Source organism: Haliotis rufescens, unplaced genomic scaffold (genome assembly GCF_023055435.1).
Source record: "Haliotis rufescens isolate VD_foot unplaced genomic scaffold, xgHalRufe1.0.p SCAF_5, whole genome shotgun sequence".
Lineage (NCBI taxonomy): Eukaryota > Metazoa > Mollusca > Gastropoda > Lepetellida > Haliotidae > Haliotis > Haliotis rufescens.
This window is the reverse complement of record NW_025964223.1, coordinates 35898198-36186555: the sequence shown is the minus strand read 5'-3', so window position 1 is coordinate 36186555 and position 288358 is coordinate 35898198. Positions and strand designations below refer to the sequence as shown.

The 288358-nt window shown below is 42.3% G+C and overlaps 5 protein-coding genes across 8 annotated transcripts in view; 3 read left to right on the top strand and 2 right to left on the bottom strand.

Annotated features, from left to right (window-relative positions):
• The window catches only part of LOC124122726 (synaptotagmin-1-like), a 128249-nt gene extending 35952 nt beyond the window's left edge, over positions 1 to 92297 (top strand). The window contains exons 1-9 of one of the 4 annotated variants that reach the window (XM_046485844.2): positions 5521 to 5629; positions 47597 to 47847; positions 59136 to 59317; positions 64025 to 64150; positions 64398 to 64565; positions 74628 to 74801; positions 80884 to 81001; positions 84875 to 85008; positions 89359 to 92297. In XM_046485844.2, the coding sequence (XP_046341800.1) occupies positions 47622 to 47847; positions 59136 to 59317; positions 64025 to 64150; positions 64398 to 64565; positions 74628 to 74801; positions 80884 to 81001; positions 84875 to 85008; positions 89359 to 89544 (1314 nt within the window). In that variant the 5' untranslated portion in view covers positions 5521 to 5629; positions 47597 to 47621 and the 3' untranslated portion in view covers positions 89545 to 92297. Of the gene's footprint in view, positions 1 to 5520; positions 5630 to 31904; positions 32086 to 47596; positions 47848 to 59135; positions 59318 to 64024; positions 64151 to 64397; positions 64566 to 74627; positions 74802 to 80883; positions 81002 to 84874; positions 85009 to 85400; positions 85535 to 89358 lie in introns of those variants that run through there. The other 3 variants (XM_046485843.1, XM_046485842.2, XM_046485845.2) reach the window with 3 other exon arrangements.
• Positions 19414 to 25408, top strand: LOC124122728 (sporozoite surface protein 2-like). The gene is made up of 3 exons (XM_048384276.1): positions 19414 to 19470; positions 20341 to 20374; positions 24855 to 25408. Exons 1-3 carry the CDS (start codon positions 19414 to 19416, stop codon positions 25406 to 25408), a joined length of 645 nt encoding a protein of 214 aa, XP_048240233.1.
• On the top strand, positions 25537 to 27123 carry LOC125373276 (cell wall adhesin EAP1-like). Its single transcript, XM_048384275.1, has one exon. The coding sequence runs from the start codon at positions 25537 to 25539 to the stop codon at positions 27121 to 27123; it is 1587 nt and encodes a 528-aa protein (XP_048240232.1).
• Positions 92298 to 95478: 3181 nt separating the features above from the next.
• On the bottom strand, positions 95479 to 223924 carry LOC124128867. The gene is made up of 4 exons (XM_048383882.1): positions 223451 to 223924; positions 218986 to 219721; positions 103487 to 103885; positions 95479 to 95770 (listed from the first exon to the last, which is right to left on the bottom strand). The coding sequence occupies exons 1-4, from the start codon at positions 223888 to 223890 to the stop codon at positions 95549 to 95551; spliced, it is 1797 nt and encodes a 598-aa protein (XP_048239839.1). The 5' UTR covers positions 223891 to 223924; the 3' UTR covers positions 95479 to 95548.
• A 1605-nt stretch (positions 223925 to 225529) lies between these two features.
• LOC124127633 (retinol dehydrogenase 14-like) lies at positions 225530 to 282425 on the bottom strand. The gene is made up of 8 exons (XM_048383883.1): positions 282249 to 282425; positions 281259 to 281344; positions 280216 to 280429; positions 279416 to 279450; positions 279083 to 279283; positions 278817 to 278967; positions 271901 to 272027; positions 225530 to 229202 (listed from the first exon to the last, which is right to left on the bottom strand). Exons 1-8 carry the CDS (start codon positions 282322 to 282324, stop codon positions 229103 to 229105), a joined length of 990 nt encoding a protein of 329 aa, XP_048239840.1. The 5' UTR covers positions 282325 to 282425; the 3' UTR covers positions 225530 to 229102.
• Positions 282426 to 288358: the final 5933 nt, after the last annotated feature.

Genomic DNA, 288358 nt, shown 5'->3' with positions numbered 1-288358 from the left:
GTTATACAGTTTGAAAAAAAGACCATTAAGCCAGACTCTGTCAAAAGCTTTCTCGTTGTCGAGAAAAGCGCAATAAACTGGAGACTGTCTTTCGTTATAATAAGCTATGCTTTCCATTAATGTAAACAGGGCAGTTTCTGCCCCAGCCCCTCTCCTAAATCCAAATTGAAAGCGGTGGGGGAAGCCTTTAGATTTGTTTGCCCACTCTTCAATTCTATTCAGCAGAAGTCTTTCGAACAGTTTACTTAATACTGGAGTGAGGGTAATACCTCTGTAGTTAGTGGGGTCATCTTTACATTTACCATGGCCTTTATGGATAGGTAAAATCTTTCCAACGTTAAACATTTTAGGTACATATTCATGAGAAACAATTTTATTATAGAATATAACAAGGTGATTGATAATAGATCTACCAGAGTATTTGATATGTTCATTAACTATGCCATCGGGACCAGGCGATTTTCCACTTTTTAGACGTTTTATAGTCAATAACTCATCAGATGTGAAAGGACAAATCAACGTGGAACTAACGTCACTGTTCCCTTGGTCATTATGCGAATCATTTTCAATCTGTTCCATGCGAATATTCACATAATCAGTAAAATCTGAGTCAAAATTGATATCATGATTTGGCATTGATAAATCCTTGAAATATTTGGAAAACAGATTACAAATTCCTTCCTGTGTATTACAGGACTCTTCATTATACACAAGCGTCTGGGTTTGTTCCTTCTTTCTTTTATATTTCTTGGTTACTCTAAAGTACTCTGTTATATCAACCTCAGCTGCTTCATATATTTCCTGAAACTTTTCGTCTTTCAGCTGTTGTTTGGAACGGCGATGCTGCTTCCTAAAGATACGTTTTGCTCTTTTATACTCAATGTAATTTGCATCCTCTTTATCATGAGATTTACCATTATAGATCCATTCACTACGGCGTTGTCGCATTGTACGATGCAACGTATTTAAATTATCTTTTTTCCAGTATGGTTTTAGATGAGATTGGAATTTTGAAGATGGTATACTTAGTTTAGCTGCAGCATGTAACGATTGTAGGATATAGTTGTGATAACTTTTGATGTATTCATGAGGAGATGCGTACTGAGTTTCGTCAAACTGAGCACATCTAAAATAGTTTTCAGTTTCATATCGGTATAACATAAAGTCTACGTCATTAGCTTTACGCCAGTTAAGATGTTCACCGCCATAGTGGCATGGCTGGGAATCTGTACTCAGACATAGGCATATCGGACAATGGTCTGATACTGAGTATTGAACACCAGTATCTAAAGTATAACCAACAACGTTACTAACATGTTGGAGATTAATAAACACATAATCTATCATACTTCTTATAGTTTTACATTTACTTGTGAAGGTAAAAAAGGCATTATCGTCAAGGGGTACGACAGAAATTAGATTCCGTTCAGTGAGCACTCTTTGCAGATATTTCGCACTGCGTTTCAATATAATTCCATGACGCAGGTCTGCATTAAAATCACCTAGAAGAATTGTCTCCCCTTGATGAGAACATCTATCATAAATCTCCAGTACATTATTAAGTTCTTCTATGTATACACTATCTAATACGTTAGATGAGGGAAGGCGAGCACCAATTATATACAAAGGGCATTTATTAATGAAGAGTTTAGCCCCAATGATATGCTCGCTTGAAGGTATACTGATTGCTGACGACCTCCGACATGTACTTTTACGAATAAATATGGCTATACCCCCTGCGCCTCTTTGAGATAAGTGGTCATGCTGACATTTAACAAAGACGTTAAAGTCATCATCTAAGTCATAGAGTAGAGATTCACGTGTGTCGTCCAGCCAGTGTTCGGTAATAACCATAATGTCACAGCTCATTAGTTTTGAGCGAATTTCATCTAAGCAATTCAATGCCCCACGCACATTCCACGTAATCATGCGAATGATTGCCATTAGAACAAGTATATATGTCGCAAGTCTAAAATTGTTCATCAACATTATTAATGTTCAGCCTTATCATCATTGTACCACACATTATTCGGTAGCCACTCACGACAATTAACGTTTTCGGGCCAGAAGCAGTCATCATCCAAGATGATATCTGCACATTGCTGTGGGACAGTTATTCGAATGGTGAAGGTAGGATTGCGTCGCCCTTCCCAGTGTTTCATGAGTCTCACATTTGTGATAGTTACATCACGATTCTTAGCATAGTTACATATAGCATCTTTAACAACGTCAAATGGTTCGTCAGCTCTGACATAGCTTAGGACCAGTCTTTTGTTTCTATTTCTATAGACACCGGCAAAAGACTTTTCCCACTGATTATTGAATGTAACATTTCTTGACTCCTTTACATTGTTTACAGGTTCAGTTTGCTTTTGTCTGTCGACGCCATCATGCTTGACAATGAGCGGCTCGGGGGAAGTGTCTTTAGAGCTTGGGTCTTTACTGCCTGCATTGTCATGAGTCTGAGGTCTGAATGGGAGGCTTGGGAATTGACGAGAGTCTATACTCGTGTAATCGGTCCTTTGAATGGGTGGGGAAATAGGTCTGTTGGAATTTGGGCTTCCCTTCGTAACAGTCTCCGAATATAAAAGTTTGTTTCTCGTGTTCATGCAATCTATTTTTCCATCAACAATGCGCACATTCTTGTCAATTGATATAATTGTTTCTTTCACATTTCCTCTCAATTCAAGTAACTCAGTCTCTTTCTGTTTGAGTTGATTACGTAATTGAATTAAGTCCGTCTTCATTGACTGTTCATTTGAACGAAGTGTCTGAATCACAACCGTACACCTTTTCACTTCATCGCTCTTTTCATCATATGCACTGATTAACTGTAACATGTATCATCATTATCATAGGCGTCAACCAATTTCTGCTCACAAGTCTTTCTATCATTTTCGCCAATTATCTCTTCAAGCTGCTTCAATATATTGTAGTCCAGTTCATCTGGCAGTTGTGTTGAGTACGCTTGAGCACTTTGACTCATTGTCAATATAAAGGTATAAAGAAGGATTGTTTTAACCTTACATTGAGATGTCCAGTGGTCAATCACAAAATAGTCCAAATATCTCAGGGTAATGCATCACGAATCTCCAGTAATTCACAATTATTATCGTCCACTTTCTCACAAGGCTGTAGTATGCATCATACTGTTTCGCCCTTGTGGGCTTATGTCATTACATAACCCTTGTCTGGAGGAGCTACAAAAAACACGTCCATTCAGCTCGGCGTCCAAGCATACCCATATGTAGGTCAGTCCTTGTGATGACATGTATGAAGGTCTGTCCTTGTGATGACATGTATGTAGGTCAGTCCTTGTGATGACATGTATGTAGGTCAGTCCTTGTGATGACATGTATGAAGGTCTGTCCTTGTGATGACATGTATGAAGGTCTGTCCTTGTGATGACATGTATGTAGGACAGTACTTCTGATGACATGTATGAAGGTCAGTCCTTGTGATGACATGTATGAAGGTTCGTCCTTGTGATGACATGTATGAAGGTCAGTCCTTGTGATGACATGTATGTAGGACAGTCCTTGTGATAACATGTATGTAGGTCAGTCCTTGTGATGACATGTATGTAGGACAGTCCTTGTGATGACATGTATGTAGGACAGTACTTCTGATGACATGTATGAAGGTCAGTCCTTGTGATGACATGTATGAAGGTTCGTCCTTGTGATGACATGTATGAAGGTCAGTCCTTGTGATGACATGTATGTAGGACAGTCCTTGTGATAACATGTATGTAGGTCAGTCCTTGTGATGACATGTATGTAGGTCAGTCCTTGTGATGACATGTATGAAGGTCAGTCCGTGTGATGACATGTATGTAGGACAGTACTTGTGATGACATGTATGTAGGTCAGTCCTTGTGATGACATGTATGTAGGACAGTACTTGTGATGACATGTATGTAGGTCAGTCCTTGTGATGACATGTATGTAGGTCAGTCCTTGTGATGACATGTATGTAGGTCAGTCCTTGTGATGACATGTATGTAGGACAGTACTTGTGATGACATGTATGTAGGACAGTACTTGTGATGACATGTATGTAGGTCAGTCCTTGTGATGACATGTATGTAGGTCTGTCCTTGTGATGACATGTACATAGGACAGTCCTTGTGATGACATGTATGTAGGTCAGTCCTTGTGATGACATGTATGTAGGACAGTACTTGTGATGACATGTATGTAGGTCAGTCCTTGTGATGACATGTATGAAGGTCAGTCCGTGTGATGACATGTATGTAGGACAGTACTTGTGATGACATGTATGTAGGTCAGTCCTTGTGATGATATGTATGTAGGACAGTCCTTGTGATGACATATATGTAGGACAGTCCTTGTGATGACATGTGTGTAGGTCAGTCCTTGTGATGACATGTATGAAGGTCCGTCCTTGTGATGACATGTATGTAGGACAGTACTTGTGATGACATGTATGTAGGACAGTACTTGTGATGACATGTATGAAGGTCAGTCCGTGTGATGACATGTATGTAGGACAGTACTTGTGATGACATGTATGTAGGTCAGTCCTTGTGATGATATGTATGTAGGACAGTCCTTGTGATGACATATATGTAGGACAGTCCTTGTGATGACATGTGTGTAGGTCAGTCCTTGTGATGACATGTATGAAGGTCCGTCCTTGTGATGACATGTATGTAGGACAGTCCTTGTGATAACATGTATGTAGGTCAGTCCTTGTGATGACATGTATGTAGGACAGTCCTTGTGATGACATGTATGTAGGTCAGTCCTTGTGATGACATGTATGTAGGACAGTCCTTGTGATGACATGTATGTAGGTCAGTCCTTGTGATGACATGTTTGTAGGTCAGTCCTTGTGATGACATGTATGTAGGTCAGTCCTTGTGATGACATGTATGTAGGACAGTACTTCTGATGACATGTATGAAGGTCAGTCCGTGTGATGACATGTATGTAGGTCAGTCCTTGTGATGACATGTATGTAGGTCAGTCCTTGTGATGACATGTATGAAGGTCAGTCCTTGTGATGACATGTATGTAGGTCAGTCCTCAATACTTAATCCTTTCTTAATCCTTTTCAGCTCCCCTTTAGATAAAAATGCACCTATCACAACCGCTCTTAGACCACAATTGCTGAATGGCATAAATAATCATCAGCTATGATGTCTTTTCTAGTGTGACGTCATTTTGACCTTAAGTCACAATAAGATTTATATGACATCAACAGTGATGTTGGGATGAAGCAAACACTACACTGGTGTGTGAAGTGATATTTGCACAAGCGCATATATGATTTTCATGAACTTGGTTATTTCTAACCTGATTGGTAATAAAGCCCATCATGTCTCAAACTTTAAATAAATAGTAATTGAGAAAAAGGTCTTTGAGTGAAAAAGACTGCATTAGTTTATAACTTGTAATCCATAGCTAAAGCTGAATAGTCATTGAAGACACATCACATTTTGACTGTGGCTGGCTCCTGTAGAGCTTATTAAATATGTGAATAGTTATAGCCCATCAAGTAAAGGGAGAGCACTGTTGGCTGACTGGCTGGCATCATTATTAATGCATGAATGAAGGGTGAGATTCCTGTGTGTAGACACTCTGCTGTAAAGTCAGTGTTACAGGTAAGTCATGTGACTGTCTTCCCATTCTGTGGTTTGAAGTGTTGGGCCACCTTGGGAAGTGGTAGTAATTGTTCCTCCTCTGTGGAAGTCAGTGGATGGAAGAATATGGTGACATTCTAGCTCAGTAATCATATGGGCAATGGCAGCTGGCCTCCTCACAATGATGAAGACCTCTTGGAGATACGAGGGAATTTTGTTATTCTTTGGCAGGAATTACTCTGAAGAAACTAGTCAAACTTGATTGTGTGTAAGTTTCTAACAAATACCTAACTCAGTATGGTACAGTAGAAAGTACTGATTTTGTCAACATATGTAATTAATTCAGCACTAGCAGAAAGCTGTCTGTATAAAACACTCATCAAAATGTGTCTGTTCCTGGCTGTTATTCACGTCAGTATATTGAGTAATCACTGACAGGTAGAAAAAAATATATATATAGATAAAATATAAAAGTCTAAAGATGAGCATCACATGGTGTATGTTGACATATTGTTTCATGCTTCACATGGTGTAAGTGGACATATTGCTTCATATATATATAGTTCCTGACTGGTGCTGACTACAGCAGACTAGATAGAGACGATGTTGACAGCCCTTCAGTCATCAGATGAATGTATCCCAGGGAGTATGTGGACATACCGGTATTGCTTCATGTATCCCAGGGTGTATGTGGACATACGGATATTGCTTCATGTATCCCAGGGTGTATGTGGACATACCGGTATTGCTTCATGTTACCCAGAGTGTATTTAGGCATACCGGTATTGCTTCATGTATCCAAGGGTGTATTTAGACATACCGGTATTGCCTCATGTATCCCAGGGTGTATGTGGACATGCCAGTATTGCTTCATGTATCCCAAAATGTATGTGGACATGCCGGTATTTCATGTATCCCAGGGTGTATGTAGACATGCTGGTATTGCTTCATGTATCCCAGAGTGTATGTAGACATGCCGGTATTGCTTCATGTATCCCAGGGTGTATGTAGACATGCCATTATTGCTTCATGTATCCCAGGGTGTATGTGGACATGCCGGTATTTCATGTATCCCAGAGTGTATGTCAACATACCTGTATTGCTTCATGTATCCCAGGGTGTATGTAGGAATGCTGGTATTGCTTCATGTATCCCAGGGTGTATGTGGAAATGCCAGTATTGCTTCATGTATCCCATAGTGTATGTAGACATGCCGGTATTGCATGTATCCCAGGGTGTATGTAGACATGCCGGTATTTCATGTATCCCAGAGTGTATGTCGACATACCTGTATTGCTTCATGTATCCCAGGGTGTATGTAGGAATGCTGGTATTGCTTCATGTATCCCAGGGTGTATTTAGACATACCGGTATTGCTTCATGTATCCCAGGGTGTATGTGGACATGCCAGTATTGCTTCATGTATCCCAAAGTGTATGTGGACATGCCGGTATTTCATTTATCCCAGAGTGTATGTAGACATGCCAGTATTGCTTCATGTATCCCAGAGTATATGTAGACATGCCGGTATTGCTTCATGTATCCCAGGGTGTATGTAGACATGCCATTATTGCTTCATGTATCCCAGGGTGTATGTGGACATGCCGGTATTTCATGTATCCCAGAGTGTATGTCGACATACCTGTATTGCTTCATGTATCCCAGGGTGTATGTAGGAATGCTGGTATTGCTTCATGTATCCCAGGGTGTATGTAGACATGCCGGTATTGCTTCATGTATCCCAGGGTGTAAATAGACATGCCAGTATTGCTTCATGTATCCCAGGGTGTATGTAGACATGCCTGTATTGCTTCATGTATCCCAGGGTGTATGTAGACATGCCGGTATTGCTTCATGTATCCCAGGGTGTATGTAGACATGCCGGTATTGCCTCATGTATCCCAGGGTGTATGTAGACATGCCGGTATTGCTTCATGTATCCCAGGATGTATGTGAACATATTGCTTCATGTATCCCAGGGTGTATGTAGACATGCCGGTATTGCTTCATGTATCACAGGGTGTATGTGGACATGCCGGTATTGCCTCATGTATCACAGGGTGTATGTGGACATGCCGGTATTGCTTCATGTATCACAGGGTGTATGTGGACATGCCGGTATTGCCTCATGTATTCCAGGGTGTATGTAGACTTGCCGGTATTGCTTCATTTATCACAGGATGTATGTGGACATACCGGTATTGCCTCATGTATCCCAGGGTGTATGTTGACATATTGCTTCATGTATCCCAGGGTGTATCTAGACATGCCGGTATTGCTTCATGTATCCCAGGGTGTATGTCGACATACCGGTATTGCTTCATGTATCCCAGGGTGTATGTAGACATGCCGGTATTGCTTCATGTATCCCAGGGTGTATGTCGACATGCGGGTATTGCTTCATGTATCCCAGGCTGTATGTGTACATACCGGTATTGCTTCATGTATCACAGGATGTATGTGAACATATTGCTTCATGTATCCAACGTGTATGTGGACATATTCCTTCATGTATCCCAGGGTGTATGTGGACATACCGGTATTGCTTCATGTATCCCAGGGTGTATGTGGACATGCCAGTATTGCTTCATGTATCCCAAAGGGTATGTGGACATGACGGTATTTCATGTATCCCAGGGTGTATGTAGACATGCTGGTATTGCTTCATGTATCCCAGGGTGTATGTAGACATGCCGGTATTGCCTCATGTATCCTAGGGTGTATGTAGACATGCCGGTATTGCTACATGTATCCCAGGGTGTATGTAGACATGCCAGTATTGCTTCATGTATCCCAGGGTGTATGTAGACATGCCTGTATTGCTTCATGTATCCCAGGGTGTATGTAGACATGCCGGTATTGCTTCATGTATCCCAGGGTGTATGTAGACATGCCGGTATTGTCTCATGTATCCCAGGGTGTATGTAGACATGCCGGTATTGTCTCATGTATCCCAGGGTGTATGTAGACATGCCGGTATTGCTTCATGTATCCCAGGATGTATGTGAACATATTGCTTCATGTATCCCAGGTTGTATGTAGACATCCTGGTATTGCTTCATGTATCACAGGGTGTATGTGGACATGCCGTTATGTTTCATGTATCCCAGGATGTATGTGGACATACCGTTATTGCTTCATGTATCCCAGAGTGTATTTATACATACCGGTATTGCTTCATGTATCCCAGAGTGTATGTAGACATACCAGTATTGCTTCATGTATCCCAGGATGTATGTGGACATATTGCTTCATGTATCCAAGGATGTATGTGGACATGCCGGTATTGCTTCATGTATCCCAGAGTGTATGTGGACATTCCGGTATTGCCTCATGTATCCCATGGTGTATGTGGACATATTGCTTCATGTATCCCAGGGTGTATGTGGACATACCGGTATTGCTTCATGTATCCCAGAGTGTATTTAGACATACTGGTATTGCTTCATGTATCCCAGAGTGTATGTAGACATACCGGTATTGCTTCATGTATCCCAGTATGTATGTGGACATATTGCTTCATGTATCCAAGGGTGTATGTAGACATGCCGGTATTGCTTCATGTATCCCAGGGTGTATGTAGACATGACGGTATTGCTTCATGTATCACAGGATGTATGTGAACATATTGCTTCATGTATCCAACGTGTATGTGGACATATTCCTTCATATATCCCAGGGTGTATGTGGACATACCGGTATTGTTTCATGTATCCCAGAGTGTATGTACACATTCTGGTAATGCTTCATGTATCCCAGTGTGTATGTGGACATGCCGGTATTGCTTCATGTATCCCAGAGTGTATGTGGACATGCCGGTATTGCTTCATGCATCACAGGATGTATGTGAACATATTGATTCATGGATCCCAAAGTGTATGTGGACATACAGGTATTGCTTCATGTATCCCAGGATGTATGTGAACATATTGACATGTTTTTACACAGGATGTATATTGACATGTTTTTACACAGGGTGTATGTTGACATGTTGTAACACATGGTGTATGTTGACATGTTGTATCACAGGGTGTATGTTGATATGTTTTATCACAGTGTGTATATTGACATGTTGTAACACAGGGTGTATATTGACATGTTGTATCACAGGGTGTATGTTGACATGTTTTTACACAGGGTGTATGTTGACATGTTGTATCACAGGGTGTATGTTGACATGTTTTTACACAGGGTGTATGTTGACATGTTGTAACACATGGTGTATGTTGACATGTTGTATCACAGGGTGTATGTTGACATGTTTTTACACAGGGTGTATGTTGATATGTTGTATCACAAGATGTATGTTGACATGTTTTTACACAGGGTGTATGTTGACATGTTGTAACACATGGTGTATGTTGACATGTTGTAACACAGGATGTATATTGACATGTTTTTACACAGGGTGTATATTGACATGTTTTTACACAGGGTGTATGTTGATATGTTTTTACACAGGGTGTATGTTGACATGTTTTTACACAGGGTGTATGCTGACATGTTGTATCACAGGGTGTATGTTGACATGTTTTTACACAGGGTGTATGTTGACATGTTATAACACATGGTGTATGTTGACATGTTGTATCACAGGGTGTATGTTGACATGTTGTATCACAAGGTGTATGTTGACATGTTTTTACACAGGGTGTATGTTGACATGTTGTATCACAAGGTGTATGTTGACATGTTTTTACACGGGGGGTATGCTGACATGTTTTTACACAGGGTGTATGTTGACATGTTGTATCACAGGGTGTATGTTGACTTGTAACACAGTATGTATATTGAAATAGTGTAATAATGGCACCATGGGGCATGCCATTTAAACCGTTGTTGACATGCTATTTAAGGTGGTACATGCTAGCAGTAGTTGAGAAAAACAATTGAAACCCATTGTCAGTATGTACACATTCCCTTCTACACAAAAATATTTTTGAAAATGTTGAAAAGTTTTGAAATGTGTCTTGTGTAAGGCGCCACTTTTTTTATTTCTTGGTTTACGGATTTCAAACTCATTTCAAAAGTGAGGCAGGCCAATCTAAAAAAAAGAAAAAAAAAGCCTCTAACATTTTTTTTTACCTGAATTTTGTCCTAAAAAGTTAGGTAGGTATGAAAAAAAATATCCTGGCGTAATAAAAGTAAAATCACTCAATTTTTTAAGATACTTTTATTTGGCGCTCAGCTTGTGCAAGGATGGCAACATAACAATATTCATGTCATGGGTGGAAATGCATGAAAGACGCTGCTATTTTGGCAGCAAATGCATGGGCAACGTTGAACTCTTTCAACACCAGCCAACCAGAAGATTACTGCTGTGACACCAAGTTCCCAGAGACTGTTGTGTGATAGATGAAACCAACATTTATCAAGGAATTATCTTCTGAAATTAACGTCTTTGCTACTACATGTTTGGCCATACACTATTTGAAAGGTCTAATTAATCCTATTGTTTATAAATATGAAAGTTATGTGTATTACATTATTTAAATAATTCATGAACAACTATATAAAGTTCGTTTTAAATAAAAAATAATGTAAGCTAAAACATTCATAACGTCCAAATTTAGCGCAAATTTAACGATTTTTTCGGCAAATTTAAGAAGTCATAAAATCCACTTACCTATTTCTTTTATTATTTTCATTTGTTTACGTTGTTGGAACATTATTTTAAAAAGAATTACAAATAATATCTGTCATCACCCATTTCCCGATGATAGTGGCTGTCCGCTCACTAACATGAGGAAACACCTCCGTTTTCAAAGCTTCGTATGAATAACACATACGTCCTGCCATGTCAGTATACATTAAAAAAACTTATAATGTTTCGCCGACAAAATCTGCTACAAGGTTCGTGATTGGTCAAATTTAAGCACGTGACCTAAGGCAGCCAATCAAATTACAGCAACGGTAATTTTCAGACTTTGGCGAAAGGTTTGGGTTAAATCATGTTTTCTGAACGTTTTAGCATGAAATCGCGATCTATATTAAAAATATGGAACTTTATGGATGCATAGAGCTAGGTTACGAGCTGTGACAAAGATTTCTTATGCATATATTTTGGCATTAACCCCCTGGATGCCAGAGGGACATATATGTCCTTCCTCTACAACCCTCACTTTGAAGTCGAATAAAATTCAACATACATAATGCACACTAATATACATCACAATTTTGAATAAGGTGGGAGATTCCCTGTTCTGTGATATCATTCAATGGCTTTTTAGGCCAAGCAAAAGTACAAAAAATGACCTCTGAAAATTAGATACTTCGTAAATGTCGCCATTTTTTACACATGACTAAATCACCACTCGCCGCGTTATTTACAGCATGTTTTGGAATCTAAATTTCGGATATTTACTCCGAGAAATGAATTTCAAAAATTGCATATTAGTGATCACGGGTATCTGTCCTTTATGAAATCACCAATGATCATTCCAAAACGTCTCCGATAACCCTAGAATCGTTTAGAATGTTTCGGAAAATACGCAAACACGTGTGCCGAAGTGAACTTTCCGCCATATTGGATAGTGTTTACAAAATCACGTTTCAGGTACACCGGTTATGAGGCGCCTGTAACATCCCGTATATTTCAAACTTTGCTGCGATACACACATCCTTGAATTCCTCATACATTTTAGAATCGAATGAACAATGGTCTTTGTCACCAATACGAAGTGGCTGGATGAAGTCAAGCAATATAAGTCAGGTGTGAAAACGAACGCTGTGCTCGAAACACTGCACTTGTTTGAAGTGTAAACAAAGCAAAATACAGATTTTACACACTATAGCATTTTCTCCTATTTTGAGCTAACCATTCGTCTATTCGTTCAAAATATTGGCTCAACACTTGCAGAATATTCATGGGAAGAGAATCGTAGGAAGAAATAGGGAATTTAAAATAGACACATTGACAACTTCTGTTGAAAATATCAAATCATTGCAAAGTTACCGTCCTGTGTGACGCCATGACTGACGCAAAATCATGCACAACGACAACGGTATTTATCGGAATTTCTGACTATTTCGGTTTGTTTCAAAGAAAATTATAACAACAAATAACAGTAAATAGATTGTCAGAATGTTTCTGATTACTTACATGTCACATTTATGTAAATACGATCCCTGAATCAACGAAAGTCCCCTCGTAAAATCCCGCGTACTGTTGACAGTGAACACGCCATTTTGTAAAAGTCGATCCCAGGTAGTGATGTCATACGTCAACATTGTTGTACATATTTGGTAAGTTCTTTGAGGTGAAGGTCCTTGAATGAGAGTGCACACGATCATTGTACCATGCTGGTTACAGTTTCAGTTATGATGCAGATTTTGCATATCTTTTGTACATTTATTCACACAATTAGATTCTAATTTCACTTTGGACATTTGTCAATGTTCAAAATGATATCATACGTAAATATCGGCCACAACATGTATGAAGGAACCTTTGATACTCTCCTGTTTGTTAGAACATTGTTTACATAACAATTGATAATTTTTTTAGTGTCGCATACGATATTTCTTTCCTTGGGACAAGTGTTACAAGAAGTGTAAATGTAACTGCAGCATGTACGTATTTCTTGGGATGTGTAAGAGTCAATATTATAAGTTCATTTTAGCAATGTCCATGAATAGCCGTTTCATTTTATTTTATAACTAAAACTGAATATATTACTTTTACACAAAAAAATCGGTAAAATATATGCACACATTTCTGAAAGAACTGTCTTGGTTTTGGAACTGTTTTTGATGTCGTTTGATACACAGAACAGTGATATCTAACGATTCGCCAGGTGCGCGTTAGTCACACACATTTTACGAATTATTCCTCTCGTTTTGCATTATATAATCAATGGGTTCATTCTTTTTTCAATATTGTGATCACGGGATATTAAACTGTTTACTTAATGGGTTAATTTCTCCAGGAATTTTAAAATGTATAAAATAAAATCCATGCCAGGTACCCCGTTGGTTCAACTATACGATTATCCTGATAATTCTATACCAATATGATAGTGCTTTCTTCGCATCTTTTATTGTGTAACTCTGGGACGAGATGAAGAGAAATACTAACATAATAATGAACAAATATATGTCAAATACTGAATATAATTTTGGTTGTTTTGAAATATTCTTTTGTGTATTTCATAAGGTAAATTGATGCCAAACAGGTGCGTGCCCTGTCCAATTAAGAAACACGATAAACTATCTAATTGTTTACAGATTCAAGACATTATTTACTTGGTGAAAGCAGTAATTTTATGTTGTTTCGAAAAAGCGTCAAATTCCGTTTTACACATCGAGATTTTCCAAATCATGAACGAAAATTATGGGAGATGTATATTAAACCAAATACCAGTGTCGTCTTTCTCCGACGTTATCAAAGACATATAACCAGCCATGACGTCAAAAGGAATGGTGTTATTTTGGGGGTATTTCATTACATTTGATGATAAAGCTAGTGCTCCATTAATAATGGTGCAACATAAGTCAAATTACACTTACACTATCAGGAGAATGTTGGAATATAAGGACTAAGTTATAGGTTAGATAGGGCCATCCATTTCTCTATTACCTCTTTTTTATGAAGTACGATTTCATCATTTCTTGTGGGGTTTATTTATAAGAAAACGTATACAGTTTCAATATCGATATTTGTGTTGGAATAGTTTGGTTCCTCGTGAACGACACACAACGAAAATACATTGTCCTTACCCACAGCTAATTCTCACCAATTGACCTGAGTTACAATAACCTAGTGCTAAGCATAGCGGAGTTATGCCCCCTTTTCTTTGTACGCGTGTAACCTCTCGGTCGCCTGTTGACGTCATAGAGAAAAATCCGTTTTCGTCATTTACAGCATGCTATTTTTGGCATTGAATGTATGTCGTTATACATACGCATATAACTCCATTTGATATATAGTTATGTCGTTCAGATATGAGGCAGTATTTTGTTCGCTGACAGTTTCCGTAAAGCTTCGAAATAAAAAAAATCGTTGCACAGTACTTTTATCGATGTGCGATAAAAAGCGGAGAAATTTACTGTTTTTCAACGCAGAATAAATTCTCGGACAACACTTAGAAGCGTATTTCTTTAAAACCGGTTTAATATTTGCAGTTAACTTAACACCATCAAATAGGAAATTTAATATTCTCCACCTCTGCGTAAGTTTATAGCCAGAGGTAGATCCAGTGCCGTGTGAGGGCAATTCTCGCACAACCTTCACTTTTCCGATCGTAGGAAAATGTGCGTCAGAAAAAAAACTCGGCATCCAGAGGGTTAAGACATCGTGTCCGAGCCGAGATGTCATTTGACTTAGGATATGCGATCGCACGAAAAGTTGGAAATAATAAATAAGATGTCAGTTTGGCAACTTTATAGATATATTTTTGATGACTTTATTATTTTGTAAATAAAGACGTTTCAGAACGTGAAACGTCTTTATTTTGCTGTTTGACATGTTCGATGAGGACCCGTTGTCGAAGTGTGTCCGAGAAATATATTTTCAATAACATTGCGGGAAATAGTGTCAAGATATGAAGTGAATATATTTTTAATCTATTGATAAAAAAATGATAAAATCAAATGGAATACGTATTTCAGACATTGTGAAATGTGATAGATTTAATAAATGAATGATATGACAAGTAGGTTAATATAATTATAAACTATTTTGACGTGGCTTGGACGGTCTACCGTGCGGTGTGACTTGTGGTTTTGAACGGCCAACAGTGTTGAATTAGTTAAACTGGTCACCACTGCGCTTTGCGTTGACAAGCTTTGATGGTATTAGAGAAGGATCCCAGCAAGAAATATCAGAGTGACTTCCCTTTGCTTTACGCTCGACGAGGAAAATAAATCTTTTTTTGTTTGAACTTTTTGTCGAAAAGATCGGCTGTAATAAAAAAAAGGGTAATTTTCATTTATTTTTATTTTTTAACATTTGGACTTTGAAAGAGCGGCGCATCCGTAAACCAAGAAATTAAAAAAGTGTCGCCTAACAGGTTATAGGTTGACATGTTGGGTCTATCCCCATGGATCACAGGGACAATTTTGTTGTATCACTAAATACATTGTAAGGCATATACATCATTTAACTTTGTATCAACAGACTGCCGTAAGTGCCTTGTGTCACCACATAAATTACATTCTTGCCTGACTTCAACACCATAGGACTACCGCCGTGGTCTAGCGATCGAGTGTCCGCTCGGAGAGCGGAAGGTCCGAGGTTTGATCCCTGACACATCATACCAAAAGATATTAAAAGATGGTACTTATTGTTACCCTGTCTGGGCATCAAGGGACTAAAAGAAGTTTGGTTTGCTCAGAATCAGTATACTGTGTCTGAGTGGGGTATTCATGTTAAACTGGAGCATGGTATCTTACACACACACACACACAAACACACACAGGCGCACATGCGCATGGGCATGCACATGCACATCCCTATTTAAGTGCACTATTCGTGGACGCAAAGTTAAATCCCATTTCACCTACCCTCAACGCCATACTCCTCATGTACTTGACATAACTTGGGGGCATAATTGTATGTTGTGTACAGTTCAGGGTATAATATTTAGTTCCTCATTATTCTGTGTCAGCCTGCACCAAAACCTCTAGTTGGACCGAAGAATCAATATTGTGATTGAAACCCTTTGAAACACAACAGGCTTTGGCGAAAGTCAACCTTTCTATTCCATTAGGAACCTCTTAGAATAAACAATCTATGGTATTACCCAAACTAGACCCATGCAATTTTAATTAGTTTGAGCTGATTGTGATCTGTTTATAAGCTGTAGTATCATTACTGTTCAAGTCTATGAATACATCCAAGTCTTGTTCAATCATGCATGCTTAATGTTTGTGTATTTGAGTTGCTTTGCAATATACCTATCAATCATACTATTGCCCATACTTTTTCTTGAACTCTGAACAACAGGGGCTTTTCTACGTGTTTTCTACAGAACCCGTTATGTCTACTTGCGTCAGAGTAGCCATAGCAACCATTGATCGCAGCCATATTCCATGGGCAGGCAGAGGTAGGTGTAAAGCCAGCGCTTCCCAGACAAGGCAGAGCCTCTCACGATCTATCTCACTCGCCACTTGCAATCATGACATGCTGGCTTCATAACGAGAGATTAGGACAAAATCAGAAAGCAAGAATATGGATGAAACTGCTTGGTTTAACGGTGTGGTAATTATTGCCATCATCCATTCAAATGAAAACCTCACATGAAATCATATTTTCAATTTGAATGTGCATACCATTGTCAAGTATAATCAATGAAAATGGCATCCCCTGTTGAGATGGAGTAGAGTTTGGACATTGAAGGAATTCTAACCATGTTCATGGTTTTGTATTTAATGCTGCTTGAAGCTTCCTGTCATGTTTCCTTGCCACAATATCATTTTGATTATAGTGTGGTGACATGGGTACAGAAGATGTGTGTGTGTGGTGACATGGGTACAGAGGATGTGTGTGTGTGTGGTGACATGGGTACAGAGGATGTGTGTGTGTGTGGTGACATGGGTACAGAGGATGTGTGTGTGTGTGGTGACATGGGTACAGAGGATGTGTGTGTGTGTGGTGACATGGGTACAGAGGATGTGTGTGTGTGTGGTGACATGGGTACAGAAGATGTGTGTGTGTATGGTGACATGGGTACAGAGGATGTGTGTGTGTGTGGTGACATGGGTACAGAAGATGTGTGTGTGTGTGTGGTGACATGGGTACAGAAGATGTGTGTGTGTGTGTGGTGACATGGTACAGAAGATGTGTGTGTGTGTGGTGACATGGGTACAGAGGATGTGTGTGCGTGTGGTGACATGGGTATAGAGGATGTGTGTGTGTGTGGTGACATGGGTATAGGGGATATGTGTATGGTGACATGGGTATAGGGGATAATATGTGTGTGTATGGTGACATGGGTATAGGGGTAGGTGTGTATGGTGACATGGGTATAGGGGATATGTGTGTATGGTAACATGGATATAGGGGATATGTGTATGGTGAGATGGGTATAGGGGATGTGTGTGTGTGGTGACATGGGTATAGGGGATATGTGTATGGTGACATGGGTATAGGGGATGTGTGTGTGTGGTGACATGGGTATAGGGGATGTGCGTGTGTGGTGACATGGGTATAGGGGATATGTGTGTGGTAACATGGGTATAGGGGATATGTGTATGGTGACATGGGTATTGGGGATATATGTGTGTGTGGTGACATGGGTATATGGGATGTGCGTGTATGGTGACATGGGTATAGGGGATGTGCATGTGTGGTGACATGGGTATAGGGGATATGTGTATGGTGACATGGGTATAGGGGATGTGTGTGTATGGTGACATGGGTATAGGGGATGTGCTTGTTTGGTGACATGGGTATAGGGGATATGTGTGTGGTAACATGGGTATATGGGATGTGTGTGTATGGTGACATGGGTATAGGGGATGTGCGTGTGTGGTGACATGGGTATAGGGGATATGTGTATGTTGACATGGGTATAGGGGATGTGTGTGTATGGTGACATGGGTATAGGGGATGTGCTTGTTTGGTGACATGGGTATAGGGGATATGTGTGTGGTAACATGGGTATATGGGATGTGTGTGTATGGTGACATGGGTATAGGGGATGTGCGTGTGTGGTGACATGGGTATAGGGGATATGTGTATGGTAACATGGGTATAGGGGATGTGTGTGTATGGTGACATGGGTATAGGGGATGTGTGTGTGTGGACATTGGTATAGAGGATGTGTGTGTATGGTGACATGGGTATAGAGGATGTGTGTGTATGATGACATGGGTAAAGGGGATATGTGTGTATGGTAACATGGGTATAGAGGATGTGTGTATATGATGACATGGGTATAGGGGATATGTGTATGGTGACATGGGTATAGAGGATGTGTGTGTATGGTGACATGGGTAAAGGGGATGTGCATGTATGGTGACATGGGTATAGAGGATGTGCATGTGTGGTGACATGGGTATAGAGGATGTGCATGTGTGGTGACATGGGTATAGAGGATGTGCATGTGTGGTGACATGGGTATAGAGGATGTGTGTGTATGGTGACATGGGTAAAGAGGATGTGTGTGTATGATGACATGGGTATTAAGGATGTGTGTGTAAGGTGACACGGGTATAGATAATGTGTGTGTATGGTGACATGGGTAAAGGGGATGTGTGTGTATGATGAAATGGGTATTGAGGATGTGTGTGTGATGACATGGATATAGAGGATGTGTGTGTATGATGACATGGGTATTGAGGATGTGTGTGTGATGACATGGATATAGAGGATGTGTGTGTATGATGACATGGGTATTGAGGATGTGTGTGTGTGATGACATGGATATAGAGGAGGTGTGTGTATGATGACATGGGTATTGAGGATGTGTGTGTGATGACATGGATATAGAGCATGTGTTTGTGTGAACATGGGTATTGAGAATGTATGTGAGATGACATGGGTATAGAGGATGTTTTGACCCTAACTATGATGTACTGCTTTGATGAAGTTGGTTGATAATTATTTATCAACATAATCCACTCCGAGGTCTACATACTTCTTCCAATGATGCCGGAGTGCCTGGATCCCACTGGTGTAGAAGGATTCTTCCTGGTGGTGTAAAAGATCCTCCACAGCAGAAATGACGACATCATCACTTGCGTAATGCTTGCCAGACAGGTCTTTCTTCAGGTTTGGAAAGAGGTGGAAATCTGAAGGTTCCAAATCTGGTGAATACGGAGGATATTCAATGAGTTCAAAGCTGCAGTCATGCAGGGCAGCCATGGTTACAACAGACTTGTGCACAGGTGCATCGTCCTGGTGGAACAACACACCTTTAGTGAGTTTTCCTCAATGTTTAGTCTCAATATTCTCATACAGATTATCCAATAAAAGTATTTTCCTTTGGAATCTAAAACGAAGCCATCACCTTGCCAGATGATGGAACAGACTTTGACTTCTTTATCGGAGGAGATGTTAGATGTTTCCACTGCATGAACCCATACTGGTGAACCCAACAGTCGTCCATGGTTACAAATCGCTCAACACATTCGCTCACTCTGCTTCCAAATTACTTAAATTCTTACGAGTGATGATGAACCTCAGCTGTTTCTGATCAGTAATCAAAAGCCATGGAATCCAGCATGCTGAAACCTTTGTCATGCCCAGTTCATTCCTCAGAATGTTATCAGCTCTGTCATGAGAGATGCCTACTGTATTGGATATGTGACGAGTGATGCCGTTAATCATCTGTAATCATCTCATGCATTTTATCAACATGTTCCTGAGTGGTGTTTCTTATCTTCGAGGCTCTCCACATCCCATCTCTTGACAGTGGCAAAGGAAGGAACATCATCCCCTAAAGTTGACACTGTCTGCATTGATGGCTGTTGGAGTGAGCCCTTTCAGATACTTGATGACAGTGTGGTAACCAACCTTGTCTGTTTTCATCAACGTAGTCACCTATAGTCACTTAGATGCATGCAGTAATATTCTGCCTGCTTGTATATTTGGTTCAAATGCAGCCTGTAAGCACGGATAGTATTGTACTTAATACATGCAAACTGTTAAGGATGTACTATTCATCCTTCATAGTTTGGCTCACCACCCCTCGTCAAGTGTGTTGAAGACTTGGTACAAATCATCAGTACAGTTTACTAGTAGGTATCTTTGTGACATATGCCACTGCTCAGCAGAACTTCTGCTCCAGGAACTATCTCAGCCTATAGCTTTCCAGGCTCAAGGTATGTTTCCCTTTTCAACCCTTTCTCCAAAGTGAAAAGTTTAAATACTGTTAATAGATAGCTGAAATTAAATGGAATTATTTGTCATAAAAGGAAAATAGGAATACTTTGTTTTTAAGTTTGAACTATGAAAATAGAACAGGTAGAACTGGCAGAACAAAAGTTGTATACTGTTTCATAAAAATGTATTTTGCCCTAGCTATATAGACTTAGATTGTGACAGGTCATGCATTCATCTTGCTCTTAGATAAGTTTTATTATTGAGCCAAATTGTTTTAAGTGTTATTATTGACATACATTTGAACCCCGTTATCTCGAACCTAGAGAGACTGTATTGTCACTTCAAGATATTTGCACAATAAAGATGGCGAGCCACGGACAGCCAGACAGATCTTGTGACAGTATTATCTCTCCCTCTCAGTGTTACAGATCCATAGCAATATGATTGTGTACACAAGAAATTAAGAACACAACATGTGTATGTGATAACAAATTAAAATGTTTTTGGTATTTACGAAAGCTTGAATGTTATTTTATTTAGTGTTTAATTCAAGAAAGCTATTCATAACCCTGTCACTACTTTTTGGCCATGTAGTCATTGTATCTAGAGGGATGCTTTTGTCTTCCTTCTGGTTTAGCTGCCAAGTTGTGTCGTGTCATATTTCTTCTGCACCGTGTTCACTGAACTTTCCTTTGCGTCTCAGGCTTGATACATTGGATACAGTTATCTGCCCTAGAACTAGGCCTGGGTCCTTTACTGAATTGCTCACAATCACCTTTCTCTGACATATTGCAGTTGTGTGATAATGTTACGTTTGAAGTTCATGTCGATTTGGTTTGTCCTCTTGTCAAAATAACAAAGTGCCAGTCTCGCTTCAGGCTTCCTCGCTTCTTGGATATTGTGAGTAGCTTCATGCGGCTTTTATTCCTTTAATCCAACTTAGCTCTTTTTGATGTAACCAGGAAGTGCTGCCATGTTTTTACTTATGTCTACTCATGATGTTTTATTTATCAATAAAGATTACCATTATTATGGATTAAAAGTTAAGTACATAAGTGTTTGACATTGGTTCAGATTGCACTGTAGATTTACAGCGATGTTAGATGTGTTGGAAAACTAAATTTATCATCCAAAACTGGCTCCCACAGGAGATATGCTTGGATGAGATCAAGCGATTTATTACTTGCTCGTGAAGAGATCAGCCGTTTAATAAACATACAGCGGTATTACACATTGTGTAATACCAAAACGCGTGCTTAGGTACTCTCGGAACACGTTTTACGAACAAATATTGAAAGCTCTCGACATCCCTTGGCTTATTCAACGACATTGCTGGTGGAGATGATAGATCACTGAGAGGAGTTTATGCACACTCGATGACCCCAGCAACCTTGTTGCTAGGCTGACGTCACATGGCATTGTTTCGCCGATGGATCTTGCAACAAAATTCCACAAATTACGTCATCGGGTACTGTGACGTGATTGTAAACTTTGAGGTGCAAGGCCCCGTTCCACAAGGCGATCGTACTGTATCGCAACGACAGTCGTTGGTCTAAGTTAAAGTATGTGAGTTGCGATAACCTTAACGCTACGATAATTTTGTGGAACGGACGTCTGAATTCTAAAGGTGGGCCGTATTATGGTTTTAAATTCATACGTTTCAACTTTTGACGTGTTTGAAGTATTACTGTGTTAAACTCAGTTGGATTATGCCGTGGATCGTGTAGGTGTCAGCCTATTCACACTCAACAGTATAATTCTTAAAAAAACGTTATAAATGGCCAGTAATAAATAAAATACTTAACTCGCTCCCGTGTAAAACCAATTTTATGAAACTCGTGAATAGTTGTGGTATCTGACTCGCTTTCGCTCGTCAGATACTAGAACTATTCACTCGTTTCATAAAATTGGTATTACACGGGAGCTCGTTTAGTATTCTATATATCTACACTGTAGATATCGCTGCAATGAAATTACATCACAATGCTTTGCAGACCATTGTGACGTCACTGGTTACCATGACGTCACAATCAAATGACATCACTAATGGCTCTGCTACTGAAGCTGTTTGCAGTACTTTTTACACTGAAGACACTGCTAATTACTGTCTACAAATTGAAAAAGTTGAAAGAATGATGTTGGATGATAAATAAAATCTCACCCTTGTGTCTTTTGATATCAAATATATATCGGCAAGCTTCGGAATTTTTCCACTTTTATCAACTCGTGTTGATATATTTGATATCAAAAGACACTTGGGTGAGATTCTCTATATACATGTATCTAGGAGAATTGTTCATGACTATCGTATTTTCTTGAGTATAGTGCGCACCCATGTATAATGCGCACCCCCCTCTAGCGGATTCAATATTTTGGAGAATTTTTTTTTCGAATACCAAGCGCAGAAAAAAAAATTACACCGTAACCCTTGAGCGAAGTTCGGCAAATGAATGGGTGATGAGAAACTTGGTCAGTACAAATTCGAAATTTGAGATAAAAGAATCACCAGACATGTTGATTTACCGTTTAAATTGTATTTTTTGTTCTGCTAGGCATTGTTTTATATCCAGGGATTTAGATTACCTTGTATATTTTCTCGTAAACTAAGCAGGACACAGAAATCAGCTGTACACACGTTTTCTTGGAATCTACCGGTGATTCGGTCAAGACACACCCAATGATATAACTTTACAGGATTTTAATGCAAGGATCGGCAAAAATTGTATCTGAAACTATTTTTTTATCAGGAATAATATATTCCAATTTCTTCAATATCTTATTTAAAATAATAATAACCCTAAGCAAAGCAGCTGATCGCTATTGCCGAGTATTATTTTTTACATGGAACCAGTCTGACCAGTCGGCGTCAAGGCTCCCGTGCACGTGATCGCGAGATTTACTTGTTGACATAGAATCGTCCAACAAAAACAAATATGACTTTTAACGAGTCACAGTATGGCATTTATGATATATGTATCCATTCTCTGTCAACTAAAGTTCGTTTCAAGGCGTCAATAGCGGTAATCTGATCGTGGTTGCTGTTAATAACGGTGAGTTGTGCAATCTTTCGATCGCTTCACACACGATTTCGCCGAAATTAATTGAAACAATATTAAAAGGAATTTTGAATAAGATTAATAAAATAAGTTACAAACATAAGTCCAGATATACAAAGAACACTTTTTATAGCCAGACAGTGTAATTACATGACTAATTTGCGTACGTCAGTCAACAACATGGTATTTCCGGTGTTACGTGCTCACGGTAATGTCTTTCCATGGGGGAAAAAACATCAAAACTCATTAATTCGTGTATAATGCGCACCCCCTTCTACACAGCTGTGTTTTTTGGAAAAAAAGTTCGCACTATACTCAAGAAAATACGTTATGTAAGATACTGTTAATCTGGCAAATGCCATCTTCGTGATTATGGTACAAAATAAAAATAAATTGGGACTAAGTCCAATGGTTCGAGATAGTGCTATGTATTTTTATCTTAAAGTTTAGATGAGCAGTCAGATTTATATGTATTTAAATTGTGAGTCTCTCAGGTCCGGAGAATAAGTTCGAAATATTAATACATTTGAGATAATATGGTTTTGACTTTATGTGATCACATGGCATTGAAATATGCTATCGTCAATCTAACATGACATCCTATCACTCACAACATGCAAGAACAGCATGATGCATGTGTATGCGCACAGGATCACATGTGTGTCCATGTCAGGGACCGCACATTCATACATGCCATCTAGCTTAGAAACCTGTGTAAAAGCCTCCCAAAACAGTATATCGATGAAAAGACGCAATCGCCAATTATTGGGGCAATAGAGGGCGGGATGTCAATATCACAAGTTGCCCTAATGTATTGCAAGTCCAGAAGTGTCATTTCTTGCCCATGAAACCAGTATTGTCCACACGGGTGTTACAATGAGACCTGGGCATGGCAGGCCTAAAATCATGACACCGCAACAGGTTGGTTCTTTGGATTCATCGCCCCAGAACTCAAGAGGGAGTTTCATACCATGACGAGAAGACAAATTTCAAAATCAGCTGTTAAAAATAGTCTGACATCCTTTGCAGGCTGTGACTTAAATTGTTCACCCAAGGCACCCACGATTAATGTGGGCCAGGAAACACAAGGGTTGGGCTGGGACATTGACATCACACCATGTTTACAGATGAGTAGCAGTTACAAATATCACACAAGAATTGGTTGGATCCCATTTGTTATACAGTGGAGAAGGGATTAGCTGTGACAACACTTACTTGCTTCCGGTCTACTCAAAACTGAAATAAATCTATGCAACATGAGAGTCAAGGTTGTACACATATCAAACACTGACATTCTTTTTCCAGTAAGCTGATTTCTGTTTAACAAAACAACTGACATGACCATTTCCATCTTAACAACATCATTGTGAGAATAAAAGAATATAGTTTTTTATAAGAAATGCTTACCGGTACATCCATCCAGGTTCCCCAAATACTGACATCAATCCAGGTTCCCCCAATGCTGACATCCATACAGGTTCCCCAAACACTGACATCCATCCAGGTTCCCCCAATGCTGACATCAATCCAGGTTCCCCAAATACTGACATCCATCCAAGTTCCCCCAATTCTGACATCCATCCAGGATCCCCAAATACTGACATCCATCCAAGTTCCCCCAATGCTGACATCCATTCAGGGTCCCCCAATGCTGACATCCATACAGGTTCCAAAACTAGTGACATCCATCCAAGTTCTCCTAATGCTGACATCCATCCAGGTTCCCCAAACACTGACATCCATCCAGGTTCCCCAAATACTGACATCCATCCATGTTCCCCCAATGCTGACATCAATCCAGGTTCCCCCAATGCTGACATCTATACAGGTTCCAAAACTACTGACATCCATCCAGGTTCCAAAACTACTGACATCCATCTAGGTTCCCCAAACAATGACATCCATCCAAGTTCCCCCAATGCTGACATCCATCCAGGTTCCCAAAACAGACATCCATCCAGGTTCCCCCAATGCTGACATCCGTCCATGTTCCCCTGATGCTGACATCCATACAGGTTCCAAAACTACTTACATCCATCCAAGTTCCCCAAACACTGACATCCATCCAAGTTCCCCAAACACTGACATCCATCCAAGTTCCCCCAATGCTGACATCCATCCAGGTTCCCAAAACAGACATCCATCCAGGTTCCCCCAATGCTGACATCCGTCCATGTTCCCCCGATGCTGACATCCATACAGGTTCCAAAACTACTGACATCCATCCAAGTTCCCCTAATGCTGACATCGATCCAGGTTCCCCCAATGCTGACATCCATACAGGTTCCAAAACTACTGACATCCATCCAAGTTCCCCTAATGCTGACATCCATACAGGTTTCAAACATACTGACATCCATCCAGGTTCCAAAACTACTGACATCCATCCAGGTTCCCCCAATGCTGACATCCATCCAGATTCCCCAAACACTGACATCCAACCTGGTTCCAAAACTACTGACATCCATCCAGATTCCCCAAATACTGACATCCATCCAGGTTCCAAAACTACTGACATCCATACAGGTTCCAAAACTACTGACATCCATCCAAGTTCCCCTAATGCTGACATCAATCCAGGTTCCCCCAATGCTGACATCCATACAGGTTCCAAAACTACTGACATCCATCCAAGTTCCCCTAATGCTGACATCCATACAGGTTTCAAACATACTGACATCCATCCAGGTTCCAAAACTACTGACATCCATCCAGGTTCCCCCAATGCTGACATCCATCCAGATTCCCCAAACACTGACATCCAACCTGGTTCCAAAACTACTGACATCCATCCAGATTCCCCAAATACTGACATCCATCCAGGTTCCAAAACTACTGAGATCCATACAGGTTCCAAAACTACTGACATCCATCCAAGTTCCCCTAATGCTGACATCAATCCAGGTTCCCCCAATGCTGACATCCATACAGGTTCCAAAACTACTGACATCCATCCAAGTTCCCCTAATGCTGACATCCATACAGGTTTCAAACATACTGACATCCATCCAGGTTCCAAAACTACTGACATCCATCCAGGTTCCAAAACTACTGACATCCATCCATGTTCCCCCAATGCTGACATCAATCCATTTTCCCCCAATGGTGACATCCACACAGGTTCCAAAACTACTGACATCCATCCAAGTTCCCCTAATGCTGACATCCATACAGGTTTCAAACATACTGACATCCATCCAGGTTCCAAAACTACTGTCATCCATCCAGGTTCCCCCAATGCTGACATCAATACAGGTTCCCCAAACACTGACATCCATCCAGGTTCCCCAAATACTGACATCAATCCAGGTTCCAAAACTACTGACATCCATCCAGGTTCCAAAACTACTGACATCCATCAAAGTTCCCCTAATGCTGACATCAATACAGGTTCCCCAAACACTGACATCCATCCAGGTTCCCCAAATACTGACATCAATCCAGGTTCCAAAACTACTGACATCCATCCAGGTTCCAAAACTACTGACATCCATCCAGGTTCCCCAAATACTGACATCCATCCATGTTCCCAAAATACTGACATCAATCCAGGTTCCAAAACTACTGACATCCATCCAGGTTCCAAAACTACTGACATCCACCCTGGTTCCCCAAATACTGACATCCATCCAGGTTCCCCGAATAATGACATTCATCCAAGTTCCCCAAATACTGACATCCATCCAGGTTAACCAAACACTGACATCCATCCAGACATGGAATTTATATGTAATAATTTTTTTATTGAGGGTCTATGTTACTAGCGGGAGACATAACAAAAATAATAATTTGAGGCTAAAAAAGAAAATAATCTTGGTTCTCAGGTACTGCCCGCATCATCACAAAGTCCGCCACACTTTTTATTTTAATTTCCTTTTTTTTTAAAAAGAGTAAAAATCCTCAAATATTCCAAATGCAACAGTAGTTAAATTCTGCATTCCACTATTTTACTCATCTAGGAATACATTTATTTCGGGTGGCCCTTTCCCAGGTTGATTGTACACGACTTTTTATTTGGTTACATGCTAGTTTGAACAACCCTCTCCCCCCCCAAAAAAAAATAATTAAAAAAATTATTATTTCTTCTTTAAATCAATTAAATGTGTGTGACAGTGAATGATGTGTCAGATTGTAGTAATATAAAAGGGACAGACAGATATGGAAGGTCATCCTGACCATGAAATGAGCTGGGGTAGAAGGTGTCGTAAAAAAGAAATTGACGGTCATTGCAAAATAGGAAACTCACAAGTCAACATTAGTATGATCCCAAATTTTTGTAGCGGGAGGCACTTGATACATTTGACATGTTTTACGTATTATGTTATATGGACAAGGATAAATGTTCGTTGTATCAATTGCAGATGTTTATTTGTATATATATTAGATGTATATATACATGTTTTATTACATTGCCAACATGAGCGTACATCACAGTTTATTTTAATTATTTTTGTTATGATATCCTATATACGAGTACAGTCAAACTGTTCAGATGTGTACAAGTAGACATTAAGATTTTAAGCAGGTTGAGAAGCACCGATGGCATTGTGCATTATATCAATTTCAAGTTTCAGTTGAATAGCTTGATATTTCTTCTTCCTTAGCAGTCTAATGCACCTGCTTCAGGTTAATTTGTGCTTTGCCAATTCGAGGAATTGGATGAACTCCTGACATGTTTTAGCGGAACAGTATCCTTTGTAATACGTCACACATACAGCGAGGCCAGGCTAGTAGCAGCCCGGAACAGTTTCCTTTATAATACGTCACACATACAGTGAGGCCAGGCTAGTAGCAGCCTGGAACAGTTTCCTTATTATATGTCACACATACATTGAGACCAGGCTAGTAGCAGCCCGGAACAGTTTCCTTTATAATATGTCACACATACAGCTAGGCCAGGCTAGTAGCAGCCCGGAACAGTTTCCTTTATAATATGTCACACATACATCTAGGCCTGGCTAGTAGCAGTCCAGAACAGTTTCCTTTATAATATGTCACACATACAGCTACGCCAGGCTAGTAGCAGCCCGGAACAGTTTCCTTTATAATACGTCACACATACAGTGAGGCCAGGCTAGTAGCAGCCTGGAACAGTTTCCTTTGTAATACGTCACACATACAGCGAGGCCAGGCTAGTAGCAGCCTGGAACAGTTTCCTTATTATATGTCACACATACATTGAGGCCAGGCTAGTAGCAGCCCGGAACAGTTTCCTTTATAATATGTCACACATACAGCTAGGCCAGGCTAGTAGCAGCCCGGAACAGTTTCCTTTATAATATGTCACACATACAGCTAGGCCAGGCTAGTAGAAGCCTGGAACAGTTTCCTTATTATATGTCACACATACAGCTAGGCCAGGCTAGTAGCAGCCCGGAACAGTTTCCTTTATAATATGTCACACATACAGCTAGGCCAGGCTAGTAGCAGCCCAGAACAGTTTCCTTTATAATACGTCACACATACAGCGAGGCCAGGCTAGTAGCAGCCCGGAACAGTTTCCTTTATAAAATGTCACACATACAGCTAGGCCAGGCTAGTAGCAGCCCGGAACAGTTTCCTTATTATATGTCACACATACAGCGAGGCCAGGCTAGTAGCAGCCTGGAACAGTTTCCTTTATAAAATGTCACACATACAGCTAGGCCAGGCTAGTAGCAGTCCAGAACAGTTTCCTTTATAATATGTCACACATACAGCTAGCCCTGGCTAGTAGCAGCCTGGAACAGTTTCCTGTATAATATGTCACACATACATCTAGGCCAGGCTAGTAGCAGCCCGGAACACTTTCCTTTATAAAATGTCACACATGCAGCTAGGCCAGGCTAGTAGCAGCCCGGAACAGTTTCCTTATTATATGTCACACATACAGCGAGGCCAGGCTAGTAGCAGCCCGGAACAGTTTCCTTTATAAAATGTCACACATACATTGAGGCCAGGCTAGTAGCAGCCCGGAACAGTTTCCTTTTTTAATATGTCACACATACAGCTAGGCCAGGCTAGTAGCAGCCCGGAACAGTTTCCTTTATAATAAATCACACATACAGCGAGGCCAGGCTAGTAGCAGCCCGGAACAGTTTCCTTAATAAAATGTCACACATACAGCTAGGCCAGGCTATTAGCAGCCCGGAACAGTTTCCTTATTATATGTCACACATACAGCTAGGCCAGGCTAGTAGCAGCCCGGAACAGTTTCCTTTATAAAATGTCACACATACAGCTAGGCCAGGCTAGTAGCAGTCCAGAACAGTTTCCTTTATAATATGTCACACATACAGCTAGCCCTGGCTAGTAGCAGCCTGGAACAGTTTCCTGTATAATATGTCACACATACATCTAGGCCAGGCTAGTAGCAGCCCGGAACAGTTTCCTTTATAAAATGTCACACATACAGCTAGGCCAGGCTAGTAGCAGCCCGGAACAGTTTCCTTATTATATGTCACACATACAGCGAGGCCAGGCTAGTAGCAGCCCGGAACAGTTTCCTTTATAAAATGTCACACATACAGCTAGGCCAGGCTAGTAGCAGCCCGGAACAGTTTCCTTTATAATACGTCACACATACAGCGAGGCCAGGCTAGTAGCAGCCCGGAATAGTTTCCTTTATAAAATGTCACACATACAGCTAGGCCAGGCTATTAGCAGCCCGGAACAGTTTCCTTATTATATGTCACACATACAGCTAGGCCAGGCTAGTAGCAGCCTGGAACAGTTTCCTTTATAAAATGTCACACATACAGCTAGGCCAGGCTAGTAGCAGTCCAGAACAGTTTCCTTTATAATATGTCACACATACAGCTAGCCCTGGCTAGTAGCAGCCTGGAACAGTTTCCTGTATAATATGTCACACATACATCTAGGCCAGGCTAGTAGCAGCCCGGAACAGTTTCCTTTATAAAATGTCACACATACAGCTAGGCCAGGCTAGTAACAGCCCGGAACAGTTTCCTTATTATATGTCACACATACAGCGAGGCCAGGCTAGTAGCAGCCCGGAACAGTTTCCTTTATAATATGTCACACATACAGCTAGGCCAGGCTAGTAGCGGCCCGGAACAGTTTCCTTATTATATGTCACACATACAGCGAGGCCTGGCTAGTAGCAGCCCGGAACAGTTTCCTTTATAAAATGTCACACATACAGCTAGGCCAGGCTAGTAGCAGCCCGGAACAGTTTCCTTTATAATATGTCACACATACAGCTAGCCCTGGCTAGTAGCAGCCTGGAACAGTTTCCTGTATAATATGTCACACATACATCTAGGCCAGGCTAGTAGCAGCCCGGAACACTTTCCTTTATAAAATGTCACACATACAGCTAGGCCAGGCTAGTAGCAGCCCGGAACAGTTTCCTTATTATATGTCACACATACAGCGAGGCCAGGCTAGTAGCAGCCCGGAACACTTTCCTTTATAATATGTCACACATACAGCTAGGCCAGGCTAGTAGCGGCCCGGAACAGTTTCCTTATTATATGTCACACATACAGCGAGGCCTGGCTAGTAGCAGCCCGGAACAGTTTCCTTTATAAAATGTCACACATACAGCTAGGCCAGGCTAGTAGCAGCCCGGAACACTTTCCTTTATAATATGTCACACATACAGCTAGCCCTGGCTAGTAGCAGCCTGGAACAGTTTCCTGTATAATATGTCACACATACATCTAGGCCAGGCTAGTAGCAGCCCGGAACACTTTCCTTTATAAAATGTCACACATACAGCTAGGCCAGGCTAGTAGCAGCCCAGAACAGTTTCCTTATTATATGTCACACATACAGCGAGGCCAGGCTAGTAGCAGCCCGGAACAGTTTCCTTTATAAAATGTCACACATACAGCTAGGCCAGGCTAGTAGCAGTCCGGAACAGTTTCCTTTATAATATGTCACACATACAGCTAGGCCAGGCTAGTAGCAGCCCGGAACAGTTTCCTTATTATATGTCACACATACAGCTAGGCCAGGCTAGTAGCAGCCCGGAACAGTTTCCTTTATAAAATGTCACACATACAGCTAGGCCAGGCTAGTAGCAGTCCAGAACAGTTTCCTTTATAATATGTCACACATACAGCTAGGCCTGGCTAGTAGCAGCCCGGAACAGTGTCCTTTATAATACGTCACACATACAGCTAGGCCAGGCTAGTAGCAGTCCAGAACAGTTTCCTTTATAATATGTCACACATACAGCTAGGCCAGGCTAGTAGCTGCTAATTTACATCGTTTTTGATCATTGATTGAAACTAACCACCATGTTTGAATGTTAACTGAGTGTAAAACTCATATCTTGAGAAAGCCAAACACTTTTGAGCTGGTGTTCCCAGTGACTTATCAATTTGTGTGCCCATCAGTCCTACATTTGAGGTTCTTTCATGTGTTTGAGAGATACCGCTCAATTATTAACATAATAACTTCACTCTCGCTCCGTAGCCTAGCAGCTGCAGTGGTAATGAGACGGGCTCTCCCACAATGCTGTGCGGTATTGATCGCGAAGACTGCTGCATCTGTAATGGATTCATGTTGAGGAAGGAGTGAACTGGAATCAACATGTCTATGTGTGTGTAATTCTCATTCTACCCTCCTATCCAAGTTCTAGTGTCCAGCTAACCCTTCCCCATCTACCAGGGAAAAGGGTCTTTGGTCTTTCACTGTGTGTTCTGGTGAGTTGCTTGTCCATTTCAGGGCAGTATTACTCTCTCTTCTTCTTGAGATCTGTGATGGATGTTCTCCATTTTGGATAGGAAGGTATTGATTTTGGTAGCCAGTTTCAAGCAGAGATATTGGCACTCTCTGCCTCTCAAGGAATTGGATTATCATACCAAAACAACAACGTAGTTTTCTGTGTGATGGAATTCATGTGAAATATGTAAACTAGATGTTCTTTATTCTACCATCTCAAGACTTGCAATCAAGGAGTCTTGACATACGTCACCATCATGTGTTTAGATGTCACTGCTGTTAACAATAAGGTTAGAATGATGTGTACTTAAATAGCTGAAATAGCCTCATACTCAGTGCAACTGACTGAAGCTGACCATTTTAAATGTTATGCCAATTATTGTCTGTAAATGAAAAGCGGGCTATTAATTATGGAGCAGATTTAATGATGTTAAATTGCTATGCCACATATAGTTAGTATAATTAGTCATTCCTGACATCCTGTACCTGCAGTAAGCATGGTGAGGGTCATATATTATTCAGTCTACTTGAGGAAGGGACAGCCAGGGGATAGATTGTAGGCAGTGTGTTGATCGGGCTATTGGTGTCTTGTCATGTTCTTAGGATCATTTCAGGTTATAATAAGACCAAATACAAGTGAGATTTGTCAACTTATTTGTATAGCTGAACCAATACCCTGGTCTTATTACAACAAATTTCTAATTATAGTAAAATATTTCAATGAAAACCAGAGTAACGGTTCAGCAGTGTTTTACCCAGATTGGTTTTTAGACAGTGTTCCAATTCATTCTGATATTGCGTTACTGACAAAAGATAGGGAATGATGCATCGATGCATTGATGCATTGTAACTTGCAATTCCTTGTAATGTAAACCATATGGCTTTAAATATACTTAAATCCTCTAACTCCATTAACCAAAAATCTTATGTCAAGAAAGTATCATGTTCCTTGGGGTTGCTTTGTGAACCTTGGGTGAAAGAGAAACTTATCGGTACACCTCTATATGTTTATCAATCTGCTGTAGATCAACCATTTAAATTGAATATGCAAGAGTAAAAATTGCTGGTCAGGAATGTGTAAATCACTACAACCCAAGGACCACTGAACACTCTGAACAGTTAATGATACGAGTAAGAGATGTAGGGGTACTTCTTACAAATAACATTGCAATGAATTTTTTTCTCATTTGGTATATATCTCAAACAGTGGCCCAATGATTGATTAGCCTTTTGCCATGTGAGTGCGACCACTGAGTGTTGTATATCAGTAGACAGTGACACTGTTGTTTTTCATTGTTGTACCAGGATCATGATGCAATATATCTGTTCATACAATCACAGCTTTGCTTTACATTAGGTATATTAGGTAGATGTCACAGATATTGATCCCAGTTGTGATCAATATTGACACATGCTATATACACCTGGTTATATATAGCTCAGTCAGCTGTGTATTGATTCTGTGTGTATGGCTGGTTACATCGCTCAGCTTAATGTGCTATTCAAACTTAAATGCAACATTGACATAACAGTAAAATATGCCTATAAAATAGGGTTCAGGTTGCAGACAGATTTCCATGTTACTTTTATTTAAGATACTTCACACATCTTTTCATGTTTAAATATGACCAATTTTGCTTTTGATAATTTGTATGGATAACTGATTTAATGTTGGAATAGAATTTGGAAAATTTGAAGTGGCTGTTATGTGAATTACAGACAAAATAATTCTGAATTGAAGTGACCTACACTAGTTGTGGACAGTGATCTCTGTGATTCAGGCTGTATGGTACCATGGAGAGAGTATGACATATGGACAACAATACCAGCTAATGAGTGGGCTGCACAAAGGGATGACAGATGGATGTCAAGGTGTTATATGTGTGGGCCAGCTTTAGTTTGGCTCTGTCTGTCGTTATCCCTTTATTTTCTTCAATTGTTCTGACTGGTGTATATCACAATAAAGGTAAATGCTTCACATTGGCATCTGCAGTGATTGTGGGTAATAATGTATATGAGAGTGAGGCTCTACTTTGCGATGACTGAGCTGTACCGTCCACTGCTTGGATCAGGATACACACAATGCCATCTCACTTCTATGAATGGTACACGAAAAACAGCTTATTTTAGGCATAGAACGGACAGAATCTTGTACTAACGTAAGTTTATTTCAACATTTTTCAATTTCAATCTTAGATCGGTAATAGTCTGTTTGTATAACTTATTTGTACATTGCATGTGTAACCACGCTCCAAGAAGATATACTTGGTATTCATGGGAACCCTTGCTCCCTGGCATGCCATGGCCACCTTAGCTAGAGTATAGTGCCACAGAAAGATTTGAATGATCTTATGTTTAACTCATTTTGTCCCTGTGAGAAGAGCAGGCTGGTGAGATAATGAACTTGGTAGCAACTAAGCATTTTGTTCCAGCCACCCCTCACAGTTGTTGTTTAATGCTACACTCAGCAATTGTTCAGCAATATGACATCTTCCAGAGACTTAATATAAATGTCCAGTTTTCACCCATACCAAACTAGGTTGGAATTTCGGAGTTAAAATTTGGCTGGACTAATGAATCTGTGGACAATAAATCCAGTCAAAATGCATAACAATATCGAGATCAGATTCAAAAACTGTCATGCAGATATTGGTTGATTGCAGGATTTGCAAAGCATGTGTTGTCAACTCGGCTTTGACTGATATTTTCCAAATCTTTTCATGTTTTTAATCTCAAGGTGCTCGAGTAATTTGATATTTGCGTGGTAAGACCCGTTTTATTACAATTTAGATCTTCAAGTCTTTGAAAGGCATTTAGAAGTGATACACATAAGGAAGAGAATTTATGGATGTCAACTTCTATATTATGGGGAACACAACATTGTTGTTCCTACAGGTACATATATATATGCTCTGTGCCTCATAGCATTCATTCACCTGATGAAGGAGTAAGCATATACTCCGAAATGTTGTGTTCCTCATAATAAAGAAGTTCACATCCATAAATTATCTTCCCTAATTTAGATCTTGATCATGTTGATTATCAGTCAGATCGTCTTGACTGGGTGCTGCCAAATGCAAGTTAATATGATTGTTCAATAGGAGGGACATGGAAGGGACATAACTCGTAATAGCCACTGGTGGAGCTATGATGGAGCCACCCTAGTTCGACAAGGGTGGAAACTTGGTGGTGTCGTGTGAATAATCATACGGTACAATGACATGCAATTATCAAAATCACCAAGACTGCCCAACAGATCCATTTAATCAACTCATATTATGACAAGCATAGGTTGCTGGAGATCTGTTCTAAGCCAGAACCCCCACGTGGTCAATAGGAATACATATTTTTGCAAATCTTTGCAACTTCTCTAAGTGGCTTTAGAAGTTGGTGTGATGAACAAGGACAAAATCTTATGGACATAAAACTTCTTAATTACAGTTGAGGTGATGTTTCAGTGTTGATTCTTAGCAGCTAGCTTTATCACTTGCTTGATAAGGGTGTTAGAATCTACACAGAAATGTTTCCTCAATTGTAATAAACAAGTTGTTAGTCCAAAAGAAATTGTTGAAATCTTTGCAAATCAAACAACAGAAAAAGTCTTTGCATAGATGTTTATACTCATTAACCGATCAACACACCTTATATTCAATGGACATTCTAAGCCTGACATATCCAAGCCAGACATATTCATTAGTAAGCAGCCTCATTTAAACTGCTGTTAACTTAAAGAAGGTTTTGATGGAATTTGGTTGCTGATGTTGCTCAGTGATTTGTTTTTGAAGCTGCTAGGTATGATGTACCTTACCAAATGGTTATCTTTTATCATGTTTACACAAATGTGACCTGGTGACAATGACCAATGACTACATTACTGTCAAATAAAATATATAAGAGTGTTGTCTTTGAAGAAATCTATGTATGCATATAATAAATTCTTATGCATATTTTTAGGTACAGGGTTTGTAATCACACATGACTGCATAACCATGGTTGCAAAAAAATACAGTGATCGCTTGCAACAACGCTGCCTTTGGGGTCCAAATAATTTATCAGTGTTAAGGACAATCAGCCATTTGACCGAGGTGGAGGTGTAGATGACCCACATAACAGACTACTGCATGACTTTTATATATTCCATTTTGCATCTTGCTTTGATAAATAACAGAGGACTTTAAGTAAAAAAACTCTCTTTTAATTTTTGTGTGTAAATATTCGCTTCTAGTCACCACGAATAACAAATTCAATTCATGAAGGGATACGGTTTGATTCACGGAATACGTGAGTGAATCGTTACAGCCTTACCAAACATGTTACATTCTAATGAACCAACTATCTGCAACCAGTTCTGAGGACTAATCATTTGAGTGCCTGACCTGCTGATGTGAAAGTTGTTAGTTTGATTCCCGTCATCCATAATGAAAAAGTTTCAATTCTTGTCTTCGAATTTAGTACATTGGACATTTGAAATGCTAAGTCCAAATTCCATCTGCTACTCAACTCATCAGGTCTTACGAGGAAAAATTAAAACCTCATACCCAGGATGAGGTCTCACTAGGAAAAAGTACCTCCAAAGAGGTACCTTCCGAAACAATGGACAATATCCTTGATAGGTACCGGTATATAATGAAAAAAGATGGCCCTTCATTCTTGTGTGCCTAGATGTAAACATCAAAAGATTTTTTATCACATCTCATCATGTTTGGTTTGCTATTTCACAACATTGAAGTCATGCATTAGTTTGGACATAGCCGATGAGTGATACTTCCGAAACTGACTTCACTGTGTCACAAAAGATTTGTTACTGTTGAGTTGGACTGTGTGGTGTGACAGTTGAGTTGACTTGGACTTTGTGGTGTCACATTTGAGTTGACTTGGACTGTGTGGAGTCACAGTTGAGTTGACTTGGACTGTGTGGAGTCACAGTTGAGTTGACTTGGACTGTGTGGTGTCACAGTTGAGTTGACTTGGACTTTGTGGTGTCACATTTGAGTTGACTTGGACTGTGTGGAGTCACAGTTGAGTTGACTTGGACTGTGTGGTGTCACAGTTGAGTTGACTTGGACTGTGTGGTGTCACAGTTGAGTTGACTTGGACTTTGTGGTGTCACATTTGAGTTGACTTGGACTGTGTGGAGTCACAGTTGAGTTGACTTGGACTGTGTGGTGTCACAGTTGAGTTGACTTGGACTTTGTGGTGTCACATTTGAGTTGACTTGGATTGTGTGGTGTCACAGTTGAGTTGACTTGGACTTTGTGGTATCACAGTTGAGTTGACTTGGACTGTGTGGTGTCACAGTTCAGTTGACTTGGACTTTGTGGTGTCAGTGTTGAGTTGACTTGGACTGTAGATGTCAGTGTTGAGTTGACTTGGACTGTGTGGTGTCACAGTTGAGTTGACTTGGTCTGTAGATGTCAGTGTTGAGTTGACTTGGATTGTGAGTTGTCACAGTTGAGTTGACTTAGACTGTAGATGTCAGTGTTGAGTTGACTTGGACTGTAGATGTCAGTGGTGAGTTGACTTGGACTGTGTGGTGTCACAGTTGAGTTGACTTGGACTGTGTGGAGTCACAGTTGAGTTGATTTTGACTGTGTGGTGTCACAGTTGAGTTGACTTTGACCGTGTGGTGTCACAGTTGAGTTGACTTGGTCTGTAGATGTCAGTGTTGAGTTGACTTGGATTGTGAGTTGTCACAGTTTAGTTGACTTGGACTGTAGATGTCAGTGTTAAGTTGACTTGGACTGTGTGGTGTCATGGTTGAGTTGACTTGGATTGTATGGAGTCACAGTTGAGTTGACTTGGACTGTGTGGTGTCACAGTTGAGTTTACTTTGACCGTGTGGTGTCACGGTTGAGTTGACTTGGATTGTGAGTTGTCACAGTTGAGTTGACTTGTACTGTGAGTTGTCACCAAGGACATTGAAAAGATGAATCTAGGAGTTGACTCTGTACATGTTAACATAGGCCATCATTTAGACATGACCAGTGGATACTGTATTTCCCCTGTGTGGGTTGTGATGCAGATACATTACATCAGGAACATGTACTCAAGGCTGAATAACCACATAACATTGTCTGTTCTTCATCTCCTCTATGAGCAATAGCAGTGGCAAGGAGGTCACATTGTTTATCATGAGTGGAGATCATGATTTCCAATCTGATTTCATTCTGATTGCTGGAGCTTGGGAATCATTTGCCTTTTGTTGGAATATTGATAAAGGTAAATTGCTGAAACATTTCTGATGAAGTGGCTTGTGTGGCTCTATTGCTTTTCTTTGTGGGCATATTTACACTACATGGACAGCACTGTCAAACTCTCAGTCAGATTCAGTTATTGCCGAGTATTGACGTCAGTCACTAACTTTGTTGCATGGCAACAAGTATTGATTCATGGTTGCTATTGCCATATCTTGATTAATGCTTAGGAGAAACAGTTGAAAAATCTCAAGGGTATTTGCATGTCAAAACACAACCTTTCTGTGGTCTTTGATAGAAAGTCTGTGCCAAGTTCTGTAAATAGAGCTAAGTCACACATGGGATAAATGATTATAGTGATGTCCATTGACATATTCCTGTGTAATCCCAGCTGTTTTCACCTTCTCACCAGAACTTCATCAGATGAGATAAGTGGCATCTAGGTCAAATGGCAGCCACACTTATCTCAGCATGTTATATCTGGTGACAGATGCAGACCTAATGACTGTCCAAAAGTCTCATGATGAACACCTCATGTTTCCTCAGCACCTACTGACAAGCAAATATATAAATGCTTCCTAATCAATAACCTCTTGTTGAATGCATATGCATCTATTCCATGTCAATTCAAAGCAGTTTTCAAGATTTATTGGTATTTAATATGAGTATTGATATGAGGAGTGTTTATGCATTGTTTACTAATTCCTGTGCTGCTACCTCCCTCACATTGCTTGATTACATATCCATTGTGCCAGAATTTATGAGACAAAATGGATCAAAATATCGTTTTAGCCTTAAATAACTTGTATTTTGAGCAATGATGTACTGACTATGTGTATCTGACATGGCCTGAAGTTTACGATGTTGGTTTGTTGGATTAAAGTACTACACTATAGACCACATTAGTTGATGCAATTCAGTTAGCAGCTGATAAGTAGCATAATAAGCAGTAAACAGCAGCTGAAATCACCAGTAGGTGTATTTTGCAATGCACAACATGGTGGTGACATTCAGCACAGGAAGGGCCATACACTGTACTGAGCTGGTTATTATATTCTGATTTGGCAGGTCATGTGGACTGTGATATTCATAACATTTTGCCGTGGAAGAGGTAATTACACTCAAACACCCTTGTGTCAAAGTTGAAGGTACCTACGTAAATACTTTGAATTATCTGAGGATAGACACAACCAAAAATGATAAAAAAATATGGAATATGCAGGAACCAAGCTTTTACTTCGAGACAGCTGTAAGTTTGACACATCAAAGTTCGACACAACGGTGTTTGACTGTAGTTTGCCATTTTGAGAAAACACACAATTGTATAAATGTAGATCGAAAGATATCTCTTAAAACTGAATAATGACAAGCAATATTTGAATACATTTATGAATATACAAATTAAACATGAATAGGCAGAATTGATGAAGTATTATGATATGCACAGACCATGTTGAATGACATCTTCCCGAGGCAAGAGAGTTAACTGACTATAAATGTCCAGTTTCCAACCTTGCCGAACTATGCTGGTATTATGGATTTACATTTTGGCTGGACTAACGAATCTATGCATAGTCCAATCAAAATTGCGCAACGAAATTGAAATCTGGTTCGTAAACTGTCATGCAGATTTCTATTGATTGCAGGATTTGCAAAGCATGTACACCACCAACTCGTTATCAACAGATATTTTCCCAATCTTTCCATGTTTTTAATCAAGGTGCTCATGTGATTTGATGCACTTCGCAATGTAAGTCCAGTTGTATCACAATATAGATGTTGTTTATCGATCATATCATCTTGACTGGGCGCCATCGCTTTGTTTTAAACAAATGCAAGTCATACGAGAGGTGGAATCTGATTGATCCATAGGAGAGGCTAAGAAGGGACATAACTCATAATAACCACTAGGGGCGCTACGATCGAGCCCAGGAATTCCAGCCTTGTTCGGCAAGGGTGGGAACTGGACTTTTAAAGTCAGTTAACTCTCTTGCCTTGGGAAGATGGTTGAATGATGACATGATGTATGTCTGGAACATTCTGATACTCATTTTTTTTCAACTACTTGCTGCAATAGACATGTTATTTAAGAAACATAAGATGAGGTGGAGTTATTTATTGTATAATTAACAATGACCATGAGTTGTTTATTTCTTATAAGAGATATCAACATTATTTACAGCCTCTGTAAGGATGTTTATAAAATTGACAAGCTTTAACAATGTTTACCCATAATAAATAATGAAGACCCCCAGAATACTATCTGATGCCGGCTATGTCAGTCAAGTCCAATTTCTGAAAAAGGGGTTGAGATAGGTACTTCCTGAATATTCTCACAATTCTCACAGCCATTATCTGTATCTTTTCTCCTCTATTGCCATATCTTGCCCGCTTTTGTAAGCAGCCTTTCAGCCATTGCATTTGTTTGTGTTGCCCACCAAAATTTAAGGAGAATAAGTCACGACCCTCTAAAATATAGCAACGTCAAGATTTCATCGACATGAAGTTGCAAGCATATATTCAAACCTCAAGAAATGATTGAATAATGTTTTACCGTGAAATAAACCATGCCTCATTCTTTGATGTGTTATTTGCTATTTATCATGTATAGATATGCCGAGATTGCTTTAATGGTCTGTATAAACCTTTGTATTTGATTGTGAATATTATACCAAATAGCTTGAATAGGTAAAGTAAAGATTTATCATGGTGCACTGATCAACTAAGAAGCAATATACTTTTTGAGCAAGTCAAATGTGTACACATTTCATCAAACTAATCCTGCATCTTTAGGATCTTTAACTAAGCTTCTTTACCATTCCTACTCAAAGTCTAGGCATCTCCCAGGGTGCCAAAACTATCAGATGTCAGCCACACAAACTTCTACCTACCTGGAGCATACATTTAGCACTGGGCAAACTTCTACCTACCTTGAGCATACATTAAGCACTGGGCAAGCTTCTACCTACCTGGAGCATACTTTTAGCACTGGGCAAACTTCTACCTACCTGGAGCATACATTTAGCACTGGGCAAACTTCTACCTACCTGGAGCATACATTTATCACTGGGCAAACTTCTACCTACCTGGAGCATACATTTAGCACTGGGCAAACTTCTACCTACCTGGAGCATACATTTAGCACTGGACAAACTTGTACCTACCTTGAGCATACATTTAGCACTGGGCAAACTTTTACCTACCTGGAGCATACATTTAGCACTGGGCAAACTTCTACCTACCTGGAGCATACATTTAGAGCTGGGTCAACTTCTACCTACCCCAAGGATACATTTAGCACTGGGCAAACTTCTACCTACCTTCAGCATACATTTATCACTGGACAAACTTCTTATTTTTACTATCTTTTATGTACTGTACTAACAAAATCTGCAAAAGAAAGCTTCTGTGCTTATCAACAGATGAGACATATTATACGTTTACACAGGCACACATGTGCACCACTAGACGTTCATCCATTCTGAGGGGACACAGGTGTCCCAGTTGTCTAAGGCGCCACGATTTGCTGTGCAGAAATGCATCCCTTTGACACGCCAGAAACCTATGATTGTAGTCTTGAATCCCGGTTCGCCCCGATTATGTTTCTATGTTTTTCAGTACAATGCCCGTGCTCGTGGGTCTCACCGAAGTGGTAAACGCCTGAGACCTTCATCACCTCGGGCTTTCCTCCCACATTAAGCTGACAAGCCGTGATATAACTGGACTACTGTTAAAAGCAGCGTTAAACCCAACCCACTCAGTCATTCATTCTGAATTTGGAACATGATTTCTAAAAAGTCATTTGTAAGTCAATGAATTCATTTTTTGGACATATTAATCAGGTTGTGATCATTGCCACTGCTGGTTTTCTTTCGTCACAGTTAAGTGAGTGGATTTCAATGTTTGTTCGTGAAACTTGTTCCAGCGGTACATTAGCTCACACTTTGGTATTATACAATTAGACTAAATGTGTAATACAGCAATATGTTTATCAAACAGGTGATCTCTTAATAAAAGCTGGTGTCGAACATTATGTGAAGGATAAAGCACGACTCCAAGGTTGAGGAAGTAAGACCTCCGTAAGAGGGTATATTGCTGATACTTGATTGCCAAGGAGGAGTGCTTTATCTCACTTATAAGCTGTTTAAATTAAAGAAATAACAGGAAAAAAATCAAGATATCTTATGGGGAAACAATACTGTGTGTTGCGTTATAAAAAGAATGCGATCAAAGTGTGCAGGAGAAGAAACAGAAACAGGAGGGGTGGTTGTGAGCAATTAAGGCAATAAATGTCATACTATAAATAACAGTAATTAACGGGAAGTGATAAAGTAGTCCAGGTTGGCTGTCAGTCAATATACAATGAAATGTTGGTGAGGATTAACAACGGGGATTAGCGCCTAAAACGTAATGACAATTAACTTATGGAGACATGGCTACAGGGTAATTTGCCTTTGGAGTCAAATGTGCTTCAGACAATGGTAGTCCTAAATCAGTCGCTATGACAACTTCCCTCCGTTCCGTGAAGCTTGGACCCCAAGCTTAAAGGGGCACTGATCTAACGGAATTCCCCGGACTGGTTGTTGCCTTTGTTATTGTTTTTTCCCCTGAGTACCCGGATGATACGCAACGCAACTGAGCGTGACCAGAGACTGGGCTACCGTCTGCAAGGACAGCTAAATAAACTTGGAGGCTGGAGGCAATATTTGTTTTACGCATTTTTGCATAAACACTGATTGGTTAACCGGGATCTATAAAGATTTCGACAAAGGGCGCATGTTAATTAATTTCTTCAACCTAAACAAACAGACAAAAAGAATGGCGGAGCTCATCGGATGTCGTCATTTGGAAATACCCCAGATGGTTATAGTTTAATACTAAAAAAAAGTATTCATGCAGTGAAAGCATTTTTGGGATTTCAGATTGCGTCGATAATACGATATCTACTCCCTTGTTGTCATCCATGTTTTCTCGTATAACCCCTACACTTGTGTATTTGTCGTCATTCACTTGATGCTCAGTTAATGAATTTATTACAGGTACAATTAGTGGTAGCACCACTTAGATTACCTGACAAAGGTTCCCATTTGGCATTTATTGTGTCTGGGGTAATTATTCAATCTAAATCCAGGTTTGAAGTGAGGTGAAATGTGTGTTATGTAATATGCACGTGGCAGCCCAGCAAGAGGTGAATGATCAGTTGATTTACTTTTTTTGTAAATCAACGGATCGTTCCTAGTCATCAAAGGATTAACAGAAAATACGTTGATTGATTAATTCCTGTTATTTTGCACAGTGGATATGTCAAAAGTGAGTGTTTACATGTCTAGGTTTACTAAAACAAAGGGAATACACTCATATCATGGCGTGAAGTCCCGATGTAAAAACAACATACTTTGTTCAAAGGGTTAACTGAAAATACGTTGATTGATTGATCATTGTTATCTATCACTCAATGGATTTTTTAGGAACTGTTGACGTTATGAAAATAGTTGTCACGTGGGCTTTCTCAGCTGACCCTTGAGACTTGACACCTATGTGAAACACCTGAAACAATCCAAGTGATCAGTTGAGAAATGGATACGGGTTAAAATATCCCCAAGCGATATATATTTTTAAAAATATGTGATTGTTACAGAGACACGTGACATCGAATAAGTTTTTTTTGTACAACTGCAGACGAGTGGGATATTGTTCCTTTGTGTGGATATTCATGGATACATTCCTCGAACAAGGAAGCTGCCTAAAATTTATACGCATAAATTTGGTAGGTTGTAATTATGGTATTTGCATTTTGTTTTCCTTCATTTGCTGTAACATTGAACCGATTCGTCCTTGTTTCTCTACGTCTTGGTTGGGAAATTCTTCAATGCGCGATAGACGTTGTTTTCACAGGCCTTTTCCTTTGTAAGCGTGTATATATTACCGTCAATTTGTAAAACGTGATTCTCTCAGGCAATTTATAAAATGTGTAAATATTTCAGTCATTTTGACTAAAAAATCTGTCCAGATTGATTAAGACGATTAAAAGGGCCTACAAACATAAAAACTGATTATTATGTAGGATAAGAAGCCAAACAACATAGAAATGTACTTTTCAACGTAACATTTTCAGTCTCTTGGTGATGACATTTAACATCAAAATGTTTGGAATTCGTTATCATAATAATACAGACGGAAATGTTTTTCAGTCACTTTGTAAAATAACTGAATATTTAGGCGTTTAATAAATTTGAAAATGTTACACATTTTGACAAAAATATACACACTATCAAAAAGCAATGCTCAGGTGAAACTTTGTGTTGCAAGTCAAAATAGTGTAAACGAAAATCGCAAAATTACCAAGCAAGTGACTTATCAAAACTACGTCACCATTACCGATGCTACCCACAAAGATACCTACATTTCCTTATTATCTCGAAAACTGTATTTCAGTTTGTTGATCAATGTGACCATACGCCCTTATTACTACCCATACAAGTGACTAATGCGCTTACGAATGGCGCAGCAGAGGTCGCGAACTAGTCTAGATTTCTGCTATACATCCGGGTACTCACTGGGAAAAAACAATAACAAAGGCAACAACCAGTCCCCGGGAATTGCGTTAGATCAGTGCCCCTTTAAACAAGTACAAATTGATATGTGTGAACTTTTTCACAGACGGAAACAACAGTGCAAAATGTGAACATAATCAGTTAGATGAGTTCAGGATATCGCTGAAACACTTGTGCACACGTACCTATATCCAATGACGATATGAAAGTGATCATCTTGCCAATTTGATTTAGTGCCAGTTTGAAAACTAACCAAGTATTGAACACACAACGATATCCCAAATATAACATTTGTTACATTGACCAAGTATTCTTTGTAATGTGCAATTTCACTTTGCACAGATTCAATAAATATATCACCGAAGGTTCTTTGAATTCAGGAGTCTGGCTTGGAGTTGCGACTCAGTACCGAATAATGATAATGAGTAATGTCATAAAAAGTACGAATTAAACATCTCAGCAACTATTTCGCATAAAGAAATTTGAAACCAGGAGTCTAACTTATCTCGCGACTCAAACGGTACTTGTGGGTACGTTTGCCCTTAAGTACAATGGGTGCTCTTCCCGTGTCATCAACGGAGCTTGCCCAGATATTGTGGGTGCTATGCCCAAGGAAAATAATAATCCTTAATTCTGACATCAAAACTCTGAAATGCTGAATACTGCTGTGCTGTTAATTACTTAATAATGACATACAATATACATATGTGTGTGGGTGGCTTACCCAAGAATATCCCTAATCCGAATTCAATGTCCTAGACAATACATTCAATTTTGTACCAAACTGTGCACATTAATAACTTGTAACAAATGACAAATTTTGTCATTTAGATCTTTTTAATTAAGAGTCTAGCAGAAGGTGTGACTCGATAACCCTACAGCTTAGGTTTCTCGTGGCCCTAGCTGTATCTATATGTCTGGCGTGTCCTGGAGACATTTAAAAGATTCCCTACACAATAACTTCAATGGTCTAGCTTGACTAAAGATGATATTTGGAGTATATTGCACATATACAAAACTAAATTTTGGAAAAACACATTTTGGCATTAATATACTTGCTTTGATCAAACATACCTGGGTGCACTATTCAACTGTCAGACAATATATATCCTGGATTGAGTCCATGTAAGTACACAAATTAGTAAGTCCCAATGAGATATCTTGTACACAGTGTCCATCTTGTAGGTGCCCGTGAGGCGGTTTCTGTATTGTGCAGGGTCTGCATGAAGATGGCTGTGGTCGGGTCTCTGTGGGATACGCGTGTTCTTAGGTCATGTGCAGGAACGACATCTTGAAGGGGAAGTCTTAGCAGTGTTGCTAAGATATTCTAGCAGGGAAGGTTTGGGATCGGAGAATTTGTTCTTGATTGGAGAGGTTCTTGTTCTTTCTTCAATCTTCGTTCTTGGTGATTGGCCTTCAGGAAGGTAGTATATCCTTTTAATAAGAGACTGTCACTTCCTACAGTTTTGTGAACCATATGCCATGCTGCGAAGAGGTACAGGAAAGGACAGACTAAGAAGTCTGTCATACCTGATAGCTCCACCAAATTAACAACGCGTGGCGGTCTGACGTTGTTTAATGAATAATTTGCATACTCTTATATGCAAGGGGCCGACGTATGGTTCTCAGTAGGAAGTGACAATTTGGAGACAATGGCTTGCAGTATAAACAGTTTTACTTTATACATGTAGATATATACATACAAAAAACACTGTGCCAGGTCAGCACATAGTGGTAGTGGTTGTTTCTTTCTTTTTTTCTTTCTCTGGACCAAGGCTTATATAGCCAAGGTCACCTGACATTTAGTAAGTAATAAATATAAACAGTAATTCATCAGTGACATACTTGCACATCTCATTCAGGATGGCAGACGGTCGATGTACACAAAAATGGGGATTAACAAATAGGATTAGCATCTTATAAATAACAGCAATTAAGTGTTTCAAGCCATATAGATGTCATGGCTCCAGGGTAATGAGCCTCTGCAATTAAATGTTCTTCAGACAATGGGTGTCGTAAATCAGTCGCTATGACAATACACTCAATTGGATTATGCTGTGGATCTCATTGATGTCTGCCTATGTACACACGACATTTGAAATATTGTATTCATACGCTTGACCTAGTTTGGACAGGATCAGTATGATCAAATGAGGCTTTAAGAAGTTCTAAACATCAAGTAATAAATAAAATACTCAAACAAGCTCCCGTGTAATACCAATTTTATGAAACTCGTGAATAGTTTTTGTATTACACATAAGCTTGTTTGGTGTTCCATATATAAGGTCCCTTTTTGCAAACTGAAAGTTGCTATAAAAATGATCGGACCTTACACATGTTCAATATGAGCAGAAAACAAACTTTTGACTTTTAGAAAAACTATAACTCTGATCATATCCATGACCACATCTTCTAAGTAATTCTGCTTGTATATGAACAAATATCAGAAAAATAACAAAAACCCAGATAAGTTTCCAATTTGTTGTTGTTTCTATACATCCAGCTTCTCCAGCCTCTAATTAAACTATATGCTATAATCCTTCCATGTTACATGAGTAGATGTACCCAACTAATACCAGGATTACTCTCAGATGCCATTTAACAATGTGTACATGTAACGTATACATTGCATATTTTATCAAAATCTTAGGTGAAGCGGGCAGACAGACACCAATACTGCTAATGATGGCATTTAGAATGACTGTTGCGTTGCTATAGATTCATATAGAATGTTTCTGTTGCAGGTCCTGTTGTGAGCACTACAGGTAAATGCCTGTGCCCATAATGGAGGCATTACTCCGAGCCCGTCGGGCTTTGGAGAGAGCCGTAACAGGCAATACAGATGGTGGTGGCCCTGCAGCAGGTCCTGCCGCAGCTGCAAGTGAAGCACCCCCAGTTGGAGATGTGACTCAGGCAGGAGAAGTAGGGGGGTCAACAGAAGCGCCAACAGGCATAGGAAAGCTGGAAGCCATGTTTTGGGAAAATGTAAATAAATGTAAGTACAATGGAACTGTCATATAGTTTATCACTTCTCAATAAAGAACTTACCTCCTTCAGCCTGAACATGCATGTTGCACACTGTTTGGTTGGATCACTTGAGCACAGAGATTACTTGTTGTGTGTATCTCAAACAGAAAACATCCCTAAATATGCCACACATGTCATTATGTTCAACACAAGCCAGGTAGCAGGCAGGTAGTGTCCCAGGCCATCCACTCGTGTCACCTGTCACTGGTGTAGATGGAGATCACAGTCGCACATGAATACCAGATTCGTAATGAGAGTCCATCCAGAACTTCCATTGCTGTGAACAGACTTATTGCATGTGAAGTTGGATGTATCTCATGCAGACTGTAGCCACTAGCTGGTGCATCACGGAATGAGAACAAAGGCACTGATGAATATTCCTGATCACATGATAGGATTTGTAGCATCTGGTATTACCACTTTCACATGACACCTTGCTGTCCTATGAGCACAGTTGATTGTGAACCTCAGTGAATAACCAGTTGTCATGTCCACAGGTAGGATTTTGTTTTCGGTGTGAGGAATATCTATTAAGTATTATGTATGATTTGAGTTAGATATTTCAAAAGTGGTCCAGAATACATGGTGTGTTGTCTATGTACTTCATTACATGATAGAGTTAGGCTGCTTCAGGAAGGTAGAGAGGAAGATCATAGCTACATGATGTTGGAGTGTATGGTTGTGACTGTTTATGCAGGTAGTAGTGACCCAGATAGGTGTAGGAGCTGCCAGGGACAAACACGTAAGGATTGACTGTGTACCGAAAAGAAATACACAGCAATCCTTATAATTACAATTTACAACAAAGGTATATGTTCTCAACAATAGTTGAATGACAAACAAACATATAAATCAAAATAGGTATATATGATGGGATCGATAAACATTCCTGGCATAGGAATACATTTATTGCCTTGATGTCGATCAGGTGACTGCTAAATTTATTGACATAAACTGGAATGCCTCAAAGGCATTAGCCGTTAAATGCATTTTAGCAACAAACAAAATTCATAAAGCCTGTCAATTAAGGCATTCCGTATTTGACGTAATAAGCGCCCCGCTCTAATAAGCGCCCACGGCGATATTTGCTAATATATTGGCTCGTGAACAATCCCAATTAGCTCCCTTTCCGATTGATCAATGTACACAATACTATTTTATTCATGTATGATACGCGCTCGTGTGTTATATGCACCCTTATTTATGGGCAATTAAATTCAGGAAAAATATATTTCTCGTTTATAAACATTTCAGGCTGTCAGCATAAACCACAAAATTTATCTTTCAACTCGACAAAATAATGTTCCAATAAGAGCCCCCCTATTTCTAATTTTGAGAGCGCCCTGGGCACTTATTACGTCGAATACAGTATATGCAAACGGAAATAACTCCCAACTACAGTATGAACGAAGATTAGCTCCCTATGCATTATAAAGAAGGTCACGGTCATTACTATAGCTTGCAGGTATTCCATCTAAAAGGTATGTTATTTAACACTTCTTTCAGCATTGTCTTGGATGGAAAATATTTAAAGGTTTTCGACTTGATAATGATGTTGATCGTTACCACGATTAACAATATTTCTTTTGTGAAGTTTGTAATACTCTCTTCGCGTTTTTGAAGTGTTGATCTGAATTGCTCAGTTTAACAAAATGAATGACAATGTTTGAACATAATGCAGATTATTTATTTGAAGCAGACCCTCTCTAGTCAAGTATGTTTAGGGCCTACAATGATTTCAGCTACTAAAAGTGGTCCAGACCAATTGTGAATTTCGACTGTAACTTACAATCATCAATGTTATACTGCAGTCAGTGTGCACGTGGATGGAAACTGCAGCCGAAATCTAAGATTGCGCTCTTAAGCATTTACAATAATTGTAACAACATTAAGATAATTTTGTGCAAGCGTGCCATAGGAGAAAGCGGAATCCCTCAACTTGCATTGGTATTCCCCCAACATTCCATTGTGTTGAATGTAGTCTGCCTCAGTAGGCCGGCCATATTTGTTTAGATTCATTGGTAAGTGTCTGCAGAATACATTGACCTTTCAGCCAATCAGATTGCTGGCAGTACAATGAAACATATATACAAGGTAAAACCATCATGGCATCAGGACGTTTGAAGCCATCGATAATGATCCACAAATTTTCTCCTCATTAGATAGTGATCCATTATTTTAGATGCAAAAGGGAGCCCTTGTTTAGTGTGTTGTTTTTTTCAGAGAAGAAAGTTTGTCATATTAATGCTGCACTCCATGAAATGCTCCCTGTCAAACTTCTTGACCAATCTGCCTGTAATCTTTATAAGCATCCATAAGATAATGTTTACATGCCTGTCCTATTTGTATAAAATACAGCTGTGAAGAAAGTATGCATATAATACACACAGATACTGAGTTTCGACTTTTTTCTAAAAGCAAAAACATTGCTGCTGGCATGTTAACACCAGAAATAGAATATCAACAAATCCAGGTTTTACTAATTTTCTAATTCCATCGAAACAAATGAAAACCCCTTGTGATAACCACTGCTTCCAGTGATCTTTAAATAAGAACACTATCTTAGTGATGGTCTCACTAAGATGGCTAATGGTACCAGGGTCAGCTTGCAGGGTGGGAATCAGTTTTTAGTTAAGTGTCATTGACACTTTAGAAAAACTCCCAGGCAGCTTTTGTTGTCAGGGGCATGCAACAGAACATCATACCTTTGACAAGGGATACGAGTATTTTATGCTTGTGATAGTATTTTATCTATTTATCCCCCGCCCAATGTTTCCATGGCAACAAGATGGACTTAGGTTCTGTGAGGGTAGGGTTCGTTTCCGGAGCATAACTCATAAACCATTCAATATTTTTTCATGAAACTTTGCAGGTTTGTGAGATACATGCTGAACTGGTGCCTTTTGCTACTTAGAAATTTTAGAAATTTTTAATTTTTACTTTTCCATGGCAACAAGATGGACTTAGGTTCCGTGAGGTTAGGGTATTTTCCGGAGCATAACTCATAAACCGTTCAATATTTTTTCATGAACCTCTTCAGGTCTGTCAGGTACATGCTGAACTGGTGCCTTTTGCTACTTAGAAATTTTAGAAATTTTTATTTTTTACTTTTCCATGGCAACAAGATGGACTTAGGTTCTGTGAAGGTAGGGTTCGTTTCCGGAGCAAAACTCATAAACCGTTCAATATTTTTTCATGAAACTGTACAGGTCTGTCAGGTACATACTCAACTGGTGCCTTTTTATATTTTATAAATTTTGGAAATTTTTTGTTTGTTTATTTCCATGGCAACAAGATGAACTTTTAGAAATTTATGAATTCTTCTTTTAAATGCCCAAAACTCAATCAGTATAGGATTGTTATCATTGGGGACTGTCTGTCCGTGACAACAATGCACTATCCAACCTCATGGAGCAGTTAACATTCACCCAGTATATCAGCAAACCAACCCACACCCTTCGGGGTACACTAAAGTACTCACGGAAATGGAAAAAAACTGTTTTTTCGATCTCAGATTTTAAATAAATGCAGTTAATATACAAAATATATAAATATTCAAACAACTCAATTAGTACTACAAGTAATTGGGCCTTGGCACAAATACAGCGTAAAAAAGGTTTTTATGTCTTTTTACACGTTAAAGTGTGTAAAAATATGAACAAAACAGACTATTGTGAAACTGAGCATAACCAGGTGTTAAAAGATCAAGGTGAATGTCCATGACCTATGACACCTTGACGACAGGTGAAAACAGGTGCTTGAAACCCACGTGCATGTGATTTGTCAGTGGTTAGTGATTTGTGAGTGGTTTTGTGGGATAGTGAATCATCGTCAAAATATCAGAACTTAAAAGTAACATATTCCCTTCTCAAACAACAACTTACATGTCATTATTATTATGTACATGAACATAGCTGTTATTTTTATTGTTCTTTTGATAACATTTTCCAGGCTAATTTGCATAATGCCTATAGCCTGTTTCTGCCATGTCAATTAGTTTTATTTTTGAATGTTGAAAGTGCCTACAAATTACCTCCTGTAAAGTACATTTTGTATTGAGCACTGAGATAAAACTAGCAAATCCAGACTAGTACTTTTCCAGTTGCTTTGTTATTTTGTATTTACATCTACGTAATGCTTTGTGTCGATTATTAAATACAGCAAAACAGTTTTTTTTCATTTCCATGAGTACTTTAGACTTGATCTTCTGTAATGAGCCCATCTCAACAGGAGTCGTTCCACTTCCATACACTGACCATCATCTTGTGTGGGGTGTGAGGGAAGAGGTGTAGTATATTGAAGTGACTATCATTATTTCTTTGTATGTTAATCAATGTGGTAATGAACTGAACTTTTTAATCTTAATATTTTGCATTTAATCTACTATGTCCAAAGCAACATCTTGGGTTTGAACTGGTAATGACCATAATCACATATCACAGACTAATACCATTTATGTTTCTTAAGAAATATTCCATGTAGATATTATTACGAGTCAAAATGTGACTTGTAATGTTTTTTCTTTCTCCCACCCTAATGAATTCAGTTGTAAATGTAGTGACTGGTTTTGTCAGGTTGTACTTCCATCATGTTTTTGTGGAGAAGGTTTAATTTGTTTCTTGAACTTCATAGAAATTGTGTTTTGCAGCATTATATTTTGTTTCTTCAGGATATTTTGCATTTACATCAAGTAGATGCTCCCCTTATGCCCTTTACTCCTTACAAAATTTTGAATATTTTCAAATGTATGTATTTGTGTGATCAAATTTCACTGTTGTTGACATAATATACGCTTCATTTGCTGGGCAGGAGACTTGGCCACGTTAGTGGCAAACTCTTTTTCTTTTTTTTAATTTCCATGACAAGTTCCACCTCGGTTAAAAAAGGTTAGGGTTTGTTTAGATTTAATTATGTCATAAATTCTGCAAAAGGGGCGGGGGATATAGCTACGTTAGTGGCAAACTCTTGTTAGTATTATTTAACATTTTATTTATGTATCATGTGGGAACTGATTGGCAGAGCAGCGTTAGAAATTGGCACTAGTCCTATAGTCCTTGCATAACTGCCCAATACTTAAGGTATCATATCGACAAGTAGAAATTTGCAATTTTAAGGGTTTTGCTAAATGTTATCATCATAAGGACTATTGAAGTAAAAATGTTAGTTTCTATCGCAGCAGAGCATACCAACTCATGGTAATTCACAAAGACACTGACCAGACTATCATTATTGTCAGAGTATGAATGCATATGTTATTAATGCCATAATTTGATGTAGATGTAGATCATCATGATTGTTGCTAATTAACTATTGTCAGTTGACCACTTCAGGGTATTTCCCTTTTCACGATCAGTCATTGGTCTGTATGAAACAGTGACTCCTCAAACTGTTCCTGCCTCCAAAGCTGTCCTACTCATATACCAAATGTTGTCCTGTTATACATAAACATGTGAAGGCAACTAGAGTAGTCAGAGGGTTTTTGTGGTGGTAAAATAATGGTTGTCAATTACTTTCTTTTAGTCTTTTCACTAAAAATCATGAAAGTAATATGTAGGGCATTGTTTACTGAATCACCAGTAGTGCACAGAATCAAAGGTAAAACATGTCTGTGTGATATGATCATTTCAGGTGTTCTATTATGAGACAATCATGCACAACAATACTGATTACAGTGGTAAGGAAATGCTTGTACCATAACAGGAAAAGAGAAAGTTTTACAAAATACAATCATGTGTCTTGTAAACTTCTGTCACAAAAGTTTTAGTTTCTTCAACGTTTGAACAAAGTTTTTTCTCTTCTGCTTGATCTTTGACATCCTGTCTAACTTCTTGTGTATGGCTGTAATAAGTGCCTTCCTTAGTCAATTTTCTTTGTGCCTGGAGTGCCTATTGCAGTAAATGAATCACTCTCAACCTTGATGGTGTGCATGCAGTCTCTGGAGGTCTTTCTGAATGTGTGCTAATTTTCTCCCCAATTTAGATTAAGACTAACTGTTACGTTCTTCTCCTATTGCCTCTTCCACATGTGGGAAGAGGCCACAATCCATGCACCACCTTTTCAATTGCTGAATATCATTGTCATGGCGACCCATTTGGGACAGCCATTATCTGAATAAACGTTTAATTACAAAGGCTAATGACTCTGTAGTCATGACATGTATAAGTCTAGAAACACTTAATTGCCATTACTTATAAGATATAGGAATATGCAGATTGTCACATTACCAATGTTACATGTGTCTGTAATGCATGCAGCCAACCACATTGTTAGTTTGATTATTTGCATATTCCTATAATGCAGGGGATCTGTGTACGGTTGTCAGTAGGAATATCCAGTCTGGTAGCTTATGTTATATACAAATGTGACTTTATACAAGCAGATATATATATTCAAGAAGTGCTATGGGCCTGGTTGTTGTGTTGGACCAAGGCTTAATTGTGTAGGTCAAAGTCATCTAACATGGATTAAATCATAAATATAAACAACAGTAATAATGAAAAGTGACATAGTTGAACTGCTCAGATGGCTCACAGTCAATATACAATACAATGGTTACAATTAGGATTAGTATCTTATATGTAATGGCAATTAACTGGTTCTTGACTCATACATCGTTGTAGCCTATGTCCCAAAAGGGCTGAAAATGATTAGGTATGTTAAGTTAAGACTCATACTTGTCATGGCTACAGGGAAATTAGCCTTTGGAATTACATGCTCATTCTAAAACTCATAGTTCAGACACTTTACTCACATGAAGCTGATATGCCATGATACTGACATACTGTTCACACTGGTATTAAACACAACTATCTTTCTGCTTGTATGACCATTCTGATCTAATACGAAATTCCAGAAAAACTAAGGTCAGTTCCAGAGCCTTGTGGCTCTATTTTGAAAAACTGTTTTAAGTGTTGGTTAGCATAAGTAGAGACAGCCTGTCCTTAGTCATGTTAATATTTGAGTAATGGAAGAGAGAGTTAACTTGGTGTCTCGGATCTACAAGATCCAGTGGACCAGCCCTATTGCCTTTGCCTCCATCCTAACAAACAACACCATCAGAAAACTAACTGAAGCATTCAAAATCAAAAGATTTAACACAATCATCAACAGAGACCATGGTTAATTCATCCCATCAGCCTACCTACCACCCATACATCAATTAGAATTCAATACATCCAATCACCTTATTCTTATTGGCTTTCTTCTTAAGGCTTCATCAACTATCATCATTTGTCACAATTGTTGTTGTTTCTGTTAATACCGACCGCCTCTGTGGTTTAGTGGTAAAACGTCCACGGAAGGTCCGGGGTTCGATCCCCGGCCGCTTCGCACCAAAAGACGTTTAAAAGATGGTACTTGTTGTTACCCTGTCTGGCACTCGGCTTTAAGGGGATAAAACAAGGATTGGTCGGCTCGGAGTCAGTATACTGTGTCTGAGTGGGGTATTCATGTTAAACTGCAGCATGGTATCTCAGTGAGCTAGCACTATAAATCGGCATCAGTCCAGACTAGTACAAGCAGCCACACACACACATGCATGCATGTCGCTATATAAGTGCAATTATCTTGGACGCGACATTAAACCCAATTTCACCTCACCTCACCTCACCTTCTGTTTATACCCAAGTATAATTAAGCTCACTGGTTCATTCACAGGATGGTGATCAACTTAATTTTAATGTCTACAGGGACAATGTGTGAATTTTTGTCAAAGTCAGTTGTGCAGGTGCCTTGCTTAATCATGATTAAGAGGGGGGTTATTGCCAAAGCAAAGAGTAAATATTTAGAGGTTACCAAATTAGACGTTATATTACGTACACTAGATGAAAGTATACATTGGTGTACACATTGCTCTACATTCATTATTTTGTTATTATTTCTTCCAAAATGCATATGCAATTACACTAAGTCAAATAAATGTTTGTTTATACATTCACATTTTAAGAAAGTTGGAAGCACTGCCTCAAGGTTGTAGTTTGTCCACTGGTGTTTCTGGCAGTCACCCTCAAACTTGGTGTTAGTGATGTAATCGGCAAGTGGAGCCCACCGGTCATCTTGTGGCATGTCCTCAAAAGTAGTAGTAGTAGTGAATCAAAGAATGCGGCTGTTTTGTCCGTCGTTAATGGTTAACATCGCTCACTTCATTAATATGAAACATTGCTCACTACAAGTTTGCAAACTAACTCACGCTCATGAGATGGTTCCCCAGTTCAAACAACAGTTAAGCAGGATTAAGCATCAAATGATACTGCACTGGGATATCCTGCTAATATTTTAAATTTAATTGGTCGCTGTCTGTGAATATTAATGTTTTCTAAAGTGTATGTTTGAATGGGCACTGCTCAATGTATCCAAATGGAGGTAATTTATGATGGCCAGGCAAAACAACAGACACATGTCTTTGCAGGGAAGCATCGATCGTACAAGCATCATGCCAATAACACTTCAGCTGTTTCATTGAGTTACATGTATTAAACATGTCGACAAGTTGACTCCCAGGAATTGTTTGAATAACACTAGGTCAGCACGGTTATTATTGAATGACCTTCATAGAGGTCAGTATGTTGATTTGCACAGTATAATAGGTCTGTCTCAAAAGTCATTTGCACCATTAATGAGTCAGATGAATGGGAAAAAAAACACATGTTAATTGCATGTAGAATGTATGGGTGACAGATTCACTAAACATGTGGCAAACATTAATTATATCAACTGAGCTCATCATGGCAAAGGTTGATAATCTTGCCAATGATAATTGACACCTAATGTGCTAATCAGCATATGAAATTGGATGATCCAGTAGACAGTTCCATGCCTGTAAATCTCCTGCAGTGTCATAGATAGTTAACACATTGTCAGGGATCACTGCAGACATAAATTGTCTTGAACACTAACACATTGTCAGGGATCGCTGCAGACATCAATTGTCTTGAACACTAACACATTGTCAGGGATCACTGCAGACATCAATTGTCTTGAACACTAACACATTGTCAGGGGTCGCTGCAGACATCAATTGTCTTGAACACTAACACATTGTCAGGGATCACTTCAGACATCAATTGTCTTGAACAGTAACACATTGTCAGGTATCGCTGCAGACATCAATTGTCTTGAACACTAACACATTGTCAGGGATCGCTGCAGACATCATTTGTCTTGAACACTAACACATTGTCAGGGATTGCTGCAGACATCAATTGTCTTGAACAGTAACACATTGTCAGGGATCGCTGCAGACATCAATTGTCTTGAACACTAACACATTGTCAGGGATCGCTGCAGACATCATTTGTCTTGAACACTAACACATTGTCAGGGATTGCTGCAGACATCAATTGTCTTGAACACTAACACATTGTCAGGGATCACTGCAGACATCAATTGTCTTGAACACTAACACATTGTCAGGGATCGCTGCAGACATCAATTGTCTTGAACACTAACACATTGTCAGGTATCGCTGCAGACATCAACTGTCTTGAACACTAACACATTGTCAGGGATCGCTGCAGACATCAATTGTCTTGAACACTAACACATTGTCAGGTATCGCTGCAGACATCAATTGTCTTGAACACTAACACATTGTCAGGGATCGCTGCAGACATCAATTGTCTTGAACACTAACACATTGTCCAGCACAAACACTATCCTGCAGCCACACCAAAACCCATGTTTTGACTGAAGGGATGTTTTTAAAAAGATAGTTTAAAGCTCTCAATGCTAATGTTGAACCCATTCGTCAGAGGTGTCACTTCCCGTGCATCTGATGTCGAACCCATTCAACAGGTGAATAGCATAATGACATCCCAAAATAAAACTCGCCATATCTATTTACCATGAAGGCTTTGTGTAACATTTAAATTACGTATGACATGCATAAATGATCAGCTTGCTCAATATGAAAACTTTCAGTAGTTTTTTTACCTAAAAAAATATTGCGAGTTATAAAAGTTTCAGACAAACTTCTCGGTACACAACTACCAGAAACGGCCATTGTTGACTTTTGGCACTTCACGTTGAGTGGCATGCAGTCCGATATTTTCTTTATAATTTTATCATTTTTCATATTCGATCATAATTTTTTGTTTGCTGATGAAAAGAAAACTCTCCAGTTTGTTAATTTCTAAAAATTAGCAACTTTCTGAATTGAACATCATCGATTGGATGGAACCTGTACGATCATGGTAACGGCGGTAAAGAAATAACTCCACATGAATCGTGATCCCGTAATACTATTACAACTATTCAGTTACATCTAACCTATTTTTCTATTATTAGTAACATGGATGTAAATATCTTTGTAAAATAAATCTCATTTTTATTGAGTTTGCAAATTATTTTGTTTGATAAACTCTCTGACATTGGCCTGCTGTTGACAAACAGCCATTGTTGACTTTTGGCACTTCATGTTGAGCAGCATGCAGTCCGATATTTTCTTTATAATCTTGATTTTTTGCTGTTGCGAAGAAGACCAACGTAAGGAACACATTTGGGCGTGGCCTAACTCGCAATTTGTTTAGTTGAACAAAGTCAACAAACACAGCAAATAATTAAAAATGTTTGATGATACGCAAAATCTAAACTTTTTTTACATTATAGGAAGAAAAGTAGAAAAATAATGCATATTACGAAAAATAATAAAAATACTTGCAATTTTATCTATCGTTGCTGAAACCGGAAGCATGCACCGCATCTCACACATCGAGGCAAAATATGCTAAATTTCATCAAACTACCGCCAAGAAATCCTGAAAAAGATTCATCAGAAATTACATAATTTAATATCTATCATCAACTGTTTACTAAGTTTGACCTGGGTAGCAGTCTCCACTCTGATGTTTTATATTTTACTGTTATTGTCTCCAGTGCGTAGCATCACTTGTTTGAAGTCTAAAACCGAAATAGGGGATAGGCTTCATCACACTTATTCCAACATTGTACTCCATCATTGCAGACAAAAACTTAACTTTAGTTGGTTCAATTATTTGATTTCCTTTGAACTTGGCATGAGCCTGTCTACAGAGTAAACTCATAAATTATCTTTTGTTTTTAGGAAAACACTAAGTATTGTTTTTGTGGAAGTAGTGCTTTTTGCTGTGTGATTGGATTAAGGTTGGATTAAGGTGAGGAGTCACTTTCATATTGATTCGCTTATATGTATTTGGCTATGGGCTAGCAGTCATATTCATTTCAAGATTTACAGTATGCCTCTGTCTTCATATACTTTGAGTTACCTCACATGTATTTTCAGTGCCACTATGGGCAATCATCCTGATATGTGCTGGTGCACTGCTGTTCCTGTTGTGTTGCACCTACTGCGTGTGCAAGCGATGCTGCTGCAAGAAGCGCAAGAAGAAGGAAGGCAAGAAGGGGCTGAAAGGGGCTGTCGACCTGAAGAGTGTACAGTTGCTAGGCAACTCCATCAAGGAGAAGGTACAGGAGGGGTGCTATACAATGTTTACATGTCCATAGGGTGCTGAAAGACACAAGGAATCATGATGTACTAATAGTGTGTGTGGGATAGTGTGGCCCCACACTGTACACAAGTCATTATATTGCTACAAGACACAGTTATTGACTGCAACCGAGAGACATTTTCATAAAAGTTGCATGCGATTTGTGATTTAGTCAGACTGCTTTGAAACCAGGTCAATGTTGAACTGAAATTAGTTGCAACATACAGGGTTTGAAAACCCTTGAATGCAACAGCTGTCTTAAAAATTACCTGACTTTGAGTTTGGCATTAAAAGCCTTAAATGTTACCTTTAGGTCACTTGTTGATTTTTTTTCTCACCATAGTACCTGTTGAAGAAATAAATTTTGTATTGCACCTTTGGACATTGACCTTATCATTATGAGTACAATGTCAAGCCATACCAAAAGTTCTTTGGTTCTAAAATAGTAGTGTTAACATTGTTGCATTTTTGGAAAAGAAAATTTGCTGATGCAAGTTCTAAAAATAGTCCTTGAAGTGCATGTGTTCAAGCTGCATGGCCCCTGATATGGAATACCTGGTATAATGACATCATAATACTGGTTGTCACATTTGATGTTGGAAAACCCTTAAGTGTTTGAAAATGGTTGAAGTTTCACCCAAGAAAAATAATTTTTTGTTATGATAATGTTGCATGTGTTATTGCTGAGTTCAACCAAAATGGTCCCATACACCCTACCACAGACACAAATCCCATACACCCTACCACTGGCTGAAATCCCATACACCCTACCACAGACACAAATCACATACACCCTACCACAGACACAAATCCCACACACCCTGCCACCGACAGAAATCACATACACCCTACCACAGACACAAATCACATACGTCCTGCCACAGACAGAAATCCCATACATCCTGCCACTGGCTGAAATCCCATACACCCTGCCACTGACAAAAATCCCATACACCCTGCCACAGACAGAAATCCCATACACCCTACCACTGACAAAAATCCAATACACCCTGCCACAGACAGAAATCCCATACACCCTACCACTGACAGAAATCCCATACACCCTGCCACTGACAGAAATCCCATACATCCTGCCACTGGCTGAAATCCCATACACCCTACCACTGACAGAAATCCCATACACCCTACCACTGACAGAAATCCCATACATCCTGCCACTGGCTGAAATCCCATACATCCTACCACTGACAGAAATCCAATACATCCTGCCACTGGCTGAAATCCCATACATCCTGCCACGGGCGGAAATCCCATACATCCTGCCACGGGCGGAAATCCCATACACCCTACCACTGGCTGAAATCCCATACATCCTGCCACTGACTGAAATCCCATACATCCTGCCACTGGCTGAAATCCCATAAACCCTGCCACGGGCGGAAATCCCATACACCCTACCACTGGCTGAAATCCCATACACCCTGCCATTGGCTGAAATCCCATACATTCTGCCACTGGCTGAAATCCCATACATGTTTTCACTGGCAGAAACCCCATACACCCTGCCACTGGCGTAAATCCCACACACCCTACTACTGGCTGAAATCCCATACACCCTAACACAGACAGAAATCCCATATATCCTGCCACTGGCTGAAATCCCCTACATCCTGCCACTGGCTGAAATCCCATACACCCTACCACTGACTGAAATCCCATACATCCTGCCACTGGCGGAAATCCCATACATCCTGCCACGGGCGGAAATCCCATACATCCTGCCACGGGCTGAAATCCCACACACCCTACCACCGACAGAAATCACATACACCCTACCACAGACACAAATCCCATACGTCCTGCCACAGACAGAAATCCCATACATCCTGCCACTGGCTGAAATCCCATACACCCTGCCACTGACAAAAATCCCATACACCCTGCCACAGACAGAAATCCCATACACCCTACCACTGACAAACATCCAATACACCCTGCCACAGACAGAAATCCCATACACCCTACCACTGACAGAAATCCAATACACCCTGCCACTGACAGAAATCCCATACATCCTGCCACTGGCTGAAATCCCATACACCCTACCACTGACAGAAATCCCATACACCCTAACACAGACAGAAATCCCATACACCCTACCACTGACAGAAATCCCATACATCCTGCCACTGGCTGAAATCCCATACATCCTACCACTGACAGAAATCCAATACATCCTGCCACTGGCTGAAATCCCATACACCCTACCACTGACAGAAATCCCATACACCCTAACACAGACAGAAATCCCATACACCCTACCACTGACAGAAATCCCATACATCCTGCCACTGGCTGAAATCCCATACATCCTACCACTGACAGAAATCCAATACATCCTGCCACTGGCTGAAATCCCATACATCCTGCCACTGGCTGAAATCCCATACACCCTACCACTGACAAACATCCAATACACCCTGCCACAGACAGAAATCCCATACACCCTACCACTGACAAACATCCAATACACCCTGCCACTGACAGAAATCCCATACATCCTGCCACTGGCTGAAATCCCATACACCCTACCACTGACAGAAATCCCATACACCCTAACACAGACAGAAATCCCATACACCCTACCACTGACAGAAATCCCATACATCCTGCCACTGGCTGAAATCCCATACATCCTACCACTGACAGAAATCCAATACATCCTGCCACTGGCTGAAATCCCATACATCCTGCCACTGGCTGAAATCCCATACACCCTACCACTGGCTGAAATCCCATACATCCTGCCACCGGCTGAAATCCCATACATCCTGCCACTGGCTGAAATCCCATACATCCTACCACTGACAGAAATCCAATACATCCTGCCACTGGCTGAAATCCCATACATCCTGCCACGGGCTGAAATCCCATACATCCTACCACTGACTGAAATCCCATACATCCTGCCACTGGCTGAAATCCCATAAACCCTGCCACGGGCGGAAATCCCATACACCCTACCACTGGCTGAAATCCCATACACCCTGCCACTGGCTGAAATCCCATACATCCTGCCACTGGCTGAAATCCCATACATTCTGCCACTGGCTGAAATCCCATACATGTTTTCACTGGCAGAAACCCCATACACCCTGCCACTGGCGTAAATCCCACACACCCTACCACTGGCTGAAATCCCATACACCCTAACACAGACAGAAATCCCATATATCCTGCCACTGGCTGAAATCCCCTACATCCTGCCACTGGCTGAAATCCCATACACCCTACCACTGACTGAAATCCCATACATCCTGCCACTGGCGGAAATCCCATACATCCTGCCACGGGCGGAAATCCCATACATCCTGCCACGGGCTGAAATCCCACACACCCTACCACTGGCTGAAATCCCATACACCCTGCCACTGGCTGAAATCCCATACACCCTGCCACTGACTGAAATCCCATACACCCTGCCAGAGACAGAAATCCCGTACACCCTACCACAGACAGAAATCCCATACATCCTGCCACTGGCTAAAATCCCATACATCCTGCCACTGGCTGAAATCCCATACACTCTGCCACTGGCTGAAATCCCATACACCCTACCACTGGCTGAAATCCCATACACCCTGCCACTGGCTGAAATCCCATACACCCTGCCACTGGCAAAAATCCCAAACACCCTACCACTGACAGAAATCCCATACACCCTGCCTCTGGCTGAAATCCCATACACTCTGCCACTGGCTGAAATCCCATACACCCTACCACTGGCTGAAATCCCATACACCCTGCCACAGACAGAAATCCCATACACCCTACCACTGGCAGAAATCCCATACACCCTGCCACTGGCAAAAATCCCAAACACCCTACCACTGACAGAAATCCCATACACCCTGCCTCTGGCAGAAATCCCAAACACCCTACCACAGACAGAAATCCCATACACCCTGCCACTGGCAGAAATCCCAAACACCCTACCACTGACAGAAATCCCATACACCCTGCTACTGGCAGAAATCCCAAACGCCCTACCACAGACACAAATCCCACACACCCTGCCACTGACAGAAATCACATACACCCTACCACAGACAGAAATCCCATACGTCCTGCCACAGACAGAAATCCCATACATCCTGCCACTGGCTGAAATCCCATACACCCTGCCACTGACAGAAATCCCAAACACTCTACCACTGACAGAAATCCCATACACCCTGCCACTGGCAGAAATCCCATACACCCTGCCACTGGCAGAAATCCCATACACCATATCAGACTTGGTATTATGCCCGCCATCAATAAGGGTGCTTATCATTGTGTTTAATTCTAAGAATACTACCTCTATTACGTCAGGAATTTATCCCTCCCGCTTCCCCATATATCTGCATCAAGTTGATGAGAGTTATTGGTTGAAAGAAGTGAGGTGATTCCCACCTTCACATGTGCTTAGGCGTCTCAGTGAAGAGGACGTCTGTTGAAAATTTGTTTAAATTTTGGAGTGTGGTTCTCAGCTTAAACAGGAATTTATGGCTATCATGTAATAGAGATACTATTCTTAGAATTATGCACAATGATAACTATTTTTAGATATTTATGTTGGATATATACATTATGTTAGTTCATTAAATGAATCATAAGAAATTCATTAATGAAGGGCTATTTGGAGTTAATATTGGCACTTTTAGTGTGGTTGTGGTTGTAGGTGCAGCCAGACTTGGATGAGTTGAATGTAAACATGGAGGACAATGAGGACAATGAGAGCACAAAGTCGGAGGTCAAGCTGGGCAAACTACAGTTCTCTCTGGACTACGACTTCCAGAAGGGAGAGGTAAGTCTGGCAAGATGGCTACATTACTCAAACTGCAGCCTTCCTTCACTGGTACTGATGACTCTGTTAGCTAGGGCAGTTTACATTGGTAGTAACATAGTCAGGGAGTCTCAACATAGAGTAATAAATTGTACTGGTAGTTTTGTTTATAACTCAGGCAGTATGAGATTTCTGATCTTCTACTGGTCTAGGGGTATTAAGTTGCACAGTTTTACCAGTCTAACTTTGCCTTGTGTGTGTCCTGCAGCTGTCTGTAGGTGTCATCCAGGCTGCTGACCTCCCCGGGATGGATATGAGTGGTACATCTGACCCTTACGTCAAGGTTTACCTCCTCCCAGACAAGAAGAAGAAATATGAAACTAAAGTCCATCGAAAAACATTGAACCCAGTGTTCAATGAAACCTTCACATTTAAGGTAGGAAGTCCAACTCCTGCAGCATGATTCAATGGTTAAAGATGTCACTAGGACAGTGTGGTTCATGGTATGATGTTTATAAGTCAATTATATGATCTCAAAAACACTGTTCTACATTAGTTTTCTTCTCTCTATTTTCTGTCTTTGATTATGAGTAAATATAGGCTCTGTTTCTCAGGTTTTTCATGCACAATCGGTTTATGTAATGTTTGACATTTTTTACAACTTCCAATATCTCCTTCCTTCAGTCTGAAAAGTGGAGAAGTCTGTTACTTGGTTGATAAGATAATCACCAAATGTACAGTAAACTATGTTTATAGCGAACATGCTTATAACAATCTGACTGATATAACCAGCTATTTCTTTGTCCATCTATTTGCTGTGTATATGTTGCACATATGCTTATAACGAACTACGATTATGACGAATCAAAATTAGTGGTGCCTTTGAATTCATTATTACCGTAGTTTACTCTAGTTCCAAGTTTTTCTTCATCTGAAATCAAAAGCCATGTTGATATGTGTGGCCATTACTCAGCTACAATTTATTTATTTCTGTCAAATTCTTAAATACTATCAAATAGCATATTTGGCTCTGTAAACATTTTCTAGGACAGTGCCAGACTGATGAAGCAGAACTATGGCATGTGTTTATCTTTAAAGTAACATCATATTTTGTTCAAATTGTGATCTCAGTGTGTGTGGTATTTTTAAGTCCTCTGTACCTACTCAAAACATATTTGAATATCGGTGCTGACAACAACTTTTGTTAAGTGGGCTGTCTTTGTTGACATTGTAAACAAACTGTACATATCCAGGTGAGTTGTCCTGTTCAAATGTGAGATAATTAAATGTGCATGGTTTGCAGTATTTTAGTTCCCAGACAACTTTACAATCATCATTGATGGTTTGTTTAAACTGCTATTTTCATATGTCCCGCTTGATCAAATGTCCCGGACCATTCTCTATGTCATTCCCTCAGTCGACTTGGTACAAACACATGTTGATGGAGAGATAGGAGATTTAGAAGGATTAACATGTCCAAGCCAACGACAGATCAATTGTCAGTTTTGATGCAATTAGAGGATAGGACTCTTTCTGCTTCCTGAAATGCAGCAAACACCTTTCTAGTTCTTCAGGAACATTTGGAACAAAATTCCCATTTATAACAGTCCCTCTCTTTATTCTGCCGTTTAACCATGAGCAGATGCCATGCTAGGGGTGGGACATGTCTGTACACAAGTTAATGTGTGTGGGGTTTGATAAACAGTATACCTATCCATGTGTATATGTTGTGACAGCTGCATGGCCTGCCTCATGATCCTGTGTGTGTGGTGTTGACCATACTGGTTATTGACGTCACAGTTTGACAAGCTGTTCACATATCTCTTTAACCCTCTTGGTGCCACAGGACCATATATGGTCCCTCACTTTTCAAACCCTCTTACTGCCCTTTTCAACTGGGAATTAAGATGTCAAATAATGAGTGCTCAAAATTATAACCATCATCACCCTAATCATCTCAGCATTAACATCATGTAACTCATATTTTATAGAGTGCTACAGATGGTGAAATATGGTGAGATTAGTTAAGTGGTTACCACGCTTCTAGACCTTTTTCTGCCATGTTGAACTTCATGCGAATGATGGCAAATTTTATATCATGCACCCTTGTCACATTCAAGTAACTATACTCACACGCAAAAGAAAGTCGAGTATGCAGTATACATGTTATTTATAACAGTAAAGACAAGAAATACTAATAGGGCAAGATTGACAAAAACTTGACTGAAGACAGTTTAATGGATTAAAGATGACATAATTGTTTTTTTTCAATGTTAAGGGCTTGCACAGTTTCGGGTCAATACCCCAAATGTCAGTCAATACCTGGTGTGACCACCAATAGCATTGATCACTGCCACACATCTCCTGTACATTGAGTGGATCAGACGATTTGTGAAGGCCCTAGGGATCCTCCTGCACACATCCAGAGAAGCACGGTACACGTTCTTTCCATTCAATCGATGTTTTACGATAATGTTTCCGAAAACCCTGAACGGAGAAACTGAGTATTCATGATGTTTATTTTACAGGGTTTTCGAAAACATTATAGTAAAACATCGATTGAGTGGAAAGAACGTGTACCGGGAGTAAGTTCATATTGTCAATATTCAAATCCATGCTGACACTATTGAAATTCAACTTACTCCCGGTACATGTTCTTTCCACTCAATCGATGTTTTACTATGTTTTAGAAAACCCTGTAAAATAAACATCATGAATACTCAGTTTCTCCGTTCAGGGTTTTCGAAAACATTATAGTAAAACATCGATTGAGTGGAAAGAACGTGTACCGGGAGTAAGTTGAATTTCAATAGTGTCAGCATGGATTTGAATATTGACAATATGAACAATTGTGATGATGATTTAAGTAGCCGTGCGGCTAAACCTACACAAGAATACACTGATTATAAGATTGAACTATGTGTGAAACGTTTCAAATCTGCACTATCTGCATGGCGTCGGCAGGCGAGTAGTGTCATGAAGTATCTGACAGTGTGGACATATCTGAACTGCGTTCAATTTGTGATTGTTTAGAAGACTGTATGGCAATTGTGTGTAGTGAACATGGGAACTTGGACGCATCTCAGAAGTGTACCTTAGTGAAGATGGTCTAGTCAGAACTGTGAAAGTAGACTGTGGTGAATCAAACTTTGTGAGACCAGTTCACAAACTTGTGCTTCTCTTAGAAAAAGAGAACTAACTGTGTTCAAATGTGTGTAAATTCATTTGCAGTATGGTGTTCCGAACTGTGCTAAATTCATTTTCGGGTTCATTGAACTTTGTGAGTGATGATTCCGAATCCGATCCGAACTATAAACTTTGTGAGTGATGATTCCGAATCCGATCCGAACTATAAACTTTGTCACATTGATGTGTAATTTCATGTTTATTATTTTGTTTGATTATGTGTTTTGCCAAAAAGCATTAACCTTTGTTCATTGTCAGGGTATGACACTTGCCTATCTGCACTTGCAATACTGTATTGTTTGCCAAACCATTGTGTTTATATGTATACCACATCAGCATTTCTCATTGTTTAATGTAAATTAGGTTAATTCTAATTTCAAGGGGAGTGTAACGGTAGTCAGTCAGATATGGTAATAAGATATTTTAATAGCGCTTTATTGTTTCTTCTCATTAGTGGTGAGTATTGTTTTTAACTCCCTTGGGGTATGGAGCGAGTACCATGCTTTCTGGTGAGAAAGGCCTATGTTTATCCGCATTCCGTCAAGATGTTTTACGGATTTCAGGGAATTGGACAACTGTGAGTTCTCTATATTAGAAATTCTGTAAAATAAACATCATGAATACTCAGTTTCTCCGTTCAGGGTTTTCGAAAACATTATAATGACGCTAGGTCCACCCCATGGATCCCTTTCCACAACGTTTCTGTCAGCGAAACGATCACCTCAACGCCGCCAAATTCTGACTCTTCCGTCTGCATGGGAGACACAAAAGCGACTTCATCTGAGAAAATGACACGGCTCCACTCACGATGATGCCAATTGCGATGACCCTGTGCCCACTGAAGTCGTGCTTGTCAATGCCGTGGTTGGAGAACAGGATGACGTGCTGGTCGGCGACATCTGAGGTTGTTGGAACAGAGACGCTGGATCACAGTGTCCCGGCTAATGTGTCGATTATGTGTTCCTATGGTCTGTCGAGCACTTTCACATGCAGTTAGGAAAGGTTGTCGCTGGTGTTGACGGGTAATCTGCCAATCTTGTTGAGGTGTGGTGACCCTAGGACGACTGCTCCGAGGAAGGTCATATGTTGTCTGTGTAGCATTGTATCGATGCAGGAGATGGTAAATTGTGGTTATGTTAACGTTGAAATGACGGGCAACAACTCTCCAGCTTCCAAACGTCCGATAGCCTGGTTTCTCTGAATTTGAGTAATGCGTGGCATTGTTGACCAAGGAGTGGTAGGTCCAAGAATCAGCCACAGTTTTATACCCACTACAGTTTGTGACAGTTCGTGCATTTAATTTCGCGTGAAATGGGTGCATGATACCCACATATTCATTGAAATGGTGCGTTTTGGCGATTCGTTTTTTATGGGGCTTCCAAAATACAACCAAAAATATTGATAACACCATCAGGCTTCACTACATGCTAAAACTTGTATCAATTTATGGTTTCGTGTTTGTTACCTATTTGCTTAAAACCACTTGTGTTTCTTTTGCGTGTGAGTATATTATAATATCAGACAGACAATTTGAAAAAGAAATTTATCAGATTGGTCAGAAAGATTTACTTTTCCCAACTGCACAGTTTTTGACATGCGGGGGGATACAGCAATCAGCCAGTCTGTCCGTCCGTCTGCATCCGTCCGTTCGTCTGTCCGCCCATCCGTAATTATTACCTTTTCCGGGGCAGAACTCGAAAACAATTCAGTGTATTTGATCCAAACTTGGCAAATCTATCAGTCACATACTGAAGTTGTGCCTTTTGCTATTGAGGAATTTTATAAATTTTTATTTTTTACGTTTCCATGGCAATAAGTTGGAATTAGGTTCTATAAGGGTGGTGTTCATTTCCAGAGCATAACTAAAAAACTGTTAAATACTTTCTTACAAAACTTTGCATGTCTACCAGGCACAAACTGAACTGGTGCCTTTTGCTGTTTAGGAATTTTATAAATTATTATTTTTTACGTTTCCATGGTAACAATTTGGACTTAGGTTCTATAAGGGTGGTGTTCGTTTCCGGAACATAACTCAAACCCGATTCAAATCTTTCTAACAAAACTTTGAATGTCTATCAGACTCATGCTGAACTGGTGCCTTTTGCTATTTAGGAATTTTAGAAATTTTTATTTTTTACCTTTACATGGCAACAAGTTGGATTTAAGTTTTAATATAGGATGTGTTCACTTATGGAGTATAACAAATAAACTGTTATATTTCCTTGCAAAACATTGCATGTCTATATATAAAGCACATACTGAACTGGTGCCATTTGATATTAAGGAGTTTTAGAAATGTTTATGTAAGAATTTCCATTGCAGCTATTTTGACATGGGCTAAGAGAAATGTTGGGTCAGTTACCTGGTTTGGGACCATAACATGTTAAAATGGGCGGGGGATATAGATGACTTTGTTGACTAAACGCTTGTTTAGTTATTGTTTCTTATAATTTGTTATTTGTTTGCATAAAAAAAACCCACAGAAACACACTCGTTTTACATTCCATTTTATATGGATGCGACCATGGTGGATCTTTTGTGGGTAAACAATGTATGCTTCTTCAAGAACATTCAACTCTTGACTCATTACATACAGAATTGCACATTTACTTGTGGTTACTTTACAGACAGCTGTCGGGAGGATATGTCATCTTTCTGATGTCTCTTGTTTTTCAAGTATTGCATATTATTATCAACTGTGTGTCATGGTGATGTAGCTGGTGATGAAACGATTGCAGTGCAGATTGTCTTTCTGTTATGATGCTGAGATACAGAAAATATTCAAATCTAAGATATGGAAAGATAGCTATGATTGTTAATATTAATGTGGTATAGTGTATATTTATGGGCAGGAAGTCCATGATCAAAATGTAAACATTGTATGGCCAAGCCCGAAGTGATCAACAGGGCACGTTTGCATCATAGATGTGCCGGGATTTCTTGTCTACCAGTTGTCCTACATGCTCGCCTGTTTCAACAAATAACTGCTGCTTTTTTCATATGAAATGACTAAGAGTCATGTGTGATTGCTCAAACTACCTGACCATGTGAATGATTTGCCTTAACCGTTTTTCAAAAGTGTGGCCACGACGTCGGTTTCAGATGTGGTAGCTCGGCCCCTGTTTCGATGTGCATGCAATACAAACATAATACCACTCTTGAAAACATCAACATAATTTCTAAAATGATGACAGCAATACCTTTTTGCATTTGGGTTAACCGCTTATGGATACGCTGTGCTGTAAAGTTTGATTTCGATTTGTTTTTCCTTTCATTGAAACTGTGATAATAGCGCTATGATTGGTTTGCTGAAATAGTATTTACCATGAGTCTAATGTACATGGTACATGCTGTACAAGATAATTGATAACCAATTGTATATATACTCTGATAATGGGATACATAGAAGAAATGTTATATTCCAAAGTAGAACTATTGATGGCTGTTAATACAGCTAAACATATTCATGAAACATGGAGAATATATCTGGACGACTGTTTTATTATTTGGTTCACAACAGTGAAAGATGGAATGTGACCAATGAGATTTCTTTTTTGGACGTGAAAGTTAAGCAAGGAGGCCAATTGAAAACAGATATTTACTACAAGCGGATGGACACGCATCAGTACCTACAATTCAATTCATGTCATCTGCGGCACACTAAAATTAATATTCCATATTTGATGGCAAGAAGAGGGTGTACTATTGTTTCGGATGTGGAGACAAGAAACTGAAGATTAGAAGAATTAAAGACATATCTCCAACTACAAGGATATCCATGTGGAGTGATTATAGACGCTGTAAATAAATCAATGAAAATTCCACGAGAAACATTAATGAAAACAAAAGAAACAGATACAGACACGGACATTCTTCCATTTGTGTGTACCTACAATCCTAGAAACTGTCAAATTATGCCCCTTATAAAAGCCAATCTTCCATTTCTACAGCAAAGTAAAACTATGAAAACATGTTTAATTAAGTGTAAATGCAGCACTAGACAGCCTAAAAATCTTAAACAAATTCTTTGTCCATCCAAATACTCACAAAATACAAAGACCGCCAGTGTAACACAGTGTAACACACCTCGATGTGGAACTTGCCCAATAATAATTGTAGACTGCAAATTTCAATTTTGCCAAGATAAACTATTTACTGTTAAAAACAACATGAACTGTCGCAGTAAAGATGTTATAAATGTTTTATCATGTGCGGGATGTGGTGAGCATTATATTGGAGAAACTGGTATGCAACTAAAAGACCGAATCACTGTACACAGACAACATATTGATCCAAATGTACGTTGTATAAATGTATGCAGTTGTCATTTTACTGTCTTTCCGTTTTATAAATTGTTTAATAATGACAAACTTTTACATATGAAAAAAGAACAGATGTTCATTAGGCTTTTGAAACCTAAACTTAATTCAAAAGTATAATTTTCAAAACTTCCCCATGTAGCCCAATGTGTATTTGTGCACTCACACCATAACGTATTCATGCCTCCTGCTATTATCACTAGCTGTGACGTCATATGCTTTATGACGTCAAAAGCATAACGTTGACTGTGGCCTAGGACTCCGTTTTACTTCTCCCTCTATTGTCACTGTTTCGTCATAGGCATTATGAAGCCACAAATACTTGTGTTGTGCGTCGCCACAATGTAAGTTAAAGTTTTCATTACACCTGAAGAGCCGTTGAACGGCGAAAGATCTTATGTGGATAAAGGAGTTTTGACAAGCACGAATATCTGGACTCTGTTTTTTTATATATTTAATACTTATACACCTGATGAAATAAGTATATATATATATATATTATGAGTCTCTGTAAATTGAATAATATAGCATCATAACACGACAGCTCGTATTTCCATCATTCTGCTACAGATATTAGATTTTCAGATCATTGAAAGCCTTAGTAAGAAATAGAATTTATAAAAAAAAATCTCGTCTAAGAGCAAACTGAATCCATTCTTGTGGTTCTTTTTTTTTAAGAATTTCAAAATGTGTGTTCCCCCAAAGCTGTAGTTTAGCTAGGCCTAAAAAAGGAAAGACATATAATAACTGAAATCCATTTATAATAAAGATTTTGCTAGTTATATTTTCGAAGTTCAATACCAAGAATATCTTTTTCCTTTTATGACAAATAAGTCCATTACTTTCATTGACCTACGATCATTATATCTACTTCAAACTTTTCCTTTTGTAGAATGTGATGAAAAAGGAAACTGTACTGGAAAAAAACTATCACTTTTGTCCTTGAATGTACATGTACATACCTAGGTGTAAATACACTTCTAAAGTGTTTTTTATAAAACAATATAAAAGAAAAAGTTGTGTTTCATGGACTGGCCGTAAAAGCATATTTTGAGCAAAGGTCTTAGTGAGGCGAAATACAAGCTGAGATGAGGATGTATGTTTTCTAGTGGTCATAGTGAAACAAAATTTTGGGCACATGAACTGTATATACATTGAACACTACATTTATTCAAAGTACATTTGTAATTCATATTTTCATAATTTTCTCTTTCACTTAATCTAGATATTACTTATAATTCTTATGAAACTTCTACCTCTATTACATATCTGCCATAAATCCTGTATTTTGGCTTCAATCACACTAACTAAAACTTTTAGATTTTCAACAGACGTCCTCTTCACTGTCAATTACACACAATTAGTTGCCGCCAATTAGTCTCATAACTACTGTGATGTCACAATGGCGGACATGTCACTTTTTTCCCTCATCTCCTACTAGAGGTAGATGAATTGGGGAGGTGGGAGGGAGGCTGAATAACCCATGCGGTTCAACTGTGAACTTCTTTCAAGTTATCATTTTCTTGTATTAAATATTGCCTACACTACACTTATTAAGAAATAATAATGATGTCCGATATTGAGCGATGTCAATTTGACTATTGTTAGGTCTTAGTAGAGCTCTTTCACATTTTGTCCTTTGAAAATGTCTGATGTCAATTACCCCGAAGTTATTTTTATCACTAATGAAAGAGCACGGACACTGAAACCTACAGGGACGTAACTGGGATTTCTTCAAAATATACATTCCTAACTGTCATTCATATTGTAACATAATCTTTGAAACAGTCTGCTTATGAACCAATCACGACCACTTCCGTCAATCTTGTTTTGACGTCGAAAACACTCAAACTTTCATCGTGATTTTTTGTTAGTAAATACAGAGACCATATAATAGATGGTCTCTGGTAAATATAAATTACAGAAAATTCTCCATGAATTTGTACTTCAACATAAATGTCAAATGTCTGTCACCGTTAGGATATCATCTTCCCAAGGAAAGAGAGTTAACTGACTTTAAACGTCCAGTTTCCACTTTTATAGTCTGTTAACTTGCTTGCCTTGGGAAGATGTTGGGATATGTACTTTCCAGTGATCTGAATTATTTGACATTTAGATTTCAAACAAGGGCGCTTACTTGACTTTACTTGGCACATATGGGTGCTTCCATATTACGATTAAGGTAGAAAAGTAGGAAACTTACAATACCAGCACTTTTATCAATGGCTAGGCAGTGCATAGATCTTTTGGATTTGTTGACTTTAGATACTGTTTGAAAGACAATCAACTCAAGTTGCATGTTATACAAGTTGGTTATACTGTGTGAAGAAATATGAATGTTGTAACACTTTTGATACAATGTACATACATTTTTGAAACCGCGACGTCATCACAGTGCAGCACTGAGCGGTATGCAAAGCCAGCTGACGGCCAGGCACCATGAGGGTTAATCTCTAAAACAACACTAATGTCAGGCCCTCAAAGCATACACACAGATTTTATCTCAAACAAATTCAGAACTTGGTAGTTGATGTATATACTATTTCTGTGTTATGTTGATTCTATTTGGATGTGTATCTTGATGCCCTTTTGTTGATGGGAACCTGTCAGATATGAGGCTGTGTCACCAACAGACCTAATGTGATAATAATCTTTAATAAGTGTAGAAAGTGTATTCAAGTTATTATAGCACCAACTAATGCATTTATTCAACCTTTAGGAGCATTATAGGATATTAGTGTCTAGTATTTTACCAGTTGTTTTAGTTGATCAGTCAAGTTATTCTTGTGCTGTCATGTCAACAGTGTAGTGTACCAGGCATGGTATATGTAATGCTTAAATAGCACTCTATTGATAAGTGTCTGTATCAAGTTCTTGTTTCAAACAGGTTTTTAGGATGATCATAATGTTTCAGTATATGGTTATCATTGTCATTTCTTTCTATGATTAGCCTTCAGTGAGCAGTGAAAAATATATCTACTTTGATATTGCAGGTTCCATATGCTGAAGTGGGTTCCAAGACTCTGACCTTTGCTGTCTATGACTTTGATCGCTTCTCTAAACATGACCAGATAGGCCAGGTCCTTGTGCCACTTAATTCCATCGACCTGGGTCGTGTGGTGGAGGAATGGAGGGACCTCACCAGTCCAGACAATGATGCTGAGAAGGTACACAGAGTGTCCACTACCATGTTATGGAAAGAACAAGCATTTAGATGTTCAACTGTTGTCTAGACTGTTAAATGTACTCTAAATCTAATCTTTTAGCAAGAAACAGCTGTAGCAGGTGAGGAGAGGTTGAACACCTCTGTCCTGGTTACATATGGGCTACACCTGTGAAGATCCGGGGTAGAATAGGTCTTCACCAACCCATGCTTGCCGTAATAGGCGACTAACAGGATCAGGTGGTCAGGCTCGCTGACTTGGTTGATGCATGTCATCGTATCCCAATTGCGTGGACCGATGCTCATAATATTAATCACTGGATTGTCTGGTCCAGACTCGATTATTTACAGACCGCCGTCATATAGCAGGAATATTGCTGAGTGCGGCGTTAAACAACAAACCAACCCACCAACTTAATATGGGCTAAGACCGCCTGCATGGTCTAGTGGTAGTGTGTCCGCATGGGGAGTGGAAGGTCAGGGGTTTGATCCCTGGCCATGTCATACCAAAAGATGTTAAAAAGATGGTACCTGCCTGGTAATCGGCGTTAAGGGGCTAAAACAAGGACTGGTCAGTTTGGAGTCAGTATACTGTGTCTGAGTGGGATTTTCATGTTAAACTATGGCATGGTATCTCAGTGGGCTAGCACTATAAAATTGGCATTTGTCCGGACGAGTACAAACAGTCACACACACCAGCACATGTGCATGCATTTCGCTATATAAGTGCAATAATCCTGGACGCCACATTGAATCCCATTTCACCTCACCTACATATGGGCTAAAGGGTTATTAGAGTGTTATCTTGTTTCATTCCAGTCAAAGCTATGTGAGCAAAAAGTCTTGTGCCTGTTGTGTCTTTTGTTCATATGACTGACTCACTGAAAATTATTCTCCCATTAGACAGGCTTATACCAGCAAGCATTCCATCCATTTTCTGTGGCAAGATATTTCAATATACAGTACTAACCAACATTTTGAAAGCAATACATCACCAAGTGACACTGAAAATAATTCATCCAAATATTCTACCTCTATTACATCATTGCCATAAATTCTGTGTTTTGGCTCTAATCCCACCTGAAACTTTTCACTGTCAACTATACAATCAGTTGTCCATGCCATAGCACTTTAGCAGCCTACAGCTCTTCTGTGCATAAAGGCGGGAAAACATCACTTCTTTCCTGTGTGCGCAAGAGTCAACACTTCGACATATTTCTCTAGCACTAACCTTTTCTATTGCAAGAAATATGTCATGCCTAAACAGAACAACTTACCTACCTTTCCATAAGAGATGGACTCTGACGGTGACTAGAGGTGACATTATTTCACAGCCCTTGACTCTGTGATGTAATTTTTAATACTTCATAATACTACAAGTATTCTCATGTTTTTTTCACTCAAACGATAAACTAGTGAAATGTTCAGACAAAAGTGCAGTATATCTACAATTTTGAGTGAAACAATGTCCATTTTATTAAAATACGACTTTGGAGGTTGGTTGGTGTTGCTAGAGAAATTAGCTTTCAATATATCATTTGTTATATTATTGGGGGATTACCACAGAAGTCAGTGAATAGTGTACATCATTGAAAAGACAATGTAATAAAGCTTTCATATGATATATTACATGACCATGTTGAAGAACTAAAGTGCAGTATATCTACAATTTTGAATGAAAATATGTCCATTTCAATTAATATCTAAATTTGGGTATGGGTTGAAGTCATGAGAGAAATTGGATTTCAATATTTCCTTTTTTCATTGTTGGGGGTCAATTTACCACAGGAGTCAGTGAATAATGTACATCATTGAAAAGACAATGTAAAAATCTTTCATATGATATATTACATGACCATGTTGAAGAACTATATAAGATCTTGATTTTGAAAACATTGAAATCATTTGGCTTTATGAGTTTACTATTTTTGTGTTTTTAAGCATAGTTGCAATTATCCCCCTCATCCACTACAACAACATCATCTACCACCATATCTCAATAAGCAATTTTCGTCAAAATTGGTTTTGGGGGGTTGGGGTAACATTGTATACAATATCTCAACCCCTATGAAATATATTTTCATTTTGTTTTTTGTATAGGATAGTACAATGGTTAAGGCAGATTTTAATACCCAGTTATAGTGGTTTTATTGTCACAATTCAATGGAATTAGTGTTTTACCTTCTCACAAGATTTGAAAATGAAGTAAAACAACATAATTTTTACCAATGTTTCCAGTGACAATTAGAATAACAGTTAAATAAAACAAAATGTTTGCCTAATTCAGATAACCGAACATATTACCTGTAATCAAAGACATAATTTGGATAGTTTAATGACTTAATAAAATTGTTACAGCCAATTTCGTCAAATTATGCATTTTTCCTTCAATTTATGCAATTTTGACCCCCTGAAAATTCCTGCACACACTTGCAAGCTTACTACCCAATGAAAGTTGTGTACAGATACCTCCTTTATGCAATAGAAAAGGTTTAAGGTATACAGGAAAATGTGGGAACGAAAATCTAAACTAAGCCTCTTTTCCGCTGGTGGCCAACTGACTATCAGAGGCAGTCTACAACAACAGCCTCTACAGGCCTGGATAAACGGTCATCGGAACCTATCGTTGGACAACCTGGTTTCATTACCAATCACCTTCCAAGACCACCTCCTGTGTTGGATGCATCGACAGCATGTCATGACAGGCATCCCTCTCACCTTTTCCCTGCCGAAACATTGTCTCTTTACAGATGCCTCAGACTTGGGCTGGGGAGCCCATCTGGCAGATCTCCAGATACAGGGCTCATGGAAGGAGACAGGAGGATCTACACATCAACTTCAGGGAGATCAGGTCTATATTCTATACGATCCAGTATGGGAAAGATCTCATCAACTCCTCAGTTCTTATCGCCACAGACAACACCACAGGAGTGGTGTATATTCAGAAACAGGGAGGAACCAAGTCAAGTTCTCTGATGATGGAAACATCGGGTTTTTTTCTACTTGGCTGACTCATATAACTGCCGAATGGAAGAGAGATATTGCAGGGAAGTTGAACATCCTCACGGACAGCATGTCCAGACATGGGAGGATTGTTTCCACAGAATGGACTCTCCACCCAGGCATCTTCTCCTGGATCACATTGATATGGGACACTCCGCACCTGGATCTGATTGTGACTTGTCTAAACCGTCAGCTCCCAGTCTACGCCAGTCTGCTAGCAGATCCGACAGCTCTGCAGATTGATGCTCTGTCCATGGACTGGACCAATCTATTCACGTTTCCTTTATGGTCTTGTCTAAACAAGGTGACCAAAAGAACTTGTTTTTCTAGACTCCTGGCCCTACTAATGGAAGATCCTATTCGAATACTGTTCCACAGAGATCCTCTCGCTTCTGCTACATTACTCCAATAATCAAAGAAAGCAGCCTTCTATTAGCCGTGGCTACAGCTGCCAGGGTCTCTGAGCTACACGCACTGGATTACTTGAGTCTCTCTCATACCCCTAACTGGTCTTCCATCACCTTACATTCCATCACCTTTGTAGCTTAGAACCATCAAATCAGAGCTCTAGCCACAAGTCTTGCCTCATGGACTTTAGTTTCCTAGGAAACAAGTGGTTTCAAACTGGAATCACTTTCACATCCTTTTACTTTGGATATTCAGCCTGATCTTAAGGGGATATACCCCTGAGTGGGGGGAGGGGTGCAAGAAATTTTCATCTACAGCTTCAGAAGGTGAGTTGTACACCTTTCTTCCACTGAGGATAGATCCCTAGAGAAACCATATATTATTACAGTTGAGTGAACTGGATGACCGGAAGTGACATCACAATCAGAAGTGACGTTTTTTAGACCGGTGTAAACCGGAAGATTTTCAAGTACTCTGAAAATGGTTCAAGACATAACATCTCCTGGGGATTTGAAACAGTTATGTGATTGGAGCACAAAAATAAAAGGTCATTACTGTTAACTATAAAGGGAGTGTACAAGAGGCAGAACCTGCCTTCCCTCTGGTATATTTGGCAGTGATGTAATAGAGGTAGAGTATTCGAACTGTAATTATCATTGTTAATAATTCTAAGAATACTCCAACCTCCCCAATTATCTGTCTCTGGTAGACTGATGTTTGGAACAAAGTGAGGTTTTGTCGCCTTTACGCACAGAAGAGCTGTAGGCTGCTAGAATGCTATGGCGGGTACAACTGATTGTATAGTTGACAGTGAAGAGTTGAAAACCTGAAAGTTTATGATGGTGTGATTGCAGCCAAAATACATGATGTATGGCAATGATGTAATAGAGGTAGTATTCTTAGAAATATAAACAATAATAACCATTGTTAGATGTTGGCATCTTCATTGTGGAACGATGTTCCAGTTGCATGTCCTGTGTGCTTAGTTCTTATTCAAGACCTTGTATCATTGACAGTTTAGAAATATACTGAACCAAATTAAAAACTTCACAATCCTAAAATTTTAACATTATTGTGTATTTAAGCAGTAATAGCCATGTATTGTCTTCAGATAACACCCGTTTTTGTGCAGGTGAATCGATCAAAATCATGTGCACAGCACTATAGTGGCAAAAGTGTTTTTTCACGTGCAACTGGTCACGTGGCCATAATACCGCATGTGTTTTCAGCCATACTTGTTAGCAGTTATTAACAAAAAAAGAAAAACACAAGAAAACAAAAGTCTTTACGGCCATTTGTCATGCCACACCTTTCAAATGTGCAACGTGAACGTGCCATTGGCATGTTGCACTCGGGAGCGTCCAAAGCTGAAGTCGCAAGGACGATGGGTTGTAGTTGACGGACTGTTTATGATTTACAGACGCGTCTACAGCAAACGGGTACCACCGTTGATCGCCCTCGGCCAGGTCGACCACATGTGACGTCACATGCAGAAGATCGTCAGATTGTCTTACGTCACCTCTGTAACCGATTTTTGACGGCTATATCAACCAGAAATGAACTGTTTAGAGGTAGACTGAGTGCGCAAACTGGTCGAAACCGTCTGAGAACTGCTCACCTTCAAGCACGACTGCCATACTGCGGGCCGATTCTGACTCAATTACACAGACGTCAACGTCAATTGTGGGCACAGCGACACTTACGATGGACTCAGAGGAATTGGAATCAAGTCGTCTTCAGTGATGAATCCCGATTTACTTCGATTTGCTGATGGTAGGGCGAGGGTGTGGAGGCGCCGTCATGAACGTTACGCCCAGTGTTGTGTGTAGGAAGTTGACAGATTTCAAGGCATAAGTGTCATGGTGTGGGGTGCTTTCTGTGGCAATGCACGTTCCAGGCTTCTTGTCATCCGTGGCAACCTCAACGCTGCTGCTTACCGCGACCAGGTACTGGCACCAGAACTTCTGCCTTTTATGGCAGCACATGGACCTGGTTTGATCTCCAACACAACAATGCCTGACCCCACACAGCAATTTTGACAAGGAATTTCCTTCAGAATGCGGGAGTCAACGTCATGGACTGGCCGTCAAGGTCTCCCGACCTCAATCCCATCGATCACGTCTGGGATGCTCTTGGCAGAAGTCTGCGCACTCTCCAGAACCAACCACAGAATTTGCAAGATCTTGGCACCATTTTGCAGCAACAATGGCGTCGTCTTCCCAATCATGTGTTCACAAGCATCACAAGGTCCATGCGGAGGCTTTGTGTGGCAGTTGTCAACGCACATGGTGGCCATACACGCTACTGAACTTGTGTGCCATCAGATTCTCGTGCTTGGGACTTATGATTTAAACTGTTGATGTTATTACCGAATACCGTAGGTGCTTGGAACAAATTATGGTTACCACCGTTAATTGAAATCCTTCTTTGGACATAAATGATTAAAAATTACCTTCTCTTATACATTTGTCCGTTGTATATCATATATTGGATTACTTTTAAAAATGTGAAGTTTTTAATTTGACTCAGTATATTTCTTTACCCTAAATTCTACCTTACATAACACTTGTAAGATTCAAAAATGCTTGTGCATACAAGCACATGTGTATTGGTTTGACCTGTGATCACCCAAAGTTTAAAACAGTTCAGGAGGCTGATTATATTTCACCTTTCAGGAAAATAAACTAGGGGACATCTGCTTCTCTCTACGTTATGTCCCAACGGCAGGCAAGCTCACCGTGGTCATTTTGGAGGCCAAGAACCTGAAGAAGATGGATGTTGGTGGTCTGTCAGGTGAGCCACACAACCTCTGAGCCAGGCTGGCTTACATGTGATTTTACTACAGGACTTGTATATTGCCATGGTGTTTTTCACCTTGCTGAGGATATTGCCAGGGATACTATGAAATTCCGTCTTCCTCTCAGAAACCTTTCTATGAAAACTGTTCTTTACACTATATTTAAAGATGAGGTACCACCTCCCTCCTGTAACATTATTTTACATTATATATGTGTTCCAAAGAAAATCCATATCCTATATCCTATGCACATCAAAGCCGGGTTCAAACGTAATTTCCAACCATAATACATTAGAGGCTGGTCTCGTGACCCTCATGTTATACCATGGGGTTCAGATATATGGAAAGCACTTGGAAATGTGCATTTGACAGTATCACTGAAATTTATCCAAACCACCAAAATAATGACTTTATAGCCATTTGAGGGGTTATGAAAAAAGGTAAATTTTCTTTGTGATTTTTTAAAGTGTCTCTCAGTAACCCCTTCAACTTATAGACCAATAATGAAAAACCCTTTACAGTATGGCATCTGCAGAAAGAGCAGTCCTTGGGATGAGTGGGTGGGATGGGACAGACAACCCCTTACAGTATGGCATCTGCAGAAAGAGCAGACCATGGGATGAATGGGTGGGATGGGACAGAAAACCCCTTACAGTATGGCATCTGCAGAAAGAGAAGAACCTGGGATGAATGGGTGGGATGGGACAGAAAACCACTTACAGTATGACATCTGCAGAAAGAGAAGAACCTGGGATGAGTGGGTAGGATGGGACAGAAAACCACTTACAGTATGGCATCTGCAGAAAGAGCAGACCATGGGATGAATGGGTGGGATGGGACAGAAAACTCTTTACAGTATGGCATCTGCAGAAAGAGAAGAACCTGGGACGAGTGGGTAGGATGGGACAGAAAACCCCTTACAGTATGGCATCTGCAGAAAGAGCAGACAATGGGATGAGTGGTTGGGATGGGGCAGAAAACCACTTACAGTATGGCATCTGCAGTAAGAGCAGACCATGGGATGAGTGGTTGGGATGGGGCAGAAAACCCCTTACAGTATGGCATCTGCAGAAAGAGCAGACACTGGGATGAGTGGTTGGGATGGGGCAGAAAACCCCTTACAGTATGGCATCTGCAGAAAGAGCAGACACTGGGATGAGTGGTTGGGATGGGGCAGAAAACCACTTACAGTATGGCATCTGCAGAAAGAGCAGACCATGGGATGAGTGGGTGGGATGGGACAGAAAACCCCTTACAGTATGGCATCTGCAGAAAGAGCAGACACTGGGATGAGTGGGTGGGATGGGACAGAAAACCACTTACAGTATGGCATCTGCAGAAAGAGCAGACCATGGGATGAGTGGGTGGGATGGGACAGAAAACCACTTACAGTATGGCATCTGCAGAAAGAGAAGAACCTGGGATGAGTGGGTAGGATGGGACAGAAAATCACTTTCAGTATAGCATCTGCAGAAAGAGCAGACCATGGGATGAGTGGGTGGGATGGGACAGAAAACCCCTTACAGTATGGCATCTGCAGAAAGAGAAGAACCTGGGACGAGTGGGTAGGATGGGACAGAAAACCCCTTACAGTATGGCATCTGCAGAAAGAGCAGACAATGGGATGAGTGGTTGGGATGGGGCAGAAAACCACTTACAGTATGGCATCTGCAGAAAGAGCAGACCATGGGATGAGTGGTTGGGATGGGGCAGAAAACCCCTTACAGTATGGCATCTGCAGAAAGAGCAGACACTGGGATGAGTGGTTGGGATGGGGCAGAAAACCCCTTACAGTATGGCATCTGCAGAAAGAGAAGACACTGGGATGAGTGGTTGGGATGGGGCAGAAAACCACTTACAGTATGGCATCTGCAGAAAGAGCAGACCATGGGATGAGTGGGTGGGATGGGACAGAAAACCCCTTACAGTATGGCATCTGCAGAAAGAGCAGACTATGGGATGAGTGGGTGGGATGGGACAGAAAACCACTTACAGTATGGCATCTGCAGAAAGAGCAGACCATGGGATGAGTGGGTGGGATGGGACAGAAAACCCCTTACAGTATGGCATCTGCAGAAAGAGAAGAACCTGGGATGAGTGGGTGGGATGGGACAGAAAACCACTTACAGTATGACATCTGCAGAAAGAGAAGAACCTGGGACGAGTGGGTAGGATGGGACAGAAAACCCCTTACAGTATGGCATCTGCAGAAAGAGCAGACAATGGGATAAGTGGTTGGGATGGGGCAGAAAACCCCTTACAGTATGGCATCTGCTGAAAGAGCAGACACTGGGATGAGTGGTTGGGATGGGGCAGAAAACCCCTTACAGTATGGCATCTGCAGAAAGAGCAGACACTGGGATGAGTGGTTTGGATGGGGCAGAAAACCCCTTACAGTATGGCATCTGCAGAAAGAGCAGACACTGGGATGAGTGGTTGGGATGGGGCAGAAAACCCCTTACAGTATGGCATCTGCAGAAAGAGCAGACACTGGGATGAGTGGTTGGGATGGGGCAGAAAACCCCTTACAGTATGGTATCCATAGAAAGAGCTGACCCTGGGATGGGTGGTTGGGATGGGACAGAGAGTGAAAAAAATTATTAAAAAGTGAAAAGAAGTCCATGTGCATACATTTAAGCTGGCCAAAGTGTGCGCAAAAATGTTTCCCAAGTTCCATATGTATATATTTTGGAGATCCTTATGGTATTTCAACTGTGACTGCGTACAAGAATCTAGTATTTTGACCTATTTCAAGGGATTCATCTGATACCAACCTAAATCCAAAAATATTTGTGGTAACCCCTTGTGTCCTGAGGATATACATGTATTGCCCCCAAAATGTTTTGATCTTCATTGTCATCTGTCCTGCAGTCTGCACAGGAAGATTTTGTGATGGCCTCTATATATTGTCATTCCATTTCTGAATCAGAGAATTGATTAGGATCTGGGTATGAATCAGTAACTGCTGTTACTTTTTTCTGTACCCTGGCAACATCTTACATATTTTTGATAGAATTAAAATACCAGATTGTTTTTGTATTATTTACGATTATTAAGGATTGTATGTATATTTTCTTCATTGTAAAGTAGGTATTTCAAAAGATCCTTTTCAAATGATCGCCTGACCACTTGTTTGCCCCATACAGTGTTCACCAGTGAGTATACTGTACCATGGACAAATATTGTACCATGGATACATGTGTTACCAGCAATAGAAATTGACACTACTTCTGTAATCCTTGCTAAACTGCCCAAGAGGTTAAGGTTTCATAAGGACTAGTAGAAATTTACAATTTTTAAGGGTTTTGAAAGTAAAGAAAAGTGAACTAAACCTGTTAGTTTCTATCGCTGGTTACAGTTAAGTTTCCCACTGACTTTAGGGTTACATAACATTGACTGAATTGACACTTTGAAAGGCTCTTGTAAAACTCTTACCTGTTGCCAACATTTTACTTAATGAAATATGAAATAATGTCAGATAGCATTCAGTTTTATCCATGTTTCGAAAAGCATTTGGCCCTTCAATTCTTTCCACCATGCAGTCATTTTGAGCATGTGATGTTACTAATGCCTTCTTTGTTCCGTAACAAGTGTTGGTTTCAGCTGCAGCCTGGATACTGTGGTATGACACATGCTTGAAATTGGTCATTAGTGTGATACTGTCAGATTGATAATTTTTTCTATTACAAATGTTGTACATATTCCAATATCATTGATCACTGCTAGAATGGAGCAGTTAGCCTGTGATATAGTGCAGGGTGCGGGTATGAGTGCATGCTGGAGAGATGTGGTATGTTGCCCTGATGTCTGGAGGAGACGGACACAGCCAGCAGCAGGACCATAACCATGTCAACCTTGTCTATTGCCAGATCCCTACGTGAAAATTGCTGTGTATCAGGGTACCAAACGTCTCAAGAAAAAGAAAACCACAATTAAGAAACGCACTTTGAACCCTTACTTCAATGAGTCATTCACTTTTGAAGTACCATTCGAACAAATCCAGGTATTTTCCTATGAAGAACTAGATTTTGCTGACCTTTTTTCCATTTTTGCCTTTGTACACTTGGTGCTAGGATCCATATATCAATGGTGCATACATTCAGCCATATTGCCAGCCGGGCCTCAGGTGAGGGACAAGCTGCAGTGGTAGACTCACTTCATCTGGTTGTCATGGCTATACTCATGTAGAGTTAGCTCCATATGCCTTTTGCCCTGAACTGCTGTTTAGCCAGGCCAGAAACCTCTCCCCGACACCAGCTGAAGGATGAGGACTGCACACTCCAGCATGACCCTCCTCTTTTCTTGCTGTCTTTTTTTAAAAATTTGCTTGTGCTTTGCAGAAATAACACCAACATTTTTTTCTCTCTCTCTTCCTTACCATCTTCAATCGTCTAGATCCTTATGTTAAGATCTCGCTGATGTCAAACGGCAAACGCATTAAGAAGAAAAAGACAACAATCAAGAAGTGTACACTCAACCCTTACTATAATGAATCATTTACATTTGAAGTGCCATTTGAGCAGATCCAGGTACTGTGGGTGGGGTGGGTGTGGTGACCCAGCTGCACCCCAATGTTTGATGTTGCACTAAAGTAGCTCTAGACTCTCCCTACATGTGCCTGTCTCAGAGCATACTCTCCCTGCAAGCCCACCCACAAACTCCCACTCTACTAACTCTGCGCCACCCACCATACTAAACTTACCTACTTAAAGTGCTCAGCATACAGAGAGCACAAATGACATGATACAGAATATACATATTTCACTTTGCCAGAAGTTATCAGAGATTCAGACTGTAAACACATAGATGTCTATACAACAGTGCAACTATTCATTAGTAGATTATGTTTTCAACAAAATTAACTATTTGTGTTAGAAAATGTACTTTTATTTCCTGTATTGCAAGTTTGCGTTTGGTATTATTGTATTGATAAGAGATAAACAAATAGAGATTCCATGTAATTTGCTGAGAGTGTATGCCCTTGGAAGTGTGTTGGTGTATGAGGCAGCCAGACCAGCACAGGGAGATGGGTGTGCTTGCAGGGAGCACAGTGTGTGTCTGGCCTATATGGATGTGTGGCACACCACAGACTACTAGATTTGCTGCCAGGAATGTGTCTACCATATACTGATAGAAATAGTGGATTATACTTCATATTTAGCTCCCAGACGCTACTGGCCCTTGTCTCATGGTACATACCAGAATTGATACTATCAAACTGTGCATATTTCAAGTAATCCTTCTGTCTTTATTTCAATGTAGTAAAAGCACAACAAACATTATCTGATGCTTATAAGAGCTCTATTAACGTTCACTTGGCTTAAAATCCTAACTATGCTAACCACCTCACATCCAGCCAAGTAAGCATAGCTGACACAATATGTTGATATAGAAAGCTATTTCCATCACTAATATATAAAGCACTTATCACATTGTCAGTGTCTGCTTTGGGAGGTAGACGCTTGCTCTGTATGAGTGTACATGTAACTACCTCTGGCAGTACACACTAGAGATGTAGTTTTCACTGAAGAGCTATATTACAGCAGCTAGGGAGCATGTAGCTAGTTGTACAACAGGCAGCAGCCACAGTAACCATGCATGACACCTGTCAATATATACAATGTTTTCACTAGCATGACTGCTCATACAAACAAAATGTGAAAGCCATTTTATATTTAATAAGAAAGTCCTTAGCTTAAGTCATATTCTATTTGTAATATATTAATTTATGTGATAATTCATAATTAATATCACCATAGTAATCTTATGTTAGTTGTAAGTTAAATATAAATCAAACTGAGTAAGATAATATAAGTTACTAACAATAGTGCAGATGTTATCTTTGTTACTAAGATGAGTGACAGGTGTTATTAAAAATGCTGCATATATAGCTACCTGAACAAATACGTTTGTTCTACCTCACTGAGGACGTATTTGCTACGGTATACAAGGGTTAGCTCACCCTGCCTAGCCTGTAGAACTAGCAACCCTCTGTGCTTTATTTGGTGCTTCATTGTCTAATGTGGCGTCAGCTATACTCATCAACAGCAATCTATTCCATCGCGTTACCTCTCATTATGTTGAATTTTCTTATCTAAATATGTTGACATCTCTGCTCTCATGCTTTCACCAGCTCCAGCCTTCCAAGACCTGGATTATAGTCATAAATGATATTATTTTTCATAAGAAGCATGTATTAAGATGTTGATACAGTTGCTCAAAGAAGTGGCATTAAGATCTGTAATGTATCGTTTGTACTATGTTTTACTGGTGTTGGCGCTGAGGGTCGGTACAGGTGATGTGTGAGATGTCTTCATTGTGCCTATCAAAGTGGACGTACAGTGCTGTGTGTCATGTGTCTATTCGGCCTAGCCAAAACTAGCTCATGTACATCTGTTGTCAAGCAGAACTGTCTTACAAACATGTATAGTTTCTTCTATATGTTTATGTGATGTACATCTTACAGCAGACAGTGACATGCAACAATAACTAGGGGAATGAAAGGTTCTAATGAACCGAGAAAAAGAATGTACAAAACTCTATTTTGTAGGTAGAGGAATTTTATGTTTAACCACATATTAAAGTGCTGATGAATAAACAAACCAATCAAGTGATGTAACCATCTCCAATATCATTTGGATTAGATTTGCTGAAACCATATGTATACCCTGATAAAAAAAAATGTGTTCTGTGGCAGATGGTTGAGATTGTGTAATGTATGAACGTTCGTATAGTGACCACACACACACACACACACACAGACAGACAGCCCTGTACGTACACACACACTCACACAGCCCAGTACACACACACACAGCCCTGTATGTACACACACAGACTCACACAGCCGTGTACACACACACACACAGCCCTGTATGCACACTCTCACACTCTCACACAGCCGTGTACACACACACTAACAGCCCTGTATGTACACACAGACTCACACAGCCGTGTACACACACACTCTCACACAGCCCTGTACACACAAACACACACTCTCACACAGCCCTGTACGCACACACACAGACACTAACAGCCCTGTATGTACACACACAGACTCACACAGCCGTGTACACACACACACACAGCCCTGTATGCACACTCTCACACAGCCGTGTACACACACACTAACAGCCCTGTATGTACACACAGACTCACACAGCCGTGTACACACACACTCTCACACAGCCCTGTACACACACACACACACTCTCACACAGCCCTGTACGCACACACACAGACACTAACAGCCCTGTATGTACACACACAGACTCACACAGCCCTGTACACACACTCGCACAGCCCTGTATGCACACACACACACACACACACACACAGAGCCCTGTATGAACACACTCACACAGCCCTGTACACACACACAAAACAAAAACACACACAGCCCTGTACACACACACTCTCACACAGCCCTGTACACACACACAGACACTAACAGCCCTGTATGCACACACACACTCTCACACAGCCCTGTATGCACACACACACACTAACAGCCCTGTATGTACACACACACTCACACAGCCCTGTACACACACACACAGCCCTGTACACACACACAGACACTAACAGCCCTGTATGTACACACACAGACTTACATACACACCACACACACAAAAAACACACACTGCCCTGTATGTACACACAGCCCTGTATGTGCACACACAGCCCTGTACACACACACACACAGCCCTGTACGTCCAGACACGTGTATGCCAGACAGTGTGGAAGCCTGATGTACCTGGCAACCACAAGATGTCTTGCTAGTTCACTGCTGACCACACTGCCACTTATAAGAGCATATTTGCATATTTGATCAGTAAGTCACAAGTAACTACTATGACAATATAATGTATCTACAACATAAGTGAAATTAATGATAATCTGAGACAGTGTGGTCAGCAGTGCTTTCTTAGTAGCTTCTCAGTCACATGTGGAACTCAGTCATCACAGAAACTATTAGTATAGTTGTCTATTTGGAGATGCTGCCTGAGTTTCCATACTGTTTTCGTGAGAACAATGTTTACTGTGCTTCATGTTACTGTAAATAACACAGGTCATGTCCACTACTAACCTATTGTCATCTTTCATTACTTTCATTCAATGAATAAAGTTTGTTCATAAGACATTCTTACTTATTAATAAGGCTCATGGTAAATTTTATTTTATTAAAGAATTCAATAAAAGATTTTTAAGCAAAATATGACAAAAATGATTAACATATTCTTACAAAATATAAAAATCTTTCTCCAAGTGTCAGATTCTAGTTTGTCAGTCATCTCAATGCACATCTCTGAATAGTATGTAAAACCAGTCTGTTTTCTTCTCATTGCAGAAAGTGACCCTGATAATCACAGTGGTTGATTACGACAGGATCGGTACCTCGGAGCCCATTGGTCGCATTATGCTTGGGTGCAACTCCACCGGCACAGAACTCCGTCACTGGAGTGACATGCTGGCCAACCCTCGCCGACCCATTGCGCAGTGGCACACGCTACAAGAAGTGCCCGAGAAGAATTAAAGCACCCCCACAAACGACACCATTGGCCAGCAGCAGCCATCTGTTTCAGCAGATTATGACTCCCTTACATCTGAGAGTCAAAGTGCTAGTCTATATCATGTTTCAGTGGCAACAACTCCCAATTCTATCAATTTTGTCGAGTCTACTGTGACATCAATATCAACATATTCGTCTGGTAAAGTAATGTGGTTCCTATTGTGTATCAGTAGTATACATACTTGGTTACATGCAGGCCAGTGCAACACCTGCAAACTCTTACTTGACAGTTTCCCCTGATTGACTAACCCAGCACTGATGGCCAGCTAGGGGAGTTGGTGGTGCGCAATGTGTCTGGGTGATGGTATTAGTTATATTTCTGACTAGATATCTCTCAGTCTTTAGTGTATATAACCAGATAGTTTCAGCCAAACTAGGACCCATGGTTGATGTAGCTTGATAACACATCATCAGTGTATTCGAGATAAGTTCAATAACTGTTTACAAATAGCAGGTCACAAAACTAAGAAAACCTTGACAAATCATGTGAAATCGAATCAAATTTTCATTGCAAGCTACATAAATGATTGTGTAGGGTATTACAGTTTGGCACAGGTTTTGTATTTGACATGATTTGTCCCAGACCAGGTGTACTTCCTTTCCTCAGTCTCTCAGTCAGCAGGGAAACAACCAACCCCACATGTAGTCCCAAGTCCACTAATTTAAAAATATACAAACACAAATCAAGCTTGTGAAGATCATCACTTTACCTCTGAGGCAAAACACTGCTCTGTGGCAATGTATACAGCGTTCTATGGCCATGTATACAGTGTTCAGTGGCAATGTATACTGTATATAGTGGTGTATGACAATGTATACAGCGTTCTATGGTCTACAGTAGTGTATGACAGTCACCAAGATCCAAACTTTCAAATATACCACTCAGCATGTTAACGTTTCCATCATGGATTATTTTTTGATTAGTGGACTTCTCCTTCGTTGTACATATAAATCCTGGTGTCTAATTAGACTGTTTCAACATGCTATTCTTGGTTCTTTGCTTTCGTTCTTCCCAAGTTGTTATTGCAGAGCTTTAGTTACATTTGTTCAAAAACTTATTGATCTAAAACATCTTGAATTTGTGCATTTATGGATCATATACATGTCCTATTATTCCTTTTCTGACCTTTAATCAGCTAATCTCTATTCTGGCCTGTCTAATAGTCAGCTAATCCCTGTTAAGTCTTGAAATGTTTTTAAAGCTCTGCCATTTAGAAATGTGATGTACTCACCTAGTGTCATCATTACATACAACGTGTGTGCACTCTTAATATGTCACTGTGATAAATGTATAATCTCGTTAAAGATGGTTGATATTTATGTATAGTAGAGAGATTATTATGTTTTGTTTTATTTCATTGGAGGGAAGGCAAAGGGGAATTCAAGAATTTAACTGCATTCAATGATACCTGGTTCAAAATTAAAATCAAATTTATATGTTATGAGATGGGCTTTGAGAACAAGATTGAAAGGATTGTTTTATTTCTCAGGAAATGTCTTAAAGTTTTGTGCTTTTATTGTGGCATTTAATCTACGTTTGTGTTGCCCTGTAGTAAGTGGTTGTTTATCTTTCACCTGTTGGTAGTCTTATCTTTGTCTTGTGCTTTTTCTGTTGTACTGAAAAAAAGATCATACACACTTCCTGTTAACATCACAAAAAATGAAAAAAACCCACATTGATCAGTATTCCAGTTTCATTTGACTTGAATGTTTTCAATCCACTTACAAGAAATTGCTATTACAAATGAGTTTGGTTCTTGTTTTCTTATACATTCCCCAATTTACTGAGAAAGACATTGTAATCTTTGCAAAATATTCTCATTACTTGAAAGGGAAATTCAGACAGCAATAAATTTCATGATATTGAAATGAAATATTTGAAGAATCTGTTTTTATGGTAAAAGTATGAATTACCTTCACGACACATGCTCAACAGACTTGATCTATTATCTATTGTATTACTGTCCTCATAAACATTTACAATTTTACAATCTGCATTTATTGTTGGACATTTTTCCAAAGAGTTTTAACTGTAATGTTGAGATTACTTTCTTTTATTTGTTTTTGAACGCCATATCATGATGTATAGTTGTCTTGTGCAACCTAGCTTCTATGTTGAAAATGTTGACACATTCCGAAACAAGCATTCCTTTCCTGGAAATGCATGTCAGTGGCTGGATATGCTGTACCTGTGGGGTAGAAATCCGCTATCACCAATGTCAACACACCACACACAACATTAGACAGATTACACACGTACAGCCAGTAGAGCTCCTTGCCACATTCGCCCCTACAAACACCTGGACATTCAACCACTGACATTAGCATCCCACAACTTACACCAGCTTGGCATATTTTTCTGTGTAAATAAGCAGTTCCCCTCTGTGCTTCTAATTTGCAATGATTTCATCACGATCCCTGTTAAAGCATTTTCCTTCTGATATCTTCATCCAGAATCTCTATCATCTGTCACAATACTGACGAAACATCAATGCAATGTTGATCACAAGGCTACAACAGTTTTAGGTATTTACCTTCAACGATACAGGCACCCACATGCCTGTCTATGTATTGGGTAAAGTAACTACAAGCCAAGGTCACATAAGCAGTTGCCCCATTCTAGGCCTCTGTACAAGGCAGTTTTAATTTATAGGTCTCTTTGGCAAACTGTGTACAGCAATTGTTGTATTTTTGGTCAAATAAAGCCAGGTACCCCATCAGACTATACTGTTGTCATTGGTTTGTTTCCTCTGGTACGAGGGCTGATTGATAAGAGCTGAACCTCACATAGAAAGACTTACCCCAAAGACAATTAAAAAGTTCAACGTATTCCTGTTCCACATTAATACACTTTTGCCAACGATGTAGGCGGCATTTTATCCCAGTTCCACTTGTTTAGTGGGTTCCAGCTGGAGCTTTCTTTGTGTGTGGGAAGAGGGAAGTCTGACGGAGCCAGAAAAGAACACTAAGGTGGGTGCTGAAGGAGTTAAAACCATGGCAATTGATTTGTGGACTGTCAAATTGCCCGGATGGAAGGGCACACCTTTTCTCAGCATCCCATGTCTCTTACCGGTAAACTTAATTTTGCCCCAATAGTGCACCTTAATATACTCTGTTTATTTTATTATTATTTTTAAATGATAGTTCACCATGTTGACATCCTTGGCATCGCAGAACACAGAGGCCATAACCTTTCCAGGTGATGTCAAAATGCTTCCAGTGTTTTCATTGTCAGTTGGACTAAGGCTGGAAGTGGTGAACCCAAGTTTCATCCCTAGCCTTAATCGTTGCAAGATCAGCTTCAACCAGCTAGACTATAACAAGATATGTCTTCATGATGGCATAGGAACGGACATCCTTCCCTAGTTTTGTACTCATATCTTCATGCAGGGCCTTTGGGATTTTTCTTCAAGTACTGGGTCGCTGCACATTTCTTAAGTTTGTCCATTTTCCAAAGGTCACAGATCCCTGCGAATTTTACTGTCTTGTCACAGTGAAATAATTTGCTAAATTGACTCAAGTTTTTGTGGATATACCTCTGTGACAACATGTAATGTCTACACCAACAAACAATTCACTATTAGACAATTACTTCTATGTTAGGGACACAACTTATCAATCAGCCCTCGTACATATAGGATATTCATAACAATTGTAAGTGTGGTACAGTGTTCAAATAAAGTCACAGGATCCTCTTGAATTTCTTGTCATTATAGGTAATAGATTCAGGTGCCTTTAGATTGGTAGGTACCATCCATAGACAATATTTTATCAGACATTCCTCTGTAACAGTGATTCATGAATTCAAAACAAGTATTTGTCACAAAGTGACGAAATGTCCCCCGCCGCCTTATGCGATATTTGTTTTTTTTCCAAATATTTTATTCCTTTTGAATAACATTATTTTCTGTGTTAGATACCTCCATGGAACTATTTGTCGTACTCCAAAAGCCAATATCATCAAACATGAAGGAATCCAGAAATTAGTTCTTGAGATACCGCAGCAACACTGTTTTCCATCTCGAATAACAGATTTCCCTGCTGTTATCTTGAAAATTAAGTTAAGGTCACCAAAATCAACTGGTGTCTGCGGAGTCTGTATATACACCATAGTACCAAATATGAAGACAATCCAGCTATTAGTTCTTGAGATATTGCGGTAACACTGTTTTCCAACTTCAAAAGCAGATTTGCCTGCTGTGACCTTAAAAATGGGGTTAAGGTCACCATAACCGACTGGTGTTTGCGGTGTCTGTATATACACCATAGTTCCAAATATGAAGACAATCCAGCGATTAGTTTTTGAGATATCGCGGCAACACCGTTTTCCAACTCCAAAAGCAGATTTGCCTGCTGTGACCTTGAAAATGGGGTCAAGATCACCATAACCGACTGGTGTCTGCAGAGTCTGTATATACACCATACTTCCAAATATGAAGACAATCCAGTATTTAGTTCTTGAGATATCGCGGCAACACCGTTTTCCGACTCCAAAAGCAGATTTGCCTGAGGTGACCTTGAAAATTGGGTCAAGGTCACCAAAACCGACTGGTGTCTGCGGAGTCTGTATATACACCATAGATCCAAATATGAAGACAATCCAGTGTTTAGTTCTTGAGATATCGCGGCAAGAAACAGGTGGGACGTACGGACGGTCGTGAATACTATGTCCCCCGCTTCGCGCTTTCGAGCGGCGGGGGACAATAATCTGGACAATTCACAGGTAAACATTATGCAAAATTGATTACCTTGAATGTAACCAGTGAGCAGCGATACCATGGCACCATTTTTATGATAGTTTCCATAATATTTTGAACCAATGAACCTACGATTTTCAAAGAAACTATATAAACCAGTTGATTTTAAAAGTGTCCATAACAATGAAAGAAAATAATAATTGAAAATTATAGCACAATAAGCCTTTTGGTGATGCTGTACCTTATATGTATTTTGTGAATAGTCATATTCAGAACTTACTATTCTTCTCAGAACAGCCACACTAAAATAAGAAACATGTTTAGAGTTGGATGACGTGTGCTAGATAACCCTTGTTTGTTTTTGGTATACTAAAGGCAATACAAGGATTCCAATGAAATAATATAATCAGTACTTACATCAGCCCATTCAAGGAGTCAAAATGAGCTTTATTCAAAATTGGTAAGTGAAAGTGGAGTATAGTTATCATAAGTAGCATGAGGCAACAATGAACCCTTGGTCAATGCTGCATGCCAAATTTGAGGATACTTCAACATACTTTGGGACTGTGTTCCTGAAACCTATCTTGCTTACCAGTGTATTTCATGCTTGTCCTGAAATATGGCAAGAAGAGCCATGTAGGGATTCAAAATAAGAAGCAAATACCTCCTGCTAGTTGTGAGACAACTGCCTGGGGTTTGGATGGTCAGACTGAGTGTATGTGACCATGCCCAACTTTATTTACCACTGGTTTGCCTAGACAAGAAGTTATTTACAGACTGCCATCATACATTTTAAATATAACTGACTGTGGCACAACAAAAAAGGAAAATGCTTTGAAACTCGAGATAATAATTTTATGTTTATGTCAAAGATATGCACTGGGTTTGATTGTACTATATTTTATAAACACATCATTGACACCACCATCAAGGCAAGATTACAAGATATTTAGGAGGAACAGATTGAAAAGTTGAAAGTCGAATGTATAGGTAATGAAATACATTATTCTGCTGATAAAGATAATGCCTTACATTGGTTGTCATGGGTTGAATGAACTGTACAGTAATATAATTTGTATCTTTATGTACATGATTTATATCTGACAGTATTAGGCTGTGTACACCCCTGTTAATGTTTAAGCCTCAAATCTTGAGCTAAGGACCTGTAAGTTGGGGCATGTACCAACAAATGAAACATTAATTTCATGTACATTTTTATTGTGCAGAAACTATGTGAAGTTACATTAAAAATTGACAATGCAGTTGATTTGCTAGGAATAGTCGTATTGGAATACACAGTTATGGTATGCCCCATTTGCCTTCACACTGACAATGCCCTTTGCTGGAAGGTCCTGATTCATATCTGGGATATCCCACAGCATGATGTATATCAGACTCTCCACCTTATTGTGCCTCTGTCCCCAGTCCGTCTCATAGTAGTAGCCATTCAGGGGGTCACTGTGATGCTTGTTCTCCCTGTCAGTCCACTCAACCTGCAAGGCACAATCATCAGTTAGTCATCTCCAACGTAGAAGTATAGTCAGAATCAGTCCACAGAGCAGTGGTCTCAGTGGCAGTCAGTCCACTACACATACAGCCCTGTGGTCTCAGTGTCAGTCCACTACACATACAGCGCAGTGGTCTCAGTGTCAGTCCACTCCACATACAGCGCAGTGGTCTCAGTGTCAGTCCACTACACATACAGCCCTGTGGTCTCAGTGTCAGTCCACTCCACATACAGCGCAGTGGTCTTAGTGTCAGTCCACTCCACATACAGTGCAGTGGTCTTAGTGTCAGTCCACAAAACATACAGCGCAGTGGTCTTAGTGTCAGTCCCCTCCACATACAGCGCAGTGGTCTTAGTGTCAGTCCACTACACATACAGCGCAGTGGTCTTAGTGTCAGTCCACTCCACATACAGCCCTGTGGTCTCAGTGTCAGTCCGCTCCACATACAGCGCAGTGGTCTTAGTGTCAGTCCACTCCACATACAGCGCAGTGGTCTCAGTGTCAGTCCACTCCACATACAGTGCAGTGGTCTTAGTGTCAGTCAACAAAACATACAGGGCAGTGGTCTCAGTGTCAGTCCACTCCACATACAGCGCAGTGGTCTTAGTGTCAGTCCACTCCACATACAGCCCTGTGGTCTCAGTGTCAGTCCACTCCACATACAGCGCAGTGGTCTTAGTGTCAGTCCACTACACATACAGCGCAGTGGTCTTAGTGTCAGTCCACTGCACATACAGTGCATTGGTCTCAGTGTCAGTCCACTCCACATACAGCCCTGTGGTCTCAGTGTCAGTCCACTCCACATACAGCGCAGTGGTCTTAGTGTCAGTCCACTACACATACAGCGCAGTGGTCTTAGTGTCAGTCCACTCCACATACAGCGCAGTGGTCTCAGTGTCAGTCCACTCCACATACAGCGCAGTGGTCTCAGTGTCAGTCCATTCCACATACAGCGCAGTGGTTTTAGTGTCAGTCCACACCACATACAGCGCAGTGGTCTTAGTGTCAGTCCACTCCACAAACAGCGCAGTGGTGTCAGTGTCAGTCCACTCCACATACAGCCATGTGGTCTCAGTGTCAGTCCACTACACATACAGCGCAGTGGTCTCAGTGTCAGTCCACTCCACATACAGTGCAGTGGTCTCAGTGTCAGTCCACTCCACATACAGCCCTGTGGTCTCAGTGTCAGTCCACTCCACATACAGCGCAGTGGTCTTAGTGTCAGTCCACAAAACATACAGTGCAGTGGTCTCAGTGTCAGTCCACTCCACATACAGCCCTGTGGTCTCAGTGTCAGTCCACTACACATACAGCGCAGTGGTTTTAGTGTCAGTCCACTCCACATACAGCGGGGTGGTCTCAGTGTCAGTCCACACCACATACAGCGCAGTGGTCTTAGTGTCAGTCCACTCCACATACAGCGCAGTGGTCTCAGTGTCAGTCCACTCCACATACAGCGCAGTGGTCTCAGTGTCAGTCCACTCCACATACAGTGCAGTGGTCTCAGTGTCAGTCCACTCCACATACAGCACAGTGGTCTTAGTGTCAGTCCACAAAACATACAGCACAGTGGTCTTAGTGTCAGTCCACTCCACATACAGCGCAGTGGTTTTATTGTCAGTCCACTACACATACAGCGCGGTGGTCTCAGTGTCAGTCCACACCACATACAGCGCAGTGGTCTTAGTGTCAGTCCACTCCACATACAGCGCAGTGGTCTCAGTGTCAGTCCACTCCACATACAGCGCAGTGGTCTCAGTGTCAGTCAGTCCACTCCACATACAGCGCAGTGGTCTCAGTGTCAGTCCACACCACATACAGCGCAGTGGTCTTAGTGTCAGTCCACTCCACAAACAGCGCAGTGGTGTCAGTGTCAGTCCACTCCACATACAGCCCTGTGGTCTTAGTGTCAGTCCACTACACATACAGCCCTGTGGTCTTAGTGTCAGTCCACTCCACATACAGCTCTGTGGTCTCAGTGTCAGCCCGCTCCACATACAGCCCTGTGGTCTTAGTGTCAGTCCACTCCACATACAGCCCTGTGGTCTTAGTGTCAGTCCACTCCACATACAGTGCAGTGGTCTTAGTGTCAGTCCACTACACATACAGCCCTGTGGTCTTAGTGTCAGTCCACAAAACATACAGCACAGTGGTCTTAGTGTCAGTCCACTCCACATACAGCGCAGTGGTTTTATCGTCAGTCCACTACACATACAGCGCGGTGGTCTCAGTGTCAGTCCACACCACATACAGCGCAGTGGTCTTAGTGTCAGTCCACTCCACATACAGCGCAGTGGTCTCAGTGTCAGTCCATTCCACATACAGCGCAGTGGTCTCAGTGTCAGTCCACTCCACATACAGCGCAGTGGTCTCAGTGTCAGTCAGTCCACTCCACATACAGCGCAGTGGTCTCAGTGTCAGTCCACACCACATACAGCGCAGTGGTCTTAGTGTCAGTCCACTCCACAAACAGCGCAGTGGTGTCAGTGTCAGTCCACTCCACATACAGCCCTGTGGTCTTAGTGTCAGTCCACTACACATACAGCCCTGTGGTCTTAGTGTCAGTCCACTCCACATACAGCTCTGTGGTCTCAGTGTCAGCCCGCTCCACATACAGCCCTGTGGTCTTAGTGTCAGTCCACTCCACATACAGCCCTGTGGTCTTAGTGTCAGTCCACACCACATACAGCGCAGTGGTCTTAGTGTCAGTCCACTCCACAAACAGCGCAGTGGTGTCAGTGTCAGTCCACTCCACATACAGCCCTGTGGTCTTAGTGTCAGTCCACTACACATACAGCCCTGTGGTCTTAGTGTCAGTCCACTCCACATACAGCTCTGTGGTCTCAGTGTCAGCCCGCTCCACATACAGCCCTGTGGTCTTAGTGTCAGTCCACTCCACATACAGCCCTGTGGTCTTAGTGTCAGTCCACTCCACATACAGTGCAGTGGTCTTAGTGTCAGTCCACTACACATACAGCCCTGTGGTCTTAGTGTCAGTCCACAAAACATACAGCCCTGTGGTCTTAGTGTCAGTCCACTACACATACAGCCCTGTGGTCTTAGTGTCAGTCCACTACACATACAGCACAGTGGTCTTAGTGTCAGTCCACTACACATACAGCCCTGTGGTCTTAGTGTCAGTCCACTACACATACAGCACAATGGTCTCAGTGTGAGTCCACTCCACATACAGCGCAGTGGTCTCAGTGTCAGTCCACTCCACATACAGCGCAGTGGTCTTAGTGTCTTCTAAAATTTGTAAAATGTGAATCGTTATGTACAAATATATGCTTAGAGCTAAAAAATTATTCATTTGTCAGTCTTTTCAAGAAAAACCCCCTGAAAATCAAGTCAACATTGAAATATATATGGTGGCCGACAGGGGACATCGCTTTCTCACTTTCTCGTGGTATAGCAATATTCCCTCTTGGCCACTATAGGGGTCGCATGTGTTATGTGTTTCTGTACTATAAAAAGTATATGCGTAAAATAACATTAATGAATTGTTAAACCTGACTTCAGTCGGAGCCGAGATTTTTCCAGTCACATTTTATTATACATATGGAGGGAATGTTAAAATTTTCTCACTATCCACTTAAACATAATTTAACTGTACAGACATAGGTGATTTTATAACAATCCACGGATTTCAGTGTAAAAAGTAATTGATTTATTTATTTAGGAGTTTTATGGGATACCCCGCCCCCAGGCCCAGTTATCAAAACAAACAGCAAATAACGCCGCTTATTAGCACTGAGTAGTGTACTTACTCAAAGACTATAGTGTTTTCCTAAAAACAACACTTAGGTTATACCAGTGTTTATTCTGTTTGCGGAGTAGATGTAATCAAACTGGAAGTCTTCACCCCAGCAATGGTAACACTACCGGATGTTCATTTTCACTTCTAGTGTTTGAATGACATAATGAGGAAATAGATAGTTGTTTGGTTTTATATTCAAGTTGGTATTTCTGCTATTCAAAGTGTGCAGTGAGGCCATCTTATTAACAGTCATTTCTGAGACATAAATGCAAAGTTTAATTAATTAAGTCCACTCTCATTTATTCGCATTTATAATTAACTCTAACGTATATTTCAAGATTTACGGTACATACTATTCAAAAGAAGTTATAGAACACTTGATCCTTTCATATGACTATGGTTAGTCATGACAGAAAGCGAGAAAGCGATATTTCCCATACTGCAGTACATTAAAACGTTTTTTTGCTGATATTCAGTGATCTATTCCTATGATTTTCATTATTTTGCCTCTTAATTAGAACATACACAGACAATGTGTCAGACACACAAACACATATACACACACATACATAATGTTGACAAAACTATACTTAAGATATACATAAAATATTAGAATAATAGCTAATTTAACAAATGTTATAGATAATCATAGTAATACACTTTATATTGTTAACTATGTGGCCACACTAATTAGGATGTCTCTCTTTATGTGTAGTTTACACAAGTACACATATCAACTGTGATAACGCCACAGCGAGGGGGGCAGTGGGGTAGCCTAGTGGTTAAAGTGTTCGCTCCTCACACCGAAGACCCAGTTCGATTCCCCACATGGGTACAATGTGTGAAGCCCATGTCTGGTGTTCGCCCGCCGTGATATTGCTGGATTATTTTTTAAAGCGACGTAAAACCATACTCACTTACTCACAGTGGTGTTCATCAAAATACTATATGCAAGTACATGTACCTGCAGATTTGCACAAGACAAAAAAAAACAATACAAGTTGATCATAAATCAAATGTCAAAAAGAATATTACTAAATACGGCCCATTTTACGCAGAAATCTGTGGATTGTTTTAAAATCACCTACGTCTGTACATTTAAACAATGTTTTAAGTAAACAGTGAGAAAAATTCACCATTCCCTCCCAATCAAAACAAATAACACAAGCGGCCTCCCTATAGTGGTCAAGGGGATATGGCTTTACCTCGAGAAAGCGATGTCCCCTCCCGGCCACCATAAATATTGGCGCCCCAATACCAGATAAACATGTCATGGCATTCAGCGTACTTCACTGCGGCATCCGGAATGCCACCTAACTGAGCTCAGATAAACATGTCATGGCATTCAGCGTACTTCACTGCGGCATCCGAAATACCATCTAACTGAGCTCTGCATCAGGCGTACCACAAGGGGCACCCCCCCCCCCCTTTTCAAAAAAGCTTTATCCGCCCATGCAATGGCAAATGCAATTCGAACTAGGTCAAAGGCGCTTTAAATCCATCTGCATGTTTTGTTCTTTCCATTTCGTGCTGGTAATGTATGTTACCGCTCGCTGTCAGCTGATTGCCGATCCTAACCAGTAACTACGTGATCAAAAGTCAATGATGAAGTTATGGACATTTCTTGAAAAGCGCATTTTTCATTTTTTGTCATTACTGTAAGTAATATTCCTCATCGCTGGAACAATCGCATTTAAATCGGATATTACTTCTTGCTACTCATCAACAAAGATCTGAGGACATCCCATTACGGGTCACGTCAGAACGACCTTTCGCGAACTTTGTCGGTACCAATGAAATGACAAGTAGTCGGCATTAGTCAATCAGAAAGCAGCTTTGTCGAGCTTTACAGCACTAGCTTCAAACTGGCGACTTCCATTTCAGACTAGGCTTGAAAAATATGTTTACAAAGTTTGAAATTGAAAACTGAAAAAAACCGTTCTGGAATGGCTAATATATGGTCGAGATTGTATGACAGTACTTACCGCGTACTGTGCAACGTCAGTAAAGATCCGGGATAGAATAGCTCTCCAGCAACCCATGCTTGCCGTAAAAGGCGACTATGCTTGTCGGAAGAGGCGACTAACGGGATCGGGTGGTCAGGCTCGCTGACTGGGTTGCATGTCATCGATCCTATTAGCGTGAATCGATGCTCATGATATCAATCACTGGATTGTCTGGTCCAGACACGATTATTTAAAGGCCGCCGTCGTTAAACAACAAACAAACAAATCAAAGGTGTATCCCATAGAAGCGAGAGATAGATGATGATTTTGACGTGAGAGGGTGATCTGCAGCGCTCGAAGGAGGCATCGACGACCCTTGCATAATGAGGTTGTGTGTTATTGTCCATGTGGATAGAGTCCGGGCCGATTGCACCAGCATACGGTCTCACATACACCTCCATAATGTCACTCGTCAGTGCCGTAGCCAGCCGGGGGGGGGGGGGGGGGGGGGGGCAGAAAATACAAGTTGGGGAGAAATATTTGCCCCCCTCTCTAGACACTATATCGATTTACCAGTGGTCCAGGTCTATCCGATTGGCGTGATCTTCAGCTCACGTGCCTGCCTGTGATGTCGGGTCAGTGGGATGTGAATGCAGACCCTCCGTGACCAGAGACCAGCCTCATGGAGATGACGATTACGCACTGTCTGAGTAAAAACGTTAACGCCACTGGCGTTCCCCAGGTGTGTGGCGGCAGTCACAAAGTGACAACACTTCACTGCAGTCAGGAGAAACCTGTCTTCCCGGTGTGGTGGAACGCTGTTGATCATCTGCATGATCCAAACGCCTCATACTGATTCCATGCCCAACTGATCACACTTTGGCGGACACTAAAACGTTTGCAACATGTCGTTGAGTTGACCCAGTTTCAAACATGCCTCGGTATCTGCCTCATTCTTTGGTCGTCAAACGACGTCTTTGACGGTGAGGAGGCATATTACGTGCATTCAGGTGTTGCAATCCTTCATAGCAAATGTTGTTGTACTCTCTGATAATGACGTGCAGTGATTCTGCCACGATACATACAAACACAGGTTTGCAAGCACCTCGTGCACATGTTGCCCATGACTGCATGCCTCTGCCCGTTCATACTGAACTTGAGGTCATATAGGGGTTATCGCAATCTGTGTTTGTTGGATGATTTTGTAACATCATCAAGACTTGATCCTTACCAAACTTTGAGTAGTAAATAATTATAGATGAATGCGCCCGGTCACAACAATTACAAATCACAATTACAAATCCCCATATATACCTCCATAAAGAGTGAGTGAGTATGGTTTTACTCTGTTTTTAGCAATATTCCAGCAATATCACGGCGGGGGACACCAGAAATGGACTTCACACATTGTACCCATGTCGGGAATCGATCCCGGGTCTTCGGCGTGACGAGCGAACGCTTTAACCACAAGGCTACCCGAACTACAAATGGTTTGTTTGTTTCTGTCAAAAAAGTTTGATTTTGAAAACGACACCGAAAATAAAGATATGTGATTGTTTTGCTAAAGAAACGATCCAAGATTATTTTTCATTTTGTTAAAGCAAACCATATTGCAATTAACTGTTTCAATATAATTACAAAGGGATCACTGCGGTTTGAAAAACCATGTAACCATTTCTGCGCACGCGTTAAAAGATAGAGGTACTTTTTTTGTTACCCTTTCTGGCGCTCGGCTCGGCTCGAGTCAGGATATTGTGTCTGAGTGGGGGGGTACTCAGGCTTAACTGCGACGTGGTTAAATCGGCATCAGTCCGGACAAGCCCATTTCACCTCATCTCACCACCCATTATGGAAAAGGGCAGCATCGCGATAATGCTTGGATTCCATATGAATGTTGGTCCGCAACTCAATTTATACGTATGAATTATAAGTCTAAATTGTTACATGCATTATATCAAAGGTTTCAAATTTCAGAGTAAGTTTACAAATACTTACAACGAAGCCTTGTGTCTCTCCCTCCAAGTTATAGCCAATAACGACCACGGATAGATTGTTCTTTGAATGGAAGGAACAGTTGGCAATGATTGGTCGTGATGAATCGTGACGTATTTCCGCTTCAAGACTACTCTTATACTGTTCTGTTGTGCACGTGAAGTCGGAATCCCAAGCAAATGATATAATCTTCTTCGGAGAAGCTCCCGCGGCAGTCAGTGCTCTGTCAATACGCGACTTCGTCGTCCTTTGCAGGAGTTCCCCCATCCCTGAAGCCATAGGATCAACCAGGAGACATGGGTCATCTCGGAGATACTCAAATGCTTCAATGTTGAGCCAGTACTCGAACTGATTCCCCTGTTGGTGGCTGAAATCTTGTATCTGGCCAAACTGCCGGAAAAGCTGCATTTGGGCGAAGTAAAATGAAAGAAAACTTTAGTGAATGAAAGTTTTTACTTAAATTTAAGATAACGTAAATATAACCGATATAAGTTACATACAGCCTTCGTGTATAGGATCTTTAGAGTACAGTATTTCCGTCATATAACGTATTGTAAGATACAAAAGTGTCGGATGCCGTTTTGATGAAAACTACGAATATAGTGCTAACAAGGATCATAGTTAGGGCGAATCTGGGATTTCAACCCATGATCATCGAATCCTGGTACGACTAAAGAACTCTGCGCAGTGAAATAGACGCCTTACACGACGTGCCCAATATCCTTGTATCTGCACCAGCACGTCTCCGTGCGGTAGAACTGGAGCTGAACCCCCCCTAAACATCGTGTATAAGACCTATACTATCTAAACCTGAACCTAGTGTATGAGACCTACACTATCTACACCTGCCCTCACCTGAACCTAGTGTATGAGACCTATACTATCTACACCTGCCCTCTCCTGATCCTCATGTATGAGACCTATACTATCTACACCTGCCCTCACCCGAACCAAGTGTATAAGACTACACTTTCTACACCTGCCCTCACCTGATCCTAGAGTATGAGACCTATACTATCTACACCTGCCCTCACCTAAACCCAGTGTATGAGACCTATACTATCTCACCTGCCCTCACCTGAACCTAGTGTATGAGACCTATACTATCTACACCTGCCCTCACCTGAACCTAGTGTATGAGACCTATACTATCTACACCTGCCCTCACCTGAACCTAGTGTATAAGACCTATACTATCTACACCTTCCCTAACCTAAACCTAGTGTATGAGACCTATACTATCTACACCTGCCCTCACCTGAACCTAGTGTATGAGACCGATACTATCTACACCTGCCCTCACCTGAACCTAGTGTATGAGACCTATACTATCTACACCTGCCCTCACCTGAACCTAGTGTATAAGACCTATACCATCTACACCTGAACCTAGTGTATGAGACCTATACTTTCTACACCTGCCCTCACCTGAACCTAGTGTATGAGACCTATACTATCTACACCTGCCCTCACCTGAACCTAGTGTATTAGACTACACTATCTACACCTGCCCTCACCTGAACCTAGTGTATGAGACCTATACTATCTACACCTGCCCTCACCTGAACCTAGTGTATGAGACCTATACTATCTACACCTGCCCTCACCTGAACCTAGTGTATGAGACCTATACTATCTATACATGCCCACACCTGAACCTAGAGTATGAGACCTAAACTATCTATACCTGCCCTCACCTGAACCTTCTGTATAAGACTACACTATCTACACCTGCCCTCACCTGAACCAAGTGTATGAGACCTATACTATCTACACCTGCCCTCACCTGAACCTAGTGTATGAGACCTATACTATCTACACCTGCCCTCACATGAACCTAGTGTATGAGACCTATACTTTCTACACCTGCCCTCACCTGAACCTAGTTTATGAGACCTATGCTATCTACACCTGCCCTGAACTCATCCTCATGTATAAGACCTATACTATCTACACCTGCCCTCACCTGAACCTAGTGTATAAGACTACACTATCTACACCTGCCCTCACCTGAACCTAGTGTATGAGACCTATACTATCTACACCTGCCCTGACCTGAACCTAGTGTATAAGACTACACTATCTACACCTGCCCTCACCTTAACCTAGTGTATGAGACCTATACTATCTACACCTGCCCTCACCTGAACCTTGTGTATGAGACCTATACTATCTATACCTGCCCCAACCTGACCCTAGTGTATGAGACCTATACTATCTACACCTGCCCTCACATGAACCTAGTGTATAAGACTACACTATTTACACCTGCCCTCACCTGAACCTAGTGTATGAGACCTATACTATCTACACCTGCCCTCAACTGAACCTCATGTATGAGACCTATATCATCTACACCTGCCCTCACCTGAACCTCATGTATGAGACCTATACTATCTACACCTGCCCTCACCTTAACCTAGTGTATAAGACTACACTATCTACACCTGCAATCACCTGAACCTAGTGTATGAGACCTATACTATCTACACCTGCCCTCACCTGAACCTAGTGTATAAGACTACACTATCTACACCTGCCCTCACCTGAACCTAGTTTATGAGACCTATACTATCTACACCTGCCCTCACCTGAACCTAGTGTATAAGACTACACTATCTACACCTGCCCTCACCTATACCTAGTGTATGAGACCTATACTATCTGCACCTGCCCTCACCTGATCCTCTTGTATGAGACCTATACTATCTACACCTGCCCTCACCTGAACCTAGTGTATGAGACCGATACTATCTACACCTGCCCTCACCTGAACCTAGTGTATGAGACCTATACTATCTACACCTGCCCTCACCTGAACCTAGTGTATGAGACCTATACTATCTACACCTGACCTCATCTGAACCTAGTGTATGAGACCTATACTATCTATACCTGCCCTCACCTGAACCTAGTGTATGAGACCTATACTATCTACACCTGCCCTCACCTGAACCTAGTGTATAAGACTACACTATCTACACCTGCCCTCACCTGAACCTAGTGTATGAGACCTATACTATCTATACCTGCCCTCACCTGAACCTAGTGTATAAGACTACACTATCTACACCTGTCCTCACCTGAACCTAGTGTTTGAGACCTATACTATCTACACCTGCCCTCACCTGAACCTAGTGTATGAGACCTATGCTATCTACACCTGCTCTCACCTGAACTTAGTGTATGAGACCTATACTATCTACACCTGCCCTCACCTGAACCTAGTGTATGAGACCTATACTATCTATACCTGCCCTCACCTGAACCTAGTGTATAAGAATACACTATCTACACCTGCCCTCACCTGAACCTTGTGTATGAGACCTATACTATCTACACCTGCCCTCACCTAAACCTAGTGTATAAGACTACACTATCTACACCTGCCCTCACCTGAACCTAGTGTATGAGACCTATACTATCTACACGTGCCCTCACCTGAACCTAGTGTATAAGATTACACTATCTACACCTGCCCTCACCTGAACCTAGTGTATGAGACCTATACTATCTACACCTGCCCTCACCTGAACCTAGTGTATGAGACCTATACTATCTACACCTGCCCTCATCTGAACCTAGTGTATGAGACCTATACTATCTATACCTGCCCTCACCTGAACCTAGTGTATAAGAATACACTATCTACACCTGCCCTCACCTGAACCTAGTGTATGAGACCTATACTATCTACACCTGCCCTCACCTGAACCTAGTGTATAAGACTACACTATCTACACCTGCCCTCACCTGAACCTAGTGTATAAGACTACACTATCTACACCTGCCCTCACCTATACCTAGTGTATGAGACCTATACTAGCTGCACCTGCCCTCACCTGATCCTCTTGTATGAGACCTATACTATCTACACCTGCCCTCACCTGAACCTAGTGTATAAGACCTATACTATCTACACCTGCTCTCACCTGAACCTAGTGTATGAGACCTATACTATCTACACCTGCCCTCATCTGAACCTAGTGTATGAGACCTATACTATCTATACCTGCCCTCACCTGAACCTAGTGTATAAGAATACACTATCTACACCTGCCCTCACCTGAACCTAGTGTATGAGACCTATACTATCTACACCTGCCCTCACCTGAACCTAGTGTATAAGACTACACTATCTACACCTGCCCTCACCTGAACCTAGTTTATGAGACCTATACTATCTACACCTGCCCTGACCTGAACCTAGTGTATGAGACTACACTATCTACACCTGCCCTCACCTGAACCTAGTGTATGAGACCTATACTATATACACCTGCCCTCACCTGAAACTAGTTTATGAGACCTATACTATCTATACCTGCCCCAACCTGAACCTAGTGTATGAGACCTATACTATCTACACCTGCCCTCACATGAACCTAGTGTATAAGACTACACTATCTACACCTGTCCACACCTGAACCTAGTGTATGAGACCTATACTATCTACACCTGCCCTGACCTGAAACTAGTGTATAAGACTACACTATCTACACCTGCCCTCACCTGAACCTAGTGTATGAGACCTATACTATCTACACCTGCCCTGACCTGAACCTAGTGTATAAGACTACACTATCTACACCTGCCCTCACCTGAACCTAGTGTATGAGACCTATACTATATACACCTGCCCTCACCTGAACCTAGTTTATGAGACCTATACTATCTATACCTGCCCCAACCTGAACCTAGTGTATGAGACCTATACTATCTACACCTGCCCTCACATGAACCTAGTGTATACGACTACACTATCTACACCTGCCCTCACCTGAACCTAGTTTATGAGACCTATACTATCTATACCTGCCCCAACCTGAACCTAGTGTATGAGACCTATACTATCTACACCTGCCCTCACATGAACCTAGTGTATAAGACTACACTATCTACACCTGCCCTCACCTGAACCTAGTGTATGAGACCTATACTATCTACTCCTGGCCACACCTGAACCTCATGTATGAGACCTATACCATCTACACCTGCCCTCACCTGAACCTCATGTATGAGACCTATGCTATCTACACCTGCTCTCACCAGAACCTAGTGTATGAGACCTATACTATCTACACCTGCCCTCATCTGAACCTAGTGTATGAGACCTATACTATCTATACCTGCCCTCACCTGAACCTAGTGTATAAGAATACACTATCTACACCTGCCCTCACCTGAACCTAGTGTATGAGTACTATACTATCTACACCAGCCCTCACCTGAACCTAGTGTATGAGACCTATACTATCTATACCTGCCCTCACCTGAACCTAGTTTATGAGACCTATACTATCTACACCTGCCCCAACCTGAACCTAGTGTATGAGACCTATACTATCTACACCTGCCCTCACATGAACCTAGTGTATAAGACTACACTATCTACACCTGCCCTCACCTGAACCTAGTGTATGAGACCTATACTATCTACACCTGCCCTCAACTGAACCTCATGTATGAGACCTATATCATCTACACCTGCCCTCACCTCAACCTCATGTATGAAACCTATACTATCTATACCTGCCCTCAACTGAACCTAGTGTATGAGACCTATACTATCTATACCTGCCCTCACCTGAACCTAGTGTATGAGACCTATACTATCTATACCTGCCCCAACCTGAACCTAGTGTATGAGACCTATACTATCTACACCTGCCCTCACATGAACCCAGTGTATAAGACTACACTATCTACACCTGCCCTCACCTGAACCTAGTGTATGAGACCTATACTATCTACACCTGACCACACCTGAACCTCATGTATGAGACCTATACCATCTACACCTGCCCTCACCTGAACCTCATGTATGAGACCTATGCTATCTACACCTGCTCTCACCTGAACCTAGTGTATGAGACCTATACTATCTACACCTGACCACGAATGAACCTCATGTATGAGACCTATACTATCTACACCTGCCCTCACCTGAACCTAGTGTATAAGACTACACTATCTACACCTGCCCTCACCTGAACCTAGTGTATGAGACCTATACTATCTATACCTGCCCTCACCTGAACCTAGTGTATGAGACCTATACTATCTATACCTGCCCCAACCTGAACCTAGTGTATGAGACCTATACTATCTACACCTGCCCTCACATGAACCCAGTGTATAAGACTACACTATCTACACCTGCCCTCACCTGAACCTAGTGTATGAGACCTATACTATCTACACCTGACCACACCTGAACCTCATGTATGAGACCTATACCATCTACACCTGCCCTCACCTGAACCTCATGTATGAGACCTATGCTATCTACACCTGCTCTCACCTGAACCTAGTGTATCAGACCTATACTATCTACACCTGCCCTCATCTGAACCTAGTGTATGAGACCTATACTATCTATACCTGCCCTCACCTGAACCTAGTGTATAAGACTACACTATCTACACCTGCCCTCACCTGAACCTAGTGTATGAGACCTATACTATCTATACCTGCCCTCACCTGAACCTAGTGTATGAGACCTATACTATCTATACCTGCCCCAACCTGAACCTAGTGTATGAGACCTATACTATCTACACCTGCCCTCACATGAACCCAGTGTATAAGACTACACTATCTACACCTGCCCTCACCTGAACCTAGTGTATGAGACCTATACTATCTACACCTGACCACACCTGAACCTCATGTATGAGACCTATACCATCTACACCTGCCCTCACCTGAACCTCATGTATGAGACCTATGCTATCTACACCTGCTCTCACCTGAACCTAGTGTATCAGACCTATACTATCTACACCTGCCCTCATCTGAACCTAGTGTATGAGACCTATACTATCTATACCTGCCCTCACCTGAACCTAGTGTATAAGACTACACTATCTACACCTGCCCTCACCTGAACCTAGTGTATGAGACCTATACTATCTACACCTGCCCTCACCTGAACCTCATGTATGAGACCTATATCATCTACACCTGCCCTCACCTGAACCTCATGTATGAGACCTATACTATCTACACCTGCCCTCACCTGAACCTAGTGTATGAGACCTATACTATCTATACCTGCCCCAACCTGAACCTAGTGTATGGGACCTGTACTATCCACACCTGCCCTCACATGAACCTAGTGTATAAGACTACACTATCTACACCTGCCCTCACTAGAACCTAGTGTATGAGACCTATACTATCTACACCTGCCCTCAACTGAACCTAATGTATGAGACCTATATCATCTACACCTGCCCTCACCTGAACCTCATGTATGAGACCTATACTATCTATACCTGCCCTCAACTGAACCTAGTGTATGAGACCTATACTATCTATACCTGCCCTCACCTGAACCTAGTGTATGAGACCTATACTATCTACACGTGCCCTCACATGAACCCAGTGTATAAGACTACACTATCTACACCTGCCTTCACCTGAACCTAGTGTATGAGACCTATACTATCTACACCTGACCACACCTGAACCTCATGTATGAGACCTATACCATCTACACCTGCCCTCACCTGAACCTCATGTATGAGACCTATGCTATCTACACCTGCCCTCACCTGAACCTAGTGTATGAGACCTATACTATCTACACCTGCCCTCATCTGAACCTAGTGTATGAGACCTATACTATCTATACCTGCCCTCACCTGAACCTAGTGTATAAGAATACACTATCTACACCTGCCCTCACCTGAACCTAGTGTATGAGACCTATACTATCTACACCTGCACTCACCTGAACCTAGTGTATAAGACTACACTATCTACACCTGCCCTCACCTGAACCTAGTGTATGAGACCTATACTATCTATACCTTCCCTGACCTGAACCTAGTGTATAAGACTACACTATCTACACCCGCCCTCACCTGAACCTAGTGTATGAGACCTATACTATCTACACCTGCCCTCAACTGAACCTCATGTATGAGACCTATATCATCTACACCTGCCCTCACCTGAACCTCATGTATGAGACCTATACTATCTATACCTGCCCTCAACTGAACCTAGTGTATGAGACCTATACTATCTATACCTGCCCTCAACTGAACCTCATGTATGAGACCTATGCTATCTACACCAGCTCTCACCTGAACCTAGTGTATGAGACCTATACTATCTACACCTGCCCTCATCTGAACCTAGTGTATGAGACCATCTATACCTGCCCTCACCTGAACCTAGTGTATAAGAATACACTATCTACACCTGCCCTCACCTGAACCTAGTGTATGAGACCTATACTATCTACACCTGCCCTCACCTGAACCTAGTGTATAACACCTATACTATCTACACCTGACCACACATGAACCTCATGTATGAGACCTATACCATCTACACCTGCCCTCACCTGAACCTCATGTATGAGACCTATGCTATCTACACCTGCTCTCACCTGAACCTAGTGTATGAGACCTATACTATCTACACCTGCCCTCATCTGAACCTAGTGTATGAGACCTATACTATCTATACCTGCCCTCACCTGAACCTAGTGTATAAGAATACACTATCTACACCTGCCCTCACCTGAACCTAGTGCATGAGACCTATACTATCTACACCTGCCCTCACCTGAACCTAGTGTATAAGACTACACTATCTACACCTGCCCTCACCTGAACCTAGTGTATGAGACCTATACCATCTACAACTGCCCTCACCTGAACCTAGTGTATGAGACCTATACTATCTACACCTGCCCTCAACCTGAACCAAGTGTATGAGTACTATACTATCTACAACTCCACTCACCTGAACCTAGAGTATGAGACCTATACTATCTACACCTGCCCTCACCTAAACCTAATGTATGAGACCTATACTATCTATCCCCGTCCTAACCTTAACCTCATGTATGGGACCTATACTATCTATACCTGCCCCAACCTCAACCTAGTGTATGGGACCTATACTATCTATACCTGCCCCAACCTGAACCTCATGTATAAGACTACACTATCTACACCCGCCCTCACCTGAACCTAGTGTATGAGACCTATACTATCTACACCTGCCCTCAACTGAACCTCATGTATGAGACCTATATCATCTACACCTGCCCTCACCTGAACCTCATGTATGAGACCTATACTATCTATACCTGCCCTCAACTGAACCTAGTGTATGAGACCTATACTATCTACACCTGCCCTCATCTGAACCTAGTGTATGAGACCTATACTATCTATACCTGCCCTCACCTGAACCTAGTGTATAAGAATACACTATCTACACCTGCCCTCACCTGAACCTAGTGCATGAGACCTATACTATCTACACCTGCCCTCACCTGAACCTAGTGTATAAGACTACACTATCTACACCTGCCCTCACCTGAACCTAGTGTATGAGACCTATACCATCTACAACTGCCCTCACCTGAACCTAGTGTATGAGACCTATACTATCTACACCTGCCCTCACCTGAACCTCGTGTATAAGACCTATACTATCTACATCTGCCCTCACCTGAACCTAGTGTATGAGACCTATACTATCTACACCTGCCCTCACCTGAACCTAGTGTATGAGACATATACTATCTACACCTGCCCTCACCTGATCCTCATGTATAAGACCTATACTATCTACACCTGCCCTCACCTGAACCTAGTGTATTAGACCTATACTATCTATACCTGCCCTCACCTGAACCTATTTTTTGAGACTACACTATCTACACCTGCCCTCACCTGAACCTAGTGTATGAGACCTATACTATCTACACCTGCCCTAACCTGAACCTCGTGTATAAGACTACACTTTCTACACCTGCCCTCACCTGAACTTCGAGTATAAGACATATACTATCTATACCTGCCCTCACCTAAACCTAGTGTTTGAGACCTATACTATCTACACCTGCCCTCACCTGAACCTAGTGTATGAGACCTATACTATCTACACCTGCCCTCACCTGAACCTCGTGTATGAGACCTATACTATCTACACCTGCACTCACCTGATCCTCATGTATGAGACCTATACTATCTACAACTGCCCTCACCTGAACCTAGTGTATAAGACTACACTTTCTACACCTGCCCTCACCTGAACCTAGTGTATGAGACCTATACTATCTACACCTGCCCTCATCTGAACCTAGTGTATGAGACCTATACTATCTACACCTGCCCTCACCTGAACCTAGTGTATAACACTACACTATCTACACCTGCCCTCACCTGAACCTAGTGTATGAGACCTATACTATCTAAACCTGCCCTCACCTGAACCTAGTGTATGAGACCTATACTATCTATACCTGCCCTCACCTGAACCTAGTTTATGAGACCTATACTATCTATACCTGCCCCAACCTGAACCTAGTGTATGAGACCTATACTATCTACACCTGCCCTCACATGAACCTAGTGTATAAGACTACACTATCTACACCTGCCCTCACCTGAACCTAGTGTATGAGACTTATACTATCTACACCTGCCCTCAACTGAACCTCATGTATGAGACCTATATCATCTACACCTGCCCTCACCTGAACCTAGTGTATGAGACCTATACTCGCTACACCTGCCCTCACCTGAACCTAGTGTATAAGAATACACTATCTACACCTGCCCTAACCTGAACCTTGTGTATGAGACCTATACTATCTACACCTGCCCTCACTTGAACCTAGTGTATAAGACTACACTATCTACACCTGCACTCACCTGAACCTAGTGTATGAGACCTATACTATCTACACCTGCCCTCACCTGAACCTAGTGTATAAGACTACAGTATCTACACCTGCCCTCACCTGAACCTAGTGTATGAGACCTATACTATCTACACCTGCCCTCACCTGAACCTAGTGTATGAGACTTATACTATCTACACCTGCCCTGACCTGAACCTAGTGTATAAGACTACACTATCTACACCTGCCCTCACCTGAACCTAGTGTATGAGACCTATACTATCTACACCTGCCCTCACCTGAACCTAGTGTATGAGACCTATACTATCTATACCTGCCCTCACCTGAACCTAGTGTATGAGACCTATACTATCTATACCTGACCCAACCTGAACCTAGTGTATGAGACCTATACTATCTACACCTGCCCTCACATGAACCTAGTGTATAAGACTACACTATCTACACCTGCCCTCACCTGAACCTAGTGTATGAGACCTATACCATCTACACCTGCCCTCAACTGAACCTCATGTATGAGACCTATATCATCTACACCTGCCCTCACCTGAACCTCATGTATGAGACCTATACTATCTACACCTGCCCTCACCTGAACCTAGTGTATAAGACTACACTATCTACACCTGCCCTCACCTGAACCTAGTGTATGAGACCTATACTATCTACACCTGCCCTCACCTGAACCTAGTGTATAAGACTACACTATCTACACCTGCCCTCACCTGAACCTAGTGTATGAGACCTATACTATCTACACCTGCCCTCACCTGAACCTAGTGTATGAGACCTATACTATCTACACCTGCCCTCACCTGAACCTAGTGTATAAGACTACACTATCTACACCTGCCCTCACCTGAACCTAGTGTATGAGACCTATACTATCTACACCTGCCCTCACCTGAACCTAGTGTATGAGACCTATACTATCTATACCTGCCCTCACCTGAACCTAGTTTATGAGACCTATACTATCTATACCTGACCCAACCTGAACCTAGTGTATGAGACCTATACTATCTACACCTGCCCTCACATGAACCTAGTGTATGAGACCTATACTATCTACACCTGCCCTCACCTGAACCTAGTGTATAAGACTACACTATCTACACCTGCCCTCACCTGAACCTAGTGTATGAGACCTATACTATCTACACCTGCCCTCACCTGAACCTAGTGTATAAGACTACACTATCTACACCTGCCCTCACCTGAACCTAGTGTATGAGACCTATACTATCTACACCTGCCCTCACCTGAACCTAGTGTATGAGACCTATACTATCTATACCTGCCCTCACCTGAACCTAGTTTATGAGACCTATACTATCTATACCTGCCCCAACCTGAACCTAGTGTATGAGACCTATACTATCTACACCTGCCCTCACCTGAACCTAGTGTATGAGACCTATACTATCTACACCTGCCCTCAACTGAACCTCATGTATGAGACCTATATCATCTACACCTGCCCTCACCTGAACCTCATGTATGAGACCTATACTATCTATACCTGCCCTCACCTGAACCTAGTTTATGAGACCTATACTATCTATACCTGACCCAACCTGAACCTAGTGTATGAGACCTATACTATCTACACCTGCCCTCACATGAACCTAGTGTATAAGACTACACTATCTACACCTGCCCTCACCTGAACCTAGTGTATGAGACCTATACTATCTACACCTGCCCTCAACTGAACCTAGTGTATGAGACCTATGCTATCTACACCTGCTCTCACCTGAACCTAGTGTATGTGACCTATACTATCTACACCTGCCCTCACCTGAACCTAGTGCATGAGACCTATACTATCTACACCTGCCCTCACCTGAACCTAGTGTATAAGACTACACTATCTACACCTGCCCTCACCTGAACCTAGTGTATGAGACCTATACTATCTACACCTGCTCTCACCTGAACCTAGTGTATAAGACTACACTATCTACACCTGCCCTCACCTGAACCTAGTGTATGAGACCTATACTATCTACACCTGCCCTCACCTGAACCTAGTGTATGAGACCTATACTATCTACACCTGCCCTCACCTGAACCTAGTGTATAAGACTACACTATCTACACCTGCCCTCACCTGAACCTAGTGTATGAGACCTATACTATCTACACCTGCCCTCACCTGAACCTAGTGTATGAGACCTATACTATCTATACCTGCCCTCACCTGAACCTAGTTTATGAGACCTATACCATCTATACCTGACCCAACCTGAACCTAGTGTATGAGACCTATACTATCTACACCTGCCCTCACATGAACCTAGTGTATGAGACCTATACTATCTACACCTGCCCTCACCTGAACCTAGTGTATAAGACTACACTATCTACACCTGCCCTCACCTGAACCTAATGTATGAGACCTATACTATCTACACCTGCCCTCACCTGAACCTAGTGTATAAGACTACACTATCTACACCTGCCCTCACCTGAACCTAGTGTATGAGACCTATACTATCTACACCTGCCCTCACCTGAACCTAGTGTATGAGACCTATACTATCTACACCTGCCCTCACCTGAACCTAGTGTATGAGACCTATACTATCTACACCTGCCCTCACCTGAACCTAGTGTTTGAGACCTATGCTATCTACACCTGCTCTCACCTGAACCTAGTGTATGAGACCTATACTATCTACACCTGCCCTCACCTGAAGCTAGTGTATGAGACCTATACTATCTACACCTGCCCTCACCTGAACCTAGTGTATAAGACTACACTATCTACACCTGCCCTCACCTGAACCTAGTGTATGAGACCTATACTATCTATACCTGCCCCAACCTGAACCTAGTGTATGAGACCTATACTATCTACACCTGCCCTCACCTGAACCTAGTGTATGAGACCTATACTATCTACACCTGCCCTCAACTGAACCTCATGTATGAGACCTATATCATCTACACCTGCCCTCACCTGAACCTCATGTATGAGACCTATACTATCTATACCTGCCCTCACCTGAACCTAGTTTATGAGACCTATACTATCTATACCTGACCCAACCTGAACCTAGTGTATGAGACCTATACTATCTACACCTGCCCTCACATGAACCTAGTGTATAAGACTACACTATCTACACCTGCCCTCACCTGAACCTAGTGTATGAGACCTATACTATCTACACCTGCCCTCAACTGAACCTAGTGTATGAGACCTATGCTATCTACACCTGCTCTCACCTGAACCTAGTGTATGAGACCTATACTATCTACACCTGCCCTCACCTGAACCTAGTGCATGAGACCTATAGTATCTACACCTGCCCTCACCTGAACCTAGTGTATAAGACTACACTATCTACACCTGCCCTCACCTGAACCTAGTGTATGAGACCTATACTATCTACACCTGCCCTCACCTGAACCTAGTGTATAAGACTACACTATCTACACCTGCCCTCACCTGAACCTAGTGTATGAGACCTATACTATCTACACCTGCCCTCACCTGAACCTAGTGTATGAGACCTATACTATCTACACCTGCCCTCACCTGAACCTAGTGTATAAGACTACACTATCTACACCTGCCCTCACCTGAACCTAGTGTATGAGACCTATACTATCTACACCTGCCCTCACCTGAACCTAGTGTATGAGACCTATACTATCTATACCTGCCCTCACCTGAACCTAGTTGATGAGACCTATACCATCTATACCTGACCCAACCTGAACCTAGTGTATGAGACCTATACTATCTACACCTGCCCTCACATGAACCTAGTGTATGAGACCTATACTATCTACACCTGCCCTCACCTGAACCTAGTGTATAAGACTACACTATCTACACCTGCCCTCACCTGAACCTAATGTATGAGACCTATACTATCTACACCTGCCCTCACCTGAACCTAGTGTATAAGACTACACTATCTACACCTGCCCTCACCTGAACCTAGTGTATGAGACCTATACTATCTACACCTGCCCTCACCTGAACCTAGTGTATGAGACCTATACTATCTACACCTGCCCTCACCTGAACCTAGTGTATGAGACCTATACTATCTACACCTGCCCTCACCTGAACCTAGTGTTTGAGACCTATGCTATCTACACCTGCTCTCACCTGAACCTAGTGTATGAGACCTATACTATCTACACCTGCCCTCACCTGAAGCTAGTGTATGAGACCTATACTATCTACACCTGCCCTGACCTGAACCTAGTGTATAAGACTACACTATCTACACCTGCCCTCACCTGAACCTAGTGTATGAGACCTATACTATCTACACCTGCCCTCACCTGAACCTAGTGTATAAGACTACACTATCTACACCTGCCCTCACCTGAACCTAGTGTATGAGACTTATACTATCTACACCTGCCCTCAACTGAACCTCATGTATGAGACCTATATCATCTACACCTGCCCTCACCTGAACCTCATGTATGAGACCTATACTATCTACACCTGCCCTCACCTGAACCTAGTGTATAAGAATACACTATCTACACCTGCCCTAACCTGAACCTTGTGTATGAGACCTATACTATCTACACCTGCCCTCACTTGAACCTAGTGTATAAGACTACACTATCTACACCTGCACTCACCTGAACCTAGTGTATGAGACCTATACTATCTACACCTGCCCTCACCTGAACCTAGTGTATAAGACTACAGTATCTACACCTGCCCTCACCTGAACCTAGTGTATGAGACCTATACTATCTACACCTGCCCTCACCTGAACCTAGTGTATGAGACCTATACTATCTACACCTGCCCTCACCTGAACCTCGTGTATAAGACTACACTTTCTACACCTGCCCTCAGCTGAACCTAGAGTATAAGACATATACTATCTATACCTGCCCTCACCTAAACCTAGTGTTTGAGACCTATACTATCTACACCTGCCCTCACCTGAACCTAGTGTATGTGACCTACACTATCTACACCTGCCCTCACCTGAACCTAGTGTATGAGACCTATACTATCTACACCTGCCCTCACCTGATCCTCATGTATGAGACCTATACTATCTACAACTGCCCTCACCTGAACCTAGTGTATAAGACTACACTTTCTACACCTGCCCTCACCTGAACCTAGTGTATGAGACCTATACTATCTACACCTGCCCTCACCTGAACCTAGTGTATGAGACCTATACTATCTACACCTGCCCTCACCTGAACCTAGTGTATAAGACTACACTATCTACACCTGCCCTCACCTGAACCTAGTGTATGAGACTTATACTATCTACACCTGCCCTCAACTGAACCTCATGTATGAGACCTATATCATCTACACCTGCCCTCACCTGAACCTAGTGTATGAGACCTATACTCGCTACACCTGCCCTCACCTGAACCTAGTGTATAAGAATACACTATCTACACCTGCCCTAACCTGAACCTTGTGTATGAGACCTATACTATCTACACCTGCCCTCACTTGAACCTAGTGTATAAGACTACACTATCTACACCTGCACTCACCTGAACCTAGTGTATGAGACCTATACTATCTACACCTGCCCTCACCTGAACCTAGTGTATAAGACTACAGTATCTACACCTGCCCTCACCTGAACCTAGTGTATGAGACCTATACTATCTACACCTGCCCTCACCTGAACCTAGTGTATGAGACCTATACTATCTACACCTGCCCTCACATGAACCTAGTGTATAAGACTACACTATCTACACCTGCCCTCACCTGAACCTAGTGTATGAGACCTATACTATCTACACCTGCCCTCACCTGAACCTAGTGTATGAGACCTATACTATCTATACCTGCCCTCACCTGAACCTAGTGTATGAGACCTATACTATCTATACCTGACCCAACCTGAACCTAGTGTATGAGACCTATACTATCTACACCTGCCCTCACATGAACCTAGTGTATAAGACTACACTATCTACACCTGCCCTCACCTGAACCTAGTGTATGAGACCTATACTATCTACACCTGCCCTCAACTGAACCTCATGTATGAGACCTATATCATCTACACCTGCCCTCACCTGAACCTCATGTATGAGACCTATACTATCTACACCTGCCCTCACCTGAACCTAGTGTATAAGACTACACTATCTACACCTGCCCTCACCTGAACCTAGTGTATGAGACCTATACTATCTACACCTGCCCTCACCTGAACCTAGTGTATAAGACTACACTATCTACACCTGCCCTCACCTGAACCTAGTGTATGAGACCTATACTATCTACACCTGCCCTCACCTGAACCTAGTGTATGAGACCTATACTATCTACACCTGCCCTCACCTGAACCTAGTGTATAAGACTACACTATCTACACCTGCCCTCACCTGAACCTAGTGTATGAGACCTATACTATCTACACCTGCCCTCACCTGAACCTAGTGTATGAGACCTATACTATCTATACCTGCCCTCACCTGAACCTAGTTTATGAGACCTATACTATCTATACCTGACCCAACCTGAACCTAGTGTATGAGACCTATACTATCTACACCTGCCCTCACATGAACCTAGTGTATGAGACCTATACTATCTACACCTGCCCTCACCTGAACCTAGTGTATAAGACTACACTATCTACACCTGCCCTCACCTGAACCTAGTGTATGAGACCTATACTATCTACACCTGCCCTCACCTGAACCTAGTGTATAAGACTACACTATCTACACCTGCCCTCACCTGAACCTAGTGTATGAGACCTATACTATCTACACCTGCCCTCACCTGAACCTAGTGTATGAGACCTATACTATCTATACCTGCCCTCACCTGAACCTAGTTTATGAGACCTATACTATCTATACCTGCCCCAACCTAAACCTAGTGTATGAGACCTATACTATCTACACCTGCCCTCACCTGAACCTAGTGTATGAGACCTATACTATCTACACCTGCCCTCAACTGAACCTCATGTATGAGACCTATATCATCTACACCTGCCCTCACCTGAACCTCATGTATGAGACCTATACTATCTATACCTGCCCTCACCTGAACCTAGTTTATGAGACCTATACTATCTATACCTGACCCAACCTGAACCTAGTGTATGAGACCTATACTATCTACACCTGCCCTCACATGAACCTAGTGTATAAGACTACACTATCTACACCTGCCCTCACCAGAACCTAGTGTATGAGACCTATACTATCTACACCTGCCCTCAACTGAACCTAGTGTATGAGACCTATGCTATCTACACCTGCTCTCACCTGAACCTAGTGTATGAGACCTATACTATCTACACCTGCCCTCACCTGAACCTAGTGCATGAGACCTATACTATCTACACCTGCCCTCACCTGAACCTAGTGTATAAGACTACACTATCTACACCTGCCCTCACCTGAACCTAGTGTATGAGACCTATACTATCTACACCTGCCCTCACCTGAACCTAGTGTATAAGACTACACTATCTACACCTGCCCTCACCTGAACCTAGTGTATGAGACCTATACTATCTACACCTGCCCTCACCTGAACCTAGTGTATGAGACCTATACTATCTACACCTGCCCTCACCTGAACCTAGTGTATAAGACTACACTATCTACACCTGCCCTCACCTGAACCTAGTGTATGAGACCTATACTATCTACACCTGCCCTCACCTGAACCTAGTGTATGAGACCTATACTATCTATACCTGCCCTCACCTGAACCTAGTTTATGAGACCTATACCATCTATACCTGACCCAACCTGAACCTAGTGTATGAGACCTATACTATCTACACCTGCCCTCAACTGAACCTCATGTATGAGACCTATATCATCTACACCTGCCCTCACCTGAACCTCATGTATGAGACCTATACTATCTATACCTGCCCTCACCTGAACCTAGTTTATGAGACCTATACTATCTATACCTGACCCAACCTGAACCTAGTGTATGAGACCTATACTATCTACACCTGCCCTCACATGAACCTAGTGTATAAGACTACACTATCTACACCTGCCCTCACCTGAACCTAGTGTATGAGACCTATACTATCTACACCTGCCCTCAACTGAACCTAGTGTATGAGACCTATGCTATCTACACCTGCTCTCACCTGAACCTAGTGTATGAGACCTATACTATCTACACCTGCCCTCACCTGAACCTAGTGCATGAGACCTATACTATCTACACCTGCCCTCACCTGAACCTAGTGTATAAGACCTATACTATCTACACCTGCCCTCACCTGAACCTAGTGTATGAGACCTATACTATCTATACCTGCCCTCACCTGAACCTAGTTTATGAGACCTATACCATCTATACCTGACCCAACCTGAACCTAGTGTATGAGACCTATACTATCTACACCTGCCCTCAACTGAACCTCATGTATGAGACCTATATCATCTACACCTGCCCTCACCTGAACCTCATGTATGAGACCTATACTATCTATACCTGCCCTCACCTGAACCTAGTTTATGAGACCTATACTATCTATACCTGACCCAACCTGAACCTAGTGTATGAGACCTATACTATCTACACCTGCCCTCACATGAACCTAGTGTATAAGACTACACTATCTACACCTGCCCTCACCTGAACCTAGTGTATGAGACCTATACTATCTACACCTGCCCTCAACTGAACCTAGTGTATGAGACCTATGCTATCTACACCTGCTCTCACCTGAACCTAGTTTATGAGACCTATACTATCTACACCTGCCCTCACCTGAACCTAGTGCATGAGACCTATACTATCTACACCTGCCCTCACCTGAACCTAGTGTATAAGACTACACTATCTACACCTGCCCTCACCTGAACCTAGTGTATGAGACCTATACTATCTACACCTGCCCTCACCTGAACCTAGTGTATAAGACTACACTATCTACACCTGCCCTCACCTGAACCTAGTGTATGAGACCTATACTATCTACACCTGCCCTCACCTGAACCTAGTGTATGAGACCTATACTATCTATACCTGCCCTCACCTGAACCTAGTTTATGAGACCTATACTATCTATACCTGCCCCAACCTAAACCTAGTGTATGAGACCTATACTATCTACACCTGCCCTCACCTGAACCTAGTGTATGAGACCTATACTATCTACACCTGCCCTCAACTGAACCTAGTGTATGAGACCTATATCATCTACACCTGCCCTCACCTGAACCTCATGTATGAGACCTATACTATCTATACCTGCCCTCACCTGAACCTAGTTTATGAGACCTATACTATCTATACCTGACCCAACCTGAACCTAGTGTATGAGACCTATACTATCTACACCTGCCCTCACATGAACCTAGTGTATAAGACTACACTATCTACACCTGCCCTCACCAGAACCTAGTGTATGAGACCTATACTATCTACACCTGCCCTCAACTGAACCTAGTGTATGAGACCTATGCTATCTACACCTGCTCTCACCTGAACCTAGTGTATGAGACCTATACTATCTACACCTGCCCTCACCTGAACCTAGTGCATGAGACCTATACTATCTACACCTGCCCTCACCTGAACCTAGTGTATAAGACTACACTATCTACACCTGCCCTCACCTGAACCTAGTGTATGAGACCTATACTATCTACACCTGCCCTCACCTGAACCTAGTGTATAAGACTACACTATCTACACCTGCCCTCACCTGAACCTAGTGTATGAGACCTATACTATCTACACCTGCCCTCACCTGAACCTAGTGTATGAGACCTATACTATCTACACCTGCCCTCACCTGAACCTAGTGTATAAGACTACACTATCTACACCTGCCCTCACCTGAACCTAGTGTATGAGACCTATACTATCTACACCTGCCCTCACCTGAACCTAGTGTATGAGACCTATACTATCTATACCTGCCCTCACCTGAACCTAGTTTATGAGACCTATACCATCTATACCTGACCCAACCTGAACCTAGTGTATGAGACCTATACTATCTACACCTGCCCTCAACTGAACCTCATGTATGAGACCTATATCATCTACACCTGCCCTCACCTGAACCTCATGTATGAGACCTATACTATCTATACCTGCCCTCACCTGAACCTAGTTTATGAGACCTATACTATCTATACCTGACCCAACCTGAACCTAGTGTATGAGACCTATACTATCTACACCTGCCCTCACATGAACCTAGTGTATAAGACTACACTATCTACACCTGCCCTCACCTGAACCTAGTGTATGAGACCTATACTATCTACACCTGCCCTCAACTGAACCTAGTGTATGAGACCTATGCTATCTACACCTGCTCTCACCTGAACCTAGTGTATGAGACCTATACTATCTACACCTGCCCTCACCTGAACCTAGTGCATGAGACCTATACTATCTACACCTGCCCTCACCTGAACCTAGTGTATAAGACCTATACTATCTACACCTGCCCTCACCTGAACCTAGTGTATGAGACCTATACTATCTATACCTGCCCTCACCTGAACCTAGTTTATGAGACCTATACCATCTATACCTGACCCAACCTGAACCTAGTGTATGAGACCTATACTATCTACACCTGCCCTCAACTGAACCTCATGTATGAGACCTATATCATCTACACCTGCCCTCACCTGAACCTCATGTATGAGACCTATACTATCTATACCTGCCCTCACCTGAACCTAGTTTATGAGACCTATACTATCTATACCTGACCCAACCTGAACCTAGTGTATGAGACCTATACTATCTACACCTGCCCTCACATGAACCTAGTGTATAAGACTACACTATCTACACCTGCCCTCACCTGAACCTAGTGTATGAGACCTATACTATCTACACCTGCCCTCAACTGAACCTAGTGTATGAGACCTATGCTATCTACACCTGCTCTCACCTGAACCTAGTTTATGAGACCTATACTATCTACACCTGCCCTCACCTGAACCTAGTGCATGAGACCTATACTATCTACACCTGCCCTCACCTGAACCTAGTGTATAAGACTACACTATCTACACCTGCCCTCACCTGAACCTAGTGTATGAGACCTATACTATCTACACCTGCCCTCACCTGAACCTAGTGTATAAGACTACACTATCTACACCTGCCCTCACCTGAACCTAGTGTATGAGACCTATACTATCTACACCTGCCCTCACCTGAACCTAGTGTATGAGACCTATACTATCTACACCTGCCCTCACCTGAACCTAGTGTATAAGACTACACTATCTACACCTGCCCTCACCTGAACCTAGTGTATGAGACCTATACTATCTACACCTGCCCTCACCTGAACCTAGTGTATGAGACCTATACTATCTATACCTGCCCTCACCTGAACCTAGTTTATGAGACCTATACCATCTATACCTGACCCAACCTGAACCTAGTGTATGAGACCTATACTATCTACACCTGCCCTCACATGAACCTAGTGTATAAGACTACACTATCTACACCTGCCCTCACCTGAACCTAGTGTATGAGACCTATACTATCTACACCTGCCCTCAACTGAACCTAGTGTATGAGACCTATGCTATCTACACCTGCTCTCACCTGAACCTAGTGTATGTGACCTATACTATCTACACCTGCCCTCACCTGAACCTAGTGCATGAGACCTATACTATCTACACCTGCCCTCACCTGAACCTAGTGTATAAGACTACACTATCTACACCTGCCCTCACCTGAACCTAGTGTATGAGACCTATACTATCTACACCTGCTCTCACCTGAACCTAGTGTATAAGACTACACTATCTACACCTGCCCTCACCTGAACCTAGTGTATGAGACCTATACTATCTACACCTGCCCTCACCTGAACCTAGTGTATGAGACCTATACTATCTACACCTGCCCTCACCTGAACCTAGTGTATAAGACTACACTATCTACACCTGCCCTCACCTGAACCTAGTGTATGAGACCTATACTATCTACACCTGCCCTCACCTGAACCTAGTGTATGAGACCTATACTATCTATACCTGCCCTCACCTGAACCTAGTTTATGAGACCTATACCATCTATACCTGACCCAACCTGAACCTAGTGTATGAGACCTATACTATCTACACCTGCCCTCACATGAACCTAGTGTATGAGACCTATACTATCTACACCTGCCCTCACCTGAACCTAGTGTATAAGACTACACTATCTACACCTGCCCTCACCTGAACCTAATGTATGAGACCTATACTATCTACACCTGCCCTCACCTGAACCTAGTGTATAAGACTACACTATCTACACCTGCCCTCACCTGAACCTAGTGTATGAGACCTATACTATCTACACCTGCCCTCACCTGAACCTAGTGTATGAGACCTATACTATCTACACCTGCCCTCACCTGAACCTAGTGTATGAGACCTATACTATCTACACCTGCCCTCACCTGAACCTAGTGTTTGAGACCTATGCTATCTACACCTGCTCTCACCTGAACCTAGTGTATGAGACCTATACTATCTACACCTGCCCTCACCTGAAGCTAGTGTATGAGACCTATACTATCTACACCTGCCCTCACCTGAACCTAGTGTATAAGACTACACTATCTACACCTGCCCTCACCTGAACCTAGTGTATGAGACCTATACTATCTATACCTGCCCCAACCTGAACCTAGTGTATGAGACCTATACTATCTACACCTGCCCTCACCTGAACCTAGTGTATGAGACCTATACTATCTACACCTGCCCTCAACTGAACCTCATGTATGAGACCTATATCATCTACACCTGCCCTCACCTGAACCTCATGTATGAGACCTATACTATCTATACCTGCCCTCACCTGAACCTAGTTTATGAGACCTATACTATCTATACCTGACCCAACCTGAACCTAGTGTATGAGACCTATACTATCTACACCTGCCCTCACATGAACCTAGTGTATAAGACTACACTATCTACACCTGCCCTCACCTGAACCTAGTGTATGAGACCTATACTATCTACACCTGCCCTCAACTGAACCTAGTGTATGAGACCTATGCTATCTACACCTGCTCTCACCTGAACCTAGTGTATGAGACCTATACTATCTACACCTGCCCTCACCTGAACCTAGTGCATGAGACCTATAGTATCTACACCTGCCCTCACCTGAACCTAGTGTATAAGACTACACTATCTACACCTGCCCTCACCTGAACCTAGTGTATGAGACCTATACTATCTACACCTGCCCTCACCTGAACCTAGTGTATAAGACTACACTATCTACACCTGCCCTCACCTGAACCTAGTGTATGAGACCTATACTATCTACACCTGCCCTCACCTGAACCTAGTGTATGAGACCTATACTATCTACACCTGCCCTCACCTGAACCTAGTGTATAAGACTACACTATCTACACCTGCCCTCACCTGAACCTAGTGTATGAGACCTATACTATCTACACCTGCCCTCACCTGAACCTAGTGTATGAGACCTATACTATCTATACCTGCCCTCACCTGAACCTAGTTGATGAGACCTATACCATCTATACCTGACCCAACCTGAACCTAGTGTATGAGACCTATACTATCTACACCTGCCCTCACATGAACCTAGTGTATGAGACCTATACTATCTACACCTGCCCTCACCTGAACCTAGTGTATAAGACTACACTATCTACACCTGCCCTCACCTGAACCTAATGTATGAGACCTATACTATCTACACCTGCCCTCACCTGAACCTAGTGTATAAGACTACACTATCTACACCTGCCCTCACCTGAACCTAGTGTATGAGACCTATACTATCTACACCTGCCCTCACCTGAACCTAGTGTATGAGACCTATACTATCTACACCTGCCCTCACCTGAACCTAGTGTATGAGACCTATACTATCTACACCTGCCCTCACCTGAACCTAGTGTTTGAGACCTATGCTATCTACACCTGCTCTCACCTGAACCTAGTGTATGAGACCTATACTATCTACACCTGCCCTCACCTGAAGCTAGTGTATGAGACCTATACTATCTACACCTGCCCTGACCTGAACCTAGTGTATAAGACTACACTATCTACACCTGCCCTCACCTGAACCTAGTGTATGAGACCTATACTATCTACACCTGCCCTCACCTGAACCTAGTGTATAAGACTACACTATCTACACCTGCCCTCACCTGAACCTAGTGTATGAGACTTATACTATCTACACCTGCCCTCAACTGAACCTCATGTATGAGACCTATATCATCTACACCTGCCCTCACCTGAACCTCATGTATGAGACCTATACTATCTACACCTGCCCTCACCTGAACCTAGTGTATAAGAATACACTATCTACACCTGCCCTAACCTGAACCTTGTGTATGAGACCTATACTATCTACACCTGCCCTCACTTGAACCTAGTGTATAAGACTACACTATCTACACCTGCACTCACCTGAACCTAGTGTATGAGACCTATACTATCTACACCTGCCCTCACCTGAACCTAGTGTATAAGACTACAGTATCTACACCTGCCCTCACCTGAACCTAGTGTATGAGACCTATACTATCTACACCTGCCCTCACCTGAACCTAGTGTATGAGACCTATACTATCTACACCTGCCCTCACCTGAACCTCGTGTATAAGACTACACTTTCTACACCTGCCCTCAGCTGAACCTAGAGTATAAGACATATACTATCTATACCTGCCCTCACCTAAACCTAGTGTTTGAGACCTATACTATCTACACCTGCCCTCACCTGAACCTAGTGTATGTGACCTACACTATCTACACCTGCCCTCACCTGAACCTAGTGTATGAGACCTATACTATCTACACCTGCCCTCACCTGATCCTCATGTATGAGACCTATACTATCTACAACTGCCCTCACCTGAACCTAGTGTATAAGACTACACTTTCTACACCTGCCCTCACCTGAACCTAGTGTATGAGACCTATACTATCTACACCTGCCCTCACCTGAACCTAGTGTATGAGACCTATACTATCTACACCTGCCCTCACCTGAACCTAGTGTATAAGACTACACTATCTACACCTGCCCTCACCTGAACCTAGTGTATGAGACTTATACTATCTACACCTGCCCTCAACTGAACCTCATGTATGAGACCTATATCATCTACACCTGCCCTCACCTGAACCTAGTGTATGAGACCTATACTCGCTACACCTGCCCTCACCTGAACCTAGTGTATAAGAATACACTATCTACACCTGCCCTAACCTGAACCTTGTGTATGAGACCTATACTATCTACACCTGCCCTCACTTGAACCTAGTGTATAAGACTACACTATCTACACCTGCACTCACCTGAACCTAGTGTATGAGACCTATACTATCTACACCTGCCCTCACCTGAACCTAGTGTATAAGACTACAGTATCTACACCTGCCCTCACCTGAACCTAGTGTATGAGACCTATACTATCTACACCTGCCCTCACCTGAACCTAGTGTATGAGACCTATACTATCTACACCTGCCCTCACATGAACCTAGTGTATAAGACTACACTATCTACACCTGCCCTCACCTGAACCTAGTGTATGAGACCTATACTATCTACACCTGCCCTCACCTGAACCTAGTGTATGAGACCTATACTATCTATACCTGCCCTCACCTGAACCTAGTGTATGAGACCTATACTATCTATACCTGACCCAACCTGAACCTAGTGTATGAGACCTATACTATCTACACCTGCCCTCACATGAACCTAGTGTATAAGACTACACTATCTACACCTGCCCTCACCTGAACCTAGTGTATGAGACCTATACTATCTACACCTGCCCTCAACTGAACCTCATGTATGAGACCTATATCATCTACACCTGCCCTCACCTGAACCTCATGTATGAGACCTATACTATCTACACCTGCCCTCACCTGAACCTAGTGTATAAGACTACACTATCTACACCTGCCCTCACCTGAACCTAGTGTATGAGACCTATACTATCTACACCTGCCCTCACCTGAACCTAGTGTATAAGACTACACTATCTACACCTGCCCTCACCTGAACCTAGTGTATGAGACCTATACTATCTACACCTGCCCTCACCTGAACCTAGTGTATGAGACCTATACTATCTACACCTGCCCTCACCTGAACCTAGTGTATAAGACTACACTATCTACACCTGCCCTCACCTGAACCTAGTGTATGAGACCTATACTATCTACACCTGCCCTCACCTGAACCTAGTGTATGAGACCTATACTATCTATACCTGCCCTCACCTGAACCTAGTTTATGAGACCTATACTATCTATACCTGACCCAACCTGAACCTAGTGTATGAGACCTATACTATCTACACCTGCCCTCACATGAACCTAGTGTATGAGACCTATACTATCTACACCTGCCCTCACCTGAACCTAGTGTATAAGACTACACTATCTACACCTGCCCTCACCTGAACCTAGTGTATGAGACCTATACTATCTACACCTGCCCTCACCTGAACCTAGTGTATAAGACTACACTATCTACACCTGCCCTCACCTGAACCTAGTGTATGAGACCTATACTATCTACACCTGCCCTCACCTGAACCTAGTGTATGAGACCTATACTATCTATACCTGCCCTCACCTGAACCTAGTTTATGAGACCTATACTATCTATACCTGCCCCAACCTAAACCTAGTGTATGAGACCTATACTATCTACACCTGCCCTCACCTGAACCTAGTGTATGAGACCTATACTATCTACACCTGCCCTCAACTGAACCTCATGTATGAGACCTATATCATCTACACCTGCCCTCACCTGAACCTCATGTATGAGACCTATACTATCTATACCTGCCCTCACCTGAACCTAGTTTATGAGACCTATACTATCTATACCTGACCCAACCTGAACCTAGTGTATGAGACCTATACTATCTACACCTGCCCTCACATGAACCTAGTGTATAAGACTACACTATCTACACCTGCCCTCACCAGAACCTAGTGTATGAGACCTATACTATCTACACCTGCCCTCAACTGAACCTAGTGTATGAGACCTATGCTATCTACACCTGCTCTCACCTGAACCTAGTGTATGAGACCTATACTATCTACACCTGCCCTCACCTGAACCTAGTGCATGAGACCTATACTATCTACACCTGCCCTCACCTGAACCTAGTGTATAAGACTACACTATCTACACCTGCCCTCACCTGAACCTAGTGTATGAGACCTATACTATCTACACCTGCCCTCACCTGAACCTAGTGTATAAGACTACACTATCTACACCTGCCCTCACCTGAACCTAGTGTATGAGACCTATACTATCTACACCTGCCCTCACCTGAACCTAGTGTATGAGACCTATACTATCTACACCTGCCCTCACCTGAACCTAGTGTATAAGACTACACTATCTACACCTGCCCTCACCTGAACCTAGTGTATGAGACCTATACTATCTACACCTGCCCTCACCTGAACCTAGTGTATGAGACCTATACTATCTATACCTGCCCTCACCTGAACCTAGTTTATGAGACCTATACCATCTATACCTGACCCAACCTGAACCTAGTGTATGAGACCTATACTATCTACACCTGCCCTCAACTGAACCTCATGTATGAGACCTATATCATCTACACCTGCCCTCACCTGAACCTCATGTATGAGACCTATACTATCTATACCTGCCCTCACCTGAACCTAGTTTATGAGACCTATACTATCTATACCTGACCCAACCTGAACCTAGTGTATGAGACCTATACTATCTACACCTGCCCTCACATGAACCTAGTGTATAAGACTACACTATCTACACCTGCCCTCACCTGAACCTAGTGTATGAGACCTATACTATCTACACCTGCCCTCAACTGAACCTAGTGTATGAGACCTATGCTATCTACACCTGCTCTCACCTGAACCTAGTGTATGAGACCTATACTATCTACACCTGCCCTCACCTGAACCTAGTGCATGAGACCTATACTATCTACACCTGCCCTCACCTGAACCTAGTGTATAAGACCTATACTATCTACACCTGCCCTCACCTGAACCTAGTGTATGAGACCTATACTATCTATACCTGCCCTCACCTGAACCTAGTTTATGAGACCTATACCATCTATACCTGACCCAACCTGAACCTAGTGTATGAGACCTATACTATCTACACCTGCCCTCAACTGAACCTCATGTATGAGACCTATATCATCTACACCTGCCCTCACCTGAACCTCATGTATGAGACCTATACTATCTATACCTGCCCTCACCTGAACCTAGTTTATGAGACCTATACTATCTATACCTGACCCAACCTGAACCTAGTGTATGAGACCTATACTATCTACACCTGCCCTCACATGAACCTAGTGTATAAGACTACACTATCTACACCTGCCCTCACCTGAACCTAGTGTATGAGACCTATACTATCTACACCTGCCCTCAACTGAACCTAGTGTATGAGACCTATGCTATCTACACCTGCTCTCACCTGAACCTAGTTTATGAGACCTATACTATCTACACCTGCCCTCACCTGAACCTAGTGCATGAGACCTATACTATCTACACCTGCCCTCACCTGAACCTAGTGTATAAGACTACACTATCTACACCTGCCCTCACCTGAACCTAGTGTATGAGACCTATACTATCTACACCTGCCCTCACCTGAACCTAGTGTATAAGACTACACTATCTACACCTGCCCTCACCTGAACCTAGTGTATGAGACCTATACTATCTACACCTGCCCTCACCTGAACCTAGTGTATGAGACCTATACTATCTATACCTGCCCTCACCTGAACCTAGTTTATGAGACCTATACTATCTATACCTGCCCCAACCTAAACCTAGTGTATGAGACCTATACTATCTACACCTGCCCTCACCTGAACCTAGTGTATGAGACCTATACTATCTACACCTGCCCTCAACTGAACCTCATGTATGAGACCTATATCATCTACACCTGCCCTCACCTGAACCTCATGTATGAGACCTATACTATCTATACCTGCCCTCACCTGAACCTAGTTTATGAGACCTATACTATCTATACCTGACCCAACCTGAACCTAGTGTATGAGACCTATACTATCTACACCTGCCCTCACATGAACCTAGTGTATAAGACTACACTATCTACACCTGCCCTCACCAGAACCTAGTGTATGAGACCTATACTATCTACACCTGCCCTCAACTGAACCTAGTGTATGAGACCTATGCTATCTACACCTGCTCTCACCTGAACCTAGTGTATGAGACCTATACTATCTACACCTGCCCTCACCTGAACCTAGTGCATGAGACCTATACTATCTACACCTGCCCTCACCTGAACCTAGTGTATAAGACTACACTATCTACACCTGCCCTCACCTGAACCTAGTGTATGAGACCTATACTATCTACACCTGCCCTCACCTGAACCTAGTGTATAAGACTACACTATCTACACCTGCCCTCACCTGAACCTAGTGTATGAGACCTATACTATCTACACCTGCCCTCACCTGAACCTAGTGTATGAGACCTATACTATCTACACCTGCCCTCACCTGAACCTAGTGTATAAGACTACACTATCTACACCTGCCCTCACCTGAACCTAGTGTATGAGACCTATACTATCTACACCTGCCCTCACCTGAACCTAGTGTATGAGACCTATACTATCTATACCTGCCCTCACCTGAACCTAGTTTATGAGACCTATACCATCTATACCTGACCCAACCTGAACCTAGTGTATGAGACCTATACTATCTACACCTGCCCTCAACTGAACCTCATGTATGAGACCTATATCATCTACACCTGCCCTCACCTGAACCTCATGTATGAGACCTATACTATCTATACCTGCCCTCACCTGAACCTAGTTTATGAGACCTATACTATCTATACCTGACCCAACCTGAACCTAGTGTATGAGACCTATACTATCTACACCTGCCCTCACATGAACCTAGTGTATAAGACTACACTATCTACACCTGCCCTCACCTGAACCTAGTGTATGAGACCTATACTATCTACACCTGCCCTCAACTGAACCTAGTGTATGAGACCTATGCTATCTACACCTGCTCTCACCTGAACCTAGTGTATGAGACCTATACTATCTACACCTGCCCTCACCTGAACCTAGTGCATGAGACCTATACTATCTACACCTGCCCTCACCTGAACCTAGTGTATAAGACCTATACTATCTACACCTGCCCTCACCTGAACCTAGTGTATGAGACCTATACTATCTATACCTGCCCTCACCTGAACCTAGTTTATGAGACCTATACCATCTATACCTGACCCAACCTGAACCTAGTGTATGAGACCTATACTATCTACACCTGCCCTCAACTGAACCTCATGTATGAGACCTATATCATCTACACCTGCCCTCACCTGAACCTCATGTATGAGACCTATACTATCTATACCTGCCCTCACCTGAACCTAGTTTATGAGACCTATACTATCTATACCTGACCCAACCTGAACCTAGTGTATGAGACCTATACTATCTACACCTGCCCTCACATGAACCTAGTGTATAAGACTACACTATCTACACCTGCCCTCACCTGAACCTAGTGTATGAGACCTATACTATCTACACCTGCCCTCAACTGAACCTAGTGTATGAGACCTATGCTATCTACACCTGCTCTCACCTGAACCTAGTTTATGAGACCTATACTATCTACACCTGCCCTCACCTGAACCTAGTGCATGAGACCTATACTATCTACACCTGCCCTCACCTGAACCTAGTGTATAAGACTACACTATCTACACCTGCCCTCACCTGAACCTAGTGTATGAGACCTATACTATCTACACCTGCCCTCACCTGAACCTAGTGTATAAGACTACACTATCTACACCTGCCCTCACCTGAACCTAGTGTATGAGACCTATACTATCTACACCTGCCCTCACCTGAACCTAGTGTATGAGACCTATACTATCTACACCTGCCCTCACCTGAACCTAGTGTATAAGACTACACTATCTACACCTGCCCTCACCTGAACCTAGTGTATGAGACCTATACTATCTACACCTGCCCTCACCTGAACCTAGTGTATGAGACCTATACTATCTATACCTGCCCTCACCTGAACCTAGTTTATGAGACCTATACCATCTATACCTGACCCAACCTGAACCTAGTGTATGAGACCTATACTATCTACACCTGCCCTCACATGAACCTAGTGTATGAGACCTATACTATCTACACCTGCCCTCACCTGAACCTAGTGTATAAGACTACACTATCTACACCTGCCCTCACCTGAACCTAATGTATGAGACCTATACTATCTACACCTGCCCTCACCTGAACCTAGTGTATAAGACTACACTATCTACACCTGCCCTCACCTGAACCTAGTGTATGAGACCTATACTATCTACACCTGCCCTCACCTGAACCTAGTGTATGAGACCTATACTATCTACACCTGCCCTCACCTGAACCTAGTGTATGAGACCTATACTATCTACACCTGCCCTCACCTGAACCTAGTGTATGAGACCTATGCTATCTACACCTGCTCTCACCTCAACCTAGTGTATGAGACCTATACTATCTACACCTGCCCTCACCTGAACCTAGTGTATAAGACTACAGTATCTACACCTGCCCTCACCTGAACCTAGTGTATGAGACCTATACTATCTACACCTGCCCTCACCTGAACCTAGTGTATGAGACTTATACTATCTACACCTGCCCTGACCTGAACCTAGTGTATAAGACTACAGTATCTACACCTGCCCTCACCTGAACCTAGTGTATAAGACTACACTATCTACACCTGCACTCACCTGAACCTAGTGTATGAGACCTATACTATCTACACCTGCCCTCACCTGAACCTAGTGTATAAGACTACAGTATCTACACCTGCCCTCACCTGAACCTAGTGTATGAGACCTATACTATCTACACCTGCCCTCACCTGAACCTAGTGTATGAGACTTATACTATCTACACCTGCCCTGACCTGAACCTAGTGTATAAGACTACACTATCTACACCTGCCCTCACCTGAACCTAGTGTATGAGACCTATACTATCTACACCTGCCCTCACCTGAACCTAGTGTATGAGACCTATACTATCTATACCTGCCCTCACCTGAACCTAGTGTATGAGACCTATACTATCTATACCTGACCCAACCTGAACCTAGTGTATGAGACCTATACTATCTACACCTGCCCTCACATGAACCTAGTGTATAAGACTACACTATCTACACCTGCCCTCACCTGAACCTAGTGTATGAGACCTATACCATCTACACCTGCCCTCAACTGAACCTCATGTATGAGACCTATACTATCTACACCTGCCCTCACCTGAACCTAGTGTATAAGAATACACTATCTACACCTGCCCTAACCTGAACCTTGTGTAAGAGACCTATACTATCTACACCTGCCCTCACCTGAACCTAGTGTATGAGACCTATACTATCTATACCTGCCCTCACCTGAACCTAGTTTATGAGACCTATACCATCTATACCTGACCCAACCTGAACCTAGTGTATGAGACCTATACTATCTACACCTGCCCTCACATGAACCTAGTGTATGAGACCTATACTATCTACACCTGCCCTCACCTGAACCTAGTGTATAAGACTACACTATCTACACCTGCCCTCACCTGAACCTAATGTATGAGACCTATACTATCTACACCTGCCCTCACCTGAACCTAGTGTATAAGACTACACTATCTACACCTGCCCTCACCTGAACCTAGTGTATGAGACCTATACTATCTACACCTGCCCTCACCTGAACCTAGTGTATGAGACCTATACTATCTACACCTGCCCTCACCTGAACCTAGTGTATGAGACCTATACTATCTACACCTGCCCTCACCTGAACCTAGTGTATGAGACCTATGCTATCTACACCTGCTCTCACCTCAACCTAGTGTATGAGACCTATACTATCTACACCTGCCCTCACCTGAACCTAGTGTATAAGACTACAGTATCTACACCTGCCCTCACCTGAACCTAGTGTATGAGACCTATACTATCTACACCTGCCCTCACCTGAACCTAGTGTATGAGACTTATACTATCTACACCTGCCCTGACCTGAACCTAGTGTATAAGACTACAGTATCTACACCTGCCCTCACCTGAACCTAGTGTATAAGACTACACTATCTACACCTGCACTCACCTGAACCTAGTGTATGAGACCTATACTATCTACACCTGCCCTCACCTGAACCTAGTGTATAAGACTACAGTATCTACACCTGCCCTCACCTGAACCTAGTGTATGAGACCTATACTATCTACACCTGCCCTCACCTGAACCTAGTGTATGAGACTTATACTATCTACACCTGCCCTGACCTGAACCTAGTGTATAAGACTACACTATCTACACCTGCCCTCACCTGAACCTAGTGTATGAGACCTATACTATCTACACCTGCCCTCACCTGAACCTAATGTATGAGACCTATACTATCTACACCTGCCCTCACCTGAACCTAGTGTATAAGACTACACTATCTACACCTGCCCTCACCTGAACCTAGTGTATGAGACCTATACTATCTACACCTGCCCTCACCTGAACCTAGTGTATGAGACCTATACTATCTACACCTGCCCTCACCTGAACCTAGTGTATGAGACCTATACTATCTACACCTGCCCTCACCTGAACCTAGTGTATGAGACCTATGCTATCTACACCTGCTCTCACCTCAACCTAGTGTATGAGACCTATACTATCTACACCTGCCCTCACCTGAACCTAGTGTATAAGACTACAGTATCTACACCTGCCCTCACCTGAACCTAGTGTATGAGACCTATACTATCTACACCTGCCCTCACCTGAACCTAGTGTATGAGACTTATACTATCTACACCTGCCCTGACCTGAACCTAGTGTATAAGACTACAGTATCTACACCTGCCCTCACCTGAACCTAGTGTATAAGACTACACTATCTACACCTGCACTCACCTGAACCTAGTGTATGAGACCTATACTATCTACACCTGCCCTCACCTGAACCTAGTGTATAAGACTACAGTATCTACACCTGCCCTCACCTGAACCTAGTGTATGAGACCTATACTATCTACACCTGCCCTCACCTGAACCTAGTGTATGAGACTTATACTATCTACACCTGCCCTGACCTGAACCTAGTGTATAAGACTACACTATCTACACCTGCCCTCACCTGAACCTAGTGTATGAGACCTATACTATCTACACCTGCCCTCACCTGAACCTAGTGTATGAGACCTATACTATCTATACCTGCCCTCACCTGAACCTAGTGTATGAGACCTATACTATCTATACCTGACCCAACCTGAACCTAGTGTATGAGACCTATACTATCTACACCTGCCCTCACATGAACCTAGTGTATAAGACTACACTATCTACACCTGCCCTCACCTGAACCTAGTGTATGAGACCTATACCATCTACACCTGCCCTCAACTGAACCTCATGTATGAGACCTATATCATCTACACCTGCCCTCACCTGAACCTCATGTATGAGACCTATACTATCTACACCTGCCCTCACCTGAACCTAGTGTATAAGACTACACTATCTACACCTGCCCTCACCTGAACCTAGTGTATGAGACCTATACTATCTACACCTGCCCTCACCTGAACCTAGTGTATAAGACTACACTATCTACACCTGCCCTCACCTGAACCTAGTGTATGAGACCTATACTATCTACACCTGCCCTCACCTGAACCTAGTGTATGAGACCTATACTATCTACACCTGCCCTCACCTGAACCTAGTGTATAAGACTACACTATCTACACCTGCCCTCACCTGAACCTAGTGTATGAGACCTATACTATCTACACCTGCCCTCACCTGAACCTAGTGTATGAGACCTATACTATCTATACCTGCCCTCACCTGAACCTAGTTTATGAGACCTATACTATCTATACCTGACCCAACCTGAACCTAGTGTATGAGACCTATACTATCTACACCTGCCCTCACATGAACCTAGTGTATGAGACCTATACTATCTACACCTGCCCTCACCTGAACCTAGTGTATAAGACTACACTATCTACACCTGCCCTCACCTGAACCTAGTGTATGAGACCTATACTATCTACACCTGCCCTCACCTGAACCTAGTGTATAAGACTACACTATCTACACCTGCCCTCACCTGAACCTAGTGTATGAGACCTATACTATCTACACCTGCCCTCACCTGAACCTAGTGTATGAGACCTATACTATCTACACCTGCCCTCACCTGAACCTAGTGTATAAGACTACACTATCTACACCTGCCCTCACCTGAACCTAGTGTATGAGACTTATACTATCTACACCTGCCCTCAACTGAACCTCATGTATGAGACCTATATCATCTACACCTGCCCTCACCTGAACCTCATGTATGAGACCTATACTATCTACACCTGCCCTCACCTGAACCTAGTGTATAAGAATACACTATCTACACCTGCCCTAACCTGAACCTTGTGTAAGAGACCTATACTATCTACACCTGCCCTCACTTGAACCTAGTGTATAAGACTACACTATCTACACCTGCACTCACCTGAACCTAGTGTATGAGACCTATACTATCTACACCTGCCCTCACCTGAACCTAGTGTATAAGACTACAGTATCTACACCTGCCCTCACCTGAACCTAGTGTATGAGACCTATACTATCTACACCTGCCCTCACCTGAACCTAGTGTATGAGACCTATACTATCTACACCTGCCCTCACCTGAACCTCGTGTATAAGACTACACTTTCTACACCTGCCCTCAGCTGAACCTAGAGTATAAGACATATACTATCTATACCTGCCCTCACCTAAACCTAGTGTTTGAGACCTATACTATCTACACCTGCCCTCACCTGAACCTAGTGTATAAGTCTACACTATCTACACCTGCCCTCACCTGAACCTAGTGTATGAGACATATACTATCTACACCTGCCCTCACCTGATCCTCATGTATGAGACCTATACTATCTACAACTGCCCTCACCTGAACCTAGTGTATAAGACTACACTTTCTACACCTGCCCTCACCTGAACCTAGTGTATGAGACCTATACTATCTACACCTGCCCTCACCTGAACCTAGTGTATGAGACCTATACTATCTACACCTGCCCTCACCTGAACCTAGTGTATAACACTACACTATCTACACCTGCCCTCACCTGAACCTAGTGTATGAGACCTATACTATCTACACCTGCCCTCACCTGAACCTAGTGTATGAGACCTATACTATCTATACCTGCCCTCACCTGAACCTAGTTTATGAGACCTATACTATCTATACCTGCCCCAACCTGAACCTAGTGTATGAGACCTATACTATCTACACCTGCCCTCACATGAACCTAGTGTATAAGACTACACTATCTACACCTGCCCTCACCTGAACCTAGTGTATGAGACTTATACTATCTACACCTGCCCTCAACTGAACCTCATGTATGAGACCTATATCATCTACACCTGCCCTCACCTGAACCTAGTGTATGAGACCTATACTCGCTACACCTGCCCTCACCTGAACCTAGTGTATAAGAATACACTATCTACACCTGCCCTCACCTGAACCTTGTGTATGAGACCTATACTATCTACACCTGCCCTCACTTGAACCTAGTGTATAAGACTACACTATCTACACCTGCACTCACCTGAACCTAGTGTATGAGACCTATACTATCTACACCTGCCCTCACCTGAACCTAGTGTATAAGACTACAGTATCTACACCTGCCCTCACCTGAACCTAGTGTATGAGACCTATACTATCTACACCTGCCCTCACCTGAACCTAGTGTATGAGACCTATACTATCTACACCTGCCCTGACCTGAACCTAGTGTATAAGACTACACTATCTACACCTGCCCTCACCTGAACCTAGTGTATGAGACCTATACTATCTACACCTGCCCTCACCTGAACCTAGTGTATGAGACCTATACTATCCATACGTGCCCTCACCTGAACCTAGTGTATGAGACCTATACTATCTATACCTGACCCAACCTGAACCTAGTGTATGAGACCTATACTATCTACACCTGCCCTCACATGAACCTAGTGTATAAGACTACACTATCTACACCTGCCCTCACCTGAACCTAGTGTATGAGACCTATACTATCTACACCTGCCCTCAACTGAACCTCATGTATGAGGCCTATATCATCTACACCTGCCCTCACCTGAACCTCATGTATGAGACCTATACTATCTACACCTGCCCTCACCTGAACCTAGTGTATAAGACTACACTATCTACACCTGCCCTCACCTGAACCTAGTGTATGAGACCTATACTATCTACACCTGCCCTCACCTGAACCTAGTGTATAAGACTACACTATCTACACCTGCCCTCACCTGAACCTAGTGTATGAGACCTATACTATCTACACCTGCCCTCACCTGAACCTAGTGTATGAGACCTATACTATCTACACCTGCCCTCACCTGAACCTAGTGTATAAGACTACACTATCTACACCTGCCCTCACCTGAACCTAGTGTATGAGACCTATACTATCTACACCTGCCCTCACCTGAACCTAGTGTATGAGACCTATACTATCTATACCTGCCCTCACCTGAACCTAGTTTATGAGACCTATACTATCTATACCTGACCCAACCTGAACCTAGTGTATGAGACCTATACTATCTACACCTGCCCTCACATGAACCTAGTGTATGAGACCTATACTATCTACACCTGCCCTCACCTGAACCTAGTGTATAAGACTACACTATCTACACCTGCCCTCACCTGAACCTAGTGTATGAGACCTATACTATCTACACCTGCCCTCACCTGAACCTAGTGTATAAGACTACACTATCTACACCTGCCCTCACCTGAACCTAGTGTATGAGACCTATACTATCTACACCTGCCCTCACCTGAACCTAGTGTATGAGACCTATACTATCTATACCTGCCCTCACCTGAACCTAGTTTATGAGACCTATACTATCTATACCTGCCCCAACCTAAACCTAGTGTATGAGACCTATACTATCTACACCTGCCCTCACCTGAACCTAGTGTATGAGACCTATACTATCTACACCTGCCCTCAACTGAACCTCATGTATGAGACCTATATCATCTACACCTGCCCTCACCTGAACCTCATGTATGAGACCTATACTATCTATACCTGCCCTCACCTGAACCTAGTTTATGAGACCTATACTATCTATACCTGACCCAACCTGAACCTAGTGTATGAGACCTATACTATCTACACCTGCCCTCACATGAACCTAGTGTATAAGACTACACTATCTACACCTGCCCTCACCTGAACCTAGTGTATGAGACCTATACTATCTACACCTGCCCTCAACTGAACCTAGTGTATGAGACCTATGCTATCTACACCTGCTCTCACCTGAACCTAGTGTATGAGACCTATACTATCTACACCTGCCCTCACCTGAACCTAGTGCATGAGACCTATACTATCTACACCTGCCCTCACCTGAACCTAGTGTATAAGACTACACTATCTACACCTGCCCTCACCTGAACCTAGTGTATGAGACCTATACTATCTACACCTGCCCTCACCTGAACCTAGTGTATAAGACTACACTATCTACACCTGCCCTCACCTGAACCTAGTGTATGAGACCTATACTATCTACACCTGCCCTCACCTGAACCTAGTGTATGAGACCTATACTATCTACACCTGCCCTCACCTGAACCTAGTGTATAAGACTACACTATCTACACCTGCCCTCACCTGAACCTAGTGTATGAGACCTATACTATCTACACCTGCCCTCACCTGAACCTAGTGTATGAGACCTATACTATCTATACCTGCCCTCACCTGAACCTAGTTTATGAGACCTATACCATCTATACCTGACCCAACCTGAACCTAGTGTATGAGACCTATACTATCTACACCTGCCCTCACATGAACCTAGTGTATGAGACCTATACTATCTACACCTGCCCTCACCTGAACCTAGTGTATAAGACTACACTATCTACACCTGCCCTCACCTGAACCTAATGTATGAGACCTATACTATCTACACCTGCCCTCACCTGAACCTAGTGTATAAGACTACACTATCTACACCTGCCCTCACCTGAACCTAGTGTATGAGACCTATACTATCTACACCTGCCCTCACCTGAACCTAGTGTATGAGACCTATACTATCTACACCTGCCCTCACCTGAACCTAGTGTATGAGACCTATACTATCTACACCTGCCCTCACCTGAACCTAGTGTATGAGACCTATGCTATCTACACCTGCTCTCACCTGAACCTAGTGTATGAGACCTATACTATCTACACCTGCCCTCACCTGAAGCTAGTGTATGAGACCTATACTATCTACACCTGCCCTCACCTAAACCTAGTGTATAAGACTACACTATCTACACCTGCCCTCACCTGAACCTAGTGTATGAGACCTATACTATCTACACCTGCCCTCACCTGAACCTAGTGTATAAGACTACACTATCTACACCTGCCCTCACCTGAACCTAGTGTATGAGACTTATACTATCTACACCTGCCCTCAACTGAACCTCATGTATGAGACCTATACTATCTACACCTGCCCTCACCTGAACCTAGTGTATAAGACTACACTATCTACACCTGCCCTCACCTGAACCTAGTGTATGAGACCTATACTATCTACACCTGCCCTCACCTGAACCTAGTGTATGAGACCTATACTATCTACACCTGCCCTCACCTGAACCTAGTGTATAAGACTACACTATCTACACCTGCCCTCACCTGAACCTAGTGTATGAGACCTATACTATCTACACCTGCCCTCACCTGAACCTAGTGTATGAGACCTATACTATCTATACCTGCCCTCACCTGAACCTAGTTTATGAGACCTATACCATCTATACCTGACCCAACCTGAACCTAGTGTATGAGACCTATACTATCTACACCTGCCCTCACATGAACCTAGTGTATGAGACCTATACTATCTACACCTGCCCTCACCTGAACCTAGTGTATAAGACTACACTATCTACACCTGCCCTCACCTGAACCTAATGTATGAGACCTATACTATCTACACCTGCCCTCACCTGAACCTAGTGTATAAGACTACACTATCTACACCTGCCCTCACCTGAACCTAGTGTATGAGACCTATACTATCTACACCTGCCCTCACCTGAACCTAGTGTATGAGACCTATACTATCTACACCTGCCCTCACCTGAACCTAGTGTATGAGACCTATACTATCTACACCTGCCCTCACCTGAACCTAGTGTATGAGACCTATGCTATCTACACCTGCTCTCACCTGAACCTAGTGTATGAGACCTATACTATCTACACCTGCCCTCACCTGAACCTAGTGTATAAGACTACAGTATCTACACCTGCCCTCACCTGAACCTAGTGTATGAGACCTATACTATCTACACCTGCCCTCACCTGAACCTAGTGTATGAGACTTATACTATCTACACCTGCCCTGACCTGAACCTAGTGTATAAGACTACAGTATCTACACCTGCCCTCACCTGAACCTAGTGTATAAGACTACACTATCTACACCTGCACTCACCTGAACCTAGTGTATGAGACCTATACTATCTACACCTGCCCTCACCTGAACCTAGTGTATAAGACTACAGTATCTACACCTGCCCTCACCTGAACCTAGTGTATGAGACCTATACTATCTACACCTGCCCTCACCTGAACCTAGTGTATGAGACTTATACTATCTACACCTGCCCTGACCTGAACCTAGTGTATAAGACTACACTATCTACACCTGCCCTCACCTGAACCTAGTGTATGAGACCTATACTATCTACACCTGCCCTCACCTGAACCTAGTGTATGAGACCTATACTATCTATACCTGCCCTCACCTGAACCTAGTGTATGAGACCTATACTATCTATACCTGACCCAACCTGAACCTAGTGTATGAGACCTATACTATCTACACCTGCCCTCACATGAACCTAGTGTATAAGACTACACTATCTACACCTGCCCTCACCTGAACCTAGTGTATGAGACCTATACCATCTACACCTGCCCTCAACTGAACCTAGTGTATGAGACCTATATCATCTACACCTGCCCTCACCTGAACCTAATGTATGAGACCTATACTATCTACACCTGCCCTCACCTGAACCTAGTGTATAAGACTACACTATCTACACCTGCCCTCACCTGAACCTAGTGTATGAGACCTATACTATCTACACCTGCCCTCACCTGAACCTAGTGTATAAGACTACACTATCTACACCTGCCCTCACCTGAACCTAGTGTATGAGACCTATACTATCTACACCTGCCCTCACCTGAACCTAGTGTATGAGACCTATACTATCTACACCTGCCCTCACCTGAACCTAGTGTATAAGACTACACTATCTACACCTGCCCTCACCTGAACCTAGTGTATGAGACCTATACTATCTACACCTGCCCTCACCTGAACCTAGTGTATGAGACCTATACTATCTATACCTGCCCTCACCTGAACCTAGTTTATGAGACCTATACTATCTATACCTGACCCAACCTGAACCTAGTGTATGAGACCTATACTATCTACACCTGCCCTCACATGAACCTAGTGTATGAGACCTATACTATCTACACCTGCCCTCACCTGAACCTAGTGTATAAGACTACACTATCTACACCTGCCCTCACCTGAACCTAGTGTATGAGACCTATACTATCTACACCTGCCCTCACCTGAACCTAGTGTATAAGACTACACTATCTACACCTGCCCTCACCTGAACCTAGTGTATGAGACCTATACTATCTACACCTGCCCTCACCTGAACCTAGTGTATGAGACCTATACTATCTACACCTGCCCTCACCTGAACCTAGTGTATAAGACTACACTATCTACACCTGCCCTCACCTGAACCTAGTGTATGAGACTTATACTATCTACACCTGCCCTCAACTGAACCTCATGTATGAGACCTATATCATCTACACCTGCCCTCACCTGAACCTCATGTATGAGACCTATACTATCTACACCTGCCCTCACCTGAACCTAGTGTATAAGAATACACTATCTACACCTGCCCTAACCTGAACCTAGTGTATGAGACCTATACTATCTACAACTCCACTCACCTGAACCTAGTGTATGAGACCTATACTATCTACACCTGCCCTCACCTGAACCTAGTGTATAAGACTACAGTATCTACACCTGCCCTCACCTGAACCTAGTGTATGAGACCTATACTATCTACACCTGCCCTCACCTGAACCTAGTGTATGAGACTTATACTATCTACACCTGCCCTGACCTGAACCTAGTGTATAAGACTACACTATCTACACCTGCCCTCACCTGAACCTAGTGTATGAGACCTATACTATCTACACCTGCCCTCACCTGAACCTAGTGTATGAGACCTATACTATCTATACCTGCCCTCACCTGAACCTAGTGTATGAGACCTATACTATCTATACCTGACCCAACCTGAACCTAGTGTATGAGACCGATACTATCTACACCTGCCCTCACATGAACCTAGTGTATAAGACTACACTATCTACACCTGCCCTCACCTGAACCTAGTGTATGAGACCTATACCATCTACACCTGCCCTCAACTGAACCTAGTGTATGAGACCTATATCATCTACACCTGCCCTCACCTGAACCTAATGTATGAGACCTATACTATCTACACCTGCCCTCACCTGAACCTAGTGTATAAGACTACACTATCTACACCTGCCCTCACCTGAACCTAGTGTATGAGACCTATACTATCTACACCTGCCCTCACCTGAACCTAGTGTATAAGACTACACTATCTACACCTGCCCTCACCTGAACCTAGTGTATGAGACCTATACTATCTACACCTGCCCTCACCTGAACCTAGTGTATGAGACCTATACTATCTACACCTGCCCTCACCTGAACCTAGTGTATAAGACTACACTATCTACACCTGCCCTCACCTGAACCTAGTGTATGAGACCTATACTATCTACACCTGCCCTCACCTGAACCTAGTGTATGAGACCTATACTATCTATACCTGCCCTCACCTGAACCTAGTTTATGAGACCTATACTATCTATACCTGACCCAACCTGAACCTAGTGTATGAGACCTATACTATCTACACCTGCCCTCACATGAACCTAGTGTATGAGACCTATACTATCTACACCTGCCCTCACCTGAACCTAGTGTATAAGACTACACTATCTACACCTGCCCTCACCTGAACCTAGTGTATGAGACCTATACTATCTACACCTGCCCTCACCTGAACCTAGTGTATAAGACTACACTATCTACACCTGCCCTCACCTGAACCTAGTGTATGAGACCTATACTATCTACACCTGCCCTCACCTGAACCTAGTGTATGAGACCTATACTATCTACACCTGCCCTCACCTGAACCTAGTGTATAAGACTACACTATCTACACCTGCCCTCACCTGAACCTAGTGTATGAGACTTATACTATCTACACCTGCCCTCAACTGAACCTCATGTATGAGACCTATATCATCTACACCTGCCCTCACCTGAACCTCATGTATGAGACCTATACTATCTACACCTGCCCTCACCTGAACCTAGTGTATAAGAATACACTATCTACACCTGCCCTAACCTGAACCTTGTGTAAGAGACCTATACTATCTACACCTGCCCTCACTTGAACCTAGTGTATAAGACTACACTATCTACACCTGCACTCACCTGAACCTAGTGTATGAGACCTATACTATCTACACCTGCCCTCACCTGAACCTAGTGTATAAGACTACAGTATCTACACCTGCCCTCACCTGAACCTAGTGTATGAGACCTATACTATCTACACCTGCCCTCACCTGAACCTAGTGTATGAGACCTATACTATCTACACCTGCCCTCACCTGAACCTCGTGTATAAGACTACACTTTCTACACCTGCCCTCAGCTGAACCTAGAGTATAAGACATATACTATCTATACCTGCCCTCACCTAAACCTAGTGTTTGAGACCTATACTATCTACACCTGCCCTCACCTGAACCTAGTGTATAAGTCTACACTATCTACACCTGCCCTCACCTGAACCTAGTGTATGAGACATATACTATCTACACCTGCCCTCACCTGATCCTCATGTATGAGACCTATACTATCTACAACTGCCCTCACCTGAACCTAGTGTATAAGACTACACTTTCTACACCTGCCCTCACCTGAACCTAGTGTATGAGACCTATACTATCTACACCTGCCCTCACCTGAACCTAGTGTATGAGACCTATACTATCTACACCTGCCCTCACCTGAACCTAGTGTATAACACTACACTATCTACACCTGCCCTCACCTGAACCTAGTGTATGAGACCTATACTATCTACACCTGCCCTCACCTGAACCTAGTGTATGAGACCTATACTATCTATACCTGCCCTCACCTGAACCTAGTTTATGAGACCTATACTATCTATACCTGCCCCAACCTGAACCTAGTGTATGAGACCTATACTATCTACACCTGCCCTCACATGAACCTAGTGTATAAGACTACACTATCTACACCTGCCCTCACCTGAACCTAGTGTATGAGACTTATACTATCTACACCTGCCCTCAACTGAACCTCATGTATGAGACCTATATCATCTACACCTGCCCTCACCTGAACCTAGTGTATGAGACCTATACTCGCTACACCTGCCCTCACCTGAACCTAGTGTATAAGAATACACTATCTACACCTGCCCTCACCTGAACCTTGTGTATGAGACCTATACTATCTACACCTGCCCTCACTTGAACCTAGTGTATAAGACTACACTATCTACACCTGCACTCACCTGAACCTAGTGTATGAGACCTATACTATCTACACCTGCCCTCACCTGAACCTAGTGTATAAGACTACAGTATCTACACCTGCCCTCACCTGAACCTAGTGTATAAGACCTATACTATCTACACCTGCCCTCACATGAACCTAGTGTATGAGACCTATACTATCTACACCTGCCCTCACCTGAACCTAGTGTATAAGACTACACTATCTACACCTGCCCTCACCTGAACCTAATGTATGAGACCTATAGTATCTACACCTGTCCTCACCTGAACCTAGTGTATAAGACTACACTATCTACACCTGCCCTCACCTGAACCTAGTGTATGAGACCTATACTATCTACACCTGCCCTCACCTGAACCTAGTGTATGAGACCTATACTATCTACACCTGCCCTCACCTGAACCTAGTGTATGAGACCTATACTATCTACACCTGCCCTCACCTGAACCTAGTGTATGAGACCTATGCTATCTACACCTGCTCTCACCTGAACCTAGTGTATGAGACCTATACTATCTACACCTGCCCTCACCTGAAGCTAGTGTATGAGACCTATACTATCTACACCTGCCCTCACCTGAACCTAGTGTATAAGACTACACTATCTACACCTGCCCTCACCTGAACCTAGTGTATGAGACCTATACTATCTACACCTGCCCTCACCTGAACCTAGTGTATAAGACTACACTATCTACACCTGCCCTCACCTGAACCTAGTGTATGAGACCTATACTATCTACACCTGCCCTCACCTGAACCTAGTGTATGAGACCTATACTATCTACACCTGCCCTCACCTGAACCTTGTGTATAAGACTACACTATCTACACCTGCCCTCACCTGAACCTAGTGTATGAGACCTATACTATCTACACCTGCCCTCACCTGAACCTAGTGTATGAGACCTATACTATCTATACCTGCCCTCACCTGAACCTAGTTTATGAGACCTATACTATCTATACCTGACCCAACCTGAACCTAGTGAATGAGACCTATAGTATCTACACCTGCCCTCACCTGAACCTAGTGTATGAGACCTATACTATCTACACCTGCCCTCACCTGAACCTAGTGTATAAGACTACACTATCTACATCTGCCCTCACCTGAACCTAGTGTATGAGACCTATACTATCTACACCTGCCCTCACCTGAACCTAGTGTATGAGACCTATACTATCTACACCTGCCCTCACCTGAAGCTAGTGTATGAGACCTATACTATCTACACCTGCCCTCACCTGAACCTAGTGTATGAGACCTATACTATCTACACCTGCCCTCACCTGAACCTAGTGTATAAGACTACACTATCTACACCTGCCCTCACCTGAACCAAGTGTATGAGACCTATACTATCTACACCTGCCCTCAACTGAACCTCATGTATGAGACCTATATCATCTACATCTGCCCTCACCTGAACCTCATATATGAGACCTATACTATCTACACCTGCCCTCACCTTAACCTAGTGTATAAGAATACACTATCTACACCTGCCCTCACCTGAACCTTGTGTATGAGACCTATACTATCTACACCTGCCCTCACCTGAACCTAGTGTATAAGACTACACTATCTACACCTGCCCTCACCTGAACCTAGTGTATGAGACCTATACTATCTACACCTGCCCTCACCTGAACCTAGTGTATGAGACCTATACTATCTACACCTGCCCTGACTTGAACCTAGTGTATAAGACTACACTATCTACACCTGCCCTCACCTGAACCTAGTGTATTAGACCTATACTATCTACACCTGCCCTAACCTGAACCTAGTGTATGAGACCTTTACTATCTATACCTGCCCTCACCTGAACCTAGTGTATGAGACCTATACTATCTACACCTGCCCTCACCTGAACCTAGTGTATGAGACCTATACTATCTACACCTGCCCTGACCTGAACCTAGTGTATAAGACTACACTATCTACACCTGCCCTCACCTGAACCTAGTGTATTAGACCTATACTATCTACACCTGCCCTAACCTGAACCTAGTGTATGAGACCTTTACTATCTATACCTGCCCTCACCTGAACCTAGTGTATGAGACCTATACTATCTACACCTGCCCTCACCTGAACCTAGTGTATGAGACCTATACTATCTACACCTGCGCTGACCTGAACCTAGTGTATAAGACTACACTATCTACACCTGCCCTCACCTGAACCTAGTGTATTAGACCTATACTATCTACACCTGCCCTAACCTGAACCTAGTGTATGAGACCTTTACTATCTATACCTGCCCTCACCTGAACCTAGTGTATGAGACCTATACTATCTATACCTGACCCAACCTGAACCTAGTGTATGAGACCTATACTATCTACACCTGCCCTCACATGAACCTAGTGTATAAGACTACACAATCTACACCTGCCCTCACCTGAACCTAGTGTATGAGACCTATACTATCTACACCTGCCCTCAACTGAACCTCATGTATGAGACCTATATCATCTACACCTGCCCTCACCTGAACCTCATGTATGAGGCCTATACTATCTATACCTGCCCTCAACTGAACCTAGTGTATGAGACCTATACTATCTATACCTGCCCTCACCTGAACCTAGTGTATGAGACCTATACTATCTATACCTGCCCCAACCTGAACCTAGTGTATGAGACCTATACTATCTACACCTGCCCTCACATGAACCTAGTGTATAAGACTGCACTATCTACACCTGCCCTCACCTGAACCTAGTGTATGAGACCTATACTATCTACACCTGACCACACCTGAACCTCATGTATGAGACCTATACCATTTACACCTGCCCTCACCTGAACCTCATGTATGAGACCTATGCTATCTACACCTGCTCTCACCTGAACCTAGTGTATGAGACCTATACTATCGCCACCTGCCCTCAACTGAACCTAGTGTATGAGACCTATGCTGTCTACACTTGCTCTCACCTGAACCTAGTGTATCAGACCTATACTATCTACACCTGCCCTCACCTGAACCTAGTGCATGAGACCTATACTATCTACACCTGCCCTCACCTGAACCTAGTGTATAAGACTACACTATCTACACCTGCCCTCACCTGAACCTAGTGTATGAGACCTATACTATCTACACCTGCCCTCACCTGAACCTAGTGTATAAGACTACACTATCTACACCTGCCCTCACCTGAACCTAGTGTATGAGACCTATACTATCTACACCTGCCCTCACCTGAACCTAGTGTATGAGACCTATACTATCTACACCTGCCCTCACCTGAACCTAGTGTATGAGACCTATACTATCTACACCTGCCCTCATCTGAACCTAGTGTATGAGACCTATACTATCTATACCTGCCGTCACCTGAACCTAGTGTATAAGAATACACTATCTACACCTGCCCTCACCTGAACGTAGTGTATAAGACTACACTATCTACACCTGCCCTCACCTGAACCTAGTGTATGAGACCTATACTATCTACACCTGCCCTCACCTGAATCTAGTGTATGAGACCTATACTATCTATACCTGCCCTCAACTGAACCTCATGTATGAGACCTATATCATCTACACCTGCCCTCACCTGAACCTCATGTATGAGACCTATACTATCTATACCTGCCCTCAACTGAACCTAGTGTATGAGACCTATACTATCTATACCTGCCCTCACCTGAACCTAGTGTATGAGACCTATACTATCTACACCTGCCCTCACATGAACCTAGTGTATAAGACTACACTATCTACACCTGCCCTCACCTGAACCTAGTGTATGAGACCTATACTATCTACACCTGACCACACCTGAACCTCATGTATGAGACCTATACCATTTACACCTGCTCTCACCTGAACCTCATGTATGAGACCTATGCTATCTACACCTGCTCTCACCTGAACCTAGTGTATGAGACCTATACAATCTACACCTGCCCTCATCTGAACCTAGTGTATGAGACCTATACTATCTATACCTGCCCTCACCTGAACCTAGTGTATAAGAATACACTATCTACACCTGCCCCAACCTGAACCTTGTGTATGAGACCTATACTATCTACACCTACCCTCACCTGAACCTAGTGTATAAGACTACACTATCTACACCTGCCCTCACCTGAACCTAGTGTATGAGACCTATACTATCTACACCTGCCCTCACCTGAACCTAGTGTATGAGACCTATACTATCTACACCTGCCCTCACCTTAACCTAGTGTATAAGAATACACTATCTACACCTGCCCTCACCTGAACCTAGTGTATGAGACCTATACTATCTACACCTGCCCTCACCTGAACCTAGTGTATGAGACCTATACTATCTATACCTGCCCTCACCTGAACCTAGTTTATGAGACCTATACTATCTATACTTGCCCTCAACTGAACCTAGTGTATGAGACCTATACTATCTACACCTGCCCTCACATGAACCTAGTGTATAAGACTACACTATCTACACCTGCCCTCACCTGAACCTAGTGTATGAGACCTATACTATCTACACCTGCCCTCAACTGAACCTCATGTATGAGACCTATATCATCTACACCTGCCCTCACCTGAACCTCATGTATGAGACCTATACTATCTATACCTGCCCTCAACTGAACCTAGTGTATGAGACCTATACTATCTACACCTGCCCTCACCTGAACCTAGTGCATGAGACTACACTATCTACACCTGCCCTCACCTGAACCTAGTGTATGAGACCTATACTATCTACACCTGCCCTCACCTGAACCTAGTGTATGAGACTACACTATCTACACCTGCCCTCACCTGAACCTAGAGTATGAGACCTATACTATCTACACCTGCCCTCACCTGAACCTAGTGTATGAGACCTATACTATCTATACCTGCCCTCACCTGAACCTAGTGTATGAGACCTATCCTATCTATACCTGCCCTCACCTGAACCTAGTGTATGAGACCTATACTATCTACACCTGCCCTCACATGAACCTACTGTATAAGACTACACTATCTACACCTGCCCTCACCTGAACCTAGTGTATGAGACCTATACTATCTACACCTGCCCTCAACTGAACCTCATGTATAAGACCTATATCATCTACACCTGCCCTCACCTGAACCTCATGTATGAGACCTATACTATCTACACCTGCCCTCATCTGAACCTAGTGTATAAGAATACACTATCTGCACCTGCCCTCACCTGAACCTTGTGTATGAGACCTATACTATCTACACCTGCCCTCACTTGAACCTAGTGTATAAGACTACACTATCTACACCTGCACTCACCTGAACCTAGTGTATGAGACCTATACTATCTACACCTGCCCTCACCTGAACCTAGTGTATAAGACTACACTATCTACACCTGCCCTCACCTGAACCTAGTGTATGAGACCTATACTATCTACACCTGCCCTCAACTGAACCTCATGTATGAGACCTATATCATCTACACCTGCCCTCACCTGAACCTCATGTATGAGACCTATACTATCTACACCTGCCCTCACCTGAACCTAGTGTATGAGACCTATACTATCTACACCTGCCCTCACCTGAACCTAGTGTATAAGACTACACTATCTACACCTGCCCTCACCTGAACCTAGTGTATGAGACCTATACTATCTACACCTGCCCTCACCTGAACCTAGTGTATGAGACCTATGCTATCTACACCTGCTCTCACCTGAACCTAGTGTATGAGACCTATACTATCTACACCTGCCCTCACCTGAACCTAGTGTATGAGACCTATACTATCTACACCTGCCCTCACCTGAACCTAGTGTATAAGACTACACTATCTACACCTGCCCTCACCTGAACCTAGTGTATGAGACCTATACTATCTACACCTGACCCCACCTGAACCTAGAGTATGAGACCTAAACCATCTACAACTGCCCTCACCTGAACTTAGTAGTATGAGACCTATACTATCTACACCTGCCTTCAACCGAAGCAAGTGTATGAGTACTAAACTATCTACAACTCCACTCACCTGAACCTAGAGTATGAGACCTATACTATCTACACCTGCCCTCACCTAAACCTAATGTATGAGACCTATACTATCTATCCCCGTCCTAACCTTAACCTCATGTATGGGACCTATACTATCTATACCTGCCCCAACCTCAACCTAGTGTATGGGACCTATACTATCTATACCTGCCCCAACCTGAACCTCATGTATGAGACCTATACTATCTATACCTGCCATCACCTGATCCTCATGTATAAGACCTATACTATCTACACCTGCCCTCACCTGAACCTCGTGTATGAGACCTATACTATCTACACCTGCCCTCACCTGAACCTAGTGTATAAGACTACACTATCTACACCTGCCCTCACCTGAACCTAGTGTATGAGACCTATACTATCTACACCTACCCTCACCTGAACCTAGTGTATGAGACCTATGCTATCTACACCTGCTCTCACCTGAACCAAGTGTATGAGACCTATACTATCTACACCTGCCCTCACCTGAAGCTAGTGTATGAGACCTATACTATCTACACCTGCCCTCACCTGAACCTAGTGTATAAGACTACACTATCTACACCTGCCCTCACCTGAACCTAGTGTATGAGACCTATACTATCTACACCTGCCCTCACCTGAACCTAGTGTATGAGACCTATGCTATCTACACCTGCTCTCACCTGAACCTAGTGTATGAGACCTATACTATCTACACCTGCCCTCACCTGAACCTAGTGTATGAGACCTATACTATCTATACCTGCCCTCACCTGAACCTAGTGTATGAGGCCTATACTATCTACACCTGCCCTCACCTGAACCTAGAGAATGAGACCTATACCATCTACAACTGCCCTCACCTGAACCTAGTGTATGAGACCTATACTATCTACACCTGCCCTCAACCGAACCAAGTGTATGAGTACTATACTATCTACAACTCCACTCACCTCAACCTAAAGTATGAGACCTATACTATCTACACCTGCCCTCACCTAAACCTAATGTATGAGACCTATACTATCTATCCCCGTCCTAACCTTAACGTCATGTATGGGACCTATACTATCTATACCTGCCCCAACCTGAACCTAGTGTATGGGACCTATACTATCTATACCTGCCATTACCTGATCCTCATGTATAAGACCTATACTATCTACACCTGCCCTCACCTGAACCTAGAGTATGAGACCATACCATCTACAACTGCCCTCACCTGAACCTAGTGTATGAGACCTATTCTATCTACACCTGCCCTCACCTGAACCTAGTGTATAAGTCTACACTATCTACACCTGCCCTCACCTGAACCTAGTGTATGAGACCTATACTATCTACACCTGCCCTCACCTGATCCTCATGTATGAGACCTATACTATCTACAACTGCCCTCACCTGAACCTAGTGTATAAGACTACACTATCTACACCTGCCCTCACCTGAACCTAGTGTATGAGACCTACACTATCTACACCTGCCCTCACCTGAACCTAGTGTATGAGACCTATACTATCTACAACTCCACTCACCTGAACCTAGTGTATGAGACCTATACTATCTACACCTGCCCTCACCTGAACCTAGTGTATAAGACTACACTATCTACACCTGCCCTCACCTGAACCTAGAGTATAAGACATATACTATCTATACCTGCCCTCACCTAAACCTAGTGTTTGAGACCTATACTATCTACACCTGCCCTCACCTGAACCTAGTGTATAAGACTACACTATCTACACCTGCCCTCACCTGAACCTAGTGTATGAGACCTATACTATCTACACCTGCCCTCACCTGAACCTAGTGTATGAGACCTATGCTATCTACACCTGCTCTCACCTGAACCTAGTGTATGAGACCTAAACCATCTACAACTGCCCTCACCTGAACTTAGTAGTATGAGACCTATACTATCTACACCTGCCTTCAACCGAAGCAAGTGTATGAGTACTAAACTATCTACAACTCCACTCACCTGAACCTAGAGTATGAGACCTATACTATCTACACCTGCCCTCACCTAAACCTAATGTATGAGACCTATACTATCTATCCCCGTCCTAACCTTAACCTCATGTATGGGACCTATACTATCTATACCTGCCCCAACCTCAACCTAGTGTATGGGACCTATACTATCTATACCTGCCCCAACCTGAACCTCATGTATGAGACCTATACTATCTATACCTGCCATCACCTGATCCTCATGTATAAGACCTATACTATCTACACCTGCCCTCACCTGAACCTCGTGTATGAGACCTATACTATCTACACCTGCCCTCACCTGAACCTAGTGTATAAGACTACACTATCTACACCTGCCCTCACCTGAACCTAGTGTATGAGACCTATACTATCTACACCTACCCTCACCTGAACCTAGTGTATGAGACCTATGCTATCTACACCTGCTCTCACCTGAACCAAGTGTATGAGACCTATACTATCTACACCTGCCCTCACCTGAAGCTAGTGTATGAGACCTATACTATCTACACCTGCCCTCACCTGAACCTAGTGTATAAGACTACACTATCTACACCTGCCCTCACCTGAACCTAGTGTATGAGACCTATACTATCTACACCTGCCCTCACCTGAACCTAGTGTATGAGACCTATGCTATCTACACCTGCTCTCACCTGAACCTAGTGTATGAGACCTATACTATCTACACCTGCCCTCACCTGAACCTAGTGTATGAGACCTATACTATCTATACCTGCCCTCACCTGAACCTAGTGTATGAGGCCTATACTATCTACACCTGCCCTCACCTGAACCTAGAGTATGAGACCTATACCATCTACAACTGCCCTCACCTGAACCTAGTGTATGAGACCTATACTATCTACACCTGCCCTCAACCGAACCAAGTGTATGAGTACTATACTATCTACAACTCCACTCACCTCAACCTAAAGTATGAGACCTATACTATCTACACCTGCCCTCACCTAAACCTAATGTATGAGACCTATACTATCTATCCCCGTCCTAACCTTAACGTCATGTATGGGACCTATACTATCTATACCTGCCCCAACCTGAACCTAGTGTATGGGACCTATACTATCTATACCTGCCATTACCTGATCCTCATGTATAAGACCTATACTATCTACACCTGCCCTCACCTGAACCTAGAGTATGAGACCATACCATCTACAACTGCCCTCACCTGAACCTAGTGTATGAGACCTATTCTATCTACACCTGCCCTCACCTGAACCTAGTGTATAAGTCTACACTATCTACACCTGCCCTCACCTGAACCTAGTGTATGAGACCTATACTATCTACACCTGCCCTCACCTGATCCTCATGTATGAGACCTATACTATCTACAACTGCCCTCACCTGAACCTAGTGTATAAGACTACACTATCTACACCTGCCCTCACCTGAACCTAGTGTATGAGACCTACACTATCTACACCTGCCCTCACCTGAACCTAGTGTATGAGACCTATACTATCTACAACTCCACTCACCTGAACCTAGTGTATGAGACCTATACTATCTACACCTGCCCTCACCTGAACCTAGTGTATAAGACTACACTATCTACACCTGCCCTCACCTGAACCTAGAGTATAAGACATATACTATCTATACCTGCCCTCACCTAAACCTAGTGTTTGAGACCTATACTATCTACACCTGCCCTCACCTGAACCTAGTGTATAAGACTACACTATCTACACCTGCCCTCACCTGAACCTAGTGTATGGGACCTATACTATCTACACCTGCCCTCACATGATCCTCATGTATGAGACCTATACTATCTACAACTGCCCTCACCTGAACCTAGTGTATGAGACCTATACTATCTACACCTGCCCTCACCTGATCCTCATGTATAAGACCTATACTATCTACACCTGCCCTCACCTGAACCTCGTGTATGAGACCTATACTATCTACACCTGCCCTCACCTGAACCTCGTGTATAAGACCTATACTATCTACATCTGCCCTCACCTGAACCTAGTGTATGAGACCTATACTATCTACACCTGCCCTCACCTGAACCTAGTGTATGAGACCTATACTATCTACACCTGCCCTCACCTGATCCTCATGTATAAGACCTATACTATCTACACCTGCCCTCACCTGAACCTAGTGTATTAGACCTATACTATCTATACCTGCCCTCACCTGAACCTATTTTTTGAGACTACACTATCTACACCTGCCCTCACCTGAACCTAGTGTATGAGACCTATACTATCTACACCTGCCCTCACCTGAAACTCGTGTATAAGACTACACTTTCTACACCTGCCCTCACCTGAACCTCGAGTATAAGACATATACTATCTATACCTTCCCTCACCTGAACCTAGTGTTTGAGACCTATACTATCTACACCTGCCCTCACCTGAACCTAGTGTATGAGACCTATACTATCTACACCTGCCCTCACCTGAACCTCTAGTATAAGACTACACTTTCTACACCTGCCCTCAGCTGAACCTAGAGTATAAGACATATACTATCTATACCTGCCCTCACCTAAACCTAGTGTTTGAGACCTATACTATCTACACCTGCCCTCACCTGAACCTAGTGTATAAGACTACACTATCTACACCTGCCCTCACCTGAACCTAGTGTATGAGACCTATACTATCTACACCTGCCCTCACCTGATCCTAGTGTATGAGACCTATACTATCTACACCTGCCCTCACCTGAACCTAGTGTATAAGACTACACTTTCTACACCTGCCCTCACCTGAACCTAGTGTATGAGACCTATACTATCTACACCTGCCCTCACCTGAACCTAGTGTATGAGACCTATACTATCTACACCTGCCCTCACCTGAACCTAGTGTATAAGACTACACTATCTACACCTGCACTCACCTGAACCTAGTGTATGAGACCTATACTATCTACACCTGCCCTAACCTGAACCTAGTGTATGAGACCTATACTATCTATACCTGCCCTCACCTGAACCTAGTTTATGAGACCTATACTATCTATACCTGCCCCAACCTGAACCTAGTGTATGAGACCTATACTATCTACACCTGCCCTCACATGAACCTAGTGTATAAGACTACACTATCTACACCTGCCCTCACCTGAACCTAGTGTATGAGACCTATACTATCTACACCTGCCCTCAACTGAACCTCATGTATGAGACCTATATCATCTACACCTGCCCTCACCTGAACCTCATGTATGAGACCTATACTATCTACACCTGCCCTCACCTGAACCTAGTGTATAAAAATACACTATCTACACCTGCCCTCACCTGAACCTAGTGTATGAGACCTATACTATCTACACCTGTCCTCACTTGAACCTAGTGTATAAGACTACACTATCTACACCTGCACTCACCTGAACCTAGTGTATGAGATCTATACTATCTACACCTGCCCTCACCTGAACCTAGTGTATCAGACTACAGTATCTACACCTGCCCTCACCTGAACTTAGTGTATGAGACCTATACTATCTACACCTGCCCTCACCTGAACCTAGTGTATGAGACCTATACTATCTACACCTGCCCTGACCTGAACCTAGTGTATAAGACTACACTATCTACACCTGCCCTCACCTGAACCTAGTGTATGAGACCTATACTATCTACACCTGCCCTCACCTGAACCTAGTGTATGAGACCTATACTATCTATACCTGCCCTCACCTGAACCTAGTGTATGAGACCTATACTATCTATACCTGACCCAACCTGAACCTAGTGTATGAGACCTATACTATCTACACCTGCCCTCACATGAACCTAGTGTATAAGACTACACTATCTACACCTGCCCTCACCTGAACCTAGTGTATGAGACCTATACTATCTACACCTGCCCTCAACTGAACCTCATGTATGAGACCTATATCATCTACACCTGCCCTCACCTGAACCTCATGTATGAGACCTATACTATCTACACCTGCCCTGACCTGAACCTAGTGTATGAGACCTATACTATCTACACCTGCCCTCACCTGAACCTAGTGTATAAGACTACACTATCTACACCTGCCCTCACCTGAACCTAGTGTATGAGACCTATACTATCTACACCTGCCCTCACCTGAACCTAGTGTATGAGACCTATGCTATCTACACCTGCTCTCACCTGAACCTAGTATATGAGACCTATACTATCTACACCTGCCCTCACCTGAACCTAGTGTATAAGACTACACTATCTACATCTGCCCTCACCTGAACCTAGTGTATGAGACCTATACTATCTACACCTGCCCTCACCTGAACCTAGTGTATAAGACTACACTATCTACACCTCCCTCACCTGAACCTAGTGTATGAGACCTATACTATCTACACCTGCCCTCACCTGAACCTAGTGTATGAGACCTATACTATCTACACCTGCCCTGACCTGAACCTAGTGTATAAGACTACACTATCTACACCTGCCCTCACCTGAACCTAGTGTATGAGACCTACACTATCTACACCTGCCCTCACCTGAACCTAGTGTATGAGACCTATACTATCTATACCTGCCCTCACCTGAACCTAGTTTATGAGACCTATACTATCTATACCTGCCCCAACCTGAACCTAGTGTATGAGACCTATACTACCTACACCTGCCCTCACATGAACCTAGTGTATAAGACTACACTATCTACACCTGCCCTCACCTGAACCTAGTGTATGAGACCTATACTATCTACACCTGCCCTCAACTGAACCTCATGTATGAGACCTATATCATCTACACCTGCCCTCACCTGAAGCTCATGTATGAGACCTATACTATCTACACCTGCCCTCACCTTAACCTAGTGTATAAGAATACACTATCTACACCTGCCCTCACCTGAACCTTGTGTATGAGACCTATACTATCTACACCTGCCCTCACTTGAACCTAGTGTATAAGACTACACTATCTACACCTGCACTCACCTGAACCTAGTGTATGAGACCTATACTATCTACACCTGCCTTCACCTGAACCTAGTGTATAAGACTACACTATCTACACCTGCCCTCACCTGAACCTAGTGTATGAGACCTATACTATATACACCTGCCCTCACCTGAACCTAGTGTATGAGACCTATACTATCTACACCTGCCCTCACCTGAACCTAGTGTATAAGACTAAACTATCTACACCTGCCCTCACCTGAACCTAGTGTATGAGACCTATACTATCTACACCTGCCCTCACCTGAACCTAGTGTATGAGACCTATACTATCTATACCTGCCCTCACCTGAACCTAGTGTATGAGACCTATACTATCTATACCTGACCCAACCTGAAGCTAGTGTATGAGACCTATACTATCTACATCTGCCCTCACATGAACCTAGTGTATAAGACTACACAATCTACACCTGCCCTCACCTGAACCTAGTGTATGAGACCTATACTATCTACACCTGCCCTCAACTGAACCTAGTGTATGAGACCTATATCATCTACACCTGCCCTCACCTGAACCTCATGTATGAGACCTATACTATCTACACCTGCCCTCACCTGAACCTAGTGTATGAGACCTATACTATCTACACCTGCCCTCACCTGAACCTAGTGTATAAGACTACACTATCTACACCTTCCCTCACCTGAACCTAGTGTATGAGACCTATACTATCTACACCTGCCCTCACTTGAACCTAGTGTATGAGACCTATGCTATCTACACCTGCTCTCACCTGAACCTAGTGTATGAGACCTATACTATCTACACCTGCCCTCACCTGAACCTAGTGTATGAGACCTATACTATCTACACCTGCCCTCACATGAACCTAGTGTATAAGACTACACTATCTACACCTGCCCTCACCTGAACCTAGTGTATGAGACCTATACTATCTACACCTGACCCCACCTGAACCTAGAGTATGAAACCTATACCATCTACAACTGCCCTCACCTGAACTTAGTAGTATGAGACCTATACTATCTACACCTGCCCTCAACCGAACCAAGTGTATGAGTACTATACTATCTACAACTCCACTCACCTGAACCTAGAGTATGAGACCTATACTATCTACACCTGCCCTGACCTGAACCTAGTGTATAAGACTACACTATCTACACCTGCCCTCACCTGAACCTAGTGTATGAGACCTACACTATCTACACCTGCCCTCACCTGAACCTAGTGTATGAGACCTATACTATCTATACCTGCCCTCACCTGAACCTAGTTTATGAGACCTATACTATCTATACCTGCCCCAACCTGAACCTAGTGTATGAGACCTATACTACCTACACCTGCCCTCACATGAACCTAGTGTATAAGACTACACTATCTACACCTGCCCTCACCTGAACCTAGTGTATGAGACCTATACTATCTACACCTGCCCTCAACTGAACCTCATGTATGAGACCTATATCATCTACACCTGCCCTCACCTGAAGCTCATGTATGAGACCTATACTATCTACACCTGCCCTCACCTTAACCTAGTGTATAAGAATACACTATCTACACCTGCCCTCACCTGAACCTTGTGTATGAGACCTATACTATCTACACCTGCCCTCACTTGAACCTAGTGTATAAGACTACACTATCTACACCTGCACTCACCTGAACCTAGTGTATGAGACCTATACTATCTACACCTGCCTTCACCTGAACCTAGTGTATAAGACTACACTATCTACACCTGCCCTCACCTGAACCTAGTGTATGAGACCTATACTATATACACCTGCCCTCACCTGAACCTAGTGTATGAGACCTATACTATCTACACCTGCCCTCACCTGAACCTAGTGTATAAGACTAAACTATCTACACCTGCCCTCACCTGAACCTAGTGTATGAGACCTATACTATCTACACCTGCCCTCACCTGAACCTAGTGTATGAGACCTATACTATCTATACCTGCCCTCACCTGAACCTAGTGTATGAGACCTATACTATCTATACCTGACCCAACCTGAAGCTAGTGTATGAGACCTATACTATCTACATCTGCCCTCACATGAACCTAGTGTATAAGACTACACAATCTACACCTGTCCTCACCTGAACCTAGTGTATGAGACCTATACTATCTACACCTGCCCTCAACTGAACCTAGTGTATGAGACCTATATCATCTACACCTGCCCTCACCTGAACCTCATGTATGAGACCTATACTATCTACACCTGCCCTCACCTGAACCTAGTGTATGAGACCTATACTATCTACACCTGCCCTCACCTGAACCTAGTGTATAAGACTACACTATCTACACCTTCCCTCACCTGAACCTAGTGTATGAGACCTATACTATCTACACCTGCCCTCACTTGAACCTAGTGTATGAGACCTATGCTATCTACACCTGCTCTCACCTGAACCTAGTGTATGAGACCTATACTATCTACACCTGCCCTCACCTGAACCTAGTGTATGAGACCTATACTATCTACACCTGCCCTCACATGAACCTAGTGTATAAGACTACACTATCTACACCTGCCCTCACCTGAACCTAGTGTATGAGACCTATACTATCTACACCTGACCCCACCTGAACCTAGAGTATGAAACCTATACCATCTACAACTGCCCTCACCTGAACTTAGTAGTATGAGACCTATACTATCTACACCTGCCCTCACCTAAACCTAATGTATGAGACCTATACTATCTATCCCCGTCCTAACCTTAACCTCATGTATGGGACCTATACTATCTATACCTGCCCCAACCTGAACCTAGTGTATGGGACCTATACTATCTATACCTGCCCCAACCTGAACCTCATGTATGAGACCTATACTATCTATACCTGCCATCACCTGATCCTCATGTATAAGACCTATACTATCTACACCTGCCCCCACCTGAACCTCGTGTATGAGACCTATACTATCTACACCTGCCCTCACCTGAACCTAGTGTATAAGACTACACTATCTACACCTGCCCTCACCTGAACCTAGTGTATGAGACCTATACTATCTACACCTGCCCTCACCTGAACCTAGAGTATAAGACTACACTATCTACACCTGCCCTCACCTGAACCTAGTGTATGAGACCTATACTATCTACACCTGCCCTCACCTGAACCTAGTGTATGAGACCTATACTATCTACACCTGCCCTCACCTGAACCTAGTGTATAAGACTACACTATCTACACCTGCCCTCACCTGAACCTAGTGTATGAGACCTATACTATCTATACCTGCCGCAACCTGAACCTAGTGTATGGGACCTATACTATCTATACCTGCCCCAACCTGAACCTCATGTATGAGACCTATACTATCTATACCTGCCATCACCTGATCCTCATGTATAAGACCTATACTATCTACACCTGCCCCCACCTGAACCTAGAGTATGAGACCATACCATCTACAACTGCCCTCACCTGATCCTCATGTATGAGACCTATACTATCTACAACTGCCCTCACCTAAACCTAGTGTATGAGACCTATACTATCTACAACTGCCCTCACCTGATCCTGATGTATCAGACCTATACCATCTACAACTGCCTTCACCTGAACCTAGTGTATGAGACCTATAGTATCTACACCTGCCCTCACCTGAACCTAGTGTATAAGACTACACTATCTACACCTGCCCTCACCTGAACCTAGTGTATGAGACCTATACTATCTACACCTGCCCTCACCTGAACCTAGTGTATGAGACCTATACTATCTATACCTGCCCTCACCTGAACCTAGTGTATGAGACCTATACTATCTATACCTGACCCAACCTGAACCTAGTGTATGAGACCTATACTATCTACACCTGCCCTCATCTGAACCTAGTGTATAAGACTACACTATCTACACCTGCCCTCACCTGAACCTAGTGTATGAGACCTATACTATCTACACCTGCCCTCACCTGAACCTAGTGTATGAGACCTAAACTATCTACACCTGCCCTCACATGAACCTAGTGTATAAGACTACACTATCTACACCTGCCCTGACCTGAACCTAGTGTATGAGACCTATACTATCTACACCTGCCCTCACCTGAACCTAGTGTATGAGACCTATGCTATCTACACCTGCTCTCACCTGAACCTAGTGTATGAGACCTATACTATCTACACCTGCCCTCACCTGAACCTAGTGTATGAGACCTATACTATCTACACCTGCCCTCACCTGAACCTAGTGTATAAGACTACACTATCTACATCTGCCCTCACCTGAACCTAGTGTATGAGACCTATACTATCTACACCTGCCCTCACCTGAACCTAGAGTATGAGACCTATACCATCTACAACTGCCCTCACCTGAACTTAGTAGTATGAGACTTATACTATCTACACCTGCCCTCAACCGAACCAACTTTATGAGTACTATACTATCTACAACTCCACTCACCTGAACCTAGAGTATGAGACCTATACTATCTACACCTGCCCTCACCTAAACCTAATGTATGAGACCTATACTATCTATCCCCGTCCTAACCTTAACCTCATGTATGGGACCTATACTATCTATACCTGCCCCAACCTGAACCTAGTGTATGGGACCTATACTATCTATACCTGCCCCAACCTGAACCTCATGTATGAGACCTATACTATCTATACCTGCCATCACCTGATCCTCATGTATAAGACCTATACTATCTACACCTGCCCTCACCTGAACCTAGTGTATAAGACTACACTATCTACACCTGCACTCACCTGAACCTCGTGTATGAGACCTATACTATCTACACCTGCCCTCACCTGAACCTAGTGTATAAGACTACACTATCTACATCTGCCCTCACCTGAACCTAGTGTATGAGACCTATACTATCTACACCTGCCCTCAACTGAACCTCATGTATGAGACCTATATCATCTACACCTGCCCTCACCTGAACCTCATGTATGAGACCTATACTATCTACACCTGCCCTCACCGGAACCTAGTGTATAAGAATACACTATCTACACCTGCCCTCACCTGAACCTTGTGTATGAGACCTATACTATCTACACCTGCCCTCACTTGAACCTAGTGTATAAGACTACACTATCTACACCTGCACTCACCTGAACCTAGTGTATGAGACCTATACTATCTACACCTGCCCTCACCTGAACCTAGTGCATAAGACTACACTATCTACACCTGCCCTCACCTGAACCTAGTGTATGAGACCTATACTATCTACACCTGCCCTCACCTGAACCTAGTGTATGAGACCTATACTATCTACACCTGCCCTGACCTGAACCTAGTGTATAAGACTACACTATCTACACCTGCCCTGACCTGAACCTAGTGTATGAGACCTATACTATCTACACCTGCCCTCACCTGAACCTAGTGTATGAGACCTATACTATCTATACCTGCCCTCACCTGAACCTAGTGTATGAGACCTATACTATCTATACCTGACCCAACCTGAACCTAGTGTATGAGACCTATACTATCTACACCTGCCCTCACCTGAACCTAGTGTATAAGACTACACTATCTACACCTGCCCTCACCTGAACCTAGTGTATGAGACCTATACTATCTACACCTGCCCTCAACTGAACCTCATGTATGAGACCTATATGATCTACACCTGCCCTCACCTGAACCTCATGTATGAGACCTATACTATCTACACCTGCCCTCACCTGAACCTAGTGTATGAGACCTATACTATCTACACCTGCCCTCACCTGAACCAAGTGTATAAGACTACACTATCTACACCTGCCCTCACCTGAACCTAGTGTATGAGACCTATACTATCTATACCTGCCCTCACCTGAACCTAGTGTATGAGACCTATACTATCTACACCTGCCCTCACCTGAACCTAGTGTATGAGACCTATACTATCTACACCTGCCCTCACCTGAACCTCGTGTATAAGACTACACTTTCTACACCTGCCCTCACCTGAACCTAGAGTATAAGACATATACTATCTATACCTGCCCTCACCGGAACCTAGTGTTTGAGACCTATACTATCTACACCTGCCCTCACCTGAACCTAGTGTATAAGACTACACTATCTACACCTGCCCTCACCTGAACCTAGTGTATGAGACCTATACTATCTACACCTGCCCTCACCTGAACCTAGAGTATGAGACCTATACTATCTACAACTGCCCTCACCTGAACCTAGTGTATGAGACCTATACTATCTACAACTGCCCTCACCTGATCCTGATGTATCAGACCTATACCATCTACAACTGCCTTCACCTGAACCTAGTGTATGAGACCTATAGTATCTACACCTGCCCTCACCTGAACCTAGTGTATAAGACTACACTTTCTACACCTGCCCTCACCTGAACCTAGTGTATGCGACCTATACTATATACACCTGCCCTCACCTGAACCTAGAGTATGAGACCATACCATCTACAACTGCCCTCACCTGAACCTAGTGTATGAGACCTATTCTATCTACACCTGCCCTCACCTGAACCTAGTGTATAAGTCTACACTACCTACACCTGCCCTCACCTGAACCTAGTGTATGAGACCTATACTATCTACACCTGCCCTCACCTTAACCTCGTGTATGAGACCTATACTATCTACACCTGCCCTCACCTGAACCTGGTGTATGAGACCTATACTATCTACACCTGCCCTGACCTGAACCTAGTGTATAAGACTACACTATCTACACCTGCCCTGACCTGAACCTAGTGTATGAGACCTATACTATCTACACCTGCCCTCACCTGAACCTAGTGTATGAGACCTATACTATCTATACCTGCCCTCACCTGAACCTAGTGTATGAGACCTATACTATCTATACCTGACCCAACCTGAACCTAGTGTATGAGACCTATACTATCTACACCTGCCCTCACCTGAACCTAGTGTATAAGACTACACTATCTACACCTGCCCTCACCTGAACCTAGTGTATGAGACCTATACTATCTACACCTGCCCTCAACTGAACCTCATGTATGAGACCTATATCATCTACACCTGCCCTCACCTGAACCTCATGTATGAGACCTATACTATCTACACCTGCCCTCACCTGAACCTAGTGTATGAGACCTATACTATCTACACCTGCCCTCACCTGAACCAAGTGTATAAGACTACACTATCTACACCTGCCCTCACCTGAACCTAGTGTATGAGACCTATACTATCTATACCTGCCCTCACCTGAACCTAGTGTATGAGACCTATACTATCTACACCTGCCCTCACCTGAACCTAGTGTATGAGACCTATACTATCTACACCTGCCCTCACCTGAACCTCGTGTATAAGACTACACTTTCTACACCTGCCCTCACCTGAACCTAGAGTATAAGACATATACTATCTATACCTGCCCTCAGCGGAACCTAGTGTTTGAGACCTATACTATCTACACCTGCCCTCACCTGAACCTAGTGTATAAGACTACACTATCTACACCTGCCCTCACCTGAACCTAGTGTATGAGACCTATACTATCTACACCTGCCCTTACCTGAACCTAGAGTATGAGACCTATACTATCTACAACTGCCCTCACCTGAACCTAGTGTATGAGACCTATACTATCTACAACTGCCCTCACCTGATCCTGATGTATCAGACCTATACCATCTACAACTGCCTTCACCTGAACCTAGTGTATGAGACCTATAGTATCTACACCTGCCCTCACCTGAACCTAGTGTATAAGACTACACTTTCTACACCTGCCCTCACCTGAACCTAGTGTATGCGACCTATACTATATACACCTGCCCTCACCTGAACCTAGAGTATGAGACCATACCATCTACAACTGCCCTCACCTGAACCTAGTGTATGAGACCTATTCTATCTACACCTGCCCTCACCTGAACCTAGTGTATAAGTCTACACTATCTACACCTGCCCTCACCTGAACCTAGTGTATGAGACCTATACTATCTACACCTGCCCTCACCTTAACCTCGTGTATGAGACCTATACTATCTACACCTGCCCTCACCTGAACCTCGTGTATAAGACCTATACTATCTACATCTGCCCTCACCTGAACCTAGTGTATGAGACCTATACTATCTACACCTGCCCTCACCAGAACCTAGTGTATGAGACCTATACTATCTACACCTGCCCTCACCTGATCCTCATGTATAAGACCTATACTATCTACACCTGCCCTCACCTGAACCTAGTGTATTAGACCTATACTATCTATACCTGCCCTCACCTGAACCTATTTTTTGAGACTACACTATCTACACCTGCCCTCACCTGAACCTAGTGTATGAGACCTATACTATCTACACCTGCCCTCACCTGAACCTAGTGTATGAGACCTATGCTATCTACACCTGCTCTCACCTGAACCTAGTGTATGAGACCTATACTATCTACACCTGCTCTCACCTGAACCTAGTGTATGAGACCTATACTATCTACACCTGCCCTCACCTGAACCTAGTGTATAAGACTACACTGTCTACACCTGCCCTCACCTGAACCTAGTGTATGAGACCTATACTATCTACACCTGCCCTCACCTGAACCTAGTGTATGAGACTACACTATCTACACCTGCCCTCACCTGAACCTAGTGTATGAGACCTATACTATCTACACCTGCCCTCACCTGAACCTAGTGTATGAGACCTATACTATTTACACCTGCCCTGACCTGAACCTAGTGTATAAGACTACACTATCCACACCTGCCCTCACCTGAACCTAGTGTATGAGACCTATACTATCTACACCTGCCCTCACCTGAACCTAGTGTATGAGACCTATACTATCTACACCTGCCCTCACCTGAACCTAGAGTATGAGACCTATACCATCTACAACTGCCCTCACCTGAACTTAGTAGTATGAGACCTATACTATCTACACCTGCCCTCAACCGAACCAAGTGTATGAGTACTATACTATCTACAACTCCACTCACCTGAACCTAGAGTATGAGACCTATACTATCTACACCTGCCCTCACCTAAACCTAATGTATGAGACCTATACTATCTATCCCCGTCCTAACCTTAACCTCATGTATGGGACCTATACTATCTATACCTGCCCCAACCTGAACCTAGTGTATGGGACCTATACTATCTATACCTGCCCCAACCTGAACCTCATGTATGAGACCTATACTATCTATACCTGCCATCACCTGATCCTCATGTATAAGACCTATACTATCTACACCTGCCCCCACCTGAACCTCGTGTATGAGACCTATACTATCTACACCTGCCCTCACCTGAACCTAGTGTATAAGACTACACTATCTACACCTGCCCTCACCTGAACCTAGTGTATGAGACCTATACTATCTACACCTGCCCTCAACTGAACCTCATGTATGAGACCTATATCATCTACACCTGCCCTCACCTGAACCTCATGTATGAGACCTATACTATCTACACCTGCCCTCACCGGAACCTAGTGTATAAGAATACACTATCTACACCTGCCCTCACCTGAACCTTGTGTATGAGACCTATACTATCTACACCTGCCCTCACTTGAACCTAGTGTATAAGACTACACTATCTACACCTGCACTCACCTGAACCTAGTGTATGAGACCTATACTATCTACACCTGCCCTCACCTGAACCTAGTGCATAAGACTACACTATCTACACCTGCCCTCACCTGAACCTAGTGTATGAGACCTATACTATCTACACCTGCCCTCACCTGAACCTAGTGTATGAGACCTATACTATCTACACCTGCCCTGACCTGAACCTAGTGTATAAGACTACACTATCTACACCTGCCCTCACCTGAACCTAGTGTATGAGACCTATACTATCTACACCTGCCCTCACCTGAACCTAGTGTATAAGACTACACTATCTACACCTGCCCTCACCTGAACCTAGTGTATGAGACCTATACTATCTACACCTGCCCTCACCTGAACCTAGAGTATGAGACCTATACTATCTACAACTGCCCTCACCTGAACCTAGTGTATGAGACCTATACTATCTACAACTGCCCTCACCTGATCCTGATGTATCAGACCTATACCATCTACAACTGCCTTCACCTGAACCTAGTGTATGAGACCTATAGTATCTACACCTGCCCTCACCTGAACCTAGTGTATAAGACTACACTTTCTACACCTGCCCTCACCTGAACCTAGTGTATGCGACCTATACTATATACACCTGCCCTCACCTGAACCTAGAGTATGAGACCATACCATCTACAACTGCCCTCACCTGAACCTAGTGTATGAGACCTATTCTATCTACACCTGCCCTCACCTGAACCTAGTGTATAAGTCTACACTATCTACACCTGCCCTCACCTGAACCTAGTGTATGAGACCTATACTATCTACACCTGCCCTCACCTTAACCTCATGTATGAGACCTATATCGTCTACACCTGCCCTCACCTGAACCTCATGTATGAGACCTATACTATCTACACCTGCCCTCACCGGAACCTAGTGTATAAGAATACACTATCTACACCTGCCCTCACCTGAACCTTGTGTATGAGACCTATACTATCTACACCTGCCCTCACTTGAACCTAGTGTATAAGACTACACTATCTACACCTGCACTCACCTGAACCTAGTGTATGAGACCTATACTATCTACACCTGCCCTCACCTGAACCTAGTGCATAAGACTACACTATCTACACCTGCCCTCACCTGAACCTAGTGTATGAGACCTATACTATCTACACCTGCCCTCACCTGAACCTAGTGTATGAGACCTATACTATCTACACCTGCCCTCACCTGAACCTAGTGTATAAGACTACACTATCTACACCTGCCCTCACCTGAACCTAGTGTATGAGACCTATACTATCTATACCTGCCGCAACCTGAACCTAGTGTATGGGACCTATACTATCTATACCTGCCCCAACCTGAACCTCATGTATGAGACCTATACTATCTATACCTGCCATCACCTGATCCTCATGTATAAGACCTATACTATCTACACCTGCCCCCACCTGAACCTAGAGTATGAGACCATACCATCTACAACTGCCCTCACCTGATCCTCATGTATGAGACCTATACTATCTACAACTGCCCTCACCTAAACCTAGTGTATGAGACCTATACTATCTACAACTGCCCTCACCTGATCCTGATGTATCAGACCTATACCATCTACAACTGCCTTCACCTGAACCTAGTGTATGAGACCTATAGTATCTACACCTGCCCTCACCTGAACCTAGTGTATAAGACTACACTATCTACACCTGCCCTCACCTGAACCTAGTGTATGAGACCTATACTATCTACACCTGCCCTCACCTGAACCTAGTGTATGAGACCTATACTATCTATACCTGCCCTCACCTGAACCTAGTGTATGAGACCTATACTATCTATACCTGACCCAACCTGAACCTAGTGTATGAGACCTATACTATCTACACCTGCCCTCATCTGAACCTAGTGTATAAGACTACACTATCTACACCTGCCCTCACCTGAACCTAGTGTATGAGACCTATACTATCTACACCTGCCCTGACCTGAACCTAGTGTATGAGACCTAAACTATCTACACCTGCCCTCACATGAACCTAGTGTATAAGACTACACTATCTACACCTGCCCTGACCTGAACCTAGTGTATGAGACCTATACTATCTACACCTGCCCTCACCTGAACCTAGTGTATGAGACCTATGCTATCTACACCTGCTCTCACCTGAACCTAGTGTATGAGACCTATACTATCTACACCTGCCCTCACCTGAACCTAGTGTATGAGACCTATACTATCTACACCTGCCCTCACCTGAACCTAGTGTATAAGACTACACTATCTACATCTGCCCTCACCTGAACCTAGTGTATGAGACCTATACTATCTACACCTGCCCTCACCTGAACCTAGAGTATGAGACCTATACCATCTACAACTGCCCTCACCTGAACTTAGTAGTATGAGACTTATACTATCTACACCTGCCCTCAACCGAACCAACTTTATGAGTACTATACTATCTACAACTCCACTCACCTGAACCTAGAGTATGAGACCTATACTATCTACACCTGCCCTCACCTAAACCTAATGTATGAGACCTATACTATCTATCCCCGTCCTAACCTTAACCTGATGTATGGGACCTATACTATCTATACCTGCCCCAACCTGAACCTAGTGTATGGGACCTATACTATCTATACCTGCCCCAACCTGAACCTCATGTATGAGACCTATACTATCTATACCTGCCATCACCTGATCCTCATGTATAAGACCTATACTATCTACACCTGCCCTCACCTGAACCTAGTGTATAAGACTACACTATCTACACCTGCACTCACCTGAACCTCGTGTATGAGACCTATACTATCTACACCTGCCCTCACCTGAACCTAGTGTATAAGACTACACTATCTACATCTGCCCTCACCTGAACCTAGTGTATGAGACCTATACTATCTACACCTGCCCTCAACTGAACCTCATGTATGAGACCTATATCATCTACACCTGCCCTCACCTGAACCTCATGTATGAGACCTATACTATCTACACCTGCCCTCACCGGAACCTAGTGTATAAGAATACACTATCTACACCTGCCCTCACCTGAACCTTGTGTATGAGACCTATACTATCTACACCTGCCCTCACTTGAACCTAGTGTATAAGACTACACTATCTACACCTGCACTCACCTGAACCTAGTGTATGAGACCTATACTATCTACACCTGCCCTCACCTGAACCTAGTGCATAAGACTACACTATCTACACCTGCCCTCACCTGAACCTAGTGTATGAGACCTATACTATCTACACCTGCCCTCACCTGAACCTAGTGTATGAGACCTATACTATCTACACCTGCCCTGACCTGAACCTAGTGTATAAGACTACACTATCTACACCTGCCCTGACCTGAACCTAGTGTATGAGACCTATACTATCTACACCTGCCCTCACCTGAACCTAGTGTATGAGACCTATACTATCTATACCTGCCCTCACCTGAACCTAGTGTATGAGACCTATACTATCTATACCTGACCCAACCTGAACCTAGTGTATGAGACCTATACTATCTACACCTGCCCTCACCTGAACCTAGTGTATAAGACTACACTATCTACACCTGCCCTCACCTGAACCTAGTGTATGAGACCTATACTATCTACACCTGCCCTCAACTGAACCTCATGTATGAGACCTATATGATCTACACCTGCCCTCACCTGAACCTCATGTATGAGACCTATACTATCTACACCTGCCCTCACCTGAACCTAGTGTATGAGACCTATACTATCTACACCTGCCCTCACCTGAACCAAGTGTATAAGACTACACTATCTACACCTGCCCTCACCTGAACCTAGTGTATGAGACCTATACTATCTATACCTGCCCTCACCTGAACCTAGTGTATGAGACCTATACTATCTACACCTGCCCTCACCTGAACCTAGTGTATGAGACCTATACTATCTACACCTGCCCTCACCTGAACCTCGTGTATAAGACTACACTTTCTACACCTGCCCTCACCTGAACCTAGAGTATAAGACATATACTATCTATACCTGCCCTCACCGGAACCTAGTGTTTGAGACCTATACTATCTACACCTGCCCTCACCTGAACCTAGTGTATAAGACTACACTATCTACACCTGCCCTCACCTGAACCTAGTGTATGAGACCTATACTATCTACACCTGCCCTCACCTGAACCTAGAGTATGAGACCTATACTATCTACAACTGCCCTCACCTGAACCTAGTGTATGAGACCTATACTATCTACAACTGCCCTCACCTGATCCTGATGTATCAGACCTATACCATCTACAACTGCCTTCACCTGAACCTAGTGTATGAGACCTATAGTATCTACACCTGCCCTCACCTGAACCTAGTGTATAAGACTACACTTTCTACACCTGCCCTCACCTGAACCTAGTGTATGCGACCTATACTATATACACCTGCCCTCACCTGAACCTAGAGTATGAGACCATACCATCTACAACTGCCCTCACCTGAACCTAGTGTATGAGACCTATTCTATCTACACCTGCCCTCACCTGAACCTAGTGTATAAGTCTACACTATCTACACCTGCCCTCACCTGAACCTAGTGTATGAGACCTATACTATCTACACCTGCCCTCACCTTAACCTCGTGTATGAGACCTATACTATCTACACCTGCCCTCACCTGAACCTGGTGTATGAGACCTATACTATCTACACCTGCCCTGACCTGAACCTAGTGTATAAGACTACACTATCTACACCTGCCCTGACCTGAACCTAGTGTATGAGACCTATACTATCTACACCTGCCCTCACCTGAACCTAGTGTATGAGACCTATACTATCTATACCTGCCCTCACCTGAACCTAGTGTATGAGACCTATACTATCTATACCTGACCCAACCTGAACCTAGTGTATGAGACCTATACTATCTACACCTGCCCTCACCTGAACCTAGTGTATAAGACTACACTATCTACACCTGCCCTCACCTGAACCTAGTGTATGAGACCTATACTATCTACACCTGCCCTCAACTGAACCTCATGTATGAGACCTATATCATCTACACCTGCCCTCACCTGAACCTCATGTATGAGACCTATACTATCTACACCTGCCCTCACCTGAACCTAGTGTATGAGACCTATACTATCTACACCTGCCCTCACCTGAACCAAGTGTATAAGACTACACTATCTACACCTGCCCTCACCTGAACCTAGTGTATGAGACCTATACTATCTATACCTGCCCTCACCTGAACCTAGTGTATGAGACCTATACTATCTACACCTGCCCTCACCTGAACCTAGTGTATGAGACCTATACTATCTACACCTGCCCTCACCTGAACCTCGTGTATAAGACTACACTTTCTACACCTGCCCTCACCTGAACCTAGAGTATAAGACATATACTATCTATACCTGCCCTCAGCGGAACCTAGTGTTTGAGACCTATACTATCTACACCTGCCCTCACCTGAACCTAGTGTATAAGACTACACTATCTACACCTGCCCTCACCTGAACCTAGTGTATGAGACCTATACTATCTACACCTGCCCTTACCTGAACCTAGAGTATGAGACCTATACTATCTACAACTGCCCTCACCTGAACCTAGTGTATGAGACCTATACTATCTACAACTGCCCTCACCTGATCCTGATGTATCAGACCTATACTATCTACAACTGCCTTCACCTGAACCTAGTGTATGAGACCTATAGTATCTACACCTGCCCTCACCTGAACCTAGTGTATAAGACTACACTTTCTACACCTGCCCTCACCTGAACCTAGTGTATGCGACCTATACTATATACACCTGCCCTCACCTGAACCTAGAGTATGAGACCATACCATCTACAACTGCCCTCACCTGAACCTAGTGTATGAGACCTATTCTATCTACACCTGCCCTCACCTGAACCTAGTGTATAAGTCTACACTATCTACACCTGCCCTCACCTGAACCTAGTGTATGAGACCTATACTATCTACACCTGCCCTCACCTTAACCTCGTGTATGAGACCTATACTATCTACACCTGCCCTCACCTGAACCTCGTGTATAAGACCTATACTATCTACATCTGCCCTCACCTGAACCTAGTGTATGAGACCTATACTATCTACACCTGCCCTCACCAGAACCTAGTGTATGAGACCTATACTATCTACACCTGCCCTCACCTGATCCTCATGTATAAGACCTATACTATCTACACCTGCCCTCACCTGAACCTAGTGTATTAGACCTATACTATCTATACCTGCCCTCACCTGAACCTATTTTTTGAGACTACACTATCTACACCTGCCCTCACCTGAACCTAGTGTATGAGACCTATACTATCTACACCTGCCCTCACCTGAACCTAGTGTATGAGACCTATGCTATCTACACCTGCTCTCACCTGAACCTAGTGTATGAGACCTATACTATCTACACCTGCTCTCACCTGAACCTAGTGTATGAGACCTATACTATCTACACCTGCCCTCACCTGAACCTAGTGTATAAGACTACACTGTCTACACCTGCCCTCACCTGAACCTAGTGTATGAGACCTATACTATCTACACCTGCCCTCACCTGAACCTAGTGTATGAGACTACACTATCTACACCTGCCCTCACCTGAACCTAGTTTATGAGACCTATACTATCTACACCTGCCCTCACCTGAACCTAGTGTATGAGACCTATACTATTTACACCTGCCCTGACCTGAACCTAGTGTATAAGACTACACTATCCACACCTGCCCTCACCTGAACCTAGTGTATGAGACCTATACTATCTACACCTGCCCTCACCTGAACCTAGTGTATGAGACCTATACTATCTACACCTGCCCTCACCTGAACCTAGAGTATGAGACCTATACCATCTACAACTGCCCTCACCTGAACTTAGTAGTATGAGACCTATACTATCTACACCTGCCCTCAACCGAACCAAGTGTATGAGTACTATACTATCTACAACTCCACTCACCTGAACCTAGAGTATGAGACCTATACTATCTACACCTGCCCTCACCTAAACCTAATGTATGAGACCTATACTATCTATCCCCGTCCTAACCTTAACCTCATGTATGGGACCTATACTATCTATACCTGCCCCAACCTGAACCTAGTGTATGGGACCTATACTATCTATACCTGCCCCAACCTGAACCTCATGTATGAGACCTATACTATCTATACCTGCCATCACCTGATCCTCATGTATAAGACCTATACTATCTACACCTGCCCCCACCTGAACCTCGTGTATGAGACCTATACTATCTACACCTGCCCTCACCTGAACCTAGTGTATAAGACTACACTATCTACACCTGCCCTCACCTGAACCTAGTGTATGAGACCTATACTATCTACACCTGCCCTCAACTGAACCTCATGTATGAGACCTATATCATCTACACCTGCCCTCACCTGAACCTCATGTATGAGACCTATACTATCTACACCTGCCCTCACCGGAACCTAGTGTATAAGAATACACTATCTACACCTGCCCTCACCTGAACCTTGTGTATGAGACCTATACTATCTACACCTGCCCTCACTTGAACCTAGTGTATAAGACTACACTATCTACACCTGCACTCACCTGAACCTAGTGTATGAGACCTATACTATCTACACCTGCCCTCACCTGAACCTAGTGCATAAGACTACACTATCTACACCTGCCCTCACCTGAACCTAGTGTATGAGACCTATACTATCTACACCTGCCCTCACCTGAACCTAGTGTATGAGACCTATACTATCTACACCTGCCCTGACCTGAACCTAGTGTATAAGACTACACTATCTACACCTGCCCTCACCTGAACCTAGTGTATGAGACCTATACTATCTACACCTGCCCTCACCTGAACCTAGTGTATAAGACTACACTATCTACACCTGCCCTCACCTGAACCTAGTGTATGAGACCTATACTATCTACACCTGCCCTCACCTGAACCTAGAGTATGAGACCTATACTATCTACAACTGCCCTCACCTGAACCTAGTGTATGAGACCTATACTATCTACAACTGCCCTCACCTGATCCTGATGTATCAGACCTATACCATCTACAACTGCCTTCACCTGAACCTAGTGTATGAGACCTATAGTATCTACACCTGCCCTCACCTGAACCTAGTGTATAAGACTACACTTTCTACACCTGCCCTCACCTGAACCTAGTGTATGCGACCTATACTATATACACCTGCCCTCACCTGAACCTAGAGTATGAGACCATACCATCTACAACTGCCCTCACCTGAACCTAGTGTATGAGACCTATTCTATCTACACCTGCCCTCACCTGAACCTAGTGTATAAGTCTACACTATCTACACCTGCCCTCACCTGAACCTAGTGTATGAGACCTATACTATCTACACCTGCCCTCACCTTAACCTCATGTATGAGACCTATATCGTCTACACCTGCCCTCACCTGAACCTCATGTATGAGACCTATACTATCTACACCTGCCCTCACCGGAACCTAGTGTATAAGAATACACTATCTACACCTGCCCTCACCTGAACCTTGTGTATGAGACCTATACTATCTACACCTGCCCTCACTTGAACCTAGTGTATAAGACTACACTATCTACACCTGCACTCACCTGAACCTAGTGTATGAGACCTATACTATCTACACCTGCCCTCACCTGAACCTAGTGCATAAGACTACACTATCTACACCTGCCCTCACCTGAACCTAGTGTATGAGACCTATACTATCTACACCTGCCCTCACCTGAACCTAGTGTATGAGACCTATACTATCTACACCTGCCCTGACCTGAACCTAGTGTATAAGACTACACTATCTACACCTGCCCTCACCTGAACCTAGTGTATGAGACCTATACTATCTACACCTGCCCTCACCTGAACCTAGTGTATAAGACTACACTATCTACACCTGCCCTCACCTGAACCTAGTGTATGAGACCTATACTATCTACACCTGCCCTCACCTGAACCTAGAGTATGAGACCTATACTATCTACAACTGCCCTCACCTGAACCTAGTGTATGAGACCTATACTATCTACAACTGCCCTCACCTGATCCTGATGTATCAGACCTATACCATCTACAACTGCCTTCACCTGAACCTAGTGTATGAGACCTATAGTATCTACACCTGCCCTCACCTGAACCTAGTGTATAAGACTACACTTTCTACACCTGCCCTCACCTGAACCTAGTGTATGCGACCTATACTATATACACCTGCCCTCACCTGAACCTAGAGTATGAGACCATACCATCTACAACTGCCCTCACCTGAACCTAGTGTATGAGACCTATTCTATCTACACCTGCCCTCACCTGAACCTAGTGTATAAGTCTACACTATCTACACCTGCCCTCACCTGAACCTAGTGTATGAGACCTATACTATCTACACCTGCCCTCACCTTAACCTCGTGTATGAGACCTATACTATCTACACCTGCCCTCACCTGAACCTCGTGTATAAGACCTATACTATCTACATCTGCCCTCACCTGAACCTAGTGTATGAGACCTATACTATCTACACCTGCCCTCACCTGAACCTAGTGTATGAGACCTATACTATCTACACCTGCCCTCACCTGATCCTCATGTATAAGACCTATACTATCTACACCTGCCCTCACCTGAACCTAGTGTATTAGACCTATACTATCTATACCTGCCCTCACCTGAACCTATTTTTTGAGACTACACTATCTACACCTGCCCTCACCTGAACCTAGTGTATGAGACCTATACTATCTACACCTGCCCTCACCTGAACCTAGTGTATGAGACCTATGCTATCTACACCTGCTCTCACCTGAACCTAGTGTATGAGACCTATACTATCTACACCTGCTCTCACCTGAACCTAGTGTATGAGACCTATACTATCTACACCTGCCCTCACCTGAACCTAGTGTATAAGACTACACTGTCTACACCTGCCCTCACCTGAACCTAGTGTATGAGACCTATACTATCTACACCTGCCCTCACCTGAACCTAGTGTATGAGACTACACTATCTACACCTGCCCTCACCTGAACCTAGTGTATGAGACCTATACTATCTACACCTGCCCTCACCTGAACCTAGTGTATGAGACCTATACTATTTACACCTGCCCTGACCTGAACCTAGTGTATAAGACTACACTATCCACACCTGCCCTCACCTGAACCTAGTGTATGAGACCTATACTATCTACACCTGCCCTCACCTGAACCTAGTGTATGAGACCTATACTATCTACACCTGCCCTCACCTGAACCTAGAGTATGAGACCTATACCATCTACAACTGCCCTCACCTGAACTTAGTAGTATGAGACCTATACTATCTACACCTGCCCTCAACCGAACCAAGTGTATGAGTACTATACTATCTACAACTCCACTCACCTGAACCTAGAGTATGAGACCTATACTATCTACACCTGCCCTCACCTAAACCTAATGTATGAGACCTATACTATCTATCCCCGTCCTAACCTTAACCTGATGTATGGGACCTATACTATCTATACCTGCCCCAACCTGAACCTAGTGTATGGGACCTATACTATCTATACCTGCCCCAACCTGAACCTCATGTATGAGACCTATACTATCTATACCTGCCATCACCTGATCCTCATGTATAAGACCTATACTATCTACACCTGCCCCCACCTGAACCTCGTGTATGAGACCTATACTATCTACACCTGCCCTCACCTGAACCTAGTGTATAAGACTACACTATCTACACCTGCCCTCACCTGAACCTAGTGTATGAGACCTATATTATCTACACCTGCCCTCAACTGAACCTCATGTATGAGACCTATATCATCTACACCTGCCCTCACCTGAACCTCATGTATGAGACCTATACTATCTACACCTGCCCTCACCGGAACCTAGTGTATAAGAATACACTATCTACACCTGCCCTCACCTGAACCTTGTGTATGAGACCTATACTATCTACACCTGCCCTCACTTGAACCTAGTGTATAAGACTACACTATCTACACCTGCACTCACCTGAACCTAGTGTATGAGACCTATACTATCTACACCTGCCCTCACCTGAACCTAGTGCATAAGACTACACTATCTACACCTGCCCTCACCTGAACCTAGTGTATGAGACCTATACTATCTACACCTGCCCTCACCTGAACCTAGTGTATGAGACCTATACTATCTACACCTGCCCTGACCTCAACCTAGTGTATAAGACTACTCTATCTACACCTGCCCTCACCTGAACCTAGTGTATGAGACCTATACTATCTACACCTGCCCTCACCTGAACCTAGTGTATGAGACCTATACTATCTATACCTGCCCTCACCTGAACCTAGTGTATGAGACCTATACTATCTATACCTGACCCAACCTGAACCTAGTGTATGAGACCTATACTATCTACACCTGCCCTCACCTGAACCTAGTGTATAAGACTACACTATCTACACCTGCCCTCACCTGAACCTAGTGTATGAGACCTATACTATCTACACCTGCCCTCAACTGAACCTCATGTATGAGACCTATATCATCTACACCTGCCCTCACCTGAACCTCATGTATGAGACCTATACTATCTACACCTGCACTCACCTGAACCTAGTGTATGAGACCTATACTATCTACACCTGCCCTCACCTGAACCAAGTGTATAAGACTACACTGTCTACACCTGCCCTCACCTGAACCTAGTGTATGAGACCTATACTATCTATACCTGCCCTCACCTGAACCTAGTGTATGAGACCTATACTATCTACACCTGCCCTCACCTGAACCTAGTGTATGAGACCTATACTATCTACACCTGCCCTCACCTGAACCTCGTGTATAAGACTACACTTTCTACACCTGCCCTCATCTGAACCTAGAGTATAAGACATATACTATCTATACCTGCCCTCACCTAAACCTAGTGTTTGAGACCTATACTATCTACACCTGCCCTCACCTGAACCTAGTGTATAAGACTACACTATCTACACCTGCCCTCACCTGAACCTAGTGTATGAGACCTATACTATCTACACCTGCCCTCACCTGAACCTAGAGTATGAGACCTATACTATCTACAACTGCCCTCACCTGAACCTAGTGTATGAGACCTATACTATCTACAACTGCCCTCACCTGATCCTGATGTATCAGACCTATACCATCTACAACTGCCTTCACCTGAACCTAGTGTATGAGACCTATAGTATCTACACCTGCCCTCACCTGAACCTAGTGTATAAGACTACACTTTCTACACCTGCCCTCACCTGAACCTAGTGTATGCGACCTATACTATATACACCTGCCCTCACCTGAACCTAGAGTATGAGACCATACCATCTACAACTGCCCTCACCTGAACCTAGTGTATGAGACCTATTCTATCTACACCTGCCCTCACCTGAACCTAGTGTATAAGTCTACACTATCTACACCTGCCCTCACCTGAACCTAGTGTATGAGACCTATACTATCTACACCTGCCCTCACCTTAACCTCGTGTATGAGACCTATACTATCTACACCTGCCCTCACCTGAACCTCGTGTATAAGACCTATACTATCTACATCTGCCCTCACCTGAACCTAGTGTATGAGACCTATACTATCTACACCTGCCCTCACCTGAACCTAGTGTATGAGACCTATACTATCTACACCTGCCCTCACCTGATCCTCATGTATAAGACCTATACTATCTACACCTGCCCTCACCTGAACCTAGTGTATTAGACCTATACTATCTATACCTGCCCTCACCTGAACCTATTTTTTGAGACTACACTATCTACACCTGCCCTCACCTGAACCTAGTGTATGAGACCTATACTATCTACACCTGCCCTCACCTGAACCTAGTGTATGAGACCTATGCTATCTACACCTGCTCTCACCTGAACCTAGTGTATGAGACCTATACTATCTACACCTGCTCTCACCTGAACCTAGTGTATGAGACCTATACTATCTACACCTGCCCTCACCTGAACCTAGTGTATAAGACTACACTGTCTACACCTGCCCTCACCTGAACCTAGTGTATGAGACCTATACTATCTACACCTGCCCTCACCTGAACCTAGTGTATGAGACTACACTATCTACACCTGCCCTCACCTGAACCTAGTGTATGAGACCTATACTATCTACACCTGCCCTCACCTGAACCTAGTGTATGAGACCTATACTATTTACACCTGCCCTGACCTGAACCTAGTGTATAAGACTACACTATCCACACCTGCCCTCACCTGAACCTAGTGTATGAGACCTATACTATCTACACCTGCCCTCACCTGAACCTAGTGTATGAGACCTATACTATCTATACCTGCCCTCACCTGAACCTAGTTTATGAGACCTATACTATCTATACCTGCCCCAACCTGAACCTAGTGTTTGAGACCTATACTATCTACACCTGACCCAACCTGAACCTAGTGTATGAGACCTATACTATCTACACCTGCCCTCACATGAACCTAGTGTATAAGACTACACTATCTACACCTGCCCTCACATGAACCTAGTGTATGAGACCTATACTATCTACACCTGCCCTCAACTGAACCTCATGTATGAGACCTATATCATCTACACCTGCCCTGACCTGAACCTAGTGTATAAGACTACACTATCTACACCTGCTCTGACCTGAACCTAGTGTATGAGACCTATACTATCTACACCTGCCCTCACCTGAACCAAGTGTATGAGACCTATACTATCTATACCTGACCCAACCTGAACCTAGTGTATGAGACCTATACTATCTACACCTGCCCTCACATGAACCTAGTGTATAAGACTACACTATCTACACCTGCCCTCACATGAACCTAGTGTATGAGACCTATACTATCTACACCTGCCCTCAACTGAACCTCATGTATGAGACCTATACCATCTACACCTGCCTTCACCTGAACCTAGTGTATGAGACCTATACTATCTACACCTGCCCTCACCTGAACCAAGTGTATAAGACTACACTATCTACACCTGCCCTCACCTGAACCTAGTGTATGAGACCTATACTATCTACACCTGCCCTCACCTGAACCTAGTGTATGAGACCTATGCTATCTACACCTGCTCTCACCTGAACCTAGTGTATGAGACCTATACTATCTACACCTGCCCTCACCTGAACCTAGTGTATGAGACCTATACTATCTACACCTGCCCTCACCTGAACCTAGTGTATAAGACTACACTATCTACACCTGCCCTCACCTGAACCTAGTGTATGAGACCTATACTATCTACACCTGACCCCACCTCAACCTAGAGTATGAGACCTATACCATCTACAACTGCCTCACCTGAACTTAGTAGTATGAGACCTATACTATCTACACGTGTCCTCAACCGAACCAAGTGTATGAGTACTATACTATCTACAACTCCACTCACCTGAACCTAGAGTATGAGACCTATACTATCTACACCTGCCCTCACCTAAACCTAATGTATGAGACCTATACTATCTATCCCCGTCCTAACCTTAACCTGATGTATGGGACCTATACTATCTATACCTGCCCCAACCTGAACCTAGTGTATGGGACCTATACTATCTATACCTGCCCCAACCTGAACCTAGTGTATGAGACCTATACTATCTATACCTGCCATCACCTGATCCTCATGTATAAGACCTATACTATCTATACCTGCCCTCACCTGAACCTCGTGTATGAGACCTATACTATCTACACCTGCCCTCACCTGAACCTAGTGTATAAGACTACACTATCTACACCTGCCCTCACCTGAACCTAGTGTATGAGACCTATACTATCTACACCTGCCCTCACCTGATCCTCATGTATGAGACTTATACTATCTACAACTGCCCTCACCTGTACCTAGTGTATAAGACTACACTATCTACACCTGCCCTCACCTGAACCTAGTGTATGAGACCTACACTATCTACACCTGCCCTCACCTGAACCTAGTGTATGAGACCTATACTATCTACACCTGCCCTCACCTGAACCTAGTGTATGAAACCTATACTATCTACACCTGCCCTCACCTGAACCTCGTGTATAAGACTACACTTTCTACACCTGCCCTCACCTGAACCTAGAGTATAAGACATATACTATCTATACCTGCCCTCACTTAAACCTAGTGTTTGAGACCTATACTATCTACACCTGCCCTCACCTGAACCTAGTGTATAAGACTACACTATCTACACCTGCCCTCACCTGAACCTAGTGTATCGGACCTATACTATCTACACCTCCCCTCACCTGATCATCATGTATGAGACCTATACTATCTACAACTGCCCTCACCTGAACCTAGTGTATAAGACTACACTATCTACACCTGCCCTCACCTGAACCTAGTGTATGAGACCTATACTATCTACACCTGCCCTCACCTGAACCTAGAGTATGAGACCTATACTATCTACAACTGCCCTCACCTGAACCTAGTGTATGAGACCTATACTATCTACAACTGCCCTCACCTGATCCTGATGTATCAGACCTATACCATCTACAAGTGCCCTCACCTGAACCTAGAGTATGAGACCTATACTATCTACACCTGCCCTCACCTGAACCTAGTGTATAAGACTACACTATCTACACCTGCCCTCACCTTATCCTCATGTATGAGACCTATACTATCTACACCTGCCCTCACCTGAACCTCGTGTATGAGACCAATACTATCTACATCTGCCCTCACCTGAACCTCGTGTATAAGACCTATACTATCTACATCTGCCCTCACCTGAACCTAGTGTATGAGACCTATACTATCTACACTTGCCCTCACCTGAACCTAGTGTATGAGACCTATACTATCTACACCTGCCCTCACCTGAACCTCGTGTATAAGACTACACTTTCTACACCTGCCCTCACCTGAACCTAGTGTATGAGACCTATACTATCTACACCTGCCCTCACCTGATCCTCATGTATGAGACCTATACTATCTACAACTGCCCTTACCTGAACCTAGTGTATAAGACTACACTATCTACACCTGCCCTCACCTGAACCTAGTGTATGAGACCTATACTATCTACACCTGCCCTCACCTGAACCTAGAGTATGAGACCTATACTATCTACACCTGCCCTCACCTGAACCTAGTGTATGATACCTATACTATCTACACCTGCCCTCACCTGAACCTCGTGTATAAGACTACACTTTCTACACCTGCCCTCACCTGAACCTAGAGTATAAGACATATACTATCTATACCAGCCCTCACCTGAACCTAGAGTATGAGACCTATACTATCTACAACTGCCGTCTCCTGAACCTAGTGTATGAGACCTATACTATCTACACCTGCCCTCACCTGATCCTGATGTATCAGACCTATACCATCTACAACTGCCCTCACCTGAACCTCATGTATGAGACCTATACTATCTACACCTGCCCTCACCTGAACCTTGTGTATAAGACTACACTATCTACACCTGCCCTCACCTGATCCTCATGTATGAGACCTATACTATCTACACCTGCCCTCACCTGAACCTCGTGTATGAGACCTATACTATCTACATCTGCCCTCACCTGAACCTCGTGTATAAGACCTATACTATCTACACCTGCCCTCACCTGAACCTAGTGTATGAGACCTATACTATCTACACCTGCCCTCACCTGAACCTAGTGTATGAGACCTATACTATCTACACCTGCCCTCACCTGATCCTCATGTATAAGACCTATACTATCTACACCTGCCCTCACCTGAACCTAGTGTATTAGACCTATACTATCTATACCTGCCCTCACCTGAACCTATTTTTAGAGACCACACTATCTACACCTGCCCTCACCTGAACCTAGTGTATGAGACCTATACTATCTACACCTGCCCTCACCTGAACCTAGTGTATGAGACCTATACTATCTACAACTGCCCTCACCTGAACCTAGTGTATAAGACTACACTTTCCACACCTGCCCTCAACTGAACCTAGTGTATGAGAGCTATACTATCTACACCTGCCCTCACCTGATCCTCATGTATGAGACCTATACTATCTACAACTGCCCTTACCTGAACCTAGTGTATAAGACTACACTATCTACACCTGCCCTCACCTGAACCTAGTGTATGAGACCTATACTATCTACACCTGCCCTCACCTGAACCTAGAGTATGAGACCTATACTATCTACACCTGCCCTCACCTGAACCTAGTGTATGAGACCTATACTATCTACACCTGCCCTCACCTGATCCTCATGTATCAGACCTATACCATCTACAACTGCCCTCACCTGAACCTAGTGTATGAGACCTATACTATCTACACCTGCCCTCACCTGAACCTAGTGTATAAGACTACACTATCTACACCTGCCCTCACCTTATCCTCATGTATGAGACCTATACTATCTACACCTGCCCTCACCTGAACCTAGTGTATGAGACCATACCATCTACAACTGCCCTCACCTGAACCTAGTGTATGAGACCTATACTATCTACACCTGCCCTCACCTGAACCTAGTGTATGAGACCTATACTATCTACACCTGCCCTCACCTGATCCTCATGTATAAGACCTATACTATCTACACCTGCCCTCACCTGAACCTAGTGTATGAGACCTACACTATCTACACCTGCCCTCACCTGAACCTAGTGTATGAGACCTATACTATCTACACCTGCCCTCACCTGAACCTAGTGTATGAGACCTATACTATCTACACCTGCCCTCACCTGAACCTCGTGTATAAGACTACACTTTCTACACCTGCCCTCACCTGAACCTAGAGTATAAGACATATACTATCTATACCTGCCCTCACCTAAACCTAGTGTTTGAGACCTATACTATCTTCACCTGCCCTCACCTGAACCTAGTGTATAAGACTACACTATCTATACCTGCCCTCACCTGAACCTAGTGTATGAGACCTATACTATCTACACCTGTCCTCACCTGATCCTCATGTATGAGACCTATACTATCTACAACTGCCCCCACCTGAACCTAGTGTATAAGACTACACTATCTACACCTGCCCTCACCTGAACCTAGTGTATGAGACCTATACTATCTACACCTGCCCTCACATGAACCTAGAGTATGAGACCTATACTATCTACACCTGCCCTCACCTGAACCTAGTGTATGAGACCTATACTATCTACACCTGCCCTCACCTGATCCTGATGTATCAGACCTATACCATCTACAACTGCCCTCACCTGAACCTAGTGTATGAGACCTATACTATCTACACCTGCCCTCACCTGAACCTAGTGTATGAGACCTATACTATCTACACCTGCCCTCACCTGATCCTCATGTATAAGACCTATACTATCTACACCTGCCCTCACCTGAACCTAGTGTATGAGACCTACACTATCTACACCTGCCCTAACCTGAACCTAGTGTATGAGACCTATACTATCTACACCTGCCCTCACCTGAACCTAGTGTATGAGACCTATACTATCTACACCTGCCCTCACCTGATCCTCATGTATGAGACCTATACTATCTACACCTGCCCTCACCTGAACCTAGTGTATGAGACCATACCATCTACAACTGCCCTCACCTGAACCTAGTGTATGAGACCTATACTATCTACACCTGCCCTCACCTGAACCTAGTGTATGAGACCTATACTATCTACACCTGCCCTCACCTGATCCTCATGTATAAGACCTATACTATCTACACCTGCCCTCACCTGAACCTAGTGTATGAGACCTACACTATCTACACCTGCCCTCACCTGAACCTAGTGTATGAGACCTATACTATCTACACCTGCCCTCACCTGAACCAAGTGTATAAGACTACACTATCTACACCTGCCCTCACCTGAACCTAGTGTATGAGACCTATACTATCTACACCTGCCCTCACCTGAACCTAGTGTATGAGACCTATGCTATCTACACCTGCTCTCACCTGAACCTAGTGTATGAGACCTATACTATCTACACCTGCCCTCACCTGAACCTAGTGTATGAGACCTATACTATCTACACCTGCCCTCACCTGAACCTAGTGTATAAGACTACACTATCTACACCTGCCCTCACCTGAACCTAGTGTATGAGACCTATACTATCTACACCTGACCCCACCTGAACCTAGAGTATGAGACCTATACCATCTACAACTGCCCTCACCTGAACTTAGTAGTATGAGACCTATACTATCTACACCTGCCCTAAACCGAACCAAGTGTATGAGTACTATACTATCTACAACTCCACTCACCTGAACCTAGAGTATGAGACCTATACTATCTACACCTGCCCTCACCTAAACCTAATGTATGAGACCTATACTATCTATCCCCGTCCTAACCTTAACCTGATGTATGGGACCTATACTATCTATCCCTGCCCCAACCTGAACCTAGTGTATGGGACCTATACTATCTATACCTGCCCCAACCTGAACCTAGTGTATGAGACCTATACTATCTATACCTGCCATCACCTGATCCTCATGTATAAGACCTATACTATCTATACCTGCCCTCACCTGAACCTCGTGTATGAGACCTATACTATCTACACCTGCCCTCACCTGAACCTAGTGTATAAGACTACACTATCTACACCTGCCCTCACCTGAACCTAGTGTATGAGACCTATACTATCTACACCTGCCCTCACCTGATCCTCATGTATGAGACCTATACTATCTACAACTGCCCTCACCTGTACCTAGTGTATAAGACTACACTATCTAATCCTGCCCTCACCTGAACCTAGTGTATGAGACCTACACTATCTACACCTGCCCTCACCTGAACATAGTGTATGAGACCTATACTATCTACACCTGCCCTCACCTGAACCTAGTGTATGAAACCTATACTATCTACACCTGCCCTCACCTGAACCTCGTGTATAAGACTACACTTTCTACACCTGCCCTCACCTGAACCTAGAGTATAAGACATATACTATCTATACCTGCCCTCACTTAAACCTAGTGTTTGAGACCTATACTATCTACACCTGCCCTCACCTGAACCTAGTGTATAAGACTACACTATCTAAAACCTGCCCTCACCTGAATCTAGTGTATGGGACCTATACTATCTACACCTGCCCTCACCTGATCATCATGTATGAGACCTATACTATCTACAACTGCCCTCACCTGAACCTAGTGTATAAGACTACACTATCTACACCTGCCCTCACCTGAACCTAGTGTATGAGACCTATACTATCTACACCTGCCCTCACCTGAACCTAGAGTATGAGACCTATACTATCTACACCTGCCCTCACCTGAACCTAGTGTATGAGACCTATACTATCTACACCTGCCCTCACCTGATCCTCATGTATCAGACCTATACCATCTACAACTGCCCTCACCTGAACCTAGTGTATGAGACCTATACTATCTACACCTGCCCTCACCTGAACCTAGTGTATGAGACCTATACTATCTACACCTGCCCTCACCTGATCCTCATGTATAAGACCTATACTATCTACACCTGCCCTCACCTGAACCTAGTGTATGAGACCTACACTATCTACACCTGCCCTCACCTGAACCTAGTGTATGAGACCTATACTATCTACACCTGCCCTAACCTGAACCTAGTGTATGAGACCTATACTATCTACACCTGCCCTCACCTGAACCTCGTGTATAAGACTACACTTTCTACACCTGCCCTCACCTGAACCTAGAGTATAAGACATATACTATCTATACCTGCCCTCACCTAAACCTAGTGTTTGAGACCTATACTATCTTCACCTGCCCTCACCTGAACCTAGTGTATAAGACTACACTATCTATACCTGCCCTCACCTGAACCTAGTGTATGAGACCTATACTATCTACACCTGTCCTCACCTGATCCTCATGTATGAGACCTATACTATCTACAACTGCCCTCACCGGAACCTAGTGTATAAGACTACACTATCTACACCTGCCCTCACCTGAACCTAGTGTATAAGACTACACTATCTACACCTGCCCTCACCTTATCCTCATGTATGAGACCTATACTATCTACACCTGCCCTCACCTGAACCTCGTGTATGAGACCAATACTATCTACATCTGCCCTCACCTGAACCTCGTGTATAAGACCTATACTATCTACATCTGCCCTCACCTGAACCTAGTGTATGAGACCTATACTATCTACACCTGCCCTCACCTGAACCTAGTGTATGAGACCTATACTATCTACACCTGCCCTCACCTGAACCTCGTGTATAAGACTACACTTTCTACACCTGCCCTCACCTGAACCTAGTGTATGAGACCTATACTATCTACACCTGCCCTCACCTGATCCTCATGTATGAGACCTATACTATCTACAACTGCCCTTACCTGAACCTAGTGTATAAGACTACACTATCTACACCTGCCCTCACCTGAACCTAGTGTATGAGACCTATACTATCTACACCTGCCCTCACCTGAACCTAGAGTATGAGACCTATACTATCTACACCTGCCCTCACCTGAACCTAGTGTATGATACCTATACTATCTACACCTGCCCTCACCTGAACCTCGTGTATAAGACTACACTTTCTACACCTGCCCTCACCTGAACCTAGAGTATAAGACATATACTATCTATACCAGCCCTCACCTGAACCTAGAGTATGAGACCTATACTATCTACAACTGCCGTCACCTGAACCTAGTGTATGAGACCTATACTATCTACACCTGCCCTCACCTGATCCTGATGTATCAGACCTATACCATCTACAACTGCCCTCACCTGAACCTCATGTATGAGACCTATACTATCTACACCTGCCCTCACCTGAACCTTGTGTATAAGACTACACTATCTACACCTGCCCTCACCTGATCCTCATGTATGAGACCTATACTATCTACACCTGCCCTCACCTGAACCTCGTGTATGAGACCTATACTATCTACATCTGCCCTCACCTGAACCTCGTGTATAAGACCTATACTATCTACACCTGCCCTCACCTGAACCTAGTGTATGAGACCTATACTATCTACACCTGCCCTCACCTGAACCTAGTGTATGAGACCTATACTATCTACACCTGCCCTCACCTGATCCTCATGTATAAGACCTATACTATCTACACCTGCCCTCACCTGAACCTAGTGTATTAGACCTATACTATCTATACCTGCCCTCACCTGAACCTATTTTTAGAGACCACACTATCTACACCTGCCCTCACCTGAACCTAGTGTATGAGACCTATACTATCTACACCTGCCCTCACCTGAACCTAGTGTATGAGACCTATACTATCTACAACTGCCCTCACCTGAACCTAGTGTATAAGACTACACTTTCCACACCTGCCCTCAACTGAACCTAGTGTATGAGAGCTATACTATCTACACCTGCCCTCACCTGATCCTCATGTATGAGACCTATACTATCTACAACTGCCCTTACCTGAACCTAGTGTATAAGACTACACTATCTACACCTGCCCTCACCTGAAACTAGTGTATGAGACCTATACTATCTACACCTGCCCTCACCTGAACCTAGAGTATGAGACCTATACTATCTACACCTGCCCTCACCTGAACCTAGTGTATGAGACCTATACTATCTACACCTGCCCTCACCTGATCCTCATGTATCAGACCTATACCATCTACAACTGCCCTCACCTGAACCTAGTGTATGAGACCTATACTATCTACACCTGCCCTCACCTGAACCTAGTGTATAAGACTACACTATCTACACCTGCCCTCACCTTATCCTCATGTATGAGACCTATACTATCTACACCTGCCCTCACCTGAACCTAGTGTATGAGACCATACCATCTACAACTGCCCTCACCTGAACCTAGTGTATGAGACCTATACTATCTACACCTGCCCTCACCTGAACCTAGTGTATGAGACCTATACTATCTACACCTGCCCTCACCTGATCCTCATGTATAAGACCTATACTATCTACACCTGCCCTCACCTGAACCTAGTGTATGAGACCTACACTATCTACACCTGCCCTCACCTGAACCTAGTGTATGAGACCTATACTATCTACACCTGCCCTCACCTGAACCTAGTGTATGAGACCTATACTATCTACACCTGCCCTCACCTGAACCTCGTGTATAAGACTACACTTTCTACACCTGCCCTCACCTGAACCTAGAGTATAAGACATATACTATCTATACCTGCCCTCACCTAAACCTAGTGTTTGAGACCTATACTATCTTCACCTGCCCTCACCTGAACCTAGTGTATAAGACTACACTATCTATACCTGCCCTCACCTGAACCTAGTGTATGAGACCTATACTATCTACACCTGTCCTCACCTGATCCTCATGTATGAGACCTATACTATCTACAACTGCCCTCACCTGAACCTAGTGTATAAGACTACACTATCTACACCTGCCCTCACCTGAACCTAGTGTATGAGACCTATACTATCTACACCTGCCCTCACATGAACCTAGAGTATGAGACCTATACTATCTACACCTGCCCTCACCTGAACCTAGTGTATGAGACCTATACTATCTACACCTGCCCTCACCTGATCCTGATGTATCAGACCTATACCATCTACAACTGCCCTCACCTGAACCTAGTGTATGAGACCTATACTATCTACACCTGCCCTCACCTGAACCTAGTGTATGAGACCTATACTATCTACACCTGCCCTCACCTGATCCTCATGTATAAGACCTATACTATCTACACCTGCCCTCACCTGAACCTAGTGTATGAGACCTACACTATCTACACCTGCCCTAACCTGAACCTAGTGTATGAGACCTATACTATCTACACCTGCCCTCACCTGAACCTAGTGTATGAGACCTATACTATCTACACCTGCCCTCACCTGATCCTCATGTATGAGACCTATACTATCTACACCTGCCCTCACCTGAACCTAGTGTATGAGACCATACCATCTACAACTGCCCTCACCTGAACCTAGTGTATGAGACCTATACTATCTACACCTGCCCTCACCTGAACCTAGTGTATGAGACCTATACTATCTACACCTGCCCTCACCTGATCCTCATGTATAAGACCTATACTATCTACACCTGCCCTCACCTGAACCTAGTGTATGAGACCTACACTATCTACACCTGCCCTCACCTGAACCTAGTGTATGAGACCTATACTATCTACACCTGCCCTCACCTGAACCAAGTGTATAAGACTACACTATCTACACCTGCCCTCACCTGAACCTAGTGTATGAGACCTATACTATCTACACCTGCCCTCACCTGAACCTAGTGTATGAGACCTATGCTATCTACACCTGCTCTCACCTGAACCTAGTGTATGAGACCTATACTATCTACACCTGCCCTCACCTGAACCTAGTGTATGAGACCTATACTATCTACACCTGCCCTCACCTGAACCTAGTGTATAAGACTACACTATCTACACCTGCCCTCACCTGAACCTAGTGTATGAGACCTATACTATCTACACCTGACCCCACCTGAACCTAGAGTATGAGACCTATACCATCTACAACTGCCCTCACCTGAACTTAGTAGTATGAGACCTATACTATCTACACCTGCCCTAAACCGAACCAAGTGTATGAGTACTATACTATCTACAACTCCACTCACCTGAACCTAGAGTATGAGACCTATACTATCTACACCTGCCCTCACCTAAACCTAATGTATGAGACCTATACTATCTATCCCCGTCCTAACCTTAACCTGATGTATGGGACCTATACTATCTATCCCTGCCCCAACCTGAACCTAGTGTATGGGACCTATACTATCTATACCTGCCCCAACCTGAACCTAGTGTATGAGACCTATACTATCTATACCTGCCATCACCTGATCCTCATGTATAAGACCTATACTATCTATACCTGCCCTCACCTGAACCTCGTGTATGAGACCTATACTATCTACACCTGCCCTCACCTGAACCTAGTGTATAAGACTACACTATCTACACCTGCCCTCACCTGAACCTAGTGTATGAGACCTATACTATCTACACCTGCCCTCACCTGATCCTCATGTATGAGACCTATACTATCTACAACTGCCCTCACCTGTACCTAGTGTATAAGACTACACTATCTAATCCTGCCCTCACCTGAACCTAGTGTATGAGACCTACACTATCTACACCTGCCCTCACCTGAACATAGTGTATGAGACCTATACTATCTACACCTGCCCTCACCTGAACCTAGTGTATGAAACCTATACTATCTACACCTGCCCTCACCTGAACCTCGTGTATAAGACTACACTTTCTACACCTGCCCTCACCTGAACCTAGAGTATAAGACATATACTATCTATACCTGCCCTCACTTAAACCTAGTGTTTGAGACCTATACTATCTACACCTGCCCTCACCTGAACCTAGTGTATAAGACTACACTATCTAAAACCTGCCCTCACCTGAATCTAGTGTATGGGACCTATACTATCTACACCTGCCCTCACCTGATCATCATGTATGAGACCTATACTATCTACAACTGCCCTCACCTGAACCTAGTGTATAAGACTACACTATCTACACCTGCCCTCACCTGAACCTAGTGTATGAGACCTATACTATCTACACCTGCCCTCACCTGAACCTAGAGTATGAGACCTATACTATCTACACCTGCCCTCACCTGAACCTAGTGTATGAGACCTATACTATCTACACCTGCCCTCACCTGATCCTCATGTATCAGACCTATACCATCTACAACTGCCCTCACCTGAACCTAGTGTATGAGACCTATACTATCTACACCTGCCCTCACCTGAACCTAGTGTATAAGACTACACTATCTACACCTGCCCTCACCTTATCCTCATGTATGAGACCTATACTATCTACACCTGCCCTCACCTGAACCTAGTGTATGAGACCATACCATCTACAACTGCCCTCACCTGAACCTAGTGTATGAGACCTATACTATCTACACCTGCCCTCACCTGAACCTAGTGTATGAGACCTATACTATCTACACCTGCCCTCACCTGATCCTCATGTATAAGACCTATACTATCTACACCTGCCCTCACCTGAACCTAGTGTATGAGACCTACACTATCTACACCTGCCCTCACCTGAACCTAGTGTATGAGACCTATACTATCTACACCTGCCCTAACCTGAACCTAGTGTATGAGACCTATACTATCTACACCTGCCCTCACCTGAACCTCGTGTATAAGACTACACTTTCTACACCTGCCCTCACCTGAACCTAGAGTATAAGACATATACTATCTATACCTGCCCTCACCTAAACCTAGTGTTTGAGACCTATACTATCTTCACCTGCCCTCACCTGAACCTAGTGTATAAGACTACACTATCTATACCTGCCCTCACCTGAACCTAGTGTATGAGACCTATACTATCTACACCTGTCCTCACCTGATCCTCATGTATGAGACCTATACTATCTACAACTGCCCTCACCGGAACCTAGTGTATAAGACTACACTATCTACACCTGCCCTCACCTGAACCTAGTGTATGAGACCTATACTATCTACACCTGCCCTCACATGAACCTAGAGTATGAGACCTATACTATCTACACCTGCCCTCACCTGAACCTAGTGTATGAGACCTATACTATCTACACCTGCCCTCACCTGATCCTGATGTATCAGACCTATACCATCTACAACTGCCCTCACCTGAACCTAGTGTATGAGACCTATACTATCTACACCTGCCCTCACCTGAACCTAGTGTATGAGACCTATACTATCTACACCTGCCCTCACCTGATCCTCATGTATAAGACCTATACTATCTACACCTGCCCTCACCTGAACCTAGTGTATGAGACCTACACTATCTACACCTGCCCTCACCTGAACCTAGTGTATGAGACCTATACTATCTACACCTGCCCTCACCTGAACCTAGTGTATGAGACCTATACTATCTACACCTGTCCTCACCTGATCCTCATGTATGAGACCTATACTATCTACACCTGCCCTCACCTGAACCTAGTGTATGAGACCATACCATCTACACCTGCCCTCAACTGAACCTAGTGTATGAGACCTATACTATCTACACCTGCCCTCACCTGATCCTCATGTATAAGACGTATACTATCTACACCTGCCCTCACCTGAACCTAGTGTATGAGACCTACACTATCTACACCTGCCCTCACCTGAACCTAGTGTATGAGACCTATACTATCTACACCTGCCCTCACCTGAACCAAGTGTATAAGACTACACTATCTACACCTGCCCTCACCTGAACCTAGTGTATGAGACCTATACTATCTACACCTGCCCTCACCTGAACCTAGTGTATGAGACCTATGCTATCTACACCTGCTCTCACCTGAACCTAGTGTATGAGACCTATACTATCTACACCTGCCCTCACCTGAACCTAGTGTATGAGACCTATACTATCTACACCTGCCCTCACCTGAACCTAGTGTATAAGACTACACTATCTACAACTGCCCTCACCTGAACCTAGTGTATGAGACCTATACTATCTACACCTGACCCCACCTGAACCTAGAGTATGAGACCTATACCATCTACAACTGCCCTCACCTGAACTTAGTAGTATGAGACCTATACTATCTACACCTGCCCTCAACCGAACCAAGTGTATGAGTACTATACTATCTACAACTCCACTCACCTGAACCTAGAGTATGAGACCTATACTATCTACACCTGCCCTCACCTAAACCTAATGTATGAGACCTATACTATCTATCCCCGTCCTAACCTTAACCTGATGTATGGGACCTATACTATCTATACCTGCCCCAACCTGAACCTAGTGTATGGGACCTATACTATCTATACCTGCCCCAACCTGAACCTAGTGTATGAGACCTATACTATCTATACCTGCCATCACCTGATCCTCATGTATAAGACCTATACTATCTATACCTGCCCTCACCTGAACCTCGTGTATGAGACCTATACTATCTACACCTGCCCTCACCTGAACCTAGTGTATAAGACTACACTATCTACACCTGCCCTCACCTGAACCTAGTGTATGAGACCTATACTATCTACACCTGCCCTCACCTGATCCTCATGTATGAGACCTATACTATCTACAACTGCCCTCACCTGTACCTAGTGTATAAGACTACACTATCTACACCTGCCCTCACCTGAACCTAGTGTATGAGACCTACACTATCTACACCTGCCCTCACCTGAACCTAGTGTATGAGACCTATACTATCTACACCTGCCCTCACCTGAACCTAGTGTATGAAACCTATACTATCTACACCTGCCCTCACCTGAACCTCGTGTATAAGACTACACTTTCTACACCTGCCCTCACCTGAACCTAGAGTATAAGACATATACTATCTATACCTGCCCTCACTTAAACCTAGTGTTTGAGACCTATACTATCTACACCTGCCCTCACCTGAACCTAGTGTATAAGACTACACTATCTACACCTGCCCTCACCTGAACCTAGTGTATGGGACCTATACTATCTACACCTGCCCTCACCTGATCATCATGTATGAGACCTATACTATCTACAACTGCCCTCACCTGAACCTAGTGTATAAGACTACACTATCTACACCTGCCCTCACCTGAACCTAGTGTATGAGACCTATACTATCTACACCTGCCCTCACCTGAACCTAGAGTATGAGACCTATACTATCTACAACTGCCCTCACCTGAACCTAGTGTATGAGACCTATACTATCTACAACTGCCCTCACCTGATCCTGATGTATCAGACCTATACCATCTACAAGTGCCCTCACCTGAACCTAGTGTATGAGACCTATACTATCTACACCTGCCCTCACCTGAACCTAGTGTATAAGACTACACTATCTACACCTGCCCTCACCTTATCCTCATGTATGAGACCTATACTATCTACACCTGCCCTCACCTGAACCTCGTGTATGAGACCAATACTATCTACATCTGCCCTCACCTGAACCTCGTGTATAAGACCTATACTATCTACATCTGCCCTCACCTGAACCTAGTGTATGAGACCTATACTATCTACACCTGCCCTCACCTGAACCTAGTGTATGAGACCTATACTATCTACACCTGCCCTCACCTGAACCTCGTGTATAAGACTACACTTTCTACACCTGCCCTCACCTGAACCTAGTGTATGAGACCTATACTATCTACACCTGCCCTCACCTGATCCTCATGTATGAGACCTATACTATCTACAACTGCCCTTACCTGAACCTAGTGTATAAGACTACACTATCTACACCTGCCCTCACCTGAACCTAGTGTATGAGACCTATACTATCTACACCTGCCCTCACCTGAACCTAGAGTATGAGACCTATACTATCTACACCTGCCCTCACCTGAACCTAGTGTATGATACCTATACTATCTACACCTGCCCTCACCTGAACCTCGTGTATAAGACTACACTTTCTAGACCTGCCCTCACCTGAACCTAGAGTATAAGACATATACTATCTATACCTGCCCTCACCTGAACCTAGAGTATGAGACCTATACTATCTACAACTGCCCTCACCTGAACCTAGTGTATGAGACCTATACTATCTACACCTGCCCTCACCTGATCCTGATGTATCAGACCTATACCATCTACAACTGCCCTCACCTGAACCTCATGTATGAGACCTATACTATCTACACCTGCCCTCACCTGAACCTTGTGTATAAGACTACACTATCTACACCTGCCCTCACCTGATCCTCATGTATGAGACCTATACTATCTACACCTGCCCTCACCTGAACCTCGTGTATGAGACCTATACTATCTACATCTGCCCTCACCTGAACCTCGTGTATAAGACCTATACTATCTACACCTGCCCTCACCTGAACCTAGTGTATGAGACCTATACTATCTACACCTGCCCTCACCTGAACCTAGTGTATGAGACCTATACTATCTACACCTGCCCTCACCTGATCCTCATGTATAAGACCTATACTATCTACACCTGCCCTCACCTGAACCTAGTGTATTAGACCTATACTATCTATACCTGCCCTCACCTGAACCTATTTTTAGAGACCACACTATCTACACCTGCCCTCACCTGAACCTAGTGTATGAGACCTATACTATCTACACCTGCCCTCACCTGAACCTAGTGTATGAGACCTATACTATCTACACCTGCCCTCACCTGAACCTAGTGTATAAGACTACACTTTCCACACCTGCCCTCAACTGAACCTAGTGTATGAGACCTATACTATCTACACCTGCCCTCACCTGATCCTCATGTATGAGACCTATACTATCTACAACTGCCCTTACCTGAACCTAGTGTATAAGACTACACTATCTACACCTGCCCTCACCTGAACCTAGTGTATGAGACCTATACTATCTACACCTGCCCTCACCTGAACCTAGAGTATGAGACCTATACTATCTACACCTGCCCTCACCTGAACCTAGTGTATGGGACCTATACTATCTACACCTGCCCTCACCTGATCCTCATGTATCAGACCTATACCATCTACAACTGCCCTCACCTGAACCTAGTGTATGAGACCTACACTATCTACACCTGCCCTCACCTGAACCTAGTGTATGAGACCTATACTATCTACACCTGCCCTCACCTGAACCTAGTGTATGAGACCTATACTATCTACACCTGCCCTCACCTGAACCTCGTGTATAAGACTACACTTTCTACACCTGCCCTCACCTGAACCTAGAGTATAAGACATATACTATCTATACCTGCCCTCACCTAAACCTAGTGTTTGAGACCTATACTATCTTCACCTGCCCTCACCTGAACCTAGTGTATAAGACTACACTATCTATACCTGCCCTCACCTGAACCTAGTGTATGAGACCTATACTATCTACACCTGTCCTCACCTGATCCTCATGTATGAGACCTATACTATCTACAACTGCCCTCACATGAACCTAGAGTATGAGACCTATACTATCTACACCTGCCCTCACCTGAACCTAGTGTATAAGACTACACTATCTACACCTGCCCTCACCTGAACCTAGTGTATGAGACCTATACTATCTACACCTGCCCTCACATGAACCTAGAGTATGAGACCTATACTATCTACACCTGCCCTCACCTGAACCTAGTGTATGAGACCTATACTATCTACACCTGCCCTCACCTGATCCTGATGTATCAGACCTATACCATCTACAACTGCCCTCACCTGAACCTAGTGTATGAGACCTATACTATCTACACCTGCCCTCACCTGAACCTAGTGTATGAGACCTATACTATCTACACCTGCCCTCACCTGATCCTCATGTATAAGACCTATACTATCTACACCTGCCCTCACCTGAACCTAGTGTATGAGACCTACACTATCTACACCTGCCCTCACCTGAACCTAGTGTATGAGACCTATACTATCTACACCTGCCCTCACCTGATCCTCATGTATGAGACCTATACTATCTACACCTGCCCTCACCTGAACCTAGTGTATGAGACCATACCATCTACAACTGCCCTCACCTGAACCTAGTGTATGAGACCTATACTATCTACACCTGCCCTCACCTGAACCTAGTGTATGAGACCTATACTATCTACACCTGCCCTCACCTGATCCTCATGTATAAGACCTATACTATCTACACCTGCCCTCACCTGAACCTAGTGTATGAGACCTACACTATCTACACCTGCCCTCACCTGAACCTAGTGTATGAGACCTATACTATCTACACCTGCCCTCACCTGAACCTAGTGTATGAGACCTATACTATCTACACCTGCCCTCACCTGAACCTCGTGTATAAGACTACACTTTCTACACCTGCCCTCACCTGAACCTAGAGTATAAGACATATACTATCTATACCTGCCCTCACCTAAACCTAGTGTTTGAGACCTATACTATCTTCACCTGCCCTCACCTGAACCTAGTGTATAAGACTACACTATCTATACCTGCCCTCACCTGAACCTAGTGTATGAGACCTATACTATCTACACCTGTCCTCACCTGATCCTCATGTATGAGACCTATATTATCTACAACTGCCCTCACCTGAACCTAGTGTATTAGACTACACTATCTACACCTGCCCTCACCTGAACCTAGTGTATGAGACCTATACTATCTACACCTGCCCTCACATGAACCTAGAGTATGAGACCTATACTATCTACACCTGCCCTCACCTGAACCTAGTGTATGAGACCTATACTATCTACACCTGCCCTCACCTGATCCTGATGTATCAGACCTATACCATCTGCAACTGCCCTCACCTGAACCTAGTGTATGAGACCTATACTATCTACACCTGCCCTCACCTGAACCTAGTGTATGAGACCTATACTATCTACACCTGCCCTCACCTGATCCTCATGTATAAGACCTATACTATCTACACCTGCCCTCACCTGAACCTAGTGTATGAGACCTACACTATCTACACCTGCCCTCACCTGAACCTAGTGTATGAGACCTATACTATCTACACCTGCCCTCACCTGAACCTAGTGTATGAGACCTATACTATCTACACCTGCCCTCACCTGAACCTCGTGTATAAGACTACACTTTCTACACCTGCCCTCACCTGAACCTAGAGTATAAGACATATACTATCTATACCTGCCCTCACCTAAACCTAGTGTTTGAGACCTATACTATCTTCACCTGCCCTCACCTGAACCTAGTGTATAAGACTACACTATCTACACCTGCCCTCACCTGAACCTAGTGTATGAGACCTATACTATCTACACCTGTCCTCACCTGATCCTCATGTATGAGACCTATACTATCTACAACTGCCCTCACCTGAACCTAGTGTATAAGACTACACTATCTACACCTGCCCTCACCTGAACCTAGTGTATGAGACCTATACTATCTACACCTGCCCTCACCTGAACCTAGTGTATGAGACCTATACTATCTACACCTGCCCTCACCTGATCCTGATGTATCAGACCTATACCATCTACAACTGCCCTCACCTGAACCTAGTGTATGAGACCTATACTATCTACACCTGCCCTCACCTGAACCTAGTGTATAAGACTACACTATCTACACCTGCCCTCACCTTATCCTCATGTATGAGACCTATACTATCTACACCTGCCCTCACCTGAACCTAGTGTATGAGACCATACCATCTACAACTGCCCTCACCTGAACCTAGTGTATGAGACCTATACTATCTACACCTGCCCTCACCTGAACCTAGTGTATGAGACCTATACTATCTACACCTGCCCTCACCTGATCCTCATGTATAAGACCTATACTATCTACACCTGCCCTCACCTGAACCTAGTGTATGAGACCTACACTATCTACACCTGCCCTCACCTGAACCTAGTGTATGAGACCTATACTATCTACACCTGCCCTCACCTGAACCTAGTGTATGAGACCTATACTATCTACACCTGCCCTCACCTGAACCTCGTGTATAAGACTACACTTTCTACACCTGCCCTCACCTGAACCTAGAGTATAAGACATATACTATCTATACCTGCCCTCACCTAAACCTAGTGTTTGAGACCTATACTATCTTCACCTGCCCTCACCTGAACCTAGTGTATAAGACTACACTATCTATACCTGCCCTCACCTGAACCTAGTGTATGAGACCTATACTATCTACACCTGTCCTCACCTGATCCTCATGTATGAGACCTATACTATCTACAACTGCCCTCACATGAACCTAGAGTATGAGACCTATACTATCTACACCTGCCCTCACCTGAACCTAGTGTATAAGACTACACTATCTACACCTGCCCTCACCTGAACCTAGTGTATGAGACCTATACTATCTACACCTGCCCTCACATGAACCTAGAGTATGAGACCTATACTATCTACACCTGCCCTCACCTGAACCTAGTGTATGAGACCTATACTATCTACACCTGCCCTCACCTGATCCTGATGTATCAGACCTATACCATCTACAACTGCCCTCACCTGAACCTAGTGTATGAGACCTATACTATCTACACCTGCCCTCACCTGAACCTAGTGTATGAGACCTATACTATCTACACCTGCCCTCACCTGATCCTCATGTATAAGACCTATACTATCTACACCTGCCCTCAGCTGAACCTAGTGTATGAGACCTACACTATCTACACCTGCCCTCACCTGAACCTAGTGTATGAGACCTATACTATCTACACCTGCCCTCACCTGATCCTCATGTATGAGACCTATACTATCTACACCTGCCCTCACCTGAACCTAGTGTATGAGACCATACCATCTACAACTGCCCTCACCTGAACCTAGTGTATGAGACCTATACTATCTACACCTGCCCTCACCTGAACCTAGTGTATGAGACCTATACTATCTACACCTGCCCTCACCTGATCCTCATGTATAAGACCTATACTATCTACACCTGCCCTCACCTGAACCTAGTGTATGAGACCTACACTATCTACACCTGCCCTCACCTGAACCTAGTGTATGAGACCTATACTATCTACACCTGCCCTCACCTGAACCTAGTGTATGAGACCTATACTATCTACACCTGCCCTCACCTGAACCTCGTGTATAAGACTACACTTTCTACACCTGCCCTCACCTGAACCTAGAGTATAAGACATATACTATCTATACCTGCCCTCACCTAAACCTAGTGTTTGAGACCTATACTATCTTCACCTGCCCTCACCTGAACCTAGTGTATAAGACTACACTATCTATACCTGCCCTCACCTGAACCTAGTGTATGAGACCTATACTATCTACACCTGTCCTCACCTGATCCTCATGTATGAGACCTATATTATCTACAACTGCCCTCACCTGAACCTAGTGTATTAGACTACACTATCTACACCTGCCCTCACCTGAACCTAGTGTATGAGACCTATACTATCTACACCTGCCCTCACATGAACCTAGAGTATGAGACCTATACTATCTACACCTGCCCTCACCTGAACCTAGTGTATGAGACCTATACTATCTACACCTGCCCTCACCTGATCCTGATGTATCAGACCTATACCATCTGCAACTGCCCTCACCTGAACCTAGTGTATGAGACCTATACTATCTACACCTGCCCTCACCTGAACCTAGTGTATGAGACCTATACTATCTACACCTGCCCTCACCTGATCCTCATGTATAAGACCTATACTATCTACACCTGCCCTCACCTGAACCTAGTGTATGAGACCTACACTATCTACACCTGCCCTCACCTGAACCTAGTGTATGAGACCTATACTATCTACACCTGCCCTCACCTGAACCTAGTGTATGAGACCTATACTATCTACACCTGCCCTCACCTGAACCTCGTGTATAAGACTACACTTTCTACACCTGCCCTCACCTGAACCTAGAGTATAAGACATATACTATCTATACCTGCCCTCACCTAAACCTAGTGTTTGAGACCTATACTATCTTCACCTGCCCTCACCTGAACCTAGTGTATAAGACTACACTATCTACACCTGCCCTCACCTGAACCTAGTGTATGAGACCTATACTATCTACACCTGTCCTCACCTGATCCTCATGTATGAGACCTATACTATCTACAACTGCCCTCACCTGAACCTAGTGTATCAGACTACACTATCTACACCTGCCCTCACCTGAACCTAGTGTATGAGACCTATACTATCTACACCTGCCCTCACCTGAACCTAGTGTATGAGACCTATACTATCTACACCTGCCCTCACCTGATCCTGATGTATCAGACCTATACCATCTACAACTGCCCTCACCTGAACCTAGTGTATGAGACCTATACTATCTACACCTGCCCTCACCTGAACCTAGTGTATAAGACTACACTATCTACACCTGCCCTCACCTGATCCTCATGTATGAGACCTATACTATCTACACCTGCCCTCACCTGAACCTAGTGTATGAGACCTATACTATCTACACCTGCCCTCACCTGAACCTCGTGTATAAGACCTATACTATCTACATCTGCCCTCACCTGAACCTAGTGTATGAGACCTATACTATCTAAACCTGCCCTCACCTGAACCTAGTGTATGAGACCTATACTATCTACACCTGCCCTCACCTGATCCTCATGTATAAGACCTATACTATCTACACCTGCCCTCACCTGAACCTAGTGTATTAGACCTATACTATCTATACCTGCCCTCACCTGAACCTATTTTTTGAGACTACACTATCTACACCTGCCCTCACCTGAACCTAGTGTATGAGACCTATACTATCTACACCTGCCCTCACCTGAACCTAGTGTATGAGACCTATACTATCTACACCTGCCCTCACCTGAACCTCGTGTATAAGACTACACTTTCTACACCTGCCCTCACCTGAACCTAGTGTATAAGACCTATACTATCTACACCTGCCCTCACCTGATCCTCATGTATGAGACCTATACTATCTACACCTGCCCTCACCTGAACCTAGAGTATGAGACCTATACCATCTACACCTGCCCTCACCTGAACCTAGTGTATGAGACCTATACTATCTACACCTGCCCTCACCTGATCCTCACGTATCAGACCTATACCATCTACAGGTGCCCTCACCTGAACCTAGTGTATGAGACCTATACTATCTACACCTGCCCTCACCTGAACCTAGTGTATAAGACTACACTATCTACACCTGCCCTCACCTGATCCTCATGTATGAGACCTATACTATCTACACCTGCCGTCACCTGAACCTAGTGTATGAGAGCATACCATCTACAACTGCCCTCACCTGAACCTATTGTATGAGACCTATACTATCTACACCTGCCCTCACCTGAACCTAGTGTATAAGTCTACACTATCTACACCTGCCCTCACCTGAACCTAGTGTATGAGACCTATACTATCTACACCTGCCCTCACCTGATCCTCATGTATGAGACCTATACTATCTACAACTGCCCTCACCTGAACCTAGTGTATGAGACCTACACTATCTACACCTGCCCTCACCTGAACCTAGTGTATGAGACCTATACTATCTATACCTGCCCTCACCTGAACCTAGTGTATGAGGCCTGTACTATCTACACCTGCCCTCACCTGAACCTCGTGTATAAGACTACACTTTCTACACCTGCCCTCACCTGAACCTAGAGTATAAGACATATACTATCTATACCTGCCCTCACCTAAACCTCGTGTTTGAGACCTATACTATGTTCACCTGCCCTCACCTGAACCTCGTGTATAAGACTACACTATCTACACCTGCCCTCACTTGAACCTAGAGTATAAGACCTATACTATCTATACCTGCCCTCACCTAAACCTAGTGTTTGAGACCTATACTATCTACACCTGCCCCACCTGAACCTAGTGTATGAGACCTATACTATCTATACCTGCCATCACCTGAACCTAGTGTATGAGACCTATACTATCTACACCTGCCCTCACATGAACCTCATGTACGAGACCTATACTATCTATACCTGCCCTCACCTGATCCTCATGTATAAGACCTATACTATCTACACCTGCCCTCACCTGAACCTAGTGTATGAGACCTACACTATCTACACCTGCCCTCACCTGAACCTAGTGTATGAGACCTATACTATCTACACCTGCCCTCACCTGAACCTAGTGTATGAGACCTATACTATCTACACCTGCCCTCACATGAACCTCGTGTATAAGACTACACTTTCTACACCTGCCCTCACCTGAACCTAGAGTATAAGACATATACTATCTATACCTGCCCTCACCTAAACCTAGTGTTTGAGACCTATACTATCTTCACCTGCCCTCACCTGAACCTAGTGTATAAGACTACACTATCTACACCTGCCCTCACCTGAACCTAGTGTATAAGACTACACTATCTACACCTGCCCTCACCTGATCCTCATGTATGAGACCTATACTATCTACACCTGCCCTCACCTGAACCTCGTGTATAAGACCTATACTATCTACATCTGCCCTCACCTGAACCTAGTGTATGAGACCTATACTATCTAAACCTGCCCTCACCTGAACCTAGTGTATGAGACCTATACTATCTACACCTGCCCTCACCTGATCCTCATGTATAAGACCTATACTATCTACACCTGCCCTCACCTGAACCTAGTGTATTAGACCTATACTATCTATACCTGCCCTCACCTGAACCTATTTTTTGAGACTACACTATCTACACCTGCCCTCACCTGAACCTAGTGTATGAGACCTATACTATCTACACCTGCCCTCACCTGAACCTAGTGTATGAGACCTATACTATCTACACCTGCCCTCACCAGAACCTCGTGTATAAGACTACACTTTCTACACCTGCCCTCACCTGAACCTAGTGTATAAGACCTATACTATCTACACCTGCCCTCACCTGATCCTCATGTATGAGACCTATACTATCTACACCTGCCCTCACCTGAACCTAGTGTATGAGACCTATACTATCTACACCTGCCCTCACCTGAACCTAGAGTATGAGACCTATACCATCTACACCTGCCCTCACCTGAACCTAGTGTATGAGACCTATACTATCTACATCTGCCCTCACCTGATCCTCATGTATCAGACCTATACCATCTACAACTGCCCTCACCTGAACCTAGTGTATGAGACCTATACTATCTACACCTGCCCTCACCTGAACCTAGTGTATGAGACCTATACTATCTATACCTGCCCTCACCTGAACCTAGTGTATGAGACCTGTACTATCTACACCTGCCCTCACCTGAACCTCGTGTATAAGACTACACTTTCTACACCTGCCCTCACCTGAACGTAGAGTATAAGACATATACTATCTATACCTGCCCTCACCTACACCTCGTGTTTGAGACCTATACTATGTTCACCTGCCCTCACCTGAACCTCGTGTATAAGACTACACTATCTACACCTGCCCTCACTTGAACCTAGAGTATAAGACCTATACTATCTATACCTGCCCTCACCTAAACCTAGTGTTTGAGACCTATACTATCTACACCTGCCCCATCTGAACATAGTGTATAAGACTACACTTTCTACACCTGCCCTCACCTGAACCTAGTGTATGAGACCTATACTATAGACACCTGCCCTCACCTGAACCTAGTGTATAAGACTACACTTTCTACACCTGCCCTCACCTGAACCTAGTGTATGAGACCTATACTATATGCACCTGCCCTCACCTGAACCTAGTGTATAAGACTACACTTTCTACACCTGCCCTCACCTGAACCTAGTGTATGAGACCTGTACTATCTACACCTGCCCTCACCTGAACCTCGTGTATAAGACTACACTTTCTACGCCTGCCCTCACCTGAACCTAGAGTATAAGACATATACTATCTATACCTGCCCTCACCTAAACCTAGTGTTTGAGACCTATACTATCTTCACCTGCCCTCACCTGAACCTAGTGTATAAGACTACACTATCTACACCTGCCCTCACCTGAACCTAGTGTATGAGACCTATACTATCTACACCTGTCCTCACCTGATCCTCATGTATGAGACCTATACTATCTACAACTGCCCTCACCTGAACCTAGTGTATAAGACTACACTATCTACACCTGCCCTCACCTGAACCTAGTGTATGAGACCTATACTATCTACACCTGCCCTCACCTGAACCTAGAGTATGAGACCTATACTATCTACACCTGCCCTCACCTGAACCTAGTGTATGAGACCTATACTATCTACACCTGCCCTCACCTGATCCTGATGTATCAGACCTATACCATCTACAACTGCCCTCACCTGAACCTAGTGTATGAGACCTATACTATCTACACCTGCCCTCACCTGAACCTAGTGTATAAGACTACACTATCTACACCTGCCCTCACCTGATCCTCATGTATGAGACCTATACTATCTACAGCTGCCCTCACCTGAACCTCGTGTATGAGACCTATACTATCTACACCTGCCCTCACCTGAACCTCGTGTATAAGACCTATACTATCTACATCTGCCCTCACCTGAACCTAGTGTATGAGACCTATACTATCTAAACCTGCCCTCACCTGAACCTAGTGTATGAGACCTATACTATCTACACCTGCCCTCACCTGATCCTCATGTATAAGACCTATACTATCTACACCTGCCCTCACCTGAACCTAGTGTATTAGACCTATACTATCAATACCTGCCCTCACCTGAACCTATTTTTTGAGACTACACTATCTACACCTGCCCTCACCTGAACCTAGTGTATGAGACCTATACTATCTACACCTGCCCTCACCTGAACCTAGTGTATGAGACCTATACTATCTACACCTGCCCTCACCTGAACCTCGTGTATAAGACTACACTTTCTACACCTCCCCTCACCTGAACCTAGTGCATAAGACCTATACTATCTACACCTGCCCTCACCTGATCCTCATGTATGAGACCTATACTATCTACACCTGCCCTCACCTGAACCTAGTGTATGAGACCTATACTATCTACACCTGCCCTCACCTGAACCTAGAGTATGAGACCTATACCATCTACACCTGCCCTCACCTGAACCTAGTGTATGAGACCTATACTATCTACACCTGCCCTCACCTGATCCTCATGTATCAGACCTATACCATCTACAACCACCCTCACCTGAACCTAGTGTATGAGACCTATACTATCTACACCTGCCCTCACCTGAACCTAGTGTATAAGACTACACTATCTACACCTGCCCTCACCTGATCCTCATGTATGAGACCTATACTATCTACACCTGCCCTCACCTGAACCTAGTGTATGAGAGCATACCATCTACAACTGCCCTCACCTGAACCTATTGTATGAGACCTATACTATCTACACCTGCCCTCACCTGAACCTAGTGTATGAGACCTATACTATCTACACCTGCCCTCACCTGATCCTCATGTATGAGACCTATACTATCTACAACTGCCCTCACCTGAACCTAGTGTATAAGACTACACTATCTACACCTGCCCTCACCTGAACCTAGTGTATGAGACCTACACTATCTACACCTGCCCTCACCTGAACCTAGTGTATGAGACCTATACTATATATACCTGCCCTCACCTGAACCTAGTGTATGAGACCTGTACTATCTACACCTGCCCTCACCTGAACGTCGTGTATAAGACTACACTTTCTACACCTGCCCTCACCTGAACCTAGAGTATAAGACATATACTATCTATACCTGCCCTCACCTAAACCTCGTGTTTGAGACCTATACTATGTTCACCTGCCCTCACCTGAACCTCGTGTATAAGACTACACTATCTACACCTGCCCTCACTTGAACCTAGAGTATAAGACCTATTCTATCTATACCTGCCCTCACCTAAACCTAGTGTTTGAGACCTATACTATCTACACCTGCCCCACCTGAACCTAGTGTATGAGACCTATACTATCTATACCTGCCATCACCTGAACCTAGTGTATGAGACCTATACTATCTACACCTGCCCTCACATGAACCTCATGTATGAGACCTATACTATCTATACCTGCCCTCATCTGATCCTCATGTATAAGACCTATACTATCTACACCTGCCCTCACCTGAACCTAGTGTATGAGACCTATACTATCTATACCTGCCCTCACCTGAACCTAGTGTATGAGACCTGTACTATCTACACCTGCCCTCACCTGAACGTCGTGTATAAGACTACACTTTCTACACCTGCCCTCACCTGAACCTAGAGTATAAGACATATACTATCTATACCTGCCCTCACTTAAACCTCGTGTTTGAGACCTATACTATGTTCACCTGCCCTCACCTGAACCTCGTGTATAAGACTACACTATCTACACCTGCCCTCACTTGAACCTAGAGTATAAGACCTATACTATCTATACCTGCCCTCACCTAAACCTAGTGTTTGAGACCTATACTATCTACACCTGCCCCACCTGAACCTAGTGTATGAGACCTATACTATCTATACCTGCCATCACCTGAACCTAGTGTATGAGACCTATACTATCTACACCTGCCCTCACATGAACCTCATGTATGAGACCTATACTATCTATACCTGCCCTCATCTGATCCTCATGTATAAGACCTATACTATCTACACCTGCCCTCACCTGAACCTAGTGTATGAGACCTATACTATCTACACCTGCCCTCAACCGAACCTAGTGTATGAGACCTATACTATCTCCCCTGCCCTCAACCGAACCTAGTGCATGAGACCTATATTATCTACACCTGCCCTCACCTAAACCTAGTGTATGAGACCTATACTATCTTCACCTGCCCTCACCCGAACCTAGTGTATGAGACCTATACTATAAACACCTGCCCTCACATGAACCTAGTGTATAAGACTACACTTTCTACACCTGCCCTCACCTGAACCTAGTGTATGAGACCTATACTATCTTCACCTGCACTCACCCGAACCTAGTGTATGAGACCTATACTATATACACCTGCCCTCACCTGAACCTAGTGTATAAGACTACACTTTCTACACCTGCCCTCACCTGAACCTAGTGTATGAGACCTATACTATATACACCTGCCCTCACCTGAACCTAGTGTATAAGACTACACTATCTACACCTGCCCTCACCTGAACCTAGTGTATGAGACCTATACTATCTACACCTGCCCTCACCTGAACCTAGTGTATAAGACTACACTTTCTACACCTGCCCTCACCCGAACCTAGTGTATGAGACCTATACTATATGCACCTGCCCTCACCTGAACCTAGTGTATAAGACTACACTTTCTACACCTGCCCTCACCTGAACCTAGTGTATGAGACCTATACTTTCTACACCTGTCTTTACCTAAACCTCATGTATAAGACCAGGATAACAAATGTGAAATGTTCAGTGTCTTTTAGCAATGCAATGATTTAAACCCGACCTGTATACCTTTTCATGGCAGGCTCTATTCGATCTCCGACCTGCAATATTGGAATTACTGCTGAGACTATTGCATAATGGTACAAGCAGCCTTCATACAATGTAAGCACATATCATTGTGCACCAGCGCAGAAGTGAGACTGAGACTTACTGATCATTGTGCACCAGCGGAGAAGTGAGACTCAGACCTACTGATCATCGTGCACCAGCGCAGAAGTGAGACTCAGACCTACTGATCATTGTGCACCAGCGCGGAAGTGAGACTCAGACCTACTGATCATTGTGCACCAGCGCAGAAGTGAGACTCAGACCTACTGATCATTGTGCACCAGCGCAGAAGTGAGACTCAGACCTACTGATCATTGTGCACCAACGCAGAAGTGAGACTGAGACCTACTGATCATTGTGCACCAGCGCGGAAGTGAGACTCAGACCTACTGATCATTGTGCACCAGCGCAGAAGTGAGACTGAGACCTACTGATCATTGTGCACCAGCGCGGAAGTGAGACTCAGACCTACTGATCATTGTGCATCAGCGCAGAAGTGAGACTGAGACCTACTGATCATTGTGCACCAGCGCGGAAGTGAGACTCAGACCTACTGATCATTGTGCACCAGCGCAGAAGTGAGACTCAGACCTACTGATCATTGTGCACCAGCGCAGAAGTGAGACTGAGACTTACTGATCATTGTGCACCAGCGCGGAAGTGAGACTCAGACCTACTGATCATTGTGCACCAGCGCAGAAGTGAGACTCAGACCTACTGATCATTGTGCACCAGCGCGGAAGTGAGACTCAGACCAACTGATCATTGTGCACCAGCGCAGAAGTGAGACTCAGACCTACTGATCATTGTGCACCACCGCAGAAGTGAGACTCAGACCTACTGATCAGTGTTCACCAGCGCAGAAGTGAGACTGAGACCTACTGATCATTGTGCACCAGCGCAGAAGTGAGACTCAGACCTACTGATCATTGTGCACCAGCGCAGAAGTGAGACTCAGACCTACTGATCATTGTGCACCAACGCGGAAGTGAGACTCAGACCTACTGATCATTGTTCACCAGCGCAGAAGTGAGACTCAGACCTACTGATCATTGTGCACCAGCGCAGAAGTGAGACTCAGACCTACTGATCATTGTGCACCAGCGCAGAAGTGAGACTCAGACCTACTGATTATTGTGCACCAGCGCGGAAGTGAGACTCAGACCTACTGATCAGTGTTCACCAGCGCAGAAGTGAGACTGAGACCTACTGATCATTGTGCACCAGCGCAGAAGTGAGACTCAGACCTACTGATCATTGTGCACCAGCGCAGAAGTGAGACTCAGACCTACTGATCATTGTGCACCAGCGCAGAAGTGGGACTGAGACCTACTGATCATTGTGCACCAGCGCAGAAGTGAGACTCAGACCAACTGATCATTGTGCACCAGCGCAGAAGTGAGACTCAGACCTACTGATCATTGTGCACCAGCGCAGAAGTGAGACTGAGACCTACTGATCATTGTGCACCAGCGCAGAAGTGAGACTCAGACCAACTGATCATTGTGCACCAGCGCAGAAGTGAGACTCAGACCTACTGATCATTGTGCACCAGCGCAGAAGTGAGACTCAGACCAACTGATCATTGTGCACCAGCGCAGAAGTGAGACTCAGACCTACTGATCATTGTGCACCAGCGCAGAAGTGAGACTGAGACCTACTGATCATTGTGCACCAGCGCAGAAGTGAGACTCAGACCAACTGATCATTGTGCACCAGCGCAGAAGTGAGACTCAGACCTACTGATCATTGTGCACCAGCGCAGAAGTGAGACTCAGACCAACTGATCATTGTGCACCAGCGCAGAAGTGAGACTCAGACCTACTGATCATTGTGCACCAGCGCAGAAGTGAGACTCAGACCTACTGATCATTGTGCACCAGCGCAGAAGTGAGACTCAGACCAACTGATCATTGTGCACCAGCGCAGAAGTGAGACTCAGACCTACTGATCATTGTGCACCAGCGCAGAAGTGAGACTCAGACCAACTGATCATTGTGCACCAGCGCAGAAGTGAGACTCAGACCTACTGATCATTGTGCACCAGCGCAGAAGTGAGACTCAGACCTACTGATCATTGTGCACCAGCGCAGAAGTGAGACTCAGACCAACTGATCATTGTGCACCAGCGCAGAAGTGAGACTCAGACCTACTGATTATTGTGCACCAGCGCGGAAGTGAGACTCAGACCTACTGATCAGTGTTCACCAGCGCAGAAGTGAGACTGAGACCTACTGATCATTGTGCACCAGCGCAGAAGTGAGACTCAGACCTACTGATCATTGTGCACCAGCGCAGAAGTGAGACTCAGACCTACTGATCATTGTGCACCAGCGCAGAAGTGGGACTGAGACCTACTGATCATTGTGCACCAGCGCAGAAGTGAGACTCAGACCAACTGATCATTGTGCACCAGCGCAGAAGTGAGACTCAGACCAACTGATCATTGTGCACCAGCGCAGAAGTGAGACTCAGACCTACTGATCATTGTGCACCAGCGCAGAAGTGAGACTCAGACCAACTGATCATTGTGCACCAGCGCAGAAGTGAGACTCAGACCAACTGATCATTGTGCACCAGCGCAGAAGTGAGACTCAGACCTACTGATCATTGTGCACCAGCGCAGAAGTGAGACTCAGACCAACTGATCATTGTGCACCAGCGCAGAAGTGAGACTCAGACCTACTGATCATTGTGCACCAGCGCAGAAGTGAGACTCAGACCTACTGATCATTGTGCACCAGCGCAGAAGTGAGACTCAGACCAACTGATCATTGTGCACCAGCGCAGAAGTGAGACTCAGACCTACATCACCTACATCACCAGGGATAAGGGATGAGCCCAGTGCGATCTTTATTTGTAATCGAATGGTCTGCCCGTGACCCTCTTCGTGGCGATCGATGAGTTCCTCAGTCGAGGAAAACTTAATCCTGGCGCATATAGTGAGTTAACAGGAATAAAGGTATGAAGGCATTGTCGCGGCCAGTTGAAACTGACCACGATAACAACACCTGACGTCACCTACACGCCAGCCTGTGATGTCATGGCCACTTATGTACTCAATGAAACCCAATCATCTAGTGCCTTGACTGTTTGACAGATAGTGTATATGTGTAGGGCAAGGGTCAAGGTAACTAAATATACCCATAGAGGCAATCTATGTATACACTGCTTTACTGACAATGTCTTATGAGGTGGAAGGTGATTGCTGCTGCTTCTACATTTGTGTTCACTGATGGTGTTTAAGCTGTGTCCGCTGTCTATGACAACATGTGCAAATTATCATGTCGTATTTAAGACACGAAATGTAACAAGAGGACAAATACGAGAGTTTAGTGTTTTGTCATTCTGGGCTATCAACATGTTTGCATTGAGCACCTTCGAGTTTAACTATTATACCTACACCAGAGTGTTTCACGAAGTATATATTTCATATAATGTCTAGTTGCATTTTATATTAAATTCATATTGTATGCCTACTGTTGGTGTAGGCGTCTGATGACTTCAACAAACTGGCATCTTTTCACGTTAACTTTCGAATATTCATTTAACATGTACGTATACTCGCACACACCTATACACGCACACACACACACACACACACACACACACACACACACACACACACACACACACACACACAATCGCACACACACAATCGCACACATACACACACAGCTACACACACCTACACACATAAACACATTCGCACACACATACATACACTCGCACAGACACGCACACACATACACATGCACGCACACACATACACACACAATCGCACATAGCTACGCACACTTACACACATAAACACATTCGCACACACAAACATACACTCGCACATATCTCCACATACACATGCACGCGCGCGCGCACACACACACACACAATCGCACACAGCTACACACACCTACACACATAAACACATTCGCACACACATACATACACTCGCACACACACGCACCCACCTCCACACACACACACACACTTGCACACACGCACGCAGGCACACAGGGCTTAATTACTCCTGATGAGCGAACGAAGAGCGAACGCGTATGTCTCAAATGAGGAACAAAAGAAGTCTGCAGAGCTGAACTACACCTAACTGTGGAAGACCAGTTCCTGGGAAGATCTAGACCCGCGCTTAGGAGGGGAATGTTTAAACAACCTGAGACGTATTCAGTAACATGGTCATCACCAATCCAGTTCTAATCCACTTTCCCTGCATGTGTTAATATTCTGATTCCGTGTAACTGAGATTGTCTTGCAACATATATGCACCATCCTACGTAATAATAGCCAAATGAGTACCTCCTGGTTACTGGCGGTGAATGCGTCCCGGTATGTGACGTTGGGGTGGAGGGTAGGGCTGATGTAGTGGATTATCTCGTCTAGCTTCGAATCTACCTCTACAACAGGTGTGTCCAGTTGGTTGGGCCAGTAGTAGCAACCCTTCCCTGCCCCGCGACCCTCCTGCACCGCCACAATGTCAACTTCAGCCGTCGAAACGATGTTCCTGAAACCTTGCACGTGTTGGTCTACCGTGGCATTAAGCTGGGACCGGTTTAAGTCAACAAATGGGGAAATTGCAAAACGCTTGCCAACACCATGGACAGCTTTACCAAGATTTCTGTACAATTCAAGATAGATCGATTTGGTGTCAACCTGAGCGAGACAGCTTTCATCTGTCGAATAATACCCAGCGATGGCATCAAACAACGATTTGCTGCCATGTAGAGGGGTTTTCAAGGCTTTGCTTGACTTGTGGTTTCTTGTAAATGTCCAGCGGTCGACTTCACCGCCAATCCTGTGTGAGTACCGAGATTTGTGGTCCAGAAGAACCCGGGAGGTAAATGCGTAATAAGCAGGCATAAGTTCTTCGTCAAAACCGAACTTGTCGTAGTTGCCAGGAACCGCAGGAAGCCCCAAGTACACAGACATGTTATTGGCAGCTGCGCTCTCCAAAAGTAGCTCGTGTGGATCGGTGCCTGCGAATGACGTGAAGAGCACGACCACTGACGATCCGGATGTTATATTACATGGATCACTGAAATAAATAACAGGGCAACGAACAAACTCTCACATCCGTTCTTCACACAATGATAATTGCCGAGCTGCTGAAAAATATCGATCGTATGAGGAGTAATAAGAAACAGTTCATATAGAGGTCACATTCAAATATACCTGCAACATACTATTCTCGAATGGACCCAAACGTTTTCGGGAAAATGCATACTAGCATGATTATAATGGCTAGAATTATGGAAACGGTTAACGAAACCTTGGCAAATTTGGCAAAAAAACCATTATTGGGTTGGAGAACTGATTTCGATAGCCTGCTAATAATCTCAACAAATTAATCAACCAGGGTGACTATGGAATTTGAGGGTGAGTGAGTGAGTGAGTGAGTATGGTTTTACGCCGCTTTTAGCAATATTACAGCAATAGCACGGCGGGGGACACCAGAAATGGGCTTCACACATTGTACCCATGTAGGGAATTGAACCCGGGTCTTCGGCGTGACGAGCGAACGCTTTAACCACTAGGCTACCCGACCGCCCCCCCCCCCCCCCCCTGGAATTTGAGAACAGGCGGCATCAGACGATAACACGAAGACCGCAAGATCAGATTATATTCGGATAGTCAGCAGGCTCAATCTATCGATGATGTTTTCAGGCCGGTGTTAATGAGTTTTTTCAGGAATAGTACATCCTGGCACTGCTTTGGCAATCAGTCAGGACCTCAACCTCAATGGTTGTGACAGGTTGTAGAACTACAGAGCATGTGGGGATTGTGGCCCACGTGACAGGTTGTAGAGCTACAGAGCGCGTGGGGATTGTGGCATATGTGACAGGCTTTAGAGCTACAGAGCGTGTGGGGATTGTGGCCCATGTGACAGGTTGAAGAGCTACAGAGCATGTTGACATTGAGGCCCATCAGACAGGTTGTAGAGCTACAGAGCGTGTGGGGATTGTGGCCCATGTGACAGGCTGTAGAGCTACAGAGCGTGTGGGGATTGTGGCCCATGTGACAGGTTGAAGAGCTACAGAACATGTGGACATTGAGGCCCATCAGACAGGTTGTAGAGCTACAGAGCGTGTGGGCATTGCGGCCCATGTGACAGGCTTTAGAGCTACAGAGCGTGTGGGGATTGAGGTCCATGTGACAAGTTGTAGAGCTACAGAGCGTGTGGGGATTGAGGCCCATGTGACAGGTTGTAGAGCTACAGAGCGTGTGGGGATTGTGGCCCATAGGGCAGATTGTAGAGCTACAGAGCATGTTGACATTGACGCCCATGTGACAGGTTGCAGAGCTACATAGCGTGTGGGGATATTGGCCCATGTGACAGGTTGTAGGGCTACAGAGCGTGTGGACATTGAGGCCCATGTGAGAGGTTGTAGCGCTACAGAGCATGTGGGGATTGTGCCCCATGTGACAGGCTGTAGAGCTACAGAGCGTGTGGGGATTGAGGCCCATGTGACAGGTTGTAGAGCTACAGAGCGTGTGGGGAGTGTGGCCTATGTGACAGGCTTTAGAGGTACATAGCGTGTGGGGATTGTGGCCCATGTGACAGGTTGTAGAGCTACAGAGCGTGTGGGGATTGTAGCCCATGTGACAGGCTTGAGGGCTACAGAGCGTGTGGGGATTATGGCCCATGTGACAGGTTATAGGGCTACAGAGCTTGTGATGATAGTAGCCCATGTGATAGGCTGTGGAGCTATAGAGCGTGTGGGGATTGTGGCCCATGTGACAGGCTGTAGAGCTACAGAGCGTGTGGGGATTGTGGCCCATGTGACAGGTTGTAGAGCTACATAGCGTGTGGGGATTGTGGCCCATGTGACAGGTTGCAGAGCTACAGAGCATGTGGACATTGAGGCCCATGTGACAGGATGTAGAGCTACAGAGCGGGTGGGGATTGAGGCCAATGTGACAAGTTGTAGAGCGACAGAGCGTGTCGGGATTGAGGCCCATGTGACAGGATGTAGAGCTACAGATTGTGTGGGGATTGTGGCCCATGTGACAGGTTGCAGAGCTACATAGCTTGTGGGAATATTGGCCCATGTGACAGGCTGTAGAGCTACAGAGCGTGTGGGGATTGTGGCCCATGTGACAGGTTATAGAGCTACAGAGCATGTGGGGATTGTGGCCCATGTGACAGCCTGTAGAGCTACAGAGCATGTGGGGATTGTGGCCCATGTGACAGGTCATAGAGATACAGAGCATGTGAGGATTGTGGCAAATATGACAGGCTGTAGAGCTACAGAGCGTGTGGGGATTTATTGCCCAAGTGACAGGCTGTAGGGCTACAGAGGGTGTGGGGAGTGAGGCCCATGTGACAGGCTGTAGAGCTACAGTGCGTTTGGGGATTGTGGCCCATGTGACAGGTTGTAGAACTACAGAGCATGTGGGGATTGTGGCCCACGTGACAGGTTGTAGAGCTACAGAGCGTGTGGGGATTGTGGCATATGTGACAGGCTTTAGAGCTACAGAGCGTGTGGGGATTGGGGCCCATGTGACAGGTTGAAGAGCTACAGAGCATGTGGACATTGAGGCCCATCAGACAGGTTGTAGAGCTACAGAGCGTGTGGGGATTGTGGCCCATGTGACAGGCTTTAGAGCTACAGAGCGTGTGGGGATTGTGGCCAAAGTGACAGTTTATAGAGCTACATAGCGTGTGATGATAGTGGCCAATGTGACAAGTTGTAGAGCTACAGAGCGTGTGAGGATTGAGGCCAATGTGACAGGTTGTAGAGCTACAGAGCGTGTGGGGATTGTGGCCCATAGGGCAGATTGTAGAGCTACAGAGCATGTTGACATTGACGCCCATGTGACAGGTTGCAGAGGTACATAGCGTGTGGGGATATTGGCCCATGTGACAGGTTGTAGGGCTACAGAGCGTGTGGACATTGAGGCCCATGTGAGAGGTTGTAGCGCTACAGAGCATGTGGGGATTGTGCCCCATGTGACAGGCTGTAGAGTTACAGAGCGTTTGGGGATTGAGGCCCATGTGACAGGCTTTAGAGCTACAGAGCGTGTGGGGATTGTGGCCCATGTGACAGGCTTTAGAGCTACAGAGCGTGTGGGGATTGTGGCAGATGTGAGAGGCTGTAGAGCTACAGAGCGTGTGGGGATTGTGGCCCATGTGACAGGCTGTAGAGCTAAAGAGCGTGTGGGGATTGTGGCCCATCTGACAGGCTGTAGAGCTACAGAGCGTGTGGGGATTGTGGCAAATGTGACAGGCTGTAGAGCTACAGAGCGTGTGGGGATTGTGGCCCATGTGACAGGCTGTAGAGCTACAGAGCGTGTGGGGATTGTATCCCATGTGACAGGCTGTAGAGCTACAGAGCGTGTAGGGATTGTGGCCCATGTGACAGGCTTTAGAGCTACAGAGCGTGTGTGGATTGTGGCCCATGTGACAGGCTGTAGAGCTACAGAGCGTGTGGGGATTGTGGCCCATGTGACAGGCTGTAGAGCTACAGAGCGTGTGTGGATTGTGGCCCATGTGACAGGCTGTAGAGCTACAGAGCGTGTGGGGATTGTGGCCCATGTGACAGGCTGTAGAGCTACAGAGCGTGTGGGGATTGTGGCCCATGTGACAGGCTTTAGAGCTACAGAGGATTTGGCCAGTGCTGTAACAAGGCGGTAGTCCCTGCACAAGGGTGCCAAGTGCCCAAAATGGCATCCAGTCATGACAAATATGTCGTTAGTGATGTCATTACTATACTAAGTAATAGATATTGAATGTGGTATGTTAGTGAAATGTATATAAAAATACCTCTGTGTCGTTGTTGATAACACCAGACGATAGTAAATTCTGGAGCTCTCTATCTTCCTGTCAAATTTCGGACACACCATGATGACTTCACTGAAGTTTTCTTCATACTGGTATGTTGCAAATGCCGCTACCTTCACACCAAGAGCAGATAACTCTTGTGTTGCTTCATCGAAACATCTCGTTCCAGTCACACCAGTGCTGCTATTGGTACTGCCGCACCAGACGAAGTTAAGATCTCGCTCCAGGTCATCTCGCGACCTGCGGATAATTGGTGGCGCTCTCTGCCATACTGTATCTCCGCCTATAGCCTTAAACTGTGACAGAGTCGTGTTCCAGTCGCGTATGGTGTAGCGGTCACGGAACCAGGAGGCCGTAATAGGGTAGGCAGAGGCTAGCTCAACACAGGCCAAGAGGCACAAGGAGAAGGTGCAGTCCATCATCACCAGAGGCGTGTGTGTACTGATACACTGTGTACACTCGTGTAAACAGATAAGAAGCTTACTTTGTGGACTAAGTTATCACTGATAATAGGATTAACGTGATATCCTGGACACAAAGGTCATGGTCACTGAGGTACATGTGATCGTGTTACTATCCTAAAATGAAACGCATAGCTGAATTCAACGACATACTAATACATTTACAAAGATATATAAACGTTTTGAATGTCAGTATTAATTTAGGGGACCGACCATTTTGTCCCCAAACATTATTGACAAAAATATTTATGCTTCAGTCAGTTGAAAAAAATAGAAATTGCGAGCCACAAAAATTACATGGCTGCGTTGTGTTTTTCTCGAAAAAGAATGTCATGCTCATAATTTATATAAAAATATATATGGTTATTTAGCTGTAGCTAAAAAATATCTAGATCTAATCTCAATACAAAATCCCAAAATTTGGTTCACATCATATACTCTTGATGACCGCTGAAGGACAGGGATGTTGTTCTGTGCTTGGAAATCTGTAGTGAATCGAGCTGAGTGTGGACGGACATTGTCGTGTTGAGGAACGACGTAAACTGGTTCATGAATGGCGTGTGGCAGAATGATCTCGTCGTTGTAACGAACGGCTGTCAAGTATCCTGGGACGTGTACAGGGACTGTATTTCAGTGTAAGAGATAGGCACACCATAACTGTCAAGATCACAGTTGCATAATCTTTGAATTTGATTTGACTATAGGGTCATATCAGCACCACTGGAGTCGTAACGCCACGTAATGGTCTGTGAACTCCGGCTTCCCTCAAACGGTTCCTGGCTTTTAGGGCGGAGATTATGCGCAGACCTGGGACTACAGAAGTGGTAGAGGGCACGCAAGAAGCATTTATGCAGGTGACGTAAGCGGATGAAGCGGTCCTTGACGGACGTGGTCACCCGTGGTCTTCCAGAAACGTGGTCTTCCTCGTGCCTGATACGTCAAAATCGTCCAGTGGTGCTCTGTGAATATCCATGAGCCTTGACTGAGAGCCACCAGCCTCCAAATAGCCCATTCGTTGAGCCTTAGTAAACCTAGGCATGACTTACAAAGTTTACTTTTCCTTGAATATGTGATGACGAAATTCGAGACCTCTGCATTTTAAAAGCCATACTTGTGCGTGTAACATGTGCATCAAAAGCTTTACGAGAATCAATGGACTCTCATTTTACGTTGTATCTTTAAAATTTCATTTTTTACGTCGTGTCGTAAACGCGGTATATTCATGTGGTAATGAAACCCAGAATGTGTGAAAACCAACAACATGCAAATTGTGACACGATTTTAATGATAATTATACCCATCTCTGCGATATTTTTTCTCCAATTATGCGTCTATCTGGGGGTAGTATATGAGGAGAAAACCATAATTCTCGGACACATTGTAGTCGAAGAAGACAGACACAGCACTTATGAAAAGTCGAGTCAGTTTATGAAATGGCTAGAAATTGGATACTTCATGTAACATGAACATCATTAGGGGTAAAATTATTTCATAACATTATTTGTGATAAAATATGCATCTCAAATGTGCATGTTTGACATGTGATGTCAGTGAAGTTTAGGTATTGATGTTCTGTTATACTGTAGATCGTAAACCTGTCAATCAATCAATCTTTATTTCAGAAATACTGAAAGGCCATAGGCATATCATGCATATCTTTGTGGATAGTGGATGGACATATTCATTTCTACCTGTTTAAGTCACTCATCTTATCATTTCTAAATTTCATTGCATGGAATATATATACGCTGTCAAAGGCTTCTGTACATTGATATTTGTAGAAGACATTAATTCATGAAACTTATATATATTTGGAAATTTGTGGGTGTAGGTATATAATTCGTAAATTCTGGTAAAATGGACAAATGAGAACAAAATGGTACTCATCCTCTGTTAGCTGTAGATTACACATTTTACATAATCTAATTTCCTTTGGGGTTTTGAAATATCTTCGCGTTTCAATATTTAATTCATGTGATGAACATCTGAATCTGGAAGTGCAATTCTATATTTTTACAAGAGTGGTTTCAAAAGATATTCTGCAGTTATAAAATGTGTTTTAAACAAACTAAAGTACTGACATTTTGATGATAAAGCTAGCAAACAATACCACTGTTGTATGTATGTATCTTTGAGCCTTTGTGTACACAATTTCACAAAATGTTCAGGCGTTCTACATTTTGACTTTGCCAAGCATAACCAAAGCCTAAATCAGTAATGAGCTTTTTAACTGAAGAAACCCAGTTTTGCTTTCCATTTTTGTCATACAATACCATCATTTCATAACACCTTTTTGGGTACCTATCATTTGGCATCCGTAATAGCCTTAACCAGTACTTTATGATTTTAATTTGTGCATTTATATATAATGGAAACTTACCACATTCACCACATACAACTACATTTTGGGTGTTTATCTTTACTCCTAAATATCTTTTGCATGCATAAACATGCACCCTTTCAATCAATTCTAGCTTTTGTACTCCCCAAACCTCAGCTCCATATAATAGAATTGGCTTTATTTTGTGTAAAAAAATAGATTAAAATTTACACTCAATAGATCTGAGACGATTAAGTATCCCATAGAGAATTTTCTTTGCTTGTGTTGCAGCCTGTATTGAATGAAAATTCCAAGATCATTTAATAGAAAAATGTACTCCCAAATATTCATAGCTTGTAACTACGTCCAGATAACTGTCTTTGTACAACCATTTCTCCCTTTTTGATAACATACCGCCGTTTTTAAATACAATAATTTTGGTCTTCTTTGTGTTAACACTTAAACCAAATTGTTCACAAAATTGCTCCAGCACATTTATCTCACTTTGAAGTCCGGGTACAGTACTCGAAATCATTACGACATAATCGGCAAAACAGAAGCAAAAATATTTTAACAATATCTGGGTGTAGCTGTATACCACCTTTACAATTGTTTTGTATTTCTTCTGCCAGCTCGTTAATAAAGAAAGTAAAGAGAAAAGGACTTAATATACATCCTTGTCGAACGCCTACATTGCATTCAAAATCTTCTGAGTACTTACCATTACTTCTTACACAAGCCTTTACTTGTTCATAGATACTTGATAATAGTTTCAACATCTTGCTGCTTACTCTTCGTAATTTAAGCAAGGCCCAAAGTTTATCACGATTAACCGAGTCAAATGGTTTACAAAAATCTACAAAAAGTGCATAAAGTTTCCCTCCTTTACTTAATAAATAAGGTTGAATTAAGGAATGTAACACAAAAATATTGCCTATAGTTGAGTACCCCTCTCTAAAACCAGCTTGTGCCTCATCTATTTTCTTAAATGATTCAGCCCCAAATACTAATCTTCTATTAATGATATCTACCGGGTAAGAATATCTTATTGTGTACGCTTAATAATGGTTGATGCCTTTATTAGTTATTGGTATCATTTACATGACCTTGTTTGTGAAGAGGAATGATAATGCCCACTGACCAATCTTTGGGAAAATTGGAGTTTTCAAAAATAGCATTAAACAAGACTTCTATATATCGGACAATTACATCTGATGAATTCTTAAAAAACTCAGGTATTACATTGGCAATACCAGGAGACTTTTAATTTTTCAATCTTTGTATACTTGAAGTGATTTCTTCTCTTGAAATAGGAAGATCTAATATATCAGCTACTAAACTAGCCTCCTCACTGTCTATTTTGATGTCTTCCTGCAAATCTTCACTGTAATTGTCAAAAGAACAATGTTTATACCAGGTATCTATGTTTATGTCATTTTTATATACCCGTCTTTTACCATTCAAGTGTTTGAGAGTAGACCAGAACCTTTTTGGATCATTTATGCTACTTTCTAGTTTTTCTCTCTGTCTCGCCTTGTATTCCCCTTTTTAACTTCTGCCTGTACTATTATAATTATTTCTATCTTGGTTGTAAATTGATAAGGATACTGCATCTTTAGTTTTCCTAAATATCTGTAAGCACCTACATCTTTCCTTTTTGAGGAATGCACACTCAACATGAAACCATTTCTTATCTGTAATACTTCGACCAACTTTCCCTCTCATACAGATACCAGACTTACTCAATGCTTCAACCAAACATTGCACACTTTTATTGATGTCAGTTAATGGCACTTCCATTGATCTGTGAAGTAATTCTTGTACGGTATCAGAGTAAAAAGCATCACAAAATTGCTCGTTCTTAATATTGTCCCATACAAACTTGAAACAATCACCTATATTACATTGTGTGTTACCTAAATGTCTAGGAAATGTGACTTTTGCTGATTGTAGACTGACGATGACCGGTAGATGTGATGATTCAGCTCTTGATGTAATAGTAAAGTCAGAACAGTAATGAAAAAGTTACGTAAAATCAACAACATCCGAGTCAGAGCCACATCTCCCATTCATTATGTGAATGTTAAGTACTGAGCACTCTGTCTGGATTGCTGTGCACTCTTTCCTTGGTGTCGATTACGTTCAATAGATGAGGTGTAAATGCTCTGGTCAGTCTGGTGTCTCTCGGACAAGTCCTGGGACTCACTCTTCTCCTGTGCCAGTGGCTCCAGGCGTTGTCTCTCACTCTCCACTATCCTGCCCCCCTTATAGTAATACCGCTTGTTGGGGTTCTCAGTTCTCATCCTGTTGAGTTCTTTTCTCTGAAACTTTGTCAGATCATTAGCAATCCCAAATCTTTTAAGGTCTCCCTCATTGCAATTGCCTGTAGTTGATCCTCCCAGTGGGTCAACCGTGCGATTACTGGGCTTGGTTTCCCCTCTCTCTTCGATTGCAGCCGATCAGATCTCTCTATGTCCCTTGGTGTTAGTGGGGAATATTTGGGATCCTTTTCACGAGCTCTATTTAATACATCAATAACCTTTCCTTTACACACACTATATGTTTCACCACTACTACTCTCGGGTATTCCATAGATTGTGATATTGTTTCTTCTACTTTGTCTCTCCTGTTGCTCTATTCTGTTTTCAAGTTGGCTGATATATTCCCGGAAACCTTCCATATCTTCAACCTTTTGTGCTCAATGTCATATATTATATTGTGTAATCAATCATCGTTTCGAGTGCTTGATAAGTCACAAGTTATTTGATCGGCCATTGTCTCGAGTATTTATTAGTGTATCTAATCAGTCACAGCGCTCTCATCGTGATGTGCATACATATTATTCTGCCATCGTTAAGTTCGGTCTTCCAAGCTTTCAATGACATTTTCTGGGAGATAATTCTTCAAGCATTCCAAAGAATATTTCCAGACTTTATCTTGATATTCTTTGTTTCTGTAAAACATCATTATGGTTGTTAACTTTCACTTCCTGATATTGGTATAGCTTGAGTGGGAACAAATTAAAGAATCCAACAATAACTAACTCTTTGTGTACATGATCAACGGAGCATCAAGCAAGAAGGCAGCAACTTACACTTACTAACACACGGATACAGATACTCAGACTAACACATGAATAAAGCTACTCAGACTAACACATGGATAGAGATACTCAGACTAACACTTGGATAGAGATACTGAGACTAACACACGGATAGAGATAGTCAGACTAACACACGGATAGAGATACTCAGACTAACACTTGGATAAAGCTACTTAGACAAACACGTGGATAGAGATAGTCAGACTAACACGTGGATAGAGATACTGAGACTTACACGTGGATAGAGATACTCAGACTAACACGTGCATAGAGATACTCAGACTAACACATGGATAGATATACTGAGACTAACACATGGATAGAGATACTCAGAGTAACACATGGATAGAGATACTCAGACTAACACATGGATAAAGATACTCAGACTAACACATGGATAGAGATACTCAGACTAACACGTAGATAGAGATACTCAGACTAACACATGGATAGATATACTGAGACTTACACGTGGATAGAGATACTGAGACTAACCCTTAGATAGAGATACTCAGACTAACACACGGATAGAGATACTCAGACTAACACATGGATAGAGATACTCAGACTAACACATGGATAGAGATACTCAGACTAACACGTGGAAAGAGATACGAGACTTACACTTGGATAAAGATACTCAGACTAACACTTGGATAAAGATACTCAGACTAACACATGGCTAAAGATACTCAGACTAACACACGGATAGAGATATTCAGACTAACACACGGATAAAGATACTCAGACTAACACGTGGATAGAGATACTCAGACTAACAGGTGGATAGAGATACTCAGACTAACACATGGATAGAGATACTCACACTAACACATGGATAGAGATTCTCAGACTAATACATGGATAGAGATACTCAGACTAACACATGGATAGAGATACTCAGACTAACACGTGCATAGAGATACTCAGACTAACACATGGATAGAGATTCTCAGACTAATACACGGATAGAGAAACTCAGACTAACACATGGATAGAGATACTCACACTAACACATGGATAGAGATTCTCAGACTCATACAGGGATAGAGATACTCAGACTAAAACATGGATAGAGATACTCAGACTAACACATGGATAAAGATACTCAGACTAACACATGGATAGAGATACTCAGACTTACACGTGGATAGAGATACTGAGACTAACACTTAGATAGAGATACTCAGACTAACACACGGATAGAGATACTCAGTCTAACACACGGATATAGATACTCAGACTAACACATGGATAGAGATACTCAGACTAACACGTGGAAAGATATACTGAGACTTACACTTGGATAAAGATACTCAGACTAACACTTGGATAAAGATACTCAGACTAACACATGGCTAAAGATACTCAGACTAACACACGGATAGAGATACTCAGACTAACACTTGGATAAAGATACTCAGACTAACACGTGGATAGAGATACTCAGACTAACACGTGGATAGAGATACTCAGACTAACACATGGATAGAGATACTCACACTAACACATTGATAGAGATTCTCAGACTAATACATGGATAGAGATACTCAGACTAACACATGGATAGAGATACTCAGACTAACACATGGATAGAGATACTCAGACTAACACATGGATAGAGATTCTCAGACTAATACACGGATAGAGAAACTCAGACTAACACTTGGATAGAGATTCTCAGACTAATACACGGATAGAGAAACTCAGACTAACACTTGGATAGAGATAGTCAGACTAACACATGGATAGAGATACTGAGACTTACACTTGGATAAAGATACTCAGACAAACACGTGGATACAGATACTCAGACTAACACATGGATAGAGATACTGAGACCAACACGTGGATAGAGATACTGAGACTAACACTTGGATAGAGATACTGAGACTAACACGTGGAAAGAGATATTTAGACTAACACACTGATAGAGATACTGAGACTAACACTTGGATTAAGATACTCAGACAAACACGTGGATAGAGATACTGAGACTTACACGTGGATAGAGATACTCAGACAAACACATGGATAGAGATACTCAGACTAAAACTTAGATAGAGATACTCAGACTAACACTTGGACAGAGATACTGAGACTTACACGTGGATAGAGATACTGAGACTAACACACGGATAGAGATATTCAGACTAACACATGGATAGAGATACTGAGACTAACACTTGGATAGAGATACTCAGACTAACACATGGATAGAGATACTGAGACTAACACGTGGATAGAGATACTCAGACTAACACTTGGATAGAGATACCTTAGACCAACACGTGGATAGAGATACTCAGACTAACACGTGGATAGAGATACTCAGACTAATACACCGATAGAAATACTCAGACTAACACTTGGATAGAGATACTCAGACTAACACACGGATAGAGATACTCAGACTAACACATGGCTAAAGATACTCAGACTAACACACGGATAGAGATACTCAGACTAACACTTGGATAAAGATACTCAGACTAACACGTGGATAGAGATACTCAGACTAACACATGGATAGAGATACTCACACTAACACATGGATAGAGATTCTCAGACTAATACATGGATAGAGATACTCAGACTAACACATGGATAGAGATACTCAGACTAACACATGGATAGAGATACTCAGACTAACACATGGATAGAGATTCTCAGACTAATACACGGATAGAGAAACTCAGACTAACACTTGGATAGAGATAGTCAGACTAACACATGGAAAGAGATACTGAGACTTACACTTGGATAAAGATACTCAGACAAACACGTGGATACAGATACTCAGACTAACACATGGATAGAGATACTGAGACCAACACGTGGATAGAGATACTCAGACTAACACTTGGATAGAGATACTGAGACTAACACGTGGAAAGAGATACTCAGACTAACACACTGATAGAGATACTCAGACTAACACTTGGATTAAGATACTCAGACTAACACGTGGAAAGAGATACTGAGACTTACACTTGGATAAAGATACTCAGACTAACACTTGGATAAAGATACTCAGACTAACACATAGCTAAAGATACTCAGACTAACACGTGGATAGAGATACTCAGACTAACACAGGGATAGAGATACTCAGACAAACACATGGATAGAGATACTCAGACTAATACTTGGATAGAGATACTGAGACTAACACACGGATAGAGATAGTCAGACTAACACACGGATAGAGATACTCAGACTAACACTTGGATAAAGATACTTAGACAAACACGTGGATAGAGATAGTCAGACTAACACATGGATAAAGATACTCAGACTAACACGTGGATAGAGATACTCAGACTAACACGTGGATAGAGATACTCAGACTAACACATGGATAGAGATACTCACACTAACACATGGATAGAGATTCTCAGACTAATACATGGATAGAGATACTCACACGAACACATGGATAGAGATTCTCAGAATAATACATGGATAGAGATACTCACACTAACACATGGATAGAGATTCTCAGACTAATACACGGATAGAGAAACTCAGACTAATACACGGATAGAGATAGTCAGACTAACACATGGATAGAGATACTGAAACTTACACTTGGATAAAGATACTCAGACAAACACGTGGATACAGATACTCAGACTAACACATGGATAGAGATACTGAGACCAGCACGTGGATAGAGATACTGAGACTAACACTTGGATATAGATACTGAGACTAACACATGGATAAAGATACTCAGACTAACACATGGATAGAGATACTGAGACTAACACGTAGATAGAGATACTCAGACTAACACACGGATAGAGATACTCAGACTAACACTTGGATTAAGATACTCAGACAAACACGTGGATAGAGATACTGAGACTTACACGTGGATAGAGATACTCAGACAAACACATGGATAGAGATACTCAGACTAAAACTTAGATAGAGATACTCAGACTAACACTTGGACAGAGATACTGAGACTTACACGTGGATAGAGATACTGAGACTAACACACGGATAGAGATATTCAGACTAACACATGGTTAGAGATACTGAGACTAACACTTGGATAGAGATACTCAGACTAACACATGGATAGAGATACTCGGACTAACACGTGGATAGAGATACTCAGACTAACACTTGGATAGAGATACTCAGACTAACACGTGGATAGAGATACTCAGACTAACACATGGATAGAGATACTGAGACTAACACATTGATAGAGATACTCAGACTTACACATGGATAGAGATACTGAGACTAACACGTAGATAGAGATACTCAGACTAACACATGGACAGAGATACTGAGACTTACACGTGGATAGAGATACTGAGACTAACACTTAGATAGAGATACTCAGACTAACACACCGATAGAGATACTCAGACTAACACACGGATAGAGATACTCAGACTAACACATGGATAGAGATACTCAGACTAACACGTGGAAAGAGATACTGAGACTAACACTTGGATAAAGATACTCAGACTAACACTTGGATAAAGATACTCAGACTAACACATGGATAGGGATACTCAGACTAACACATGGATAGAGATACTGAGACTAACACTTGGATAAAGATACTCAGACTAACACACGGATAGAGATACTCAGACTAACACTTGGATAAAGATACTCAGATTACACGTGGATAGAGATACTCAGACTAACACATGGATAGAGATACTCACACTAACACATGGATAGTGATTCTCAGACTAATACATGGAAAGAGATACTCAGACTAACACATGGATAGAGATACTCAGACTAACACATGGATAGAGATACTCAGACTAACACATGGATAGAGATTCTCAGACTAATACACGGATAGAGAAACTCAGACTAACACTTGGATAGAGATAGTCAGACTAACACATGGAAAGAGATACTGAGACTTACACTTGGATAAAGATACTCAGACAAACACGTGGATACAGATACTCAGACTAACACATGGATAGAGATACTGAGACCAACACGTGGATAGATATACTGAGACTAACACTTGGATAGAGATACTGAGACTAACACGTGGAAAGAGATACTCAGACTAACGCACTGATAGAGATACTCAGACTAACACTTGGATTAAGATACTCAGACAAACACGTGGATAGAGATACTGAGACTTACACGTGGATAGAGATACTCAGACAAACACATGGATAGAGATACTCAGACTAAAACTTAGATAGAGATACTCAGACTAACACTTGGACAGAGATACTGAGACTTACATGTGGATAGAGATACTGAGACTAACACACGGATAGAGATACTCAGACTAACACATGGATAGAGATACTGAGACTAACACGTGGATAGAGATACTCAGACTAACACTTGGATAGAGATAGTCAGACTAACACGTGGATAGAGATACTCAGACTAACACTTGGATAGAGATACTCAGACTAACACTTGGATAGAGATACTCAGACTAACACGTGGATAGAGATACTCAGACTAATACACCGATAGAAATACTCAGACTAACACTTGGATAGAGATACTCAGACTAACACTCGGATACAGATACTCAGACTAACACTTGGATAGAGATACTCACACTAACACATGGATAGAGATACTCAGACTAATACACGGATAGAGATACTCAGACTAACACTTGGATAGAGATACTGAGACTAACACATGGATAGAGATACTCAGACTAACACACGGATAGATATACTCAGACTAACACTTGGATAGAGATACTGAGACTAACATGTGGATAGAGATACTCAGACTAATACACGGATAGAGATACTGAGACTAACACTTGGATAGAGATACTCAGACTAACACTTGGATAGAGATACTCTGACTAACACTTGGACAGAGATACTGAGACTTACACATGGATAGAGATACTCAGACTAACACTTGGATAGAGATACTCAGACTAACAGGTGGATAGAGATACTCAGACTAACACGGGGATAGAGATACTCAGACTAACACATGGATAGAGATACGCAGACTAACACCTTGATAAAGATACTCAGACTAACACGTGGATAGAGATACTCAGACTAACACTTGGATAGAGATACTCAGACTTACACGTGGATAGAGATACTGAGACTAACACTTAGATAGAGATACTCAGACTAACACACCGATAGAGATACTCAGACTAACACACGGATAGAGATACTCAGACTAACACACGGATAGAGATACTCAGACTAACACGTGGAAAGAGATACTGAGACTTACACTTGGATAAAGATACTCAGACTAACACTTGGATAAAGATACTCAGACTAACACATGGCTAAAGATACTCAGACTAACACACGGATAGAGATACTCAGACTAACACATGGATAGAGATACTCACACTAACACATGGATAGAGATTCTCAGACTAATACATGGATAGAGATACTCACACTAACACATGGATAGAGATACTCAGACTAACACATGGATAGAGATACTCAGACTAACACATGGATAGAGATTCTCAGACTAATACACGGATAGAGAAACTCAGACTAACACTTGGATAGAGATAGTCAGACTAACACATGGAAAGAGATACTGAGACTTACACTTGAATAAAGATACTCAGACAAACACGTGGATACAGATACTCAGACTAACACATGGATAGAGATACTGAGACCAACACGTGGATACAGATACTGAGACTAACACTTGGATAGAGATACAGAGACTAACACGTGGAAAGAGATACTCAGACTAACACACTGATAGAGATACTCAGACTAACACTAAGATTAAGATACTCAGACAAACACGTGGATAGAGATACTCAGACTTACACGTGGATAGAGATACTCAGACAAACACATGGATAGAGATACTCAGACTAAAACTTAGATAGAGATACTCAGACTAACACCTTGATAAAGATACTCAGACTAACACATGGATAGAGATACTCAGACTAACACCTTGATAAAGATACTCAGACTAACACGTGGATAGAGATACTCAGACTAACACTTGGATAGAGATACTCAGACTTACACGTGGATAGAGATACTGAGACTAACACTTAGATAGAGATACTCAGACTAACACACCGATAGAGATACTCAGACTAACACACGGATAGAGATACTCAGACTAACACATGGATAGAGATACTCAGACTAACACGTGGAAAGAGATACTGAGACTAACACTTGGATAAAGATACTCAGACTAAACACTTGGATAAAGATACTCAGACTAACACATGGCTAAAGATACTCAGACTAACACACGGATAGAGATACTCAGACTAACACTTGGATAAAGATACTCAGACTAACACGTGGATAGAGATACTCAGATTAACACATGGATAGAGATACTCACACTAACACATGGATAGAGATTCTCAGACTAATACATGGATAGAGATACTCAGACTAACACATGGATAGAGATACTCAGACTAACACATGGATAGAGATACTCAGACTAACACATGGATAGAGATTCTCAGACTAATACACGGATAGAGAAACTCAGACTAACACTTGGATAGAGATAGTCAGACTAACACATGGAAAGAGATACTGAGACTTACACTTGAATAAAGATACTCAGACAAACACGTGGATACAGATACTCAGACTAACACATGGATAGAGATACTGAGACCAACACGTGGATACAGATACTGAGACTAACACTTGGATAGAGATACTGAGACTAACACGTGGAAAGAGATACTCAGACTAACACACTGATAGAGATACTCAGACTAACACTAAGATTAAGATACTCAGACAAACACGTGGATAGAGATACTGAGACTTACACGTGGATAGAGATACTCAGACAAACACATGGATAGAGATACTCAGACTAAAACTTAGATAGAGATACTCAGACTAACACCTTGATAAAGATACTCAGACTAACACATGGATAGAGATACGCAGACTAACACCTTGATAAAGATACTCAGACTAACACGTGGATAGAGATACTCAGACTAACACTTGGATAGAGATACTCAGACTTACACGTGGATAGAGATACTGAGACTAACACTTAGATAGAGATACTCAGACTAACACACCGATAGAGATACTCAGACTAACACACGGATAGAGATACTCAGACTAACACATGGATAGAGATACTCAGACTAACACGTGGAAAGAGATACTGAGACTAACACTTGGATAAAGATACTCAGACTAAACACTTGGATAAAGATACTCAGACTAACACATGGCTAAAGATACTCAGACTAACACACGGATAGAGACACTCAGACTAACACTTGGATAAAGATACTCAGACTAACACGTGGATAGAGATACTCAGATTAACACATGGATAGAGATACTCACACTAACACATGGATAGAGATTCTCAGACTAATACATGGATAGAGATACTCAGACTAACACATGGATAGAGATACTCAGACTAACACATGGATAGAGATACTCAGACTAACACATGGATAGAGATTCTCAGACTAATACACGGATAGAGAAACTCAGACTAACACTTGGATAGAGATAGTCAGACTAACACATGGAAAGAGATACTCAGACTTACACTTGGATAAAGATACTCAGACAAACACGTGGATACAGATACTCAGACTAACACATGGATAGAGATACTGAGACCAACACGAGGATAGAGATACTGAGACTAACACTTGGATAGAGATACTGAGACTAACACGTGGAAAGAGATACTCAGACTAACACACTGATAGAGATACTCAGACTAACACTAAGATTCAGATACTCAGACAAACACGTGGATAGAGATACTGAGACTTACACGTGGATAGAGATACTCAGACAAACACATGGATAGAGATACTCAGACTAAAACTTAGATAGAGGTACTCAGACTAACACTTGGACAGAGATACTGAGACTTACACGTGGATAGAGATACTGAGACTAACACACGGATAGAGATACTCAGACTAACACATGGATAGAGATACTGAGACTAACACGTGGATAGAGATACTCAGACTAACACTTGGATAGAGATACTCAGACTAACACGTGGATAGAGATACTCAGACTAACACATGGATAAAGATACTCAGACTAACAGATGGACAGAGATACTCAGACTAACACATGGATAGAGATACTCAGACTAACACATGGATAGAGATAGTCAGACTTACACATGGATAGAGATATTCAGACTAACACCTTGATAAAGATACTCAGACTAACACTTGGATAGAGATACTCAGACAAACACGTGGATAGAGATAGTCAGACTAACACGTGGATAGAGATACTCAGACTAAAAACGTGGATAGAGATACTCAGACTAACACGTGGATAGGGATACGCAGACTAACACGTGGATAGAGATACTCAGAATAACACTTTGATAGAGATACTCAGAGTAACATATGGATAGAGATACTGAGAGTAACACATGGATAGAGATACTCAGACTAACACATGGATAGAGATACTCAGACTAACACTTGGATAGAGATACTCAGACTAAAACTTGGATAAAGATACTCAGAGTAACACATGGATAGAGATACTCAGACTAACACCTTGATAAAGATACTCAGACTAACACGTGTATAGAGATACTCAGACAAACACGTGGATAGAGATAGTCAGACTAACACGTGGATAGAGATACTCAGACTAAAAACGTGGATAGAGATACTCAGACTAACACGTGGATAGGGATACGCAGACTAACACGTGGATAGAGATACTCAGAATAACACTTTGATAGAGATACTCAGAGTAACATATGGATAGAGATACTGAGAGTAACACATGGATAGAGATACTCAGACTAACACATGGATAGAGATACTCAGACTAACACTTGGATAGAGATACTCAGACTAAAACTTGGATAAAGATACTCAGAGTAACACATGGATAGAGATACTCAGACTAACACCTTGATAAAGATACTCAGACTAACACGTGTATAGAGATACTCAGACAAACACGTGGATAGAGATAGTCAGACTAACACACGAATAGAGATACTCAGACAAACACCTTGATAAAGATACTCAGACTAACACGTGGATAGAGATACTCAGAGTAACACGATGATAGAGATACTCAGAGTAACATATGGATAGAGATACTCAGAGTAACACATGGATAGAGATACTCAGACTAACACATGGATAGAGATACTCAGACTTACACTTGGATAGAGATACTCAGACTAACACGTGGATAGAGATACTCAGACTAATACACGGATAGAGATACTGAGACTAACACTTGTATAGAGATACTGAGACTAACACACGCATAGAGATACTCAGACTAATACACGGATAGAGATACTCAGACTAACACTTGGATAGAGATACTGAGACTAACACACGGATAGATATACTCAGACTAACACTTGGATAGAGATACTGAGACTAACATGTGGATAGAGATACTCAGACTAATACACGGATAGAGATACTGAGACTAACACTTGGATAGAGATACTCAGACTAACACTTGGATAGAGATACTCAGACTAACACTTGGACAGAGATACTGAGACTTACACATGGATAGAGATACTCAGACTAACACTTGGATAGAGATACTCAGACTAACAGGTGGATAGAGATACTCAGACTAACACGGGGATAGAGATACTCAGACTAATACACGGATAGAGATACTCAGACTAACACTTGGATAGAGATACTGAGACTAACATGTGGATAGAGATACTCAGACTAATACACGGATAGAGATACTGAGACTAACACTTGGATAGAGATACTCAAAGTAACACTTGTATAAAGATACTCAGACTAACACAAGGATAGAGATACTCAGACTAAAAACGTGGATAGAGATACTCAGACTAACATTTGGATAAAGATACTCAGACTAACACGTGGATAGAGATACTTAGACTAACACTTTGATAGAGATGCTCAGAGTAACATATGAATAGAGATACTCAGAGTAACACATGGATAGAGATACTCAGACTAACACATGGATAGAGATACTCAGACTAACACTTGGATAGAGATACTCAGACTAAAACTTGGATAGAGATACTCAGACTAACACTTTGATAGAGATACTCAGACTAACACATGGATAAATATACTCAGCTTAACACTTGGATAAAGACACTGAGACTAATACATGGATAGAGATACTCAGACTAACATGTTGATAGAGATACTCAGACTAACACGTGGATAGAGATACTCAGACTAACACCTTGATAAAGATACTCAGACTAACACGTGGATAGAGATACTCAGACTAACACTTTGATAGAGATACTCAGAGTAACACATGGATAGAGATACTCAGAGTAACAAATGGATAGAGATACTCAGACTAACACATGGATAGAGATACTCAGACTAACACATGGATAGAGATAGTCAGACTTACACATGGATAGAGATACTCAGACTAACACCTTGATAAAGATACTCAGACTAACACTTGGATAGATATACTCAGACAAACACGTGGATAGAGATAGTCAGAGTAACATGTGGATAGTGATACTCAGACTAAAAACGTGGATAGAGATACTCAGACTAACACACGGATAGGGATACGCAGACTAACACGTGGATAGAGATACTCAGAATAACACTTTGATAGAGATACTCAGAGTAACATATTGATAGAGATACTCAGACTAACACATGGATAGAGATACTCAGACTAACACTTGGATAGAGATACTCAGACTAAAACTTGGATAAAGATACTCAGACTAACACATGGATAAAGATACACAGCTTAACACTTGGATAAAGACACTGAGACTAATACATGGATAGAGATACTCAGACTAACATGTGGATAGAGATACTCAGACTAACACGTGGATAGAGATACTCAGACTAACACGTGGATAGAGATACTCAGACTAACACCTTGATAAAGATACTCAGACTAACACGTGGATAGAGATACTCAGACTAACACTTTGATAGAGATACTCAGAGTTACACATGGATAGAGATACTCAGAGTAACACATGGATAGAGATACTCAGACTAACACATGGATAGAGATACTCAGACTAACACATGGATAGAGATACTCAGACTAACACATGGATAGAGATAGTCAGACTTACACATGGATAGAGATACTCAGACTAACACCTTGATAAGGATACTCAGACTAACACGTGGATAGAGATACTCAGACAAACACGTGGATAGAGATAGTCAGACTAACACGTGGATAGAGATACTCAGACTAAAAACGTGGATAGAGATACTCAGACTAACACATGGATAGGGATACGCAGACTAACACGTGGATAGAGATACTCAGAATAACACTTGGATAAAGATACTCAGAATAACACGTGGATAGAGATACTGAGACTAACACTTGGATAAAGATACTCAGACTAACAGATGGATAGAGATACTCAGACAAACACGTGGATAGAGATAGTCAGACTAACACGTGGATAGAGATACTCAGACTAACACATGGATAGGGATACTCAGACTAACACATGGATAGAGATACTGAGACTAACACTTGGATAAAGATACTCAGACTAACACATGGATAGAGATACTCAGACTAACACATGGATAGAGATACTCAGACTAACATGTGGATAGAGATACTCAGACTAACATGTGGATAGAGATACTCAGACTAACACTTGGTTAGAGACACTTAGACTTACACATGGATAGAGATACTCATACTACCACGTGGATAGAGATACTCAGACTAACACTTGGATAGAGATACTCAGACTAACACTTGGATAGAGATACTCAGACTAACAGGTGGATAGAGATACTCAGACTAACACGGGGATAGAGATACTCAGGCTAATACACGGATAGAGATACTCAGACTAACACTTGGATAGAGATACTGAGACTAACACATGGATAGAGATACTCAGACTAACACACGGATAGATATACTTAGACTAACACTTTGATAGAGATACTGAGACTAACATGTGGATAGAGATACTCAGACTAATACACGGATAGAGATACTGAGACTAACACTTGGATAGAGATACTCAGACTAACACTTGGATAGAGATACTCAGACTAAAACTTGGATAAAGATACTCAGACTAACACATGGATAAAGATACTCAGAGTAACACTTGTATAAAGATACTCAGACTAACACAAGTATAGAGATACTCAGACTAAAAACGTGGATAGAGATACTCAGACTAACATTTGGATAAAGATACTCAGACTAACACGTGGATAGAGATACTCAGACTAACACTTTGATAGAGATGCTCATAGTAACATATGGATAGAGATACTCAGACTAACACATGGATAGAGATACTCAGACTAACACATGGATAGAGATACTCAGACTAACACATGGATAGAGATACTCAGACTAAAACTTGGATAGAGATTCTCAGACTCACACTTTGATAGAGATACTCAGACTAACACATGGATAAAGAAACTGAGACTAATACATGGATAGAGATACTCAGACTAACATGTTGTTAGAGATACTCAGACTAACACGTGGATAGAGATACTCAGACTAACACATGGATAAAGATACTCAGAGTAACACTTGTATAAAGATACTCAGACTAACACAAGGATAGAGATACTCAGACTAAAAACGTGGATAGAGATACTCAGACTAACATTTGGATAAAGATACTCAGACTAACACGTGGATAGAGATACTCAGACTAACAGAGGGATAGAGATACTCAGACTAACACATGGATAGAGATACTCAGACTAACACATGGATAGAGATAGTCAGACTTACACATGGATAGAGATACTCAGACTAACACCTTGATAAAGATACTCAGACTAACACTTGGATAGATATACTCAGACAAACACGTGGATAGAGATAGTCAGACTAACACGTGGATAGAGATACTCAGACTAAAAACGTGGATAGAGATACTCAGACTAACACATGGATAGGGATAAGCAGACTAACACGTGGATAGAGATACTCAGAATAACACTTTGTTAGAGATACTCAGACTAACACATGGATAGAGATACACAGACTAAGACATGGATAAAGATACACAGCTGAACACTTGGATAAAGACACTGAGACTAATACATGGATAGAGATACTCAGACTAACATGTGGATAGAGATACTCAGACTAACACGTGGATAGAGATACTCAGACTAACACCTTGATAAAGATACTCAGACTAACACTTGGATAGAGATACACAGACTAAAACTTGGATAAAGATACTCAGACTAACACATGGATAAAGATACACAGCTGAACACTTGGATAAAGACACTGAGACTAATACATGGATAGAGATACTCAGACTAACATGTGGATAGAGATACTCAGACTAACACGTGGATAGAGATGCCCAGACTAACACCTTGATAAAGATACTCAGACTAACACGTGGATAGAGATACTCAGACTAACACTTTGATAGAGATACTCAGAGTAACACATTGATAGAGATAGTCAGAGTAACACATGGATAGAGATACTCAGACTAACACATGGATAGAGATACTCAGACTAACACATGGATAGAGATACTCAGACTAACACATGGATAGAGATAGTCAGACTTACACATGGATAGAGATACTCAGACTAACACCTTGATAAAGATACTCAGACTAACACGTGGATAGAGATACTCAGAGAAACACGTGGATAGAGATAGTCAGACTAACACGTGGATAGAGATACTCAGACTAAAAACGTGGATAGAGATACTCAGACTAACACATGGATAGGGATACTCAGACTAACACGTGGATAGAGATACTCAGAATAACACGTGCATAGAGATACTCAGACTAACACCTTGATAAAGATACTCAGACTAACACGTGGATAGAGATACTCAGACTAACACTTTGATAGAGATACTCAGAGTAACACATGGATAGAGATACTCAGAGTAACACATGGATAGAGATACTCAGAGTAACACATGAATAGAGATACTCAGACTAACATGTGGATAGAGATACTCAGACTAACACTTGGTTAGAGACACTTAGACTAACACATGGATAGAGATACTCATACTACAACGTGGATAGACATACTCAGACTAACACTTGAACACTTGGATAAAGATACTCAGACTAACACTTGGATAGAGATACTCAGACTAACACATGGATAAAGATACTCAGAGTAACACTTGTATAAAGATAATCAAACTAACACAAGGATAGAGATACTCAGACTAAAAACGTGGATAGAGATACTCAGACTAACATTTGGATAAAGATACTCAGACTAACACGTGGACAGAGATACTCAGACTAACACTTGGATAAAGATACTCAGACTAACAGATGGATAGAGATACTCAGACTAACACATGGATAGAGATGCCCAGACTAACACCTTGATAAAGATACTCAGACTAACACGTGGATAGAGATACTCAGACTAACACTTTGATAGAGATACTCAGAGTAACACATTGATAGAGATAGTCAGAGTAACACATGGATAGAGATACTCAGACTAACACATGGATAGAGATACTCAGACTAACACATGGATAGAGATACTCAGACTAACACATGGATAGAGATAGTCAGACTTACACATGGATAGAGATACTCAGACTAACACCTTGATAAAGATACTCAGACTAACACGTGGATAGAGATACTCAGAGAAACACGTGGATAGAGATAGTCAGACTAACACGTGGATAGAGATACTCAGACTAAAAACGTGAATAGAGATACTCAGACTAACACATGGATAGGGATACTCAGACTAACACGTGGATAGAGATACTCAGAATAACACGTGCATAGAGATACTCAGACTAACACCTTGATAAAGATACTCAGACTAACACGTGGATAGAGATACTCAGACTAACACTTTGATAGAGATACTCAGAGTAACACATGGATAGAGATACTCAGAGTAACACATGGATAGAGATACTCAGAGTAACACATGAATAGAGATACTCAGACTAACATGTGGATAGAGATACTCAGACTAACACTTGGTTAGAGACACTTAGACTAACACATGGATAGAGATACTCATACTACAACGTGGATAGACATACTCAGACTAACACTTGAACACTTGGATAAAGATACTCAGACTAACACTTGGATAGAGATACTCAGACTAACACATGGATAAAGATACTCAGAGTAACACTTGTATAAAGATAATCAAACTAACACAAGGATAGAGATACTCAGACTAAAAACGTGGATAGAGATACTCAGACTAACATTTGGATAAAGATACTCAGACTAACACGTGGACAGAGATACTCAGACTAACACTTGGATAAAGATACTCAGACTAACAGATGGATAGAGATACTCAGACTAACACATGGATAGAGATACTCAGACTAACATGTGGATAGAGATACTCAGACTAACATGTGGATAGAGATACTCAGACTAACACTTGGTTAGAGACACTTAGACTTACACATGGATAGAGATACTCATACTACCACGTGGATAGAGATACTCAGACTAACACTTGGATAGAGATACTCAGACTAACACTTGGATAGAGATACTCAGACTAACAGGTGGATAGAGATACTCAGACTAACACGGGGATAGAGATACTCAGGCTAATACACGGATAGAGATACTCAGACTAACACTTGGATAGAGATACTGAGACTAACACATGGATAGAGATACTCAGACTAACACACGGATAGATATACTTAGACTAACACTTTGATAGAGATACTGAGACTAACATGTGGATAGAGATACTCAGACTAATACACGGATAGAGATACTGAGACTAACACTTGGATAGAGATACTCAGACTAACACTTGGATAGAGATACTCAGACTAAAACTTGGATAAAGATACTCAGACTAACACATGGATAAAGATACTCAGAGTAACACTTGTATAAAGATACTCAGACTAACACAAGTATAGAGATACTCAGACTAAAAACGTGGATAGAGATACTCAGACTAACATTTGGATAAAGATACTCAGACTAACACGTGGATAGAGATACTCAGACTAACACTTTGATAGAGATGCTCATAGTAACATATGGATAGAGATACTCAGACTAACACATGGATAGAGATACTCAGACTAACACATGGATAGAGATACTCAGACTAACACATGGATAGAGATACTCAGACTAAAACTTGGATAGAGATTCTCAGACTCACACTTTGATAGAGATACTCAGACTAACACATGGATAAAGAAACTGAGACTAATACATGGATAGAGATACTCAGACTAACATGTTGTTAGAGATACTCAGACTAACACGTGGATAGAGATACTCAGACTAACACATGGATAAAGATACTCAGAGTAACACTTGTATAAAGATACTCAGACTAACACAAGGATAGAGATACTCAGACTAAAAACGTGGATAGAGATACTCAGACTAACATTTGGATAAAGATACTCAGACTAACACGTGGATAGAGATACTCAGACTAACAGAGGGATAGAGATACTCAGACTAACACATGGATAGAGATACTCAGACTAACACATGGATAGAGATAGTCAGACTTACACATGGATAGAGATACTCAGACTAACACCTTGATAAAGATACTCAGACTAACACTTGGATAGATATACTCAGACAAACACGTGGATAGAGATAGTCAGACTAACACGTGGATAGAGATACTCAGACTAAAAACGTGGATAGAGATACTCAGACTAACACATGGATAGGGATAAGCAGACTAACACGTGGATAGAGATACTCAGAATAACACTTTGTTAGAGATACTCAGACTAACACATGGATAGAGATACACAGACTAAGACATGGATAAAGATACACAGCTGAACACTTGGATAAAGACACTGAGACTAATACATGGATAGAGATACTCAGACTAACATGTGGATAGAGATACTCAGACTAACACGTGGATAGAGATACTCAGACTAACACCTTGATAAAGATACTCAGACTAACACTTGGATAGAGATACACAGACTAAAACTTGGATAAAGATACTCAGACTAACACATGGATAAAGATACACAGCTGAACACTTGGATAAAGACACTGAGACTAATACATGGATAGAGATACTCAGACTAACATGTGGATAGAGATACTCAGACTAACACGTGGATAGAGATGCCCAGACTAACACCTTGATAAAGATACTCAGACTAACACGTGGATAGAGATACTCAGACTAACACTTTGATAGAGATACTCAGAGTAACACATTGATAGAGATAGTCAGAGTAACACATGGATAGAGATACTCAGACTAACACATGGATAGAGATACTCAGACTAACACATGGATAGAGATACTCAGACTAACACATGGATAGAGATAGTCAGACTTACACATGGATAGAGATACTCAGACTAACACCTTGATAAAGATACTCAGACTAACACGTGGATAGAGATACTCAGAGAAACACGTGGATAGAGATAGTCAGACTAACACGTGGATAGAGATACTCAGACTAAAAACGTGGATAGAGATACTCAGACTAACACATGGATAGGGATACTCAGACTAACACGTGGATAGAGATACTCAGAATAACACGTGCATAGAGATACTCAGACTAACACCTTGATAAAGATACTCAGACTAACACGTGGATAGAGATACTCAGACTAACACTTTGATAGAGATACTCAGAGTAACACATGGATAGAGATACTCAGAGTAACACATGGATAGAGATACTCAGAGTAACACATGAATAGAGATACTCAGACTAACATGTGGATAGAGATACTCAGACTAACACTTGGTTAGAGACACTTAGACTAACACATGGATAGAGATACTCATACTACAACGTGGATAGACATACTCAGACTAACACTTGAACACTTGGATAAAGATACTCAGACTAACACTTGGATAGAGATACTCAGACTAACACATGGATAAAGATACTCAGAGTAACACTTGTATAAAGATAATCAAACTAACACAAGGATAGAGATACTCAGACTAAAAACGTGGATAGAGATACTCAGACTAACATTTGGATAAAGATACTCAGACTAACACGTGGACAGAGATACTCAGACTAACACTTGGATAAAGATACTCAGACTAACAGATGGATAGAGATACTCAGACTAACACATGGATAGAGATGCCCAGACTAACACCTTGATAAAGATACTCAGACTAACACGTGGATAGAGATACTCAGACTAACACTTTGATAGAGATACTCAGAGTAACACATTGATAGAGATAGTCATAGTAACACATGGATAGAGATACTCAGACTAACACATGGATAGAGATACTCAGACTAACACATGGATAGAGATACTCAGACTAACACATGGATAGAGATAGTCAGACTTACACATGGATAGAGATACTCAGACTAACACCTTGATAAAGATACTCAGACTAACACGTGGATAGAGATACTCAGAGAAACACGTGGATAGAGATAGTCAGACTAACACGTGGATAGAGATACTCAGACTAAAAACGTGAATAGAGATACTCAGACTAACACATGGATAGGGATACTCAGACTAACACGTGGATAGAGATACTCAGAATAACACGTGCATAGAGATACTCAGACTAACACCTTGATAAAGATACTCAGACTAACACGTGGATAGAGATACTCAGACTAACACTTTGATAGAGATACTCAGAGTAACACATGGATAGAGATACTCAGAGTAACACATGGATAGAGATACTCAGAGTAACACATGAATAGAGATACTCAGACTAACATGTGGATAGAGATACTCAGACTAACACTTGGTTAGAGACACTTAGACTAACACATGGATAGAGATACTCATACTACAACGAAGATAGACATACTCAGACTAACACTTGAACACTTGGATAAAGATACTCAGACTAACACTTGGATAGAGATACTCAGACTAACACATGGATAAAGATACTCAGAGTAACACTTGTATAAAGATAATCAAACTAACACAAGGATAGAGATACTCAGACTAAAAACGTGGATAGAGATACTCAGACTAACATTTGGATAAAGATACTCAGACTAACACGTGGACAGAGATACTCAGACTAACACTTGGATAAAGATACTCAGACTAACAGATGGATAGAGATACTCAGACTAACACATGGATAGAGAAACTCAGACTAATAAATGGATAGAGATACTCAAACAGGTGGATAGAGATACTCAGACTAACATGTGGATAGAGATACTCAGACTAACACATGGATAGAGATACTCAGACCAAGACTTTGATAGAGATACTCAGACTTACACATGGATAAAGATACTCAGACAAACACGTGGATAGAGATACTCAGACTAACACATGGATAGAGATACTGAGACCAACACGTGGATAGAGATACTGAGACTAACACTTGGATAGAGATACCCAGACTAACACGTGGAAAGAGATACTCAGACTAACACATGGATAGAGATACTGAGACTTACACTTGGATAGAGATACTCAGACTAACACTTAGATAGAGATACCCAGACTAACACTTGGATAGAGATACTGAGACTAACACACGGATAGAGATAGTCAGACTAACACACGGATAGAGATACTCAGACTAACACTTGGATAAAGATACTTAAACAAACACATGGATAGAGATACTCATACTAACACTTGGATAGAGATACTCAGACTAAAACTTGGATAAAGATACTCAGACTAACACATGGATAAAGATACACAGCTTAACACTTGGATAAAGACACTGAGACTAATACATGGATAGAGATACTCAGACTAACACATGGATAGAGATACTCAGACCAAGACTTTGATAGAGATACTCAGACTAACACATAGATAGAGATACTGAGACTTACACATGGATAAAGATACTCAGACAAACACGTGGATAGAGATACTCAGACTAACACATGGATAGAGATACTGAGACCAACACGTGGATAGAGATACTCAGACTAACACTTGGATAGAGATACCCAGACTAACACGTGGAAAGAGATACTCAGACTAACACATGGATAGAGATAATGAGACTTACACGTGGATAGAGATACTGAGACTAAGACTTAGATAGAGATACCCAGACTAACACTTGGATAGAGATACTGAGACTAACACACGGATAGAGATAGTCAGACTAACACACGGATAGAGATACTCAGACTAACACATGGATAAAGATACTTAGACAAACACATGGATATAGATACTCATACTAACACTTGGATAGAGATACTCAGACTAAAACTTGGATAAAGATACTCAGACTAACACATGGATAAAGATACACAGCTTAACACTTGGATAAAGACACTGAGACTAATACATGGATAGAGATACTCAGACTAACATGTTGATAGAGATACTCAGACTAACACGTGCATAGAGATACTCAGACTAACACCTTGATAAAGATACTCAGACTAACACGTGGATAGAGATACTCAGACTAACACTTTGATAGAGATACTCAGAGTAACACATGGATAGAGATACTCAGACTAACACATGGATAGAGATACTCAGACTAACAGATGGATAGAGATACTCAGACTAACACATGGATAGAGATACTCAGACTAACACATGGATAGAGATACTCAGACTAACACATGGATAGAGATACTCAGACAAACACGTAGATAGAGATAGTCAGACTAACACGTGGATAGAGATACTCAGACTAAAAACGTGGATAGAGATACTCAGACTAACACATGGATAGGGATACGCAGACTAACACGTGGATAGAGATACTCAGAATAACACTTGGATAAAGATACTCAGAATAACACGTGGATAGAGATACTGAGACTAACACTTTGATAAAGATACTCAGACTAACAGATGGATAGAGATACTCAGAGAAACACGTGGATAGAGATAGTCAGACTAACACGTGGATAGAGATACTCAGACTAAAAACGTGGATAGAGATACTGAGACTAAGACATGGATAGGGATACTCAGACTAACACATGGATAGAGATACTGAGAGTAACACTTGGATAAAGATACTCAGACTAACACACGGATAGAGATACTCAGACTAACACATGGATAGAGATACTCAGACTAACATGTGGATAGAGATACTCAGACTAACATGTGGATAGAGATACTCAGACTAACACTTGGTTAGAGACACTTAGACTAACACATGGATAGAGATACTCATACTAGCACGTGGATAGAGATACTCAGACTAACACTTGGATAAAGATACTCAGACTAACACTTGGATAGAGATACTCAGACTAACACATGGATAAAGATACTCAGATTAACACTTGTATAAAGATACTCAGACTAACACAAGGATAGAGATACTCAGACTAAAAACGTGGATAGAGATACTCAGACTAACATTTGGATAAAGATACTCAGACTAACACGTGGACAGAGATACTCAGACTAACACTTTGATAAAGATACTCAGACTAACAGATGGATAGAGATACTCAGACTAACACATGGATAGAGATACTCAGACTAATACATGGATAGAGATACTCAAACAGGTGGATAGAGATACTCAGACTAACATGTGGATAGAGATACTCAGACTAACACATGGATAGAGATACTCAGACCAACACTTTGATAGAGATACTCAGACTAACACATGGATAGAGATACTGAGACTTACACTTGGATAAAGATACTCAGACAAACACGTGGATAGAGATACTCAGACTAACACATGGATAGAGATACTGAGACAAACACGTGGATAGAGATACTGAGACTAACACTTGGATAGAGATACTGAGACTAACACGTGGAAAGAGATACTCAGACTAACTGATGGAGAGAGATACTGAGACTTACACGTGGATAGAGATACTGAGACTAACACTTAGATAGAGATACTCAGAATAACACTTGGATAGAGATACTGAGACTAACAGACGGATAGAGATAGTCAGACTAACACACTGATAGAGATACTCAGACTAACACTTGGATAAAGATACTTAGACAAACACGTGGATAGAGATAGTCAGACTAACACGTTGATAGAGATACTCAGACTAACACATGGATAGAGATACTCAGACTAACACTTAGATAAAGATACTCAGACTAATACTTGCATAGAGATACTGAGACTAACACACGGATAGAGATACTCAGACTAACACTTAGATAAAGATACTCAGACTAATACTTGGATAGAGATACTGAGACTAACACACGGATAGAGATACTCAGACTAACACATGGATAGAGATACTCAGACTAACACATGGATAGAGATACTCAGACTAACACACGGATAGAGATACTCAGACTAACAATGGGATAAAGATACTCAGACTAACACGTGGATAGAGATACTCAGACTAACACGTGGATAGAGATACTCAGACTAACACATGGATAGAGATACTAAGACTAACACATGGATAGAGATTCTCAGACTAATACATGGATAGAGATACTCAGACTAACACATGGATAGAGATACTCAGACTAACACATGGATAGAGATACTCAGACTAACACATGGATAGAGATTCTCAGACTAATACACGGATAGAGAAACTCGGACTAACACTTGGATAGAGATAGTCAGACTAACAGATGGATAGAGATACTGTGACTTACACTTGGATAAAGAAACTCAGACAAACACGTGGATAGAGATACTCAGACTAACACATGGATAGAGATACTGAGACCAACAAGTGGATAGAGATACTGAGACCAACACTTGGATAGAGATACTGAGACTAACACGTGGAAAGAGATACTGAGACTAACACACTGATAGAGATACTGAGACTAACACTTGAATTAAGATACTCAGACAAACACATGGATAGAGATACTGAGACTTACACGTGGATAGCGATACTCAGAAAACACATGGATAGAGATACTGAGACTAAAACTTAGATAGAGATACTCAGACTAACACTTGGACTGAGATACTGAGACTTACACGTGGATAGAGATACTGAGACTAACACTTGGATAGAGATATTCAGACTAACACATGGATAGAGATACTGAGACTAACACTTGGATAGAGATACTCAGACTAACACAGGGGTAGAGATACTGAGACTTACACGTGGCTAGAGATACTCAGACTAACACTTGGATAGAGATAATCAGACTAACACGTGGATAGAGATACTCAGACTAATACACGGATAGTGATACTCAGACTAACACTTGGATAGAGATACTCAGACTAACACACGGATAGAGATACTCAGACTAACACTTGGATAGAGATACTCAGACTAACACATGGATAGAGATACTCAGACTAACACACGGATAGATATACTCAGACTAACACTTGGATAGAGATACTCAGAGTAACACATGGATAGAGTTACTCAGACTAATACACGGATAGAGATACTCAGACTAACACTTGGATAGAGATACTGAGACTAACACTTGGATAGAGATACTCAGACTAACACACGTATAGATATACTCAGACTAACACTTGGATAGAGATACTGAGACTAACATGTGGATAGAGATACTCAGACTAATACACGGATAGAGATACTCAGACTAACACTTGGATAGAGATACTCAGACTAACACTTGGATAGAGATACTCAGACTAACACTTGGACAGAGATACTGAGACTTACACATGGTTAGAGATACTCAGACTAACCCTTGGATAGAGATACTCAGACTAGCAGGTGGATAGAGATACTCAGACTAACACGGGGATACTGATACTCAGACTAACACATGGATAGAGATACTCAGACTAACACCTTGATAAAGATACTCAGACTAACACATGGATAGAGATACTGAGACCAACACGTGGATAGAGATACTGAGACTAACACGTGGAAAGAGATACTCAGACTAACACATGGATAGAGATACTCAGACTTACACGTGGATAGAGATACTGAGACTAACACATAGATAGAGATACTCAGACTAACACATGGATAGAGATACTGAGACTAACACATGGAGAGAGGTACTCAGACTAATACATGGCTAGAGATACTCAGACTAACACTTAGATAAAGATACTGAGACTAACACTTGGATAGAGATACTGAGACTAACACACGGATAGAGATACTCAGACTAACACTTAGATAAAGATACTCAGACTAATACTTGGATAGAGATACTGAGACTAACACACGGATAGAGATACTCAGACTAACACTTGGATAGAGATACTGAGACTAACACACGGATAGAGATAGTCAGACTAACACACTGATAGAGATACTCAGACTAACACTTGGATAAAGATACTTAGACAAACACGTGGATAGAGATACTCAGACTAACACGTTGATACAGATACTCAGACTAACACTTAGATAAAGATACTGAGACTAACACTTGGATAGAGATACTGAGACTAACACACGGATAGAGATACTCAGACTAACACTTAGATAAAGATACTCAGACTAATACTTGGATAGAGATACTGAGACTAACACACGGATAGAGATACTCAGACTAACACATGGATAGAGATACTCAGACTAACACACGGATAGAGATACTCAGACTAACACACGGATAGAGATACTCAGACTAACACTTGGATAAAGATACTCAGACTAACACGTGGATAGAGATACTCAGACTAACACGTGGATAGAGATACTCAGACTAACACATGGATAGAGATACTAAGACTAACACATGGATAGAGATTCTCAGACTAATACATGGATAGAGATACTCAGACTAACACATGGATAGAGATACTCAGACTAACACATGGATAGAGATACTCAGACTAACACATGGATAGAGATTCTCAGACTAATACACGGATAGAGAAACTCGGACTAACACTTGGATAGAGATAGTCAGACTAACAGATGGATAGAGATACTGTGACTTACACTTGGATAAAGAAACTCAGACAAACACGTGGATAGAGATACTCAGACTAACACATGGATAGAGATACTGAGACCAACAAGTGGATAGAGATACTGAGACCAACACTTGGATAGAGATACTGAGACTAACACTTGGATAGAGATACTGAGACTAACACACTGAAAGAGATACTGAGACTAATACACGGATAGTGATACTCAGACTAACACTTGGATAGAGATACTCAGACTAACACACGGATAGAGATACTCAGACTAACACTTGGATAGAGATACTCAGACTAACACATGGATAGAGATACTCAGACTAACACACGGATAGATATACTCAGACTAACACTTGGATAGAGATACTCAGAGTAACACATGGATAGAGTTACTCAGACTAATACACGGATAGAGATACTCAGACTAACACTTGGATAGAGATACTGAGACTAACACTTGGATAGAGATACTCAGACTAACACACGTATAGATATACTCAGACTAACACTTGGATAGAGATACTGAGACTAACATGTGGATAGAGATACTCAGACTAACACTTGGATAGAGATACTCAGACTAACACTTGGACAGAGATACTGAGACTTACACATGGTTAGAGATACTCAGACTAACCCTTGGATAGAGATACTCAGACTAGCAGGTGGATAGAGATACTCAGACTAACACGGGGATACTGATACTCAGACTAACACATGGATAGAGATACTCAGACTAACACCTTGATAAAGATACTCAGACTAACACATGGATAGAGATACTGAGACCAACACGTGGATAGAGATACTGAGACTAACACGTGGAAAGAGATACTCAGACTAACACATGGATAGAGATACTCAGACTTACACGTGGATAGAGATACTGAGACTAACACATAGATAGAGATACTCAGACTAACACTTGGATAGAGATACTGAGACTAACACACGGATAGAGATAGTCAGACTAACACACTGATAGAGATACTCAGACTAACACTTGGATAAAGATACTTAGACAAACACGTGGATAGAGATAGTCAGACTAACACGTTGATACAGATACTCAGACTAACACTTAGATAAAGATACTGAGACTAACACTTGGATAGAGATACTGAGACTAACACACGGATAGAGATACTCAGACTAACACATGGATAGAGATACTCAGACTAACACATGGATAGAGATACTCAGACTAACACACGGAAAGAGATACTCAGACTAACACTTGTATAAAGATACTCAGACTAACACATGGATAGAGATACTCAGATTAACACATGGATAGAGATACTCAGACTAACACATGGATAGAGATACTAAGACTAACACATGGATAGAGATTCTCAGACTAATACATGGATAGAGATACCCAGACTAACACATGGATAGAGATACTCAGACTAACACATGGATAGAGATACTAAGACTAACACATGGATAGAGATTCTCAGACTAATACACGGATAGAGAAACTCAGACTAACACTTGGAAAGAGATAGTCAGACTAACACATGGATAGAGATACTTAGACTTACACTTGGATAGAGATACTGAGACCAACACTTGGATAGAGATACTGAGACTAACTCGTTCAAAATGATACTCAGACTAACACACTGATAGAGATACTGAGACTAACACTTGAATTAAGATACTCAGACAAACACATGGATAGAGATACTGAGACTTACACGTGGATAGAGATACTCAGAAAACACATGGATAGAGATACTCAGACTAAAACTTAGATAGAGATACTCAGACTAACACTTGGACTAAGATACTGAGACTTACACGTGGATAGAGATACTGAGACTAACACTTGGATAGAGATATTCAGACTAACACATGGATAGAGATACTGAGACTAACACTTGGATAGAGATACTCAGACTAACACAGGGGTAGAGATACTGAGACTAACACGTGGCTAGAGATACTCAGACTAACATTTGGATAGAGATAATCAGACTAACACGTGGATAGAGATACTCAGACTAATACACGGATAGTGATACTCAGACTAACACTTGGATAGAGATACTCAGACTAACACACGGATAGAGATACTCAGACTAACACTTGGATAGAGATACTCAGACTAACACATGGATAGAGATACTCAGACTAACACACGGATAGATATACTCAGACTAACACTTGGATAGAGATACTCAGACTAACACATGGATAGAGATACTCAGACTAATACACGGATAGAGATACTCAGACTAACACTTGGATAGAGATACTGAGGCTAACACATGGATAGAGATACTCAGACTAACACATGGATAGATATACTCAGACTAACACTTGGATAGAGCTACTGAGACTAACATGTGGATAGAGATACTCAGACTAATACACGGATAGAGATACTCAGACTAACACTTGGATAGAGATACTCAGACTAAAAACGTGGATAGATATAGTCAGACTAACATTTGGATAGAGATACTCAGACTAACACATGGATAGAGATACTGAGACCAACACGTGGATAGAGATACTCAGACTAACACTTGGATAGAGATACTGAGACTAACACGTGGAAAGAGATACTCAGACTAACACATGGATAGAGATACTGAGACTTACACGTGGATAGAGATACTGAGACTAACACTTAGATAGAGATACTCAGACTAACACATGGATAGAGATACTCAGACTAACACACGGATAGAGATAGGCAGACTAACACACGGATAGAGATACACAGAGTAACACCTTGATAAAGATACTCAGACTAACACATGGATAGAGATACTCAGACTAACACTTAGATAAAGATACTCCGACTAACACTTGGATAGAGATACTGAGACTAACACTTGGATAAAGATACTCAGACTAACACACGGATAGAGATACTCAGACTAACACTTGGATAAAGATACTCAGACTAACACGTGGATAGAGATACTCAGACTAACACGTGGATAGCGATACTCAGACTAACACATGGATAGAGATACTAAGACTAACTCATGGATAGAGATTCTCATACTAATACATGGATAGAGATACTCAGACTAACACATGGATAGAGATACTCAGACTAACACATGGATAGAGATACTAAGACTAACACATGGATAGAGATTCTCAGACTAATACACGGATAGAGAAACTCAGACTAACACTTGGATAGAGATAGTCAGACTAACAGATGGATAGAGATACTGATACTTACACGTGGATAAAGAAACTCAGACAAACACGTGGATAGAGATACTCAGACTAACACATGGATAGAGATACTCAGACCAACACGTGGATAGAGATACTGAGACTAACACTTGGATAGAGATACTCAGACTAAAACTTAGATAGAGATACTCAGACTAACACTTGTACTGAGATACTGAGACTAACACGTGGCTAGAGATACTCAGACTAACACTTGGATAGAGATACTCAGACTAACACTTGGATAGAGATACTCAGACTAACACATGGAGAGAGATACTCAGACTAACACACGGATAGATATACTCAGACTAACACATGGATAGAGATACTGAGACTAACACATGGAGAGAGATACTCAGACTAATACATGGCTAGAGATACTCAGACTAACACATGGATAGAGATACTCAGACTAACACTTTCAGACTAATACATGGCTAGAGATACTCAGACTAACACATGGATAGAGATACTCAGACTAACACTTGGATAGAGATACTCAGACTAAAACATGGAGAGAGATACTCAGACTAACACACGGATAGATATACTCAGACTAACACTTGGATAGAGATACTGAGACTAACACATGGATAGAGATACTCAGACTAATACACGGATAGAGATACTCAGACTAACACTTGGATGGAGATACTGAGACTAACACATGGATAGAGATACTCAGACTAACACACGGATAGATATACTCAGACTAACACTTGGATAGAGATACTCAGACTAACATGTGGATAGAGATACTCAGACTAATACACGGATAGAGATACTCAGACTAACACTTGGATAGAGATACTCAGACTAACACTTGGATAGAGATACTCAGACTAACACTTGGACAGAGATACTGAGACTTACACATGGATAGAGATACTCAGACTAACACTTGGATAGAGATACTCAGACTAGCAGGTGGATAGAGATACTCAGACTAACACGGGGATAGTGATACTCAGACTAACACATGGATAGAGATACTCAGACTAACACCTTGATAAAGATACTCAGACTAACACTTTGATGGAGATACTCAGAGTAACACATGGATAGAGATACACAGCTTAACACTTGGATAAAGACACTGAGACTAATACATGGATAGAGATACTCAGACTAACATGTCGATAGAGATACTCAGACTAACACGTGGATAGAGATACTCAGACTAACACCTTGATAAAGATACTCAGACTAACACGTGGATAGAGATACTCAGACTAACACCTTGATAAAGATACTCAGACTAACACGTGGATAGAGATAATCAGACTAACACCTTGATAGAGATACTCAGAGTAACACGTGGATAGAGATACTCAGACTAACACTTTGATAGAGCTACTCAGAGTAACACATGGATAGAGATACTCAGAGTAACACATGGATAGAAATACTCAGACTAACACATGGATAGAGATACTCAGACTAACACATGGATAGAGATACTCTGACTAACACATGGACAGAGATAGTCAGACTTACACATGGATAGAGATACTCAGACTAACACCTTGACAAAGATACTCAGACTAACACGTGGATAGAGATACTCAGAGAAACACGTGGATAGAGATAGTCAGACTAACACATGGATAGAGATACTCAGACTTAAAACGTGGATAGAGATACTCAGACTAACACATGGATAGGGATACGCAGAGTAACACATGAATAGAAATACTCAGACTAACACATGGATAGAAATACTGAGAGTAACACAGATACTCAGACTAACACACGGATAGAGATACTCAGACTAACACATGGATAGAGATACTCAGACTAACATGTGGATAGAGATACTCAGACTAACATGTGGATAGAGATACTCAGACTAACACTTGGTTAGAGACACTTAGACTAACACATGGATAGAGATACTCATACTAGCACGTGGATAGAGATACTCAGACTAAAACTTGGATAAAGATACTCAGACTAACACTTGGTTAGAGATACTCAGACTAACACATGGATAAACATACTCAGAGTAACACTTGTATAAAGATACTCAGACTAACACAAGGATAGAGATACTCAGACTAAAAACGTGGATAGAGATACTCAGACTAACATTTGGATAGAGATACTCAGACTAACACGTGGAAAGAGATACTCAGACTAACACATGGATAGAGATACTGAGACTTAGACGTGGATAGAGATACTGAGACTAACACTTAGATAGAGATACTCAGACTAACACTTGGATAGAGATACTGAGACTAACACACGGGTAGAGATACTCAGACTAACACACGGATAGAGATACACAGAGTAACACTTGGATAAAGATACTTAGACAAACACGTGGATAGAGATAGTCAGACTAACACGTTGATAGAGATACTCAGACTAACACCTTGATAAAGATACTCAGACTAACACATGGATAGAGATACTCAGACTAACACTTAGATAAAGATACTCCGACTAACACTTGGATAGAGATACTGAGACTAACACTTGGATAAAGATACTCAGACTAACACACGGATAGAGATACTCAGACTAACACTTGGATAAAGATACTCAGACTAACACGTGGATAGAGATACTCAGACTAACACGTGGATAGAGATACTCAGACTAACACATGGATAGAGATACTAAGACTAACTCATGGATAGAGATTCTCAGACTAATACATGGATAGAGATACTCAGACTAACACATGGATAGAGATACTCAGACTAACACATGGATAGAGATACTAAGACTAACACATGGATAGAGATTCTCAGACTAATACACGGATAGAGATACTCAGACTAACACTTGGATAGAGATAGTCAGACTAACAGATGGATAGAGATACTGAGACTTACACTTGGATAAAGAAACTCAGACAAACACGTGGATAGAGATACTCAGACTAACACATGGATAGAGATACTCAGACCAACACGTGGATAGAGATACTGAGACTAACACTTGGATAGAGATACTCAGACTAAAACTTAGATAGAGATACTCAGACTAACACTTGTACTGAGATACTGAGACTAACACATGGATAGAGATACTCAGACTAACACTTGGATAGAGATACTCAGACTAACACTTGGATAGAGATACTCAGACTAACACATGGAGAGAGATACTCAGAGTAACACACGGATAGATATACTCAGACTAACACATGGATAAAGATACTCAGACTAACACATGGATAGAGATACTCAGACTAATACATGGCTAGAGATACTCAGACTAACACATGGATAGAGATACTCAGACTAACACTTGGATAGAGATACTCAGACTAAAACATGGAGAGAGATACTCAGACTAACACACGGATAGATATACTCAGACTAACACTTGGATAGAGATACTGAGACTAACACATGGATAGAGATACTCAGACTAATACACGGATAGAGATACTCAGACTAACACTTGGATGGAGATACTGAGACTAACACATGGATAGAGATACTCAGACTAACACACGGATAGATGTACTCAGACTAACACTTGGATAGAGATACTGAGACTAACATGTGGATAGAGATACTCAGACTAATACACGGATAGAGATACTCAGACTAACACTTGGATAGAGATACTCAGACTAACACTTGGACAGAGATACTGAGACTTACACATGGATAGAGATACTCAGACTAACACTTGGATAGAGATACTCAGACTAGCAGGTGGATAGAGATACTCAGACTAACACGGGGATAGTGATACTCAGACTAACACATGGATAGAGATACTCAGACTAACACCTTGATAAAGTTACTCAGACTAACACTTTGATGGAGATACTCAGAGTAACACATGGATAGAGATACACAGCTTAACACTTGGATAAAGACACTGAGACTAATACATGGATAGAGATACTCAGACTAACATGTCGATAGAGATACTCAGACTAACACGTGGATAGAGATACTCAGACTAACACCTTGATAAAGATACTCAGACTAACACGTGGATAGAGATAGTCAGACTAACACATGGATAGATATACTCAGACTAAAAACGTGGATAGAGATACTCAGACTAACACATGGATAGGGATACGCAGAGTAACACATGGATAGAAATACTCAGACTAACACATGGGTAGAAATACTTAGACTAACACTTTGATAGAGATATTCAGAGTAACACATGGATAGAAATACTCAGACTAACACATGGATAGAGATACTCAGACTAATAGATGGATAGAGATACTCAGACTAACACATGGATAGAGATACTCTGATTAACACATGGATAGAGATACTCAGACTAACACGTGGATAGAGATACTCAGACTAACACTTGGATAAAGATACTCAGACTAACAGATGGATAGAGATACTCAGACAAACACGTGGATAGAGATACTCAGACTAACACTTGGATAAAGATACTCAGACTAACACATGGATAGGGATACTCAGGCTTACACATGGATAGAGATACTCAGACTAACACTTGGATAAAGATACTCAGACTAACACTTGGATAGAGATACTCAGACTAACACATGGATAAAGATACTCAGAGTAACACTTGTGTAAAGATACTCAGACTAACACAAGGATAGAGATACTCAGACTAAAAACGTGGATAGAGATACTCAGATTAACATTTGGATAAAGATACTCAGACTAACACGTGGACAGGGATACTCAGACTAACACTTTGATAAAGATACTCAGACAAACACGTGGATAGAGATACTCAGACTAACACATGGATAGAGATACTGAGACCAACACGTGGATAGAGATACTGAGACTAACACTTGGATAGAGATACTGAGACTAACACGTGGAAAGAGATACTCAGACTAACACATGGATAGAGAAACTGAGACTTACACGTGGATAGAGATACTGAGACTAACACTTAGATAGAGATACTCAGACTAACGCTTGGATAGAGATACTGAGACTAACACACGGATAGAGATAGTCAGACTAAAAACGTGGATAGAGATACTCAGACTAACACGTGGATAGAGATACTCAGACTAACACTTGGATAAAGATAGTCAGACTAACACGTGGATAGAGATACTCAGACTAAAAACGTGGATAGAGATACTCAGACTAACACATGGATAGGGATACTCAGACTAACACATGGATAGAGATACTGAGACTAACACTTGGATAAAGATACTCAGACTAACACACGGATAGAGATACTCAGACTAACACATGGATAGAGATACTCAGACTAACATGTGGATAGAGATACTCAGACTAACATGTGGATAGAGATACTCAGACTAACACTTGGTTAGAGACACTTAGACTAACTCATGGATAGAGATACTCATACTAGCACGTGGATAGAGATACTCAGACTAACACTTGGATAAAGATACTCAGACTAACACTTTGATAGAGATACTCAGACTAACACATGGATAAAGATACTCAGAGTAACACTTGTATAAAGATACTCAGACTAACACAAGGATAGAGATACTCAGACTAAAAACGTGGATAGAGATACTCAGATTAACATTTGGATAAAGATACTCAGACTAACACGTGGACAGAGATACTCAGACTAACACTTTGATAAAGATACTTAGACTAACAGATGGATAGAGATACTCAGACTAACACATGGATAGAGATACTCAGACTAATACATGGATAGAGAAACTCAAACAGGTGGATAAAGATACTCAGACAAACACGTGGATAGAGATACTCAGACTAACACATGGATAGAGATACTGAGACCAACACGTGGATAGAGATACTGAGACTAACACTTGGATAGAGATACTGAGACTAACACGTGGAAAGAGATACTCAGACTAACACATGGATAGAGAAACTGAGACTTACACGTGGATAGAGATACTGAGACTAACACTTAGATAGAGATACTCAGACTAACACTTGGATAGAGATACTGAGACTAACACATGGATAGAGATAGTCAGACTAACACACGGATAGAGATACTCAGAGTAACACTTGGATAAAGATACTTAGACAAACACGTGGATAGAGATAGTCAGACTAACACGTTGATAGAGATACTCAGACTAACACCTTGATAAAGATACACAGAGTAACACATGGATAGAGATACTCAGACTAACACTTAGATAAAGATACTCAGACTAACACTTGGATAGAGATACTGAGACTAACACTTGGATAAAGATACTCAGAGTAACACTTGTGTAAAGATACTCAGACTAACACAAGGATAGAGATACTCAGACTAAAAACGTGGATAGAGATACTCAGATTAACATTTGGATAAAGATACTCAGACTAACACGTGGACAGGGATACTCAGACTAACACTTTGATAAAGATACTCAGACAAACACGTGGATAGAGATACTCAGACTAACACATGGATAGAGATACTGAGACCAACACGTGGATAGAGATACTGAGACTAACACTTGGATAGAGATACTGAGACTAACACGTGGAAAGAGATACTCAGACTAACACATGGATAGAGAAACTGAGACTTACACGTGGATAGAGATACTGAGACTAACACTTAGATAGAGATACTCAGACTAACGCTTGGATAGAGATACTGAGACTAACACACGGATAGAGATAGTCAGACTAAAAACGTGGATAGAGATACTCAGACTAACACGTGGATAGAGATACTCAGACTAACACTTGGATAAAGATAGTCAGACTAACACGTGGATAGAGATACTCAGACTAAAAACGTGGATAGAGATACTCAGACTAACACATGGATAGGGATACTCAGACTAACACATGGATAGAGATACTGAGACTAACACTTGGATAAAGATACTCAGACTAACACACGGATAGAGATACTCAGACTAACACATGGATAGAGATACTCAGACTAACATGTGGATAGAGATACTCAGACTAACATGTGGATAGAGATACTCAGACTAACACTTGGTTAGAGACACTTAGACTAACTCATGGATAGAGATACTCATACTAGCACGTGGATAGAGATACTCAGACTAACACTTGGATAAAGATACTCAGACTAACACTTTGATAGAGATACTCAGACTAACACATGGATAAAGATACTCAGAGTAACACTTGTATAAAGATACTCAGACTAACACAAGGATAGAGATACTCAGACTAAAAACGTGGATAGAGATACTCAGATTAACATTTGGATAAAGATACTCAGACTAACACGTGGACAGAGATACTCAGACTAACACTTTGATAAAGATACTTAGACTAACAGATGGATAGAGATACTCAGACTAACACATGGATAGAGATACTCAGACTAATACATGGATAGAGAAACTCAAACAGGTGGATAAAGATACTCAGACAAACACGTGGATAGAGATACTCAGACTAACACATGGATAGAGATACTGAGACCAACACGTGGATAGAGATACTGAGACTAACACTTGGATAGAGATACTGAGACTAACACGTGGAAAGAGATACTCAGACTAACACATGGATAGAGAAACTGAGACTTACACGTGGATAGAGATACTGAGACTAACACTTAGATAGAGATACTCAGACTAACACTTGGATAGAGATACTGAGACTAACACATGGATAGAGATAGTCAGACTAACACACGGATAGAGATACTCAGAGTAACACTTGGATAAAGATACTTAGACAAACACGTGGATAGAGATAGTCAGACTAACACGTTGATAGAGATACTCAGACTAACACCTTGATAAAGATACACAGAGTAACACATGGATAGAGATACTCAGACTAACACTTAGATAAAGATACTCAGACTAACACTTGGATAGAGATACTGAGACTAACACACGGATAGAGATATTCAGACTAACACATGGATAGAGATACTGAGACTAACACATGGATAGAGATAATGAGACTAACACACGGATAGAGATACTCAGACTAACACTTGGATAGAGATACTCAGGCTAACACATGGAGAGAGATACTCAGAGTAACACACGGATAGATATACTCAGACTAACACATGGATAGAGATACTCAGACTAACACATGGATAGAGATACTCAGACTAATACATGGCTAGAGATACTCAGACTAACACATGGATAGAGATACTCAGACTAACACTTGGATAGAGATACTCAGACTAAAACATGGAGAGAGATACTCAGACTAACACAGGGATAGATATACTCAGACTAACACTTGGATAGAGGTACTGAGACTAACACATGGATAGAGATACTCAGACTAATACACGGATAGAGATACTCAGACTAACACTTGGATGGAGATACTGAGACTAACACATGGATAGAGATACTCAGACTAACACACGGATAGATGTACTCAGACTAACACTTGGATAGAGATACTGAGACTAACATGTGGATAGAGATACTCAGACTAATACACGGATAGAGATACTCAGACTAACACTTGGATAGAGATACTCAGACTAACACTTGGATAGAGATACTCAGACTAACACTTGGACAGAGATACTGAGACTTACACATGGATAGAGATACTCAGACTAACACTTGGATAGAGATACTCAGACTAGCAGGTGGATAGAGATACTCAGACTAACACGGGGATAGTGATACTCAGACTAACACATGGATAGAGATACTCAGACTAACACCTTGATAAAGATACTCAGACTAACACTTTGATGGAGATACTCAGAGTAACACATGGATAGAGATACACAGCTTAACACTTGGATAAAGACACTGAGACTAATACAGGGATAGAGATACTCAGACTAACATGTCGATAGAGATACTCAGACTAACACGTGGATAGAGATACTCAGACTAACACCTTGATAAAGATACTCAGACTAACACGTGGATAGAGATAGTCAGACTAACACATGGATAGGTATACTCAGACTAAAAACGTGGATAGAGATACTCAGACTAACACATGGATAGGGATACGCAGAGTAACACATGGATAGAAATACTCAGACTAACACATGGATAGAAATACTCAGACTAACTCTTTGATAGAGATATTCAGAGTAACACATGGATAGAAATACTCAGACTAACACATGGATAGAGATACTCAGACTAACAGATGGATAGAGATACTCAGACTAACACATGGATAGAGATACTCTGATTAACACATGGATAGAGATAGTCAGACTTACACATGGATAGTGATACTCAGACTAACACCTTGATAAAGATACTCAGACTAACACGTGGATAGAGATACTCAGACAAACACGTGGATAGAGATAGTCAGACTAACACATGGATAGAGATACTCAGACTAAAAACGTGGATAGAGATACTCAGACTAACACGTGGATAGAGATACTCAGACTAACACTTGGATAAAGATACTCAGACTAACAGATGGATAGAGATACTCAGACAAACACGTGGATAGAGATAGTCAGACTAACACGTGGATAGAGATACTGACACTAACACATGGATAGGGATACTCAGACTAACACATGGATAGAGATACTGAGACTAACACTTGGATAAAGATACTCAGACTAACACACGGATAGAGATACTCAGACTAACACATGGATAGAGATACTCAGACTAACATGTGGATAGAGATACTCAGACTAACATGTGGATAGAGATACTCAGACTAACACTTGGTTAGAGACACTTAGACTAACTCATGGATAGAGATACTCATACTAGCACGTGGATAGAGATACTCAGGCTAACACTTGGATAAAGATACTCAGACTAACACTTGGATAGAGATACTCAGACTAACACATGGATAAAGATACTCAGAGTAACACTTGTATAAAGATACTCAGACTAACACAAGGATAGAGATACTCAGACTAAAAACGTGGATAGAGATACTCAGATTAACATTTGGATAAAGATACTCAGACTAACACGTGGACAGAGATACTCAGACTAACACTTTGATAAAGATACTCAGACTAACAGATGGATAGAGATACTCAGACTAACACATGGATAGAGATACTCAGACTAATACATGGATAGAGAAACTCAAACAGGTGGATAAAGATACTCAGACAAACACGTGGATAGAGATACTCAGACTAACACGTGGATAGAGAAACTCAGACTGACACATGGATAGAGATACTAAGACTAACACATGGATAGAGATTCTCAGACTAATACATGGATAGAGATACTCAGACTTACACATGGATAGAGATACTCAGACTAACACATGGATAGAGATACTCAGACTAACACATGGATAGAGATTCTCAGACTAATACACGGATAGAGAAACTCAGACTAACACTTGGATAGAGATAGTCAGACTAACAGATGGATAGAGATACTGAGACTTACACTTGTATAAAGAAACTCAGACAAACACGTGGATAGAGATACTCAGACTAACACATGGATAGAGATACTGAGACCAACACGTGGATAGAGATACTGAGACTAACACTTGGATAGAGATACTGAGACTAACACGTTGAAAGAGATACTGAGACTAACACACTGATAGAGATACTGAGACTAACACTTGGATTAAGATACTCAGACAAACACATGGATAGAGATACTGAGACTTACACGTGGATAGAGATACTCCGACAAACACATGGATAGAGATACTCAGACTAAAACTTAGATAGAGATACTCAGACTAACACTTGTACTGAGATACTGAGACTAACACGTGGCTAGAGATACTCAGACTAACACTTGGATAGAGATACTCAGACTAACACATGGATAGAGATACTCAGACTAATACACGGATAGAGATACTCAGACTAACACTTGGATAGAGATACTCAGACTAACACACGGATAGAGATACTCAGACTAACACTTGGATAGAGATACTCAGACTAACACATGGATAGAGATACTCAGACTAACACACGGATAGATATACTCAGACTAACACTTTGATAGAGATACTCAGACTAACACATGGATAGAGATACTCAGACTAATACACGGATAGAGATACTCAGACTAACACTTGGATAGAGATACTGAGACTCACACATGGATAGAGATACTCAGACTAATACACGGATAGAGATACTCAGACTAAGACTTGGATAGAGATACTCAGACTAACACTTGGATAGAGATACTCAGACTAACACTTGGACAGAGATACTGAGACTTACACATGGATAGAGATACTCAGACTAACACATGGATAGAGATACTCAGACTAACAGGTGGATAGAGATACTCAGACTAACACGGGGATAGAGATACTCAGACTAACACATGGATAGAGATACTGAGACTAACACCTTGATAAAGATACTCAGACTAAGACGTGGATAGAGATACTCAGACTAACACTTTGATAGAGATACTCAGAGTAACACATGGATAGAGATACTCAGAGTAACACATGGATAGAGATACTCAGACTAACACATGGATAGAGATACTCAGACTAACACTTGGATAGAGATACTCAGACTAAAAATTGGATAAAGATACTCAGACTAACACATGGATAAAGATACACAGCTTAACACTTGGATAAAGACACTGAGACTAATACATGGATAGAGATACTCAGACTAACATGTGGATAGAGATACTCAGACTAACACGTGGATAGAGATACTCAGACTAACACCTTGATAAAGATACTCAGACTAACACGTGGATAGAGATACTCAGACTAACACTTTGATAGAGATACTCAGAGTAACACATGGATAGAGATACTCAGAGTAACACATGTATAGAAATACTCAGACTAACACATGGATAGAGATACTCAGACTAACAGATGGATAGATATACTCAGACTAACACATGGATAGAGATACTCTGACTAACACATGGATAGAGATAGTCAGACTTACACATGGATAGAGATACTCAGACTAACACCTTGATAAAGATACTCAGACTAACACGTGGATAGAGATACTCAGACAAACACGTGGATAGAGATAGTCAGACTTACACATGGATAGAGATACTCAGACTAAAAACGTGGATAGAGATACTCAGACTAACACATGGATAGGGATACGCAGACTAACACGTGGATAGAGATACTCAGAATAACATTTGGATAAAGATACTCAGAATAACACGTGGATAGAGATACTGAGACTAACACTTGGATAAAGATACTCAGACTAACAGATGGATAGAGATACTCTGACAAACACGTGGATAGAGATAGTCAGACTAACACGTGGATAGAGATACTCAGACTAAAAACGTGGATAGAGATACTGAGACTAACACATGGATAGGGATACTCAGACTAACACATGGATAGAGATACTGAGAATAACACTTGGATAAAGATACTCAGACTAACACACGGATAGAGATACTCAGACTAACACATGGATAGAGATACTCAGACTAACATGTGGATAGAGATACTCAGACTAACATGTGGATAGAGATACTCAGACTAACACTTGGTTAAAGATACTCATACTAGCACGTGGATAGAGATACTCAGACTAACACTTGGATAAAGATACTCAGACTAACACTTGGATAGAGATACTCAAACTAACACATGGATAAAGCTACTCAGACTAACACTTGTATAAAGATACTCAGACTAACACAAGGATAGAGATACTCAGACTAACAGATGGATAGAGATACTCAAACAGGTGGATAGAGATAGTGAGAATAACACGTGGATAGAGATACTCAGACTAACACTTTGATAAAGATACTCAGACTAACAGATGGATAGAGATACTCAGACTAACACATGGATAGAGATACTCAGACTAATACATGGATAGAGATACTGAAACAGGTGGATAGAGATACTCAGACTAACATGTGGATAGAGATACTCAGACTAACACATGGATAGAGATACTCAGACCAACACTTTGATAGAGATACTCTGACTAACACATGGATAAAGAAACTCAGACTAACACTTGCATAAAGATACTCAGACTAACACAAGGATAGAGATACTCAGACTAACAGATGGATAGAGATACTCAAACACGTTGATAGAGATAGTCAGACTAACACGTGGATAGAGATACTCAGACTAAAAACGTGGATAGAGATACTCAGACTAACACTTGGATAAAGATACTCAGACTAACAGATGGATAGAGATACTCGGACTAACACATGGATAGAGATACTCAGACTAACACATGGATAGAGATACTCAGACTAACACTTTGATAGAGATACTCAGACTAACACATGGATAGAGATACTCATACTAGCACGTGGATAGAGATACTCAGACTAACACATGGATAGAGATACTCATACTAGCACGTGGCTAGATGTACTCAGACTAACACTTGGATAGAGATACTCAGACTAGCACATGGATAGAACTAACCAGAATAACACGTGGATATAGATATTCAGATGAAGACGTGGATAGAACTACTCAGACTAACACATGGATTGAGATACTCAGACTAACACAAGGATATAATAAAACAAACTAACACTTAGATAGAGATACACAAACTAAAACGTGGATAGAGATACTTACACATGGATAGATAGGTATAGAATGTCATATATGTGGATAGAGATGCACAGACTCAAACATTGCTATATAAACTCACCTGGCACAGGAGTGGGTAGAACTTGGCTTACAGTCCACAAGATATACATCCGACACGCCCCTCCATACCGGGTTCACTGCTGCATCTATCAGAGTTGTTGCCCCTTGTAATGGGGTCTTTGTAAATCCTGAATCCATACATGAGAGATATTCTTTGCATTTCAACCAAAATAATGTTTCATCTTCCAATGTAGGGCTGGGACGAGTCCAAATTAACTACCCGGGTACCCACCCCCTACTACCCGACCCTATCCGGGTACCCACTGTAGGTCTCAGGAGATGTCTCAAAATGTCCGATTGGGAACATATTTAGCCTAGCCCTGGCAAAACGTATTAAGATACACATATTAAACAATCTAGTCATTCATACACTGAAGTTAAAATAAGTTATATCTTTATTCAACCATATGAAAAATCAGAAGGAATGGGTGTAATCTGACAATGTAGGCCTAGGTCAAAACACGGTCACGGTGCGAGATGTCATAATGTAATCTGACAATGTAGGCCTAGGTCTAACAGCCACAGTGCTGTTGTCATAATGTAATCTGACAATGAAGGCCTAGGTCTAACAGCCACAGTGCTGTTGTCATAATGTAATCTGACAATGTAGGCCTAGGTCTAACAGCCACAGTGCTGTTGTCATAATGTAATCTGACAATGTAGGCCTAGGTCTAACACGGTCACGGTGCAGTTGTCAGGATGTAATCTGACAATGAAGGCCTAGGTCTAACAGCCACAGTGCTGTTGTCATAATGTAATCTGACAATGAAGGCCTAGGTCTAACAGCCACAGTGCTGTTGTCATAATGTAATCTGACAATGTAGGCCTAGGTCTAACAGCCACAGTGCTGTTGTCATAATGTAATCTGACAATGTAGGCCTAGGTCTAACATGGTCACGGTGCAGTTGTCAGGATGCACTATAACTAAATATGTCCCAGTTACGACACCGTTGTCATACTGTGTTCTAATATTCCTGTAAGACTAGTCATACACCTCAAACACCTTCGTGGCAAGGTATAGGTGGAATAAAGTCCATTCTCCTATTCAATCAGTTTTTGATTGCAGAACATCAATACCATTATGAGGAACAAGCAATGTGAACTAACCCACTATAGCCCAGTATGGCCAATACCCCTTACACAATGTGCGATCTGCAAATTGAAAATTTGTGGTAGTAGAACACCAGGACATAATGATTCTGTCTCATGGAACAAATCCTCGACCAGAGACTTAGCGCTGAGACGATCATACTACCATACATTGACTTGCGACAGTCATAACCGTACGATCACTTTGTGGAGCGGGCCTGAATCGCATACTCCTATCAGTGACACCTATCGCGTATATGTGTTGGTGGAACCAACTGTTGCAATATCGAGTAATGGCTGCTCCCTATCACATCACAATAATCCAGTACAATAACTGATCCCTGTACATCCAAACTTTTTAAGATCATGGCCTCCTAGAGTAAATGTGTCAAGTCAGACCTGTTTCTTGTTGTCTCTGTAATTAGTGTTTGGATAACACGGGATATTGAAACATGGTGGCAGCGGTGCGGAATTAACTTGATGTTGATGTTTCCTGCTAGAATTGACAGTCAGTAGTGCTGGGTGCCTACACGGAGGGGACAGTTCACCAAGCGAGTAAGTATTTCTTGGACCTCGGCAGAATCACACGTGGTTTGCGACTACAGGATTTTGATGATTCTGGATTAATTATGCATTTTGGTGAATGAATGAACATTTCACACGAATTTCACATTCCATTTCCTAACTGATGAACATTATGGATGGTCAGGAAGAACGTGAACCGGGCGGACATGACGACCACGTGGGCGTGCAGATACCGCATGGACGGAGAATGCCGTTGCTGAATTTGACACCTCAACTGCCGCTGAAAATGTCCGGTGATTTGGCAGATAATTGGAGAATGTGGAAACAGGCGCGGCAGAACTTTGTGATTGTTTCACAACTAGATGATTACCCAATGAATTATCAAGCTGCTGCTTTATTGCATTCTATAGGAACTGATGCACTAAAAGTCTACAATGCAATGGAATTCTTGCCGGAAGACCACAGGGATGTGACTACTATTATGGCCAAGTTTGATTCATACACAATTGGAGAAACTAATGAGATGTATGAACAATACATTTTGAACAATCGTGTACAGGCAGATGGAGAAATTTTTCAGGAATACCTCACAGCCATTCGCACACTCTCAAAGAGCTGTAACTTTTGTGAATGTCTACGTGAATCACTATTAAGGGACAGAATAGTGACAGGGATCAGAGACCCTAACACCAACAAAAGGCTTTTACAGGAAACTAAACTGTCACTGAAATCTTGCATTGCAATATGCAGAAGTGTTGAAGCAACCAATGTAAGAGTTAAAGCCATGAATTCTGAAGATGTACACCGTGTCAGCAGACATTCAGCAGGAAACAAGTCTTATAAATACAGAGAGAGGACTGGTAAGTCTCAACCTGTTCAAGGGCCAAGCATGTCACAGAAGGCAGGAGCTTTACAACTATGCAAGTTTTGTGGATACAAACACATTATTGACAGACGCAAATGTCCAGCCTGGGGAAAGACATGTACCCTGTGTAAGGGAAAGAATCATTATCAGCAATGCTGTCGACATGGTAACAACAAGCTAGCAAGATTCACTCTGTCTCAGATGATGAAGACAGTGGAGCAGAGGAAGATGATTGTCTTGAGGTGATCAGCAGTGTGTCATTGGATCCAGATGTTGAAGTTTGCAACCAGGTTGGAAAGAAAGCAGGCTCAGATATTTTCGCTCAGATGATTGTGGAGCATGATACCAGTGTAAAATTCCAGTTGGATTGTGGAGCGTCAGTAAACATTTTACCACGGAGATTACTTAATGCTGATACTGATGTCACACACACTTCGAAAATGCTTCGTATGTGGAATGGTTCACTGGTACACCCTGATGGTGTAACAAGACTGCTGATTCAAAACCCCTAAAACAAGAAGGCTTACAGTGTAGAATTTGTGATTGTGTCCGATGACACAAATCATCTTGTACCTTTGTTGGGTTCCAAAGCAGTGCAGCAGATGGGACTGCTAACAGTGAATGTGGACAACTTTGTTTCTGTTTGTTCAGTTTCACAGCCAGGAACAACATTAGTCAAAGAGAGGAATTCTGAGGCTATCATTAAGACTTACTCTGAAAATTTTGAAGGGGAACTTGGGACCTTGCCTGGTAAAGTTTACCTGCAGGTGAATCCGGAAATAACCCAATGCGTCTCACATCAGAACAGAGTGCCTATCTCACAGAGAGAGGAATTGAGACAAGAACTTAATGTCTTATGAAACTAGGTGTCTTGGTACCTGTGGATGAACCAACAGATTGGGTTAGCTCGTTAGTGACAGCACCCAAGAAATCAGGGGGAATTAGAATTTGTATTGACCCCAAGCGCTTAAATGAGGCACTTCGTCGTGAGCATTATCAGCTGCCTACGTTCGAGGAAGTCTTGCCCGATCTGACAAATGTGAAGGTCTTCAGTACATGTGACTTGTCTGCTGGATTTTGGCATCTTGAACTTGATCTCGAATCCAGTTTGCTGTGTACTTTTGGAACTACGCTTGGTTGGTACAGATGGACTAGACTACCATTCGTGTCAGTGTATCGCCTGAAATCTTCTAGAAATGCTTAAACCAAGCTTTGGAAGGACTACCAGGTGTCAAATATATTGTGGATGACATCCTGACCTATGGTTCAGGGTATAACAAGATGACAGCGCAGGTTGACCATGACAAGAATCTGGAATGCCTTATGCAGCGTTGTCAGAAACTTGGTATCAAGTTGAAGAAGGAGAAACTTAAGTTGTGCAGAAAAGAGGTTACCTTTCTTGGTCTCATCATCACTGATCAGGGACTTAAGTGTGACCCACAGAAAATAAAGGTTGTGTTGGAAATGCCAGCACCACAGAATGTTGAGGACATTCAATGCTTCTCAGAGTTTGTCAACTACCTTGCGAGATATTTACCTTGTCTGTCAGGGGTAATGCAACCACTTCGACAATTAACACATACTGACGTGGACTGGACATGGATGGAGGCACACGAGAAAGCCTTCACTGAAGTGAAAAAAAATGGTTACGGAAGCTTCAGTATTGGTATACTACAATGAAGCTGAAGAACTGACACTGCAGTGTGATGCAAGTTCCACTGGACTCGGTGCTGTTCTGTTACAACAAGACAAGCCAATTGCATACGCTAGCCATGCCCTAACACCGGCTGAGTCCAGATATGCACAGATTGAAAAGGAAATGCTGTCTGTTGTTTTTGGACTTCAAAAGTTCCACACATACACATTTGGTCGGAAAGTTACAGTGGAAAATGATCATAAACCACTAGAACCAGCAAACCCGTAAACTGTGCTCCTAGACGACTACAGTCTATGATTCTGGCTATGCAACAGTATGACGCCACTATCAAGTACAAGAAGGTGCAGATGTTGTTTTGGCAGACACATTGTCAAGAGCATATTTGCCAAGCACAGAGCCAAAGATTGAAGAGCCTTTCAGTCAGGTGAACATGGCAAAGTTTTTTCCGATAACAGATGACAGGATCAAGCAGATCAGAGAAGAGACTGAAAAGGACGAAAATCTGCAGAAACTCAAACAAGTCGTGTTAAGTGGGTGGACAGAGGACAGAGACACTTTGCTGATGGAGTTGTACCCATACTTCAACTGTAGAGACGAGATCACAGTACAAAATGGTCTCATATTCAGAGGAGAAAGGCTGGTCATACCTCACAACCTGAGAACTACAATGAAAACCAGGATCCATACTTCTCACCAAGGGATCGAAGGTTGTTAACAGCGTGCAAGAGCGAGTTTGTATTGGCCTCACATGTCTGATGACATTAAACAGTACATCAGTACTTGCGAGTTGTGCTGCAAATACCAGGCAGACCAGCAGAAGGAGACACTACAGACCACACAAGTACCAGAACGACCATGGCAAAAAGTGGCATCAGATTTGTTCACTCTTAATGATAAGGACTATCTGATAACCGTGGATTACTACAGTAACTTCTGGGAAGTGGACTACCTATCAGACACCAAGTCTACTTCAGTTATAAAGAAGCTAAAGGCACACTTTGCCAGATATGGGATTCCGGACCAGCTGGTCAGTGATAACGGACCTCAGTTCTACTCGGAGGAGTTTCACAAATTTGTCATTGATTGGGACATAGAGCACTTAACCTCAAGTCCTCACAACAGTCAAGCCAATGGAAAGGCAGAGTCTGCGGTTAAGACCGCAAAGAAACTACTACGGAAAGCAAAAGACAGTGGAAACGACCAGTATATGGCAATATTGGACTACAGAAATACACCAACTCAGGGACTCGGCTCTAGTCCTGTGCAACGACTTATGAACAGACGAAGACTCTCCTTCCAACAAGTGAAACTCTGCTGAAGCCGAGAACAGTGAACGGTGAAAGGGAAAGACTTCGTCTGAAACAGCAGAAACAGAAGTCAGCCTATGACAAATCGGCAAAAGATTTAACGCCACTAGAAGAAGGTGATACTGTTAGGATGAAGCCATTCACTATGAATGACAAAGTATGGAAAAAGGGAAAAGTGCTAAAGAGACTTGACGAGAGAAGCTATGAGGTAGACACACCTACAGGAATACTCCGACGTAACCGTGTACATTTGAGGAAAACAGCTGAACAACATACTTTGAATCAAACACCTGTCAAAGTTGAAAGCGAACAGAGATTCAGAAAGCCATTAATGTCAAGAGAAAAGCTTATGCCATCTAACAGTCCTACCAGTAACAGGAGTAATGAGAAGACTTCTCCTGTGACTCCACCTGTCATACCGATGAAGACCGACAGACCGACGACTATCATGAAGCAAGCACAGACTACACCACCTACTACCACCAGAAGTGGCCGTTCAGTGAAGTTGCCCAAACATCTCAGAGACTTTACTGTGTAGGGTATAGTTGGTACTCAAGTTCAACAATTATATGTTGAAGCCTCATTTAACAGTCATTTTATTCTGTTAATGTGAGTGAATGTTTACGGACCAGTCATGGACACTAATTTGATTCACTGACAGTTATAAGGCCTTCATAATTTAATAGCTTTATTAATATGAAAGCTACCCTAAATGTTAATTCAAAATAATGTAAACTGACTTCGATGCCAGTATAATTTTGATATTATCAAGGAGTGTGTGCCAAAGTTTCCTATGGACTCATAGACTGTGCCAAAGTTTCCTATGGACTCATGGACTCTTAAAGAAGAAGGGATGTTGCAATATCGATTTATGACTGCTCCCTATCACATCACAATAATCCAGTACAATAACTGATCCCTGTACATCCAAACTTTTTAAGATCATGGCCTCCTAGAGTAAATGTGTCAAGTCAGACCTGCTTCTTGTTTTCTCTGTAATTAGTGTTTGGATAACACAGGATATTGAAACACCAACCACCCACAAACCACAGACCCCTAGTCATATAGAAATATGTTAGAAATTGAAGTTAGAAATCTGAAATTTATTGACAGAAAGTAACACACATAACAAACATCTTCATGCTGTATATGCCACATTGAAATGTCTTGAAATGTTGAAAGAAGAACGTTCTGTCAGAGCAGCGTCTATGTGTGGAAACTACCTGGAACAGCAGCGACCGTAGAGCTGAGACCATCTGAATATGTACAGTGCCACATGGTTTCACCATAGCCGGTCACGAATGTCGTTTCCGGGTAGCTTCAGGTTTCAAGAATTGTTTCCCTACACTTATACAATTCTAATCTACTAATGCTAACTCAATTCATCATGACATTCATATGTATTCTTAATTACTAGTATAAAGTGTAACACATCTACACATTAAGCCAAAGAGTGATTCTGGCTATTACTCACCAAGCATTCTGAAGGTTCCAAACATGGCAGCAAGTGCTGTACTGTCAATGAAGCTCCGTGTAATTTCAGTCCGCACAATACCCGGATGAAGGCAGGTGACCGAAATATCCGTGCCCTTCAGTCTCCGTGACAGACAGTACATATGGTGGATCTGAGCAGTGGCACAACAATTTCATATTAGGAATGAAATCAACTGAAACTCAACTGATATGATATTATTTTTATTCAGTTCTAAAAACCTCAGCAACTTATTCACTAATTAGTACCTGAAACAGTTTGGAGGTACCATAGTTGAGCATCCTTCCATACGCGGATGGATCCTCTGCCTTGATCTTCGACTCACTGAACTTCCATTCGCTGTACATATGGGCTCCGCTGGACGAGAAGACGATGCGGCAGTCGCTACCCGAGGTCTTCATGATGGGCAGCAGGTGGGCAATGACCAGGAAATGACCCAGATAGTTCACCTTCATAACACAGCAAACGCTTATTGGTAAACTCCCCACTGTTACACAGTCTGAGAAATGGAACTTTAGAATGAGGACTAGGAGCCTAACATGTGCGGATGTGTGACGTTCTAGCTAACTGAATCTACATACCTGGAACATTGTCTCATAGCCATCTTCTGTGAAACCTGAAAAGACATCGCCATTATTTCTCACACAAACACCTTTTTATAATATGCAAGGAACAACAAAAGAGTGCGCTGATTGACACCACTTTACTTCACCTGGTCATTCATGCACATACTGGTAACAAGGTTGTGATATCGGTAGACGATACCAAGAGCTTATATACATTTAGTTTCCATGGTAAGTGATTCCCAGCAAACTACAAACGGCTTCTCAGTCCTCCAATTAAAACACTAGAATCATGACTTTCTCGCCTTTAATTGCATGTGATTCTGTGGTATTCACTGGCTAACCAATTAAACGTGTTTTGCTTTTTTTCCATAAACCGAGGACACATTCGGTGACGCCCACTTACGGACTACTATTTCCTAATTGGATGATAAGAAAATGCACGGGGTTTGTGTTGATTTATTGCGCTAGAGACGTCACTGATATAATATTTAATCTTTACAGTTGTCTGTGTTAATGATTATATAAGCAGTCAGTTAAGTTGTTATTGTTGACGTAATTATTTATTAGAATGGACTTTAATGTGTCCCCCTGTTAATCGTAAATGGAGTCATAAATGTGAAATTTGGTGTGTTCGCATTTACACAGTGTGCACACACAGGCTGGTATGTTTATACGTCCATAAACGCAAAATCATATTGCAGACAATACTCATTGGAGTCCCCGGATGGTACCGTTACTGCAGCACGTGTCATACTACCAAGTCTGTCTACTGTCATCAATAATAGGAATAGGAACAGTGCGTGATCTCTCCTTACTTCTGGGCAACATTGCCAAACCAGCGTTACATAGCAGCACGTGCAGCTTGCGACCTGATGCCTTGAAGGCCTCGATGAATGCCATGGTGGATTTGAGGGACGCCAGATCAAGTTTCATACAATCTACTGCCAACCTTCCGGTCTGGTTGATGCCTTCAGGGAGCGTACCAGCTTCTTTGGAAGCACTGAACTCTTCATTCATTCGTCGGATGGCCTAGAAATAGAAACATGATCGTAATGGCCTTATTTGATGTGTTTCGAACATAAACAATGTCTCGCAAGAGGGACCCTGCTACGCAGACTCTGCCAAAGTGAATTCCGAATTATTCAGCGGCTATTGGTCACCACATAGACTATAATACAGGAAGTTCTTCACATTTTGTCAGGATGTAATTGTAAGTGCTGACAAAACCGCTCTCTTATGCATGTAGACATGCGGGAGAGATTTATCTGTTCAAATACAGTGTGGACTTCAGCCTAGAATGTTTGTGGCGAGATAAGTGTAGTGCATTGTATTATTCATTCAGCCTAATTTCAGACTTACCAGTGAAATGACTAAAATATGGCCAAAAAGGTAGAAATGCATTTGTTATTTGCCTAATATACACACCAAAAGACTATTTGCTGTTTTGAGGCGACTAATCACTAAGAAAAACGACGACATGCATTCCTTTCAACGTTTTCCAAGTTTTCATTTGAAATGAAGAACTTTTCCCCAGTGGACGGCTGAAATTGTGATTTGGCGCGAGCCATGTAGCTCATCTGGTGACTGGACTCAAATCATGTAGCTCACCTGGTGACTGGACTCAAATCATGTAGCTCACCTGGTGACTGGACTCAAGTCGTGTAGCTCTCCCGGTGACTGGACTCAAATCATGTAGCTCACCTGGTGACTATAGACCCAAGTCGTGTAGCTCTCCCGGTGACTGGACTCAAGTCATGTAGCTCTCCCGGTGACTGGACTCAAATGTTGTAGCTCATCTGGCGACTGGACTCAAGTCGTGTAGCTCACCTGATGACTGGACTTAAGTCGTGTAGCTCACCTGTGACGCCCTGGTCTGTGATCTGCAGGCTATGATGACGGAGGCCCCCATCATGGCGATGTGTTTAGTTGCCTCGTACCCGATACCTGTATTGATAGTTTAACAAACAAAGGATGTATAGAGGATGGAAATCTATCTTAGACATCAATTATTCCTCGACATATAGGTACCAGTGTATACCAGTGTAGTAATGCGTTCACCATACGGAAAGTCATATACCCCACCAAAAAGGATGACGAAATCTCAAAGAATAAAACATTTGTTGTGATCGAACGGGGTTTAATATCGGTTAGCTATGAAACAGTAGACACACGCCACAATGTATGGAATTTTCTGTAGGTTTAAAAACTTTGTGATAAAGACATCATTCATGTTGTTATATATATATACATGTTCCGCCGCAAAATATATGTATTCAGTATGCATGCATATGCAGTATGTCCTATACAATTAACAACTACGAGAGAGACAGACAGACAGACAGACGGACTCTTCTGTTGGCGCTGACATTTATATGTTAAGTTTAGAATGCCCATTTCAAATTAACTCTCGTCAATCATACCTGCAGTTGTCGATCGTGGTGTTTGCTATCAAAGGGGGGCAACTCATGTCATCACCTTACTTCGTGACATAACAGACACGCGGGCCTTGCTTTAACGCAAAATTGTGTAAACATTGGAATTAATCAATCGCATGTCCTAAAAAGTCAATAACAGTTTTAATATTGTTAACTAAACTTTTTCTATAAATAACATTAATCTAGACAAGAAACAACTTCATGCACGCAGATAGTTACACCGTGCACGTGAAATCCACGTGAGCAGTTACTTTTTGTCACGCTGAAAGACAATAATATACATACAGAGAGAGAGCTAATGTATATATATATATGTATATATATAGATGCTGCATATATGCATGTGTATAACGTGTGATAAATATAAATGTGTAGCTCTTGCACGTGCAGGTGTAGGTAACCGACCCTCCTACCTGTGTTTCCACCGGTCACCAGTACAACACGGTCGCGAGACAGGGGAACCACGGGGACACTGGGACCGCCACCCATTGCTGGAACGCCACTGAAATACCACCCGACAGCGGCAGTCAGGAGTGTGCACAGTGTGAACGTGGGGTTACTGGGAGATTAGTACAAGTAACTTGGACCAGCTGATCACTCACCAAACATGTGCTCAGGGTCATTATTGATCACTTTCATACACTGCGCGCGTAATACAAACAGCTGGCTACAGCATTACAGAGCTGAACCAACACCACACACGCCACAAAAGATGGTTATTTCAGTGGTCCGCCTCCCTGTTGTGTAAAGATGATCAGAGTTTGTCAGTTTGTTAAATTCTGCACAAATTTCAGAGCATTTTATGAATACATCTAAACAGAACCTGCACAGACAAAGTTGTTCAAAGCACCGTGGTGAGTAGATTCTCCGGCGGATACACAGGCGCGCGGCGGTCGCTCCTCCCCCCATACAATCATATGCCTTTTGATTCTCAATAAATGCAACAAACGTCTGTCTTCCGATACTCTTCCGTGTTTCGATGACAGAGGTAACTGTTGATACATGCTCATCACAAAACATCTGGTTAACTTCACTCTCGCCACTCACGTTTCATACAATATTCCGCAGTATAACTTCTATAATGAACTCGCCAGTGTAAATCAATAGTAAGACAGATATGATAAACTGGCCACTGTAATTCCACAGTAAGACAGACACGATAAACTGGCCAGTGTAAATAAATAGTAAGACAGATATGATAAACTGGCCACTGTAATTCCACAGTAAGACAGACATGATAAACTGGCCAGTGTAATTCCACAAAAAGTGAGACAAGATAAACTGGCCAGTGCAATTCCACAGTAAGACAGACATGATAAACTGGCCAGTGCAATTCCACAGTAAGAAAGACATGATAAACTGGCCAGTGTAATTCCACAGTAAGACAGACACGATAAACTGGCCAGTGTAAATAAATAGTAAGACAGATATGATAAACTGGCCACTGTAATTCCACAGTAAGACAGACATGATAAGCTGGCCAGTGTAATTCCACAGTAAGTGAGACAAGATAAACTGGCCAGTGTAATTCCACAGTAAGTGAGACAAGATAAACTGGCCAGTGTAATTCCACAGTAAGACAGACATGATAAACTGGCCAGTGTAATTCCACAAAAAGTGAGACAAGATAAACTGGCCAGTGCAATTCCACAGTAAGAAAGACATGATAAACTGGCCAGTGCAATTCCACATTAAGACAGACATGATAAACTGGCCAGTGTAATTCCACAGTAAGACAGACACGATAAACTGGCCAGTGTAAATAAATAGTAAGACAGATATGATAAACTGGCCACTGTAATTCCACAGTAAGACAGACATGATAAGCTGGCCAGTGTAATTCCACAGTAAGTGAGACAAGATAAACTGGCCAGTGTAATTCCACAGTAAGTGAGACAAGATAAACTGGCCAGTGTAATTCCACAGTAAGACAGACATGATAAACTGGCCAGTGTAATTCCACAGTAAGACAGACATGATAAACTGGCCAGTGTAATTCCACAGTAAGACAGGCACGATAAACTGACAACTGTAATTCCATAGTAAGACAGATATGATAAACTGGCCAGTGCAATTCCACAGTAAGACAGACATGATAAACTGGCCAGTGTAAATCAATAGTAAGTCAGGCATGATAAACTGGCCAGTGCAATTCCACAGACAGACAGACATGATAAACTGGCCAGTGCAATTCCACAGTAAGACATGCATATTACAGGCCAGTGCAATTCCACAGTAAGACAGATATGATAAACTGGCCAGTGCAATTCCACAGTAAGACAGATATGATAAACTGGCCAGTGCAATTCCACAGTAAGACAGACATGATAAACTGGCCAGTGTAATTCAATAGTAAGACAGACATGATAAACTGGCCAGTGTAATTCCACAGTAAGACAGACACGATAAACTGACAACTGTAATTCCATAGTAAGACAGATATGATAAACTGGTCAGTGCAATTCCACAGTAAGACAGACACGATAAACTGGCCAGTGTAAATCAATAGTAAGTCAGGCATGATAAACTGGCCAGTGTAATTCCACAGACAGACAGACATGATAAACTGGCCAGTGCAATTCCACAGTAAGACAGATATGATAAACTGGCAAGTGTAATTCCACAGTAAGACAGACATGATAAACTGACAACTGTAATTCCATAGGAAGACAGACATGATAAGCTGGCAAGTGTAATTCCACAGTAAGTGAGACAAGATAAACTGGCCAGTGTAATTCCACAGTAAGACAGACACGAAAAACTGACAACTGTAATTCCATAGTAAGACAGATATGATAAACTGGCCAGTGCAATTCCACAGTAAGACAAACACGATAAACTGGCCAGTGTAAATCAATAGTAAGTCAGGCATGATAAACTGGCTAGTGTAATTCCACAGACAGACAGACATGACAAACTGGCCAGTGCAATTCCACAGTAAGACATGCATATTACAGGCCAGTGCAATTCCACAGTAAGACAGGCATGATAAACTGGCCAGTGCAATTCCACAGTAAGACAGATATGATAAACTGGCCAGTGCAATTCCACAGTAAGACAGACACGATAAACTGGCCAGTGTAATCCCACAGTAAGACAGACATGATAAACTGGCCAGTGTAATTCCATAGTAAGACAGACATGATAAACTGGCCAATGCAATTCCACAGTAAGACAGACATGATAAACTCGCCAGTGTAATTCCACAGTGAGACAGACATGATAAACTGGCCAGTGTAATTCCACAGTAAGACAGACATGATAAACGTGCCAGTATAAATCCACAGTAAGACAGACATGATAAACTGGCAAGTGTAATTCCACAGTAAGACAGACATGATAAACGTGCCAGTATAAATCCACAGTAAGAGAGACACGATAAACTTCCCAGTGTAAATCAATAGTAAGTCAGGCATGATAAACTGGCCAGTGCAATTCAACAGTAAGACAGACATGATAAACTGGCCAGTGTAAATCAACCGTAAGACAGACATGATAAACTAGCCAGTGCAATTCCACAGTTAGACTGACACGATAAACTGGCAAGTGTAATTCCACAGTAAGACAGACATACATGATAAACTGGCCAGTGTAATCTCACAGTAAGACAGACATGATAAACTGGCCAGTGCAATTCCACAGTAAGACAGACATGATAAAGTGGCCAGTGTAAATCAACAGTAAGACAGACACGATAAACTGGCCAGTGCAATTCCAAAGTAAGACAGACATGATAAACTGGCCAGTGTAATTCCACAGTAAGACAGACATGATAAACGTGCCAGTGCAATTCCACATTAAGACAGACATGATAAAGTGGCCAGTGTAATTCCACAGTAAGACAGACATGATAAACTTGCCAGTGTAATTCCACAGTAAGACAGACATGATAAACTGGCCAGTGCAATTCCACAGTAAGACAGACATGATAAACTGGCCAGTTCAATTCCACAGTAAGACAGACATGATAAACTGGCCAGTATAAATCCACAGTAAGTGAGACACGATAAACTGGCCAGTGCAATTCCACAGTAAGAGAGACACGATAAACTGGCCAGTGTAAATCAATAGTAAGTCAGGCATGATAAACTGGCCGGTGTAATTCCACAATAAGACAGACATGATAAACGTGCCAGTATAAATCAACAGAAAGACAGACATGATAAACGTGCTAGTATAAATCAACAGTAAGACAGACATGATAAAATGGCCAGTGTAAATCAACCGTAAGACAGACACGACAAACTGGCCAGTGCAATTCCACATTTAGACTGACACGATAAACTGGCCAGTGTAATTCCACAGTAAGACAGACATGATAAACTGGCCAGTGTAATCCCACATTAAGACAGACATGATAAACTGGCCAGTGCAATTCCACAGTTAGATAGACACGATAAACTGGCCAGTGTAATTCCACAGTAAGACAGACATGATAAACTGGCCAGTGTAATCCCACAGTAAGACAGACACGATAAACTGGCAAGTGCAATTCCACAGTAAGACAGACATGATAAACTGGCCAGTGCAATTCCACAGTAAGACAGACATAATAAACTCGCCAGTGCAATTCCACAGTGAGACAGACATGATAAACTGGCCAGTGTAATTCCACAGTAAGACAGATATGATAAACGTGCCAGTATAAATCCACAGTAAGAGAGACACGATAAACTGGCCAGTATAAATCAACAGTAAGTCAGGCATGATAAACTGGCCAGTGCAATTCCACAATAAGATGGACATGATAAACGTGCCAGTATAAATCAACAGTAAGACAGACATGATAAACGTGCCAGTATAAATCAACAGTAAGACAGACACGACAAACTGGCCAGTGCAATTCCACAGTTAGACTGATACGATAAACTGGCCAGTGTAATTCCACAGTAAGACAGACATGATAAACTGGCCAGTGTAATCCCACAGTAAGACAGACATGATAAACTGGCCAGTGCAATTCCAAAGTAAGACAGACATGATAAACTGGCCAGTGCAATTCCACAGTAAGACAGACATGATAAACGTGCCAGTGCAATTCCACAGTAAGACAGACACGATAAACTGGCCAGTGTAATTCCACAGTAAGACAGACATGATAAACTTGCCAGTGTAATTCCACAGTAAGACAGACATGATAAACTGGCCAGTGCAATTCCACAGTAAGACAGACATGATCAACTGGCCAGTGCAATTCCACAGTAAGACAGACATGATAAACTGGCCAGTATAATTCCACAGTAAGAGAGACACGATAAACTGGCCAGTGTAAATCAATAGTAAGTCAGGCATGATAAACTGGCCGGTGTAATTCCACAATAAGACAGACATGATAAACTGGCCAGTGCAATTCCAAAGTAAGACAGACATGATAAACTGGCCAGTGCAATTCCACAGTAAGACAGACATGATAAACGTGCCAGTGCAATTCCACAGTAAGACAGACATGATAAACTGGCCAGTGTAATTCCACAGTAAGACAGACATGATAAACGTGCCAGTATAAATCAACAGTAAGACAGACATGATAAACGTGCTAGTATAAATCAACAGTAAGACAGACATGATAAACTGGCCAGTGTAATTCCACAGTTAGACAGACATGATAAACTGGCCAGTGTAATCCCACAGTAAGACAGACATGATAAACTGGCCAGTGTAAATCAACCGTAAGACAGACACGATAAACTGGCCAGTGTAATTCAACAGTAAGACAGACATGATAAACTGGCCAGTGTAATCCCACAGTAAGACAGACATGATAAACTGGCCAGTGTAATTCCACAGTAAGACAGACACGATAAACTGGCCAGTGCAATTCCACAGTAAGACAGACATGATAAACGTGCCAGTATAAATCAACAGTAAGACAGACATGATAAACGTGCCAGTATAAATCAACAGTAAGACAGACATGATAAACTGGCCAGTGTAATCCCACAGTAAGACAGACATGATAAACTGGCCAGTGCAATTCCACAGTAAGACAGACATGATAAACTGGCCAGTATAAATCCACAGTAAGTGAGACACGATAAACTGGCCAGTGCAATTCCACAGTAAGAGAGACACGATAAACTGGCCAGTGTAAATCAATAGTAAGTCAGGCATGATAAACTGGCCGGTGTAATTCCACAATAAGACAGACATGATAAACGTGCCAGTATAAATCAACAGTAAGACAGACATGATAAACGTGCTAGTATAAATCAACAGTAAGACAGACATGATAAACTGGCCAGTGTAAATCAACCGTAAGACAGACACGACAAACTGGCCAGTGCAATTCCACATTTAGACTGACACGATAAACTGGCCAGTGTAATTCCACAGTAAGACAGACATGATAAACTGGCCAGTGTAATCCCACAGTAAGACAGACATGATAAACTGGCCAGTGTAATTCCACAGTTAGATAGACACGATAAACTGGCCAGTGTAATTCCACAGTAAGACAGACATGATAAACTGGCCAGTGTAATCCCACACTAAGACAGACACGATAAACTGGCAAGTGCAATTC

Coding starts and splice junctions, on each gene's coding strand:
- LOC124122728 (XM_048384276.1), top strand. CDS start 19,414: ATGGTTACAACAGACTTGTGCACAGGTGCATCGTCCTGGTGGAACAAC. Junction 19,471..20,340: donor GGTGGAACAACACACCTTTA/GTGAGTTTTCCT, acceptor CTTCTGCTCCAG/GAACTATCTCAGCCTATAGC. Junction 20,375..24,854: donor TATAGCTTTCCAGGCTCAAG/GTATGTTTCCCT, acceptor ACATCCATCCAG/GTTCCCCAAATACTGACATC.
- LOC125373276 (XM_048384275.1), top strand. CDS start 25,537: ATGCTGACATCCATCCAGGTTCCCAAAACAGACATCCATCCAGGTTCC.
- LOC124128867 (XM_048383882.1), bottom strand. CDS start 223,890: ATGATGGACTGCACCTTCTCCTTGTGCCTCTTGGCCTGTGTTGAGCTA. Junction 219,722..223,450: donor TTATCAACAACGACACAGAG/GTATTTTTATAT, acceptor TATTTATTTCAG/TGATCCATGTAATATAACAT. Junction 95,771..103,486: donor GAGAGACACAAGGCTTCGTT/GTAAGTATTTGT, acceptor TGTGCCTTGCAG/GTTGAGTGGACTGACAGGGA.
- LOC124127633 (XM_048383883.1), bottom strand. CDS start 282,324: ATGGGTGGCGGTCCCAGTGTCCCCGTGGTTCCCCTGTCTCGCGACCGT. Junction 272,028..278,816: donor TGGAACCTTCAGAATGCTTG/GTGAGTAATAGC, acceptor GTATGGATTCAG/GATTTACAAAGACCCCATTA. Junction 229,203..271,900: donor TCTACCCACTCCTGTGCCAG/GTGAGTTTATAT, acceptor GATGTTTTACAG/AAACAAAGAATATCAAGATA.